Source organism: Triticum aestivum, chromosome 4A (assembly GCF_018294505.1).
Source record: "Triticum aestivum cultivar Chinese Spring chromosome 4A, IWGSC CS RefSeq v2.1, whole genome shotgun sequence".
NCBI lineage: Eukaryota > Viridiplantae > Streptophyta > Magnoliopsida > Poales > Poaceae > Triticum > Triticum aestivum.
In genome coordinates this window covers 154,503,943-154,792,300 of record NC_057803.1, presented here as the reverse complement: position 1 = coordinate 154,792,300, position 288,358 = coordinate 154,503,943, and the positions used below count along the sequence as shown (strand labels likewise).

Here is a 288,358-nt window from a genome sequence, read left to right as displayed (position 1 = left end):
AAAGCATGTCACTTACCTCTCGAACTAGAACATAAGGCTTATTGGGCTATTAAAGAGCTCAATTATGATTTCAAACTTGTCGGTGAGAAGAGGTTATTTGACGTTAGCTCACTTGATGAATGGAGAACCCAAGCCTATGAGAATGCCAAATTATTTAAAGAAAAAGTTAAAAGATGGCATGACAAAAGAATACAAAAGTGTGAGTTTAATGTAGGTGATTATGTATTGCTATACAACTCTCTTTAAGATTTTTTGCAGGGAAACTTCTCTCTAAATGGGAGGGTCCTTACGTTATCGAGGAGGACTATCGTTCTGGTGCCATAAAGATCAACAACTTTGAAGGCACAAATCCGAAGGTGGTGAACGACCAAAGAATTAAACATTATATCTCAGGTAATCCTATAAATGTTGAAACCAATGTTATTGAAACCGTAACCCCGGAGGAATACATAAGGGACACCTTCCGGAACGTTTCAGACTCCGAAAAGGAATAGGTATGTGGTACGATATGTAAACCGACTCCAAAACAATTCTAATGGCAATTTTCTTCCGTTTTGGAATATTTAGAAAAATAGAAAAATAAGAAGCAGTCTGGGAAGGACACGACGGATCCATGAGTGGAGGGCGCGCCCTACCCCCTGGGCGCGCCCCCTACCTCTTGGGCAACTCGTGTGCTCTCCGGACTCCGTTTTCTTACACGACACGTATTTTGGTCGGTAAAAATTCATTATATAACCTCCCGAAGGTTTTGACCTCCGTATCACGCAAATATCTCTTGTCTTTGTTTCGAGCTGTTTTCTGTCAGGGTTATCGAGGTTAATCATAAGTGGGATGCTTGTCCAAGTAAGGGCAACACCCAAGCACCGGTCCACCCACATACCAAATTATCAAAGTATTAAACGCGAATCATATGAACGTGATGAAAACTAGCTTGACGATATTCCCATGTCTCCTCGGGAGCGCTTTACATCGTATAAGAGTTTGTCCAGGCTTGTCCTTTGCTACAAAAAGGATTGGGCCACCTTGTTGCACTTTATTTACTTTTGTTACTTGTTACTCGTTACAAATTATCCTATCAGAAAACTATCTGTTACCTATTATTTCAGTGCTTGCAGAGAATACCTTGCTGAAAACCGCTTATCATTTCCTTCTGCTCCTCGCTGGGTTCGACACTCTTACTTATCGAAAGGACTACGATAGATCCCCTTTACTTGTGGGCCATCAGGAAGCTGCGCGATAGGACCATACAAAGAGCCGATAGGCTATCCTGAGGTTAGTGCGGCCACTAGGGCGCCCCCAGTTGTTTATTCACCAGCATGGAGCATGGTGCTTCCACTTTAGCGTGGGCATAGCCGCTCCTCGGCCGTGTCGTCCACCAGCATGGAGCATGGGGCTTCCATTGGTGTGTGGGTGGGAGTTCCCTATGGGAGAGACTCCGGGGCGTGTACATGCCCGTTGGTACTTGTGGCTAGCATGGTAGAACTGGAGCTGGTGTATCTGGGCACTTATGAGATAGCACGGGACTCACGAGGCCCTACCTCAAGGCGGGTTACGCCTGATTTTACGGTGCAGGGCACGCTTAAGGCACCTATGGGTGATGGGGGGTCCTGTGCCAGATGCACCTCCGGAGGTTATTGCATGAGAAGGCCGGACACCAATGACCCCAGGAGGTGACGTGAACGGGGCTGGCCCGCTAGACAAAGCTGAGCCATTGGTTTTATCAATGCTGCAGGGACGAACCTGAGCACAGACGCCGTGCCAAGTCTTCTCATGCAACGATCCCACGGAAAACAGCCAGCGCACGCCTCCCAATACAGCGAAGCGCCGAACTGCGGCTGTACAAACCGGGTCACACGCCCATACTCGCCCACATGCGATTAGCTCATGCGAGAATAGGGCACCAAGGAGCACGGGAGGTGAAGCGCACGGGAGCTAGCCCACGGGACAGAGATCGGTCGATTGGATTTGTCAATGCTGCAGGGACGGACCCGAGCACAGACGTTGTCCCAGTCATTAATCATGAGGCGGTTGCGGGTGGGTTCGCGAGGGTGCAACGACATCATACCGGCGAAGCACCGGACATGCAGTTGAAATACTTGGGAGATTCGTAAAGGCAAGGCCAGTTCCAATACATGTGCAAAAATGATACATCTGCGGGGGTGGGCCCTAGCAGCCTCAGGATGATGCAGCCCGAGGGGCACCCTCAGTTGAACAAACCAAAAAGTCACCTAGCACCATCATTGTAGAAGTGCTGGGGTAGCTGAAGATGTGCGCTACAGAGATTGCCCCTCACGAGCCGACTGGCTCCTGAGGCCTATGAGGCTCTGGAGGCCCGGAGAGCTCGCGAGGGTCCAGCGCCTCCTCCGTTAGGACCACCTAGCACCTGGCCTCGTGGGCTGCCAAGGCACCCTGTGTGAAGCACTGGTACGAGACGGTCGCGTTCAGTAGGCCAAACGGCATGCGGATGTAGTTGTAGGGGTAGCCCCCACTCTGGCCGACACGGGACGACCAGACGAGGTTCTGTGAAGCTGTCCTGTTGAAGTCTGGTATATTGACGTAGACGTGCAGCTCACCGCCCATGTCAGGGGCCGCGGCTTCTTGATAACCACATGTATAGGGGGTCGCAACAGTTTTCAAGGGTAGAGTGTTCAACCCAAATTAATAGATTCGACACAAGGGGAGCCAAAGAATATTTGAAAGTATTAGCAGCTGAGTTGTCAATTCAACCACACCTGGAGATTAACTATCTGCAGCAACGTGATTAGTAGTAAAGTAATATGGTAGTTTTGATAATAGTGACAGCAGTAACAATAACGGTAACAGTGACGATAGAAGTAGTAACTTAGCAAGAACAATATAAGATAAATTCGTAGGCATTGGATTGGTGATTTGTTGGATGATATTCATCATGAGACAGTTATAATCTAGGGCGATACGGCACTAGCTCCAGTTCATCAATATAATGTAGGCATATATTCCGTAAATAGTCATACGTGCTTATGGAAAGAACTTGCATGACATCTTTTGTCCTACCCTCCCGTGGCAGTGGGGTCCAATTGGAAACTAAGGGGTATTGTGGCCTCCTTTTACTAGAGTACCGGAACAAAGCATTAACACATGGTGAATACATGAACTCCTCAAACTATGGTCATCACCGGGAGTGGTCCCGACTATTGTCACTCCGGGGTTGCCGGATCATAACATGTAGTAGGTGACTATAACTTGCAAGATCGGATCTAGAACATGGATATAATGATGATAACATAAATGGTTCAAATCTGAAATCATGGCACCCGGGCCCAAAGTGACAAGCATTAAGCATGGCAAAGTCATAGGAACATCAATCTTAGAACTTAGTGGATACTAGGGATCAGGCCCTAACAAAACTAACTCGATTACATGATAAATCTCATCCAAATCCTCACCGCCCAGTGAGCCTATGAAGGAATTACTCACTCCCGGTGGGGAACATCATGGAATTGGCGATGGAGAAGGGTCGGTGATGACGAAGAACGAAGATCCCCCTCTCCGGAGCCCCAAACGAACTCTAGATCTGGCCTCCCGATGAAGAACAGGTGGTGACGGTGGCTCTGTCTCGTGGATCATGGTAATTCTATCTCCCTGATTTTTTTCTAGAAATATGGGATTTTATAGTATCAGGGTTGAGGTCTGTGGGGCCACCAGGTGAGGACAACCCACGTGGGCGCGCCAGGAGGGGGGCACCCCGGTGGGTTGTGCCCACCCAGGTGCCCCCCTCCAGTGGATCTTGGCTCCACAAATTCTCTTTATTGGTATAAAAAATCCTTACAAAGTTTCGTTCCATTCCAAGAACTTTTATTTCTGCACAAAAACAACACCATGGTAGTTCTGCTGAAAATAGCGTCAGTCCGAGGTTAGTTTCATTCAAATCATGCAAATTAGAGTCCAAAACAAGAGGAAAAGCATTAGGAAAATTAGAATGTTGGAGACGTATCACGACCGCACCCAGTGGTGCGGGGCGACACTCAGCACGCATGGCCCGTGCCTCCTGAAGCTCTTCGATTGCCTTGGTGATGAACTCCTGCACGTTTGGCGCCTCGCGCCTTGCGCCTTGCCCACGGAGGCGCCCGTCAAAGAACGCCTCCTCATGGTGCCCAAACGCCACCCTCGTCATGCTGGTCAGGTCACATGCCCTCCATATGAGAGCCCTCGAGCCCGTCCTGAGGGGGGTGCCGGGCGCGCCTTCCTATGCGAGAGGGAACGACACCCCAGCAGTGGGCGCGGGGCCTGAGACATGATCGGCAGGCACCCTAGCCTCCTAAAGGCCCTTGGGGAGGAGCTGCTTATTCTTCTTGTGGATGGCCTTGCGAGGGAGGATGGTGCCCTCGTCGTCAGAGTTCTCAACCGCCACAGCCTGGTAGGCACGCTAGAGGGAGCACACCGCATCCTTTTCATCGCAGGCGACCATGATGATGCTGCTGCATCCTGGCATCTTGAGGACATTGTAACCATGGTCAGTTGCTGCCATGAAGTTGGCGAGGGCCGGATACCCTAGGATGGCATTGTACGGGAGGCCGATGTGGGCGACGTCGAAGTCCATGAGCTCGGTGTGGTAGTTGTCGCGCTTACCGAAGGTGACTGGGAGGTGCACCTGCCCCAGGGGCATAGTGGAGCCATCGATCACCCCTGAGAAAGCTTTGTGGGAAGGAGCCGATCACAGGGCACCTGGAGCGTCTCACACGGATCGACAGAGAGAACATTGAGCCCCATGCCACCGTTGATGAGGGTTTTGGTGACGAGGATGTTGTTGATGGTTGGCAGGCAGTGCATCGGGAGCGCGCCAGCGGCGGCTGAGCACTTGAGCTCGTCCAAGGAGTCAAAGGTGATGGCGAGTTTGGACCACCTGAGGGGACGCGACGCCTCAAACTTGGGGAGGGTGATATGTCTCCAACGTATCTATAATTTTTGATTGTTCCATGCTATTATATTATCTGTTTTGGATGTTTTATATGCATTAATATGCTATTTTATATTATTTTTGGGACTAACCTATTAACCTAGAGCCCAGTGCCAGTGCCAGTTCCTGTTTTCCTTGTTTTTGAGTTTCGTAGAAAAGGAATACCAAGCGGATTCCAAACGGAATGAAGTATTTGCGAGGTTTTTTCTTGGACCAGAAGCAAACTAGCAGACTTGGAGATGAAGTCGGAGGAGCCACGAGGCGGCCACAAGGATGGAGGGCGCGGCCCCACCCATGTGGCCCCCCCCCCGTGCACCTCCTGACCTAATTCTTTCGTATATATATTCCCAAATATTCCCAAACCACCAGAGGGGTCCATGAAAACACTTTTCCACCGCCGCAACATTCTGTACCCGTGAGATCCCATCTAGGGACCTTTTCCGGCACCCTACCGGAAGGGGGATTCGATCGTGGAAGGCTTCTACATCAACTCCATTGCCCTTCCGATGAAGCATGAGGAGTTTACCACACACCTATGGGTCCATGGCTAGTAGCTAGATGGCTTCTTCTCTCTCTTTGATCCTCAATACCATGTTCTCCTCGATGTTCTAGGAGATCTATTCGATGTAATACTTTTTTTCAGTGTCTTTGCCAAGATCTGATGAATTGTGGATTTATGATCAACTTATCTATGAATATTATTTGTATCTTCTCTGAATTCTTTTATGCACGATTTGATATCTTTGTAATTCTCTTCGAACTATCGGTTTGGTTTGGCCAACTAGATTGGTTTTTCTTGCAATGGGAGAAGTGCTTAGCTTTGGGTTCAATCTTGCGATGTCATTTCCCAGTGACAGTAGGGGCAGCAAGGCACGTATTGTATTGTTGCCAATGAGGGTGATACGTCTCCAACGTATCTATAATTTTTTATTGTCCCATGCTATTATATTATCTGTTTTGGATGTTTTATATGCATTTATATGCTATTTTATATTATTTTGGGACTAACCTATTAACCTAGAGCCCAGTGCCTGTTTCTTATTTTTCCTTGCTTTTTAGCTTCACGGAAAAGGAATATCAAACAGAGTCAAAAGGAATAAAACTTTCGCGATGATTTTTCTTGGACCAAAAGACATCTAGAAAACTTAGAGTGCAAGTCATAAGAGCCATGAGGCGTCGGCAAGGGTGGAGGGCGCGCCCTAGGGGTGGCGCCCCCTACCTTGTGCGCCCCTCGGTGACCTCTTGACCTAGTTCTTGCTGAACCTCCAGAAGCATCCACGAAAACACTTTTCCACCACCACAACCTTCTGTTCCCGTGAGATCCCATCTCGGGGCCTTTTCCGGCATCCTGCCGAAGGGGGGTTCGATCACGGAGGGCATCTACATCAATTCCATTGCCCTTCTGATGAAGCGTGAGTAGTTTACCTCAGACCTATATATGGGTCCATAGCTAGTAGCTAGATGGCTTCTTCTCTCTCTTTGATTCTCCATGTTCTCCTCGATGTTCTTGGAGATCTATCCGATGTAATCTTCTTTTGCGGTGTGTTTGTTGAGATCCGATGAATTGTGGATTTATGATCAGATTATCTATGAATGTTATTTGAATCTTCTCTAAATTCTTATATGCATGATTTGATATCTTTGTATCTCAGTTTGGTTTGGCCAACTAGATTGGTTTTTCTTGCAATGGGAGAAGTGCTTAGCTTTGGGTTCAATCTTGTGGTGTCCTCACCCAGTGAAAAAGTAGGGGTAGTGAGGCACGTATTTTATTGGTGCCATCGGGGATAAAAAGATGGGGTTTACATCATATTGCTTGAGTTTATTCCTCTACATCATGTCATCTTACTTAAAGCATTACTCTGTTCTTTATGAACTTAATACTCTAGATGCAGGCAGGAGTCGGTCGATGTGTGGAGTAATAGTAGTAGATGTAGGCAGGAGTCGGTCTACTTGACACGGACGTGGTGCCTATATTACATAATCATTGCCTTGGATATCGTCTTAACTTTGTGCCTTTCTATCAATTGCTCGACAGTAATTTGTTCACCCACCATATTATTTGCCTTCAAGAGAGAAGCGTCTAGTAAAACCTATGGCCCCTGGGTCTATTTTACATCATATTAGTTTCCAATCTACTATTTTGCAATCTTTTATTTTCAGATCTATAAACAAAAAATCCAAAAATACTTAGTTATCTTTTGTTTAGTTTTATTTATCTCTATCAGATCTCACCTTTGCAAGTGGCCAGGAAGGGATTGACAACCCCTTTATCATGTTGGGCGCAAGTGTTTGATTGTTTGTGCGGGTATTGGTGATTTGCGCGCTCTTATTCTACTGGATTGATACCTTGGTTCTTAAATGAGGGAAATACTTATCTCTACTGTGCTGCATCACCCTTTCCTCCTCAAGGAAAAAACCAACGCAAGCTCAAGAAGTAGCAGGAGGCTGCCTGGGGAGGCCGCTCCTTTGGGAGGTCTTGGTGTCGTCCGCCTCGTGAGGCTTGGCCCCTCGCGAGGGTCTTGTCTTGGCGGTCTTACTAGTGTGCCATACCGGGCCATCGAGGGAGCCACGCTGTGGGCCACAGGCAGGCAAATCTAGGTACCCTGGTTCCGAGAACGCTGACAATAGGATTTTCACAAGTAAAAGATCGAATGGAAACAAGATTTTTTTTCTTAGTGCAGGTGAATTAAGTATATTAGAAAGAGGTAATGGCATGGAAGTAGAAGGAAAAGAACTATGCCTGACATGAGTGATGGGTAGAGAGGAACCGCCACCGACGGTGGTGAGGGTGGAAGTATTAATGGGATATTAAGAGAAGAGGTTACCGGGGTGCAATGACATATGAGCGGGGCGCCCGCGTCCATGTACCAGTCGCCGCCACCACTATAGTTGTTTGGAGATGGCATGGAGTGGAGCGCTGCTAGGAGGGCGGGATCCCACGGAGTGGTGGCCATCTGTTGAAGAAAGCTGAGGCCACTAGCGGGTTGTGGAGGCGGCAACATGGGGTAGCCTCTGGTAGGGATGGGAGGTGGGAACAACCCCACATGCGGCGGCGGCTGCTGGCCCACCGAGTAAGCCCGATGGATGGCCGATAGGGGCCAAGGAGACCGGGAGTAGGTGGTCGCGACACCAGCATGGAGTACGCATGGATTTCACCAGTCCACAGATTGGTACCATCGGTCCAGTGCGGGGAGGGCTGGTGTTGGCGAGGCGCCCTTCCCCTGTACCCCCGATGTGGCTGCTTCTTGGGGCAGTCGCCCTCGCCACGCATGTTGCGTTGGCCATTGTCGGCTGGCTCCTGTGGCATCGGTGGTGGCAGGATGATGCCCAACTGCGTGGGAGGCCATGGCACAGCCTGAGGCGGCGGCGGTGTTGGAGGCGTGCTACGAGTGGTGCTGGTGACGAGGGCAGTGTTCTGCACCTGCTTCTTCACCTTCTACATCCGACGTTCGTCCAAACACATTTATGGAACAACTTGCGGAAAAGTAGGTTGTGGCAACTAGGTGAGATTAGATGCGGCGTTACAAAAGTCCTCGTTGAGGCCGGCGGTGAGGGTGCTAAGCATGAGCTCATTGGAGACTTTGGAGCCGATGCCACAGAGTTCATCTGCGAGCATCTGGAGGCCCATGCAATAATTATCGATGGAGGAGTCATCTTGATGGCACCAAATAATTTCTTGTTGCAAGAATACTAGGCGTTGAAGCTTGTTGTCGTAAAGAGGGTGTTGATCTTGTTCTACACGGCGCAAGCACCATTGTCCTCGGATATGACCGTGTGGAAGATGACCTCCGAGATGGTAAGATGCAACCATCGGATGAGCGTGGCCTCAATGGCATATCACTCCGTGTAGGCCTTCATGACCGCACCATCAGTGGAGCCATCAATTTGCTCGGTGAGGTGGTACGAGGAACTAGACTCATTAAGATGGATGGGGACACGCTCATAGATGCTGAGGTCGCGGATGTCGGTGGTGGTTGGAGCATCGGGTGCGGCGAATGGGTTATATTTGCCGGAGATCGAGGATGCTGGGGACCCCATGGTGGTTGCATGGAGAAGGAGGTAGGGTTTTGTCGGCGGCTGGAGGGGAGGAGGGGCGGCGTGTTGGAAATATGCCCTAGAGTCAACAATAAATTGTTTATTGTCATATTTCCTTGTTCATGATAAATGTTTATTATTCATGCTAGAATTGTGTTGACCAGAAACTTAAATACATGTGTGAATACATAAACAACATCTTTCCTAGTAGGCCTCTACTAGACTAGCTTGTTGATCAAAGATGGTTAAGGTTTCCTAACCATAGACATGAGTTGTCATTTGATAACGGGATCACATCACTAGGAGATTGGTGCGATGGACAGACCCAACCATAAGCTTAGCATCATATCATTTCACTTATTATTTGCTACAACTTTCTTCATGTCAGGTATCTGTTCCTTAGACCATGAGATCATGTCACTCTCGGATACCAAAGGAATACCTTGTGTTCCATCAAATGTTACTTTGTAACTGGGTGATCATAAAGGTTCTCTACGGGTATCTCTGAAGGTGTCTGTTGGGTTGAATGGATCGAGACTGGGTTTTGTCAGTCCTCGTGATGGAGAGATATCTATGGGCCCTCTCGGTAATACAACATCACAAGAAGCTTCATGTGTCTAATGAGTTTAGTGACAGGACCTTGTATTACAAAACGGGTAAAGATACTTTCTGGTAACGAGATTGTACTAGGTATGGAGATACCGGCGATTGAATCTCGGGCGAGTAACATATCGCCAGAGAAAGGGAATTGCATACAAGATTAACTGAATCCTTGACATCGTGATTTAACCAATAAAGATCTTCGCTGAACATGTGGGAATCAATATGGGCTTCCGAGTCCCGCTATTGATATTGACCGGAGAGGTGTCTTGGTCATGTCTGCATGTTCTCGAACCCGTAGGGTCGCACGCATAATGTCCGGTTGCCCCAGGCACTACTGAAGGATGCTGCTAACGCGACACTACGATCAGAGACCCTTCGAAGAAACTATGTGTGATGCAATAATCGCAAACGATGGTGTAAAAAACCGTCAAAAAAGGTGCAAAACATTTGCAATGACAGATGCATCAAACACGGTTCAGATTTTAGTTGCGTGTGCGATGCAGGGCATACAGTTTAGTTCAATTAACTGTTTGCAATGAGGAGGAACAAAAGAAATGGGCAGCCAGATGGAGTTGTGTGCGATATACTGCATACGGTTCACTCGGATGAACTGTTTGTGATTAGGCAACACAAAATAAATGGTAAGCCAGATCAAGGTGTGTGCGATATACGGCATGCGGTTCACTTGGATGAACTGTTTGCATTGAGACAAGAGAACAGAAACGGCCAGCCACATTATGGTGTGTGCGATGTACAACATACGGTTCACTCAAATGAACTATTTGTGATTAGGCAACACAAAAGAAACGGTCAGCCAGATCAAGGTCTATGCGATATTCGACATGCTGTTCACTTGGCCTTGTCTTCAGTGTGTGACCTCTGTGGCAACCATTCGCTCCACACTAGCCTCTTCTTGTACCGTGGCAATCGCCCACTGCCTCTTCACCTTTTCCTCTCGATTTGGAACTGCTGTCGCATGCTTTTCCTCCCTCCATTTGCCTTCACCTTTCCTTCTGCCATTGTTCGATCATCTTATCCATGGAGGGAATAGGACGGAAACGACCCCGTTATTCTTGCCCCGATCTGAAAGATGACAAGGTGGAGGAACTCATTGATCGGTGCGACGTCATCACCTCGGCTAGCATGGCAGGTTCGTTCAAGACCATTCTCGACTCAACTAATAACATCATTACAAGGAACCCAAGGGTCCAGGAGAGGTTTGATCTCCCCTATCTTCTTCGCCGTGACCCTGCTAACTGGCGCGGGGACGAGGGAAGCCTTGCCTTTCGCAAGTTGATGCCTCTTGATGATGATACATATGATGTTAAGATGCCATCGCTTGAGGGCAAGGCTTGGGCAGGCGCAAATGGTGATTGGGTTGTTTATATTGGGTACAACTGCGAGTGGGAACTTGTGAATGTGTACGCTCGTCACCGGGTTCCACTTCCAAAAATATCATACTGCCCAGAGGTTGAGTACACCAGTATTCTACGTGAGTTCAAATAAGATCACGGTGACTGTCATCGACAGAAGATAGCAATATGTCGAGTTCCCAACCGCTCTTCGGATTACACGAACTATGAAGTTGTTGCTATCTTCGACAAGCTTGTTGCCTTCCTTACTTCCACGCCTCTATGGATATTGCTCACAAATCAATTTCTGTACACGGATGAGTACTGTGACGCAATTCAATACAAGGGTCGTGTTTGCTACCACCACTCATGGCACTGTTTTTGCATGGAATCCTGATGCTTTCGGTACATTTGTCTTCCACCGTAATTATAATTGTTTCATCCACAAGCATGCGGGTTAGATAGTTTCCCTTTACTAATTAACATTCTTGTGTTTCCAAGGTCCTGTGAACATTCCACCACCTATACTTGAAAATTTATATAACCAAGGGGGAGATGAGAATGTTTATGATCACGAGCATGAGGACCCATATACTCAGTGGCGCCTGGCAACTTATTCCGATGGATCACCTCTTCTTGTCTGTATATAGGGCACTGCTGATGTCACTAAGGAAGTATGTGTTGTCTCACATGGTTGCACTCCCCGGACCTATTCCAACATCCGTTGCAGGGTGTTCGGGATGGATACTAGTGTACTAGCGCCAACACCTTCTCCCTGGTTCAGTATTGGAAGTCTTGGAGGAAACTCGCTCTTCCTTGGACAAAACTATCCAATGATGGTGGAAGGCGCTCCAGCTGCTGTTGACACAACGTTACTACCATTTATGAGAAGTAACTGTATCTATACCTCGGACATTGCTATGCTTCCCTACCGTTCCAATATGGGTCCTAACATAGGCCGCTTCAGCCTGGATGATCAGTCCCGCGTTGGTCTCGAGATTGACAGTAGCTGGCCCTTCCCAGAGAATCACTTATGGTTCAAAGCAAGCGTTTCCAACACCGACGAGTGGTTGAGATAAAGTTCATTTCACCGTTTTGTTATTTGTTGTGTGAGAAAAACTTTACTTTACTAGAATGTTTTGTTGGAAATGATCTATAATCCAACGTGTATCCTCGTTATCGTTGTGGGTTGATGGCTTGTTGTATATAATCAATGGTACATTTGCATATGCGTCCATCAACTCACGCCTGCTAGTGGTGTCCATATGAACAGTGCTAGTGATTTTAGTTGCAAAAATTAGATAGTGCTAGAGATTTTTAGCTACATATTTTGACAAATCGCAGTGTTATAAGGTTGACAAATGTCAATGTTACTAGGTAAATAAATGTCAATCTTTCCAGTTTGACAAATGGCAACAAACCCAAAATGAAAGATGGAAATCTTACCCAATTTTTTCTATGTGGTTGCACACGGGTCATGCAAAACAACCATTTGCGTTGAAGGTATGCAGAAATCCTGCTCGACACATTTTCCCTTGGCTTCCTAGGGAAGCTGTCGGTTTGCGTACGGGTGTTCTAACTATAACATTTGCGATGAGTGTTTCATATTTAAAAACCATTGACGTTTTTTTCAAAAGAAAATCATTTGATAAGTCTCTACATTAAGAGAGAAAAACGTAAGTTCATTCAAACCATATCTTTCATTCAGTCACACTGCGAATTTATATTCATATGATCGAGAATTCGAGATACAGTATTAAACCCCCAAAAGAACTATTTACGGCGGCAGCGGAGGTGGCATGCCGCGCCGTCATTATCATTGTCGTCCTCCGGGCTGCCATTGTTGAAGTATTCAAGGCAGCACAAAATGTTCTTCACTCGTAAATCAAACATCATGTCATCGCACGGTCGATGGACGGGGCGTGGGAGGACGGCAACTAGCGCCGCTGAGAGGTAGCGGTTGACGGCAGCGTCCCATGCCGCTGAGGGAGGCGCATGCACGGGCACGGGCGTGGTGGTTGCAGCCAAACGCACGGAGACCGGCGCCGCGGTGGGTGGAGGAGTGCGCACGGGCAGGGGCACGAGCCCTGTGGGTGCAGCCAAACGCACGGGGGCCGGCGCCATGGTGGGTGGACCGGCGCGCACGGGCACGGGCGCTGGCGCTGGCATGTACACGAGCTCGCGCGGGTCCACGGAGACCTCGCTGATGCCCGCGGCTTCCAGCTCTGCGATAGTGCTCAGCGACCGGCCCGTCAATGCTACGGGATGGTCGTTAGCATGGGCGCGGGGATGGGTGCTGGGACGGGAGCGAGGGCAACAACCGTCGGGGCCATCTCGTTCTAGGCCATTGAGGGAGTCATGGACTAAGGGGTCCTCGGGCGTCCGGCCTGTTATTCATGGGCCGGACTGATGGGCTGTGAAGATATGTTGGCGGAAGACTGTACATGTGTCCGGATGCGACTCTCCTTAGCATGGAAGGCAAGCTTGGCAACCAATTATAAAGATTCCTTCTTATGTAACCGACCCTATGTAAACCCTAGATCCCCCCGGTGTCGATATAAACCGGAGGGGTTAGTCCGGAAAGGATATATTCATTACCATAGTCATATAGGCCAGGCTTCTAGGGTTTAGCCATCTCGATCTCGTGGTAGATCAACTCTTGTAACAGTCATATTCATCAATATCAATCAAGCAGGACGTAGGGTATTACCTCCATAGAGAGGGCTCGAACCTGGGTAAACATTGTGTCCCCTATCTCCTGTTACCATCGATCCTTGACACACAGTTCGAGACCCCCTACCCGAGATCCGCCGATTTTGATACCGACATTGATGCTTTCGTTGAGAGTTCCACTGTGCTATCGACGAAAGGTTCGATGGCCCCTTCAATTGTCTATAGCAACGCTGTCCAAGGAGAAACCTTCCTCCGTAGACAGATTTTCATGTTCGGCCGCTTCGTACTGCGGGCCAACTCGCTTGGCCATCTGGAGCAGGTCGATAGCTACGCTCCTGGCCACCAGGTCAGATTTGGAAGCTTGAATTACATCGGGGATATCCGTGGAGACTTGATCTTCAATGGATTTGAGACCGCAGCGATCGCTCCCCCTCACTCCGATGAACATGACTTAAATCTGTCATCGGATCACATCCAGGGGATGGTCCCTATTGCTGCAACGGCCTTAGAACCGGAGCAGATCATGCTATCCGAAGCCACAGAGTCCACGGCGTTGGAGCCGCACACGGACTCGGCACCTCGCAAAATCTGCGTCAATGGAACTCCATATTCGTCTCCGGCTATAAGTTCCGGACCATGTACGCCTACGGACACCGAGCTGGACCGGTTATCAATTTTCGAATTTAGCACCGCAGACATCTTCCAGCACTCACCTTTGGGTGATGTACTAAAATCTTTAAAGAACTTGTCCTTGGAAAAGGACTCACAGCCGAACTATGTTTGGTTCGAGCCAGAGGCTGACGATGGGAAATTTTATTTCCAGCCCGCCACCCACTTCATAGCCAACATCGATGACTTAACCGACGTGCTCGATTACGGCTCCGAAGACATCGACAGTATGGATGACGATGCCGACTAGGAGCAAGGCCAAAACCCGCCATTTACTGGATGTTGGATGGCCACCTCTTCGTATGATGTGTACATGGTCGACACACCTAAAAAATCTAGCGACGATGACAAAGGAGATCCAGTTGCGAATAAACCATCTGAGACATAGCCCAAGCACTAGCACCCTAAACGTCGCTCTAAGCCTCATCGCTCAAATGACGGAAATACTGGCACCGGGCAGAATATTTGGGCGCCGCTGAAAACAATGAAGACCCTGTCGGGGCTGCATCCGAGCAGGAGGAACAAGACAACGGGCAAGATAACCCTGATAATCAAACCATGCCCAATGACCCAGACGATGATAGTTATCGTCCAGTCTCCCAGGATGATGAGAGCCTCGGCAATGAGGACTTCATCGTGCCTGAGGCACCCCTCGAGCAGGAGTGCTTCAAGCGCCAGCTAATAGCCACTGCAAGAAGCCTGAAGAAAAAGCAACAACAACTTCAAGCTGATCAAGACCTGCTCATTAACAGATGGACTGATGTCCTGGCAGCCGAACAATACAGCCTCAAGCGCCCAGCCAAGAGTTACCCAAAGCGTAGACTGCTTCCTCAGTTCGATGAGGAGGCACCAAATCACATACCTCCCTTACGCAATGCGGACCGACCACCACGCGGTCGGGATAGTGCGGCGGACCGACCACCTCGCGGTCGGGATAAAGCGGCAACTCAGGCCGAACAACAGCCTGCCCCACCACCTCGCAAAAACAGGGACAGAACAGCTCTGGACCATACATACGACCTTCGGCAGGAGTTGGACAGTAGAGCAGAACAGACCAGATCAATCTACGGATCGTGAGGACGCTTCCCGACTCGGGATGACGGCTACCTATTTGGGCGTGACAAACCTAGTCACACCCGGACCGATAACCGCAAACGCACTCCATCAGAGGTGCGCCGTGAGGTGGCCCGATATAGAGGCGCCGCACACCCTCTCTGCTTCACAGATGAGGTGCTGGATCACGAATTTCGTGAGGGGTTCAAACCCGTCAATATTGAATCATACGACAGAACAACCAACCCCGCAGTATGGATTGAGGACTTTATCCTCCACATCCACATGACCCGTGGAGACGACCTCCACACCATCAAATACCTCCCAGTGAAACTCAAAGGGCCAGCCAGACACTGGATGAATAGCCTTCCCAAGAATTCCATCGGCAGCTGGGAGGACTTGGAAGAGGCCTTTCTTGACAACTTCCAAGGTACATATGTCCGGCCACCCGATGTCGACGACTTAAGCCACATAGTTCAACAACCTGGGGAATCAGACAGAAAATACTGGACTAGGTTCCTAACTAAAAAGAAATAGATTGTTGACTGTCCGGATGCCGAAGCCCTAGTGGCCTTTAAAAACATCATCCGGGACGAATGGCTAGCACTCCACCTCGGCCAAGAAAAGCCGAAGTCCATGGAAGCACCCACGACACTCATGACCCGCTTTTGCGCGGGAGAGGACAGCTGGCTGGCTCGTAGCAAAAACACAGCCAGCGAGATAGGCCCCTCCGAGGCCAAGAACAGCTCCGGAAAGATCCGGCGCAACAGGCACAAACGCCGAAGCAATGGCGACAACACCGATGACACCACCGTTAACGCTGGATTTAGCGGCTCCATGTCCGGACAGCGAAAGAAGCCCTACAAAAGGAGTAGCGAGGGACCATCAAGCCTGGATCGCATACTCGATCGTCCGTGCCAGATACATGGTACCCCAGACAAACAAGCCAATCACACCAACAGAGACTATTGGGTTTCAAACAGGCTGGCAAGCTAAATGCCAAAAACAAAGAAAAGTGATCACAAAGTGAGGACGAGGACGAAGAGCCCCAGCAGCCGAACACCGGAGGGCAGAAGAAATTTCCCCCTGAAGTCAAAATGGTGAACATGATATACGCTACACACATCCCCAAAAGGGAGCGCAAGTGAGCACTTAGGGACGTATATGCGGTAGAGCCGGTCGCCCCAAAATTCAATCCGTGGTCGTCGTTCCCGATCACCTTCGATCGTCGAGATCACCCAACTAGTATCTGGCATTGCGGTTCAGCCGCACCGGTCCTCGACCCAATCATCGACGGATTTCACCTAACACGAGCCCTAATGGACGGAAGTAGCAGCCTCAACCTGCTCTATCAAGATACAGTGCGGAAGATGGGCATTAATTCCTCGCGAATCAAACCCACAAAGACTACCTTTAAAGGAGTCATATGAGGCGTTGAGGCCCGCTGCATGGGCTCAATCACGCTGGAGGTTGTCTTCGGTTCCCCAGACAACTTCCGAAGCGAGGAGTTAATCTTCGATATCGTCCCCTTCCACAGCGGCTACCACGCACTACTCGGACGAACCGCGTTTGCTAGATTCAACACGGTGCCACACTATGCTTATCTCAAGCTGAAGATGCCCGGTCCGCGCGGTGTCATAATGGTCAACGGAAACATAGAATGCTCCCTCCGGACAGAGGAGCACACCGCCGCCCTAGGAGCAGAGGCACAAAGCGGCCTTCTCAAGCAGCATCTTAGTCTGGCCGCCGAGCCCCTCGACATCATTATGAGGGTCCGGACTACACTGCAACAGGACAACGTGGCTCGTCAAGAGCTCGATTAGCAATTTGGCCTCCGTCCAAATCCCGATGAGGTAATGGCATTCATACCACGCATCCATAACAACGCACTCAAAATTCCATGGGCATCGACGGAGGCACAAGTTATCCCGGATCCACGGTTAGGCCAGGCCGATCCCGGACACACATATAACTTTACTATCTTCTTTTCCATTGTTTCAGGTTTCTCCTATGGGGGCCTCCTTCGGCGGCCTAATTAATGGTCTCGTCAATGGACAAACACACTGGATTGACATAGAGAACATGCGTACATGGGAAGCCCTAGAGGCTAACCATTTTTCAGGACCCACGCGCAGTCCGACTTCGGGTATGGCATGTCAAATAGTCGGTTCCTTATTGCATTATTTTATACCAATGCGCTTGGACGCATCAACCCAACTAAAGGGGAAATAGTTCATGATCCAAGTTCAAGGGCTCCGAACCCTATCTCTGTTCTCCCTCTGTTTTCCTTTATATATTACTTAGCGGCCATACACTCTGGTACATTTCATATTTGCCAGGGGCTCCCCATCGCCCCACGATATGGCAACAAAGTCCAAACAATCCCTAAAGATAAGTTCGGCACCCCGAATTTAGCATTATATGCATTGGCTCCGAATCATGTCTTTGGTCAATAGTTGGGTTGCCCGGCTCCTGTGCTTGCTACCCTACGTTCTGCTAAATCGGCTAGGGTAGTAAAGGGAGAACTACTGCAATTGTGCCCTGGCCTTGACCAAATGAGCACCTTAGTAAAGAAAGCCGAAAACTGACTGTCATGGTACGGCGAGAGCCGGTCAGCTGTTCGAGGGTCACAAATTGCTGGAGATTTTTTCCGCATTATGTGAAAGATCGGCACTTCCAGATCAGATGCTGACAGAATCCTGGTTCGAACCAGGGGTTGCACCTACGCTTTATTATAAAACTCCTATGGCTAAGTGAGGGTGTTTAAGCCGTATAGTCTGATTTCCTTGTTCGTTGCGCTAAACAACTCCTTCAAGGGCCATATAATTGGATCAAGATTGAGGGAGTCCTGGATTAGGGGGTGTCCGGATGGCCGGACTATACCTTCAGCTGGACTCCTGGACTATGAAGATACAAGATTGAAGACTTCATCCCGTGTCCGGAAGGGACTTTCCATGGCGTGGAAGGCAAGCTTGGCGATACGGATATGTAGATCTCCTACCATTGTAACTGACTTTTTGTAACCCTAACCCTCTCCGGTGTCTATATAAACCGGAGGGTTTTAGTCCGTAGGACAAGATATAGAACAACAATCATACCATAGGCTAGCTTCTAGGGTTTAGCCTCTCCGATCTCGTGGTAGATCTACTCTTGTACTACCCATATCATCAATATTAATCAAGCAAGACGTAGGGTTTTACCTCCATTAAGAGGGCCCGAACCTGGTAAAACTTCGTGTCCCTTGCCTCCTGTTACCATTCGGCCTAGACGCACAGTTCGGGACCCCCTACCCGAGATCCGCCGGTTTTGACACCTACATTGGTGCTTTCATTGAGAGTTCTTCTGTGTCATCGCCGTTAGGCTTGATGGCTCCTACGATCATCAATAGCGATGCTGTCCAGGGAGAGACCTTCCTCCCCAGACAGATCTTCATCTTCGGCGGTTTCGCACTGCGGGCCATTTCACTTGGCCATCTAGAGCAGATCGAAAGCTATGCCCCTGGCCGTCAGGTCAGATTTGGAAGTTTAAACTACACGGCCAACATCCGCGGGGACTTGATCCTCGACGGATTCGAGCCACTGCCGAGCGCACCGCACTGTCACGACGAGCATGATCTAGCTCTGCTGCCGAACAGTGCCCTGAAGGCCGCACTCGCATCGGCTTCGACCCTTAATTCGGAGCTAACTGCGCCGATCGAGGATGGGTGGTTGGACGCCGCCTCGGGGGCTGCGATCCCAATGGCGATTGAGCCGAACACCAGCCCCACACTCTGTGAGACTCGTGACTCCAAGGAGCCGGACTCCTCTCCGGACTCCGAACCCTCCGCGCCCCTACCGATCGAATCCGATTGGGCGCCGATCATGGAGTTTACTGCTACGGACATCTTTCAGCACTCGCCTTTCGGCGATATTCTAAAGACACTAAAGTCTCTCTCTTTATTAGGAGAGCCCTAGCCGGACTACGGTCAGCAAGGTTGGGATACGGACGAGGAAGAAATTCAAAGCCCACCCACCACCCACTTTGTAGCCACTGTCGATGATTTAACCGACATGCTCGACTTCGACTCCGAAGACATCGACGGTATGGACGCCGATGAAGGAGACGATGAAGAACCAGTGCCTATTGGGCCCTGGAAAGCCACCTCGTCATATGACGTATACATGGTGGACGCGCCAAAAGATGACGACGAGGAGCGGAAGGACGCACCGAAGGCTTGTTCCCTTGAGAAGCAGTCAAAGCGACGACGCAAGCGCCGCCCCAAATCCCACCTCGACAGAAATAACGATCACACAGACCCAACGCTGGAGCAGGGTGAACCGCTGCCGGACAACGGCAATCCGGATAATCAAACCGAACAAACAAATTCTATCAAGGATAATGGTCTGGACGACATAACGCCGGACAGGCACCCGGAGCAGCAGAATGCCCGTAAAAGGCTTGTTGCCACCGCGAGGAGTCTTAAAAAGCAGAAGCAAAGGCTCAAGGCTGCGCAAGACACACTCCAAATCAGATGGAGTAAAATACTCAACACAGCAGCGAGGTATGGCGACAATCGCCCCTCCAAGAGCTACCCAAAGCGGAAGCTACTACTTGAATTCGATGAGGAGGCCTCAGAACCCCCACAACCAAATATCGAAGCAGCCCCCTGGCCGGATAGACGACCCCTCTACCAACACAGAGCGGCACACAATGCCACTCACAATACAACACGCGACCCACGCGAGGGCTCGCACCCAAAGGACGGCGCAACAAGATCCATCTATGGACCACGCAAGCGCGCCCCAGCATACAATGCAACACAACAAACATCCGAACAACGCGGTACACCCAGCTACAAGGGTGCCGCACACCCCCTATGTTTCACCGATGAGGTGCTGGACCATGAATTTCCAGAGGGATTCAAACCCGTAAACATAGAGACATACGACGGAACAACAGACCCTGGGGTCTGGATTGAGGACTACATCCTTCATATCCATATGGCTCGAGGAGATGATCTCCACGCCATCAAGTACTTACCCCTCAAGCTCAAAGGGCCAGCTCGTCACTGGCTTAAAGGCCTCCCTCAAAGCTGCACTGGAAGTTGGGAAGAGCTCGAAGACACCTTTTGGGCAAATTTTCAAGGGACTTATGTCCGACCTCCGGATGCGGACGATTTGAGTCATATAACTCAATAGCCCGGAGAGTCAGCCCGAAAGCTTTGGAACAGGTTTCTTACTAAAAAGAACCAGATTGTTGACTGTCCAGACGCCGAAGCCTTGTCAGCTTTTAAGCATAGCGTCTGTGATGAATGGCTTGCCAGACACCTCGGCCAAAATAAGCCAAGAATGATGGCCGCATTAACAAGCCTCATGACCCACTTTTGCGCGGGTGAGGACAGCTGGCTAGCCAGATGCTGCACCAGCGACCCCAGTACATCTGAAGTTAGAGATGGAAACGGGAAATCACGGCGCAACAGCTATAACAAACGCCGGAATAAAGAAGATAGCACGAAGGGCACGGCAGTAAACGCCGGATTCAAAAGCTCTCGGCCAGGTCAAAAGCCGCCCTCTAAAGGCACCAGGGATGAACTGTCCAGCCTCAACAAAATTCTGGACCAAGTATGTCAGATCCATAGTACCCCTGGTAAACCTGCTAATCATACCCACAGGGAATGTTGGGTCTTCAAGCAGTCCGGCAAGCTCAACGCCGTACACAAGCGGGGGGATACACCAAGTGAAGACGAGGACGAGCCTCCCAAGCAAGACACTGGGGAACAAAAGAAATTTCCACCAGAAGTCAAAACAGTAAACGTGTTACACGTGATCAAGGGAAAAAACAATGCGGCACTCCCAGGAAAATATACCCAAGTGCCTGTCACCGCGAAGTCCTGCCACTGGTCGTCTCAACCGATCACTTTCGACCATCGCGATTACTCACCAAGTATGCGACGCGCAGGATGGGCTGCCCTGGTATTAGACCCAGTAATTGGCGGATATCACTTCACACGAGTCTTGATGGACGGTGGCAGCAATCTAAACCTAATATATCAGGATACAATCCGCGGGATGGGGTTAGACCCAACAAAAATTCGCCATAGCAATACTACCTTTAAAGGAGTAACGCCAGGCCCAGGGGCTCGCTGTAGGGGCTCCCTCCAACTACAAGTTATATTCGGCTCCCCCGATAACTTCCGTCGCGAGCATTTAACCTTCCACATCGCTCTGTTCCAAAATGGCTATCAAGCACTGCTCGGACGCGAAGCTTTCGCTCGCTTTAATGCAATACCACACTACACCTCTCTCACACTCAAAATTCCCGGTCCACGTGGCATCATTTCAGTGAACAGAAATATCAAGCGATCTCTGCGCGCTGAAGACAGTGCGGCTGCCTTGGCAGCCGCACACTAAAGGTGCCCGGACCAGCGAAAGCATCCAATAGGTCTTCAAGACCTCAGACACAACTAATCAAGTCCGGCGCCGCTATTTATACTGCATAAATGGTCACACCCCTATTTGTCAATACAAGGGGCTCAATGCGGCAGACAAGTGGCAATTTCTTCTCATCTTGAATTATATATGGTTTCTTTAAAAACTATTTTTTTGCACGACAACTTTTTCACCTAAATTCCTCTCTTTTACAGACAATCATCGTGCTACACCCGTCCAGGATATGGCACAACGGAGACACAGGCGCAGACGTGCAGCAGGGACCCGCTCCAAGGATTCTTTTTAGATTAAGACCCTGCGTAAACCCTTTTTACTGTCTCTTGTTGATACATATCCATCGTTGAGAAGGATGCTGACGTCTTGGCATGTGGCCACGCCAGAACAATGCACGTACCTGGACACAAGGGGCTTCTTACAAAGGCCATTATTTAGGCCTGGTTTATACCACAAAGACCGAATACCTTAGGGAGTGCTCGGGGTCGCGAGTTTGGCCCTATATGCATCAGCTCCGAATCATTGTCTTTGGTCAAATGTTGGGTTTGCCCGGCTCCTGTGTTTTGGTGCCTTACGTTTCGCTTTACCGGCTAAGGTAGCACCAGGAGAACTACTACGATTGTGCCCTGGTTCATCCAGACGAGCACCTCAGTAGAGAAAGCCGAAAACTGACTGTCATGATATAGCGTGACACTGGTCAACCACTCGATGACCTGTTGGAATGTTAGAATTCCTCCGCCTTAACGAAGGATCGTTTTCCGGCCAGGCATGTACGCACCCCGGGATCGGGACAGTGCGGAGCCACCAGGGGCTATCTAGTAGCCCCACTGTTAAACTCCTATGACTAAGTGAAAGTGCTAAAGCATTATAGTCCGGTTGCCTTGCTCGCTCCGCTATCACCTCCTTAATAGGACCAAGACGTTGGGTTAAGTGTGAACGCGTGTTTTTTGCGAGCACCTCCGCGTTATATGCGTGGGGGGTTGAAGCCGACGACTGCAATCTTTCAGGTTATACACATGTATACATAAACGGCCGCCCAGGAGGCATCCTATTACTTTCAGGCAAAAGTATAAAAATAGCCTTATAAAAATTTATAAAAGCATTTCGCTTACAATGAGATTACATATCACTCAAACATAATATTTTTTGAGCATTGGGTCTCTATCAAACGAGCACCCTCAAGAACTTCTTCAAAGTAGTGCTCAGTAGCCATTCGACCTATGGCCGAATCCCGCGCTGCAACACTGGTAGCATCCATCTCCACCCATTATGCTTTAACACGGGCAAAGGCCATCCGTGAGCCCTCTATGCACGCCGACCTCTTCATCGCATTAATGCGCAGCACCACGTCAAGGAACTGCTGCACCAAGCTGATATAGCTGTTCAGTTTTGGCCTTTTCGGCCATAGCTGATCCACAACAGACCTCATGGCGAGTCTGGATAACCTATTCAGTTCGGCCCATTCGGCTAATTTGTCAGTCAATGAAAGCGAATGCTCGGGAGAATGGAATTGTGTCCAAAACAGCTGGTCCACTTCACGGTCCGTCTGACCCTGGAAGTACTTGGCCGCATCGGCAGCGCTCGCCGCCAAATCCATATACACATCCTCCGAACTCCATAGCCGATCCAGAGAGGCATACCGTGGATCTCCGAACTTCCTCCGCAACATAAAGTATTTTCCAGCTAAAATATCCCCGGCTTCCCGCAGCTCCTCCTTCTTCGCCCTCATAGCAGAGCGGATGTCTTTTCTCGTCGCCGCAGCCTTCTCAAGGTCCGATGCCTTCGCTAGGTTTTCCTTTTAAGAACCCGGCAACGGTCAGCAGCGGCTTTTAATTCTATGGCCATCTTGGCCATCTTATCTCGGCTCTCACCATGCGCGGCCTTCTCGGCTTTCAACTCTTCGGCCGCCTTCAAAGCAGCCGCATTACCAAACCTCGCTTGTTCCTTGGCTCGGGCAAGTTCTGCCCGCAAGGCTTCAACAGTGGCAGCTCGATCTGCAGTCACAACATATTAAAGATACCGGCATCATGCTGCTCTTACTATGTGGCGTTTACCAGATAATGACACTTACCCTGTGCCTCGTCAAGCCTTTTGTTAACAAGCTCGATGTCGGCGTCTGCCGCATCCAAGTGCCGTTTTAAATGGGCAAACTCGCTAGTCCGGCTAGCCACCGGAGCTTCCATCACCTACACATCGAGGCAGTATGGTTATTACCTGGGAATATGATCCTCTGTTCATCGTCGTTTCCGACAAGAACCAGTGTCTCAGGGGCTACTATCTACACAGGGCACACCTAGCAGGTGCAGGACTATCATACATTATTTTACGTACCTCAAAGCCTGTCAGTAGACTCATAAAAGCTTCATGCAATCCACTTTCGGCGGACGAGATTCTCTCCATCACCGTATTCATCAGCATACGGTGTTCATCTGAGATGGCCGCTCGCCCCACCAACTCCCTCAGAACATCCGATTGCACACCAGATGGTGCCGGACTCTTTTGTCTGCTCTCTTCGGGAGCCGGACACTAGGAGCTTCGGGGGTCAATGGGATTATCTTCTAGCCTCACCGGACTTGGAGAGGCCCTCCGCGACGACACTTCGGCGTCGCCCGCTTCCGGAGCGGAGGAGTCCAGAGGAGGCGTTTCGCTCTCCATCATCTCTGGAAGAAGATCCCCCGAAGACGAGCTTATTTGAGAGGGGCTAAGGCCCGAACTGCAAAGATATATGCGGTGGTTATTTTCTCAGAAGAAAAAGATGGCATACCTGTACTATTAAAGTATTTCGGGTCACTTACGACTCGCCGGAGAATTGATCCCCCCGCAGACTTTGTGCGGAAAAAGCACCCCCTAAGGTAGGACCCTCTGTGGGAGACTTCTTCTCCCGTTTGGAAGCTTCGGCTTCCGAATCCCCGGGCGCAGTCCTTTTCCTCCTCCGGTCATGTTCCTTCATGGAGACGCTCGCTCCCTTGGTTAGAATGGGCAGCGTTGGGGGCCCGCGTCCGCCCGTATTATCATCCCCGGTATCTTCCTTCAAGAGCTCCGGGCAAGGTGCGACCTGGAGCATCTTTTCCAATACCGGATTGTTCAAACCCTCAGGGAGGGGGGCCGAACACCGAATCAACTTCGCCTTTGTTAGCCAGTCCTGGTAAAAAAGCAAACTCTCATAAATAACTTCGTAACAAATGAGAGATAGTATGTTCGTCCGGAAGATTCCTTACCTGTTCGGCGGCGCGGTTACTGCTCAGGCCCACGTCCTCGGTGATTTCCGGACACTCTACCTGAGGTTCGAAGAATGACTTGTACATCTCCTCGTGCGTCAGGTCGAGGAAATTTTGAATGACACGCGGTCCCTCGGGATTTAACTCCCACAAGCGAATGGGCCGGCATTTGCAAGGCTGGACTTGATGAACCAGCATAACTTGTATTACCACAACCAAACTAAAATCTCCATTGAAGAGATCTCGAATGCGGCTTTGCAGTATAGGCACGTCCTTGGATGGACCCTAGCTCAGACCTCTGCTGATCCATGACATCAGCTGTGGTGGAGGGCCCGAGCGGAAAACAGGGGCGGCCGCCCACTTGGCACTTCTAGGAGCCGTGATGTAGAACCACTCATGTTGCCACAATTCAGACACCTCTGGAATGGAACCTTTGGTCCATGGAGCTCCCATCATCTTGCATATTGAGGCACCTCCACACGCTGTATGTTGCCCCTCGATCATCTTCGGCTTTACTTCAAAGGTCTTGAGCCATAGGCCAAAGTGAGGGGTAACCCGGAGGAAGGCCTCACACACGACAATAAATGTCGTGATATGAAGAAAGGAGTCCGTAGCTAGATCATGGAAATCTAGCCCGTAATAAAACATCAAACCCCTGACGAAAGGATCTAGAACAAGGCCTAGACCTCGGAGGAAGTGGGAGACGAACACGGCGTTCTCCTTGGGTTCGGGGGAGGGGATGGCCTGCCCTTGGGCAGGCAGCCGATGCAAATCCTCGGCGGTCAGATATCTGGCCTCCCTCAACTTTTTGATGTCTTCTTCGGTGAAGGAGGAAGGCACCCATCGGCCTTGAAGGCTAGATTCGGACATGATTGAAGGTTCGGAGCACCTGACCTGAACTTTGGGTGTTTGAGCTTGAGGTGGGGGAAGGATTCGATTGAGCACGGGAGGGAAAAAAGTAAAAGCCTTGTCCCTTTATAAAGAGGGTGAATATCAAGCGTTCTCTCCGTGGCCGTTTGGACTTGCCTATAGTCTAGGAGTCCTAGAAGCGGTTGGGTTATCCATGCCCATATTGATGAGAATCCTGGAATAAGGGGACACGATCTCTGCTTTAACAAGACGTGCCAAGGAAACCGCCTCGCATGACACGCTGAGGTGGGACAATAAAACGATTCGAATAAAGGCTTGGCCGTGGTGTGTCACACTACGAAATACGTTAGCAGATTAGATTTGTGTAAATATTATTCTCTCTATGGCAATATGTGGAAACTTATTTTGCAGAGCCGGACACTATCTTTGTGTTCAAAATCTTCTATGAAGTACTTGGAGGAGGAACCTGCCTTGCAATGCCGAAGACAATCTACGCGCCGGACTCGTCGTCATTGAAGCCTGGTTCAGGGGCTACTGAGGGAGTCTTGGATTAGGGGGTGTCCGGATGGCCGAACTATACCTTCAGCCGGACTCCTGGACTATGAAAATACAAGATTGAAGACTTCGTCCTGTGTCCGGAAGGGACTTTCCTTGGCGTGGAAGGCAAGCTTGGCGATAAGGATATGTAGATCTCCTACCATTGTAACCGACTTTGTGTAACGCTAACCCTCTCCGGTGTCTATATAAACCAGAGGGTTTTAGTCCGTAGGACAAGATATAGAACAACAATCATACCATAGGCTAGCTTCTAGGGTTTAGCCTCTCCGATCTCGTGGTAGATCTACTCTTGTACTACCCATATCATCAATATTAATCAAGCAGGACGTAGGGTTTTACCTCCATTAAGAGGGCCCGAACTTGGGTAAAACTTCGTGTCCCTTGCCTCCTGTTACCATCCGGCCTAGACGCACAGTTCGGGACCCCCTACCCGAGATCCGCCGGTTTTGACACCGACAAAGATTGTTTAGAATCCATCCCGAACACCTCCGTACTACCTACCGAGGGCAGAAGCCGACGACTGGCCAACCCTCAGATTACATATAACACGGACGCACAGGAGGAAAAAAAATCAAAGCATAACAATATTACATTATAAAACAGGCTTTGTTCTTCTAATACAAGGCAAAGGTAACATGAATACATTCATTCAAATACAATGTCCTGCGAGCATTGTGCGGCCGCAAGGCAAGAACCCTCCAGGACATCCGCAAAATACCATTCGGGTGTGCGGTGTTCCTTGCCCTCCGGTGGCCCTTTGGTCACCTCGACGGCGTCCATCTTCGCCCACCACATCTTGCAACGGGCGAAGGCCATACGCGCACCTTCAATGCAGGCCGAGCGCTTGACGACGTCCAACTGAGGACATGCATTCACCATCCGCCTCACGAGTCCGAAGTAGCTACTTGGCATAGCTTTGGCTGGCCATAGCAGGATTATGAAATCCTTCATGGCTAGTTCAACCACCCTATGCAACTCCACTAGCTGTTTCAGCTGATCGGTGAAGGACACGGGATGCTCTGGCACCGCATACTGTGACCAGAATAGCTTCTCCGTAGAACCCCTTCCTTTGGCTCGGTAGAACTCCATGGCGTCTGATACACAGCGGGGTAAATCCGCAAAATCTCCTGGGGAACTCTAAACCTGGGTTAGTAAAAGGTACTGCTTCTCCGCATACTTGCTTTGCATCTTAAATGCCTTACCCGCTGTGATGTTCTTGGCCTCCCAGGTCTCCAGGAGGGCAGCCTGGGCCTCATTCCGTGCGGTCTCCGCGCTCTAACGAGCCTTGGCGAGTTTGGTCCCTTGAACCGATGCATCATGCTCCAAGGCCTCACACTTCTTGACCGCATCCTGGAGCTCCTGCTGGATCTCTTTGACCCAGGCCTTGGACTTCTTACGAGTAGCTTGCCGCTGGACAGCCTTCTCCTCGGCCTCGCCCAAGGCCTTCTTCAGGGCCTCGACCTCGGTCGTGGCTCTACACATATTACGACACAGTGGTCAATATACAGCGCCTATCCTTTCTAAAACACACAGCAAGTCGTCACTCACCTTGCTTCTCCAGGAGCCGAACCTTAACCTCGCCGAGCTTGTTCTCGGTCCGCTCCAGCCTCTGCCTTAGCTCAGAGACTTCAGCAGCATGGGAGGTCGCGGCCAACAGCGACATCTGCTTATTCAGTCATATTATGTTAGTCTCCTACAACAGAAGATTGATCCTCTGTCCGGTTCTTCTTGCCGAACACCGGACAGTGTCTCAGGGGCTACTGGCTACACGGGGTTTTTCTCTTTCTTACCTCGAAACTTGTCAACAGGCTGCTGCAGGCTTCATTCAGTCCACTCTTGGCGAACTGAATCTTCTCGATCACCGCACCCATAAGGACACGATGCTCGTCCATGACAGAGGCGCCTCGAAGCGCCTCCATCAGGTTATCCAGCACCCCTGGATGGACAAGGGCCACCGGTGGAAGCGGTGCATGCCCCTCCTTCAAAGGGGGCTGCTCGCCTGACTCCGGAGCCATATGGACCTCCGGAATCGTATTTGGCAGAGGGCCGAACTGGATACGGCCCTCTACGCCAATCTCCATGGGGATCGGCTCCCCATGTGTCCGACAGTGGAGGTATCGCCTTGTGGCGCCTCCCAGACAGCGTCTTGGGCTCCTCCCCGGTTCGGAGCGGTCCTCTGGGATAACACTTCGGTGTCGTCTCTGGCCTCGGGGGAATAAGCGTGCGGTGGCGACATGCTCGCCATCTCCGACGGAGCCAACGAACCTCCAGATGAGGATCGCTGGATAAGGTCGCGGGCTAGACTGCAATAACACAATTAACTATGTCATGATAATGAGGAGAAAGGGCCGGATGTGCGCATGAGCGATCCGTGTCACTTACGATGCGGCATGGAGCTTAGTGTGGGGGTGTCTCTCCGGACTACTATCAACATCCCACGTGGTGTTGACCGCTGGGACGCTCTTCCCCTTCTTGGGTGTTTCCGCCTCCGGATGCGCCGAAGCCGCCCTCTTCTTCTTCCTCTCCTCAGGGGGAGGGTTGTTTTCCTCCTCCTCCTACTCTTCCTCGCCGTCGTCCTCAAGGACGGAGGAATGGGCCTCGTCGTCTTCGGACGTCACATCTGAAGTGCCCGTGTGATGGGGGCCACCCTTGGCCCCCTTGGCCTTCTTCTTGGCCTTCTTCTCCGGCGCCATATAAGGCATCGGCACCAGCATCTTTGTTAGACACGGGATGACCGGTTCTTCAGGTAGCGGAGCCGGACACTGGATCCACCTCGCCCTCTCCATCCAGTCCTAGTGATGCAATGATAAGCTCAGACATCATCCTTGAAATGATTAAGTTAGGTATACATAAAAAAATAACATGCCTCGCTGGCGAGGCGTTTACAATTGTGACGACAGTCTGAATCCGTGGCCGGTGGTTTCTCGTTGCCCTTAAAAAGCAACTTCCATGCGCCTTCGTGAGTAGTCTCAAAGAGCCTCACTAGGGTCTGATCCTTCTTCGGTTTGAACTCCCACAGTGGACGGCTTCGGTGCTGGCACGGAAGGATCCGGCGAGCCAGCATCACCTGGATCACATCAACGAGCTTGACTTTCTTGGTTGACATGCTCTGAACGCGCGTCTGCAATGCTATCACCTCGTCAGGGGAATCCCAGTCCGGAGTCTTCTCAACCCAGGAGGTGAGTCGCATGGGGGCGCCAGAGCGGAATTCGGCAGCTGCGGCCCAGGTGGTGCCGCGAGGTTCTGTGATGTAGAACCACTGCTTCTGCCACTCCTTCACTGTGTCCACAAAAGTGCCTTTGGGCCAGAATACGTTGGACAGATTGCTCACCATGGCTCCTCCGCACTCCGCGTGCTGGCCGTCCACCACCTTCGGCTTCACGTTGAAGACTTTGAGACACGGACCGAAGTGGGGTTGGATGCGGAGGAAGGCCTCACACACGACGATAAACACCGAGATGTTGAGGAAGGAATTCGGGGACAGATCATGGAAATCTATCCCGTAATAATACATTAGCCCGCGGACGAAATGGTGGAGTGGAAACCCTAGCCCATGGAAGAAATGGGGGAGGAACACTACCCTCTCAGTGGGCTTCGGCGTGGGGACGACTTGTCCCTCGGTCGGCAGGCGGTGAGTGATCTCCTTTGCCAAGTATCCGGCCACCCGAAGCTCCGTAATGTTCTCCTCCTTGACAGAGGAGACCATCCACTTGCCCAGACCTCCGGATCCGGACATGGTTGCTCTGGTGGAAAGGAGATGAGAACTTGGGCGCTGGAGCTCGAGATTGGGAAGGCGCAGACAGAGAGAGGGCGTGAGAGAGAGAAAGGAAATCCTTATTCTCTTATAAAGGCAACGAATATTGAACGCCTCCTTACTCGCCTTAAGATTCGTCTATTCCCAAGGGCTGTATAAACGGCACGGTGGGATTACCCACGCCCGTATTGATGAGAATCCCATAATAAGGGGGCATGATCTCTGCTTCGACAAGATGTGCCAATGGAAACCGCGTCTCGAAACATGGAGTGGCAGACGAAAAATGGTTCAAAATTTTGACCGGACAGAGAGTGATGTCATGTTGTAAAAGCTTTCAGCGGATTAGACTCGTGTAAAAATATATATATTCTCTCTACGGTTATGTATGGTGTGTATGACAGGACCAGATACTATCATCGCATCCGAAAACTAACTTGAAGTTCGGATAGAAGGGAACCTGCCTTGCAACACCGAAGACAATCTGCCCGCCGGACTCCTCGTCATTGAAGCCAGGTTCAGGGGCTACTAAGGGAGTCCTGGACTAAGGGGTCCTCGGGCGTCCGGCCTGTTATTCATGGGCTGGACTGATGCGGTGTGAAGATATGAAGGCCGAAGACTGTACCTGTGTCCGGATTGGACTCTCCTTAGCATGGAAGGCAAGCTTGGCAACAAATTATAAACATTCCTTCTTATGTAAACAACCCTATGTAAACCCTAGATCCCCCAGTGTCTATATAAATCGGAGGGGTTAGTCCGGAAAGGATATATTCATTACCATAGTCATATAGGCCAGGCTTCTAGGGTTTAGCCATTTCGATCTCGTGCTAGATCAACTCTTGTAACACTCATATTCATCAATATCAATAAAGTAGGACGTAGGGTATTACCTCCATAGAGAGAGCCCGAACCTAGGTAAACATTGTGTCCCCTATCTCCTATTACCATCGATCCTTGACACACAGCTCGGGACCCCCTACCCGAGATCCGCCGGTTTTGATACCGACATCCATGTCCATGAGGCCCCATTCCTCCTTATTTTCTATCTCCTCCGACTCGGAGTCGACATCACCATACTTGAAGACTAGTGGTAGATGATCATTCTGCGCCATGGCATTGGTGGAGGTCTGCGGGATGGAGGGGAATGGGAGGCGAACAGTAAGGCCACCCGTGTTAAACAGCGGCTCGGGCGCCATTAATGGAGAGGAAGGCGGGCGGCCATGGAAGTCAAAGGGTTCGCTTCCCAGTGAGCCTGCACGGCGTATAGCTCGCACGCTTCCCGGTGAGCCTGTGCATTAGAGGACAGCTTGCAGGCCTCTCGGTCGGCCTACGCACCGGACTCCGCTCGCACGCCTCCCGTTCAGTCAAGGTCAAGCAGCTATCCGCATAGTCAACTCGCCCTGCTCATTGAGGTTAGCGAGCATGTCGTCGAGGCTCTCCTTCAGCAGCTCCACCAAGCCGTGGATGAGCTCCTTCTGCTTATTGAGGTGCTTATTGAGCTAGTCGGGCATGCCGGCATGTTCGCCTCCGCGGCTAGGGCGCTCCTGCGAGCCATCACCTGCCCATGAGAGATCTTTCAAGGTCTCTACGAGGCGGTGAGCCCTCTTTTTTCGTAGCCTTGGTTGCCGCTCCCTTGTTACGAGTAGTTCTTGACCTAGAGCTCTGCACACCGGCCTTGGCAAGGACAGACGAAGAAGACTTATGAGGAGGAAGGTAGAGTAATTTTCTGTTAGGTAGTTCCCGTTTTTATAACCTAAGTACTAGCAATAGTACCAAAACCTGCATAGTGGGAACACGTTCAGGTTTGGCACGTACTAGTAGGCGTGAGCATGCTTGCACTTAATTGTAGCACTAGTACTTTGGAATGTGACAGGAACAAGGTAAAGATTAATTGATGGTTTTGGTTTCGAGGCCCGAAACGGCTCCCAATGAGTTTAGTGGAACATAAATTTCAAGTACTCCCTCCATCTCAGTTTACAAGGCTTGCACGTGTATCTAGGTCGTCAATGTAACTTATATAAAATAAATTGTTTAACATAAAAAAATATCAATAAAAAAATTGAATATTTGAAGTTTGTAATGATATATTTTTTGTAATGTATGCCTCTTATTAAGTTGGTCAAATTAATGACCTAGGTACACATGCAAGACTTGTAAACTAAGACAGAGGGAGTACTACACTGCTCAAATGCGGTCACACAAGTCAGTGATGTAACTGGTCGTACATGTCAGACCAAGCCGATGCGTGTCCCTTCGGTGAGACGTGGGTCCGACCGACCGTTTGTTGGTGCGACCGATCCTAAAGTATTACGCGATGGAGACTTCTGGTTGTGGCTTCGATTGATTGGCACGACCATGCATTCTAAAACTAGTGATAAATCAATTACCATCTTTTTCCAAACGACCAAGTATTTTCACAGGAATACAATAAGTACATATAGATGGAGTGGTTGTCAAGGTTGCAAACCGACATGGCGTTGCAAGTGCATTGCAGTAGCAACCGACTAGGTCACGGCATCGTTGGCGGGGAAGGAGGGCAGCTCACCTCGCCTACGATGCATGCCCACCTGTCGACTCCATGAATATGATCTATGCCATTAGCCCTAGCTCGAAATCAACGCGACGTTGCCAGATGTTGACATCCCTCAGCATCTCTCCCCTGAGATCGACTTGCACCTCCGCCTTGTGCTGCGCCAGGCGTGGCTCCTTGGAACGTCTCTCCAATCGATGCGACGCTTCCTCGATCCAATTTGCCCTTGCTGACCACCACCTGAAATGCAGCCCTGGCATGTCCTGCGGCGCCACTGATATGTGATTCCAGAGTAATGGATCCCCTCTAAAACACATGTGGGTTTCACTCAAAGGCGGCAGTGTTGCGGGCCACATTGAGAGGGCAGCCCGCGGGATCCTAGGATCTAAGGGATTATCCATGGCGGGATCCACCATGGCGGGATCCAGTGGGCAAGGCGGGGAGGCGAGCCTAGGCGCTGGGAGAGCCCTACGAGGGTAAGATAAAGGCCACCAATAGTAGCCCTGGAAAAAATTGATCATGTTGTCAGCGTCCTGGTTTATTCGCCCCCTTTTTTGTTCCACTTTTTATGACATGCATAAATATTATGTTACTTAAAAATATGGTCAAAAATTGGCACAAAATACGAAGGAGACCAATGGAAGTAGCAACCCATGATTTAACTACTCGCATGCACGCAGTGGAGTAGTAATCTCTTTCTTCCTCCCTCACGTCCACTCAATTTGCATGCTTTGTATTGACCATCCATGAAGTGAAGGACTTCACACGCGTCAAATTATCACTTGGGGTGGATTTTCATACAAAAATGTGTCCCCTCGTGTACCCGTGTGTGCGTGCGAGGGAATGAGTGCGTGTGTGGCCTGTGTGCACATCTTCACGTCATGCATGTACCGCTAGTGTGCCTCAGAGAGGACGAGTACATTCTTCTGGAACCAGCAACACGTCTCTATGATCAATCCACACAAGGAGGTTGCGACAACGCCTCCACATGCCACGTGGCTTCATCAACTATAAGAGAGACACCGTGTAGTGTGCCATTGGAATTCTAATTTACGTGTTTTGCACATACTCGGAGTACTAGTAAAGTACACATGCATTGCGTGCATCAGATTTGGAAACCAAATTATGAATAAATACCACACTATAGCATGTAAGCTTTGAGTCATATATGCCTGATGTAGACGTTCGTTTAATTCTTATAGTTCATCTCATTCAAAATCAATTAGTTTTTATTAAAAAAATCTAGGGCCTCTTCGATTCGTAGGATTTCCAAAACGCGGGAATAGGAAGAACATGGGATTAGAGTGGAATGTCTTCTTGAATCCTACAGGATTGTACGAGTGTTTGATTGCGCATAGAAAAAACGCAGGATTCTTTCAAAGAGGTTTGAGTGGATGGGATGTTTTTCTATGAAATCTAGTGCAAATGAATCCTATGGAAAAATTCCCATGGTTTACATCCTACGAATCAAATAACCAAGGTAGGAAAAATTCCTAAGTATTAGAATCCTCCAAAATTCCTTTGAGAATCCTTTTAATCAAAGAACCCCTTAATCTATTTTATGATTCATGGAATTGTGTGTTGTACAACATAAAGTAAAAACAAATAATGGCAATTCAACTAGAAAAAAAATTGGGTAGTTATGATATGGAAGATTCTAGAACAAAGGAGAAGCACTTGTGTTTAGAGGTTTGTGCAATATTCTTAAGTTCGACCATGGAGTCTGCTAGATTGTACATGTGGAAAAACCCAGTAGGTGGCTAGAAGATGGAGCGAGGGTCCAAGTGGAGGGAGACTATGAACTAGTGCACAAGTATGAGATCGATATTTAAAGAGAGGGGGTGAGAACGTGCGTTGTCGCGCGCAGTGGCGGAGCCATGAAAAATAAATGTAGCTAGGGGGCCAAGCATTGCTAATCCTTTACGAGGAGGACCAATTCATCAACTTAAACCATTTTGCCATCAATTGTCTAATGATCACATTCATATTAGCCTTGATATATAGTGATGTTAGGGTGGCGGGGCCCTTGCTGCCCCTGTCTCCGCCACTATGCGCGCGTCTGAGAGATGAAGCGGAAGGCATGGATGATGAGAGGCGGACGTCGGATATATAATTAATGTGGGTGTATTAGCTATGTAATCCTATATAGAGAGGTATAGATTGATCGATGTGGACGTGAGAAATAGGGTGAGACCTCACTAGATATATAGATTGATTGGTTTCTGTGGAAAACTGGGAAAGACCTAGCTATATACACACACACACATAAAGGAACATCGATTGTTGTGCATGCACGTGAGAGATAAAGAATGCCCGATATGATGGAGAGGGGGAGGTGTGTGTGTGTGCATGCATGGGAGACCGACATGAAGAAAAAGATTGCATGTGTGCGATGGATAATGCTGACTGGTAATGTGTGTGCATGCATGCACGAAAGAAAGTTAGTGGTACAATTATAAAGAGAAGACGACTGTGTGGGCGTAAAAGACTAGGTGAGGTCATAATCAATGTAAAGTTGAATTCAAATATTTGAATAAGAGATCATGATGTTTGAAACCCATGCATGCATGAATATAACTGAGATATGCGCGGTGTGCTTTGGAAATGAGCATGTTGTACTGTATACACGTTGAACAAGGTCAGACTGATTTGAATTTGAAATACCGACGGCAGACATCATTTGGCCACATTGCATCCGTGCATGGACACACTATTCTAATTGGAGATGATGGGTGGCTTTCATATCACATATTATATCTATACCCCAATATCTTATATTTTATATTTTTATATAGTGTGCGGATAACTTTAACTTTCAAAGATGGTCGTTGGATGAAGCCAATCCGATGGTGTAGACATGGCAAATTTGAGCACTATTGGCCATTGGATATCATCTAGATTCCACCAGATTTTGCCACATGTACAATCTAGAAGACTTCATGATAGAACTTAAGCATAATGCACAAATCTCAAAACACAAGAACTTCTTCTTTGTTCTAGAATCTTCCGTATCATAATTGGCCAAATGTTTTTCTACATGATTTGCCATTATGTTTTTTTACTTTATGCTTTACAACGCACAATTCCATGAATCTTAAAATAGATTAGCTTTCTTATAAAAACTAGATGATTTTAAATGAAATGAACTATAAGAATTAAACGAACATCTACATCATGCATATATGAGTCAAAGCTTACATGTTATAATGTTGTATTTATCCATAATTTGGTTGCCAAATCTCATGCGTGCAATGCACGTGTACATTACTAGTCTAAATGGTGTTTTCTGTCTGTGTTGTGCATGTTAAAGACATTGTACATAGTATCATACATGGTTTAGATTCCGAACATCTAGCTAGATCATACATGTACTATCATTTGAATTCAACATAAAATGGATACATATATTTGAATTTGAGATCGTATGTACATGTACTTTGTATTTATATAGGAATTTACTTCTCCTATATTCATGTCATGTGTTTTGAAGATAATATTTAGATGGTTGTATAACTAACCCGAGTACAATCCAATTCAAACAGGGAAAATGTACTCCAATTTAGCCCACGTGCTAGACAACACACATTGTTTTTTATTGTTGAGGGAAGTGCAAATTGTTTTGGTACTGTACACACTATGTTTGTTGTCCTGATTCTTTTAAATTTTTTCTGTATTTGAATGCATTTCTAGTAATATAGTAAAACGGGACATGGCTCTCCAACGTATCTATAATTTTTTATTGTTCCATGCTGTTTTATTATCAATCTTGGATGTTTTATAATCATTTTATAGTCATTTTATATCATTATTTGGTACTAACCTATTGACATAGTGCCAAGTGCCAGTTGTTGTTTTTTCCATGTTTTTTACATCACATAAAATCAATATCAAACGGAGTCCAAATGCCACAAAACTTTACGGAGATTTATTATGGGCCAGAAGGAAGGCAATGGGCCTTGGTTGCACCTGTGAGGAGTCTCGAGGAGGGGACAACCCACCAGGGCGCGCTAGGAGGCCCCGGCGCACCCTAGCGGGTTGTGCCCACCTCAGGTGCCCCCCGGACCGCCTCTTTGCTCTATAAAAACCCCAAAAAATACCAGAACCCTAGAAGCTTCGACGAAATATTCATCCAGCTGCCGCAGAGTCCAGAACCACCAGATCCAATCTAGACACCATCTCGGATGGGGTTCACCACCTCCATTAGTGCCTCTTCGATGATGCGTGAGTAGTTCTTTGTAGACCTTCGGGTCCGTAGTTAGTAGCTAGATGGCTTTCTCTCTCTCGCTGAATTCTAAATACAATGGTCTCTTGGAGATCCATATGATGTAACTCTTTTGCGGTGTATTTGTTGGGATCACATGAACTTCGAGTTTATGATCAGTCATATCTTTTTATATCCATGAAAGTTATTTGAGTTTCTTTGATCTCTTATATGCATGATCTCTAATAGCCTCGTATTTCTTCTCTGATATTTGGGTTTTGTTTGGCCAACTTGATCTATTTATCTTGCAATGGGAAGAGGTGCCCGGTAGTGGGTTTGATCTTACGGTGCTCGATCCCAGTGGCAGAAAGGGAAACGACACGTACGTATCGTTGCTACTAAGGATAAAAAGACGAGATCCGTATCTACCGCCATATAGATGAACAGATCTTGTCTACATCATGTCATCGTTCTTATTGCATTACTCCATTTTTCCATGACTTAATACGCTAGATGCATGCTGGATAGCGGTCGATGTGTGGAGTAATAGTAGTAGATGCACGCAGGAGTCGGTCTACTAATCTTGGACGTGATGCCTATGTAATGATCATTGCCTGGATATCGTCATAATTATTTGAAGTTCTATCAATTTCCCAACAGTAATTTGTTTACCCACCTTTTGCTATTTTTCTCGAGAGAAGCCACTAGTGAAACCTATGGCCCCGGGTCTTCTTTCTCATATATTTGCCTTGCAATCTAGTTTTCCTTTGCATTTTTATTCAGATCTATTAAATCAAAAAAATACAAAAATACCTTGCTCCGTTTTATCTTTATTTATTTTATTTAGCGTTTGATCTATCAATCTACTACAATTTACCTCACATTCGCTTGCCTATCTTGAGGCGCCGTACCCTGGAGGGGATTGAAAACCCCTTTAACTCATCGGGTTGCGAGGTATTGTTGTTTGTGTGCAGGTGTTGTTTATGTTGTGTTGCTTGGTTCGATACCTTGGTTTCATAACTGAGGGAAATACCTACCGTCGCTATGCTACATCATCCCTCCCCCTCCGGGGAAATACCGACGTAGTTCCATCTAGCATCAAGGAGAATTTCTGGCGCCATTGCCGGGGAGGATCTTCAACATATACCAGGTTCCTAATCACAAATCTCATCTCCTCGCAATTTACATTATTTTCCATTTGCCTCTCGTTTTCCTCTCCCCCACTTCACAAAATTTTGCCTTTTTATTCGCCCTCTTTTTCGTTTGCCATCTTCTCGTCAGACCTCATGTTTGTTTGTGTTGCCATGTGATGAAGCCATGTACCTAGGGTAGGGGCACGGACCTGTCCCAGAAGCCCTACCCTAGGACATCCCTAGAAGAAGTCACCTTTCAATCGACTGAGGAGTTATCCCACTCGACGGGTTCAAGACACTCGACCAAGAAGCTATCACTCGACCATGAAGCTATCACTCGACCGCCAGGAGACCTAAAGTCACTCCGCAGGCGAACGGTCGGCTATCAAGTAGTCTTTATGACCATTACAGCACTTTATTAGGGGCGTTATCAGTAACGCCCAACCTTAAATGTACCTTAAATCCTGCATTACTGAGGGCAGGAGGGGGCCGGCAAACTCTATATAAGCCACCCCCTCCTCAGTATGAAGGGTTCGCACCCCTATTATTCACACGCCAGTAATCCAGTCGACCGCCTCCCGGCACCGAGACGTAGGGCTGTTACCTCCTCCGCGAAGGGCCTGAACTCGTACATCTTGGTGTGTTTACAACTTCCCAATAGCTGAGATCTAGCCTCTCCATACATACCCCCCTACATCACTGTCAGAGTTAGAACCACGACAGTTGGCGCCCACCTTGGGGCGGGAATCTTAGCACCTGATTGGAGAAGTTGCGATTTTTCCGATCCCTTTGATCATGGTTTCGTGCGGAGTTTTTGTGGAGGGCCGCGAGATCCGTCTCGGCGCGCTCACGTTCATCGCCGACGACTCCGCCTGGCTTCAGGAGGTGCCACTCAACATCAACGCGCTCCCCGTCCGCGGTGCGACGCATTTTCGCGCATGCGCTCGTGGCGTCCTCCTGCGGCAGCCGTCGACCCAATATCGGTCGGCCCCCGTATCGTCTCCTCGCTCTGTCTCCCACCGGCACAAGCGCTCCGGTCGGTCGAGACTTCAGATGTGGGTGAGGCATGCCGTGGCTCGCCAGACGGCCGCCCCGCAAGTCGCGGCAATCGAGCCTGACGAATCCCTCTGCGGCCTGTTCGACTTGTCGGCTGGCTCCGCGGGGACCGCGTCCGAGTGCGACAGCAGCGACCCTGCGGCTGAGATCCTGGCGGTCGATGGAACGCACAGTCCTCCCGGTTTCCCTCGCGCTGATGGAGGCGCGGGTGGGGGCGACCCGTCGCATCCCCACGATGAGTATCTCCCCGAACCTCTCACGTCATTACAGCGAGAGGAGCTTCGCCGCCGGAACACGGACGCACTCCGCACTCCTATCGTCGGAGAGTCCCCCGAGGCCCGGGCCTTGGAGGACGCGCGCTTGGCTAATTTGGCCGAGCGCACTCGACTGGAGAATCTCCAGCGAGCACTCGACGAGCAAGCGCGTCAGTGGGCTCCCGAGTCTAGTCGACGCTAGCTCTTCCCGCCGACGCAGGTATACCGAACCCCAGTTCAGAATTTGGCCGCCGCGGCCCGTATAGCAGAATCAATTCAGCCCTCCCAGTCGGAGGCTGGCAGGGGCTTGTTACAGATCAAAGCGTTGCTCCGGGCGGCGGGAAACCAGAATTCCGCCGTTTCTCAGTCGCGGGATAGGATCCACAGTCGATCCGTTGCAACGGATACAGTCCAGTCGGCTCATAGCCCGCGGTCGCCCCCGAGGAGTGAGGGACGTGGCGACCGGCATGATCAGTACCGATCTGATCGTGATGATCGACGTCGAGTGCCAACCCCTCCCCCGAGGAGTGGGTCATATGCGCCTCGACATCGAGATGACAGGCGCCCTCATAGCGTTGAGCAGAGGATTCCCGTCGACCCCAGGGACCCAGGCTTTGACGCGAGATCTGTCCTCGTTCAAGGCTTGGTTGACAGGAACAGGGCTCATCGGGAAGGCCAGAACAGAGATGCGCCCGCCAGCAGCAGAATACGTGTTTCAGGGCCAGAGTGTTTCAGTCGAGCCATTAGGGCCGCGGTGATTCCTCCCAACTTTCGGTTGGCGACTGGAGTCAGCAAGTTCACCGGCGAGTCTAAGCCTAACACTTGGCTCGAAGATTACCGAGTGGCTGTACAGATTGGCGGTGGCAATGATGAGGTGGCTATGAAGCATTTGCCTCTCCTGTTAGAGGGCTCGGCCAGAGCGTGGCTGAATGAGTTAGCACCCGGCAGCATCTACACTTGGGAGGATCTCTCTCGAGTGTTTGTCACAACCTTTGAGGGAACATGCAAACGACCCGCATGCCTTACAGAATTGCGGTCTTGCATGCAGAAGCCGAGTGAAACTCTGAGGGATTACATCCAGAGGTGGATCACTTTGCATCACACAGTTGAGAACGTACCAGATCACCAAGCAGTTTGCGCCTTTAAAGAAGGCGTCAAGAACAGAGAGTTGAACCTGAAGTTCGGTCGGACCGGAGAAATGTCCCTGAATCGAATGATGGAAATTGCCACCAAATACGCTAACGGAGAAGATGAAGATCAACTCTAGAGTGGCAAGTAGAAAGCAGTCGCCCAAGAAACCGGAGGAAATTCCAGTCGGAAGCAGAAGCGGAAGGCCGAGCCAGCCGCCCTCGGGGAGGCCCTGGCCGCAACCCAGGGAAATTTCAAGGGATAACCCAAAGGCCCCTGGAAGCCCAAGAAAGTCAAGGATAAAGATGGAAATGATGTTTTGGATCTGCCTTGTCACATCCACACCAAGAAAGATGAAGAGGGTAATTTCATTTACCCAAAGCATACCACTCGACAGTGCCGGCTCCTGATCCAGCAGTTTCAGGGCAAACAGCCCAAAGATAAGGAAAAAGAGTCGGACAGAGTCGAGGACAAGGAAGATAGCGACGACGGATACCCCCAAATCAATTCCACCCTCATGATTTTTGCTGATGTCGAAAGAAAAAGTCAAGTGAAAGTCATTAACTATGAGGTGAATATGCTCGCTTCGGCGACACCCAGTTATCTGAAGTGGTCTCAGACTGCCATCACATTCGACCGGTCCGATCACCCTACGCACATTGCCACCCTGGGAGGCAAGCTTTGGTGGTCGACCCAGTTGTCGAAGGCACTCGACTGACCAAAGTCCTGATGGATGGTGGCAGTGGCCTGAACATATTGTATGCTGAAACATTAGAAGGGATGGGCATTCCGATGTCCAGGCTCAGTGCCAGCAACATGAGCTTCCATGGAGTCATTCCTGGAAAGAAAGCCGAGTCACTCGGCCAGATTGCTCTCGACGTGGTTTTCGGTGATTCATAGAATTACCGCAGGGAAAAGTTGACATTTGAGGTTGTGGACTTCCAAAGTGCTTATCATGCTAATCTGGGCCGGACAGCTTATGCACGCTTCATGGCCCGACCATGCTACGTGTATCTCAAGTTGAAGATGCCCGGCCCCAGAGGTGTGATCACCGTTACCGGCAATCGGAAGAAAGCAGAAGAGTGTTTTCAGAAAGGATCAAAGATTGCTGACGCTCAGATGGCGGTTGTTGAGCTACAAGCGTACCAGAAGACTGCTGATCCGAGTGAATTGCTACGAGCCAAGAAGCCTGCTTCAGAATCCACTTTTCAGTCGTCCGGTGAAACCAAGTCAGCTCACATTCACCCGACCGACCCCGACGCTGCTCCGACTCACATCTCGACGACGCTCGACTCCAAATAGGAAGAAGCGCTCATCCAGTTCCTCCGTGACAACTGGACATCTTCGCATGGAAGCCTTCTGACATGCCTGGAGTTCCCAGGGGCTGGCTGAGCACCGCCTACGAGTCGACCCAAAGTTCAAGCCTGTGAAAGAACATCTTCGACGGTCCGCCGTCCAGAAGAGGAAAGCTATTGGTGAGGAGGTGGCTCAGCTCTTAGCAGCGGAGTTCATCCAAGAGATTTACCACTCCGAGTGGCTCGCCAATGTAGTCATGGTCCCCAAAAAGGACAAGTCACTTCACATGTGCATTGACTTTAAACACATCAATCGGGCCTGCCCGAAAGATCATTTGCCGCTCCCCCGCATCGACCAGATAGTGGACTCGACCGCGGGGTGTGAGCATTTGTCTTTTCTAGATGCTTATTCAGGGTACCATCAGATCCGTCTGTATGGACCCGACGAGATCAAAACGGCTTTCATCACCCCATTTGGGTGCTTTTGTTATGTCACCATGCCCTTCGGCCTCAAGAATGCTAGAGCCACGTTCATGAGGATGATTCAGAAGTGTTTACTCACTCAGATCAGTTGGAACGTAGAAGCATACATGGATGATATTGTGGTTAAGTCACGGAAAGGTTCCGACCTACTGACTGACCTTGCCAAAACCTTTGCTAACCTCAGGAGATACGATATCAAGCTCAATCCATCAAAGTGCACATTTGGAGTTCCAGGTGGAAAGTTACTCGGTTTTCTCGTTTCCGAACGAGGAATCGACGCCAATCCCGAGAAAGTTGGCACCATACTCCGGATGAAGCGCCCTATGCATGTACACGATGTCCAGAAACTTACAGGTTGCTTGGCCGCTCTAAGTCGATTCATTTCTCGTCTCGGTGAAAAGGCGTTGCCTCTTTACCGACTGATGAAGAAGTCTGACAAGTTCGAGTGGACTCCAGATGCTGACGCAGCGTTTGCAGAGCTCAAAGCTCTGCTCTCCACCCAGCCGGTGCTTGCTGCCCCAATCAGTAAAGAGCCTCTGCTACTGTACATTGCGGCCACGGGACAAGTTGTCAGTATAGTACTCACAGTCGAGCGGGAAGAAGAAGGAAAGGCCTTCAGAGTTCAGCGCCCAGTATATTATGTGTCTGAAGTTTTGACCCCTTCGAAGCAAAGATATCCCCATTACCAGAAGCTTGTATATGGGATCTACATGACCACGAAGAAGGTTGCACACTACTTCTCTGACCATTCCATTACAGTCGTCAGCGACGCTCCACTGTCAGAGATCTTGCACAACAGAGATGCAACTGGTCGAGTGGCTAAGTGGGCGATCGAACTCCTTCCCCTAGATATCAAGTTTGAAGCAAAGAAGGCTATCAAGTCCTAAGTAATTGCAGATTTCGTCGCCGAGTGGATTGAACAGCAACTCCCGACTCAAGTTCACTCGGAGCACTGGACCATGTTCCTCGATGGATCTAAGATGATGAACGGTTTCGGTGCTAGGGTAGTATTGGTCTCCCGCCGAGGAGATAAGCTCAGATACATTCTCCAAATTCACTTTGATTCCTCCAACAATGAAGTAGAATATGAAGCACTCTTGTACGGGTTGCGCATGGCCATTTCACTCGGCGTCCGGCGCCTCATGGTCTATGGCGACTCAGATTTGGTGGTTAATCAGGTGATGAAGGAGTGGGACGTCGGAAGCCCGGCTATGACTGGCTATTGCAACACAGTAAGAAAGCTAGAAAAGAAATTCGAGGGGTTAGAGCTTCATCACATCCCCCGAATGAAAAATCAAGCAGCAGATGATCTGGCAAAGATAGGCTCCAAGAGAGAAGCCATTCCCAGCAATGTGTTTTTGGAGCACATCCGCTCATCGTCAGTCCAGGAGGATCCCTTCGCAAAATAAGCCCCGCAACCGAAAAGTGCCACAGATCCGACTGAAGTCGAAATTCCTGCTGTGGTCGACCTAGTCGAAATTCTAGACTGGACGTATATCTTGAGGAAAGAACTCCCGGAGGACGAGGAAGAGGCTCGACAGATCGTCCGCCGATCCAAGGCCTTCACAGTCATAAAGGGACAGTTGTATAGGGAGAGCGCAACTGGAATCGGTCAGAAATGCATAACACCAGAAGAGGGTCAGATGATCCTTAATGATATCCACTCGGGGACCTGTGGTCACCATGCGTCCTCTCGGACCATTCTGGCTAAAGCATACCGAGCAGGATTTTACTGGCCAAGAGCAAATGAGATGGCAAAAGAGATAGTCAACAAGTGTGGAGGTTGCCAGTTCTACTCCAACATGTCACACAAGCCTGCATCAGCCCTGAAGACCATTCCACTCGTCTGGCCCTTTGCTATCTGGGGTCTAGACATGGTTGGCCCACTGAGAACCGGCAGAAGTGGTTTCACTCATGTGCTTGTGGCAGTCAACAAGTTTACCAAATGGATTGAAGCTAAGCCTATCAAGAACCTTGATGCTTGCACTGCTATCAGTTTCGTCAGAGGGATAACATTCAGATATGGAGTCCCGCATAGCATCATCACTGACAATGGGTCAAACTTCGATTCGGACAAGTTCAGAGCTTTTTGCGCCTCTCAAGGCACTCGAGTCGACTACGCATCGGTTGCCCATCCCCAGTCGAATGGACAAGCTGAAAGAGCACATGGTCTGATTCTCAAAGGACTAAAGCCTCGACTGATGCGTGATCTCAAGCACGCGGCAGGTGCTTGGGTCGACAAGCTTCCGTCAGTTCTATGGGGATTGAGGACCACCCTGAACCGGTCGACTGGAAGAACTCCATTCTTTCTGGTTTACGGAGCCGAAGCCGTCCTGCCGTGTGATTTACTTCACAACGCCCCCAGAGTCGAGCTTTATAACAAAGATGAAGCAGAGCAAGCCCGGCAAGACGCAGTCGACCTCCTAGAGGAGGAGAGGGAAATGGCTATGATCAAATCGACCATCTATCAGCCAGACTTGTGTCGATTCCATGCCAGAAATGTGAAGAGCCGAGCCTTCCAGGAAGGAGATTTGGTCCTCCGAGTGGATCAACAGAAACCACACAAACTTTCCTACTTGGGAAGGCCCCTTCATCATCACCAGAATCCTCCACAATGGAGCGTATCACCTCTACAATGTTGATTGCCAGATCGACGAGCCACGAGCTTGGAATGCGGAACTACTCCGCCCCTTTTACACATGAGTTCTCCCCTGGACGGGATGTAATAAGAAAAGAATTTTCCGCAGTTCATTTTTATCAAAGATAAGAGCGTCCCAATAATTGCTGTCGCTTTTGTTTGCATACGAAATCCCCCAGTGGGTGACTTAGCCGCGAATCTGTTTCGCCTAAGTTTAAAAAATCCTACCGAGTGGAGAGCAATCCTCCCACTCGGGGGCTTAGCTGCAGTCCAGTACTCGCCTAAGTTCTCCCACTAAGAGACTTAGCTGCAGTCAAACACTCGCCTAAGTTTGAAAAAATCCTACCGAGTGGAGAGCAAACCTCCCACTCGGGGGCTTAGCTGCAGTCCAGTACTCGCCTAAGTTCTCCCACTCAGAGACTTAGCTGCAGTCAGGCACTCGCCTAAGTTTTTAAAAATCCTACCGAGGGGAGAGCAAACCTCCCACTCGGGGGCTTAGCTACAGTCCAGTACTCGCCTAAGTTCTCCCACTTAGAGACTTAGCTGCAGTCAGGCACTTGCCTAAGTGTTTAAAAATCCTACCAAGTGGAGAGCAAACCTCCCACTCGGGGGCTTAGCTGCAGTCCAGTACTCGCCTAAGTTCTCCCACTTAGAGACTTAGCTGCAGTCAGGCACTCGCCTAAGTGTTTAAAAATCCTACCGAGTGGAGAGCAAACCTCCCACTCGGGGGCTTAGCTGCAGCCCAGCGCTCGCCTAAGTGTTTAAAAATCCTACCGAGGGGAGAGCAAACCTCCCACTCGGGGGCCTAGCTGCAGCCCAGCGCTCTCCTAAGTGTTTAAAAATCCTACCGAGTGGAGAGCAAACCTCTCACTCGGAGGCTTAGCTGCAGCCCAGTGCTCGCCTAAGTACAAGACACAACCCAATCCGCGAGTCGACTGCTACCTTCCCCTTCGGAGCTGCGCCGCAAATACAAGGTTATTCCGAGTGAAGATCAAGATCCACTCGACGAATCAAACCATGAAGATATTAAACGAGAAATCAAGATCAGATAAAGCCTAAAAGGTCCCAGACCTCAGGCCAAAGTAATCGAGCCCTCAGCTCAACGGAGTTTAACGGTTACAAAATCCACTCGGCATTCCGAGGCAAATTTAAAGTGGAGCTCAAAAGTTTTTCACTCCTTAGGTGGAGGACTGGAAGGGGCGACGAACTCGTCCAAGTCGATCCCGTCTGCAATACGGGTGGCAGCAGCGATGAAAGTCTCCATGAAATCTTGAAAGTTGTGCTTCCTAGTATTGGCAACTTGGATGGCAGCCAGCTTCTCTTCTCGCGCCTCCTTGCCATGGACGCGGACCAGAGACAGAGCCACATCAGCGCCACACCGGGCAGAAGACTTCTTCCACTCCTGCACTCGGTCAGGGATTCCGTTAAGTCGAGTCATCAGAGACTCGAGATCGTTTTGGAGCGTAGCCTCTGGCCAAAGTGCCGGGTCGATCCGTGACATGGCAACCTTCAGTCGAGCCAAGTAGTCCACGGCGCCGTCAATGCGAGATTCCAGTCGGAGCAGATTCATGGCAGCTTCATCTTTCACGGGAGAGTTGATTGGATCCAAACATGTTTCGATCCGCCCAGTCTCCTCTTCAAAGTTCTGGCAAAGCTCTGCATACACGATCCAAGGATAAGTCAATTTTCATAGACTGAGTCGACACAAAAAAAACCCAGTCGGAACTGAATGTGCACCTTCAAGCTTGATGTACAACTTCTTGGCGAGGCTCCTCAAGTAGCTCTCCAGGTCGTCCCTCCTGCGAACGATGCCTTCCACCTTCTCGCTCAGGGCGAGGTTCTCCTTCTTCCAACGTGTACACTCCCGGTTGGCTTCATCCAGAGCGGTCTTCAGCTTGGCGTTCTCTTCTTCCAATTGGCCGACCGAAGCCAGCTTCTGTTCGGCCAGAGCGGTCTTGTCGTCAGCCTCCTTACGGGCAGCAGCCAAGTCCTGATCCTTCTTCGCCAGAGCTTCGCTCAGTTTTTCTGCAATGAAATGATGATTGACTCGGAAATAGCAGAAGGGTACTCAAGCCTAAAAACTAACCAGTCGACAAAGTCGTCTTACCTACGGCGCCGTCTTTGACCTTCTACAGCTCTGTTCTGGCCAGCTCCAGATCAAGGTTCAGTTGAATCTTCTGCTTCTCCAACTCAGTATAGCGAGCTGCAAGTTCACAGGATTTCTGTAAAAGAAAAATCAGTCGACAGACGTCCAAGATAAGTTGCTTCCAAGTAACTAAGAGACAATGACGACGTTTCTAAGACCACAGCCAAATACAAAAACATTCGACAGTAGTCTCGGGGACTACACCCAGTGGGTGCACTCAGCGTGCCCCCACTGGTTCGACCAAAAAAAGAAGAAGAAGAAGTCGACTGCCCGCAGTCGACCGGATACAACCCCATTCGACATGGCCTGACCAGACCGAATGAAGAAATACAGCTACAGCAACACAATATAAAGACTACAATCGACTGCCCGCAGTCCACCGTAGTCTCGGGGACTACACCCAGTGGGTGCACTTAGCGTGCCCCCACTCGTCCAAGAATTGGCAGACACACCCAGTGGGTGTACAGACACAAAGATCTTCGGAAAAGAGATTCTTCAAACAGCATATCATAACAGACCAAACGTTGAGTCGACTGACCTGGACGTTGCTCTGAAGAGCCGAGCTCGCGTCATAAGCTGCTTGGCTGGCCTCCCGAGCCAACTTCACTTGCTCCATCATGATCCCCGCCTGATGTATAGCCTCTTTTGCAGCAGCCACTTGGTCCTCAGGGACGGGGTATGCGGCAAAAAGCAAAGACGGATCCGCAGTCGACGACGAGGGCCGCGCACTCGCCAGAGGAACAGCGAAGGTCATAGAAGCCCGAGTGGTGTCACCACCATCCCGAACCGCGGCCTTGGACGCCGGAGCGGATTGGGGGGTCTTGTCAGTCGACGCCCTCTTGTGCCTCCTCACTCTCAACGGACCGTTGTCGTCGTCATTCGGGAGGTCGATAACATGAGGAGGGGCTACAAAGGAAACATTCAATCGACCAGGGTTGCAACAAATGTTTAGTCGACTCAAAGCGGAACGTCAGTAATCGTACCAGGGTTGGAGGTAACAGCATCCTCCATCTCTTGGCCGTTGTCCTTGGCGGAGATCTTAGAAGTAGCAGCACTGCAAGCCTCGAAAGTCAGTCGGTTGGCTCAATGGATCGACCAAGAATCCATCCACGGTCGACAAAGGAAAACAAGTTTTATTATTACCCAGAAATGGTGGGGACGACCATCTTCATCTTGGGCAGAGCCTTGGGCGGCTTGGACGGCGCTGCGCGCGGGTGCTTGGGAGCATTTCCGGTCAGCGTAGGAGAAGAGGTCCGAGCGTGTTTCGACGACTGCCCAGCAGGGGCAGTCGCACTACCACGCTCCCACGCTGGATCGTGTGTGAGCTTGGATCACCCCTCCGGACGGGGGGGTTCAACCTTCTCCTCCTCTTCGCTGGAGTCGACATCGTCGCCTCCCTCTCCTTCACCGTCGGACTCCCACTCGCCTTGATCGTCCTCGCTCTCACCTCCGCTCGCCTCCCCTTCCTCAGTTGGCCCCTGTGCCCCATTGGGCGTCGAGTACATCTCAGTAGTCGCCTGAAAAACAACAGACAAGACAAAGGTCAATCGACCAACTCAAAGAAGACCAATGAAGAAAAACAAGATCTCAGTCAGGAGCATAGAGACATACCTGGTCCACGTCGTACGAGTTGTCGAGTGGAATTAACCTCCTGGCTCCTCGGGGGTTGTCCTTGTTTCCCGTGATGCTCGACAGCCACCCCTCCAGCATCTCATCGGTGACCTCCTCCGGGTGGACTCGAGTGGTGTCGTCAAGACCCGAGTACAGCCACATCGGGTGGTCACGAGCCTGGAGCGGTTGGATGCGCCTCCGGAGGAAGACCTCCAGCAAATCCATGCCCGTCACGCCCTCGCGGACAAGCTCAACCACTCGACCGGCTAGCACTTTGACTTGGGCCGTTTCCTCCGGCGCCACTTTCAGAGAAGCAGGTTTTTCAGCTTGGTCGAGTGAGAAAGAGGGGAGACCAGTCGACTGTCCTGGGGTCGCCTGGTCTTGACAGTAGAACCAGGTCGCCTGCCAACCACGGACCGACTCCGGGAAAGTGATAGATGGAAAACAACTCTTTCCCCTCGTCTGGATCGCTAGGCCCCCGCACAGCTGGATCACCTGCATCCTCCCGTCACTTGACTTGGCCTTCTTGACCGACTGAGAACGGCAGGTAAAGATGTGCTTGAAGAGTCCCCAATGGGGGCGACAACCCGAGAAATCCTCACACATGGAAATGAAAGCAGCAAGGTATACGATGGAGTTGGGAGTGAAGTGGTGGAGCTGTGCTCCGAAGAAGTTCAGGAAACTCCGGAAAAAAGGATGGGGCGGCAGAGAAAACCCGCGGTCGATGTGGGTGGCTAGGAGCACGCACTCACCGTCGCGGGGTTGAGGTTCGATCTCTCCCCCCGGGAGACGTGCAGCTTCGTGGGGAATGACCCCCCCTCGACCATGTCGTCAAGATCCTCTTGCTGGAGCACTGACGGCATCCAGTTTCCCTGGATCCAACCTTTGGGCAGAGCGGTCCTGGAGGAAGATCCGCCCCGAGCAGACCTCTTCCCTTTCCCCCCCGCCGCCGCCTTCTTCGTGCGCTCCAGAGCAGGCGTCTTGCCCTTCACCATCGTCACCGGCAAAGTCTCGAGCGAGCCTGCTACGCCGGGGCGATAAAGGAGGTGGCGGAAGGACTTGCGAAGGGAGAGAGGAAGAAGAAAGGAGGAGAAGAAAGCGCACTGCTTGGAAACCCCGAGCCGGCGATTCATAAGGGGGCGCTCCCGAGTGGCTAACTGGTAGGCCCAAACTATCCAGCCAAATCCCGTAGTGGACGCGCGCGCAGTACGTGGCGAAAAAGGCGACGCGGGGATCGAGGAGCTTCCGCTTTATCGCTTCCGATTACTGCGGCCGCTCCCATCCCGCACGCTTCCCAAAATCCGAAATCCCACGACATCCGCGGGCTGCAGAACAACTTGTCAAAACAGAAGACCCCGCCCGCGCCGACGCTCGGTATACCACAAATAAAGAAATTCACTCGGCGAAAGACCTGGAATAGATCAAGGCGACTGAAAAAGGTTGGCAACGTCATCCGTGACGATTGACCCAAAACGAGGCACTCACGTAGCCCAAAGAACCAGTCAGAAAGATCTCCAACTCTTTCCCCACTCTAACCTCGATCCATTCGGGGGCTAAGGATGAAGCCATGTACCTAGGGTAGGGGCACGGACCTGTCCCAGAAGCCCTACCCTAGGACATCCCTAGAAGAAGTCACCTTTCAATCGACTGAGGAGTTATCCCACTCGACGGGTTCAAGACACTCGACCAAGAAGCTATCACTCGACCATGAAGCTATCACTCGACCGCTAGGAGACCTAAAGTCACTCTGCAGGCGAACGGTCGGCTATCAAGTAGTCTTTATGACCATTACAGCACTTTATTAGGGGCGTTATTAGTAATGCCCAACCTTAAATGTACCTTAAACCCTGCATTACTGAGGGCAGGAGGGGGCCGGCGGACTCTATATAAGCCACCCCCCTCCTCAGTATGAAGGGTTCGCACCCCTGTTATTCACACGCCAGTAATCCAGTCAACCGCCTCCGGGCACCGAGACGTAGGGATGTTACTTCCTCCGCGAAGGGCCTGAACTCGTACATCTTGGTGTGTTTACAACTTCCCAATAGCTGAGATCTAGCCTCTCCATACATACCCCCCTACATCACTGTCAGAGTTAGAACCACGACACCATGTGCCTTCTATTTGCTTGCATCTTAGATTGCTAAAAATCTATTGATATGGATCCCCATCCACTTGCTAATCTTTTTAAAAGATCCAATCATGATGAACCAATTTCTAGTGAGTTGAGTGCACTAGATTATCTTTATGAAGTTCTGCTTGAGATTCGTGAATCTAAAAATTGTGATGAAGAAATTTATGAAGTGATTCATGATAGCTCCTTGAATGAAAAGCATGATTGCAATGATTTTACTATAAATTATATTAATATCAATTGTGCTAAAAATACGCAAAACCCCAATCTTGGGGATGCTAATATTGCTAAGTCCACTACTTATTGCAACGATCATGATTGGGGTGATAATAATTCTTATTATATTGATAGTTTATTTAAGCCTAGTGATGAATGTGTTTGCAATAATATTGAAAGTGGGTTCGGAAGAGTGTCAACTCTAGGTAAAAATAATCCCACATATTTGGATAGTGTTCAATCTTGTGAAATTTTTGATAAAAGTGGGTTTGGAGAGGTCATGACTTTATTTGATGATAATCCCACTATTTTGGAAGAGTGTCAACTTTGCATGCATGTGGATCATGAAAAGAATATTTTATGTGATAGTTACATTGTTGAATTTTATTATGATCCCCCATGTAATTATTATGAGAGAACAAAATATGGTGGTAGAAATTTTCATGTTACTAAATTACCTCTCATTATGTTGAGATCGTTAATGTTTTATTCCTCTTCTTTGCATATGTTATATGTTTCTTCTCTTGATAATTTGTTTTCTTATAAAATTCCTATGCATAGGAAGTATGTTAGACTTAAATGTGATTACCATATGTTTCATGATGCTCTCTTTGTGTTTCAATTATTATCTTTCGTGTGAGCATTGTTGAAATCTTATGCCTAGCTAAGGGCTGAAACTATAGGGCTTGTTGGGAGGCAACCCAATGAATAAAATTTATTTTTACTTTTTGCTTCTTGTTTTTGAGTGTTAGCATAATTATGCTGCTGTTATGATTGTGTGTTTTATGTTTTAGTTAGTGTTTGTGCCAAGTAAAGCCATTAGGATCTTCTTGGGTGATAGTTGTTTGATCTTGCTGAAAAAATAGAAAGTTTGCGCTCACGAAATTAATTTTAATTTTTACCAGAGAGCGATAAAATACCCATTCCAATTATAGTAGATCACCAAAAAAAATTCTCGGGTTGTCCTAATTTTTTAGAATTTTTTGAGTTGCATAATTATTCTAAATAGTCAGATTGCTACAGACTGTTCTGTTTTTACAGATTATATTTTCTTTGCGTTGTGTTCTTATTTTGATGGCTCTAAGGTTTTATTTGATGGGTTTTTGCCATAGAAAAGTTGGAATACAGTAGATATAATACAAAAAATATTTGAATTGGTTTGATACAACACTTATAGTAGTGATTTATTATTCTTATACTAACGGATCTCACGAAGGTTTTGTTGAGTTTTGTGTGATTGAAGTTTTCAAGTTTTGGGTTATCTTACGATGGATGAAGGAAGGATGTAAGAGCCGAATCTTGGGGATGCCCCGGAATTCCAAGGTATTATCCAAGTATGAGCAACCAACTAAGCTTGGGGATTCCCCCGAGTGGCATCCCCGCTTTCTTCCAACAACTATCGGTATTCTACTCGAGGCTATATTTTTATTCGTCACATGATATGTGTTTTGCATGGAGCGTCTTGTATGATATGTGTCTTTGCTTGTTTAATTTTGTGTTTTAAGTCATCAATCCTTGCTCGACACACCTATGTGAGAGAGCCAAAATTATGTCATGACTTGTTAGAATTGCTCTCTATGCTTCACTTAAATCTTTTATGAGCTAGGACTTGCTCTAGTGCTTCACTTATATCTTTTTGAACATGGTGTGCTTTTGTTATTTTGAAGAAAAGCTCTCTTGATTCACTTAGATTTATTTGAGAGTTAGTAAAATTTTGAATAAATTCTGTCTTGCTTCACTTAAATTATTTTGAGAGAAAGAAAAAAATTTATGCTCATGATCTTCACTTATATTTGTTTGAGCTTATGAAAAGCAACACATGAAAATTAGTCCCAAAGTGATAGATATCCAAGAAGGATAAAGAAAAAAATGTCATGAAGATCGTTGGACAAAATAAACTTGATTATTAGTAATAGTTTTGAGATATGATGATGTGATATGTGAGTTATGTTGATGAGTAATTGTGCTCTAGTCGGAATATTTGTGTTAAGGTTTGTGATTCCCTATGAATGCACGAAAGTCAATAATAATGCAATGAAAATTATATACTACTTATGGTGCATTATTTGGTGTTAATTATGCTTAATGCTTGCTTATGAGATTATTCGTTTCTTGGTTGGTCGCTTCCCAATCTTTTGCTAGCCTTCATTTTGCACCAAGTATGATCTCTACTTGTGCATCCAAAATCCTTTAAACCAGTTTTGCCACATGAGTCAACTATATCTACCTCTATGCGGTATTTCTTTGCCGTTCTAAGCAAATTTGCATGTGCCATCTCTAATTTTCAAAATAAACTTATCTTTTGTGTGTTTGTTTCGCTCGCGGAACGGTAACGGGTGGCTAATATTTTCCATGCTGGATGTGTTATTCTCAAGATGAGTGTTTATTCACTTGTCATTGCACGAGAGTAAGGCAAAGTTCTTAGGGATGCCCAGTCCCGAAATGCAAAAAAAATTGAATTTACTTTATGTTGTCAAATAATAAATTCCTTGGGAAGTGTTGGTATGGAGGGCACCCGTGGATACGGCTAGCCATGGAAAGTGAAAGAATGGTGGAAAAAGGAATAAACTTTATTTTTTGTTTGGGAACCGCCTATGGCATATCTAGTATGGAAAGTGTTGGGAACTCTAAGTCATTTTCGTTGGTGGGATGGATACACCTACCAAAATGTTTTTATCTCTAATCTTTTGCTTTGAGCTCTGGCACCTCTACAAATACCTACTTCCCTCTGTGAAAGGCCTTTATTTTACTTTATGCAATTTTTATTTTGAAATTTGAGCCTCCATCTTTTCTCATAAAAAGCACCAACTAGGAGGCAATATGATCATGCTCAAGTATTGGGTGTAGTAAATATTCGAGTATGTTTCATGAATGGATCAATGTTTGAGCATGATGGGCTAGGGATAACTTGTTTTAGCATTGATATTTTGAAAGACATGGTTGCTAGTTGATATGCTTGAGTATCTAAATTATTATGTCAAAACTAGACTATTGCTTTGAATCACATAAAAGTCCAAATGTCCATGTTGTAAAGAAAAGAATATGATATGACTTGATGAACAACACTCCACATCAAAAAAATTGTTTTTATCACTTACCTACTCGAGGACGATTAGGAGTTAAGGTTGGGGATGCTAATACGTCTCCAATGTATCTATAATTTTTGATTGTTCCATGTTGTTTTACTATCAATCCTGGATGTTTTATAATCATTTTATAGTCATTTTATATAATTTTTTGGTAATAACCTATTGACATAGTGCCAAGTGCCAGTTGCTGTTTTTTCCATGTTTTTCACATCGCAGAAAATCAATATCAAACGGAGTCCAAATGCCACTAAACTTTACGGAGTTTTTTTATGGGCTAGAACGAAGGCAATGGGCCCTCGTTGCACTTGGGGGGAGTCCCGAGGAGGGGACAACCCACCATGGCACGCTAGGAGGCCCTAGCGCGCCCTGGTGGGTTGTGCCCACCACGGGTGCCCCTGGACCGCCTCTTTGCTCTATAAATACCCCAAAAATACCAGAACCCTGGAAGCGTCGACGAAATATTCATCCAGCCGCCGCAGAGTCCAGAACCACCAGATCCAATCTAGACACCATCTCGGATCGGGTTCACCACCTCCATTGGTGTCTCTCCAATGATGCGTGAGTAGTTCTTTGTAGACCTTCGGGTCCGTAGTTAGTAGGTAGATGGCTTTCTCTCTCTCGCTGAATTCTAAATACAATGGTCTCTTGGAGATCCATATGATGTAACTCTTTTGCGGTGTGTTTGTTGGGATCTGATGAACTTCGAGTTTGTGATCAGTCATATCTTTTTATATCCATGAAAGCTATTTGAGTTTCTTTGATCTCTTATATGCATGACCTCTTATAGCCTCGTATTTCTTATCTGATATTTGGGTTTTGTCTGGCCAACTTGATCTATTTATCTTGCAATGGGAAGAGGTGCCCGGTAGTGGGTTCGATCTTACGGTGCTCGATCCAGTGACAGAAAGGGAAACAGCACATACGTATCGTTGCTACTAAGGATAAAAAGATGAGATCTATATCTACCACCATATAGATAAACGGATCTTGTCTACATCATGTCATCGTTCTTATTGCATTACTCCGTTTTCCATGAACTTAATACACTAGATGCATGCTGGATAGCGGTCGATGTGTGGAGTAATAGTAGTAGATGTAGGCAGGAGTCGGTCTACTAATCTTGGACGTGATGCCTATGTAATGATCATTGCCTGGATATCGTCATAATTATTTGAAGTTCTATCAATTGCCCAACAGTAATTTGTTTACCCACCATTTGCTATTTTTCTCGAGAGAAGCCACTAATGAAACCTACAGCCCCCGGGTCTTCTTTCTCATATATTTGCCTTGCGATCTACTTTTCCTTTGCATTTTTATTCAGATCTATTAAAACAAAAAATACAAAAATATCTTGCTGCATTTTATCTTTATTTATTTTATTTGGCGTTCGATCTATCAATCTACTACAATTTACCTCACGTCCGCTTGCCTATCTTGAGGCACCATACCACGGAAGGGATTAACAACCCCTTTAACTCGTCGGGTTGCGAGGTGTTGTTGTTTGTGTGCATGTGTTGTTTACGTTGTGTTGCTTGGTTCTCCTACTGGTTCGATACCTTGGTTTCCTAACTGAGGGAAATACCTACCGTCGCTGTGCTACATCATCCCTCCCTCTCTGGGGAAATACCGACGTAGTTCCAGCTACCATCAGCGCGTCCCCAAGCCATGGTTCCCCACTCCCATCCCATCCGCCCACCCATTCATACACCAAGGTCATGAAAACCCATGAAGCCCCACACCCTCCTCCATCCACCACCCAGCCGAAGCCTCTTCCCCAACAACGTCATCCACAGCAACACCTCAATGTCCCTCATCCACCGTACCGGATGAGGATCTGTCATCGATCTCGTCGTCCCGCCGGTCCAGCCACCCCATCCTCCACCTCCATGGAGCTGCCCCGACGTTCCCCTCGTCTTTTGCGCCACCTCCATTCCCACACCGCCGTCTTCACCTACACCACCGGAAGAGCAGCATCATCACCGTTTCCTCGGATGGAGCTGAGGCCTAATCGGCGCCACCAAAGAGGTTGTACACTAATCGCCGCATTTTCTTCTTGATTTGATCTCACGGTGCTGTCGACGCTCGGTCCCGAGCCGACATGGCGCGGCTCCATCCATGGCGGCGGCGCCGGCCACTTCCTCCATGGCGTCGCTCACTCAACGGCAACGTCCACATCAGTAGGAGCTGCTGCTGCTTTAGCTCTCGCTCGTGTTGCTGCTCTGCTCTTGCTCTCACTCCCCTGCCTGGTCTGCCCTTGCTATTGCTCTTGCTTGCGTTGATGCTCTCGCTCTTGCTCTGGCTTACGATGCTGCTCCGATTTGGCTACACTTCAGTCGACTGAATCGACTTTTGGGTCAGTCAATTTTCAGGGGGTGGGGGGCTCGCCGGAGTTAAGGAAGAACCAGCCGCAGCGGGGAGGGGGGCTCGCTGGAGAGGTACCCCACTATCTATCTTAGGGTTCAGGGTGGGGGCGGTGGTCGCCAGTGGTGGTGAGGCGGTGGCGTGGGGATCGCCGAGGAAATAGGTTGGCACCGGGGGGCTAGAGGGATGGCCAGGGCGACGGCGGACTGGCGGTGGGGAGTGGTTTCAGGGCGGACGGCGGGGGCGGAGGTTTGGCCGGTTGTGCTGGCGGCTCAGAGGGCTGGAGGTTGAAGATGAACTGCTACACGACCAGCTGCCCCGGCTCTCGCACAGCTGCTGCTACTGCTTTTCTGCTACTAGTGCGTTCAGTTTCGACAGTGACATTCAGTTTCGATAACAAAATTCAGTTTCGACAATTAAGTTCAGTTTCGACACTTAAATTTAGTTTCGACAGTTAAATTCAGTTTTGATAGTTAAGCTTAGAGATGAGCGGCTAATGTATTTTACATCTAGCACTTTGTGGTTATGTATTTTACGTCATCTATTGGAGATGATATTAGAATTCCACTTAGGTTAACATTGTCTCTCTTGTCCTGCTTCAGCCTCAGTGTCGTATAACTCATCGGAGATGATCCAACGATGAAACCCTCCATCACAGCGGAGCAGTACCCCGGGCTCCATCTCCAAACGCCTAAGATCTTCTTCCCCTCCTCCGATGGCCAAGTCAGCTAGAGCATCCTCACCGAGCCACCGACCAAACCAATCACGCTGAGATCGACATGGCTTCGTCAAAGAGGTTGTACACTTGTTGCATCTCTTTTTACTGTACATGTTACATATATTGTCCACTGAGCACATGTAGTAACGTGAAATACGATTATTTTATCTTACTATATGACAAGTAGTGAGGTACTAGGAACCTTAGCAAGCCGTGATGGACTCTCTTGAACGCCATCATTATTTATCTCTGCGCGTTTGAGCTGCGCATTTGTCGATGGGCCTGGGTCCAATGTAGTAGAAGTAGCACAAAAACATTTTTTGAGTGTAGGATTTTCCTTGCTCAAGCCTGCCTACTAGAATCGCCGGTGCTTGAAAGGAAAAGTGAAGGAAAAACATAGGAATTGGAAAGTTTCCTATGGTACTACCATTCATGCATTTGGTTCAATGGAATGGAGCAAAGGAAAACTATAGGATTTGTTCCTTTAGTGTCTCCTTGAAAGAAAAACCATAGGAATTTTAATTTCCACTTGTCCTCCTTTTCAAATTCCTATTCATGAAGCACAAGACTAAGAGAAAGTAGCATAATAGCATTATAACCGTACATTTTCTTGTGGTTTGACTTAACCTCGCCATGCTTCTTTGCATCCTATGATCTTCCAATTCTTGTGAACCAAACACCCAGATTGGCAGAAATCCTGTGTTTTTAAAATCTCTGTTTTGCACATGCATTCCTATCCTATTCCTGTCTATTTCCAATCCCTGCATTGTTAGAATCCTCAAATTCAGACAAGCCCTTACACAATTGCTTTTGTTGCAGATATGTGTCAAACAAAACCTTGTGTGGTTTCTCCTAATCCTGTTGCGATGTGTTCCACCCCAGCTCAGCTGCTTCAACGATGGAAGGGTTCACCACATCAGGGATCCGTTCTCCAGACTGTCTTTCGCCGCCTCAGATCTTCCTCCGCGCTGCCGGTAGCCACGATAACTGCATTACCATCATCAACTAAGCAGATGACCTTGAGGACTACACGGGTCCGCAAGATAGGTCGCACTCTTCCGTGTCTACTTACGTTATGCATTGCTTAATATGATGGCATGCTACTTTATCGTCGTGTTCACCTATTAGACTCTGAGTCATGTCCAAACTAATGCTGAAACTTGATTTTTTAAATGGTTGTGGGGTACATATTGGGGCAGCAATCAATACTATCTGTCTACTATCTGGTAAATCTCGGGTGTCTACTATGAGTTTCATGTTGGGTGCAAACGAACATTAAAGGAGCCATTATATGTATTTTTTAACTATAGCTATTATCTGCCTCCTATCATTGGTTTTGGGTCTATCCATAGTTTGCTACCATCACTCTGGATTTGTGCATGCACTCCTTACATAATCTCACTATGTTTTATTCCTATGCATGTTAGTTATTGTACACAATAGAACTGAACATGTGGAGCAAAATAGACGAGCCTTGCGTGGCAATAAAATTTCATGGAGACGTCGCTCCATGGTGGGCGCAAAGGCAGCTCCCCTCCACCCATTTTGGATTGTAATCAAGAGGAAGATAACTGTTCTAAGGGGGATTTAGAAGGAGAAGACCACTCCTATTTACCCCCTGAGGTCTTCGCTCTAACTTGGCATGCTGATGTTGGTAATATCATGCATATGGTGCCTTGCATTGCTTACTTTATACATCAAATATGTCATCTCCTTAGTTTAGACATGCTTTGTGTGAATGCCATCTGTTTAGTTTCTTTATCGTATATGTGAATCATGCAATGCCATCTTGTTTAGCCAGGCAACATATATGTGAATTTTGCAATGTCACCCTGGTTAGCCAGTCATCTTATATGTAAATTATATCATGCCATCATTTTTTTATTACATGTTAAATTTGTCAACAATTTTAGTACATTCAATTACTCTTGTTGTCCATCAGCCATTCGGCACAGTCATGGAAAAATCTGGAGTGGAAACAAGGTCTTTAGAGTAGACAATGCTATCTGACGAAGCGCATGTATTGCTGGTTACGAATAGCTCCTCAGAGAAGGATTCAGAGATAGATGACCAGTCCTATCCCCCCCCCCCCGAGGTGCATGCTTTAACTTGGCAGGGTTATGTTGCTCATATCGTGCGTATGGTATCTTGCATTGCTATGTCATTGCTTAGTTTAGACATGCTTTGTGTGAATGCCACATGTTTAGTGTGTAATTACCATATATGTGAATTATGCAATGCCATCTTGTTGCAAGACATTATATATGTGAATTATGCAATGCTATCTTGTTGGAAGGCATTATATATGTGAATTATGCAACGATATGCAGTTTAGCCAAGCGTCATATATGTGAATTATATCATGCCGTCCTTTTTTGTATTTCTCGTTACATTTGACGAGAATGTTTGAATATTCAACTGATCTTCCTATGCATCAGCCATTTGAAATGGTGATAGAGAAATCTGGATTGCAAACAAGGTCTTCAGAGCAGACAATGCTACCTGTTGAAGCAGATATCTTGCTGGTTACATATAGCTCTTCAGAGGAGGATTCAGAGGCAAATGACCAGTCCTATTACCCCCCCTGGGGTGTATGCTCAAACTTGGCAGGGTTATATTACTCATATCATGCATACGTTATATTGCAATGCTTAGTTTTTACATCATATACACAATATTGAATGCCATCTCCTTAGTTGACACATCATATATGTGATTGCCCTCTGCTCACTTGCTTAGTATATAAATCATATATTTGAATTATATCATGCCATGATGTTTACATGGACATCATGTATTTGAATTATGGCATGCCAACCCATTTTCTAAAGATATAATATAGTTATATCATCTCATCTTGTTTACATAGTCATCATATTTTTAATTTTGTCATTCTATCCGTGAATTATATCATGCCATCATGTTTCCATCGACGACATGTTTGTGATTTATGGCATGCCAACCATTTTAATAGACACATCGTATAGTTATATCATGTCATCCTGTTTACATAGTCATCATATTTTGAAGTATGTCATTCTATCTTGCTTAGTTAGCCATCATACATGTGAAATTGTGTCATGCTATCCTGTTTAATTAGTCATCATATATGTGAAATTATGTCCTACTATTCTGTTTGGTTAGACAACATAAATGTGAATTATTTCATGCCATGTTTTCTTCCCTACTATCTATTGCACATGTCTATCTTACAATGCCTGTACATTCAATTACTTTTCTTGTTTATCATCCATTTCAATTGGAGGGGGTGATGGCAGTATCTGTGGGAGTAAAAACACGGTCTTTAGAAAGGATCATGCTACCTGTCGATGCAGATAGAACCACGGTTGTACTTTCCCAAGAACCAGCCCCACCACACATAACCCAGACTCATGCAAATTGTAGCCCTACCCAGTTGGACAGAGAACCAGCTACACCCCTTCTAACCCGAACCCCAGGAGATAGTAACCCAGTTCCAGTTGACACAGCATTGTCTCCACCACAGAGCACCCAAACATGAGCAGTTAGTAAGGCAATTGCAGTGCCCAAAGCACGAGGACCACCATTCTGAAACCCAAGTCAACGCTTAAAGCGGAAGAAGAATTGTTCTCAGGTCAGGTTCCGTAGCTATGGTTCATACTACTTTGCTCTTGCATCACTGTATTTACTCATACCAACTAATTTCAAATTTGAAGGATGCAATTCAAACTCCAATGGTGCAACATGTATGTTTTAAACCTGCTTCTTTAACATGTTTGTTGTTGTAACTTGCTCTATGTTGATTTCAGTTCCAATTGAATAAACAGTTATGTTATCATGCCATGCACATTACAAGTGTTGGTATTGTTGTGTAGTTTCCCACACTTATATTCTGCCTATGCTGCTTTATCTTACATATATATGATTTGAACTATCTCTATCTTGATTTGGCAACATAAACTAGAATGATATAGATCATACAGTGACCATACTACATAGATATATGTTTGTTTCATGTTGTTATCCGATCCACCTTACTACTGAACTGGTTTTCCAAATTGTGTTTCATCTACAACATGGTAAACATGTGATGTGTTTGTTTGTTTCTCTTTTAGAACGCGGATAAAATATTGAAGAAGAGTATCCCATTATGCAATGGTAAAGGAAGTAATGCAGATAAGGTTCAAGATAGTGAGACATCCCTGTTGGTCTCCAAGAAAGTTGATCAAAACTATAATGAAGACACTAAGACAACCCCAAAGTTACCATGGGCTACATATTTACTGTAGTTACCATGGGCCTCCTATGGGCCGTAGAAACAATGGGCCTTCTGACGGCTGTAGAAACAATGGGCCTTCTATGTGCCGTAGCATCAATGGGCCTTCTACGGGTCGTATGATCGATCGGCCAAACATGGGCCAATAACAGACCGCATCATGGGCCGTAAACGGGCTAGATTTGGAATCGTCCGTTCATGGGCCGACAATAACGGGCCGTCGTTAATCAGCCGTATTTGATGACGCTATCAAAATGGCCCAACGGATTAACAGGACACAAATGGGCCGATTGTAACCACGGGCTAAATTTGGCCCACAAGCAGAAAAGGCCAGTAACGGGTCGTAAGTAACCGAATGCTGGAAATGAGCTAAAGGATAAATGGGCCCTAAGAAGGTCAAAAGATAACACGGGTTGGAAACATCCCAATGGAATAATGGGCCGTTAATGGGTGTAAAGCGGTACACTATTCATTGCGGGCCAGATTCACCATGGGCCTTTAATGGGCCAAGAGTTACAAATGGCCTCGTATGGGCCGAAAACATCATGGGCCATACATGGGCCGGAAGTTACAATGGGCTAGAATCATATTGGATGGCCCAGATGAAACTACTGGGCTTAATTCCGATAGGCCGTAACAGGCTGTGAGTTAGCACACCGTAAATGGGCTATATACGAACATGCCGTTAACATGCTTTCCGTGGGCCGGCCCGTTACCTTTTCACCAAGTCAAACGGGTTGGCCTTTTCATCGGAATGGGCCTCTGTTGGGCCGTGCCCCATGTCGACGTATCATAGGAGCCTCCTTTCCACTGAATGGATGACATCTGTCCCAACAGTGAGCCAACGCGTGTTTCATCCGGCCAATGAGAATTTTACACGTGGAAAATCCTCATTGGTCCGGGCCGTTAGTGGGTTATCGGATCCAAAACCAGACCCAACAGCTTAACGGCGACCCGTTACGATGGATGCCACGTGTCGGTCACCCTTGACGAAAGCACTTCCATGACGTTCCATTTATCGTCATGGAAGTGGACACTTCCGTGATGATAATTTTGGTAATGTCATGGAACACTTCCACGACAGCACAGGTATGACTATCTTGATTCTATCATAAAATTGTCATGGATGTACATGCATGACAGAAAACATGACCTACTGTGACAAACACGTATCATCAAGGAAGTGTATTTTTTGTAGTGATAGGGAATCACAACCGTTTTCTAGGGTAGAGTATTCAACCCAAATTTATTGATTCGACACAAGGGGAGCCAAAGAATATTTGCAAGTATTAGCAACTGAGTTGTCAATTCAACCACACCTGGAGATTAATTATCTGCGGCAAAGAGATTAGTAGCACATTAATAATAACGGTAATAGTGATAGCTATGATTATATATATTCCAAAACTGACTTTCGTGGAGATTCAGGACTTTTGGAGTTGTGCAGAATAGGTCTCTAATATTTGCTCCTTTTCCAGCCTAGAATTCCAGTTGCCGGCATTCTCGCTCTTCATGTAAACCTTGTAAAATAAGAGACAAAAGGCATAAGTATTGTGACATAATGTGTAATAACTGCCCATAATGCAATAAATATCGATATAAAAGCATGATGCAAAATGAAAGTATCAGTAGGCTGCTCCCACGGGAGGCCTTGGTGTCGTCCGCCTCGCGAGGCTTGGCCCCTCGCAAGGGGCTTGTCTAGGCGAAATTGTAGGTAGGCCGTAACAAGCCGTCGAAGGAGCCACGCCATGGGCCGCAGGCAGGCATGTCTGGGTACCCCGGTTCCCAAAATGCCGACAAATGCCTATGAATTTCCTACACATTGATCTTGCTAAGTTACTACTGTTACTGTTACACTTGCTACAAAATAAAATATTGGGCTAAGAAAGCACCAGAGGGGGGCCACCCACCGTCCACGAGGGTGGGGTGTACGCCCCCTGCCTCGTGGGCCCCCTGGCAGGCCTCCGGTGCCCATCTTTTGCTATATGAAGTCTTTCGCCATGGAAAAAATAAGGAGGAAGCTTTCGGGACGAAACGCCGCCGTCTCGAGGTGGAACCTTGGCGGAACCAATCTAGGGCTCCGGCAGAGCTGTTCTGCCGGGGAAACATCCCTCCGGGAGGGGGAAATCGTCACCATCGTCATCACCATCGATCCTCTCACCGGGAGGGTGTCAATCTCCATCAACATCTTCACCAGCACCATCTCCTCTCAAACCCTAGTTCATCACTTGTATCCGATCTTTGTCTCAAAACCTCAGATTGGTACCTATGAGTTGCTAGTAGTGTTGATTACTCCTTGTAGTTGATGCTAGTTGGTTTATTCGGTGGAAGATTATATGTTCAGATCATTTATGCATATTAATACCCCTCTGATTATGAACATGAATATGATGTGTGAGTAGTTACGTTTGTTCCTGAGGACAGGGGAGAAGTCTTGTTATAAGTAGTCATGTGAATTTGGTATTCGTTCGATATTTTGATGAGATGTATGTTGTCTCTCCTCTAGTGGTGTCATGTGAACATCGACTACATGACATTGGGAAGTAATAAGTAGATGATGGGTTTCTAGAGTGATAGAAGCTTAAACCCTAGTTTATGCGTTGTTTCATAAGGGGCTGATTTGGATCCACATGTTTCATGCTATGGTTATGTTTACCTTAATACTTCTTTTGTAGTTGTGGATGCTTGCAAGAGGGGTTAATCATAAGTAGGATGCTTTTCCAAGGAAGGGCAGTACCCAAGCACCGGTCCACCCACATATCAAATTATCAAAGTAACGAACGTGAATCATATGAGCATGATGAAAACTAGCTTGACGATAATTCTCATGTGTCCTCGGGAGCATTTTCCTTTATATAAGAGTTTGTATGGGCTTTTCCTTTGCTACAAAAAGGATTGGGCCATCTTGTTGCACCTTATTTACTTTTATTACTTGTTACCAGTTACGAATTACCTTATCACAAAACTATCTGTTACCCATAATTTGAGTGCTTGCAGAGAATACCTTACTGAAAACCGCTTGTAATTTCCTTCTGTTCCTCGTTGGGTTCGACACTCTTACTTATCGAAAGGACTAAGATAGATCCCCTATACTTGTGGGTCATCAAGACTCTTTTCTGGCGCCATTACCGAGGAGTGAAGCGCCTTTGGTAGGTGGAATCTGGTAAGGAAAAAATTATATAGTGTGCTGAAATTTACTGTCACTTGTTTCTATGGAAAGTAATCCTTTGAGGGGCTTGTTCGGGGTATCTTCACCCCGACCAGTAGAGCAAAGAGTTGCTCCTCAACCTAATGAACCTACTGAAAATGTTTACTTTGAAATTCCTTCGGGTATGATAGAGAAACTTCTAGCTAATCCTTTCACAGGAGATGGAACATTACATCCCGATTTGCACCTAATCTATGTGGATGAAGTTTGTGGATTATTTAAGCTTGCAGGTATGCCCGAGGATGTTATCAAGAAGAAGGTCTTCCCTTTATCTTTGAAGGGAAAGGCATTGACATGGTTTGGGATATGCGATGATATTGGATCATGGAACTACAACCTATTTAAATTGGAATTTCATCAGAAATTTTATCCTTTGCATCTGGTTCATCGTGATCGTAACTATATATATATTTTTTGGCCTTGCGAAGGAGAAAGTATCGCTCAAGCTTAGGGGAGGCTTAAGTCAATGTTATATTCATGCCCCAATCATGAGCTCTCATGAGGAATTATTATTCAAAAAAATTATGCTCGGCTTTCTCTCAATAATCGATCCATGCTCGATACTTCTTGTACTGGTTCTTTTATGATGAAGACTATTGAATTCAGATGGGATTTATTGGAAAGAATTAAATGCAACTCTGGAGATTGGGAACTCGACGAAGGTAAGGAGTCAGCTATAACACCTAAGTTTGATTGTGTTAAATCTTTTATGGATACCCATGCTTTTTGTGAATTTAGCACTAAATATGGACTTGACTCTGAGATAGTAGCTTCTTTCTGTGAATCATTTGCTACTCATGTTGATCTCCCTAAGGAGAAGTGTCTTAAATATCATCCTCCCATTGAAGTAAAAGTAGTTGAACCTATTAAATTTGAAGAAAAGACTATCACTTATAATGTTGATCCTATTGTTCCTACCGCTTATATTGAGAAACCACCCTTTCCTATTAGAATAAAGGATCATGCTAAAGCTTCAACTATGGTTCGTAAGAGTAATACTAGAACACCTACACCCACTGAGAAAATTAAATTTGAACCAAGTATTGCCATGGTTAAAGATCTCTTGGTCGATAATATTGATGGGCATGTTATTTACTTCTGTGATGAAGCTGCTAGAATTGCTAGACTCGATACTAAAAATAAACATAGACCTGTTGTAGGCATGCCTGTTATTTCTATTAAAATAGGAGATCACTGTTATCATGGCTTATGTGATATGGGTGCTAGTGCGAGTGCAATACCTCATTCTTTATATAAAGAAATAATGCATGATATTGCATCTACTGAGATAGAATATATTAATGTCACTATTAAGCTTGCCAATAAAGATACTATTTCACCAGTTGGGATTGTTAGATATGTTGAAGTCTTGTGTGGGAAAGTTAAATATCCTATTGATTTTCTTATTCTTGGTTCCCCACAAGATGACTTTTGTCCCATTATATTTGGTAGACCCTTATTGAATACTGTTAATGCTAAGATAGACTGCAAAAAGGATGTTGTTACTATTGGTTTAGGGGATATGTCTCATGATTTTAATTTTTCTAAATTTCATAGACAACCCCATGATAAAGAATTGCCTAGTAAAGATGAAATTATTGGTCTTGCTTCTATTGATGTGCCTCCTAGTGATCCTTTAGAACAATATTTGCTAGACCATGAAAACGATATGTTTATGAATGAAAGAAGGGAAATAGATGAAGTACTCTTTAAACAGGGACCTATTTTGAAACACAACTTGGCTGTTGAAATTCTAGGGGATCCTCCTCCACCCAAGGGTGATCCCGTGTTTGATCTTAAACCATTACCTGATACTCTTATATATGATTATCTTGATGAAAAGAAGATATATCCTGTTATTATTAGTGCTAACCTTTCAAAGCAGGAAGAAGAGAAATTATTGAAAACTCTGAAGAAGCACAGTGCTGCTATTGGATATACTCTTGATGATCTTAATGGTATTAGTCCCACTCTATGCCAGCACAAAATAAAATTGGAGAAAGATGCTAAACCGGTTGTTGATCACCAAGGACGGTTATACACTAAGATGAAAGAAGTGGTAAGAAATGAAATACTAAAGCTTCTGGAGGCAGGTATAATTTATCATGTTGTTGATAGTCAGTGGGTAAGTCATGTCCATTGTGTCCCTAAGAAGGGAGGTATTATTGTTGTTCCTAACGATAAAGATGAATTGATCCCACAAAGAATTATTACAAGTTATAGAATGGTAATTGATTTCCGTGAATTAAATAAAGCTACTAGAAAAGCTCATTACCCTTTACCTTTCATTGATCAAATGCTAGAAACATTATCCAAACATACACATTTTTGCTTTCTAGATGGTTATTCTGGTTTCTCTCAAATACTTGTATAAAAAGAGGATCATGAAAAGAGCACTTTTACTTTCCCTTTCAGTACCTTTGCTTATAGACGTATGCCTTTTGGTTTGTGTAATGCATCTGCTACATTTCAAACATGTATGACTGCTATATTCGCTGACTTTTGTGAAAAGATTGTTGAGGTTTTCATGGATGATTTTTCTGTATATGGAACTTCTTTTGATGATTGCTTAAGCAACCTTGATCGAGTTTTACCAAGATGTGAAGAAACTAATCTTGTCTTGAATTGGGAGAAGTGCCACTTTATGGTTAATGAAGGTATTGTCTTGGGGCATAAAGTTTCTGAAAGAGGTATTGAAGTTGATAAAGCAAAAGTTGATGCTATCGAAAAGAAGTCGTGTCCTAAGGACATTAAAGGTATAAGAAGTTTCCTTGGTCATGCCGGTTTTTATAGGAGGTTCATTAAAGACTTCTTAAAAATTTCTAGGCCTCTGACTAATCTTTTTACAAAAAGATGTTCCTTTTGTCTTTGATGATGATTGTGTAGAAGCATTTGAAATACTTAAGAAAGCCTTGATTTTTGCACCTATTGTTCAGCCTCCTGATTGGAATTTACCCTTTGAAATTATGTGTGATGTAGTGATTATGCTGTAGGTGTTGTTCTAGGACAAAGAGTTGATAAGAAATTAAATGTTATCCAATATGCTAGTAAAACTCTAGGCAGTGCCCACAGGAATTATGCTACTACTGAAAAAGATTTTTTAGCAGTTGTATTTGCTTGTGATAAGTTCAAACCTTATATTGTTGATTCTAAAGTAACTGTTCACACTGATCATGCTGCTATTAAATATCTTATGGAAAAGAAAGATGCTAAACCTAGACTTATTAGATGGGTTCTCCCACTATAAGAATTTGATTTGCATATTATTGATAGAAAGGGAGCTGAGAACCCCGTTGCAGACAACATGTCTAGGTTAGAAATTGTTCTTGACGACCCACTACCTATTGATGATAGCTTTCCCGATGAACAATTAGCTACCATAAATTATTCTCGTACTGCTCCATGGTATGCTGATTATGCTAATTACATTGTTGCTAAATTTATACCACCTAGTTTCACATACCAACAAAAGAAAAAGTTTTTCTACGATTTAAGACTTTACTTTTGGGATGACCTGCACCTTTATAAAGAAGGCGTAGATGGTGTTATTAGACGTTGTGTACCTGAGCATAAACAGGAATAGATCCTATGCAAGTGTCACTTCGAGGCTTATGGAGGACACCATGCTGGAGATATAACTGCACATAAGGTATTGCAATCCGGTTTTTATTGGCCTACTCTCTTCAAGGATGCCCGTAAGTTTGTCTTGTCTTGTGATGAATGTCAAAGAATTGGTAATATTAGTAGACGTCAAGAAATGCACATGAACTATTCACTTGTTATTGAACCATTTGATGTTTGGGGCTTTGATTATATGGGATTGTTTCCTTCCACTAATGGGTATACACATATTTTAGTTGGTGTTGATTACTTCACTAAGTGAGTAGAAGTTATTCCAACTAGTAGTGCTGATCATAACACCTCTATTAAGATGCTTAAAGAAGTTATTTTTCCTAGGTTTGGAGTCCCTAGATACTTAATGACTAATGGCGGTTCACATTTTATTCATGGTGCTTTTCGTAAGATGCTTGATAAGTATGATGTTAATCATAGAATTGCATCTCCATACCACCCACAGTCTAGTGGTCAAGTAGAACTGAGTAATAGAGAGCTTAAATAAATTTTGCAAAAGACTGTTAATAGATCTAGAAAGGATTGGTCCAAGAAACTTGATGATGCATTATGGGCCTATAGAACTGCATATAAAACCCTATGGGTATGTCTCCGTATAAGATGGTTTATGGAAAAGCATGTCACTTACCTCTCGAACTAGAACATAAGGCATATTGGGCCATTAAAGAGCTCAATTATGATTTCAAACTTGATGGCAAGAAGAGACTATTTGACATTAGCTCACTTGATGAGTGGACAACCCAGGCCTATGAGAATGCCAAACTGTTTAAAGAAAAGGTTAAAAGATGGCATGACAAAAGGATACAAAAGCATGAGTTTAATGTAGGTGATTATGATTTGCTATATGCTACCTCTTGAGCACTGTGTTGGTTTTCCCTTGAAGAGGAAAGGATGATGCAGCAAAGTACCACAAGTATTATCCTCAGTTTTTGAGAACCAAGGTATCAATCCAGTAGGAGACTACACGCAAGTCCCTCATACCTACACAAACAAATAAGAACCTCGCAAGCAACGTGATAAAGGGGTTGTCAATCCCATCACGGTCACTTACAAGAGTGAGATCTGATAGAGATAATAAGATAAATATTTTTGGTATTTTTATGATATATATTGAAATTAAAGATTGCAAAGTAAAATAGATTGGAAACTTATATGATAAAAGATAGACCCGGGGGCCATAGGTTTCACTAGTGGATTCTCTCAAGATATCATAAGTATTACGGTGGGTGAACAAATTAGTATCAAGCAATTGATAGAAAAGTGCATAATTATGAGAATATCTAGGCATGATCATGTATATAGGCATCATGTCCGCGACAAGTAGACCAAAACGATTCTGCATCTACTACTATTACTCCACACATCGACCTCTATCCAGCACACATCTAGAGTATTAAGTTCATAAGAACAGAGTAATGCATTAGGCAAGATGACAAGATGTAGAGGGATAAACTCAAGCAATATGATATAAACCCCATATTTTTATCCTCGATGGCAACAATACAATACGTGCCTTGCTGCCCCTACTGTCACTGGGAAAGGACACCGCAAGATTGAACCCAAAGCTAAGCACTTCTCCCATTGCAAGAAAGATCAATCTAGTAGGCCAAACCAAACTGATAATTTAAAGAGACTTGCAAAGATAACAAATCATACACAAAAGATTTCAGAGAAGAATCAAATATTGTTCATAGATAAACTTGATCATAAACCCATAATTCACTGGATCTCGACAAACACACCGCAAAAAGAGTTACATCAAATAGATCTCCAAGAAGATCGAGGAGAACTTTGTATTGAGATCCAAAGAGAGAGAAGAAGCCATCTAGCTAATAACTATGGACTCGAAGGTCTGTGCTAAACTACTCACACATCATCGAAGAGGCTATGGTGTTGATGTAGAAGCCCTCCGTGATCGATTCCCCCACGGGTGGAGCTCCGGAAAAGGCCCCAAGATGGGATCCCTTCGGTACAGAAGATTGCGGCGGTGGAAATAGGGTTTCATGGTGCTCCTGTATGTTTTCGGGGTCTATGGATATATATAGGAGGAAGAAGTAGGTCGATGGAGCTGCGAGGGGCCCGCGAAGGTGGGGGTGTGCACAAGGGGGGCAAGCGCGCCTCCCTGCCTCGTGGGCGCCTTGCTTCTTTCTTGACGTCTACTCCAAGTCCCCTGGATCACGTTTGTTCCAAAAATAACTCTCCCGAAGGTTTCATTCCGTTTGGATTCCGTTTGATATTCCTTTTCTGTGAAAACACTGAAATAGGCAAAAAAACAGTAATTTGCACTCGGCCTTGGGTTAGTAGGTTAGTCCCAAAAATAATATAAAAGTGTATAATAAATCCCATTAAACATCCAAAACATATAATATAATAGCATGGAACAATCAAAAATTATAGATATGTTGGAGACGTATCAAGCATCCCCAAGCTTAATTCCTGCTCGAGTAGGTAAATGATAAAAACAGAATTTTTGATGTGGAATGCTACCTAGCATAATTCTCAATGTAATTTTCTTTATTGTGGCATGAATATTCAGATCCGAAAGATTCAAGACAAAAGTTTAATATTGACATAAAAATAATAATACTTCAAGAGTACTAACTAAGCAATCATGTCTTCTCAAAATAACATGGCAAAAGAAAGTTCATCCCTAGAAAATCATATAGTTTGGTCATGCTCCATTTTCGTCACACAAGAATGCTCTCATCTTGCACAACCCCGATGAGAAGCCAAGCAATTATTTCATACTTTAGTAATCTCAAATTTTTTCAACTTTCACGCAATACATGAGCGTGAGCCATGGATATAGCACTATGGGTGGAATATAATATAATGATGGGGGTTATGTTGAGAAGACAAAAAAGGAGAAAGTCTCACATCGACGCAGCTAATCAACAAGCTAGGGAGATGCCCATCAATTGATGTCAATGCAAGGAGTAGGGATTGCCATGGAACGGATGCACTAGAGCTATAAAGGTATGAAAGCTCAACAAAAGAAACTAAGTGGGTGTGCATCCAACTTGCTTGCTCATGAAGACCTAGGGCATTTGAGGAAGCCCATTGTTGGAATATACAAGCCAAGTTCTATAACGAAAAATAACCACTAGTATATGAAAGTGACAAAACAAGTGACTCTCTATCATAAAGATCATGGTGCTACTTCGAAGCACAAGTGTGGAAAAAGAGGATAGTAGCATTGTCCCTTTTTATTTTTCTTTTTCTTTTTTTGGGCCTTTCTTTTTTTGGCCTTTCTATCCCTTTTTTTTATTTGGGACAATGCTCTATTAATGATGATCATCACACTTCTATTTATTTACAACTCAATGATTACAACTCGATACTAGAACAAAATATGACTCTATATGAATGCCTCCTGCGGTGTACCGGGAAGGGCAATGAATCAAGAGTGACATGTATGATAAATTATACATGGTGGCTTTGCCACAAATACGATGTCAACCACATGATCATGCAAAGCAATATGACAATGACGAAGCGTGTCATGAATGAAACGGTGGAAAGTTGCATGGCAGTATATCTCGGAATGGCTATGGAAATGCCATAATAGGTAGGTATGGTGGCTGTTTTGAGGAAGATATAAGGAGGTTTATGTGTGATAGAGTGTATCATATCACGGGGTTTGGATGCACCGGCGAAGTTTGCACCATCTCTCAAGGTGAGAAAGGGCAATTCAGGGTACCGAAGAGGCTAGCAGTGATGGAAAGGTGAGAGTGTGTATAATCCATGGCTCAACATTAGTCATAAAGAACTCATATACTTATTGAAAAAATCTACAAGTCATCAAAAACAAAGCATTACACGCATGCTCCTAGGGGGATAGATTGGTAGGAAAAGACCATCGCTCGTCCCCGACCGTCACTCATAAGGAAGACAATCAAAGAACACTTCATGTTTCAAATTTGTTACACAACGGTCACCATACGTGCATGCTACAAGACTTGCAATCTTAAACACAAGTATTTATAAAATTCACAACTACTCAACTAGCACAATTTTAATATCACCATCCTCATATCTCAAAACAGTTATCAAGTATCAAACTTCTCATAGTATTCAATGCACTTTTTATGATAGTTTTATTATACCAATCCTGGATGCCTATCATATTAGGACCAATTTTATAGAAAAAGTTAATTACCATGCTGTTCTAAAGGACTCTCAAAATAATATAGGTGAAGCATGAGAGATCAATAATTTCTATAAAATAAAACCACCACCGTGCTCTAAAAGACATAAGTGAAGCACTAGAGAAAAATTATCTAGCTCAAAAGATATAAGTGAAGCACATAGATTATTCTGATAAATTCCAATTCATACGTGTCTCTCCCAAAAGGTGTGTACAGCAAGGATGATTGTGGTAAGTTAAAAATCAAAGACTCGAATAATACAAGACGCTCCAAGCAAAACACATATCATGTGGTGAATAAAAATATAGCCTCAAGTAAAGCTACCGATGGAAGAAGACGAAAGAGGGGATGCCTTCCGGGGCATCCCCAAGCTTAGGCTTTTGGTTGTCTGTGAATTTTACCTTGGGGTGCCTTGGGTATCCCCAAGCTTAGGCTCTTGCCAATCCTTATTCCATAATCCATCAAATCTTTACCAAAAATTTGAAAACTTCACAACACAAAACTCAACAGAAAATCTCATGAGCTCCGTTAGTATAAGAAAACAAACCACCACTTAAGGTACTGTAATGAACTCATTATTTATTTATATTGGTGTTAAACCTACTGTATTACAACTTCTATATGGTTCATATACTCCAATACTAGCCATAGATTCATCAAAATAAGCAAACAACACACGAAAAACAGAATCTGTCAAAAACAGAATAGTCTATAGTAATCCGTAGGTTTTGAATACTTCTGTAACCCCAAAAATTCTGAAATAAATTGCTGGACGTGAGGAATTTGTCTATTAATCATCTGAAAAAATAATCAACCTAATCTCACTCTCCAGTAAAAAAATGGAAGCAAATCTCGTGAGCGCTAAAGTTTTATGTTTTTTACAGCAAGATCACAAAAACTTCCCCCAAGTCTTCCCAAAGGTTCTACTTGGCACAAACACTAATGAAAAGCATAAAACCACATCTAAACAGAGGCTAGATGAATTATTTATTACTAAACAGAATCAATAAGAAAGAACAAAAATAAAATTGGATTGCCTCCCAACAAGCACTATCGTTTAACGCCCCTAGCTAGGCATAAAAGCAAGAATAGATCTAGGTATTATCATCTTTGGTATGCAATTCATTGGTGGCTCTCACAATAGATTCATAAGGTAATTTAGTTTTCTTTCTAGGAAATTGCTCCATGCCTTTCCTTAACAGAAATTGGAATCTAATATTCCCTTCTTTCATATCAATAGTTGCACCAATCGTTCTAAGGAAAGGTCTACCAAGATTAATGGGACATGTAGGATTGCAATCAATGTCAAGAACAATGAAATCTACGGGCACATAATTCCTATTTGCAACAATAAGAACATCATTAATCCTTCCCATAGGTTTCTTAATGGTGGAATCCGCAAGATGCAAGCTTAAAGAACAATCATCAAATTCAAGGAAACCTAACACATCACACAAAGTTTTTGGAATCGTGGAAACGCTAGCACCCAAATCACATAAAGCATAGCATTCATGGTCTCTAATTTTAATTTTAATAGTAGGTTCCCACTCATCATGAATTTTTCTAGGGATAGAAACTTCTAATTCAAGCTTTTCTTCATAAGATTGCATTAAAGCATCAACGATATGTTTGGTAAAGGCTTTATTTTGACTATAAGCATGAGGAGAATTTAGCACAGATTGCAACAAGGAAATACAATCTATTAAAGAGCAATTATCATAATTAAATTACTTGAAATCCAAAATAGTGATCTCATTGCTATGTAAAGTTTTAACCTCTCCAATCCCACTTTTACCAATTATTGCATCAAGATTTAAAAACTCCGAATCATTGGGACGCCTTTTAACTAAAGTTGACTCATCTCCAGTCCTATCATTATCAAGATTCATATTGCAAAACAAAGATTTAATAGGAGACACATCAATCACTTTTAGATCTTCATCCTTATTATCATCAAAACTAGAAGAACATCCTAGCGGTTCTTCTTTGCACTCATCAATGGAAATTCTCATAGCTCTGAGAGACTCATTGATATCATGCTTAGGTGGAATAGATCTAAGTTTCAAAGAATCAACATCAAGATAAATTCTATCCATGTTTCTAGCCAACTCATCAATCTTAGACATTTTTTTCTTCAATCAAAGCATTGAAACTCTTTTGCGAACTAATAAATTCTTTAATACTAGATTCAAAATCAGAGGGCATGTTATTATTATTTCCATAAGAATGGTTGTAGGAATTACCATAATTATTAGAGGAATTACTAGGATACGGCCTAGGATTAAAGTTTCCTCTATATGCGTTGTTACCAAAATTGTTCCTACCAACAAAATTCACATCCATAGAGGTAGACAAAGGCATGTCATTATGATCAGAAGAAACACTCTTATTAGCAAACAATTTCATATGTTCATCCACCTTTCCACTCAAAACATTAATTTCTTGTATAGCATGAACTTTTTTACTAGTAGATCTTTCGGTGTGCCATTGAGAATATTTAACCATAATATTATCTAGGAGTTTGGTAGCTTCTCCTAAAGTGATTTCCATAAAAGTGCCTCCCGCGGCTAAATCTAAAAGATTTCTAGAAGCAAAACTCAATCCAGCATAAAAAAATTGTATGGTCATCCACAAATTCAAACCATGTGTAGGGCAATTACGAATCATTAATTTCATCCGCTCCCAAGATTGTGCAACATGCTCATGATCTAGTTGCTTAAAGTTCATAATATCGTTTCTAAGAGAGATGATCTTAGCGGGAGGAAAATACTTAGAGATAAAAGCATCTTTGCACTTGTTCCAAGAATCAATACTATTTTTAGGCAAAGAAGAAAACCACGTTTTAGCATGATCTCTAAGCGAAAATGGAAATAGCTTCAATTAAACAATATCATTATCCACATCTTTCTTCTTTTGCATATCACACAAATCAACAAAGCTGTTTAGATGGGTAGCAGCATCTTCACTAGGAAGGCCAGAGAACAGATCTTTCATGACAAGATTCAGCAAAGCAGTATTAATTTCACAAGATTCGGCATCGGTAAGAGGAGCAGTCAGAGTGCTAATAAAATCATTATTATTGGTATTGGAAAAATCACACAATGTGACGCCCCCGATTCAATCGTACACTAATCATACACGCAAACGTGTACGATCAAGATCAGGGACTCACGGGACGATATCACAACACAACTCTACAAATAAAATAAGTCATACAAGCATCATATTACAAGCCAGGGGCCTCAAGGGCTCGAATACAAGAGCTCGATCATAGACGAGTCAACGGAAGCAACAATATCTGAGTACAGACATAAGTTAAACCAGTTTGCCTTAAGAAGGCTAGCACAAACTGGGATGCGGATCGAAAGAGGCGCAGGCCTCCTGCCTGGGATCCACCTAAACTACTCCTAGTTGTCGTCAGCGGGCTGTACGTAGTAGTAGGCACCTCCCGAGTAGTAGTAGTCGTCATCAACGGTGGCGTCTGGCTCCTGGACTCCAACGTTTGGTTGCAGCAATCGGATATAGGAAAGGGGAAAAGGGGGAGAAAAGCAACCGTGAGTACTCATCCAAAGTACTCGCAAGCAAGGAGCTACACTACATATGTATGCATTGGTATCAAATGAAATAAGGGTATCATATGTGGACTGAACTGCAGAATGCCGGAATAAGAGGGGGATAGCTAGTCCTTTCGAAGTCTACGCTTCTGGTAACCTCCATCTTGCAGCAGGAGAAGAGAGTAGATGGTAAGTTCACCAAGTAGCATCGCATAGCATAATCCTAACCCGTGATCCTCTCCTCGTCGCCCTGTGAGAGAGCAACCACCGGTTGTATCTGGCACTTGGAAGGGTGTGTTTTATTAAGTATCCGGTTCTAGTTGTCATAAGGTCAAGGTACAACCCCAAGTCGTCCTGTTACCGAAGATCACGGCTATTCAAATAGATTAACTTCCCTGCAGGGGTGCACCACATAACCCAACACACTCGATCCCATTTGGCCGGACACACTTTCCTGGGTCATGCCCGGCCTCGGATGATCAACACGTCACAACCCTACCTAGGCACAACAGAGAGTTCAACACGCTAGTCTAAATCCTATGGTGCAGGGGTCTGGGTCCATCGCCCTTTGCACACCTGCACGTTGCGAACGCGGCCGGAAGCAGACATAGCCTAGCAAGCGTTCCAGTCCAATCCGGCGCGCGCCGCTCAATCGTTGACGTCACGAAGGCTTCGGCTGATACCACGACGTCGAGTGCCCATAACTGTCCCCGCGTAGATGGTTAGTGCGTATAGGCCAGTAGACAGACTCAGATCAAATACCAAGATCTCGTTAAATGTGTTATCTTGAAATAACCACGAATGCCGACCAGGGCCAGGCCCACCTCTCTCCTAGGTGGTCTCAACCTGCCATGTCGCTTCGCCACAAAGATCCACTCAGAGGGCCGTCGGGAAAAATGTCCTTTCGGACCCAATCCATGAATCACTCGCGGGTACTCCTACGAGCCGACCCGTCTTTAGTCACCACAAGTATCATATATTATGTATATGTATATACCCGTGATCAACTCCCGAGTGATTATGGCCCGATAGTATAGCATGGCAAACGGACAAGACGTATGGCTACTGATGATAAACTAGCATCCTATACTAAGCATTTAGGATTGCAGGTAAGGTATCAACAGTTGTAGCAACAATGACAGGCTATGCATCAGGATAGGATTAACGGAAAGCAGTAACAAACTACACTACTCTAATGCAAGCAGTATAGAGGAGAGTAGGCGATATCTGGTGATCAAGGGGGGGCTTGCCTGGTTGCTCTGGCAAGAGAGAGGGGTCGTCAACTCCGTAGTCGTACTGGTTAGTAGCGGCGTCGGTCTCGGTGTCTAGCGAGAGAAGAGGGGGAAGAAACAATAAATATTTAAGCAAACAGATGCATAGCGATGCATGACATGACAAGTATCGGTGATAGGGGTGCCCTAACGCAGTATGAGTTGATACCGGTGAAGGGGGGAAACATCCGGGAAAGTATCCCCGGTGTTTCGCGTTTTCGGGCAGAGGAGCTGGAGGGGGAAAGTTGCGAGTTTGCTATGCTAGGGATGCGTGGCGGACGAACGGGCTGCGGATCCGGGTTCATCTCATCGTTCTGAGTAACTTTTATGTTGAAAATATTTTAGTCCGAGTTACGGATTAAAAGATATGATTTTATAAAGATTTTATTAACTTCTGGAATTTAATTAATTATTTAAATTAAATTCGAAAATAGATTAATGACATCAGCATGATGTCATGCTGACGTCAGCAGTCAACAAAGTTGACTGGTCAACCTGACCAGTGGGTCCGGTCAGTGACACATTTTAAGTAAACAGTTTAATTACCCTAATTAATATAAATTAAGGGGGTGGGCCCCACTGTCATTCTCTGTTAGTTAATTAACAATAGTTAATTAGGTTAATCGGTCATTAGATTAATTAATCTTAATTAGCTAATTTAATCAAAATTAATTAAGTTAGTTAATTAGTTGATTGATTAATTAATTATATTTATTATTTTACTTTAGTTTATTATTTATTACTATTATTATTTTTTATCCTTTTTCTTTTTTTAACAGAAACGTTCTGGGGGTGTGCCCCACTTGTCATAGGGCCAAGGCCCTCAACGGGCATACGGGCAGGCGGGTCCGGGCGAAGCCGCACCCCTGCCCGATAGCGAGGCGAGGCCGGTTCGGGGCCGAAGCGGGCGCGACCAGCGCGGGCCACAGCCGGCGACGACGGCCGCGGTAGGTGGGGGCAGCTGCGCCGGCGGCCACCGCAGCGAGCAACAGCAGCGGAGAGGAGGCCTGGCGTGGAGCGCGGCGAGGGGAAGCGGAGCGTGCGAGAGCGGGCACCGGTGAGCGTGGTCGTGACCAACGGGGACAGAGGCGGGGCGCGGGTGCCGGTGCGCCAGCGAGTGCCTCCGACGGCGGTTCGGCGGACAAGCAGCAAAAGTGGAGCGGGGCGCGGGCATACGGTCGTGGGCGCGGGCAGTGGGCACCGCGCGGGTGCTGGCGGGGCGAGGCAGAGCTCGCGCGGCGTCGGGCGCGTGTTGCGGCGGGCGAAGGCGTGGCCGAACGGGCGTGCAGCGGGATGCGGGTGGCGTGCGCGCGATGTGGCCGTGGCCAGGAGCGCGTGCTCGAGGGAGACAGGAGGAGAGGGGGGGTTGCTCACGGTGGGGAGTAGGGTCTTGGCAACGGGGCGCGGGGAGCAACTCGAGGAGGAGGACGAGGAGGTCCGGTGAGGACGATGAGGCGACAGCGATTCGGGGAAGACGGTGAGGGGCTCCGGCGGCGCGTCCTCGTGCGGCGGGGGCGAGGTAGCTCCGGGCGGGATCCCGCATCAGCGTGGTCGTGGACGGGCGGCGGGGCGCCGGTGGGGCGACAGGAGGGGGCCGGCTCCGTGAGGGGGGTGGTCCTGGCGGTGATGGACGGCGACGGGCGATGGCGGTGCGGCGTCGCGGCGAGGTGGCACTGGGCGGCGGCAGTGAGCGGTTCCCCTCCTCGATCCCGATCCAATCGGGGGAGAGGGGGAGATATTTCGAGGGGGGGAGGAGTGTGGGTGTCGGTGGGCGAGTGGGAGGAGTGGGGAGGTTATGGGGGGTGTGGGGGTGGTTGGGCCGGCCTGGTGGGGTGGCCGACTGGGCCAGCCTGTTGGTTGGTTGGCCCGGGGGGTCTTTTTCCTTTTCTGCATTTTTTATTGTTTTTCTTTTATTTTATTTATTTTATTTCTTTTCTTTTTTAGCTTAGTTCCCTTTATTTTTGTTTTAGCAAAATACCAAAATGGCACCTAATTTGATGTTTACCAAATATGCCACTGCCACATTATCTAACTACCTAATCTAAAATAGTTTTGTAATTATTTATTATTTAAAAGTATTTAAATAATAGTTTTCGCTATTGTTCTACTCATCTTATAGCATTTAACATTTTATAAAAGTATGGTTTCTTCACCATAATCACCTATGCAATATCTGGCACAAACCGAACATTTTAGTTTTTATATTTGAAAAGTTTTATTGTTTGCTTGATTTTTAATTTGAATTCGAATCAGTTTCGAACTAACGCGAGATTAGCCACTGTAATCAAGGTGATGTGGCATCATTAGCAGAGGTTCACTGTAGCTTGGTTATCCGGGCGTCACAATTCTCCTCCACTACAAGAAATCTCGTCCCGAGATTTAAGAGGGAGTAAGGGGGAAGTTCTGGTTACGATATTCTAGCGGATCTTCTCGAAGAAGTTAATCCCTTCCATTGATGTCTTCAATTCTTTATTCCAATGCATCATGATGAAGTTTTCGTCCTTTCTTCGGGGAACTCCATCGTACTTACGAACAGGTAAGGGGCAGCTCTACAACGATAGGATGTTATAAGGGAAAATCATCTAGGGGTATCCCAAGAATGAACATATGAGTATCTCTCGAGTTGAACAAATGAAACACATCGAGAGCAAAGTAAGACGGTGCAATAAGAAGTTTCGAGCGGATAGGCAATCGTTCATTGCCTGAAACAGAGTGTAAAAAGGGTTCAGAGCAACGGGAATAAGTATTGTGTCCGATACCAGAAGTGAACACTAGGAATGTGGCTCGCAAATTACATACGAAACGAAGCGCAAGGGATAACTTCGAAACAGGGATGTACAGGAGAGTCAGGTTTTGATCCTATGGAACTGTGGGTTATGGGCCCACCATGTGGGTTAAAAGTAGAAGGAGCGGTGACATCTTGCTCGGTCATGACAGCAAGGCATGTCAAAAGGGTAGCTTGTCAATTATGTCGATAACAACGTCGGTACCAAGGGCGAGGGGGAAGAGAACTATCTTCCTGGGCATTGAACGAGGCAGACCAATAGGCAAAGTTCTCGTCCATCGGTGGTTACCAGAATGTCAACAACAATAGTAACAGGGTCTTACTGACAGAGTTGTACACTGAGGTGCTTATAAAAGCAGTGACGTATTACTGCTTAGATCATATAAACCTCAAGAAGGTTAAACAGACAATGGAAAGGAAAATGTGATTGTCAGGTTAAACAGATCAATGGGAAGGCAAATGTGTTTAAACACATATTTCAGGGGTATATCCTTCCCAAGAACAAGCAGAGTATGATATCCAAGACCGGATAGAAGGTAGAAAACCACTTAAGTAAGGGGAGGAAGCTCATGATATTACCCATACAACGGTGTTTGGATAATTGAGCAGGAAACATTTAGCATTAGCTTCAATGTTCTTGTTGAAAATCGGAATACCATAGACATGCTTCGAGATAGCATTGACATGGTCAACGGGTGAAGATCAGACTCTCGAGACACAAAGGATCCATCAGGAATAACTTGAAGAATAGGTCTTACAATTCCCTCATGGAAGAAGGGATAACCTTGCTGAAAAGGAATCTATAACAACAAGTCCTCCGGCCAGGTGTGATAGGCATGACCCCACCTTACCGATATATCAGGACCAATGTAATAACTCTTGGAAATATGTTCCAACCATCATATCTGACCGAGATTCAGATCAGATTGATTCCAGGATGCCTCAGACTCGGGATGCCTGAGAAGAAAAGGAGCAACACAATTGACGAGACGACAATCTAAGATTCTCGGGAAATGTACTATGGAAGCGAGTTCCAAAACAAGAGTTCATCATTAAAACCAAGGGGAGAATGAAGAGGTGGCTGATGAACTCAGCGACGATTCATTGAGATTTTCAAAAGATGGATTTCCAAACTTATGTGAACAAGGAGTCAACATTTGTCGAACCAAATGATATAAGGATGTATGCTCGAGGAAAACATACACACTTAAGCATTGGTTGAAAAGTACGCCCAAAATATGGTCTTAGGTAGCATGATCAATGTTAGAAAGGTGATTTAACAACCAATAGTCTAAGAATGAAATATCGACCATTAACTTGAAAGCAATAGGGTGCTAGAGACACGAACAAGTTTGTGTTGAACGGAAGGAAATAAAGTGGTCGATGATAACACAAATCATCGAGGGCAAGGAGGGTACTTCTCATCATGAATTCAATTAATATCTTGGAAGGGGACAAAATGTTGATGATGATCATAACAAATCTTGTCGAGAGGATCCATGAGGATGCAATCACTTGGCGATGACATCAAGCCAAGGGAATGGTGAAGCAAAAGGTTATTATAACCATAGATAAGATGCCATCTCAGAATTCAGAGTTGTCTCTCAAGACAAACAATATGATGGTGAAGGTTCGATGTAAGCTTAGAGCACTGTCGGGATTGTGTCCTGAGGATGAAGGACATTGGTAGAATGGTCAAACAGTCAGCCTGACGATGATGATGTAGTCAATCAGCTGGGAATGACACTATCGAGTACAAACTCGTAAGCATTGAAGATTACTAAGAGTTGTTGAATCGCAGTGCAGACTCGATTCAGTTATCGATGTCTTTGAGTGTTAAATAACTCAGAGCCCACGAAAAATTAGAATCAATGAGAATGTAGCACTAGATGAAGAACTCATAAGAAGTTATGCAGTTCCATGATAATCATGAGATACCAGGGGGGTAATACTCGACGACAATCAAAGTAGAGGTTGGACTGGGGTATTACTCCACAGAAGACAAGTGCTTAAACTTGCACGAGAAATGGTATTTAAAGGAGAACATGGTCGGAACCATGATTGCAAAAGGCCAGATCCCAGATATAAGATGAACTTATACCAAATGAATAATTAATTTAAGAGAAGCTCTAATGATAAGATCTACATCGTGTCCATGGGTGAGGGAGTCCTGGATTAGGGGGTGTTCGGATAGCCGGACAATACCTTTAGACGGACTCCTGGACTATGAAGATACAAGATTGAAGACTTCGTCCCGTGTCCGGGAGGGACTTTCCTTCGCGTGGAAGGCAAGCTTGGCGATACGGATATGAAGATCTCCTACCATTGTAACCGACTCTATGTAACCCTAACCCTATCCGGTGTCTATATAAACCGAAGGGTTTTAGTCCGTAGGACAACATAGACAACAATAATCATACCATAGGCTAGCTTCTAGGGTTTAGCCTCCGCGATCTCATGGTAGATCTACTCTTGTACTACCCATATCATCAATATTAATCAAGCATGACGTAGGGTCTTACCTCCATCGAGAGGGCCCAAACCTGGGTAAAACTTCGTGTCCCTTGCCTCCTATTACCATCCGGCCTAGACGCACAGTTCGAGACCCCCTACCCGAGATCCGCCGGTTTTGACACCGACATTGGTGCTTTCATTGAGAGTTCCTCTGTGTCATCGCCGTCAGGCTCGATGGCTCCTATGATCACCAATAAAGATGCAGTCCAGGGTGAGACCTTCCTCCCAGACAGATCTTCGTCTTCGGCGGCTTCGCGCAGCGGGCCAATTCACTTGGCCATCTGGAACAGATCGAAAACTATGCCCTTGGCCGTCAGGTCAGATTTGGAAGTTTAAACTACACGGCTGACATCCGCGGGGACTTGATCTTCGACGGAATCGAGCCGCTGCCGAGCGCGCCGCACTGTCCCGATGAGCATGATCTAGCTCTGCCGCCGAACAGTGCCCTGGAGGCCGCACCCGCATTGGCTTCGACCCTTAATTTGGAGCCAACCGCGCTGATCGAGGATGGGTGGCTGGACGCCGCCTTGGGGGCTGCGATCCCAACGGTGATTGAGCCAAACACCAGCCCCGCACTCCGCGAGACTCGTGACTCCAAGGAGCCGGACTCCTCTCCGGACCCCAAACACTCCGCGCCCCTGCCGATCGAATCCGATTGGGCACCAATCATGGAGTTTACTGCCGCGAACATCTTCCAGCACTCCCCTTTCGGTGATATTCTGAAGACACTAGAGTATCTCTCTTTATCGGAAGAGCCCTGGCCGAACTACGGTCAGCAAGGTTGGGGTACGGACGATGAAGAAATTCAAAGCCCACCCACCACCCACTTTGTAGCCACTGTCGACGATTTAACCGACATGCTCGACCTCGACTCCGAAGACATCGACGGTATGGACGCCGATGAAGGAGACAATGAAGAACCAGCGCCTATTGGGCCCTGGAATGCCACCTCGTCATATGACGTATACATGGTGGATGCACCAAAAGATGACGACGAGGAGCGGAAGGACGCACCGAAGGCTTGTTCCCTCAAAAAGCAGTCAAAGCAGCGACGCAAGCGCCGCCCCAAATCCCGCTTCGACAGAAATAGCGATCACACAGACCCAGCGCTGGAGCAGGGCGAACCGCTGCCGGACAATGGCAGTCCGGATAATCAAACCGAACAAACAAATCCTATCAAGGATAATGATTCGGACGACATAATGCCGGACAGGTACCCGGAGCAGCAGACTGCCCGTAAAAGGCTTGTTGCCACCGCGAGGAGTCTGAAAAAATAGAAGCAAAGGCTCAAGGCCGCGCAAGACACACTCCAAATCACATGGAGTAAAATACTCAACACAGCAGCAAGGTACAGGGACAATCGCCCCTACAAGAGCTACCCAAAGCGGAAGCTGCTACCCGAATTCGATGAGGAGGCCTCAGACCCCCCACAACCAAATAGCAAAGCAGCCACCTGGTCGGATAGACGACCCCTCTACCAACACAGAGCGGCATACAACGCCGCTCACCATACAACACGCAACCAATGCGAGGGCTCGCACCCAAAGGACGGTGCAACAGGATCCATCTATGGACCACGCAACCGCGCCCCAGCATACAATGCAACACAACAAACATCCGAACAACGCGGTACACCCAGCTACAGGGGTGCCACACCCCCCCTATGTTTCACCGATGAGGTGCAGGACCACGAATTTCTAGAGGGATTCAAGCTCGTAAACATAGAGGCATACGACGGAACAACAGACCCTGGGGTCTGGATTGAGGACTACATCCTTCATATCCATATGGCTCGAGGAGATGATCTCCACGCCATCAAGTACCTATCCCTCAAGCTCAAAGGGCCAGCTCATCACTGGCTCAAAGGCCTCCCCGAAAGCTCCATTGGAAGTTGGGAAGAGCTCGAAGACGCCTTTCGGGCAAATTTTCAAGGGACTTATGTCCGACCTCCGGATGCGGACGATTTGAGTCATATAACTCAATATCCCGGAGAGTCAGCCCGAAAGCTTTGGAACAGGTTTCTTACTAAAAAGAACCAGATTGTCGACTGTCGGGACGCCGAAGCCTTAGCAGCTTTCAAGCATAGCGTCCGTGATGAATGGCTCGCCAGACACCTCGGCCAAAATAAGCCAAGAATGATGGCCGCATTAACAAACCTCATGACCCGCTTTTGCACGGGGGAGGACAGCTGGCTAGCCAGATGCAACACCAGCGACCCCAGTACATCTGAAGTTAGAGATGGAAACGGGAAATCACGGCGCAACAGCAATAACAAACGCCGGAATAAAGAGAAGACAGCACGAAGGGCACGGTAGTAAATGCCAGATTCAAGAGCTCTCGGCCAGGCCAAAAGCCGCCCCCTAAAGGCACCAGGGACAAACTGTCCAGCCTCAATAAAATTCTGGACCAAGTATGTTAGATTTATAGTACCCCTGGTAAACCTGCTAATCATACCCACAGAGAATGTTGGGTCTTCAAGCAGTCCGGCAAGCTCAACGCCGTACACAAGGGGGAGGATACACCAAGTGAAGACAAGGACGAGCCCCCCAAGCAAGACACTGGGGAACAAAAGCAATTTCCACCAAAAGTCAAAACAGTAAACGTGTTACACGTAATCAAGGGAAAAAACAATGTGGCACTCCCAGGAAAGTATACCCAAGTGCCTATCACCACGAAGTCCTGCCACTGGTCATCTCAACCGATCACTTTCGACCATCGCGATTACTCAGCAAGTATCCGACACGCAGGATGGGCTGCCCTGGTATTAGACCCAGTAATTGGCGGATATCACTTCACAAGGGTCTTGATGGACGGAGGCATTAGCCTAAACCTAAAGGAATAACGCCAGGCCCAGGGGCTCATTGTACGGGCTCCCTCCTACTACAAGTTACATTCGGCTCCCCCGATAACTTCCGTCCCGAGCATTTAACTTCCCACATCGCTCCGTTTCAAAGTGGCTATCAAGCACTGCTCGGACGCGAAGCTTTGGCTCGCTTTAATGCAATACCACACTACGCCTCCCTCACACTCAAGATGCCTGGTCCACGTGGCATCATTACAGTACATGGAAATATCAAGCGATCTCTGCGCGCCGAAGAGAGTGAGGCTGCCTTGGCCGCCGCGCACTAAAGGCGCCCGGACAAACGAAAGCATTCAATAGGTCGTCAAGACCTCATATACAACTAATCAAGTCCGGCGCCGCTATTTATATGGAAATAAGTGGTCACACCCCTATTTGTCAATACAAGGGGCTCAACGCGCACAGACAAGTGGCAATTTCTTATCATCTTGAATTATACATGGTTTCTTTAAAAACTATCCTTTTGCACGACAACTTTTTCACTTAACTTCCTCTCTTTTACAGACGATCATCGTGCTACACCCATCCAGGACACGGCACAACGGAGGCACAAGTGCAGACGTGCAGCAAGGACCCGCTCCAAGGATTCTTTTTAGATTAAGACCCTGTGTAAACCTTTTTTACTGTCTCTTGTTGATACACATCCACCGTTGGGAAGGATGCTGACGTGTTGGCATGTGGCCACGCCAGAACAATGCACGTATCTGGACACACGGGGCTTCTTACAAAGGCCACTATTTAGGCCCGGTTTATACCACAAAGACCGAATACCTTAGGGAGTGTTCGGCGTCGCGAGTTTGGCCCTATATGCATCAGCTCCGAATCATTGTCTTTGGTCAAATGTTGGGTTTGCCCGGCTCCTGTGTTTTGGTGCCTTACGTTCCACCTTGCCGGCTAAGGTAGCACCAGGAGAACTACTGCGATTGTCCCCAGGTTCATCCGGACGAGCACCTCAGTAGAGAAAGCCGAAGACTGACTCTCATGATCTAGCGTGAGACAGGTCAACCACTCGATGACCTAAGGGAATGTTAGAATTCCTCCGCCTAAACGAAGGGCCGTTTCCCAGCCAGGCATGTACGCACCCCGAGATCGGGAGAATGCAGAGCCACCAGGGGCTATCTAGTAGCCCCACTATCAAACTCCTATGGCTAAGTGAAAGTGCTAAAGCATTATACTCCGGTTGCCTCGCTCACTCCGCTATCACCTCCTTAATAGGACCAAGACGTTAGGTTAAGTGTGAATGCGTGTTTTTGCGAGCACCTCCGCATTATATGTGTGAGGGTAGAAGCCAACGGCTGCAATCTTTCAGGTTATACACATGTATACATAAACGGCCGCTTAGGAGGCATCATATTACTTTCAGCCAAAAGTATAAAAATAGCCTTATAAAAATTTATAAAAGCATTTCGCTTACAATGAGATTACATATCACTCAAGCATAATATTTTTTGAGCACTGGGTCACTATCAAACGGGCACCCTCAAGAACCTCTTCAAAGTAGTGCTCGGCAACCTTTTGACCTATAGCCTAATCTCGCGTTGCAACATTGGTAGCATCCATCTCCGCCCAATATGCCTTAACACGGGCAAAGGCCATCCGTGCGCCCTCTATGCACGTCGACCTCCTCATCGCATTAATGCGCGACACCACATCAAGGACCTGCTGCACCAAGCTGAAATAGCTGTTCGGTTTTGACCTTCCCGGCCATAGCTGATCCACAACAGACCTCATAGAGAGTCTAGACAAGCTATTTAGTTCGGCCCATTCGGCTAATTGGTCAGTCAATGAAAGTGGACGCTTGGGAGAATGGAATTGTCTCCAAAATAGCTGGTCTACTCCACGGACCGTCTAACCCTGGAAGTACTTGGCCGCATCGGCGGCGCTCGCCGCCAAATCCATATACACATCCTCCGAACTCCACAGCCGATCTAGAGGGGCATACCGTGGATCTCCGAATTTCCTCCGCAACATAAAAGATTTCCCAGCTACAATATCCTCGGCTTCCCGCAGCTCCTCCTTCTTTGCCCTCATAGCAGAGCGGAGATCCTTTTTCGTCGCAGTAGCCTTCTCAAGGTCCGATGCCTTCGCTTGGTTTTCCTTTTCAAGAACCCGGCAACGGTCGGCGGCGGCTTTTAATTCTATAGCCATCTTGGCCATCTTGTCTCGGGTCTCGCCATGCGCGGCCTTCTCGGCTTGCAACTCTTCGGCCGCCTTCACAGCAGCCGCATTATCCAACCTCGCTTGTTCCTTGGCTTGGGCAAGTTCTGCCCGCAAGGCTTCAACAGTGGCAGCTCCATCTGCAGTCACAACATATTAAAGATACTGGCATCATGCTGCTCTTCCTATGTGGCATTTACCAGATATTCACACTTACCATGTGCCTCGTCAAGCCATTTGTTAACAAGCTCGATGTCGGCGTCTGCCGCATCCAACTGCCGCTCTAAATGGGCGAACTCGCTAGTCCGGCTAGCCATCGGAGCTTCCATCACCTGCACATAGAGGTAGTATGGTTATTTCCTGGGAATATGATCCTCTGTTCGTTGTCGTTTCGGACGACAACCAGAGTCTCAGGGGCTACTATCTACACAGGGCACACCGAGCATGTGCAGGATTGTCGTACATTCTTTTACGTACCTCAAAGCCTGTCAGTAGACTCATAAAAGCTTCATGCAATCCGCTTTCGGCGGACGATATTCTCTCCATCACCATATTCATCATCACACCGTGTTCATCTGAGATGGCCGCTCGCCCCACCAACTCCCTCAGAACATCCGATCGCACACTAGAGGGTGCCGAACTCTTTTTTCTGCTCTCTTCGGGAGCTGGACACTGGGAACTTCGGGGGTCAATGGGATTATCTTGTGGCCTCATCGGACTTGGAGAGGCCCTCCACGACGACACTTCAGGGTCTCCCGCTTCTGGAGCGGAGGAATCTGGAGGAGGCGTTTTGCTCTCCATCATCTCTGGAAGAAGATCCCCCGAAGATGAGCTCATTTGAGAGGGGCTAAGGCCCAAATTCCAAAAATATATGCGGTGGTTATTTCCTTAGAAGAAAAAGATGGCATATCTGTACTATTCAAAGTATTTCGGGTCACTCACGACTCAAGGGAGAATTGATCCCCCCGCGGACTTTGTGCGGCAACAGCGCCCCCCAAGGTAGGACCCTCTGTGGGAGACTTCTTCTCCCGTTTGGAAGCTTCGGCTTCCGAATCTCCGGGCGCAGTCCTTTTCCTCTTCTGGTCGCCTTCCCTCATGGAGACGCTCCCTCCCTCGGCTAGAATAGGCAGCGTTGGGGGCCCGCGTCCGCCCGCATTATCCTCCACAGTATCTTCCTTCAAGGGCTCCGGGCAAGGTGCGGTCTGGAGCATCTTTTCCAATACCAGATTTTCCAAACCCTCGGGGAGGGGGGCCGAACACCGAATCAACTTTGCCTTTGTTAGCCAGTCCTGGTCAAAAAGAAAACTCTCAGAAATAACTTCGTAACGAAGTAGAGAGAGTATGTTCGGCCGGAAGATGCCTTACCTGTTCGGCGGTGCGGTTACTACTCAGGCCCACGTCCTCGGTGACTTCCGGACACTCCACCTGAGGTCCGAAGAATGACTTGTACATCTCCTCGTGCGTCAGGCCGAGAAAATTCTGAACGGCACGCGGTCCCTCGGGATTGAACTCCCACAGGCGAAGAGGCCGGCGTTTGCAAGGCTGGACTTGACGAACCAGCATAACCTGTGTTACCGCAACGAAACTGAAATCTCCATTGAAGAGACCTCGAATGCGGCCTTGCAGTATAGGCACGTCCTTGACTGGACCCCAGCTCAGACCTCTGCTGATCCATGACATCAGCTGTGGTGGAGGGCCCGAGCGGAAAGCAGGGAGGGCCGCCCACTTGGCACTTCTAGGAGCCGTGATGTAGAACCACTCCTATTGCCACAATTCAGACACCTCTGGGATGGAACCTTTGGGCCACGGAGCTCCCGTCATCTTGCGTATTGAGGCACCTCCACACGCTGCATGTTGCCCCCCGACCATCTTCGGCGTCACTTCAAAGGTCTTGAGCCATAGGCCAAAGTGAGGGGTAACCCGGAGGAAGGCCTCGCACACGACAATAAATGTCATGATATGAAGAAAGGAGTCCGGAGCTAGATCATGAAAATCTAGCCCATAGTAAAACATCAAACCCCTGACGAAAGGATCCAGGGGAAGGCCTAGACCTCGAAGGAAGTGGGAAACGAACACGACGTTCTCGTTGGGTTCGGGGATGGGGACAGCCTGCCCTCGGGGAGGCAGCCGATGCAAAATCTCGGCGGTCAGATATCTGGCCTCCCTCAACTTCTTGATGTCTTCTTCCGTGACAGAGGAAGGCATCCATCGGCCTTGAAGGCTAGATCCGGACATGACTGGAGGTTCGGAGCACCTGAGCTGAACTTCGGGCGTTTGAGCTTGAGGTGGGGGAAGGATTCGATTGTGCACGGGAGGGAAAAATAAAAGCCTTGTCCCCTTTATAAAGAGGGTGCATATCAAGCGTCCTCTCCGTGTTCGTTTGGACTTGCCTATAATCTAGGAGTCCTAGAAGCGGTTGGTTTACCCACGCCCGTATTGATGAGAATCCCGGGATAAGGGGAAACGATCTCTGCTTTAACAAGACGTGCCAAGGAAATCGCCTCACACAACGCGCTGAGGTGGGATAATGAAACGACTCGGATAAAGGCTTGGCCGTGGTGTGTCACGCTACGGAATACGTCAGCAGATTAGATTGGTGTAAATATTGTTCTCTCTATGGCAATATGTGGAAACTTATTTTGCAGAGCCGGACACTATCTTTGTGTTCAAAATCTTCTACGAAGTACTTGGAGGAGGAACCCGCCTTGCAATGCCGAAGACAATCTGCGTGCCGGACTCGTCGTCATTGAAGACTGGTTCAGGGGCTACTGAGGGAGTCCTGGATTAGGGGGTGTTCGGATAGCCGGACTATACCTTTAGCCCGACTCCTGGACTATGAAGATACAAGATTGAAGACTTCGTCCCGTGTCCGGGAGGGACTTTCCTTCGCGTGGAAGGCAAGCTTGGCGATACGAATATGAAGATCTCCTACCATTGTAACCGACTCTATGTAACCCTAACCCTATCCGGTGTCTATATAAACCGGAGGGTTTTAGTCCGTAGGACAACATAGACAACAATAATCATACCATAGGCTAGCTTCTAGGGTTTAGCCTCCTCGATCTCATGGTAGATCTACTCTTGTACTACCCATATCATCAATATTAATCAAGCATGACGTAGGGTCTTACCTCCATCGAGAGGGCCCAAACCTGGGTAAAACTTCGTGTCCCTTGCCTCCTATTACCATCCGGCCTAGACGCACAGTTCGAGACCCCCTACCCGAGATCCGCCGGTTTTGACACCGACATTGGTGCTTTCATTGAGAGTTCCTCTGTGTCATCGCCATCAGGCTCGATGGCTCCTATGATCACCAATAAAGATGCAGTCCAGGGTGAGACCTTCCTCCCCAGACAGATCTTCGTCTTCGGCGGCTTCGCGCAGCGGGCCAATTCACTTGGCCATCTGGAGCAGATCGAAAACTATGCCCTTGGCCGTCAGGTCAGATTTGGAAGTTTAAACTACACGGCTGACATCCGCGGGGACTTGATCTTCGACGGAATCGAGCCGCTGCCGAGCGCGCCGCACTGTCCCGATGAGCATGATCTAGCTCTGCCGCCAAACAGTGCCCCGGAGGCCGCACCCGCACGGCTTCGACCCTTAATTCGGAGCCAACCGCGCTGATCGAGGATGGGTGGCTGGACGCCGCCTCGGGGGCTGCGATCCCAACGGTGATTGAGCCAAACACCAGCCCCGCACTCCGCGAGACTCGTGACTCCAAGGAGCCGGACTCCTCTCCGGACCCCGAACACTCCGCGCCCCTGTCGATCGAATCCGATTGGGCACCAATCATGGAGTTTACTACCGCGAACATCTTCCAGCACTCCCCTTTCGGTGATATTCTGAAGACACTAGAGTATCTCTCTTTATCGGAAGAGCCCTGGCCGAACTACGGTCAGCAAGGTTGGGGTACGGACGATGAAGAAATTCAAAGCCCACCCACCACCCACTTTGTAGCCACTGTCGACGATTTAACCAACATGCTCGACCACGACTCCGAAGACATCGACGGTATGGACGCCGATGAAGGAGACAATGAAGAACCAGCGCCTATTGGGCCCTGGAACGCCACCTCGTCATATGACGTATACATGGTGGACGCACCAAAAGATGACGACGAGGAGCGGAAGGACGCACCGAAGGCTTGTTCCCTCAAAAAGCAGTCAAAGCAGCGACGCAAGCGCCGCCCCAAATCCCGCTTCGACAGAAATAGCGATCACACAGACCCAGCGCTGGAGCAGGGCGAACCGCTGCCGGACAATGGCAGTCCGGATAATCAAACCGAACAAACAAATCCTATCAAGGATAATGATCCGGACGACATAACGCCGGACAGGTACCCGGAGCAGCAGACTGCCCGTAAAAGGCTTGTTGCCACCGCGAGGAGTCTGAAAAAATAGAAGCAAAGGCTCAAGGTCGTGCAAGACACACTCCAAATCACATGGAGTAAAATACTCAACACAGCAGCAAGGTACGGGGACAATCGCCCCTACAAGAGCTACCCAAAGCGGAAGCTGCTACCCGAATTCGAAGAGGAGGCCTCAGACCCCCCACAACCAAATATCAAAGCAGCCACCTGGTCGGATAGACGACCCCTCTACCAACACAGAGCGGCATACAACGCCGCTCACCATACAACACGCAACCAATGCGAGGGCTCGCACCCAAAGGACGGTGCAACATGATCCATCTATGGACCACGCAACCGCGCCCCAGCATACAATGCAACACAACAAACATCCGAACAACGCGGTACACCCAGCTACAGGGGTGCCACACCCCCCTATGTTTCACCGATGAGGTGCAGGACCACGAATTTCTAGAGGGATTCAAGCTCGTAAACATAGAGGCATATGACGGAACAACAGACCCTGGGGTCTGGATTGAGTACTACATCCTTCATATCCATATGGCTCGAGGAGATGATCTCCACGCCATCAAGTACCTATCCCTCAAGCTCAAAGGGCCAGCTCATCACTGGCTCAAAGGCCTCCCCGAAAGCTCCATTGGAAGTTGGGAAGAGCTCGAAGACGCCTTTCGGGCAAATTTTCAAGGGACTTATGTCCGACCTCCGGATGCGGACGATTTGAGTCATATAACTCAATAGCCCGGAGAGTCAGCCCGAAAGCTTTGGAACAGGTTTCTTACTAAAAAGAACCAGATTGTCGACTGTCCGGACGCCGAAGCCTTAGCAGCTTTCAAGCATAGCGTCCGTGATGAATGGCTCGCCAGACACCTCGGCCAAAATAAGCCAAGAATGATGGCCGCATTAACAAACCTCATGACCCGCTTTTGCACGAGGGAGGACAGCTGGCTAGCCAGATGCAACACCAGCGACCCCAGTACATCTGAAGTTAGAGATGGAAACGGGAAATCACGGCGCAACAGCAATAACAAACGCCGGAATAAAGAGAAGACAGCACGAAGGGCACGGCAGTAAATGCCAGATTCAAGAGCTCTCGGCCAGGCCAAAAGCCGCCCCCTAAAGGCACCAGGGACAAACTGTCCAGCCTCAATAAAATTCTGGACCAAGTATGTTAGATTTATAGTACCCCTGGTAAACCTGCTAATCATACCCACAGAGAATGTTGGGTCTTCAAGCAGTCCGGCAAGCTCAACGCCGTACACAAGGGGGAGGATACACCAAGTGAAGACAAGGACGAGCCCCCCAAGCAAGACACTGGGGAACAAAAGCAATTTCCACCAGAAGTCAAAACAGTAAACGTGTTACACGTAATCAAGGGAAAAAACAATGTGGCACTCCCAGGAAAGTATACCCAAGTGCCTATCACCACGAAGTCCTACCACTGGTCATCTCAACCGATCACTTTCGACCATCGCGATTACTCAGCAAGTATCCGACACGCAGGATGGGCTGCCCTGGTATTAGACCTAGTAATTGGCGGATATCACTTCACAAGGGTCTTGATGGACGGCGGCATTAGCCTAAACCTAAAGGAATAACGCCAGGCCCAGGGGCTCGTTGTATGGGCTCCCTCCTACTACAAGTTACATTCGGCTCCCCCGATAACTTCCGTCCCGAGCATTTAACTTCCCACATCGCTCCGTTTCAAAGTGGCTATCAAGCACTGCTCGGACGCGAAGCTTTGGCTCGCTTTAATGCAATACCACACTACGCCTCCCTCAGACTCAAGATGCCTGGTCCACGTGGCATCATTACAGTACATGGAAATATCAAGCGATCTCTGCGCGCCGAAGAGAGTGAGGCTGCCTTGGCCGCCGCGCACTAAAGGCGCCCGGACAAATGAAAGCATCTAATAGGTCGTCAAGACCTCAGATACAACTAATCAAGTCCGGCGCCGCTATTTATACGGAAATAAGTGGTCACACCCCTATTTTTCAATACAAGGGGCTCAACGCGCACAGACAAGTGGCAATTTCTTATCATCTTGAATTATACATGGTTTCTTTAAAAACTATCCTTTTGCACGACAACTTTTTCACTTAACTTCCTCTCTTTTACAGACGATCATCGTGCTACACCCATCCAGGACACGGCACAACGGAGACACAAGCACAGACGTGCAGCAGGGACCCGCTCCAAGGATTCTTTTTAGATTAAGACCCTGTATAAACCTTTTTTACTGTCTCTTGTTGATACACATCCACCGTTGGGAAGGATGCTGACGTGTTGGCATGTGGCCACGCCAGAACAATGCACGTATCTGGACACACGGGGCTTCTTACAAAGGCCACTATTTAGGCCCGGTTTATACCACAAAGACTGAATACCTGAGGGAGTGTTCGGCGTCGCGAGTTTGGCCCTATATGCATCAGCTCCGAATCATTGTCTTTGGTCAAATGTTGGGTTTGCCCGGCTCCTGTGTTTTGGTGCCTTACGTTCCACCTTGCCGGCTAAGGTAGCACCAGGAGAACTACTGCGATTGTCCCCTGGTTCATCCGGACAAGCACCTCAGTAGAGAAAGCCGAAAACTGACTGTCATGATCTAGCGTGAGACAGGTCAACCACTCGATGACCTACGGGAATGTTAGAATTCCTCCGCCTAAACGAAGGGCCGTTTCCTAGCCAGGCATGTACGCACCCCGAGATCGGGAGAATGCAGAGCCACCAGGGGCTATCTAGTAGCCCCACTATCAAACTCCTATGGCTAAGTGAAAGTGCTAAAGCATTATAGTCCAGTTGCCTCGCTCACTCCGCTATCACCTCCTTAATAGGACAAAGACGTTGGGTTAAGTGTGAATGTGTGTTTTTGCGAGCACCTCCGCATTATATGTGTGAGGGTAGAAGCCAACGGCTGCAATCTTTCAGGTTATACACATGTATACATAAACGGCCGCTTAGGAGGCATCATATTACTTTCAGCCAAAAGTATAAAAATAGCCTTATAAAAATTTATAAAAGCATTTCGCTTACAATGAGATTACATATCACTCAAGCATAATATTTTTTGAGCACTGGGTCACTATCAAACGGGCACCCTCAAGAACCTCTTCAAAGTAGTGCTCGACAACCTTTTAACCTATAGCCTAATCTCGCGTTGCAACATTGGTAGCATCCATCTCCGCCCAATATGCCTTAACACGGGCAAAGGCCATCCGTGCGCCCTCTATGCACGTCGACCTCCTCATCGCATTAATGCGCGGCACCACATCAAGGACCTGCTGCACCAAGCTGAAATAGCTGTTCGGTTTTGACCTTCCCGGCCATAGCTGATCCACAACAGACCTCATAGAGAGTCCAGACAACCTATTTAGTTCGGCCCATTCGGCTAATTGGTCAGTCAATGAAAGTGGACGCTTGGGAGAATGGAATTGTCTCCAAAACAGCTGGTCTACTCCACGGTCCGTCTGACCCTGGAAGTACTTGGCCGCATCGGCAGCGCTCGCCGCCAAATCCATATACACATCCTCCGAACTCCACAGCCGATCCAGAGGGGCATACCGTGGATCTCCGAATTTCCTCCGCAACATAAAGGATTTCCCAGCTACAATATCCCCGGCTTCCCGCAGCTCCTCCTTCTTTGCCCTCATAGCAGAGCGGAGATCCTTTTTCGTCGCAGCAGCCTTCTCAAGGTCCGATGCCTTCGCTTGGTTTTCCTTTTCAAGAACCCGGCAACGGTCGGCGGCGGCTTTTAATTCTATAGCCATCTTGGCCATCTTGTCTCGGGTCTCGCCATGCGCGGCCTTCTCGGCTTGCAACTCTTCGGCCGCCTTCACAGCAGCCGCATTACCCAACCTCGCTTGTTCCTTGGCTCGGGCAAGTTCTGCCCGCAAGGCTTCAACAGTGGCAGCTCCATCTGCAGTCACAACATATTAAAGATATTGGCATCATGCTGCTCTTCCTATGTGGCATTTACCAGATATTCACACTTACCATGTGCCTCGTCAAGCCTTTTGTTAACAAGCTCGATGTCGGCGTCTGCCGCATCCAACTGCCGCTCTAAATGGGCGAACTCGCTAGTCCGGCTAGCCATCGGAGCTTCCATCACCTGCACATAGAGGTAGTATGGTTATTTCCTGGGAATATGATCCTCTGTTCGTTGTCGTTTCGACGACAACCAGAGTCTCAGGGGCTACTATCTACACAGGGCACACCGAGCATGTGCAGGATTGTCGTACATTCTTTTACGTACCTCAAAGCCTGTCAGTAGACTCATAAAAGCTTCATGCAATCCGCTTTCGGCGGACGATATTCTCTCCATCACCATATTCATCATCACACCGTGTTCATCTGAGATGGCCGCTCACCCCACCAACTCCCTCAGAACATCCGATCGCACACTAGAGGGTGCCGAACTCTTTTTTCTGCTCTCTTCGGGAGCTGGACACTGGGAACTTCGGGGGTCAATGGGATTATCTTGTGGCCTCATCGGACTTGGAGAGGCCCTCCACGACGACACTTCAGGGTCTCCCGCTTCTGGAGCGGAGGAATCCGGAGGAGGCGTTTTGCTCTCCATCATCTCTGGAAGAAGATCCCCCGAAGATGAGCTCATTTGAGAGGGGCTAAGGCCCGAATTCCAAAAATATATGCGGTGGTTATTTCCTCAGAAGAAAAAGATGGCATATCTGTACTATTCAAAGTATTTCGGGTCACTTACGACTCGAGGGAGAATTGATCCCCCCGCGGACTTTGTGCGGCAACAGCGCCCCCCAAGGTAGGACCCTCTGTGGGAGACTTCTTCTCCCGTTTGGAAGCTTCGGCTTCCGAATCTCCGGGCGCAGCCCTTTTCCTCTTCTGGTCGCCTTCCCTCATGGAGACACTCGCTCCCTCGGCTAGAATGGGCACCATTGGGGGCCCGCGTCCGCCCGCATTATCCTCCACAGTATCTTCCTTCAAGGGCTCCGGGCAAGGTGCGGTCAGGAGCATCTTTTCCAATACCGGATTTTCCAAACCCTCAGGGAGGGGGGCCGAACACCGAATCAACTTCGCCTTTGTTAGCCAGTCCTGGTCAAAAAGCAAACTCTCAGAAATAACTTCGTAACGAAGTAGAGAGAGTATGTTCGGCCGGAAGATGCCTTACCTGTTCGGCGGTGCGGTTACTACTCAGGCCCACGTCCTCGGTGATTTCCGGACACTCCACCTGAGGTCCGAAGAATGACTTGTACATCTCCTCGTGCGTCAGGCCGAGAAAATTCTGAACGGCACGCGGTCCCTCGGGATTGAACTCCCACAGGCGAAGAGGCCGGCGTTTGCAAGGCTGGACTTGACGAACCAGCATAACCTGTGTTACCGCAACCAAACTGAAATCTCCATTGAAGAGACCTCGAATGCGGCCTTGCAGTATAGGCACGTCCTTGACTGGACCCCAGCTCAGACCTCTGCTGATCCATGACATCAGCTGTGGTGGAGGGCCCGAGCGGAAAGCAGGGGGGCCGCCCACTTGGCACTTCTAGGAGCCGTGATGTAGAACCACTCCTGTTGCCACAATTCAGACACCTCTGGGATGGAACCTTTGGGCCACGGAGCTCCCGTCATCTTGCGTATTGAGGCACCTCCACACGCTGCATGTTGCCCCTCGACCATCTTCGGCTTCACTTCAAAGGTCTTGAGCCATAGGCCAAAGTGAGGGGTAACCCGGAGGAAGGCCTCGCACACGACAATAAATGTCGTGATATGAAGAAAGGAGTCCGGAGCTAGATCATGAAAATCTAGCCCGTAGTAAAACATCAAACCCCTGACGAAAGGATCCAGGGAAGGCCTAGACCTCGGAGGAAGTGGGAAACGAACACGACGTTCTCGTTGGGTTCGGGGTGGGGACGGCCTGCCCTCGGGGAGGCAGCCGATGCAAAATCTCGGCGGTCAGATATCTGGCCTCCCTCAACTTCTTGATGTCTTCTTTCGTGACGGAGGAAGGCATCCATCGGCCTTGAAGGCTAGATCCGGACATGACTGGAGGTTCGGAGCACCTGACCTGAACTTCGGGCGTTTGAGCTTGAGGTGGGGGAAGGATTCGATTGAGCACGGGAGGGAAAAATAAAAGCCTTGTCCCCTTTATAAAGAGGGTGAATATCAAGCGTCCTCTCCGTGTCCGTTTGGACTTGCCTATAATCTAGGAGTCCTAGAAGCGGTTGGTTTGCCCACGCCTGTACTGATGAGAATCCCGGGATAAGGGGACACGATCTCTGCTTTAACAAGACGTGCCAAGGAAACCGCCTCGCATAACGCGCTGAGGTGGGATAATGAAACGACTCGGATAAAGGCTTGGCCGTGGTGTGTCATGCTACGGAATACGTCAGCAGATTAGATTGGTGTAAATATTATTCTCTCTATGGCAATATGTGGAAACTTATTTTGCAGAGCCGGACACTATCTTTGTGTTCAAAATCTTCTACGAAGTACTTGGAGGAGGAACCCGCCTTGCAATGCCGAAGACAATCTGCGTGCCGGACTCGTCGTCATTGAAGCCTGGTTCAGGGGCTACTGAGGGAGTCCTGGATTAGGAGGTGTTCGGATAGCCGGACTATACCTTTAGCCCGACTCCTGGACTATGAAGATACAAGATTGAAAACTTCATCCCGTGTCCGGGAGGGACTTTCCTTGGCGTGGAAGGTAAGCTTGGCGATACGGATATGAAGATCTCCTACCATTGTAACCGACTCTATGTAACCCTAACCCTATTCGGTGTCGATATAAACCGGAGGGTTTTAGTCCGTAGGACAACATAGACAACAATAATCATACCATAGGCTAGCTTCTAGGGTTTAGCCTCCTCGATCTCGTGGTAGATCTACTCTTGTACTACCCATATCATCAATATTAATCAAGCATGACGTAGGGTCTTACCTCCATCGAGAGGGCCCGAACCTGGGTAAAACTTCGTGTCCCTTGCCTCCTGTTATCATCCGGCCTAGACGCACAGTTCGGGACCCCCTACCCGAGATCCGCCGGTTTTGACACGGACAATGGGCATGAACACAAAGTTCAAGGTCGACTCCCACTTCTTTAATGCATAACCTTTCATTCACTACTCTAGATAAAAATGATTTCAGTGTCAAAACCTACCTGGTGAATTACCAGAGGAGTATGACCTGTGAAAACTTTCGGGTTCACACAGATTAAGAAAGGCATAGGTTCAACCCGTCAGGGTATCGTGGAAACATATACCACATGCTTCAATCGTAAATACACCAGCTCGAAAACAGAGCATGGTTGAGAAAACAGAGGATACAATTTACCAAAAGCATTATGTATCTGAGGAAAAGCTCACAAGCTTATTGAATAAGGAGGACACTGTTGAATAATAATCCAATAAAGGATCTTACGGTCCATAGCGGAGCTAATGTGAGCATCGACATACAGTCAGTTGAAGAAAGGATGCAAGGGCATCAGATTATAGGACACCTGAATGATTCGATGCTTAGATATCAAAGGAATTATGATTTCCAAATAAAGGATCAGAAGCAGACACTCTGATCAAGGGTGGATAAGTTCAGTAGACCTAAGGGTACAATTGACGGCAAACAGATTGGTTGAGAACAAGCTTATGTTCAAAAATGACGTCTGAGCCAGAAAGATAATATAAAAGGATCAACTGATGACCGCGTGCATTCGCACTCATGTTGAATCAATAGGATCAAAATGGCAGTGTCTAAGGATACTAACGAATATTGCCAGACATATGGAAAGCATCCATAATGCAAGCAGACAAGTATTGCAAAGCAATAAGCTACTAAGGATTTTTGGAGGATCGAATAGTATTTCGAAGACCATTGTGAACAAGGTTGTCAGAATCGCGATTTTGAATCGGGTCGGAGCTCCGATGGTAAGATCGCAAATCGTAGAATCTTCACTATCAGGATCATAGAAACGTAGATTCTATGAACTAAAATCGTAGAATCATAGGGGTTAGTTTGGATCGTAAAGTCGTAGAATCGTATAACAGAATCGCGATTCTGACAACCTTGATTGTGAAACACATGAACAACTGGGGGATGAGCGGATACTCGATAAGTGCGAGAATTATCCATAGGGGTATTCAGATGACAAAGAACAGCAAGGCAGTAAGCTCAAAGGATTATCAAAACAATGACGAGTATTTCGGGGTATCTTGTAATAACAAGACCAACTAGGGATGTATGTAAGCATAACAACTGCAAGTAGTTATCCATAAGGATTGACGGTGGAAGGGGAGTTGCAAACGCGATGAACACAAGTTCTCGGGTTAACAGCGGAGAGTATCTTCAGGGTCTTCATGTGCAGCAGACGATCATCAGTAATAAGGGGCTCTCCAGGTGAAAGTGATAATGAGATCCTAAGGTTAGATTTAGCAAAATTCATTTAACCCGAATAGAAGAGAGATCAGAGTCCCAGAGTATAGACAAGGAGTAAAAGATCCTAATACCACCCAATGGCGATGTGGGCTCGTAAGCCACACGGCCATGTTAGTAAAAGTTTTTCAATGACTAGACTCGACTTCGGCCAAGGAGTTGGGAAGGGGATTCCTACAGGCAGTCGGCTCTGATACCAACTTGTGACGCCCCCGATTCAATCGTACACTAATCATACATGCAAACATGTACGATCAAGACCAGGGACTCATGGGAAGATATCACAACACAACTCTACAAATAAAATAAGTCATACAAGCATCATATTACAAGCCAGGCGCCTTGAGGGCTCGAATACAAGAGCTAGATCATAGACGAGTCAGCGGAAGCAACAATATCTGAGTACAGACATAAGTTAAACAATTGCCTTAAGAAGGCTTGCACAAACCAGGATACAGATCGAAAGAGGCGCAGGCCTCCTGCCTGGGATCCACCTAAACTACTCCTGGTCGTCGTCAGTGGGATGCACGTAGTAGTAGGCACCTCCCAAGTAGTAGTAGTCGTCATCAACGATGGCGTCTGGCTCCTGGACTCCAACGTCTGGTTGCAACAACCGGATATAGGAAAGGGGAAAAGGGGGGAAAGCAACCGTGAGTACTCATCCAAAGGACTCGCAAGCAAGGAGCTACACTACATATGTATGCATTGGTATCAAATGGAATAATGGTATCATATGTGGACTGAACTGCAGAATGCCGGAATAAGAGGGGGATAGCTAGTCCTTTCAAAGTCTACGCTTCTGGTAACCTCCATCTTGTAGCAGGAGAAGAGAGTAGATGGTAAGTTCACCAAGTAGCATCGCATAGCAGAACCCTAACCGGTGATCCTCTCCTCGTCGCCCTGTGAGAGAGCGACCACCGGTTGTATCTGGCACTTGGAAGGGTGTGTTTTATTAAGTATCCGGTTCTAGTTGTCATAAGGTCAAGGTACAACTCCAAGTCGTCCTGTTACCGAAGATCACGGCTATTCGAATAGATTAACTTCCCTGCAGGGGTGCACCACATAACCCAACACGCTCGATCCCATTTGGCCGGACACACTTTCCTGGGTCATGCCCGGCCTCGGAAGATCAACACGTCATAGCCCTACCTAGGCACAACAGAGAGGTCAGCACGTCGATCTAAATCCTATGGCGCAGGGTCTGGGCCCATCGCCCTTTGCACACCTGCACGTTGCGAACGCGGCCGGAAGCAGACCTGGCCTAGCAGGTGTTCCAGTCCAATCTGGCGCGCGCCGCTCAGTCGCTGACGTCACGAAGGCTTCGGCTGATACCACGACATCGAGTGCCCATAACTGTCCCCGCATAGATGGTTAGTGCGTATAGGCCAGTAGCCAGACTTAGATCAAATACCAAGATCTCGTTAAACGTGTTATCTTGAAATAACCGCGAATGCCGACCAGGGCCAGGCCCACCTCTCTCCTAGGTGGTCTCAACCTGCCATGTCGCTTCGCCACAAAGATCCACTTAGAGGGCCATCGGGACAAACGTCCTTTCGGACCCAATCCGTGAATCACTCGCGGGTACTCCTACGAGCCAACCCGTCTTTAGTCACCACAAGTATCATATATTATGTATATGTATATACCCATGATCAACTCCCGAGTGATTACGGCCCGATAGCATAGCATGGCAGACGGACAAGAATGCATGGCTACTGATGATAAACTAGCATCCTATACTAAGCATTTAGGATTGCAGGTAAGGTATCAACAGTTGTAGCAACAATGACAGGCTATGCATCAGGGTAGGATTAACGGAAAGCAGTAACAGACTACACTACTCTAATGCAAGCAGTTTAGAGGAGAGTAGGCGATATCTGGTGATCAAGGGGGGGGCTTGCCTGGTTGCTCTGGCAAGAGAGAGGGGTCGTCAACTCTGTAGTCGTACTGGGTAGCAGCGGTGTCGGTCTCGGTGTCTAGCGAGAGAAGAGGGGGAAGAAACAATAAATATTTAAGAAAACAGATGCATAGTGATGCATGACATGACAAGTATCGGTGCTAGGGGTTCCCTAACGCGGTATGAGTTGATACCGGTGAAGGGGGGAAACATCCGGGAAAGTATCCCCGGTGTTCCGCATTTTCGGGCAGAGGAGCCGGAGGGGGAAAGTTGGGAGTTTGCTATGCTAGGGATGCGTGGCGGACGAACGGGCTGCGTAACCGGGTTCATCTCGTCGTTCTGAGTAACTTTCATGTTGAAAATATTTTAATCCGAGTTACGGATTAAAAGATATGATTTTCTAAAGATTTTATTAATTTCTGGAATTTAATTAATTATTTAAATTAAATTCGAAAATAGATTAATGACATCAGCATGATGTCATGCTGACCTCAGCAGTTAACAGAGTTGACTGGTCAGCCTGACCAGTGGGTCCGGTCAGTGACACATTTTAAGTAAACAGTTTAATGACCCTAATTAATATAAATTAAGGGGGTGGGCCCCACTGTCATTCTCTATTAGTTAATTAAGAGTAGTTAATTAGGTTAATTAGTCATTAGATTAATTAATCTTAATTAGCTAATTTAATCAGAATTAATTAAGTTAATTAATTAGTTGATTGATTAATTAATTTATTATATTTATTATTTTACTTTAGTTTATTATTTATTACTATTATTATTTTTTATCCTTTTTCTTTTTTTAACAGAAACGTTCTTGGGGGTGTGCCCCACTTGTCATAGGGCCAAGGCCCTTAACGGGCATACGGGCAGGCGGGTGTGGGCGAAGCCGCACCCCTGCCCGGTAGCGAGGCGAGGCTGGTTCGGGGCCGGAGCTAGCGAGAGAAGCGCGGGCCACAGCCGGCGGCGACGGCCGCGATAGGTGGGGGCAGCAGCGCCGGCGGCCACCACAGCGAGCAGCAGCAGCGGAGAGGAGGCCTGGGGCGGAGCGCGGCGAGGGGAAGCGGAGCGCGCGAGAGCGGGCATCGGCGAGCTTGGCCGCGGCCAACGGGGACAGAGGCGGGGCGCGGGTGCCGGTGCGCTAGCGAGTGCCTCCGGTGGCGGTTCGGCGGACGAGCAGCAGAAGTGGAGCGGGGCGCGGGCGTGCGGTCGTGGGCGCGGGCAGTGGGCACCGCGCGGGAGCTGGCGGGGCGAGGTAGAGCTCGCGCGGCGTCGGGCGCGTGTTGCGGCGGGCGAAGGCGTGGCCGAACAGGCGCGCAGTGGGATGCGGGTGGCGTGCGCGTGATGTGGCCGTGGCCAGGAGCGCGTGCTCGAGGGAGACAGGAGGAGAGGGGGGTTGCTCACGGTGGGGAGTAGGGTCTTGGCAACGGGGCACGGGGAGCGACTCGGGGAGGAGGACGAGGAGGTTCGGCGAGGACGACGAGGCGACAGCGATTCGGGGAAGATGGTGAGGGGCTCCCGCGGCGCGGTCCTCGTGCGGCGGGGGCGAGGTAGCTCCGGGCGGGATCCCGCATTAGCATGGTCGTGGACGAGCGGCGGGGCGTCGGTGGGGCGACCGGCTCCGCGAGGGGGGTGGTCCTGGCGATGATGGACGGCGACGAGCGATGGCGGTGCGGCATCGCGGCGAGGTGGCACCGGGCGGCGGCGGTGAGCGGTTCCCCTCCTCGATCCCGATCCAATCGAGGGAGAGGGGGGAGATATTTTGAGGGGGGAGTGTGGGTGTCGGTGGGCGAGTGGGATAAGTTGGGGAGGTTATGGGGGGTGCGAGGGTGGTTGGGCCGACCTGGTGGGGTGGCCGACTGGGCCGGCCAGCTGGTCGGTTGGCCCGGGGGGTCTTTTTCCTTTTCTGCATTTTTTATTGTTTTTCTTTTATTTTATTTATTTTATTTCTTTTCTGTTTTAGCTTAGTTCCCTTTATTTTTGTTTTAGCAAAATACCAAAATGGCACCTAATTTGATGTTTACCAAATATGCCACTGCCACATTATCTAACTACCTAATCTAAAATAGTTTTGTAATTATTTATTATTTAAAAGTATTTAAATAATAGTTTTCGCTACTGTTCTACTCATCTTATAGCATTTAACATTTTATAAAAGTATGGTTTCTTCACCATAATCACCTGTGCAATATCTGGCACAAACCGAACATTTTAGTTTTTATATTTGAAAACTTTTATTGTTTGCTTGATTTTTAATTTGAATTTGAATCAGTTTCGAAGTAACGCGAGATTAGCCACTGTAATCGAGGTGACGTGGCATCATTAGTAGAGGTTCACTGTAGCTTGGTTATCTGGGCGTCACACACAATTTGGTATTATCTTGAGCCAACGTGACAAACAATCCAACACACAAGCACACAAGAAGCGAGTAGAAAAGAGGGCGAATAAAACGGCAAGGGTGAAGTGGGGGAGAGGAAAACGAGAGGCAAATGGCAAATAATGTAATGCGAGGGATAAGAGTTTGTGATGGGTACTTGGTGTGTCTTGACTTTAGCGTATATCTCCCCGGCAACGGCGCCAGAAATCCTTCTTTCTACCTCTTGAGCACTGTGTTGGTTTTCCCTTGAAGAGGAAAGGGTGATGCAGCAAAGTAGCGTAAGTATTTCCCTCAGTTTTTTAGAACCAAGTTATCAATCCAGTAGGAGACTACACGCAAGTCCCTCATACCTACACAAACAAATAAGAACCTCGCAACCAACGCGATAAAGGGGTTGTCAATCCCTTCACGGTCACTTACGAGAGTCAGATCTGATAGAGATAATATGATAAATATTTTTGGTATTTTTATGATATAGATTGAAAGTAAATATTCCAAAGTAAAATAGATTGGAAACTTATATGATAAAAGATAGACCCGGGGGCCATAGGTTTCACTAGTGGCTTCTCTCAAGATAGCATAAGTATTACGGTGGGTGAACAAATTACTATCAAGCAATTGATAGAAAAGTGCATAATTATGAGAATATCTAGGCATGAACATGTATATATGCATCACATCAGCGACAAGTAGACCGAAACGATTCTGCATCTACTACTATTACTCCACACATCGATCGCTATCCAACATGCATCTAGAGTATTAAGTTCATAAGAACAGAGTAATGCATTAGGCAAGATGATATGATGTAGAGGGTAAACTCAAGCAAGATGATATAAACCCCATCTTTTTATCCTTGATGGCAAAAATACAATACGTGCCTTACTGCCCCTGCTATCACTGGGAAAGGACACCGCAAGATTGAACCCAAAGCTAAGCACTTCTCCCATTGCAAGAAAGATCAATCTAGTAGGCCAAACCAAACTGATAATTCGAAGAGACTTGCAAAGATAACCAATCATACATAAAAGATTTCAGAGAAGAATCAAATATTGTTCATAGATAAACTTGATCATAAACCCACAATTCATCGGATCTCGACAAACACACCGCAAAAAGAGTTACATCAAATAGATCTCCAAGAAGATCGAGGAGAAAGTTGTATTGAGATCCAAAGAGAGAGAGAGAGAGAAGAAGCCATCTAGCTAATAACTATGGACCTGAAGGTCTGTGCTAAACTACTCACACATCATTGGAGAGGCTATGGTGTTGATGTAGAAGCCCTCCGTGATCGATTCCCCCTCCGGCGGAGCTCCGAAAAAGGACCCAAGATGGGATCTCTTGGGTATAGTAGGTTGCGGCGGTGGAAATAGGGTTTCGTGGTGCTCCTGTATGTTTTCGGGGTATATGGATATATATAGGAGGAAGAAGTAGGTCGGTGGAGCTGCGAGGGGCCCACGAGGGTGGGGGCGCGCCCAGGGGGCAGGCGCGCCTCCCTGCCTCGTGGCCGCCTCAGTTCTTTCTTGACGTCTACTCCAAGTCCCCTGGATCACGTTTGTTCCAAAAATAACTCTCGTGAAGGTTTCATTCCGTTTGGATTCCGTTTGATATTCCTTTTCCGCGAAACACTGAAATAGGCAAAAAAACAGCAATTTGCACTGGGCCTTGGGTTAGTAGGTTAGTCCCAAAAATAATATATAAATGTATAATAAAGCCCATTAAACATCCAAAATAGATAATATAATAGCATGGAACAATAAAAAATTAAAGATACATTGGAGACGTATCACTATACAACTCTCGTTTAAGATTTTTTGCAGGAAAACTCCTCTCTAAATGGGAAGGTCCTTACGTTATCGATGAGGTCTATTGTTCCGGTGCCATAAAAATCAACACTTTCGAAGGCACAAATCCGAAGGTGGTGAACAGTCAAAGAATCAAACATTATATCTCAGGTAATCCCATAAATGTTGAAACTAATGTTATTGACACCATAACCCCGGAGGAGTATATAAGGGACACTTTCCAGAACGTTTCAGACTCCGAAAAGGAATAGGTATGTGGTACGATAAGTAAACCAACTCCAAAACAGTTCTAATAGCAATTTTTCTCCGTTTTGGAATATTTAAGAATATAGGAAAATAAGAAGCAGTCCGGAAAGGACACGAGGCATCCACGAGGGTGGAGGGCGCACCCTACACCCCTAGGCACACCCCCTGCCTCGTGGGCACCTCGTGTGCCCTCCGGACTCCGATTTCTTGCACGATACTTCTTTTGGTCGGTAAAAAATCATTACATAATCTCCCGAAGGTTTTGACCACCGCACCACGCAAATATCTCCTGCTTTTGTTTCGAGTTGTTTTCTACCAGAGTTGTCAAGGCCAGGCATCATGTCGTCCCCCTCCTCCAACAATGAGGGTGACGATGCTTGGCTAATGAAGATAGAGCTGAAGAGAGAAGAACCCGGGGAGATCAACATGGATGATGGGACCAAGAAGGACACAGAGGATCAAGCGCCGACAACAGAAGAAGAAGACATCCTTCAACCTCATTACAATCTTCTTACCCCTACTGAAATTGAAGATTTCAAGATGATCGAAATAGTTCGGGTTCAGAACAAGCATCTAACTCGTGAAAATAACTGTTGCAAGAGCATATCACCGCATTCATGGGCATTATTTGTAAGTTGGAGCACCTCCTACGCTCGATGTTGGACGACAAGCCTACATCATCAACAACTCCATCATCACTACCACCAAAGGGGAATTGAGCATCGGGTATGGGCACTCCCCTTGGCAATTGCCAAGCTTGCGGGAGTGCCCCGGTATCGTATCACCATCACACTTCTATCTTTACCGTTTTTCTTAGTTTGATCCTTTTGGTAATATCTTGATCTAGTAGAATAAAGTTTTAGTAGGATCTAGTTTTGAGTTTTGCTTTATGATCCTTCTATGTAATCGAGTCCGTGAGCTATATATAATAAAGATTAGTTTTCAGTCGAGGGCTTTGCTATCCTCCTATGATCTTGAGGGAATAAAAGAAAGAACAAAAAGAAATAAAGAGATCATATTGACCTTATGGAGAGTAATGACTTCACATATAAAGAATATGATGAGTAAAAGTTGTTGAGAGTTGACAAACATAGTTTTGGTCATCGTTGCAATTAATAGGAAGTAATAAAGAAAGAGAGGTTTTCACATATAAATATACTATATTCGACATCTTTTATGATTGTGAGCACTCATTAAAATATGACATGCTAAAAAGTTGATGTTGGACAAGGAAGACACTGATAACCCACAAGTATAAGGGATCGCAACAGCTTTCGAGGGTAAAGTATTCAACCCAAATTTATTGATTCGACACAAGGGGAGCCAAAGAACATTCTCAAGTATTAGCAGTTGAGTTGTCAATTCAATCACACCTGGAAACTTAATATCTGCACCAAAGTGTTTAGTAGCAAATTAATATGATAGTAGTGATAACGGTAGCAAAAGGTAACAGTAGTAAAAGTAATGTTTTTGGTATTTTGTGGTGATGATAACAATAGCAACGGGAAAGTAAATAAGGGAAGAACAATATATGGGAAGCTCGTAGGCAATGGATCAGTGATGGAGAATTATGCCGGATGCGGTTTATCATGTAACAGTCATAACCTAGGGTGACACAGAACTAGCTCCAGTTCGTCAATATAATGTAGGCATGTATTCCGAACATAGTCATACGTGCTTATGGGAAAGAACTTGTATGACATCTTTTGTCCTACCCTCCCGTGGCAGCGGGGTCCTTACTGAAACTAAGGGATATTAAGGCCTCCTTTTAATAGAGAACCGGAACAAAGCATTAACACATAGTGAATACATGAACTCCTCAAACTATGGTCATCACCGGTAAGTATCCCGATTATTATCACTTCGGGGTTAACAGATCATAACACATAATAGGTGACTATATACTTGCAAGATAGGATCAAGAACACTCATATATTGATGAAAACATAATAGGTTCAGATCTGAAATCATGGCACTCGGGCCCTAGTGACAAGCATTAAGCATAGCAAAGTCATAGCAACATCAATCTCAAAACATAGTGGATACTAGGGATCAAACCCTAACAAAACTAACTCGATTACATGATAGATCCCATCCAACCCATCACCGTCCAGCAAGCCTACGATGGGATTACTCACGCACGGCGGTGAGCATCATGAAATTGGTGATGGAGGATGGTTGATGATGACAATGGCGACGGATTCCCCTCTCCGGAGCCCCGAACGGACTCCAGATAAGCCCTCCCGAGAGGTTTTAGGGCTTCGCGGCGGCTCCATATCGTAAAACGCGATGAATTCTTCTCTCTGATTTTTTTCTCCCCGAAACACAATATATGGAGTTGGAGTTGGAGAGGCAATAGGGGCCCAGGAGGTAGGGGCGCGCCCTAAGGGGGCAGGCGCGCCCCCCACCCTCGTGGAGAGGTGGTGGGCCCCCTGGCCTTCATCTTTTGCGGGTATTTTTCATATTTTCTGAAAAGTTGCTCCGTGAAGTTTCAGGTCATGCCGAGAATGTTTGTTTCTGCACATAAATAACACCATGGTAATTCTGCTGAAAACAGCGTTAATCCGGGTTAGTTCCAATCAAATCATGCAAGTTAGAGTCCAAAACAAGGGCAGAAGTGTTTGGAAAAGTAGATACGACGGAGACGTATCAACTCCCCCAAGCTTAAACCTTTGCTTGTCCTCAAGCAATTCAGTTGATAAACTGAAAGTGATAAAGAAAAACTTTTACAAACTCTGTTTGCTCTTGTTGTTGTATATGTAAAGCCAGCATTCAAGTTTTCAGCAAAGATTATAACTAACCACATTCACAATAACGCATAGGTCTCAAGTTTACTCATATCAATAGCATAATCAACTAGTGAGCCATAATAATAAATCTCGGATGACAACACTTTCTCAAAACAATCATAATATGATATAACAAGGTGGTATCTCGATAGCCCTTTCTGAGACCGCAAAACATAAATGCAGAGCACCTTTAAAGACCAAGGACTGACTGGACATTGTAATTCATGGTAAAAGAGATCCAGTCAAGTCATACTCAATGTAAACTAACAGTAATGAATGCAAATGATAGCGGTGCTCTCCAACTGGTGCTTTTTAATAAGAGGATGATGAGCATAAAAGTAAATAGATAGGCCCTTCGCTGAGGGGAGCAGGGATTTGTAGAGGTGCCAAAGCTTGGTTTTGAAATAGAGGTGAATAATATTTTGAGCGGTATACTTTCATTGTCAACATAACAACCAAGAGATGGCGATATCTTCCATGCTACACACATTATAGGTGGTTCCCAAACAGAATGGTAAAGTTTATACTCCCCCTTCCATCAACAAGCATCAATCCATGGCTTTCTCGAAACAACGAGTGCCTCCAACTAACAAGAGTCCCAGTGGGAGTTTTGTTTGCAATTATTTTGATTTAGTTTGCATAAAGCATGGGACTGGGCATCTCGGTGACTAGCCATTTATCATGTGAGTGAGGAGCGGAGTCCACTTCTCTTGAGAATAACCCGCCTAACATGGAAGATACAGATAGCCCTAGTTGATACATGAGTTATTCGAGCATACAAAATAGGATATTTATTTGAAGGTTTAGAGTTTGGCACATACAAATTTACTTGGAACGGCAGGTAGATACCGTATATAGGTAGGTATATGGACTCATGTGGAATAACGTTGGGGTTTAACGGATTGGATGCACAAGCAGTATTCCCGCTTAGTACAAGTGAAGGCTAGCAAAAGACTAGGAAGCGACCAGCTAGAGAGCGACAACAGTCATGAACATGCATTAAAATTAATCAACACCGAATGCAAGCATGAGTAGGATATAATCCACCATGAACATAAATATCGTGAAGGCTATGTTGATTTTGTTTCAACTACATGCGTGAACATGCGCCAAGTCAAGTCACTTAAATCATTCATAGGAGGATACCACCCTATCATACCACATCATAACTATCTCAATAGCATGTTGGCACGCAAGGTAAACCATTATAACTCATAGCTAATCAAGCATGGCACAAGAAACTATGATCTCTAATTGTCATTGTAAACATGTTTATTCATAATAGGCTGAATCAGGAACGATGAGCTAATCATATTTACAAAAACAAAAGAGGTCGAGTTCATACCAGCTTTTCTCATCTCAGCCAGTCCATCATATATCATCATAATTGCCTTTCACTTGCACGATCGAATGATGTGAATAATAATAATAGTGCATGTGCATTGGACTAAGCTGGAATCTGCAGGCATTCAATAAACAGGAGAAGACAAGGCAATATGGGCTCTTTTGTCAGATAAACAATAATGCATATAAGAGCCATTTCAACAATTTAATTATGGTGTTCTCCTATCGACCCCCAAAGAAAAGGAAAGAAATAAAACTATTTACACGGGAAAGTTCCCAACAAGCAGAAGAAGAACTGGAAATATTTTTAGGTTTTCTTTTTAATTACTACTACAAGCATGGAAATTAAACTAACTAAAAGCTACAAGTAATTTTTTGGTTTTTCTTAAGGTTTATTAAACACACAAGAAGAAAGCATAAAAAGGAAAATAACTAGCATGTATGATACAATGAAAAGTATGAGCACCGACATCTAGCAATGAGTGTGTGAACATAAATGTAATGTCGGTGGGAAATACGTACTCCCCCAAGCTTAGGCTTTTGGCCTAAGTTGGTCTATGGCCACGGCTGGCCTCGCGGATATCCATAATAATAGTTGGGGTCGTACTGAGAAGAAGAAGAGGAAGACTCCGATTGCCACTGGCTGACAATCATCTCCGGATCCCATTGGTAATTAGACTGTCATGGAGGATCAACTTGTGGTTCCGGCTCTGGCTCCATGGTTGGTGTAGGGTTCCGGTAGGCGTGAATAGCCTTCAACGGAACATGGTATGTGACTGAAGATAAATCAAGCAAAGAAGGAGCAGGCAGGGTAATAGTCTCAGGATGATGTTTGTTAAAGAACAATTGATATTTAAGCTCTCCTTCCCTATTCTTAACAATAAAATCATGTGCCACCATACTTTTATAATCTAAATAAACACGAGGCAACACTTTTTCTTCCTTCTCATAGTGCCTAATAGGTATGTTAAAATGTGCAGCTAGGTGTGAAGCATAGATGCCTCCAAAGATGGGCCCCTTTGTACAGTTCAGACTTAACCGTTTGGCAATAATGCCGCCCATACTAACAGAGTTATCACCATATAAACCTTGGAGCAAAATAATAATATCAGGGATACTAAGGTTTCCATAGTTTCCGCGACCAATTAAGCAACGACTAGCAAATAATGCAAAATAACGTAAAACAGGAAAATGTATGCTAGTGATTCGTGCATCGGAAACCTTCCTTGTTTCCCCTACAGTGATAGTATCAATAAACCCCTCCACATCATCGCGATGTGGTTCTTCTGTCTTGCCCTCAAAAGGGACTAAACAAATCCGACAAAAATCATAAAGTGACATCTCCTTATGCTCATCATATAAATAAAACTCCACCGTAGGTGGTGAGCTCCTAGAATGGAAATGAAAGTTTTGAACAAAGATATTTATGAGTAAGAGATACTGATCGCATTGGTCGTGGAGGAAAGCGGTGAGGCTTGCATTCCTAGCCAATTCATGAAAATCTTCATAAATCCCGGCTGCTCTCGAGAAATCCTCGGAAGGCCATTCACACGCCCGAACCTCCGTGGTGTGCGGCAAATTATACTTAGGCTTCCGTGCCTTTTCCTTTGAGCTTTCGCTCGTTGAGCCCCTCAATAGTCTCCTCATCATTTTCTGAAAAATTCTGAAATTTTTAGTGACTTCAAAATAAAAGTGAACCAAACTAAATAATATTGATAACAACTACTCCTACAAGTGCCTAGAGCCTATATCATGCATCAAAACTACTTTTGACCATATAAATTTGACATGCAAGCTCAAGAACAGGGTCACCTAAGCAGCAAAAATTTGCAATGAATAAAGCACTAGAACAAAAACTAATTGGACCAATGGAGGAGTCACATACCAAGGAAAAATCTCCCCAAGAAGTTTTGTGAGAGGTGCTTTGAGCAAGGATATCAAAAATGGCAGCAAAACGAGCTTGGACTCGGGATTGAGCTGTTTATTCGTGTTTGTGGGAGGAAGAAGAAGTGTATGGGTGAAAGGATAAGTGGAGGAGGGCCATCGTGGTCCCACGAGGCAGGGGGTGCGCCCAGGGGGGTAGGGAGCGCCCTCCACCCTCGTGGGCAGGTGGTTGACCCCCCTGCTATGTTCTCAGTGCCAGATATTCTCAAATATTCTAGAAAAAAACATATTTAAATTTCAGGGCATTTGGAGAACTTTTATTTTTAGGGTATTTTTATATTGCACGGATAATCAGATAACAGACAGAAAAATATTTATTTTTATTTTTTTTAATATAAATAACAGAAAGTAAAAGTGGGTGCATAAGGTTGTGCCTTCTAGTTTCATCCATCTCATGATCATCAAAAGGAATCCACTAACAAGGTTGATCAAGTCTTGTTAACGAACTCATTCCGAATAACATGGAACCGGAGAAATTTCGAATAACACTATGTTACCTCAACGGGGATATGCACATCCCCAATAATAAGAATATCATATTTCTTCTTGATAGTAGGAAGAGGAAATTCAAAACCTCCAAATATAATCGATGGAATTTTTCCAATAGAGTTGATACTATGAACTTGAGGTTGTTTCCTCGGAAAGTGTATCGTATGCTCATTACCATTAACATGAAAAGTGACATTGCCTTTAGTGAAATCAATAACAGCCCCTGCAGTATTCAAAAAGGATCTTCCAAGAATAATAGACATACTATCGTCCTCGGGAATATCAAAAATAACAAAGTTCATTAAAATAGTAACGTTTGCAACTACAACAGGCACATCCTGACAAATACCGACAGGTATAGCAGTTGATTTATCAGCCATTTGCAAAGATATTTCAGTAGGTGTCAACTTATTCAAATCAAGTCTACGATATAAAGAGAGAGGCATAACACTAACACCGGCTCCAAGATCACATAAAGCAGTTTTAACATAGTTTCTTTTAATAGAGCATGGTATAGTGGGTACACTGGGATCTCCAAGTTTCTTTAGTATTCCACCCTTAAAAGTATAATTAGCAAGCATGGTGGAAATTTCAGCTTCCGGTATCTTTCTTTTATTTGTAAAAATATCTTTCATGTACTTAGCATAAGGATTGGTTTTGAGCATATTAGTTAATCGCATACGCAAAAAGATAGGTCTAATCATTTCAGCAAAGCGCTCAAAATCCTCATCATCCTTTTTCTTGGATGGTTTGGGAGGAAAAGGCATGGGTTTCTAAACCCAAGGCTCTCTTTCTTTACCATGTTTCCTAGCAACAAAGTCTTTATTATCATAATGTTGATTCTTTGATTGTCGGTTATCAAGATCAACAGCAGGTTCAATTTCTACATCATTATCATTACTAGGTTGAGCATCATCATGAACATTATCATTAGCATTACCACTAGTTTCAGGTTCATTACCAGATTGTGTTTCAGCATCAGAAATAGAAATATCATTTGGATTCTCAGGTGTTTCAACAACAGGATCATTAGAAGTATGCAAAGTCCTATCATTTTTCTTTTTCTTCCTTTTAGAAGGACTAGGTGCATCTATATTATTTCTCTGAGAATCTTACTCAATTCTCTTAGGGTGGCCTTCAGGATACAAAGGTTCCTGAGTCATTCTACCGGTTCTAGTAGCCACTCTAAAAGCATTATCATTATCTTTACTATTCAATTCATTGAGCAAATCATTTTGAGCTTTAAGTACTTGTTCTACTTGAGTGGTAACCATAGAACCATGTTTACTAATAAGTTTAAGATCACCTTTGACATTGGCCATATAATCACCCAAGTGTTCAAGCATATTTGAATTGTATTTCAATTGTCTACCAAAATAAGCATTAAAGTCCTCTTGCTTAGCCATAAATTTATCAGACTCATCTAAGCATGGGCTAGCAAATTTAGTAAATGGGATTTCAGCTTTATCATATCTATAGAGAGAATTTACCTTTACTACGTGTGTTGGGTTATCAAGACCATGAGTTTCTTCAATAGGAGAAGGATTTGGATTATATGTTCCTTCAGCAGGCGGTAAATTAAGACCATGTATTTCTTCAATAGGAGGTAAATTCTTAACATCTTCAGCTTTAATACCCTTTTCTTTCATAGATTTCTTTGCCTCTTGCATATCTTCAGGACTGAGAAATAGAATACCCCTCTTCTTCGGAGTTGGTTTAGGAATAGGCTTAGGAATTGGCTCCGGAGGTGTCCAATTATTTTCATTTGTCAACATAGTATTCAATAGAATTTCAGCTTCATCCGGTGTTCTTTCCCTGAAAACAGAACCAACACAACTATCCAGGTAATCTCTGGAGGCATCGGTTAGTCCATTATAAAAGATATCAAGTATTTCATTTTTCTTAAGAGGATGATAAGGCAAAGTATTAAGTAATTGGAGAAGCCTCCCCCAAGCTTGTGGGAGACTCTCTTCTTCAATTTGCACAAAATTATATATATATATATCCCTTAAAGCAGCTTGTTTCTTATGAGCAGGGAAATATTTAGCAGAGAAGTAATAAATCATATCCAGGGACTACGCACACAACCAGGATCAAGAGAATTAAACCATATCTTAGCATCACCCTTTAATGAGAACGGAAATATTTTGAGGATGTAAAAGTAATGAGTTCTCTCATCTTTAGTGAACAAGGTGGCTATATCATTCAACTTAGTAAGATGTGCCACAATAGTTTCAGATTCATAACCATGAAAAGGATCAGATTCAACCAAAGTAATTATATCAGGATCAACAGAGAATTCATAATCCTTATCAATAACAAAGATAGGTGAAGTAGCAAAAGCAGGGTCAGGTTTCATTCTAGCATTTACAGATTGCTTACTCCATTTAGCTAATAGCCTTTTGAGTTCATTTCAATTTTTGCAAGCTAAAATAGCGAAAGAAGCTTCTTGATCAAAAACATAACCCTTAGGAATAACAAGTGATTCTTCATCATCACTTTCATCAGTATCATCAGATTCAATATTTTCAATTTCTCTAGCCCTAGCAAGTTGTTCATCAAGAAAATCACTAAGTGGCACAGTAGTATCAGGCATAGAGGTAGTTTCATCATAAGTATCATGCATAGCAGAAGTGGCATCATCAATAACATGCGACATATCATAACGAATAGCAGAAGCAGGTGTAGGTGTCGCAAGCTTACTCAAAACAGAAGGTGAATCAAGTGCAGAACTAGATGGCAGTTCCTTACCTCCCCTCGTAGTTGAGGGATAGACCTTGGTTTTTGGATCTCTCAAGTTCTTCATAATGATAAGTAGATATATATCCCAAGTGACTCAAAGAATAGAGCTATGCTCCCCGGCAACGGCGCCAGAAAATAGTCTTGATAACCCACAAGTATAGGGGATCGCAACAGTTTTCGAGGGTAAAGTATTCAACCCAAATTTATTGATTCGACACAAGGGGAGCCAAAGAATATTCTCAAGTATTAGCAGCTGAGTTGTCAATTCAACCACACCTGGAAACTTAATATCTGCACCAAAGTGTTTAGTAGCAAAGTAATATGGTAGTAGTGATAACGGTAGCAAAAGGTAACAGTAGTAAAAGTAATGTTTTTGGTATTTTGTGGTGATGATAACAATAGCAACGGGAAAGTAAATAAGCGAAGAACAATATATGGGAAGCTTGTAGGCAATGGATCAGTGATGGAGAATTATGCCGGATGTGGTTCATCATGTAATAGTCATAACCTAGGGTGACACAGAACTAGCTCCAGTTCGTCAATGTAATGTAGGCATGTATTCCGAACATAGTCATACGTGCTTATGGAAAAGAACTTGTATGACATCTTTTGTCCTACCCTCCCGTGGCAGCGGGGTCCTTACGGAAACTAAGGGATATTAAGGCCTCCTGTTAATAGAGAACCGGAACAAAGCATTAACACATAGTGAATACATGAACTCCTCAAACTACGGTCATCACTGGTAAGTATCCCGATTATTGTCACTTCGGGGTTAACGGATCATAACACATAATAGGTGACAATAGACTTGCAAGATAGGATCAAGAACACTCATATATTCATGAAAAAACAATAGGTTCAGATCTGAAATCATGGCACTCGGGCCCTAGTGACAAGCATTAAGCATAGCAAAGTCATAGCAACATAAATCTCAGAACATAGTGGATACTAGGGATCAAACCCTAACAAAACTAACTCGATTACATGATAGATCCCATCCAACCCATCGCCGTCCAGCAAGCCTACGATGGAATTACTCACGCACGGCGGTGAGCATCATGAAATTGGTGATGGAGGATGGTTGATGATGACGATGGCGATGGATTCCCCTCTCCGGAGCCCCGAACGGACTCCAGATAAGCCCTCCCGAGAGGTTTTAGGGCTTCACGGTGGCTCTGTATCGTAAAACGCAATGAATTCTTCTCTCTGGTTTTTTCTCCCTGAAAAACAATATATGGAGTTGGAGTTGGAATCGGAGAGGCAACAAAGGGCCCACGAGGTAGGGGGAGCGCCCTTGGGGGGCAGGCGCGCCCCCCACCCTCGTGGAGAGGTGGTGGGCCCCCTGGCCTTCATCTTTTGCATGTATTTTTCATATTTTCTGAAAAGTTGCTCCGTGAAGTTTCAGGTCATTCTGAGAACGTTTGTTTCTGCACATAAATAACACCATGGTAATTCTGCTGAAAACAGCGTCAGTCCGGGTTAGTTCCATTCAAATCATGCAAGTTAGAGTCCAAAACAAGGGCAAAAGTGTTTGCAAAAGTAGATACGATGGAGTCGTATCAGACACTGTAATGGGTTATGTTTTCTTACATCCAAAATAAATTATATTGTCATGGATCATCCAACATGCTGAGCTTGCCTTTCCCCCTCATGCTAGCCAAATTCTTTGCACCAAGTAGAGATACTACTTGTGCTTCTAAATATCCTTAAACCCAGTTTTGCCATGAGAGTCCACCATATCTACCTATGGATTGAGTAAGATCCTTCAAGTAAGTTGTCATTGTTGCAAGCAATAAAAATTGCTCTCTAAATATGTATGATCTATTAGTGTGGAGAAAATAAGCTTTATACGATCTTGTGATGTGGCATCAATAAAAGCGAGAGACTGCATAATAAAGGTCCATATCACAAGTGGCAATATAAAGTGATGTTCTTTTGCATTAAGATTTCGTGCATCCAACCATAAAAACACATGACAACCTCTGCTTCCCTCTATGAAGGGCCTATCTTTTACTTTTGTCTTATACTTTATACAAGAGTCATGGTGATCTTCACCTTTCCTTTTTACATTTTATCCTTTGGCAAGCACTGTGTGTTGGAAAGATCCTGATATATATAGCTAATTGGATGTGGGTTTTCATAAACTATTATTGTTGACATTACCCTTGAGTTAAAAGGTTGGGAGGCGAAACTATAAGCCCCTATCTTTCTCTATGTCCAATTAAAGCTTCATACCCATAAGTATTGCGTGAGTGTTAGCAATTGTGAAAGACTAAATGATAGTTGAGTATGTGGACTTGATGAAAAGCTCTTATATTGACTCTTTCCAATGTTATGATAAATTGCAATTGCTTCAGTGACTGAGATTATAGTTTGTTAGTTTTCAATGAAGTTTCTGATTCATACTTTACATTGTGAATAAGATTGTTACTTTAGCATAAGAAATCAGATGACAATATATATATATATATATATATATATATATATTGTTGTCATAAGAATGATAATGATGCCCTCATGTTCGTATTTTATTTTATCGACACCTCTGTCTCTAAACATGTGGACATATTTTTCGATATCGGCTTCCGCTAGAGGACAAGCGAGGTTTAAGCTTGGGGGAGTTAATACGTCCATTTTGCATCATGATTTTATATCGATATTATTGCATTATGGGCTGTTATTACACATTATGTCACAATACTTATGCCTTTTCTCTCTTATTTTACAAGGTTTACATGAAGAGGGAGAATGGCGCCAGCTGGAATTCTGGGCTGGAAAAGGAGCAAATATTAGAGACCTATTCTGCACACCTCCAAAAGTCCTGAAACTCCACAAAAGTCAGTTTTGGAATATATAAAAAATATTGGGCGAAGAAAGCACCAAAGGGGGGCCACCCACCGTCCATGAGGGTGAGGGCGCGCCCTACCCCCCTGGGCGCGCCCCCTGCCTCATGGGCCCCCTGACAGGCCTTCGGTGCCCATATTTTGCTATATGAAGTCTTACACCCTGGAAAAAATAAGGAGGAAGCTTTCGGGACAAAGCACCGCCGTCTCGAGGCAGAACCTTGCTGGAACAATCTAGGGCTCCGGCGGAGTTGTTCTCCGGGGAAACATCCCTCCGAGAGGGGGAAATCGTCACCATCGTCATCACCATCGATCCTCTCATCGGGAGGGGGTCAATCTCCATCAACATCTTCACCAGCACCATTTCCTCTCAAACCCTAGTTCATCTCTTGTAACTGATCTTTGTCCCAAAGCCTCAGTGACAGAAGCTTAAACCCTAGTTTATGCGTTGCTTCGTAAGGGGCTAATTTGGATCCACATGTTTCATGCTATGGTTAGGTTTACCTTAATACTTATTTTGTAGTTGCGAATGCTTGGAAGAGGGGTTAATCATAAGCGGGGTGCTTGTCCAAGGAAGGGCAGTACCCAAGCACCGGTCCACCCACAAATCAAATTATGAAAGTAATGAACGCAAATCATATGAGCATGATGAAAACTAGCTTGATGATAATTCCCATGTGTCCTCGGGAGCGCTTTCCTTTATACAAGAGTTTTTCTAGGCTTGTCCTTTGCTACAAAAAGGATTGGGCCATCTTGTTGCACCTTATTTACTTTTATTACTTGTTACCCGTTACGAATTACCTTATCACAAAACTATCTGTTACCGATAATTTCAGTGCTTGCAGAGAATACCTTACTGAAAACCGCTTGTCATTTCCTTCTGCTCCTTGTTGGATTCGACACTCTTACTTATCGAAAGGACTACGATAGATCCCCTATACTTGTGGGTCATCACCTACCCAGGCGGTCTCCCGAGGAACGGTGATTTCTATGCATGTACCCAGCCTCACGAGGCTGCCATAACGCAAGCGATGGCGACCAAGGCAGGCGGGCGCCAGCGGGCGCAGAGGAGCCAGTTTCCTCTTTTGTGCTAAGGAGGCAAGGACAGGCATGGGTTCCCAAGGAATCTGGCAAAGGTTTCCACTCTGGTGCAACAAGACCAAGAGCACCAGCACGGCAGGACGGATGTCATCGGCGAGCCCACCGCTGCGTCATGACCAGAAGCTTTGCAGGCGAAGACCACCTTTCATCAGGATAAGATGTACTACTTGTCCCCTTTCAAATTGGCCACTGTGGGATCCCTTCCCGCCTACGTTTTGGAGGAAGAGGACCGAGGCCATTATAAATATAGGTTAGCCACCATCATAGAAGGGGTGGACCATTTTCCTCACCCCTGAACCTCGCGAGGTAGTTCGCCCTCTGTACTAGTTCATCGCCAGCCCCTCGTGAGGCCAATCCACCACAAAGCAGGAGTAGGGTCTTACACCGCAAGGTGGCCCAAACCTGGGAAAACTATCGTGTCCATCTTCTTCCTTGCTCGCGTGAATTGAGCTAGGTTGTGGGGCAACGAGTTGGTAGGCTAGAGAGGTTGAGTTCTTCACACACGCCCCAGAGTTCAAACCTTCTTGGGTCTACAGAGCCCTGAATCCGACAGCATTGGATTGGTAGATTCATTGGATGATATTCATCATATAACAGTCATAACCTAGGGCGATACAAAACTAGCTCCAGTTCATAAATATAATGTAGGTCTGTATTCCGTAAATAGTCATACGTGCTTGTGGAAAGAACTTGCATGGCATCTTTTGTCCTATGCTCCCGTGGTAGCGAGGTCCATATGGAAACTAAGGGATATTAAGGCCTCCTTTTAATAGAGAACCGGGACAAAGCATTAGCACATAGTGAATACATGAATTCCTCAAACTACGGTCGTCACCGAAAAGTATCCCGAATACTGTCACTCCGGTGTTTACGGATCATAACACGTAATAGGTGAATATGACTTGCAAGATTGGATATAGAACATAGATATAATGGTGATAACATAAACGGTTCAGATCTAAAATCATGGCACCCGGGCCCAAAGTGAGAAGCATTAAGCATGGAAAAGTCATATCAACATCAATCTCAGAACATAATGGATACTAGGGATCAAGCCCTAACAAAACTAACTCGATTACATGATGAATCTCATCCAACTCCTCACCGACCAGCGAGCCTATGAAGAAATTACTCACTCCCGGTGGGGAGCATCAAGGAATTGGCGATGAAGGAGGGTTGGTGATGATGAAGATCGAAGATCCCCTTCTCCGAAGCCCCGAACGGACTCCAGATCTGGCCTCCCGATGAAGAACAGGAGTGGCGGCGGCTCCCTATCGTGAAAGGAGATAATTCTTCCTCCCTATTTTTTTCTAGAAAAATATGATTTTATAGGGTCGGAATCAGGGTCTGCAAGGCCATCGGGTGGGGGCGTGCCCTGGTGGATTGTGCTCACCCAGGGGGCCCCTCCGGTGGTTCTTGGCTCCAGTATTTTTCTGTTATTCTGAAATAATTCTCCAAAGAGTTTCATTCCAATCTGAGAACTTTTATTTCTGCACAAAAACAACACTGTGGTAGTTCTACTGAAAACAACGTCAATCCGGTTTAGTTTCATTCAAATCATGCAAATTAGAGTCCAAAACAAGAGGAAAAGCGTTAGGAAAAGTAGATACGATGGAGACGTATCAACTCCCCCAAGCTTAACCCTTTGCTTGTCCTCAAGCAATTCAGTTGATAAACTGAAAGTGAAAAAGAAAAACTTCTACGAAATCTTTTGCTCTTGTTTACATAAATAAGCTTAAGTAGCACCCAGGTTTTCAGCAAAGATCATGATTAACCATGTCAACAGTAACTATTAAAAATTATATTAACTCATATCGATGGTATAATCAACAAGTGAGCAATAATAAGATTTCTCAAACGCCAACACTTTGTCAAAACAATCATGATATAGTATGACAACGGTGGTATCTCGCTAGCCCTTTCTGAGACCGCAAAACATAAATGCAGAGCACCTCCAAAGTTTAAGCAGCGACTAAACATTATAATTCATGGTAGAAAAGATCCGGTCATGATGCATACAACATTAACTATACACAATGCATGAGGATGACAATAGTGCTCTCGAATCTGGCGCTTATTTCAGAAGGTGATGACTCAACATAAAAGTAAATAGATAGTCCCTTCAAGAGGGAAGTAGGGATTTGCGGCGGTGCTAGAGCTCAGCTTTTTAAAATAGAGATAAATGAAATTTTGAGAAATGCACCCTTCCTGTTTATGTCACGACCGAAAGTTATCAATATCTTCCATGCTAAACATGTTAGTGGTGGTTCCCAAGCAATAAAAGTAAAGGTCTACTCCCCCTCCACCAACAAACACACTCCACGGCTAACCGAATCCACGGGTACCGTCCATACCAACATCAGTCCTGGAGGAGTTTTATTTAATTATTTGCAATTTTTGAATTCGGGACTGGGAATCCCTACTACCGCCCCTCTCATGCAAGGACGGGTGAATAAACACTGACCATGAGAATAACCCGCTTAGCATGGAAGATACCGACTACCCCCTGTCACTCTATGAAAAATCCAGGCACATAAAAACTGATGTTTGTTTGAAGTTTTTAGAGGTGGCACATGCAAATTTACTTAGAACGGCGGGGTAATACCGCATATAGGTAGATATGGTGGACTCATCTAGAATAATTGGGGTTTTAGGATTTTGATGCACAAGCAACATTCCCGCTTAGTACAGGCGAAGGCTAGCAAATAGGTTGAGAAGTGGTGTAACACCCCGGATGTAACTTGCCATATTTGTAACTATGACTCTTGCCATTTTCGGCTTTAAGTTATGAGATTCCCTTCGTGGTTGGGTTTTTGCCTTCGTTTTGCATTTTGTTCATGTCATGCATTTCATCTCATGTCATCATGTGCATCGCATTTGCATACGTGTTCGTCTCATGCATCCGAGCATTTTCTCCGTTGTCTGTTTTGCAATCCGACACTCCCACATGCACCGGCGCACCCCACTTGTCTCTTTTCGTGAGCGGGTGTTAAACGTTCTCGGAATGGACCGAGATTTGCCAAGTGGCCTTCGTACACCACCGGTAGACCACCAGTCAAATTTCGTTCCATTTGGAGTTCGTTTGATGCTCCAACGGTTAGCCGGGTAACCGCAAAGGCCTCTTGTGTGTTGCAGCCCAACACCCCTCCAAAACAGACCAATAACCCATCTAAACCACTTCCATGTCCTCCGTCATCGAATCATGATCGTGTGGGCGAAAACTACACTTCATTTGGACACTCCAAACTCCCTCTACCTATAAAAAGGCCTCCTCCTCCGAAATTACGGCGAAACCCTAGTCTCCCCCTTCCTCCGCGCACCGGACACGTCCGCCCGGCGCCGGACACGTCCGCCGCCGTCCCCTCGTCCAATCCCGCGCCGCCACATCATCGCGCCGCCACCCACCGTTGCGCGGGCCCGCCAGCCCAAGGCCGGCCTTCCCGGCCCGCGGGCAACCACCGCCGCCCGAGCGCGCGCCCCGCCGCCTTGCCGCGTCTCCGCCACCCAGGCGCCGCGCCTCCCCCGTCAGCCGCCGCGTTCACTGTTTCCCTCCTCGACGCCGGCTGTCGCCGACCTCACCGGCGCCCGCCGCCGCCCACGACAAGCTCGCCACCGCCCTCGCCGTTCCGGCCCTGCTCCGCCTCCGCCGGCACCGGATCCGGTCGGATCCGACCGGACCCGACCACCCCGACCCCTCTCCGCTCTCCGGCGTAACTCCGGCGAAGATCCCGGCGAACCTCGGTTCGTGTGCCCGAACCCTAGATCCGGAGGGTAATTTTTCACCAAGTCCCGAACCCCCTTGTATTTTCATGCCCTGTTCATTACGTCATATCTCCATGACTGTAGCTCCGTTTCATGCATATGATATATCAAAATGTTCATTGTGAGATGATCTTCATTTTATTCCATTGTGGCATGCTGGTTTGAGTTCATCTTGATGGCCTAATCATTGATTCAAGAGTGCTATAAAATGTTAACTGCTGTTACTTATCATATCATGGTGATTGGTCATTTTTATCACATTTGATGTGTGCTTCATATGAGCATGAGCTCTACATGTGTTTTTATATACAACATGCCATCTTTACAGAGGTGCTTGTCTTGTATTTTTGTGATCTATGTGGTCACTAGCACAAGCATGCAAAGTAGCCTTCATGATGTTGCTGTTTTCAGGGACTTAGGATTTTGCTAAGTCATTTTCCTGCTGTTATTTTGATGCCATGTAAACATGATGCTAAAGTGATATCCATGCTTATTTTGAGATGCTTCATTAAGGATGTTTTGAACATATGGTTATGCTCTATCCATCCATATCCCTTTTTGCAATTATGGAGTGACCTAGCATGTATTATTCTTGCTCTCTTTTGCTATAAAATGTTCCTGGCAGAATGTTAACATATTAATCAATTTTGCCATGGTTGTTGTTGGTGATCCAAGCATCCTATGAGCTTTATCTTGCCATGGTTAGCTTCATGAACATGTCATCTCGCTATTGATATACTTATATTGTCATGCAATGCTTTGTGGTGAGTGGTTTGAGCTCACAAATTTGCTATCATAATTCTGTTTATGCCATGCTCTGATTTCTGCTAAGTTTGGAACTGTTAATAAAACTTTCTATGTTTACATGGGTGCCATCATATCTTCTATGCTATTTTGGCTCATGATTAGTAAGGGACTTTTGATCTATGCATTTAGTAGGTTCATTCTGTGCCTTGGTTTGCTATGATATGTTCCTTTAGCATGTTGTTTTCTAGCTCTAAACTTTGCTTCCTGATGTTGTTTATGGCATGTTAGTATTTTTTTCACTAAGTCTGTGAAGCTGATATCTTTTGCACTTTTGCCATGCTTGTTTGAACCTGTTCTGTTGTGTTTAAGCCGTAGCTCAGTGTTCATGTTTTGTCAAGCATCTCTTGTACATCACTTCCATATGCTTTGTTGTTATGTTGGAGTGAAGTAGCTTAGTTTCTTGTTGCATTCTAGATGGCATCGTGCTGTTAATTGCAGAATTGTGCCATTCTTGTTTTGCTTGCCATTTGCAAACCATGCATCCGTTTCTAGTGATCTTTATATCGATTTCAACCGAAATCATCTCATATTTCCAGAGGCATACTTGGTTCGCCAAGTTGATGCCTTGATCTTTCTTTTCCTTTCGGAGCACGCATATGCATTGCATATCATGTCTTGCATATCATGCCATGTATTGCATCATGTTGCTTGTGCATTGCACCGTGATTCATTGTTGTTCCATTGCTTGTGTTCTTGCTTTGGGTAGAGCCGGGAGACGAGTACGTGACCGAGGAACCTGTTGAGAATGCTTACGAGGATCAAGCTTTCGACAACTCTGAGAACTTTGCAGGCAAGATGATCATACCCTCGAAATCACTTCTATCTTTGCTTGCTAGTTGCTCGCTCTATTGCTATGTCGTGCTACCTACCACTTGCTATATCATGCCTCCCATATTGCCATGTCAAGCCTCTAACCCACCTTTCCTAGCAAACCATTGTTTGGCTATGTTACCGCTTTGCTCAACCCCTCTTATAGCGTTGTTAGTTGCAGGTGAAGATGAAGTTTGTTCCATGTTGGAACATGGATATTTTTGGGATATCATTATTATATATTATTTACTTTAATGCATCTATATACTTGGTAAAGGGTGGAAGGCTCGGCCTTATGCCTGGTGTTTTGTTCCACTCTTGCCGCCCTAGTTTCCGTCATACCAGTGTTATGTTCCTTGATTTTGCGTTCCTTACGCGGTTGGGTGTTATGGTAACCCCTTGACAGTTCGCCTTGAATAAAACTCCTCCAGTAAGGCCCAACCTTGGTTTTACCATTTGCCACCTAAGCCTTTTCCCTTGGGTTCCGCGGACTCAAGGGTCGTCTTTATTTTAAACCCTCGGGCCAGTGCTCCTCTGAGTGTTGGTCCAAAACAGAGCCACTTGCAGCGCCACCTCGGGGAAACTTGAGGGTTGGTTTTAGTTGTATGTAGTGTTCATTCGGTCTGCCCTGAGAACGAGGTATGTGCAGCTCCTATCGGGATTTGTCGGCACATCTGGACGGTCTTGCTGGTCTTGTTTTACCATTGTCGAAATGTCTTGTAACCGGGATTCCGAGACTGATCGGGTCTTCCGGGGAGAAGGAATATCCTTCGTTGATCGTGAGAGCTTGTGATGGGATAAGTTGCCCCCCTTCAGGGTATATAATTTCGAAATCCATGCCCACGGTTATGGGCAGATGGGAATTTGTTAATATCCGGTTGCAGAAAACTTGACACTTAACTTAATTAAAATGAATCAGCCGCGTGTGTAGCCGTGATGGTCTCTTTGCAGCGTAGCCCGGGAAGAGAACACGGTCTTGTGTTATGCTTGAACGTAAGTAGCTTCAGGATCACTTCTTGATCACTTATAGCTTCTTGACCATGCATTGCTTCTCTTCTCGCTCTCTTTTGCGTATGTTAGCCACCATATAAGCTAGTGCTTGCTGCAGCTACACCTCACTACCCTTTCGTACCCTTAAGCTTAAATAGTCTTGATCGCGCGGGTGTGAGATTGCTGAGTCCTTGTGACTCACGGATACTTCCAAATAGATGAAGGTGTCGATGATGCCAGTGCAGGGGACGCTACCGAACTGAAGTGGAAGTTCGACGAAGACTTGGGTCGCTATTATGTTTCCTTTTCTGATGATCAGTAGCGGAGCCCAGTTGGGATGATCGGGGATCTAGCATTTAGGGTTGTCTTTCTTTATTTTGGTTCCGTAGTCGAACCTTTGATTGTACTTTGGATGATGTATGGATTATTTATGTATTGTGTGAAGTGGCGATTGTAAGCTGACTCTTTATCCCTTTCTTATTCAGTACATGGGATGTGTAAAGATTACCCCTCTTGCGACATGCCTACCATGCGGCTATGCCTCTAAGTCGTGCCCCGACACGTGGGAGATATAGCCGCATTGTGGGTGTTACAAGTGGCCAGCTCAAGAGCGAAAACGGTCATGACCATGCATTATGAATAATGAACATTGGATACTAGCATGAGTAGGATATGCAAACCATGAACATAAATATCATAGAGGCTATGTTGGTTTTGATTCAACTACATGCATGAACATGTAGCAAGTCAAACCACTTGAAACATTCAGAGGGGGATACCATATCATCATACCACATCACAATCACTTTAACACAATGTTGACACCCCAGATAAATCATTATCCACTCCTAGCTACTTAAGCATGGCATGAGAAACTACAATCTCTAATTGTCATTGCAAATATGTTTGATCATAATAGGTTGAATCATGGATACTAGGTTAAACATATTTACGAAAACAGAACAAGTCGAGTTCATGCCCGTTTCTCTTTGCCACAGCCAGTTCATCAAACATCGTCATTATTGCCTTTCACTTGCACGGCCGAATGATATGAAAATGATAGTAGTGCAAGAGTGCCATGGACTAAGCTGGGATCTGCAAACATTTTATTCAAGAGAAGAAGACAAAGCAATCTGGGCTCTTCATTAGATCAACAATAATGCATATGAGAGCCACTCAACATTTTCATCGTGGTCTTCTCCTTGGTATGACTCAATAAAAAGAAAAGAATTTCAGAGAAACCCACTGAAGTATTTTTGGAGCTTTTTTTAGTTTTTCTTGAAGAAGGAAAATTAGAAGGAAGAAAAACAAAAACGAGAAAAACTATTTACACAGGAAAGCTCCCAACAAGAAAGAACAAGAATTGGGAAATCTTTTTGGGTTTTCTTTTAATACTACAGCTAATTAAACTAGAAAGAAAACCCGAAAAGAAGCAAGAAATATTTTTGGGTTTTCTCAAAGTTTTTCAAACACACAAGAAGTCAGCAAGAAAATAAATCTAGCATGCATAATGCAATGAAAAAGTGTAAACACCGACAAATGGAATGAAATGTGTGAACATGAATGTAATGTCGGTGGAAACACGTACTCCCCCAAGCTTAGGCTTTTGGCCTAGCTTGGTAATCACCATCCGTAGTAGCCATCCGGTCCCATCTTGAAGTGTTGTGGAGCAGGCACATGAGCGTCCCACTTCTGAGGCTCCTCCTCTTCCAACGCCTGGGCATTCCAGTAGGCAATGCTGTCATCTAGCATGATCTTGTATCCGCCCCTGGCAATAGAATCAAACAAGGCAGGTGCAGGCAGCGAAATAATATCATGGGTATCCTCACTAAAGACCAGGTTGTAAGGAATATTATTAATAGAATCATTAATATCAATAAAATGGTGATCTTTCATTGCATGGTGATCCAAATAGTCCTTGGGTAAATGATAATCATGTTGGTGAATCTGAATGTTAATGTGGCTCGCTAAACGAGTAGCATAAATACTGCCATGAATTCTGCACTTTGCCCCGTTAAGGTGCAGACGGCGTGCAATAATGGCCCCTAGGCTATAAGTGTTACCGTCGTATAGTGCACGATGTAATAAAGGGAAATCGGGGGCACTAAGTGCACCAACCTTCTCTCTAGCAAGTAAACACTTAGTAATAAATAGAGCAAAATAATGCACAGAAGGAAACAGCTGAAGGAAATATGCCCTAGAGGCAATAATAAAGTTATTATTTATTTCCTTATATCATGATAAATGTTTATTATTCATGCTAGAATTGTATTAACCGGAAACATAATACATGTGTGAATACATAGACAAACAGAGTGTCACTAGTATGCCTCTACTTGACTAGCTCGTTGTTCAAAGATGGTTATGTTTCCTAACCATAGACATGAGTTTTCATTTGATTAACAGGATCACATCATTAGGAGAATGATGTGATTGACTTGACCCATTCCGTTAGCATAGCACTTGATCGTTTAGTTTGTTGCTATTGCTTTCTTCATGACTTATACATGTTCCTATGACTATGAGATTATGCAACTCGCGTTTATTGGAGGAACACTTTGTGTGCTACCAAACATCACAACGTAACTGGGTAATTATAAAGGTGCTCTACAGGTGTCTCCGAAGGTACTTGTTGGGTTGGCGTATTTTGAGATTAGGATTTGTCACTCCGATTGTCGGAGAGGTATCTTTGGGCCCACTTGGTAATGCACATCACTATGAGCCTTGCAAGCATTGCAACTAATGAGTTAGTTGCGGTATGATGTATTACGAAACGAGTAAAGAGACTTGCCGGTAATGAGATTGAACTAGGTATTGATATACCGACGATCGAATCTCGGGCAATTAACATACCGATGACAAAGGGAACAACGTATGTTGTTATGTGGTCTGACCGATAAAGATCTTCGTAGAATATGTAGGAGCCAATATGAGCATCCAGGTTTCGCTATTAGTTATTGACCGGAGACGTGTCTCGGTCATGTCTACATAGTTCTCGAACCCGTAGGGTCCGCACGCTTAAAGTTCGGTGACGATCGTAATTAGGGTTTTTGTGTTTTGATGTACCGAAGGTTGTTCGGAGTCCCGGATGTGATCACGGACATGACGAGGAGTGTCGAAATGGTCGAGACATAAAGATTGATATATTGGAAGCCTATATTTGGATATCGGAAACGTTCCGGGTGAAATCAGGATTTTACCGGAGTATCGGGGGTTACCGGAACCCCCTCGGGGGTTAATGGGCCTACATGAGCCCTAAGGGAGAAGAGGAGGGCCGGCCAGGGCAGGCCGCGCGCCCCCTCCCCCTAGTCCGAATAGGACAAGGAAAGGGGGGGCGGCGCCCCCCTTTCCTCTTTCCCCCTTCCCCTTTCCTTCTCCAACAAGGCAAGAGGGGGGAGTCCTACTCCCGGTGGGAGTAGGACTCCTTCAGGCGCACCCCTAGGGCCAGCCGCACCTCCCCCTCTCCCTCCTTTATATACGGGGGCAAGGGGCACCCCATGACACACAAGTTGATCTTCGTGATCGTTCCTTAGCCGTGTGAGGTGCCCCCTTCCACCATATTCCACCTCGGTCATATCGTAGCGGTGCTTAGGCGAAGCCCTGCGTCGGTAGAACATCATCACCATCATCACGACATCGTGTTGACGAAACTTTTCCTCAACACTCGGCTGGATCGGAGCTCGAGGGACGTCACCGAGTTGAACGTGTGCAGAACTCGGAGGTGCCGTACGTTCGGTACTTGGATCGGTCGGATCGGGAAGACGTACGGCTACTTCCTCTATGTTGTGTCAACGCTTCCATTGCCGGTCTACGAGGGTACATAGACAACACTCTCCCCTCTCATTGCTATGCATCACCATGATCTTGCGTGTGCGTAGGAAATTTTTTTAAATTACTACGTTCCCCAACAACAGCAAGCTAGTGGTAGTGACACTCGATACCCCTCTCTCATCTCCCACTGACAGAGTATGATAAAAGTCCTCAAACTCTGCAGGTCTAGGCTCTTTTATTTCCCCGTCAGAAGGGATCAAGCATATGTCACAAAAGTCAGTGAGTGGTATCTGACGGGTCTCAGCATATAAATTAAACTGCACCTCGGGAGGGTTATTCCTACTCAGAAAATGGAAGCTTTGCACAAAGGAATTTGTAAGGAGATGGTATTGTTCACACTTAGCTGCGATGAAGTCGGTAAGCCCAGCATTAGCATCAAATTGTGTGAACTCTTGACGGATCCCGACTCCATCCATGAAGGGGTCGTGCGGCCATTCGCACGGCCGCACCTCCGCCCTCCTCCTAGAATGGAGATCACTGTCCGATGATTCTCCAATGACTACCTTAGAGCTCTACTTGGAAGCAAACTTCATAAAGATACTCATCTTATTCCTATAGATACAATTCTGGAAAAATTTAGTCCACAAAATTATTGTCAACAAAATTTCACAAGATTGATGGCGACTACTCATAGGGACATATAGAGGCCATATCAAACATTCAAACTACTTAAAACTCTAAGAATTCAACATGCAAGCTCATCTACAGTAGCACCAAGAGTAGAAAATTATTCAAAATATAAACCACTAAAGCAAAAACTAATTGGAGCAATGGAGGAGTCACATACCAAGTAGCAATCCCCCGAAACAGTTTTGAAAACGGAGCTTCGAGCAAAGAGATCGAAATCCGCGGGTTTGAGAGCAAGAACACGAGATAGAGAGAGACAGAGAGGGAGAGAGCAGTGGGGAGGGCATGGGCTAAAGAGATAAGTGAGGGGGCCCACAACCCACCAGGGCGCGCCTGGGGCTGCTGGCGTGCCCAGGTGGGTTGTGCCCACCTGGTGCACCCCATCTGATGTTATTTGCACTGAAAATTCAGAAATATTTAGAAAAAAAGCGTATTAAATTTTCAGGGCATTCTAAGCACTTTTATTTTTGGGACATTTTTTTATTGCACGAAAAATCCAGAAAACACGATAAACGTGGCATTTTATTTTATTTAACTAACAAAAACAAAAGGTAAGGACAGATGGTAGTGCCTACTAAATTCGTCAACTTCATACCTCTCAAAGATGATCCATTATTAAGGTTGATCAAGTCTTATTAACAACCTGTTGGGGAATGTAGCATAAATTCAAAATTTTCCTACGTGTCACCAAGATCTATCTATGGAGTCATCTAGCAACGAGGGTGGAGTGGATCTACATACCCTTGTAGATCGCGCGCGGAAGCGTTCAAGAGAACGGGGTTGATGGAGTCGTACTCGTCGTGATCCAAATCACCGATGATCCTAGCGCCGAACGGACGGCACCTCCATGTTCAACGCACGTACGGAGCAGCGACGTCTCCTCCTTATTGATCCAGCAAGGGGGAAGGAGAGGTTGATGGAGATCCAGCAGCACGACGGCGTGGTGGTGGAAGTAGCGGGATTCCAACATGGCTTCGCCAAGCGCTGCGGGAGGAGGGAGATGTGTCATGGGAGGGAGAGGGAGGCACCAGGGCTTAGGTGTTGCTGCCCTCCCTTCCCCACTATATATAGGGCCAAGGGAAGGGGGGCGCAGCCTTGGCCCTTCCTCCAAGGAAGGGTGCGGCCAGGGAGGAGTCCCTCCTCCCCAAGGCACCTCGGAGGTGCCTTCCCCCTTTACGACTCTTCCTTTCCCTCTCCTCTTGGCGCATGGGCCTCTTGGGGCTGGTGCCCTTGGCCCATATAGGCCAAGGCGCACTCCCTACAGCCCATGTGCCCCCCCGGGGCAGGTGGCCCCACCCGGTGAACCCCCGGGACCCTTCCGGTGGTCCCGGTACAATACCGGTGACCCCGAAACTTGTCCCGATGGCCGAAATAGCACGTCCTATATATAATTCTTTACCTCTGGACCATTCCGGAACTCCTCTGATGTCCGGGATCTCATCCGGGACTCTGAACAACTTTCGGGTTGCCGCATACTAATATCTCTATAACCCTAGCGTCACCGAACCTTAAGTGTGTAGACCCTACGGGTTCGGGAGACATGCAGACATGACCGAGATTACTCTCCGGTCAATAACCAACAGCGGGATCTGGATACCCATGTTGGCTCCCACATGTTCCACTATGATCTCATCGGATGAACCACGATGTCGAGGATTCGATTAATCCCGTATACAATTCCCTTTGTCTAGCGGTACGATACTTGCCCGAGATTCGATCGTCGGTATCCCGATACCTTGTTCAATCTTGTTACCGGCAAGTCTCTTTACTCGTTCCGTAACACATCATCCCGTGATCAACTCCTTGATCACATTATGCACATTTTGATGATGTCCTACCGAGTGGGCCCAGAGATACCTCTCCGTTTACATGGAGTGACAAATCCCAGTCTCGATTCGCGCCAACCCAACAGACACTTTCGGAGATACCTGTAGTGTACCTTTATAGCCACCCAGTTACGTTGTGACGTTTGGCACACCCAAAGCACTCCTACGGTATTCGGGAGTTGCACAATCTCATGGTCTAAGGAAATGATACTTGACATTAGAAAAGCTTTAGCATACGAACTACATGATCTTTGTGCTAGGCTTAGGATTGGGTCTTGTCCATCACATCATTCTCCTAATGATGTGATCCTGTTATCAATGACATCCAATGTCCATGGTCAGGAAACCGTAACCATCTATTGATCAACGAGCTAGTCAACTAGAGGCTTACTAGGGACATGGTGTTGTCTATGTATCCACACATGTATCTGAGTTTCCTATCAATACAATTCTAGCATGGATAATAAATGATTATCATGAACAAGGAAATATAATAATAACTATTTATTATTGCCTCTAGGGCATATTTCCAACAGTCTCCCACTTGCACTAGAGTCAATAATCTAGTTCACATCGTCATGTGATTAACACTCACAGGTCACATTGCCATGTGACCAACATCCAAAGAGTTTACTAGTGTCACTAAACTAGTTCACATCATCATGTGATTAAGACTCAATGAGTTCTGGGTTTGATCATGTTTTGCTTGTGAGAGAGGTTTTAGTCAACGGGTCTGAATCTTTCAGATCCGTATGGACTTCACAAATTTCTTATGTCATCTTGTAGATGCAACTACTATGCTACATTTGGAGCTATTCCAAATAACTGTTCTACTATACGAATCCAGTTTACTACTCAGAATAATCTGGATTAGTGTCTAAGTTTGCATCAGCGTAACCCTTTACGACGAACTCTTTTACCACCTTCATAATCGAGAAAATTCCTTAGTCCACTAGTTACTAAGGATAACTTTGACCGCTGTCTTGTGATCCATTCTTGGATCACTCTTGTACCCCTTGACTGACTCATGGCAAGGCACATTTCAGGTGCGGTACACAGGATAGCATACTGTAGGGCCTATGTCTTAAGCATAGGGGACGACCTTCGTCCTTTCTCTCTATTCTGCCGTGGTCGAGCTTTAAGTCTTAACTTCATACCTTACAACTCAGGCAAGAACTCCTTCTTTGACTGATCCATCTTGAACACCTTCAAGATCATGTCAAGGTATGTGCTCATTTGAAAGTACCATTAAGCGTTTTGATCTATCCTTATAGATCTTGATGCTCAATGTTCAAGTAGCTTAATCCAGGCTTTCCATTGAAAAACACTTTCAAATAACCCTATATGCTTTCCAGAAATTCTACGTCATTTCTGATCAACAGTATGTCAATAACATATATTCATCAGAAATTCTATAATGCTCCCACTCACTTCTTTGGAAATACAAGTTTCTCATAAACTTTGTATACACCCAAAATCTTTGATCATCTCATCAAAGCATACATTCCAACTCCGAGATGCTTACTCCAGTCCTTAGAAGGATTGCTGGAGCTTTGCATACTTATTAGCATCTTTTAGGATTGACAAAAACCTTCTGGTTGTATCACATACAACCTTTCCTCAAGAAAATCGTCGAGGAAACAATGTTTTGACATCCTATCTGCAAGATTTCATAAATAATGCAGTAATCGCTAATATAATTCCAACAGACTCTTAGCATCGCTACGAGTGAGAAAGTCTCATCATAGTCAACTCCTTGAACTTGTTGAAAAAAATCTTAACGACAAGTCGAGCTTTCTTAATGGTGATACTTACCATCATTGTCCGTCTTCCTTTTAAAATCCATCTGTACTCAATAGCCTTACGACCATCGAGCCGTTCTGCCAAAGTCTAAACTTTGTTTACATGGATCCTCTCTCGGATTTTATGGCCTCGAGCCATTTATCGGAATCCGGGCCCACCATCGCTTCTTCATAGCTCGTAGGTTCATTGTTGTCTAGCAACATGACTTCCAAGACAGGATTACGTACCACTCTGAAGTAGTACGCATCCTTGTCATCCTACGAGGTTTGGGAGTGACTTGATTCGAAGTCTCATGATCAATATCATAAGCTTCCACTTCAATTGGTGCAGGTGCCACAGGAACAACTCTTTGTGCCCTGCTATACACTAGTTGAAGTGACGGTTCAATAACCTCATCAAGTCTCCACCATCCTCCCACTCAATTCCTTCGAGAGAAACTTTTCCTCGAGAAAGGACCCGATTCTAGAAACAATCCCTTATTGCTTTCAGATCTGAGACAGGAGGTATACCCAACTGTTTTGGGTGTCCTATGAAGATGCATTTATCCTCTTTGGGTTCGAGCTTATCAGCCTGAAACTTTTTCGCATAAGCGTCGCAGCCCCAATCTTTTAAGAAATGACAGCTTAGGTTTCTCTAAACCATAGTTCATACGGTGTCATCTCATCGGAATTATGTGGTGCCCTATTTAAAGTGAATGTGGTTGTCTCTAATGCCTAACCCATAAACTATCGTGGTAATTTGATAAGAGACATCATGGTATGCATCATATCCAATAGGGTGCAGTTATGATGTTCGGACACACCATCACACTATGGTGTTCCAGGCTGTATTAGCTGTGAAACAATTTCCACAATGTCTTAATTCTATGCCAAACTCGTAATTCAGATATTCATCTCTATGATCATATCATAGATATTTTATCCTCTTGTCACGATGATCTTTCAACTTCACCTTGAAATTACTTGAACCTTTCAATAATTCAGACTCGTGATTCATCAAGTAAATATACTCAACATCTACTCAAATCATCTGTGAAGTAAGAACATAATGATATCCACTACATGCCTCAGCACTCATTGGACTACATACATCAAAATGTATTACTTCCAACAAGTTGCTTTCTAGTTCCATTTTACTAAAAACGAGGCTTTCAGTCATCTTGCCCATGTGGTATGATTTGTATGTCTCAAGTGATTCAAAATCAAGTGAGTCCAAATGGTCCATTTGCATGGAGTTTCTTCATGCATATACACCAATAGACATGGTTCGCATGTCTCAAACTTTTCAAAAATGAGTGAGCCCAAAGATCCATCAACATGGAGCTTCTTCATGCGTTTTATACCGATATGACTTACGTGGCAGTGCCACAAGTAGGTGGTACTATCATTACTATCTTATATCTTTTGGCATGAACATGTGTATCACTATGATCGAGATTCAATAAACCATTCATTTTAGGTGTAAGACCATTGAAGGTATTATTCAAATAAACAGAGTAACCATTATTCTCCTTAAATGAATAACCGTATTGCGATAGACATAATCCAATCATGTCTATGCTCAACGCAAACACCAATCTCGATGGTAGAGGGAGCGTACGATATTTGATCAACCATGGAAATACTTCCAACACATATCGTCATCTCACTTTTACTAGTCTCCGTTTATTCCGTAGCTTTTATTTCGAGTTACTAACACTTAGCAACCGAACCGGTATCTAATACCCTGGTGCTACTAGGAGTACTAGTAAAGTACACATTAACACAATGTATATCCAATATACTTCTATCGACTTTGCCAGCCTTCTCATCTACCAAGTATCTAGGGTAATTCTGCTCCAGTGGTTGTTCCCTTTATTACAGAAGCACTTAGTCTCGGGTTTGGGTTCAACTTTGGGTTTCTTCACTAGAACAGCAACTGATTTGTTGTTCCATGAAGTATCCCTTTCTTGCCCCTGCCCTTCTTGAAACTAGTGGTTTCACCAATCATCAACAATTGATGCTCCTTCTTGATTTCTACTTTTGTGGTGTCAAACATCGCAAATATCTCAAGGATCATCATATATGTCCCTGATATATTATAGTTCATCACGAAGCTCTAGCAGCTTGGTGGTAATGACTTCGGAGAAATATCACTATCTCATCTGGAAGATCAACTCCCACTCGATTCAAGTGATTTGTTGTACTCAGACAATCTGAGCACAAGTTCAACAATTGAGCTTTTCTCCCTTAGTTTGCAGGCTAAGAAAATCACCAGAGGTCTTATACCTCTTGATGTGGGCACGAGCCTGAAATCCCAATTTCAGCCCTCGAAACATCTCATATGTTTCGCGACGTTTCAGAAACGTCTTCGGTGCCTCAACTCTAAGCCGTTTAACTGAACTATCACGTAGTTATCAAAATGTGTATGTCAGATGTTCGCAACATCCACAGACAACGTTCGAGGTTCAGCACACTGAGCGGTGCATTAAGGACATAAGCCTTCTATGAAGCAATGAGGACAAACCTCAGTTTACGGATCTAGTCCGCATAATTACTACTATCAACTTTCAACTAAATTTTCTCTAGGAACATATCTAAACAGTAGAACTGAAACGCGAGCTACGACATAATTTGCGAAGACCTTTTGACTATGTTCAGGATAATTAAGTTCATCTTATGAACTCCCACTCAGATAGACATCCCTCTAGTCATCTAAGTGATTACATGATCCGAGTCAACTAGGCCGTGTCCGATCATCACGTGAGACGGACTAGTCATCATCGGTGAACATCTTCATGTTGATCGTATCTACTATACGACTCATGCTCGACCTTTCGGTCTCTTGTGTTCCGAGGCCATGTCTGTACATGCTAGGCTCGTCAAGTCAACCTAAGTGTTTGGCGTGTGTAAATCTGTCTTACACCCGTTGTATGTGAACATTAGAATCTATCACACCCGATCATCACGTGGTGCTTCGAAACAACAAACTGTCGCAACGGTGCACAGTTAGGGGGAACACTTTCTTGAAATTATTATGAGGGATCATCTTATTTACTACCGTCGTTCTAAGTAAACAAGATGCAAAAACATGATAAACATCACATGCAATCAAATAACAGTGACATGATATGGCCAATATCATATAGCTCCTTTGATCTCCATCTTGGGGCTCCATGATCATCTTGTCACCAGCATGACACCATGATCTCCATCATCATGATCTCCATCATCGTGTCTCCATGAAGTTGCTCGCCAACTATTACTTCTACTACTATGGCTACCGGTTAGCAATAAAGTAAAGTAATTACATGGCGTTGTTCAATGACACGCAGGTCATACAATAAATAAAGACAACTCCTATGGCTAATGCCGGTTGTCATACTCATCGACATGCAAGTCGTGATTCCTATTACAAGAACATGATCAATACCATACATCACATATCATTCATCACATTCCTTTTGGCCATATCACATCACATAGCATACCCTGCAAAAACAAGTTAGACGTCCTCTAATTGTTGTTTGCATGTTTTACGTGGCTGCTATGGGTTTCTAGCAAGAACGTTTCTTACCTACGCAAAAACCACAACGTGATATGCCAATTGCTATTTACCCTTCATAAGGACCCTTTTCATCAAATCCGATCCGACCAAAGTGGGAGAGACAGACACCCGCTAGATACCTTATGCAACTAGTGCATGTCAGTCGGTGGAACCAGTCTCACGTAAGAGTACGTGTAAGGTCAGTCCGGGCCGCTTCATCCCACAATGCCACCGAATCAAGATTGGACTAGTAACGGTAAGCATATTGAACAAAATCAACGCCCACAACTACTTTGTGTTCTACTCGTGCATAGAAACTACGCATAGACCTAGCTCATGATGCCATTGTTGGTGAACGTAGCATAAATTCAAAATTTTCCTACGTGTCACCAAGATCTATCTATGGATTCATCTAGCAACGAGGGAGGAGTGGATCTACATACCCTTGTAGATCGCGCGCGGAAGCGTTCAAGAGAACGGGGTTGATGGAGTCGTACTTGTCGTGATCCTAATCACCGATGATCCTAGCGCCGAACGGCCGGCACCTCCGCGTTCAACACACGTACGGAGCAGCAACGTCTCCTCCTTCTTGATCCAGCAAGGGGGAAGGAGAGGTTGATGGAGATCCAGGAGCACGATGGCGTGGTGGTGGAAGTAGCGGGATTCCAACAGGGCTTCGCCAAGCGCTGCGGGAGGAGGGAGATGTGTCATGAGAGGGAGAGGGAGGCGCCAGGGCTTAGGTGTTGCTGCCCTCCCTTCCCCACTATATATAGGGCCAAGGGAAGGGGGGCGCAGCCTTGGCCCTTCCTCCAAGGAAGGGTGCGGCCAGGGAGGAGTCCCTCCTCCCCAAGGCACCTCGGAGGTGCCTTCCCCCTTTAGGACTCTTCCTTTCCCTCTCCTCTTGGCGCATGGGCCTCCTGGGGCTGGTGCCCTTGGCACATATAGGCCAAGGCACACCCCCTACAGCCCATGTGGCCCCCCGGGGCAGGTGGCCCCACCCGGTGAACCCCCTGGACCCTTCCTGTGGTCCCAGTACAATACCGGTGACCCCGAAACTTGTCCCGATGGCCGAAATAGCACTTCCTATATATAATTCTTTACCTCCGGACCATTCCGGAACTCCTCGTGACGTCCGGGATCTCATCCGGGACTCCGAACAACTTTTGGGTTACCGCATACTAATATCTCTATAACCCTAGCGTCACCGAACCTTAAGTGTGTAGACCCTACGGGTTCGGGAGACATGCAGACATGACCGAGATTACTCTCCGGTCAATAACCAACAGCGGGATCTGGATACCCATGTTGGCTCCCACATGTTCCATGATGATCTCATCGGATGAACCACGATGTCGAGGATTCGATTAATCCCGTATACAATTCCCTTTGTCTAGCGGTACGATACTTGCCCGAGATTCGATCGTCGGTATCCCGATACCTTGTTCAATCTCGTTACCGGCAAGTCTCTTTACTCGTTCCGTAACACATCATCTCGTGATCAACTCCTTGATCACATTGTGCACATTTTGATGATGTCCTACCGAGTGGGCCCAGAGATACCTCTCCGTTTACACGGAGTGACAAATCCCAGTCTCGATTCGCGCCAACCCAACAGACACTTTCGGAGATACCTGTAGTATACCTTTATAGCCACCCAGTTACGTTGTGACGTTTGGCACACCCAAAGCACTCCTATGGTATCCGGGAGTTGCACAATCTCATGGTCTAAGGAAATGATACTTGACATTAGAAAAGCTTTAGCATACGAACTACATGATCTTTGTGCTAGGCCTAGGATTGGGTCTTGTCCATCACATCATTCTCCTAATGATGTGATCCTGTTATCAACGACATCCAATGTCCATGGTCAGGAAACCGTAACCATCTATTGATCAACGAGCTAGTCAACTAGAGGCTTACTAGGGACATGGTGTTGTCTATGTATCCACACATGTATCTGAGTTTCCTATCAATACAATTCTAGCATGGATAATAAACGATTATCATGAACAAGGAAATATAATAATAACTATATATTATTGCCTCTAGGGCATATTTCCAACACAACCATCTTCAATTAGCATGAAACCGAAGAACTTCCGTAAAACACTAAGTTACCTCAACAGGGATATGTATGTCCCCAAAAATAAGTATATCTATTTCTTTTTGACAGTAGGTAGAGGTAGTTGAAAACTTCCAATAGTGATTGTAGGAGATTTTTCAATAACATTAATACCATTCACTTGGAATTGTTTCTTCGGAAAGTGCACCGTGCGCTCATTGCCATTGATACGAAAAGTGACCTTGCTTTTATTGCAATCAATAACAACCCGTACAATATTCAAAAGGGTCTACCAAGGATAATCGACATGTTGTCGTCCTCGGGCATCTCAAGTATAACAACATCGGTTAAGATGGTAACATTAGCAACAACAACAGGCACATCCTCACAAATACCAATAGGTATGGCAGTTGATTTATCAACCATTTGCAAAGATATTTCAGTAGGTGTGAGTTTATTCAAGTCAGGTCTTTTGTATAAAGAGAAAGGCATAACACTAACACCAGCTCCTAAATCACACAAAGCAGTTTTAACATAGTTTCTTTTGATGGAGCAAGGTATAGTTGGTATTCCCGGATCTCCAAGTTTTTTAGGTACTCCATCCTTAAAAGAGTAATTAGCAAGCATGGTGGAGATTTCAGCTTCTGGTATTTTTCTCTTATTGGTGATGATGTCTTTCATGTATTTTGCATAAGGGGCCATCTTTAAAATATCAGTCAAGCGAGTGCGCAAAAAGACTGGCCTAAGCATTTTCGTAAAGCGTTCAAATTCTTCATCATATTTCTTCTTAGTTGATTTTGGTGGAAAGGGCATGGGTTTTTGATCAAATTATCTATGAATATTATTTGAGTCTTCTCTAAACAGTTTTGTCACATTTGGACTTCGTTTGGTACTGATATTCTGCAAAGTCAAAAACAAGCAAAAAACAGCAACTGGCACTCGACACGAAGTTAATAGGTTAGTCCCAAAAAATGATATAAAATTGCTTGTAAATGTATATAAAACATCCTAGATTTATAATATAATAGCATGGAACAATAAAAAATTATAGATACGTTAGAGACATATCAACATGTTGTAGACAAAGTAAACCCAATCAATATGAATAAACTCCACCTTTTTATCCTTAATGTCAATGATACAAGTACGTGTCATGTCCCTTTCTGTCGCTGGGACTGGGCAACACAAGATCGAACCCATCACAAAGCACCTCTCCCATTGCAAGATAAATCAATCTCGTTGGCCAAACCAAACGGATAGATCGGAGAGAAATATGAAGCTATAACAATCATGCATGAAAGAGTTCAGAGAAGATTCAAATAATGTTCATAGATAATGTGATCATAAACCCACAATTCATCAGATCTCAACAAACACATCACAAAAAAGGATTACATCGAATAGATGTCCAAGAACATCGAGGAGAACATTGCATTGAAGATCAGAGAGAGAGAGAAGTAGAGCCCTAGCTTCTAGCTATGGACCCGTAGGTCTATGGTAAACTACTCACACATCATCGGAATGGCAGCAAGGTTGATGTAGAGACCTTCCTTGATCGATTCACCCTCTGACAGTGTATAGGAAAAGCCAATTTTGGGTATTTGGGGTGGCTCCGAACAACAGACACTTGCGGTGGCGGAAAGAGTATTTGGGGTGGCTCTCTGATGTATTGAGAATATTTGCGAATTTATAGAGCTGGAATTAGGTCAAGAGGTGCCACGAGGGGCCCACAAGCCTGGGGTGCCCCCCTGGGCACGCGTGCTAGGCTTGTCGCTGCCTCATGACACTTCAGGTCCTCTTGAATCTTCTAAGTTCCCTTCTGGTCCAGAAAAAATCGCCAAAAAGTTTCATAGCGTTTGGACTCTGTTTGATACTGATTTTCTGAAAAGCCAAAAACAACTAAAAAATAGCAACTGGCATTGGGCACTAGGTTAATAGGTTAGTCCCAAAAAATGATATATAATTGCATAACAAAAATACAAGATTGATACTATAATAGCATGGAACAATAAAAAAAATTGTAGATACATTGGAGACATATTGGGCCGCCCCCGATTTGACCGTACACTAATCATACACGCAAACGTGTACGATCAAGATCAGGGACTCATGGGAAGACATCACAACACAACTCTACAAATAAAAATAAGTCATACAAGCATCATATTACAAGCCAGGGGCCTCGAGGGCTCGAATACAAGAGCTCGATCATAGACGAGTCAGCGGAACCAACAATATCTGAGTACAGACATAAGTTAAACAAGTTTGCCTTAAGAAGGCTAGCACAAACTGGGATACAGATCAAAAGAGGCGCATGCCTCCTACCTGGGATCCTCCTAAGCTACTCCTGGTCGTCGTCAGCGGGCTGCACATAGTAGTAGGCACCTCCCGAGTAGTAGTAGTCATCATCGACAGTGGCGTCTGGCTCCTGGACTCCATCGTCTGGTCGCAGCAATCGAGTATAGGAAAGGGGAAAAGGGGGGAGCAAAGCAACCGTGAGTACTCATCCAAAGTACTCGCAAGCAAGGATCTACACTACATATGTATGCATTGGTATCAAATGGAATAAGGGTATCATATGTGGACTGAACTGCAGAATGACAGAATAAGAGGGGGATAGCTAGTCCTTTCGAAGACTACGCTTCTGGTAACCTCCATCTTGCAGCAGAAGAAGAGAGTAGATGGTAAGTTCACCAAGTAACATCGCATAGCATAATCCTAACCGATGATCCTCTCCTTGTCGCCCTGTGAGAGAGCGATCACCAGTTGTATCTGGCACTTGGAAGGGTGTGTTTTATTAAGTATCCGGTTCTAGTTGTCATAAGGTCAAGGTACAACTCCAAGTTGTCTTGTTACCGAAGATCATGGCTATTCGAATAGATTAACTTCCCTGCAGGGGTGCACCACATTTCCCAACACGCTCGATCCCCTTTGTCCGGACACACTTTTCTGGGTCATGCCCGGCCTCGGAAGATCAACACGTCGCAGCCCTACCTAGGCACAACAGAGAAGTCAGCACGCCGGTCTAAATCCTATGGCGCAGGGGTCTGGGCCCATCGCCCATTGCACACCTGCATGTTGCGTATGCGGCCGGTGAGCAGATCTAGCCTCCCTTATACAAGAGCAGGCGTTCCAGTCCAACCTGGCGCGCGCCGCTCAGTCGCTGACGTCACGAAGACTTCGGCTGATACCACGATGTCGAGTGCCCATAATTGTCCCCGCGTAGTTGGTTAGTGCGTATAGGCCAGTAGCCAGACTCAGATCAAATACCCAGATCTCGTTAAGCATGTTATTTTGAAGTAACCACAAACGTCGACCAGGGCCAGGCCCACCCCTCACCTAGGTGTTCTCCGCCTGCCATGTCACTCCGCCACAAGTAACAGTCGGGGGCCGTCGGGAACCCAGGCCCACCTCTACCGGGATGGAGCCACCTGTCCTTTCAGCCCCCTCATCGGAATCACTTGCGGGTACTCTACGAGCCAACCCGACTTTAGTCATAACAAGTATAGTATGTATATATGTATGTATATACCCGTGATCACCTCCCGAGTGATCACGGCCCGATAGTATAGCATGGCAGACGGACTAGAATGTAGGGCCACTGATGAAGTACTAGCAACCTATACTAAGCATGTAGGGTTGTACGTAAGGTATCAACAGTTGTAGCAACAATGATAGGCTATGCATCAGAATAGGATTAACGGAAAGCAGTAACATGCTACACTACTCTAATGCAAGTATTATAGAGGAATAGGCGATATCTGGTGATCAGGGGGGCTTGCCTGGTTACTCTGGCAAGAGAGAGGGGTCGTCAACACCATAGTCGTACTGGGTAGCAGCGGCGTCAGTCTCGGTGTCTAGCGAGAGAAGAGGGGGAAGAAACAATAAATATAATGCAAACAAATGCATGACGATGCATGACATGACAAAGCGTGATGCTATGTGTGCCCTAACACGGTATGAGGTGATACCGGTGAAGGGGGGAAACATCCGGGAAAATATCCCCGGTGTTTCACGTTTTCGGACAGATGAACCGGAGGGGGAAAGTTGTGTGTTCGCTATGCTAGGGCTATGTGGCGGATGAACGGGCTGCATATCCGGATTCGTCTCGTCGTTCTGAGCAACTTTCATGTACAAAGTTTTCCATCCGAGCTACAGTTTTTTTATATTGATTTTAAAAGATTTAAATCATTTTTAAGATTTATTTAAATATTTAAATCAACATTATCTAGAATAGTGCTTGCCGATGTCATCATGATGTCAGCAGTTGACCTGGTCAACTTGACAGGTGGGTCCCACCCGTCAATGACCCATTTAAATTAAACACATTAATTAACCTAATCAGGATTAATTAGGGGGTGGGCCCCACTATCATTGACTAATTAATTAATTAACTAATCAGGTTAATTATGTAACTAATGTGTAATTAGTTTAATTAGGTGTTTAACTTAATTAATTAAAATTAATTAAGTTAATTATTTATTTAATTTATTTATTTATTTATTTATTATCAATATTTTTTATTTTTTAATACGTTCAGGGCGTGGGGCCCATGTGGTAGTGGGCCAGAGGCCTATCGGGCGAGCGGGCACTAGCGGGCGCCCGGGCGCTAATGGGCGCTGGAGGCGGGCGCAACCCAGCTGGCCCCGGGCGCCAGCCGGGGCGGAGGTGAGCGCCGTGGGGGGGCAGGAGGGGCCGTGCGGTGTGAGGGCTCCGGCGCATGTGGCCGGTGGGAGCGAGGCGGCGCAACGGAGCTGATAAGTAGAGGGGAGCAGGGGCGGTGAGAGGTCGCGGTGCCGCGCACACGCTGGGTGACGGCAGGCGGGCGCCGGGCACGCAGGCGCGTGCGGGCGCGCACTACACGCGGTGGGGCGGCGCAGATGCAGCGAGGGCCACGGCGTACGGTGATGGGGTTCGGCACGGGGGCCATGGCGGCGGCTGGACGGCGCGTGGGCGCAGTCGTGGGCGCATGCGCGACGGAGGGGCGAGCGGCAGGGCGAGGGAGAGCACGGGCAGGCGCAAATCGGCGCAGATGAGCGCGTGTGGGCGCATGCAAGAGGTGCTCAGTGCGGCCCGGAGCTGTGTGCGAGCAGAAGGGTACGAGGGCGGTGAGGGAGGACGGCCAGGGTTCTCACCCGCATTGGCGAGCAGGGGGCAGCGAGGCTTGGTGGATCCTTTGGGAAGGAGGACGGGGACGACGAGCAGCGACGGAGTCGAGGAAGTGGTCCAGAGAGGGAGCGTTCCGGCGAGGCGGGGTCGATGGCCGACACGGCCGACGCGGCGAGAGGCGCCGTCGAGCGCCCGATCCAATCTGGATCGGGGGAGCAGAGGGAGGAGTAGGATGAGTGGGGTGTGGGGCGACAGGGGGGAGTGGGTTAGGGTTGCGGGGGCGGACCGGGGGTACAGGGGTTAGGTGGGCCGGCTGGGTGTGCGGCCAGTTGGGTCGCGAGTTATTTTTTTGTCTTTTCCTTTTATTTTCCAATTTCTTTTCTATTTATTTGGTCTTTCAAATTGTTTTAGTTAGTTTTTTAATCATACAGTTATTAGCACCTAAATTAGTAATAGTAGTTATACCACTCCCTCAATTAATTTTGTAGTTATAAAAAGTGGTTTACGATAATTTATTCATTAAGAGATGTTTAAATAATGGGAAAACTTTGTTTTTGCCACTCTAGCTTTTGCACACTTTGCTTATGCCACTCTAGAATTTAACATTTCACTTTTGCCACTCTTAGATTTTGACAATATATCAATTTTGCCATTCAGTGGCAAAAGCAAAATTTTCAGAGTGGCAATTATGATACATTGCAAAACCTAAGAGTAGCAAAAGTGAAATGAAAAATTATCGTTTTTGCCACTGAATGGCATTTGTGATGTATTGTCAAAAGCTAAGAGTGGCAAAAGTGAGATGTCAAATTCTAGAGTGGCATAAGCAAAGTGGGCAAAAACTAGAGTGGCAAAAACAAAGGTTTCCCTTAAATAATTGTTTTAGCTATTGTTTAAATCATTTTAGAGTAGTCTAACATTTTATAAAAGTGTGATTTCTCCACCATAAATACATATGCATTATTTGGAACAACCCAATCATTTTATATTTAATGTTTGAAAACTTTTACCGTTTGACTTGATTTTGAATTTGAAATTTGAATCGGTTTCGAACTAACTCAAGATTAGGAGGGGTAATCGTGGTGACGTGGCATCATTAACAGAGGTTTACTGTAGCTTAATTATTCGGGCGTCACACATATCAGCATCCCCAAGCTTAATTCCTGCTCGTCCTCGAGTAGGTAAATGATAAAAATAGATTTTTTGATGTGGAATGCTACATATCATATTCATCATGTAATCTCTTTTGTGGCATGAATATTAAGATCCGAATGATTCAAAGCAATAGTCTATAATTTGACATAAAAATAACAATACTCGGGCATACCAAAAAACAACCATGCCTTCCAAAATATCAATGCTAAAGAACGTTGTCCCTACAAAATCATATAGTCGTGTCATGCTCCATCTTCTTAACATAAAGTATTTATCATGCACAACCCCGACGACAAGTCGAGGATTTCATATTTTTTAACGCGCTTCAACTTTTTCAACCCCCACGCAATACATAAGAGCAAACCATGGATATAGCACTATGGGTGGAATAGAGTACGGTGGTAGAGATAATATGGAGAATACAAAAAAGGAGAAAGTTTCACATCGACGAGGCTAATGGTAACCCACAAGTATAAGGGATCATAACAGTTTTTGAGGGTAGAGTATTCAACCCAAATTTATTAATTCGACACAAGGGGAGCCAAACAATATTTGCAAGTATTTGCAGTTGAGTTATCAATTCAACCATACCTGGAGAACTAAATATCTGCAGCATAGTGATCAGTAGCACAGTAAGATGATAATTTTATAGCAGTAGTAACAATAGCAATAGCAGCGGTAGTAGTAACATAGCAACAGTGAAAGTAACTTAGCAAAGGTCAATATGCGAAAATCTCGTAGGCATTGGATCAGTGATGGATAATTATGTTGGATGACATTCATCATGTAACAGTCATAACCTAGGGCGACAAAGAACTAGCTCTAATTCATCAATGTAATGTAGGCATGTATTCCGTATATAGTCATACATGATTGCGATAAGAAGTTGCATGACATCTCTTGTCCTACCCTCCCGTGGCAGCGGGGTCCATAAGGAAACTGAGGGATATTAAGGCCTCCTTTTAATAGAGAACCAGAACAAAGCATTAGCACATAGTGAATACATGAACTCCTCAAACTACGGTAATCACCGGAAAGTGTCCCAATTTCTATCACTTTGGGGTATGCAGACCATAACACGTAATAGGTGAATAGAACTTGCAAGATAGGATCAAGAACACAAACATATTCGTGAAACATAAAGGGTTCAGATCTGAAATCATGGCACTCGGGCCCTAGTGACAAACATTAAGCATAGCAAAGTCATGGCAACATCAATCTCAGAACATAGTGGATACTAGGGAACAAGCCCTAACAAAACTAACTCGATTACATGATAAATCTCATCCAACCCATCACCGTCCAGCAAGCCTATGAAGGAATTACTCACTCCCAGAGGTGAGCATCATGAAATTGGTGATGGAGGAAGGTTGATGATGACGACAATGTCAAATCCCTCTCTCCGGAGCCCCGAACAGACTCCAGATTAACCCTCCCGATGAAGAACAGGAGGTGGAGGCGGCTCCATATCATAAAACGCGATGATTCCTTCTCTCTGATTTTTTTCTTGACGAATAGTTACATATAGAGTTGGAGTTAGGGTTGCGGGAGCTGCCAGGAACCCAAAGCCTGCCAGGCGCGCCCCTGGGCTTGTGGTGCCCTGGTGGCCCCCCTCTGGTGATTTCCTTCGCCAATATTTTTTATATACTCTAAAATAATTCTCCGTAAATTTTTAGCTCAATTCGAGGACTTTTATTTCTGCACAAAAAACAACACCATGGCAATTCTGCTGAAAACAGGGTTAGTTGCATTCAAATCATGCAAATTAGAGTCCAAAACAAGAGCAAAAGTGTTTGGAAAAGTGGATATGTTTGGGATGTATCAACTCCCCCAAGCTTAACTCATTGCTTTACCTCAAGCAATTCAGTTGAAAAACTGAAAGTGATAAACAAAAACTTTTACAAACTCTTTTTGTTCTTGTTGATGTACATATTCTTAACTAATGTTCAAGTTTTCAGCAAAGATTATAAACTAACCATGTTCATGCTAACATTTAGGTCTCACATTTACTCATACCAATGACATAACCAACTAGCGAGCAATAATAAGATATCTCGGATGCCAAGTCAAAACAATCATGATATAATATGATAACATGGTATCTCGCTAGCCCTTTCTAAGACTGCAAAACATAAATGTAGAGTACCTCTGAAGTTCAAGCTACGACTAAACATTGTAATTCATGGTAAAAGAGATCCAATCATGTCACACTCAACATTAACTACACTCAATGCATAAGAATGAAAATAGTGCTCTCCAACTGGTGCTTGAATGAGAAGGTGATGACACAACAATAAAAGTAAAATAACATAAAAATAAATGGATATGCTTTTCGCAAAGGGAAGTAGGGATTTGCAGAGGTGCCATAGCACAAAAAGCTTAAAATAGAGATGAATATAATTTTGGAAGGCATGCCTTTCGTGTCAACGTCACGACCAAGAGTTTTCAATATCTTCCAAGCTAAATACATTAGCGGAGATTCCCAAGAAGAAAGGTAAAGTTTAATCCCCCTCAGCCAACAAATACATGCCATGGCTAGGCGAATCCTCGGGTTCCCTCCATACCAACAACTTTTTTGGGGAGCTTGTTTCATTATTTTGCGATTTGATCATGGGACTGGGCATCCCGAATACCAGCCCCTCTCATGTAAGGACAAGTGAATAAACACTTACTATGAAAATAATCTGCTTAGCATGGAAGATACTAACGCCCCCTTGTCGCTTCATGAGCAGTACGAGCACACAAAACAGATGCTTATTTGAATGTTTAGAGGTGGCACATGCAAATTTACTTGGAACGACAGAGTAATACCGCATATCGAGCACTATTCTGGAACGATATAGTGGACTCTTCTGGAGCAACTTTGGCTTTAAGGATTTGGATGCACAAGCAGTATTCCTGCTTAGTATAGGCAAATGCTAGCAAATAGATTGAGAAGCGACCAGCTAGAGAGCGAAAACGGTCATAAACATGCATTGAGAATAATTAACATTGAATACGAGCATGAGTAGGATATCAAACACCATGAACATGAATATCGTAGAGGCTATGTTGGTTTTGAATCACCCTCCGATGAATTGTGGATTTATGATCAAATTATCTATGAATATTATTTGAGTCTTCTCTGAACTCTTTTATGCATGATTAAGATATCTTTGTATTTCTCTTCAAACTATTTGTTTAGTTTGGCCAACTACATTGGTTTTTCTTGCAATGGGAGAGGTGCTTAGATTTGGGTTCAATCTTGCGGTGTCCTCTCATAGTGACAGAAGGGGCGGCGAGGCATGTATTGTATTGTTGCCATCAAGGATAAAAAGATGGGGTTTATATCATATTGCTTGAGTTTATCCCTCTACATCATGTCATCTTGCTTAAGGCGTTACTCCGTTCTTATGAACTTAATACTCTAGATGCATGCTGGATAGCGGTCGATGTGTGGAGTAATAGTAGTAGATGCAGGCAGGAGTCGGTCTACTTGTCACGGACATGATGCCTATATTCATTATCATTGCCTTAGATATCGTCATAATTATATGCTTTTCTATCAATAGCTCAACACTAATTTGTTTACCCATCATATGCTTTATCCAAGAGAGAAGCCTCTAGTAAAACCTATGCCCCCCGGGTCTATTTCTCATCATATATTTTCAGATCTATAAACCAAAAAACCCAAAACTACCTTGTTGTAATTTATTTATATTTACTTTAGTTTGCTCTTTTATTTATCTTTTATACCTATCTCTATTAGATCCCACTCTTGTTCGTGGCCGTGAAGGGATTGACAACCACTTTTCGCGTTGTGTGCAAGTGTTTGTTAGTTTGCGTAGGTGCATATATTGGAGACTTTCTTGTGCCTCCTACTGGATTGATACCTTGGTTTCTTAACTAAGGGAAATACTTATCTCTACTTTTCTGCATCAGCCTTTCATCTTCAAGGGAAGAATCAACGCAAGCTCAAGAAGTAGCAACGTTCTATCACACATAAGCCTCCTTATATCTTCCTCAAAACAGCCACCATACCTACCTATCATGGCACATAGTCATTCCGAGATATATTTCCATGAAACTTCCATCATCATCATATACACGACTTAAGCATTGCTACTTCTTGAGCTTGCATTGGTTTTTCCTTTGAAGAGGGAAGGGTGATGCAGCAAAGTAGAGATAAGTATTTCCCTTAGTTAGAGAACCAAGGTATCAATCCAGTAGGAGACAATGCACAAATCACCAATACATGCACAAACAATCAAACAACTTGCACCCAACGCGATAAAGGGGTTGTCAATCCCTTCACGGTCACTTGCAAAAGTGAGATCTGATAGAGATAGATAAAACTAAACAAAAATAAAGTAAATATTTTGGGGGTTTTTTGTTTATAGATCGGAAAGTAAAAGATTGCAAAATAGTAGATCGGAAACTAATATGAAGGAAAATAGACCCGGGGGCCATAGATTTCACTAGTGGCTTCTCTCAAGATAGCAAATAATACGGTGGGTGAAAAAATTACCGTCGAGCAATTGATAGAAAAGCGCAAAGTTATGACGATATCTAAGGCAATGATTATGAAATATAAGCATCACGTCTGTGTCAAGTAGACCAAAACAATTCTACATCTACTACTATTACTCCACACATTGACTGACTCCTGCCTGCATCTAGAGTATTAAGTTCATGAAGAACAGAGTAACGCATTAAGTAAGACTAGTTAGATGCCCGTGCGTTACCACGGGAATAACAAAAAGACATATGGTAACATTCGACCTAAATTTGTCACCACGTCATTGTACATGTTTATTGTCTTCCTCTGCCATGCTCTTCCGGTTTATTTTAGACATATGAGTGAGAAAGAAAAGAGAATGACAGAGAAAGAACAAAGGGAGAATGGGTTAAAATAAAGTGAATGTCATTGTATTTCTTTTTCCCTCTCACCATGTCATTGTACATGTTTATTGTCTTCCTCTCATTTTCTCTATTGTTTCCGTCTGCCATGCTTGGAATTTTTTGTGTGATCTCTGTGTTGGATTGTACGTGAAGCTTGAGTGCACGAAGTTTCAAACAGAAGGAACACATTGCAGGTTTTGGGGCCAGCCTTTTTCTTGGTACCCATCTGACGAGCCTTGCATTCTGTTTCCTGCTGGTTCTCATTCCTGTAGCTAGTTAGAAAGTACTCCTTACATGATAGCTCAAAAATGCAATTGTGAATCATTTCCTTGAAAGCATGAGCTTTATTATGCTTACTAAATTCAAGATAAACAAACCTACACAAAATATTAAGAATAAAAGTACTTGCCATGACCAGGCAGCCATTTATAGAAGCCCTGTTGAAAGAGAAACTCCACAGATAGTTACATTACACAAAAGAAGCTACCTCCTAAATTATTTGAACTCGGGTGGTCTGGCCCCAGCAGTAGTGAAGGTGCCGCTGCCACACACACATGATTCCAATGAAATCTTTGATTATCAAGATAAAATACGACAGGATCATCATCTGGAATGGTTTGTCAAAGGAAAGAGTAGAGGGTACCTTTCATTGTGTTCGTAAGGGTGAAACTTCTATCTCCTGCAAAGTCTTTCCCACTATTTTGACTACATGCCACCACACAAATCAAGTGCATTCCTGTCAAATCTTCACCAAAAAAATCTAGGAAATCTGTCTACACAGATTTAACTGCATGTTAAATTATACATATAGTAGCAACCGTATCTTATATATAGTTTAAAACATTGCTAGCATGGTTAGGATTGACTGCGTAAACATTTTATCCAGAAAGGAAAATTACTTACATTTGTCCTATTAATAGCATATGGGAGGTACATTAACTCTATTAGATAGAAAAAATCTTCAGCCTGCAACGTCTGACACTTCATGACTACAGCAAAAGTAAGTGTCTTCGATCATCATAAACATGCAGAGGGTTAGTATAATAGTTGACCCGCTGAAGTCTGGTGACTTGACCCACTTGGATACGACTTAAAATCATCCGGATTTACGCCTCAACTCATCCTCGGCTCCTCGCTAACCCATAACTGATAGAAAATAGTCAAATCTTCACTTTCTCATAGTAATATAACTCGATATACAACCATAATCTTCTGTATGTTTTCTCCGTTCCATTCAAAGGGTGTGCATGTCTATGTTGTTTACCCAAATTTGAGCAGTACTCAACACTAAAGCATTTTTGTTCTTTCAACCATCCTGCACATCATCAGCAACCAGAGATTTAGAAATTTGAAATGCACGGATGGTCAAATTATTTTGTTAATTTTGGAGTGTATGTACGACATCGATGCAATGTTGCACGAAGGTACATTGTCATTCTTGCCATTAATGGCATCATGTGCCCGGCCGGATTCATCGGCGAGCTCAGGGTGGTTGATGTAGCCATTGCATCATACATCCTATCTAATCCATGGATGGTTGTGTGCATAAATGAAGTTCTCGGCGGCCAACCTTTTCAAGTTGCTAAATTTCCTATCTGCATCAATAGAGACAGAGTAAAAAATAAGGAGAAAAGGTTTATTTCTAAAAAAAAGTTTTGCTTGTTTACTTGTAAATTAAAATTAATATTTACTTGTGAACAAGTTTAAATTTTTAGTCAAAAAAATCATTTGCAATTGCAATTTCCATTCTTGGAAATACAACAATAAATTATCATTCACTTTGAAGATTGCTAAAAGCCGATGTGTCGCTACATAGAAGAATCATATTACCTGAGATTCTTAAAATGCCAAGCTCAGCAATGCTTGGTCTGCCACCCCAGAATTGAACAGAGAGCATTAAGTGCTAGCACTAATTGACCTTAACGATGGCAATTAAGGACTGCAAAATATTAAACACAAAGTGATGAGAAATACAAAGCCCACCAAACTTGGCCCCTTTTCCATGTGAAAATTTCATGTGAAGCAGAAAACTACAGCATATGAAACAACACACGAATCTGAGATTACCACCTTAGACCATCTAGTATTCCTCAGAATACTGTACTAAAAATTGTTGTCTAAATATTGATCACTGCATGTTCCAAACCTTTGCCTACAATGCTATTATGAAACACAGTCTATATGTGACTTTTTATACAGAGATAACTGTACTTAACAGGGCCATGACAAGAGGATAACAGCCGGCATTTGTTCTTACCAGCACAAGAAAAAAAGACAAAAGACAAAAGGCAAGGCAAGCTTTTAACCTCGTTGGGTTAGCGATTGAGTAGGGTAGTCAGAATACAATATATAGAAAAGTGCACTGATGTTAAGTTTTCATCGTCGCTTCTAAGGTAGTTTATAAGTTCAAAAATATAGAGCCATTGACTGTACTACACAGAGTGATGGTCCACAGATTGCAAATGGAAAGGAAGTATATACTGAGAAGTTCCTGCACAAATAAAAAGAAAAGTTTGCAGGAAATAGCAAACATGTGAGAGGAGTTTATCCACTTATGTTGGCAAAACAGTTGAACATGAGTTAACATTACATATATATCCAGTTCTCCTCACGGTCTTGTCTTTATAAGCAGCTAGCAACCTTCTTGTTTACCAGGCCTGAAAAATCAGACCAACCACCAAACCAATCTATCAGTGGCAGAAGAGACATCCATAATTCATCTCGATCAAGAGAGGGCAAACAACTACCAAGCAGATTAGCAGAGTACTTGTGAGAGTAGACACTGTAAAATGGCGTTCGGCTTCCTAGCTGAACTTAATCTTGGCATTGTTGTTCCCAAACTGCTTGATTAGGATTATTTTTTCGTCTCCACAAGCTCTTAGACCAGATTATCCGAAATCATCGCCATTTATCCTAACCTAAAAAAATCATATCAACCAATGAATTTGAAGTCTGGAAGAAAAAGGAAACACGGATATATATCTCACCATAACCGAGAGCTTCTGCATAACGGCGGCATATCAGGCTCTTTCTGGTGGCCGCCTTGAACTGTACGCCGGACGATGACGGCGGTGTTCGGAGTAATGATGACCCTGATGGACTGCAGACCGTCTTGGGTGACATGAGGAGAAGGTGTGCCCGCGGCCAGAAGCAAACAAGGAAGTCGACGGTCGTGCCTCAGCAGCGCCGACCCACGACGCGTCGGAACCACGACCTCATCTTCCACTGTTGGCGATTAGGCCAGCGCCGCCGCTGTCTGCTCCTTCCTCTCTCTCCCACCTCTCTCTTTCTCTATCCCTCTCTTCCACGGCGGGTGCAAGGGATGGGAGACACGCCTCACTTAGATCCGCACGCGGCAGCGGATGGAGAGGAGGCGGGGCAACGAGCACAGCCGGCGGCGGCGGCAACTTTTCATGGAGAGAGATGGGATCGGGAGGGAGTTTGGGAGAGAGGAGAAACGGAGGCGTGTGTGTGCGTGCGTAGCGACAGTTTTCTCTCGGTCGTGGATGGGGCCACGTTGTACTGATCCATGCGGGGTGGGCTGCTTTTCTTACGCGCGCGTGGAAGGGAGAGTGCCCATCGTGTGTGGGAAACAGCAGGTCGAACCATCACGACGTTCGATTCTGCTTTAATAGTAGAGATAACATGATGTAGAGGAATAAACTCAAGCAATATGATGTGAGCCCCATCTTTTTATCCTCGATGGCAACAATACAATGCGTGCCTTGCTTCCCCTACTGTCACTGGGAAAGGACACGGCAAGATTGAACCCAAAGCTAAGCACTTATATTGCAAGAAAAACCAATCTAGTTGGCCAAACCAAACCGATAGTTCAAAGAGAATTACAAAGATATCAAATCATGCATAAAAGAATTCAAAGAAGATTCAAATAATATTCATAGATAGGCTGATCATAAATCCACAATTCATCGGATCTCGACAAACACACCGCAAAAGAAGATTACATAGGATAGATCTCCAAGAACATCGAGGAGAACATGGTATTGAGAATCAAAGAGAGAGAAGAAGCCATCTAGCTACTAGCTATGGACCCGTAGGTCTGAGGTAAACTATTCACGCTTCATCGGAAGGGCAATAAAGTTGATGTAGAATCCCTCCATGATCGAATCCCCCTCCGGCAGGGTGCCAGAAAAGGTCCCTAGATGGGATCTCACGAGAACAGAAGGTTGCGGCGGTGGAAAAGTGTTTTCGTGGATGCCTCTGGTGGTTTGGGAATATATGTGAATATATAGGAGGAAGATCTAGGTCAAGGGGTCACCGAGGGGCCCACAAGGCAGGGGCGCACCCTACCCCCCTAGGCGCACCCTACCCCCCTAGGTGCACCCTCCACCCTTGTGGCCGCCTCGTGGCTCTTCTAACTTGCACTCCATGTCTCCTGGGTGTCTTCGGGTCCAAGAAAAATCATCGCGAAGGTTTTAGTCCGTTTGTACTCCGTTTGGTATTACTTTTCTGTGAAGCTCAAAAACAAGGAAAAAACAAAAACTGGCACTGGGCTCAAGGTTAATAGGTTAGTCCCAAAAATAATATAAAACAGCATATTAATGCATATATAACATCCAAAACAGATAATATAATAGCATGGAATAGTCAAAAACTATAGATACGTTGGAGACATATCAAGCATTCATTGTTATATTGCTTTGCATGATCATATAGCTGACATAGTATTTGTGGATCAGCCACCATTCATCATTTTTGTACATGTTATGCTAGATCATTGCACATCCCGGTACACTGCCAGAGACACTCATATAAAGTCATATTGTTCTAGATACCAAGTTGTAAGTAAATAAAAGTGTGATGATCATCATTATTAGAGCATTGTCCCAGTGAGGAAAGGATGAGGGAGACTATGATTCCCCCACAAGTCGGCATGTGACTCCAGACAAAAAAAAGAGGCAAAAAAGAGCCCAACAAAAAAGAAAAAAGAGAGAAGAAAACAAAAAACATCGTAGAAAAAGAGAGAAGGGGCATTGTTACTATCCTTTTCCACACTTGTGCTTCAAAGTAGCACCATGTTTTTCATATAGTCTCCTATGTTGTCACTTTCATATACTAGACTTAAATTTTCATTATAGAACTTGCCTTGTATATTTCGATGATGGGCTTGCTCAAGTTCCCAATGTCTTCTAGAGCAAGCAAGTTGGATGCACACCCACTTAGTTTTCAGTTTGAGCTTTCATACACTTATAGCTCTTAGTGCATCCGTTGCATGGCAATCCCTACTCCTCGCACTGATATCGATTGATGGGCATCTCCATAGCTCGTAGATCTGGCTAGTTGATGCAAGACTTTCTTTCTTTTTGACTTCCCCATATTATACCCTACCACCGCATTCTATTTCATCTATAGTGCTATGTCTATGGCTCACGCTCATGTATTGTGTGGGGGTTGAAAAAGCTTAAGCACGTTAAAAAGTCTGAACCAATTGCTTAGCTAACATCGGGGTTGTACAAGATTTATATTTTGTGTTAAGAAGATGGAGCATGACAAGGGTATATGATTTTGTAGGGTTAGCGTTCTTTAGCATTTTTATTCTGAAAGGCATGACTTTTTGTTGGTATGCCTGAGTATTAATGTATTTGTATAATTACAAACTATTGCTTTGAATCACTCGTATCTTAATATTCATGACATGACTAGATTATTTGATCAAGATTTTGCTAGGTAGCATTCCACATCAAAAATTATCTTTTTATCATTTACCTAGTCGAGTACGGGCATGAATTAATCTTGGGGATGCTGATACGTCTCCATCGTATCTACAATTTTTTTATTGTTTCATGCCAATATTCTACAACTTTCACAAACTTTTGGCGACATTTTATATTATTTTTGGGACTAACATATTGATCCAGTGCCCGGTGCCAGTTCCTGTTTGTTGCATATTTTTTGTTTCGAGGAATATCGATATCAAACAAATTCCAAACACGATAAAGATTTACGAAGACTTATTTTGAAATATATGTGATTTTTGGGAAAAAGAATCAACACGGGACGATGCCCGAGGGGCCCACAAGCCTAGAGGGTGCGGCCCCCTACCCGGCTCGCGCCCAGCAGGCTTGTGGCTCCTCCGTAAGGCAGTTGGTATCCTTCTTTCGTAGCAAGAAATATAATATCTGGAAGAAAATTCCCTAAAAATTTCAGCCCAATCGGAGTTACGAATCTCCCGTAATTTAATAAATGGTGAAGGGTCAGAAAACGAGAACGCAAAAGCAGAAGAGAACAGAGAGAGAGAGATACAATCTCGGAGGGGCTCCTGCCCTCCAGGAGCCATGGAGGCCAAGGACCATAGGGGAAACCCTCCTCCATCTATGGGGGGCCAAGGAAGAAGAAATTTGGAGGGGAGGCTCTCTCCCCCTCTCTTCCGGTGGAGCCGGAACGCCGTCGGGGCAATTATCGTGTGACGGCGATCTGCTCCAACGACTCTATCATCTTCACCAACACCTCCATCACCTTCCCACATCTATATTCAGCGGTCCACTCTCCCACAACCCGCTGTACCCGATGTACCCTCTACTTGAACATGGTGCTTTATGTTTCATATTATTATCCAATGATGTGTTGCCATCCTATGATGTTTGAGTAGATTTTTGTAGTCCTCTGGGGTAATTGATGAATTTCTATGATTGGTCTAATTTGCTTGTGATTATGTTGGTGTCCTTCGGTACCATCATATGAGCGCGCGCGTGTCTCATATCATAGGGTTAGTGGTATGTTTATATGACTATGCATTGGAGGGCAAGAGTGACGAAAACTTCTTCCTACCACAGAAATTGATTCATACGGGATTGAAGGAGGACGAATATATCTTAATTCTATGGTTCAGTTTCACCTTAATGAATGTTAGTATTGCGGATACTTGCTAATAGTTGCAATCATAAATGCATAGAATTCCAAGTAAGGGATGACATGCTAGTAGTGGCCTCTCCCACATAAAAATTTGCTATTGGTCTAGTAATTTAGCCAATTTCTTAAGGACAATTCCGCAAATCCTACCATCACTTTTCCACACTCGCTATCCTAACCTAATTGTACTTCTAGTAAAACAGCACCTAACTTTTATTTTCACGTTCTTTATTATCTCGCAAACCTATTCCTTTACACCTACAAAGTACTTCTAGTTTTATTCTTGTTTTAATAAAGAGAACGTTAAGTGTGCGTAGAGTTATATCGGTGGTTGATAGAACTTGAAGGGAATATTAATTCTACCTTTAGCTCCTCATTGGGTTCAACACTCTTAGTTATCGAGAAATGCTACAATTGATCTCCTATACTTGTGGGTTATCAATTGACAACCCCTTATTTGCTTTGGGTGCAAGTATTTGTTATTTTGTGTGTAGGTTTTGTTCACAAGGTATTGCGTGGTTCTCCTACTGGATTTATAACTTGGTTCTTAACTAAGGGAAATACGTATCTCTACTGTACTGCATCATCCTCTCTTCTTTGAGAAAATCCCAACGCAGCTCACAAGTAGCAAGGTTGGGTTCTCCGCCATCCTCGTGAATCGAGCGTCGCCACCATGCTCTATGGTCACATGCTCGCGGAGGGCGTCGGGGTGGTCTAGTGAGAGATATAGAGGGGGGAGAGAAATTGGGAGTTTGTTTTTTAGTTCGGTCCCATGTGTAACTAAGAACAAAGAGAGGAAGAGAAAGAGTCTTCTTCTTCTTTGGGTGGGTCCCACACATAAGTTACATATGATGATAGGGGTACAAATGTCTAGTAAACGCCCCACAGACGGTCAACACCCTTTGACTAGACAAAAATGGCACCAAATGGTATCCATGTAAGGGAGCGAGACGGAAGAGGAGCAAATGTAAGTAGGCTTGGGAATTAGGGCAAATCTGAGTAGTGGAATCGAGTTTAGGGCTGAACTAGAATGTAATTGGCCCAAAAATAAATGGCATGATGGCAACTTTAAGAGATAATGCTAGCAAAATTATAAAATTTATGTAGTGTTCACGTGGCAAATTTGTGCCTTAAAAAAAGATTGTGCTTGTGAGATGATAGGAATTTGTCGTGTCAATAAATATGATATTTTATTTAAAAAATTACCATGATATGTTAAATAGATTTGCCTTAGCAAGTTTCAACAAATTTTCCATGGTCTTGACAACAAAAAAAACAAAATTATAAAATTTATGCAGTGTTCATGTGGCAAATTCTGCGTTAAAAAAAGATTGTGCTTGTGAGATGACAAGAATTTGCCATGTCAAAAATATAATATTATATAAAAATAATTTATCATGGTATGTTAGATTTTCCTTAGCAAGCTCAACAAATTTTCCATGGTCCTGAAAACAAAAACAAATTAGCTGTTAAAGGACATGCTACGTGCAATCAAACTACCATGTTCTAATTAATAAAGTTGGCATGCGACAATAAAATTGTCATGCTCTAAATAATAAAATTGACATGGTCTAATTTAGAAAGTTGCCATGGTATTTATAATAAAATTGTCATGGACTTGATAATAAAGTTACCATGCTATCATTAATAAATTAGTCATGGTGTAATTAGTGAAATTTACATGCTCTTAAAGATAAAATTGCCATGGTACCTACAATAACATTACCATGGTTTATTTAATAATAATAATAAAATGCCATGGTATGCAACATAAAATTACCATTATTTGTTCAATAAAAAATGCCATCGCATAAGCACTAAATTTGCCATGCTCCAATTAACATTTACTAAAAAACCCATGGTATGAGAAATGAAAATTTTCTTATATTTGCCACATGCCCACCACAAAATGATTATTTTAGAACATTGTGAAAATTGCCACGTATAAAGGAAAATAGGGAGATATTTTTGCCACATGAACTCCGCGTATGATTGTTTTTAAAAATTGTGAGAATTGCGACGTAAAAAAGAGAAAAGGGGAAGGAGCTGGGATGCCGAATGGAAGCTCGCGTCCCTAAAAAAATAAAAAAATGGAAGCTCGCGGTGCCCGGTACGTTGTGCAGGTATGGTTATTGTGGCATGGAGGCCGGCTGTAAAAGAAGAGCGTCCGTGCCCATGTTCTGTTCCAGAGAACGATTTTTAGAGCTGATGAGGTGTATTCCCTCCCTTGCTTCAAGATATGTGGCCTCATCCAACGGCAATAAACATGTTCACTGGAAAGTCTGAAAAATCTGGCATTCGTCCGATAGCTTTTTTTCGTACCGTAGGCTTTGAGTTTCGGATTGAGATGACGCATGGCATAGATACTTGGACGGTTGGACGAGAAAGATGAGTTGAATACCTCAATACAGGAAGCAGATGGAGGACAAATGTACAGGGCGGCACATGAGAGACACGATACATACGGATTGTCACGTAGCCCCTGGCACGCACACAAGCACAGCCAGCCCCGTGCAGCAACCAGCAGGCCACGCCCCCCACCCCACCTGAACGCCGATGGCGACGGACCAATCATGGCCGCGCCACATCACACCGCCCATCCCTGCCACCCGTACGGCCCACGTGGACGCCTCAGCCCCCGATGACACGCGAGGCCCGGCCCGGCCCAGCCCGGGCCCGAGCGACACGACGCCGTTCTTGCAGGGCAGGCCCGCGGCTCCATTAAGACCCAGCTCAGCTCCGCAGGCAGGCTCGGGCGCGACGGTGCACCGGCGGGAGCCGCTCCTCCTGTCGCCTAGCGCAGGGGCAGGGCCGTACTTTGGCTCCCTCCCTCCCTCCTCCATCCGGCACCGTGGCAGGGCCAGCGGCCTGTAACGGCGTGGGGCCAGTGAGGGCGACGCGAGTGAAAAACGGGCACGGACTCTTCTGTCCCGACTGCGCGGCCGAGAGATGTTTTTTTACCGCGCGCATTGGTCCCCACTGAGTTTAATCCGGCGTGCCGCTCAGATCGGCCACGTGCCATTTATTCCCCCCACGTTCCCCCACACTCCCCGTTCCCTGTTTCGAAATAAACAATGGACTGCTCCATCCATCCCTCCCTCTAGCGAGCTCTTATCTTTTCCCAGGAACGCCAAGCCCAGGCCCCTCGCCATGGACGGAGAAATTCTGCTGCCGCTATCGAGCACCAGCACAACTGTAGTATCGATGAGTGCCAAGTCGGTCGCGGTTTGAGAGATTTTGATAGTGCATTGCAGCTCGGGCGTCACGATTGGGATCCAGGACACATGATTTACCGACCGAGATGGAACAGAGAACCCATGGCATCATTTCATTCAGGCTTGTGTTGCAGAGGATCAGGCGGTAAGAATGATTAGGAGATGATGAAGGTTACATACTGTACTACACTCGGAGGTTAAGCGCGCTTTCCCATGGACCGAAAGAAAGCAAGAGAGGCATGCATGCACCGCGCACAGGAAACAACACACGGTACTCGACCAAGGGAGCGCTCTGAACATTTCTCCATGCATGCCTGTTACATTTATCAGAGAAGGGATCGAAAGAGAACAAAAGAAACAAACACACGAAAGAATCCCGAGGAGAGGAGAAAGCCAAGCGAGAAGAGAATGGAACAAAACGAATGTGCCTCCACAACTAGACAGCGAGAGAGAGAGGCATTACAGCACGGTTTAAATCACCAGAGTGCCATCATTATCACCAACACACCACTAACCGCTCAACCAACCTGAGAAACAAGAGGACAACTAGAGAGGAGAGGCTAACTAATCCAACCCACGAGGAAGATGGGGTGAAATTTACAACGAATACACGAATCATGCACGAAGCGTGGGTCATGCCGGCGAGGAGGAGCTGCCGGAGGCTGCCGACGAGGAGACGCTCGCCAGGACCTCGGCTAGAGCGGTCATGGCGCGCACCTGCATCTCCAGCGCCCTGATGTAGTCGGAGGCCTCGCTGAGCAGCGCCGGGAACGGCAGCTTGTGGCAGCCGGGAACCAGCCGCCCGAGCACCTTGGCCTTCTTCGCCAGCGCCGGTGCCTTCCCCGGCTGCGGCTGTGCGGCGGCAGCGACGGAGGGGTGGCGCGCGGGCGGTGTGGCTGGGGCACGGAGGCGCGCGCGGTGGGCGGCCTGGAGGCGGCGGCGGCGAGAGGCGAGTATGGCGCGGCTCCAGCGCGAGCGCCCCCGGGCCGCCACCGCGAGCGCGCGGTCGGCCGCCTCCCGCACGGCCCGGCCACGCGCCGGCGCCGTCGACGCGGACGATGACCCGCCTCGGACAAGGCGGAGCGCCTCGAAGAGCTTGGACGAGTAGATCTCGTGCTCGCGCCGCGTCCGCCACTTGGAAGGCTGCGCCTCCGTCCCCGGGCCGGCGGACGCTGTGGACTCTCCCCCGGCCGCCCTCTTCCGCTTCCGCTCCCTCTCGTCCACCGCCGTCGAGCTCGACGTGGACGCCATTGCAATATTCTCGCAAGAGCTCGGCGGGCTGCACAGAAACCGCCAACGAAGAGCAGGATTAGGCAGCCTGTGATCTGATTGTTGTTGCCTGAGCTGAGCTGGGTCTACGCTTGCCTTTGAGTTGGGAGAGGAGAAGAGGTGGGATGGATGGGGGAGGTGGGACTTGGGAGGAGTTGGGGGATTGAATATAAAGGGGGCGGTATTGGCAAATGACAGCAGTGATGCCGCCCCCATTAGTCATGTGACTCTTTTGGATTTTTGGCTTCTTTTTTTTTTCTCCTCTGTGCTGCCGTGCTGGTTGAGTGTATAGTAATGAATTTTCTTTGCTTTTGGTCTATCCATTTTACATGTGTGACACTCGGTGTAAGCAAGCAGCTAATTATGAGGTCCACCGGGTTTGGACTTTGTGGCTCACTGTCCACCAACTGGATCGGGGAGCCGGAGGCTTCTTGCTCTGCTTCCTTCCATGCTCGTGGCAGCGAAAAGGCAAGGTGCACTTGCTCTCAGGCCATGCTAAAATTTCATGGAAATGTATAATCATGTTTCAGCTTATTTTTTTACTTTATGATAAGATGGACATAAGAGGCGCGTGAAGAGGACGTCTCGGTTGTCGTCGACAAGCTCAAACCGGCTTCGATAGGGGAGCAACGACTCGTTCTTACGGCTGTAGTGGTCGTTCAGTGGTCTCGAGTCTTGATGTATTTTTTATTATCTTTGTGATACTTTTTACTTCCGATGAACTTTTATAATAGACCTGATTCTTTCAAAAAACATGAACATAAGAATGAATGGGGATTTTTTATGCGAATTTAAGAAGTTCGGCATAGTATGACCCAAGGTCCTTGCGACATAATATTCTTATGACGTAGAATTCTTCAAGAGTTAAAAATACAATCCAAAGAGGAGTATGCAGTTTTTTTTTGGCACCTGACTGTCGACGGAAAATTAATGCCTTCTCACTTGGGTGAGACACACAGAAAATCTGGGACAGTCACTTCAACCTCTGCTGGTACTTGGTGCTAATTGCCTGCGTACGGTTGGTGTGGAATACATTTGTGCCACCTGAGTATACAAGAAAACATGTTACTCAAATGGAGAAAAAGAAATAGCAAGGCGAAATATACGCCAGTAGACGGCGGCGGAGATGGCATGGTGCTTTTTGATCGAGAGGGGGTGCACAGATCTGCTCTTCTTCTTTTGTTTCGTGGTCCTCCTCACATTGTAGATAACCTTTGAATGGCAAACGGTACCGCGTACGTAGTTACTTTTCGCGAATACGCAAAGCCTGCGTATCTTTCATTGATAGATAGAAGAGAATACAAGATAGGGCATTACACTATGGGGCGTACACGAGAGAACGGCGCTAAGCGCAATGCCAGAGCAGCAGGAGCTGGGGCTGCTCGACCCAAAGCAAAAAAGAATTAGCCTATGCCTACAATGTTGTGCAAACCGTTGGCTCCGGCGGAAGCCCAGAGCAATGCCTCATGGCGAATCGTCTCGAAAAGGCTGGTCGTGGAGGGACGGAGACCGTCGAAGACACAGCCGTTCCGATGCTTCCATAGCTCCCAAGCCGTGAGCATCACAAGGGAGTTGAAGCCTTTTCGCGCGCTCGCGGGAAGGGAATTGCGGGAGTGCTCCCACGAAGAGAGAAAATCTGCTCCAGGGTCCGGTGGTAGGATGGGAAGTCGGCACCAGGAGAGGGTGTCGAACCAAACTTGTCACGAGAAGGGGCAGCGAGCGATGATGTGCTGGATGCATTCGATGTCCTGATCACAGAGAAGGCATGAGTCGGCGTGCGGGAGGTTGTGGCGAGCCAGCCTAGCAGCCGTCCAGCAGCGATCAAGGGCGGCGAGCCAGAGGAAAATCTTCACGCGGGTGGGCGCCCAAGACCTCCAGATGAGGCGCCAGTGGGGGTCGCGGATCGAGCCGACAAATAGCTGCTCATAGCAGGACTTGGCCGAGTAGTGGCCAGACTCCGTCCAGCGCGAGCGGATCGCATCGAGAGCATCAGAGAGCTAGACGAGCTGCACTTGCCTCCACAGCTCCACGTACTGCAGCAGCGCCAAAGGGCCAAGAGCGTCCTGAATGTCCTGGACCCAGGTCCGCTGGTGAAGGCCATCACGCACCAAGCGGTTCTTGCGGCGACCGCGTGGGACAAGGTCAAAGACGAGGGGGTCGATCTCCGCCGCCGTGCGCCCATTGATCCAGTGGTCCAGCCAGAATCTGCAGGACGAGCCGTCCCCCACGGCCCAAGTGGTGGAAGCCCGGAACACGGCGGCCACCTCGGGATCGGAGGGGAGGTGAAGGTGTTGCCACGGCCTCGCCTCATCCGTGAGCTGGAGCCAGAGCCAGCGGACGCGGAGTGCGATGCCGGCGTACGTAGTTACGGTGCCATAGGACCCGGACAATCAGTGAATAATCAATACGTGGTATTTGAAACCGAAACATTTTCCCCATCTGCCCTGGCGTAACCCTATCCGTCGGCACGTGTCCCCCCTCCTTCCTTTCCCTTTCCTCGCCACCGCAAGCCCGATGGGTGTTGGTGGCGGCGGGGCCCTTTCACCTTCTTGCTTGTGGGCGCGGGCAAGTGATCCCGCGCAATGGTGCAACGCTGATCCGAAGCGCGGCAGTGCGCGGTCGAGCTTAGCGCAGAGCTGCAGCCTGCAGAGCGTCGGGCTGGGCGAGAAGGGCTGGACGAGGCGGGGATCTGGCGGCGTCATGTGTCGCCTGGCTCCGGTCAGTTTCTTCTGGATTTAACGTCTTGACGTCGTCAGCTAGCGCGAGGTTGCGGCATCGGCCAGGCTCGGTCACTGAGCGGGGGTGTGCTCTACAGCAGGGCAGTGGTGGCCCTCACAACGACATGGGTGCTTGGCGACGGTGTTGCGGAGTCACGATGCGGAGCGGGGTGGCGGTGACGATGGTTGGTTGCACTTCCAGCATTTGTTCGTCCACGGGCAGCCCATGGTGGTGCTCCTAGAGGCCATCTTCAACGGTTGGCTGCGTTCGGCCCGGTGCCCCTCATCGTTGGCGGGCGGCTAGGTTTGCCCTCGTGCGGATCTAGAGGAGAGCAGTTGGTAGGGCGGCACAAGGAGTGCGTGTGGGGAGAACGACAGGAGGGATGGGTGGTGCTGACTGGGTCGAGTTGCTCGTTGCTGGAGCATGGGTGTGCTGGTCTTGGACGTGGTCCTATCCTTCCTCTCCCCTTTCCTAGCATGGCTCCTCTTGGCGATTGGCCTCGGTCTAGGAAGGCGTTGTCGACTCCGTCGGCAGTCGGGGATTGCCAGGCGATGCAAGGTTCGTGATTTGTGTGGGGATCTGGGGCACCCGTTTGTACGGCGACGACCCTGATGGTGAGAGTCGTGGGCTCGTGGGCGGAGCTCATGACTCGGGTGTTGTTTGGTGGCCATGGCCGTGTTGGCGGCATCGGGACTCATGGTGGGCATACTATGTCGGTGGTGCGGCAGGTGAGTTGCTAGCTGCACCCAAGTCGAAGGAGTAGTGTGTGTTGGGGTGAAAACCTTGTTCACCTCTGGCCAGACTGACGATGGCAACGTCCTTGGGCGTCGCCCCTTCTTGAAGGCTTCGTCGTGATTGCTCTTTTTCCTTCATGTCCCAATAGATGAATATCTTGATCCTTTGGGTCGGGCGGTGGCGGCACTGACATCATGCCCCTCATGAAGGCACCGCCTTGGAGCTCATGGTATGTCGACGCTTAGCTTCGTCTCTTCGCGAATGCTTGTTCCTGGTTTAGAGCTCCATCGTCTCCATAGTCGTGCTTATTGTCCATATGTTGCTCCACTTGAAGTTGTATGGGGTGGTGTTGCTGAACCTTAACACATATGTATCTTGCCTTTGGTGTGTGTGGTGTCGTGTTGAATGGATAAATTAGTTTGGTGGTCATTGCTTTATATACATGGCCATGTTCGGTTAATCACCTTGCCACATGGATTAAAGGGGATTGGGGAGGTTTGACAAGGATTTTGACTTGCAAGGGATTTAATCCCTTTCAAACCTCTTCAAACCCTGCCTAACCGAACAAGGCCTAAAGGGGGTGAAAGTCTTTTTCCGTATGTGTTATTTATTTGGCAAAAGAAAAAAAATGTATCAGTTGTTAATTAAGTTTTCACAAATAGCCTCTCTCCATCTTTCTCCTCAACTAGATTTTTATTGAAGTTTCATAAATGTGGAAATTAAATTTCTTATAGTTTAACTCATTTTCCAAACAAGATCCGTTTATGACATACTGTTTAGAAACAATTAAGATTCCAAAAAGGTTAGTTCAAGCTTCACCAAAGTTTCTAAAAAGGTTTTAAACTCACACCATGATTTTGGTTCTATTATTCACTTAATTTGTGTGTTTTGGTGAGGAGTTGGAAATATCCCTAGATCTAACTAGCTTCCCACCAATTTTGGATTAAAGGAATTCCATTGGAATTTTAGAGGTTTCTTCTTATGGAAGTCCTTTGGATCATCGGATCAAGCCCATCAAATTACTATGGAATCCATTCCCATGATCCCCATTCATAGGAATCTGAACACAAGTTCAATCCTCATTTTATTTTTATTTTGAGATGCCCAATGTGTTTACACAAGTTCATCGCTGGCAGATGTGTACATGATAAATTCCTCTTTGTGCAACAGACGGCAAGATTACTCCACAACATCAAGGCCCCGCGCGTCCTCCTCAAGCTCGACATCGCGAAGGCTTTCGACACCGTCGCCTAGTCCTTCCTGCTGGAGACATTGACCCACCTTGGCTTTGGCCTACGATGGTGCGAGTGGATCTCCATCCTTACATCCACAGCCTCCACGCGCGTCCTCATCAACGTCAATCCTGGGCCGCCGGTGGACCATGCCTGCGGGCTTCGTCAAGGCGCCCCTATCTCTCCCGTGCTCTTCGCAATCATCATCGACTCGCTCAACTCACTGCTGCAGCATGCTATTTCCGTGGGCATTCTATAGCGGCTGACCGCCCGGCATGCCGCCTCGAGCATCTCTCTCCCTTTGCCGACGATGTCGTCATTTTCTGCCACCCTGACCCCCCCCCCCCCGAGCTAGCCTCCATCCGAGAGCTACTGCGTGTCTTCGGAGATGCATCCAGCTTGCGCACCAACTTCTCCAAGTGCGTTCTCGTCGCCATCCAATGCGGCAACGAGGTGGCCGCTGCGATCACCACTGAGCTCTCGCGCACCGTCGCCGCCTTTCCCATCCCATACCTTGGGATGCTGCTATCCATCCGCAAGTGCCACGCGTCGGCACTCATGCCCCTAGTCGAGCGGCTCGCCAAGAAGCTTGCAACCTGGAAAGCCACCCTCCTCTCTCGTGGTGAGCGGCTCGCCTTGGTGCGCCATGTTCTCACGGCCATGCCGGTGCATCTCCTCCTCGCCATGAGTCTGAACCCCTCCATCCTAAAGAAGATCACCGCGGCCATTCGTGGCTTCCTCTGATATGGCCGCAAGGACGCCAAGACAGGCTGTTGTTTTGTCAGCTGGCCTAAACTGTCGCGGCCGCTCGAGCTTGGGGGCCTCGCCGTGTGATACGTCCATTTTGCATCATGCTTTTATATCGATATTTATTGCATTATGGGCTGTTATTACACATTATGTCACAATACTTATGTATATTCTCTCTTATTTCACAAGGTTTACATAAAGAGGGAGAATGCCGGCAGCTGGGATTCTGGGCTGGAAAAGGAGCAAATATTAGAGACCTATTCTGCACAGCTCCAAAAGTCCTGAAACTTCACGGAAGATGTTTTCCAAATATATAAAAAATACTGAGAGCAAGAACTTCACCAGGGGGGCACACCCTGCCCACGAGGGTGGGGGGCGCGCCCTACCCCCCTGGGCGCGCGCCCTACCTCGTGGCCCCCCTGGTGGCCCTCCGGTGGCCATCTTCTGCTATATGGAGTCTTTCGATGGGAAAAATCATAAGCCATCTTCTCGGACGAAACTCCGCCGCCACGAGGCAGAACCTTGGCGGAACCAATCTAGGGCTCTGGAGGAGCTGTTCTGTCAGGGAAACTTCCCTCTCGGAGGGGGAAATCATCGCCATCGCCATCACCAATGCTCATCTCATCGGGAGAGGGCAATCTCCATCAACATCTTCATCAGCACCATCTCATCTCAAAACCCTAGTTCATCTCTTGTATCCAATTCTTGTCTCCAAGTCCGGTATTGGTGCTAGTAGGTTGCTAGTAGTGTTAATTACTCCTTGTAGTTGATGCTAGTTGGTTTATTTGGTGGAAGATCATATGGTCAGATCCTATATGCATATTAATACCCCTCTGATTATGAACATGTTTATGCTTTGTGAGTGGTTACTTTTGTTCCTGAGGACATGGGAGAAGTCTTGCTATTAGTAGTCATGTGAATTTGGTATTCGTTCGATATTTGGATGAGATGTATGTTGTCTCTCCTCTAGTGGTGTTATGTGAACATCGACTACATGACACTTCACTATTGTTTGGGCCTAGAGGAAGGCATTGGGGAGTAATAAGTAGATGATGGGTTGCTAGAGTGACAGAAGCTTAAACCCTAGTTTATGCGTTGCTTCATAAGGGGCTGATTTGGATCCATATGTTTCTTGCTATGGTTAGGTTTACCTTAATACTTTTATTGTAGTTGTGGATGCTTGCAATAGAGGTTAATCATAAGTGGGATGCTTGTCCAAGTAAGGACAACACCGAAGCACGGGTCCACCCACATACCAAATTATCAAAGTACCGAACGAGAATCATATGAGCGTGATGAAAACTAGCTTGACGATATTCCCATGTGTCCTCGGGAGCGCTTTACATCTTATAAGAGTTTGTCCAGGCTTGTCCTTTGCTACAAAAAGGATTGGGCCACCTTGCTGCACCTTATTTACTTTTGTTACTTGTTTCTCGTTACAAATTATCTTATCACAAAACTATCTGTTACCACTTATTTCAGTACTTGCAGAGAATACCTTGCTGGAAACCGCTTATCATTTCCTTCTGCTCCTCGTTGGGTTCGACACTCTTACTTATCGAAAGGACTACGATAGATCCCCTATACTTGTGGGTCATCAAGACTCTTTTCTGGTGCCGTTGTCGGGGAGTGAAGCGCCTTTGGTAGGTGGAATTTCGTAAGGAAAAATTTAAATAGTGTGCTGAAATTTACTGTCACTTGTTACCATGGAAAGTAATCCTTTGAGGGGCTTGTTCGGGGTATCTTCACCCCGACCAGTAGAGCAAAGAGTTGCTCCTCTACCTAATGAACCTACTGAAAATGAAAATGCTTGCTTTGAAGTTCCTTCGGGTATGATAGAAAAACTGCTAGCTAATCCTTTTTTAGGAGATGGAACAAAACATCCTGATGAACATCTGATATATGTGGATGAAGTTTGTGGATTATTTAAGCTTGCAGGTGTATCCGGAGATGTTGTTAAGAAGAAGGTCTTCCCTTTATCTTTGAGGGGAGATGCATCGACATGGTATAGGCTATGTGATGATATGAGCTCTTGGAATTACAAACGATTGAAATTGGAATTCATCAGAAGTTTTATCCTATGCATCTTGTTCATCGTGATCGCAATTATATATATATAATTTTTGGCCTCGCGAAGGAGAAAGCATCGCTCAAGCTTGGGGAGGCTTAAATCAATGTTATATTCATGCCCCAATCATGAGCTCTCAAGAGAAATGATTATTCAAAAAATTTATAGTCGGCTTTCTGCTAACAATCGCACCATGCTTGATACTTCTTGTGCTGGCTCTTTTATGATGAAGACTATTGAATTCAAATGGGATATATTGGAAAGAATTAAACGCAACTATGAAGATTGGGACCTCGACAATGGTAAGGAGTCAGGTATGACACCTAGTTTTGATTGTGTTAAATCTTTTATGGATACCGATATTTTTCGTAATTTAGCACTAAATATGGACTTGACTCTGAGATAGTAGCTTCTTTCTGTGAATCTTTTGCTGCCTATGTTGATCTCCCCAAGGAGAAGTGGCTTAAATATCATCCTCCCATAGAAGTAAAAGTAGTTGCACCTATTAAAGTTGAAGAAAAGACTATCACTTATAATGATCCTATTGTTCCTACTTCTTATGTTGAGAAACCACCTTTCCCTGTTAGGATAAAGGATCATACTAAAGCTTCAACTGTAGTTCGTAAAAGCAATATTAAAACATATACACCTCCTGAGCAAGTTAAAGTTGAACCTAATATTGCTATTGTTAAAGATCTCTTGTCTGATAATATAGATGGGCATGTTATTTATTTCTGTGATGAAACTGCTAGAATTGCTAAACCCTGTAATAAATATAAACCTAAACCTATGGTAGGCATGCCTGTTATTTCTATTAAAATAGGAGATCATTGTTATCATGGCTTATGTGATATGGGTGCCAGTGCTAGTGCCATACCTATTAGCCTTTATAGAGAAATTATGCATGATATTGCACCTGTTGAGTTAGAAGATATTGTTGTCACAATTAAACTTGCCAATAAAGATACTCTTTCACCAATGGGAATTGTTAGAGATGTTGAAGTCTTGTGCGGGAAAACTAAATATCCTGCTGATTTCTTGTTCTTGGTTCCCCACAAGATAGCTTTTGTCCCATTATATTTGGTAGACCCTTCTTAAATACTGTTAATGCTACCATATATTGCAAAAGAGATGTTGTTACTATCGGTTTAGATGATATGACTCATGAATTTAATTTTTCTCAATTTATTAGACAACACCGTGGAGAAGAATTACCTAGTAAGGATGAAATTATTGGTCTTGCTTCTATTGCCGTACCTCCTAGTGATCCTTTAGAACAATACTTGCTAGACCATGAAAATGATATGTTTATGAAAGAAAGAAGGGAATTAGATGAAGTATTCTTTAAACAGGAACCTATTCTGAAAAACAATTTACATGTTGAAATCCTAGGGGATCCTCCTCCACCCAAGGGTGATCCCGTGTTTGAGCTTAAATCGTTACCTGATACTCTTAAACATGCTTATCTTGATGAGAAAAAGATATATCCTATTTTTATTAGTGCTAACCTTTCAGAGCATGAGGAAGAGAGATTATTGAAAACTCTGAAGAAGCACCACGCTTCTATTAGGTATACTCTTGATTATCTTAAGGGCATTAGTCCCACTCTATGTCAACATAAAATTAATTTGGAAGAAGATGCTAAACCAGTTCGTGACCATCAACGCCGGCTGAATCCTAAAATGAAAGAAGTGGTAATAAAGGAGATACTAAAGCTCCTTGAGGCACGTATAATTTATCCCGTTCCTGATAGTCAATGGGTAAGCCCTATCCACTGTGTCCCTAAAAAGGGAGGTATTACTGTTGTTCCTAATGATAAAGATGAATTGATTCCTCAAAGAATTATTACAGGTTATAGGATGGTAATTAATTTTTGCAAATTAAATAAGGCTACTAAAAAGGATCATTACCCCTTACCTTTTATTGATCAAATGCTAGAAAGATTGTCCAAACATACACATTTTTGCTTTCTAGATGGTTATTCTGGTTTCTCTCAAATACCTGTGTCAGCCAAAGATCAATCAAAGACTACTTTTACATGCCCTTTTGGTACTTTTGCTTATAGACGTATGCCTTTTGGTTTATGTAATGCACCTGCTACCTTTCAAAGATGCATGATGGCTATATTCTCTGAATTTTGTGAAAAGATTTGTGAGGTTTTCATAGACGATTTTTCCGTCTATGGATCTTCTTTTGATGATTTCTTAAGCAATCTTGATCGAGTTTTGCAGAGATGTGAAGAAACTAATCTTGTCTTGAACTGGGAAAAGTGTCACTTTATGGTGAATGAAGGTATTGTCTTGGGGCATAAAGTTTCTGAAAGAGGTATTAAAGTTGATAAAGCCAAGGTTGATACTATTGAAAAGATGCCATGTCCTAAGGACATCAAAGGTATAAGAAGTTTCCTTGGTCATGCCGGTTTTTATAGGAGGTTCATTAAGGACTTCTCAAAAATCTCTTGGCCTCTGACTAATTTATTACAAAAAGATATACCATTTGTCTTTGATGATGATTATGTAGAAGCATTTGAAATACTTAAGAAATCATTGATTTCTGCACCTATTGTTCAGCCACCTGATTGGAATTTACCCTTTGAAATTATGTGTGATGCTAGTGATTATGCTGTAGGTGTTGTTCTAGGGCAAAGAGTTGATAAGAAACTAAATGTTATTCAATATGCTAGTAAAACTCTAAACAATGCTCAAAGAAATTATGCTACTACTCAAAAAGAATTCTTAGTAGTTGTATTTGCTTGTGATAAGTTTAGACCTTATATTGTTGATTCTAAAGTAACCATTCACACTGATCATGATGCTATTAAATATCTTATGGAAAAGAAAGATGCTAAACCTAGACTTATTAGATGGGTTCTCTTGCTACAAGAATTTGATTTGCATATTGTTGATAGAAAAGGAGCTGAGAACCCCGTTGCAGACAACTTGTCTAGGTTAGAAAATGTGCTTGATGACCCACTACCTATTGATGATAGCTTTCCTGATGAGCAATTAAATGTCATAAATGCTTCTCATACTGCTCCATGGTATGCTGATTATACTAATTACATTGTTGCTAAGTTTATACCACCTAGTTTCACATACCAGCAAAAGAAAAAGTTCTTCTATGATTTGAGGCATTACTTTTGGGATGACCCACATCTTTATAAAGAAGGAGTAGATGGTGTTATTATACATTGTGTACCTGAGCATGAACAGGAACAGATCCTACGCAAGTGTCACTCCGAAGCTTATGGAGGACACCATGCTGGAGATAAAACTGCATATAAGGTACTGCAATCTGGTTTTTATTGGCCTACTCTCTTCAAGGATGCCCGTAAGTTTGTCTTATCTTGTGATGAATGTCAAAGAATTGGTAATATTAGTAGACGTCAAGAAATTCCTATGAATTATTCACTTGTTATTGAACCATTTGATGTTTGGGGCTTTGACTATATGGGACATTTTCCTTCCTCTAATGGTTATACACATATTTTAGTTGTTGTTGGTTACGTTACTAAGTGGGTAGAAGTTATTCCAACTAGTAGTGCCGATCATAACACTTCTATTAAAATGCTTAAAGAAGTTATTTTTCCAAGATTTGGAGTCCCTAAATATTTAATGACTGATGGCGGTTCACATTTTATTCATGATGCTTTCCGTAAAATGCTTGCTAAATATGATGTTAATCATAGAATTGCATCCCCTTATCACCCTCAGTCTAGTGGTCACGCAGAATTGAGTAATAGAGAACTCAAATTAATTTTGCAAAAGACTGTTAATAGGTCTAGAAATAATTGGTCCAAGAAACTTGATGATGCATTATGGGCCTATAGAACTGCATATAAAAATCCTATGGGTATGTCTCCGTATAAAATGGTCTATGGAAAAGCATGTCACTTACCTCTCGAACTAGAACACAAGGCTTATTGGGCTATTAAAGAACTTAATTATGATTTTAAACTTGCTGGTGAGAAGAGGTTATTTGATATTAGCTCACCTGATGAATGGAGAACCCAAGCCTACGAGAATGCCAAGTTGTTTAAAGAAAAAGTTAAAAGATGGCATGACAAAAGCATACAAAAGCGTTAGTTTAATGTAGGTGATTATGTATTGCTATACAACTCTCGTTTAAGATTTTTTGCAGGAAAACTTCTCTCTAAATGGGAAGGTCCTTACATTATCGAGGAGGTCTACCGTTCCGGCGCCATAAAAATCAACAACTTCGAAGGCACAAATCCGAAGGTGGTGAACGGTCAAAGGATCAAACACTATATCTCAGGTAATCCCATAAATGTTGAAACCAATGTTATTGAAACCATAACCCCGGAGGAATACATAAGGGACAGTTTCCGGAACGTTTCTGACTCCGAAAAGGAATAGGTATGTGGTACGGTAAGTAAACCGACTCCAAAACAGTTTTTAAGGCAATATTTCTCCGTTTTGGAATATTTAGAAAAATAGAAAAATAAGAAGCAGTCCGGGAAGGACACGAGGCCTCCACGAGGGTGGAGGGCGCGCCCTACCCTACTGGGCGCGCCCCCTACCTCGTGGGCACCTCGTGTTCTCTCCGGACTCCGTTTTCCTACACGACACGTATTTTGGTTGGTAAAAATTCATTATATAACCTCCCGAGGGTTTTGACTCCCGTATCACGCAAAAATCTCCTGTCTTTGTTTCGAGCTGTTTTCTGTCAGGGTTGTCAAGGCCAGGCACTATGTCATCTCCCTCCTCCTCCAACCATGAGGGCAATGATGCTTGGCTAATGAAGATAGAGCTGAAGAGAGAAGAACCCATGGAGATCAACAAGGATGAAGGGATCAACAAGGCCATGGAGGACCAAGTTCCGGCAACAGAAGACACCCTTCAACTGGATCACAATCTTCTTACCCCAACAGAAATCGAAGCTTTCAAGATGATTGAGTTGTTGGAAATATGCCCTAGAGGCAATAATAAAATGGTTATTATTATATTTCTTTGTTCATGATAATTGTCTATTATTCATGCTATAATTATGTTATCCGGAAATCGTAATACATGTGTGAATACATAGACCACAACACGTCCCTAGTGAGCCTCTAGTTGACTAGCTCGTTGATCAAAAGATAGTCATGGTTTCCTGACTATGGACATTGGATGTCATTGATAATGGGATCACATCATTAGGAGAATGATGTGATGGACAAGACCCAATCCTAAGCATAGCTCAAAGATCGTGTAGTTCGTTAGCTATAGCTTTTCCGAATGTCAAGTATCATTTCCTTAGATCATGAGATTGTGCAACTCCCGGATACCGTAGGAGTGCTTTGGTTGTGCCAAACGTCACAACGTAACTGGGTGACTATAAAGGTACACTACAGGTATCTCCGAAAGTGTCTGTTGGGTTGGCACGAATCGAGACTGGGATTTGTCACTCCGTATGACAGAGAGGTATCTATGGGCCCACTCGGTAATGCATCATCATAACGAGCTCAATGTGACCAAGTGGTTGATCACGGGATCATGCATTACGGTACGTAAAGTGACTTGCCGGTAACGAGATTGAACGAGGTATTGGGATACCGATGATCGAGTCTCGGGCAAGTAATGTACCGATTGACAAAGGGAATTGTATACAGATTGATTGAATCCTCGACATCGTGGTTCATCCGATGAGATCATTGAGGAGCATGTGGGAGCCAACATGGGTATCCAGATCCCGCTGTTGGTTATTGACCGGAGAGTCGTCTCGGTCATGTCTGCGTGTCTCCCGAACCCGTAGGGTCTACACACTTAAGGTTCGGTGATGCTAGGGTTGTTGAGATATTAGTATATGGTAACCCGAAAGTTGTTCGGAGTCCCGGATGAGATCCCGGACGTCACGAGGAGTTTCATAATGGTCCGGAGGTGAATATTTATATATAGGAAGTCAAGTTTCGGCCATCGGGAAGGTTTTTGGGGTAATCGGTATTGTACCGGGACCACCGGAAGGGTCCCGGGGGTCCACCTGGTGGGGCCACCTATCCCGGAGGGCCCCATGGGCTGAAGTGGGAGGGGAACCAGATCCTAGTGGGCTGGTGTGCCCCCCCCATCAGCCTCCCCTGCGCCTAGGGTTGGAAACCCTAGGGGTGGGGGCGCCCCACTTGGCTTGGGGGGCACTCCACCCCCCTTGGCCGCCGCCCCCCTTGGAGATGGCATCTCCTAGGGCCGGCGCCCCCCTAGGGGTCCTATAAATAGTGGGGGGAGGGAGGGCAGCCGCACCCTAGCCCCTGGCCTCTCCCTCTTCCTCCCGTGATACTCCTCCCTCTCCCTGTGCTTGGCGAAGCCCTGCCGACATCACCGTTACTTCCACCACCACGCTGTCGTGCTGCTGGATCTTCATCAACCTCTCCTTCCCCCTTGCTGGATCAAGTTGGAGGAGACGTCTTCCCAACCGTACGTGTGTTGAACGCGGAGGTGCCATCCGTTCGGCGCTAGGTCATCGGTGATTTGGATCACGACGAGTACGACTCCATCAACCCCGTTCTCTTGAACGCTTCCGCGCGCGATCTACAAGGGTATGTAGATGCACTCCTTTCTCCCTCGTTGCTAGATGACTCCATAGATTAATCTTGGTGATGCGTAGAAAATTTTAAAATTCTGCTACGTTCCCCAACATGAGTTAGCTCGTATACAAAATAAGTATCTCACACGTGAAAATATTTTGTTGAAGGAGCATATCATCGCACTCAAGGGCATTATCAGCAAGTTAGAAGACCTCCTACGCTTGATGTGCTACTATCCACCATCAACATCCCCACCTTCTTCACCAACAAAGAAGAATTGAGTATCTGGTATGGGCACTCCACTTGGCAATTGCCAAGCTTGGGGGAGTGCCCCGGTATCGTATCACCATCACTTTATCTTTACCATTTTTCTTAGTTCGATCCTTTTGGTAATATCTTGATCTAGTAGAATAAAAGTTCTTAGTATGATCTAGTCGCGAGTTTTGCTTTATTATCCTTCTATGTAATCGAGTCCGTGAGCTATATAATAAAGATTAGTGTTGAGTCAAGGGCTTGATTATTTTGCCATGATCCTAAGTGAATAAAAAAGAGAAAGAAATAAAAAGAAACAAAGAGATCATGTGAGTCTTATGGAGAGTAATAAGCTCACATAGAAAGAGTATGATGAATAAAAGTTGTTGAGGGTTGACAAACACAATTTTGGTCATCGTTGCAATTAATAGGAAGTAATAAAGAAAGAGAGGTCTTCACATATAAATATACTATCTTGGAAATCTTTTATGATTGTGAGCACTCATTAAAATATGACATGCTAAAGAGTTGACATTGGACAAGGAAGACAACGTAATGGGTTATGTTTTCTTACATCTGAGATGAATTATGTTGTGTTGGATCTTCCAACATGATGAGCTTGCCTTTCCCCCTCATGCTAGCCAAATTCATTGCACCAAGTAGAGATACTACTTGTGCTTCCAAATACCCTCAAATCAGTCTTGCCATAAGAGTCCACCATATCTACCTATGGATTGAATAAGATCCATCAAGTAAGTTGTCATCGATGCAAGCAATAAAAATTGCTCTCTAAATATGTATGATTGATTGGTGTGGAGGAAATAAGCTTTATACGATCATGTGATATGGAAGTAATAAAAGCGACAGACTGCACAATAAAGGTCCATATCACAAGGGGCAATATAAAGTGGCGTTCTTCCGCATTAAGATTTTGTGCATCCAACCATAAAAGCGCATGACAACCTCTGCTTCCCTTTGCGAAGGGCCTATCTTTTACTTTTATCTCCTACATTGCATAAGAGTCATGGTGATTTTCACCCTTCCTTTTTACACTTTATTCCTTTGGCAAGCACAGTATGTTGTAAAGATCCTGGTATATATGGCTAATTGGATGTGAGTTTTCATGAACTATTACTGTTGACATTACCCTTGAGGTAAAATGTTGGGAGGCAAAACTATAAGCCCCTATCTTTCTCTGCGTCCGATTAAAACTCCATACCCATAAGTATTGCATGAGTGTCAGCAATTGTGAAATATTATATGATAGTTGAGTATGTCGACTTGCTCAAAAGCTCTTATACATTGACTCTTTCCTATGTTATGATAAATTGCAATTGCTTCAATGACTGAGATTGTAGTTTGTTAGTTTTCAATGAAGTTTACGATTCATACTTGATATTGTGATTGAATTATTACTCTAGCATTAGAGATTATATGGCAAAGAATTATATGAGTTGTTGTTCTAAGAATGATCATGATGCCCTCATGTCCGTATTTTATTTTTATCGACACCTCTATCTCTAAACATGTGGACATATTTTTCAATTTCAGCTTTTCGCTTGAGGATAAGCGAGGTCTAAGCTTGGGGGAGTTGATACGTCCATTTTGCATCATGCTTTTATATCAATATTTATTGCATTATGGGCTGTTATAACACATTATGTCACAATACTTATGCCTATTCTCTCTTATTTCACAAGGTTTACGTAAAGAGGGAGAATGCCGGCAGCTGGGATTCTGGGTTGGAAAAGGAGAAAATATTAGAGACCTATTCTGCACAGCTCCAAAAGTCCTGAAACTTCACGGAAGATGTTTTCCAAATATATAAAAAATACTGAGAGCAAGAACTTCACCAGGGGGGCCACACCCTGCCCATGAGGGTGGGGGCGCGCCCTACCCCCCTACCTCGTGGGCCCCCTGGTGGCCCTCCGGTGGCCATCCTCTGCTATATGTAGTCTTTCGATGGGAAAAAATCATAAGCCATCTTCTCGGACGAAACTCCGCCGCCACGAGGCAGAGCCTTGGCGGAACCAATCTAGGGCTCTGGCGGAGCTGTTCTGCCGGGGAAACTTCCCTCTCAGAGGGGGAAATCATCGCCATCGTCATCACCAACGCTCCTCTCATCGGGAGAGGGCAATATCCATCAACATCTTCATCAGCACCATCTCATCTCAAAACCCTAGTTCATCTCTTGTATCCAATTCTTGTCTCCAAGTCCGGGATTGGTGCTAGTAGGTTGCTAGTAGTGTTAATTACTCCTTGTAGTTGATGCTAGTTGGTTTATTTGGTGGAAGATCATATGTTCAGATCCTATATGCATATTAATACCCCTCTGATTATGAACATGTTTATGCTTTGTGAGTAATTACTTTTGTTCCTGGGGACATGGGAGAAGTCTTGCTATTAGTAGTCATGTGAATTTGGTATTCGTTCGATATTTTGATGAGATGTATGTTGTCTCTCCTCTAGTGGTGTTATGTGAACGTCGACTACATGAAACTTCACCATTGTTTGGGCCTAGAGGAAGGCATTGGGGAGTAATAAGTAGATGATGGGTTGCTAGAGTGACAGAAGCTTAAACCCTAGTTTATGCGTTGCTTCGTAAGGGGCTGATTTGGATCCATATGTTTCATGCTATGGTTAGGTTTACCTTAATACTTTTGTTGTAGTTGCGGATGCTTGCAATAGAGGTTAATCATAAGTGGGATGCTTGTCCAAGTAAGGACAGCACCCAAGCACCGGCCCACCCACATACCAAATTATCAAAGTATCGAACGAGAATCATATGAGCGTGATGAAAACTAGCTTGACGATATTCCCATGTGTCCTCGGGAGCGCTTTACATCTTATAAGAGTTTGTCCAGGCTTGTCCTTTGCTACAAAAAGGATTGGGACACCTTGCTGCACCTTATTTACTTTTGTTACTTGTTGTTCGTTACAAATTATCTTATCACAAAACTATCTGTTACCACTTATTTCAGTACTTGCAGAGAATACCTTGCTGGAAACTGCTTATCATTTCCTTCTGCTCCTCGTTGGGTTCGACACTCTTACTTATCGAAAGGACTGTGATAGATCCCCTATACTTGTGGGTCATCACCGTGTGCGACATACACCGCACTGGCATCACTCTCTGCACCCGATGGTTGTGGTTGCAGGCCACAGATCCATCGCGCCCATGGAGCCACCTTCCGCTCCCACATGACGAAGAGGTCCAGCAATTCTTTCGGGCCTCCACATCCTGGACCATTGGTGATGGCAAGTCTTGCCGCTTCTGGTGTGATCACTGGATCGAGGGTTCATCCATCAGCAAGATCACCCCGGTGCTACTCCCTCTCGTCCCGCGTAGTCGACGGCGTGCGCGGCTCGTCTCCGACGCCCTGCATGACAACCTCTGGATCCGCGACATCCATGGTTCCTTGAGCCCGGCTGCTATTGTAGAATATGTTGATCTATGCCGACGACTATAGCGCGTGCAACTGACCACCGACCCCGACAAGATCATCTGGAAGTGGACAACCAACGACACCTACAACGCTAGCTTGGCCTACAAAGCCCTGTTTATTGGATCGACATGATCCCCGTTTTGGCGCCTCATCTGGCGATGCTGGGCTCCGGCCAACGCCAAGTTCTTCCCCTGGCTCACCTCCACGGATCATTGCTGGACCGCCGAGCGGCGCGCTCGCCATGGACTCCCGCACAATCTACTATGCAAATTCTGCTGCCAGGAGCTTGAGACTGAGGGAGTCCTGGATTAGGGGGTGTTCGGGTAGCCGAACTATACCTTCGGCCGGACTCTAGGACTATGAAGATACAAGATTGAAGACTTCGTCCCGTGTCCGGATGGGACTTTCCTTGGCGTGGAAGGCAAGCTTGGCAATGCGGATATTCAAGATCTCCTACCATTGTAACCGACTTTGTGTAACCCTAACCCTCTCCAGTGTCTATATAAACCGGAGGGTTTTAGTCCGTAGGACAACTTCATCATACAACAATCATACCATAGGCTAGCTTCTAGGGTTTAGCCTCCTTGATCTCATGGTAGATCTACTCTTGTACTACCCATATCATCAATATTAATCAAGCAGGACGTAGGGTTTTACCTCCATCGAGAGGGCCCGAACCTGGGTAAAACATCGTGTTCCTTGCCTCCTGTTACCATCCGGCCTAGACGCACAGTTCGGGACCCCCTACCCAAGATCCACCGGTTTTGACACCGACATTGGTGCTTTCATTGAGAGTTCCTCTGTGTCGATCATCAACAACGATGCAGTCCAGGGTGAGACTTTTCTCCCCGGACAGATCTTCGTCTTCGGCGGCTTCGCACTGCGGGCCAAGTCGCTTGGCCACCTTGAGAAGATGGAAAGCTATGCCCCTGGCCATCAGGTCAGGTTTGGAAGCCTAAACTACACGGCTGACATCCGCGGGGACTTGATCTTCGACGGATTCGAGCCATAGCCAAGCGCGCCACACTGTCTCGATGGGCATTATATAGCTCTACCGCCGAACAGCGCCCTGGAGGCCGCACACGCATCGGCTCCGACAATTGATTCGGAGCCTACTGCGCCGATCGAGGATCAGCGGTTGGACGCTGCCTCAGGGGCTGCGATCTCAGAGGCGATCAAGCCGAACTCCAGCCCCGCACTCCGCATGGCTCGTGACTCCGAGGAACCGGATTCCTTTCCGAACTCCGAGCCCCACGTGCCCTGCCGATCGAATCCGATTGGGCGCCAATAATGGAGTTCACCGCCGCAGACATCTTTCAGCACTCGCCCTTCGGTGACATCCTGAATTTGCTAAAGTCTCTCTCTTTATCAGGAGAGCCCTGGCCGGACTACGGTCAGCAAGGATGGGATTCGGATGATGAAGAAATTCAAAACCCACCCACCACCCACTTCGTAGCCACTGTCGACGACTTAACCGACATGCTCGACTTCGACTCCGAAGACATCGACGGTATGGACGACGATGCAGGAGACAACCAAGAACCAACGCCTATAGGGCATTGGACAGCCACCTCATCTCACGATGTGTACATGGTGGATATCCCTAAAGGAAGCAACAACGAGGAAAATGGGGATGGAAAGAGGGATCGATCTCTCGAAAAACAATCAAAGCGTCGGCGTAAACGCCGACACAAGCCCCGCCTCGATAAAGACCCAACCATGGAGCAGGATGAGCCAGTAGACGACGAGCATGCCTTAGAGCAACCGTCCCAACAGGACAAGCCCACGAAGCAGAAGAACCTCCACAAACGGCTCGTTGCAACCGCACGCAGCCTGAAAAAGCAGAAGCGGAAGCTAAAAACTGCGGAAGATGCACTCAGGATCAGATGGAGTAAAGTAATCAATACCGCAGACAAATACAGCGACAGTTGCCGCACTAAAAGCTATCCGAAGAGAAAGCTACTGCCTGAATTCGACGAGGAGGCATTAGCGCCCTCGCATTCCAAAAGTGAGAAAGCCACACGGTCGGATAGACAACCCCATGGCCAGCATAAAGCGGCAAGCAGCGCCGCACTTAAGCCGGCATGCGACCCACTTAAGGATTCGCATCATGGCCCAGCCAGGTCTATTTACGGGCCAAGAAAGCAAGCCCTCGTAAGCAATGCAGTAAAGCCATTATCAGAATCCGGCACACCCAAATACAGGGGTGCCGCACACCCCCTATGTTTCGTCGATCAGGTCCTGGATTATGAATTTCCAGCGGGATTCAAACCCGTAAACATAGAGGCATATGATGGAACAACAGACCTTGGAGTCTGGATCGAGGATTATATCCCCCACATACATATGGCTAGAGGAGATGACCTCCACGCCATAAAATACTTACCCCTCAAGCTTAAAGGGTGAAAGGATCGATATGGTTGACTAGAGGGGGGGTGAATAGACAACTAACAATTTTTAGCTTTTCTTTAACAAGTTAAACTTTGCATCAAAGTAGGTCGTCTAGAAATGCAACTAGGTGAGCAACCTATATGATGCAACGAGGATAGGTACACAAGAAAGCAAGAGATATGAAACAAGTAAGCTTGCTTAAATAAAGGCACGAGATAACCAAGAGAGGAGACGGTGGAGACGAGGATGTGTTGCCGAAGTTCCTTCCCTTTGAGAGGAAGTACGTCTCCGTTGGAGTGGTGTGGAGGCACAATGCTCCCCAAGAAGCCACTAGGGCCACCGTATTCTCCTCACGCCCTCACACAGTGCGAGATGCCGTGATTCCACTATTGGTGCCCTTGAAGGCGGCTACTGAACCTTTACAAACAAGGTTGGGGCTCTCTCCACAACTTAATTGGAGGCTCCCAACAAAACCACGAAGCTTCACCACAATAGAATATGGCTCCGAGGTGACCTCAACTGTCTAGGGTGCTCAAACACCCAAGAGTAACAAAATCCACACAAGAAAGTATGGGGGAACCAAATATCCTTTGGTGGAAGTGTAGATCTAGGTCTCCTCCTTCAATCCCTAGCAAATCAACAAGTTTGAGTGGCTAGAGAGAGAGATCGGGCAAAAGAGCTTGAAGGGCATCAATGGTGGAGTGAGAGAGGTCAAAGGTAGGAGTGGTAGGTGGGAGAAGCCCCCTTAAGTAGTCTCCCCACAATTCCAACCGTTACTGCATTTTTGCACTGCAGCGGTACAAGCGGTCCTCGTCCCGGTACAACCGGGACTCACGGTGTAACAGTAGAACCCTACCAAGCGGTACAACCGGACAGGCGGGCGGTAGTACCGGCTAAGAAAGATAACCGGACTAACTGCCTGGCTACCGCACAACCACCGCATCAAAACAGGAGCTTGACCGGTACTTGGGCGGTGCCTGGCCGGAACAACCGCATGGCCTTGAGCTCTTGGGCGGCTCAGTTCTGAGCGGAAGAACCGCTCGGACCACCGGTGGTACCGGTCATCGTGGAACGACCGGATGAACCGGGCCACTACCGCCCAAGAACAACATCAAACTAGAGGCGAGAGCGGTACTTGAGCGGTACATGGATGGAACCACCACCCTAGCTGTTGCAGAGCATGGTGGCGGTACCACCGCCCGGAGGCAGCGGTACAACCGCTCGAGCAAAAGCTGGTGAGCGACAAGACCCAGTGGTACAACCGCTCCAGAGAGCGGTACAACCGCTAGGCAGAAACAATGAGCAGGAAAGAGGGGAAGAGGCAAGGAAAACTCTCTCTCTCTCTCTCACACCTAAGGAAGGCAAAGAGAGGGTGAGAAAAGTGTACGTGAACTGATTCCCCCAGAGCTTCCTAATGAGGATTCCCTCTTGATAGTACGGGTACTCTATGACCAAAGAAAATAAAAACGTAGAGGGCACGTCTTCGATATTTTCCTTCGAGAGGTAATAGCAATCCGATGTAAGCCTAAGCATCGAGAACCTGAAACATATAGCACACGTTTAGACCACAAAGGGTTGTCATCATCATCCAAAACATAAAGTAGGGAAATGCCCTTTCAATCTCCCCCTTTTTGGTGGATGATGACAACAACACGATTTGCAAGAGATAAGTCAATGAAATCTAGACGGAACTCCCCCTGAATGTGTGCCCCAACAAGTACTAGCTGTTAGAAAGCATGGGCACACTTTCAGGACTAGACTCCCCCTAGATTTTATAGACTCATCACTCTGAGCTCAAAAGGATAGACAATATAATACTTAGAGGCAATAATAATGATAAAGACCTACGAATAAACGGAGTAGCAAGTCTAGCAAGTCTCACACACAACATGGAACGAAACAAGTCCACAAACAAACACAAAAACACGAGAACAAGAGAAAACAACCCAAGCAAATCCCCGAGACCTATAGAACCCTCTCCCCCTTTGGCATCAAGACACCAAAAAGGAAAAGAGCGAAGCTAGCGACCCAAAGCTCAAGCGTCCTCCTCTGACTCCTCAGTCGCATCTGGATCTTCATCATCAGAGTCATCATCATCGTCATGATCAGATTCTTCCATGGCATTGTCAGCTGCTGCAAACAAGGATGATGGCTGGGGAGGGGCTTCATCATCAGTCCAGGTGCTATGGGTAGAGATCCAACGCTCCTCTAGGGTGATGCTCTTCTCAGAGCCACTCTGAACCTGCATGTTGAGGTGCTTCATCATTGCAATTTAGCGACGCCGTGCGAGCTTCTCATTGACATGTGCCTCATACATCTTCTTCTGGATGTCAGCCTGGAGACAAAAGGTCTAATTTACCTTGGCAGTAAGTTTGGCCACCCACGAAGGCTTGGCCCCTGGCTCCAGCTCAAAGTCCTCATCGTCAGAAGTAGCATAGACATCCTCAGGAGCATGTTCAGGGAAGCGAGGCTCGACATGCTTCTTCTTCTTAAGGAGCTTGACCTCATGAACAGCGAGGTTGTCTGGAGAAGTGAGGAGCTCTCCAGGACGACGAACAGCCCACACATAGTTCAGAAAGCACATGACAAACGGAGCGTAGATTGGGACTTTACGGTAGATGACCATGTTGTACATCTCATGCCACAGCCAATTTGACACATCAAACGTTGCCCCTGTCCCCACCATGGTCTTCATAGCAACCATCAATCAACCAGATAGCCATGAATTTCATCTTGATTGCCCACCTTGGGCAAGAGCACATTGCAGAACACTTAGTGCATGATGTCATAGACCTTCTCCAAATCCTTGGATTCTCCAATAATCCCATGGCCCTGAATGTACAGAGGGGCAAGCTTCTCCTTAGGCATGGACTCAGGAAAATCATGAGGGCGAATGCCACCCCTTCCTTGCAGACCGGTATCCTCGTACCCAATAGCATTGCAGAAAGCCCTCCAGGGAACGTGAAACAATTCATTGTGACACATGAAGGTGAGAGTGCGCGCATCATCTTCCCCAAAATGAACCATGGCATAGAACTGATGGATGAGTTGAACATCAAAGTCACAGTTGACTGACATGATCTTGACAAGATCAAACTCCTCGCAGAGAGCTAACGCCTCACCAAAATACTCCATGTTGTTCCTCCAATGATCAAAATCAATCGTCCACTGCTTGGCATATCTATTCTTGTTGTGCTCAAAGAGTTCATGAACAATCCGCACTTGCATCTCATTCCGGAACTAAACAGTGGTCCAACGGGGAGCAATGGGAACCTCATACGGATTCTTTGAGCGGTAGGCTTCCAAATCCTTGGCTTTCCAACGATGCAACGGCATAACCACACGTTGCTTAGCAGCTGCAGACTTTTCATGGCGAGTGGGCTTGGTGGGAATCACAACTTCTTCATCATCTGACACAACCGGGCGCAAGGTCCTTCGTGCCCTCTTCTTGGTCTTGCGAGGAGCAGAGCGAGAACTAGAGCCACCTAAACACACACACGAAAAGAACACACAAAAATCCAACAAGGATGAGAGGATTGCACCCACTAGCAGAAAAGGAACAAGTTGCAACAACAGAGAAGATAGAACTGTGCTTAGTGGTTGATATACTCCGGTTGTACCGGATCTTCCGCGGGTAGTACCGCTCCAGTGGTTGTACCGCCTGTAGGGGCGGTAGAACCGCTGATAGTGGCACTACCAGGGAAGATAGATCTAACCGAGGCATACGAATCACACAAGTAATATTCCGAATTCTAAGTGCTGCAAACAAGACAGGAGGCTAACAAAGAACTCTTCTAAGCCATAGATCGAACACTAAACGCGGAAAGATGGGTAAATCCCTAGGCAAGGAATAACCCTAAACAAAAATCTAGAGGCAAAGAACACGAGGCATTACCACCATCCATGGGAAGAGATCGGAAGGCCTCCACGGAGAGAATCCACGGAGAGCCAAGGATCCAAAGCGCGAGACACACTCCGGGGCAGGGGTAGAGATGGCCGGTGGCTAGGGCAAGAAAAAGAGGAACGAGGACGAAGGGAAAAAGACAACCCTTCAGCCCCGTCGAGTATATATAGGCCCGTACGCACGCCCCGGTAGAACCACTTAGGGGAGCGGTTGTACCGCTCGTCTGGTACAGACCGGTGGATGGAGGCGGTACTTCCGGTGCCTGGAAGGCGGCGGTAGTACCGCACGGCAACAACCGGTAGTACCGGACGTGGGTTACCGTGGGATTGTGCGGTGGAACCGCCCAGGCACCGAACGGAAACCCTTGGGACGGCACAACCCGGTACCAGCGGTAGAACCGCTCGTGGTACCGGTTGTACCGCCCGACCACCTAAGCCCAAGCCAAGATCAAATGAGTGCAATCCTAAGGGAGGAAGAAGGGGCACAAAAACAGGAGAGAAACAACACCCTAGGAGAACCTAACACAAAGAGCAAAGAGAGAAAGAGAGAAAACAACACGAGAACAACAAGGCTAACTCCAACTCCCCGAAGAGAGGACGGTGGCCGAGGCCACCTATGTTTGAGTCAATTGGTATGGCACCACGAAGAATTATCCTTGGGTCCATGACCAAAACTCATCTTTGAAGCACAAGTACCATCAAATATGGCTAATGTGAAAGACACAATCAATTTATGCATAATGGGGGGAGGGAAAGTTCATTGAGAGAACAACACTCCCCCTATGTCCATGCCTACACCTAAACTAGACAACAAGTTGAGCGTGGTAGGGTGTGCAAGGGTTCAAGCCACATTGCTCGAATCAATGATATTTAGCTCATGCCTTAACTCGCGAAATCTTGCTTCATCTAAGGGCTTCGTGAAAATATCTACAAGGTTGTCATGAGTGTTGACATAGTTGAGCTCGATCTCTCCTCGTCTAATGTGATCCCAGATGAAGTGATACCGGATCTCAATATGCTTTGTCTTGAAATGTTGTACCGGATTGAGAGAGATCTTGATGGCACTTTCATTGTCACATCAAAGAGGCACTTTGTCACAAGTGACACCGTAATCCTTTAAAGTTTGCCTCATCCATAGGAGTTGAGCACAACAACTACCGGCGGCAACATACTCCGCCTCAGTGGACGAGAGAGACACACAATTTTGCTTTTTGGAAGACCAACTTACCAAAGTGCAACCAAGGAATTGGCACCCTCCGGAAGTGGACTTCCAATCCACTTTGTCTCCCGCCCAATCGGAATCCGAGTACCCTACAAGCTTGAAGTTTGATCCTCTAGGGTACCATAGGCCAAAGTTTGGGGTATGAGCCAAATATCGAAAGATTCATTTGACCGCCACATAGTGACTTTCCTTAGGTGCGGCTTGAAACCATGCACAAATTCCCACACTCAACATGATGTCCGGTCTAGATGCACAAAGGTAAAGCAAGGATCCAATCATGGAACGATATACCTTTTGATCCACCACTTTACCATTGGGATCTAAGTCAAGTTGGCACTTGGTGGGCATTGGAGTGGAAGCCGGCTTGACGTCACTTAGCTTGAATCTCTTGAGCATGTCTTGAGTGTATTTGGATTGATTGATGAAGGTTCCTTCTCTTCTTTGCTTCACTTCGAACCCTAGAAAGAACTTCAACTCTCCCATGGAGGACATCTCGAACTTTGAGGTCATGAGAGTGGCAAATTCCTCATTGAAAGCTTTGTTAGGAGAACCAAAGATAATATCATCAACATATAATTGGCACACAAACAACTCCCCTTTGACCTTCTTAGTAAAAAGAGTGGGGTCGATTAGCCCAACTTCAAAACCACGGTCTTGTAACAACTCGGTAAGGTGGTCATACCACGCACGTGGGGCTTGTTTAAGGCCATAGAGCTCCTTATCGAGTTGATACACATGATCGGGAAAGTAGGGATCCTCGAACCCGGGGGGTTGCTTGACGTAAACCAATTCATTAATGGGACCATTAAGAAAAGCACTCTTCACATCCATTTGTTGTAACTTCAAATTATGATGAGAAGCATATGCAATTAACATGCGAATGGATTCAAGACGAGCAACAGGAGCAAAGGTTTCACCGTAGTCGATACCCTCGACTTGGGAGTAGCCTTGTGCTACCAAACAAGCCTTGTTGCGAATGATAATCCCATGGGCATCTTGCTTGTTCTTGAATATCCACTTGGTTCCAATGACATTGTGGTTCCCCGTTGGCCTTGGCACCAATCTCCACACTTTGTTGCGCTCAAAGTTGTTGAGTTCTTCGTGCATGGCATTGAGCCAATCCGGATCTTCTAGCGCCTCATAGACCTTGTGGGGTTCCACACAAGAGACAAACGCGTGATGCTCACAATAATTTGCTAATTGTCTACGAGTGCTTACCCCCTTTCTTAAGCTTCCAAGCACATTCGTCATGAGATGATCCTTGGTGGAGAGCTTGGATGCAATCTTGGCGGCACGACGCTCTAATTCCTCCTAGGTGGTGAGTTGAGGAGCGGTTACTTGATCATCTTGAGCGCCGTCATGAACTTGTTCTTGATCTTGAACTTGCTCGGGGGAGAGAACTTGACCTTGGGCATCACTTGGTGTGTCAACACCGTCTTGAGTATGATCTTGCCCTTGGTCTTGTTCATGAGGTTGAGGGCCTTCACTTTGTTCTTCGGAAGCGTGTGGGCCTTGGGTTGGTGATGACTCCACTTGAGTGGAGCATTGTCCTTCTCCTTCGGCCACAAGGGGTTCCTCAATGGGTAGGATAAAACCAACACCCATTCTTCTTATGGCTTGAGGAGTAATTTCATCACCTACATCACAAGTGCCACTTTGCTCCACTTGGGAGCCGTTATTCTCATCAAACTCCACGTTACACGTCTCCTCAATAAGTCCCGTGGATTTATTGAGGACACGGTAAGCATGAGAGTTTGTAGCATAACCAACAAATATGCCCTCATGAGCTCTAGCCTCAAATTTAGACAACCGAACACCTTTCTTGAGAATGAAACACTTACACCCGAACACCCGGAAGTACTTGAGGTTGGGCTTGTTACCGGTGAGTATCTCATATGGAGTCTTGTTCAAGCCCTTGTGGAGGTAGAGCCGATTGGATGCATGACACGCGGTGTTGATGGCTTCGGCCCAAAAGTTGTACGGAGACTTGAACTCCACCATCATGGTCCTTGCCGCATCCATCAACGTCCGGTTCTTCCTTTTCGCAACACCGTTTTGTTGAGGGGTGTATGGTGCGGAATATTGATGCTTGATTCCCTCATCACTAAGAAATTCATCCAAGGTGTAGTTCTTGAACTCGGTGCCGTTGTCACTTCTTATTGTCAAGATCTTTGCATTGTGTTGACGTTGTGCTTCATTTGCAAAGTCAATGACGGTTTGTTGGGTCTCGCTCTTCCTCTTGAAGAAATACACCCACGTGTACCTTGAGTAGTCATCCATAATCACCAAGCAATACTTCCTACCTCCAAGACTATCGAAGGATGGAGGCCCAAAGAGATCCATGTGAAGGAGCTCCAAAGGCCTCTTTGAATAAATGATAGTCGTGGGAGGGTGAGCCTTCTCATGTAGCTTTCCTTCGACACAGGCACTGCAAGCACGATCTTTAGCAAAACTAACATTCGTTAGTCCACGGACATGGTCCCCCTTGAGGAGACTTTGCAAAGATCTCATATTGACATGGGCTAAACGGCGATGCCAAAGACATCCCACATCAACTTTAGCCATTAGGCATGCCGCGGTCTTAGTGGGTCGCTCCGAAAAGTTAATCACATATAGAACGTTCTCTACATGCCCAACAAAGGCTACTTTAAGAGTCTTGCTCCACAAGAGGTCCACGGTATTGATATCAAAGAAAGTGGCAAAGCCCATGATTGCAAGTTGATGAACGGAAAGTAAACTGTATGCAAGGGACTCAACAAGCATGACCTTCTCGATCGTGAGATCATGAGAGATGACCACCTTGCCAAGTCCCAATACCTTAGAAGATGAGGCGTCACCCCACTCGACATTGGTGGGCATAGATGGAACCTTGTGCATGTCCACCACCAAGTCCTTGCTTCCGGTCATATGATTTGTAGCTTCGCTATCAAGCAACCATGATCCACCACCGGAAGCAAACACCTACAAGAGATCAATGCTTGGTTTTAGGTACCCATTTTGTAATGGGTCCTTTGATGTTAGTAACAAGGGTCTTAGGAACCCAAATAGACCATTCAATGTATTCATGAAGAGAACCAACAAATTTGTCATAAACATGCCCATCACTAGCACGGCATAACACATAAGAAGGATTAAAATCGCTGGCTTTGTTGGGAGGGGTGACATTGCCCTTCTTGACATTATTCTTCTTCTTCTCCTCGGGGGCACTCTCTCCCTCCCTCACAAAGGTTTGCATGAGAGGAGGAGGCCGTTTGGTCTTGTCATTCTTCTTCTTGTTCTTGGAGTCGGGGACGTACCCAACCCCTTCCTTGGCCGCACCTCCCTTTTGGTTGGTCAAGAGATCGTTGAGGTTCTTCTTGCCTTGTATGCAAGTCGCAATACCTCTCTCAAGTTGCTCCTTCAACTTAGCATTTTCCTCAACAAGATGTATATGCTCACAACACGGGTTAGTAGCATTTGCATTATCAGTTAAAACCATATGAGGAAAAGTTGCTTTCTCCTTAGTTATCTTCACTTGGAGTTGATCATGAGACTCCTTGAGACTAGCGTGAATACCCTTCAAGGCCTTGTGGGCCTTGTCAAGTATATAAAACTCCTCTTTGAGTCTAGCAAGATCAACCCCAAGTTTGGCCTTCTCGGAATTTAGCACACGAGAAACAACGAGGGCATGATCATAATCTTTCTCTAACTTAGCATGATCTATGTTGTGTGACTCCTCAAGAGCCAAACGAAGACCACGCTCTTCCTCAAGAGCATTGGAAAGATCCGAAATCTCATCGGCGTAGTCACGACTATGTCCTTCCATCTTAGAGATGGTGTCTTCGTGAGCCTCGATCATGTCATTGGCCTCACCAAGTTGTTCCAAGAGAGCAATAAAGTGCTTCTTGGATTTTCCCTTGAGTTTGCCCATAAAGGCCTCAAACTCGTTAGCCTCCACATTAGCTCCCTCAAATTCATTAATGCTATCCATTGGGGAAGGATGATTAATGATGGTAGTTTTGATGTTGGAGGTTACCTTGTTGGTGGCTTTAGCCATGAGGCACTTGGCGGTGATGCTCTCGTTGGGTGAGTCGAAGAGAGACACCCGTGACGTTGTTGCAATGGCAACGGAGGCCATGGAAACCGACTCATCATCTTCATCATCGTCATCGTCCTCATTGTACTCTTCTTGCACAACCAAGGCCTTGGGATGAGTCTTCTTGGTGAAATTGTTCTTGTTGGGGAACGACTTGGCCTTGTCCTTTCGGATGAGTTTGCCACCATTGTCTTCCCTCTTCTCATACGGGCATTCCGCAACGAAATGACTTATGTTACCGCAATTGTAGCAAGTCCTTATACGTTGCTTGCCCCTTGTACCACTCGAGTTGTTTTTGCTAAAGTTTGGCCTTGAGTTTTTCTTGCTCCAAAATTGCCTTGAAGCAAGTGCCATGTGTTCATGATATGCATACTTCGTATCTTCGGGGTTGCTCTCCTCTTCTTCCTCTTCTTCGTCTTCCACTATGAGCTTGGCCTTCAATGCAAGGTTAGGCTTATTTGCCCATTGAGAACGGAGCACCGCATTGTCGGCGGTCTTTTCCAAAATGTTCATGGCCACAAACTCATCCAACACTTCGCTTGAGGTGAAAGTGTGGAAGTCCGGTCTTTGACGAATGACGAAGGACATGGCCTTGTGATAGGGCATCATTGCCTTGAGGAATTTGCGCTTGATCCAATTGTCATCCGTGTCCTTGCTCCCGTGATCTCGTAGTGAGACCGCGAGTTTGGTTACTCTCCGATAGAGCTCACGAGGTTCTTCATCTTCCTTCATTGCAAACTCATCGGCCTCATCTTGTACCACTTCATAGTTGGAGCGTTGAATGCTTGCACTTCCCCGGTACAGAGACACGACACAATGCCATGCATCTTTGGCCAAGGCGAAAGGACGAAGATGAGGTAGGTCTTCGGGTGGAATAGCATCCTTAATGATGAAGAGAGCATTCTCATTCAATTGATTGTCCGCGGCTTCTCGAGGAGTGAAGTTGCTTGGATCATGTGGATAGAAACCTTCTTCAATGATTCTCCAAAGGTTAGTGTTCACATGATTTAAATGACGTTTAAAGCGGTAAACCCAAGAATCAAAATCCTCATTTTTCACAATCTTAGGGGGAGGACCGGCATGATTCAAATGAGTGGAAGGAACCGGTCCACCATAAACAAGTGGTGGTTCCACATGGGCAAAGATGCCGGTGCCATTCTTGCCACTAGAAGAAGGAGCCTTTTCACTACTAGCTTCCCCCTTGTCGGGGATAGCATCCGTCACCTTGTTGGCGGGATCACCCACTTTCAACGGTGCGGTGGATAGTTTAAGCCCCTCAAGAAATTTAGTAAACATGCTTTCGACTTCGGTCGTCATGGAGGTTTTCAATGTCTCCAAGGCCACATTGAACTCCTCACGAGAGACCGAAGTTCCCCCATCTCCCGTAGATGAGATCGGATTCACACCGGAGTGTTCCTCCACACCGTCTACGGTATCAACCACACTCTTTGGACGGTAAAGTCCTTAATAAAGAGACGAGGCTCTGATACCAATTGAAAGGATCGATATGGTTGACTAGAGGGCGGTGAATAGGCAACTAACAATTTTTAGCTTTTCTTTAACAAGTTAAACTTTGCATCAAAGTAGGTTGTCTAGAAATGCAACTAGGTGAGCAACCTATATGATGCAACGAGGATAGGTACACAAGCAAGCAAGAGATATGAAACAAGTAAGCTTACTTAAATAAAGGCACGAGATAACCAAGAGAGGAGACGGTGGAGACGAGGATGTGTTGCCGAAGTTCCTTCCCTTTGAGAGGAAGTATGTCTCCGTTGGAGCGGTGTGGAGGCACAATGCTCCCCAAGAAGCCACTAGGGCCACCGTATTCTCCTCACGCCCTCACACAATGCGAGATGCCGTGATTCCACTATTGGTGCCCTTGAAGGCGGCTACCGAACCTTTACAAACAAGGTTGGGGCTCTCTCCACAATTTAATTGGAGGCTCCCAACAAAACCACGAAGCTTCACCACAATGGAATATGGCTCCGAGGTGACCTCAACCGTCTAGGGTGCTCAAACATCCAAGAGTAACAAAATCCACACAAGAAAGTATGGGGGAACCAAATATCCTTTGGTGGAAGTGTAGATCTAGGTCTCCTCCTTCAATCCCTAGCAAATCAACAAGTTTGAGTGGCTAGAGAGAGAGATTGGGCAAGAGAGCTTGAAGGGCATCAATGGTGGAGTGAGAGAGGTCAAAGGTAGGAGTGGTAGGTGGGAGAAGCCCCCTTAAGTAGTCTCCCCACAATTCCAACCGTTACTGCGTTTTTGCACTGCAGCGGTACAACCGGTCCTCGTCCCGGTACAACCGGGACTCACGGTGTAACAGCAGAACCCTACCAAGCGGTACAACCGGACAGGCGGGCGGTAGTACCGGCTAAGAAAGATAACCGGACTAACTGCCTGCCTACCGCACAACCACCGCATCAAAATAGAAGCTTGACCGGTACTTGGGCGGTGCCTGGCCGGAACAACCGCATGGCCTTGAGCTCTTGGGCGGCTCAGTTCTGAGCGGAAGAACCGCTCGGACCACCGGTGGTACCAGTCATCGTGGAACGACCGGACCAACCGGGCCACTACCGCCCAAGAACAGCATCAAACCAGAGGCGAGAGCGGTACTTGAGCGGTACATGGATGGAACCACCGCCCTAGCTGTTGCAGAGCATGGTGGCGGTACCACCGCCCGGAGGCAGCGGTACAACTGCTCGAGCAAAAGCTGGTGAGCGACAAGACCCAGTGGTACAACCGCTCCAGAGAGCGGTACAACCGCTGGGCAGAAACAGTGAGCAGGAAAGAGGGGAAGAGGCAAGGAAAACTCTCTCTCTCACACACACCTGAGGAAGGCAAAGAGAGGGTGAGAAAAGTGTACGTGAACTGATTCCCCCAGAGCTTCCTAATGAGGATTCCCTCTTGATAGTACGGGTACTCTACGACCAAAGAAAATAAAAACATAGAGGACACGTCTTCGATCTTTTCCTTCGAGAGGTAATAGCAATTCGATGTAAGCCTAAGCATCGAGAACCTAAAACATATAGCACACGTTTAGACCACAAAGGGTTGTCATCATCATCCAAAACATAAAGTAGGGAAATGCCCTTTCAAAGGGCCAGCCCGGCATTGGCTCAAAAGCCTTCCTGAAAACACAATCAGAAGTTGGGAAGAGCTCGAGGACGCTTTCCGAGAAAATTTTCAAGGGACCTATGTCTGGCCTCCGGATGCAGACGATCTTAGTCACATAACTCAACAGCCTGGAGAGTCAGCTCGACAATTCTGGAATAGATTTCTTACTAAAAAGAATCAGATAGTCGACTGTCCGGACGCTGAAGCCTTAGCGCCTTTCAGGCATAATGTCTGAGACGAATGGCTCGCCAAACACCTCGGCCAAGAAAAGCCAAGAACAATGGCCGCACTAACAAGCCTCATGACCCGCTTTTGCGCAGGAGAGGACAACTGGTTGGCAAGATGCAGCACCAGTGACCCAAGTACATCCAAAACTAGGGATGGAAACAGAAAACCGCGACGCAATAAGGACCGTCGCCGGACTAAGGAAAAAAGTCCGAAGAGCACTGCAGTCAACGCCGGATTCAAAAGCGCACGACAGAATCAGAAAAAGCCGCCCCTCCAAGATAACAGGGACGACCTATCCAACCTAAACAAAATCTTGGATACGATATGTCAAATACACAGCACTCCCGGAAAGCCTGCTAACCATACCCACAAAGATTGTTGGGTTTTCAAACAATCCGGCAGACTCAACGCCGAGCACAAGGGGCTCGACACACCAATCGAAGACGAGGACGAACCCCAAAAGCAGAGTACCAGGAAACAAAAGAATTTCCCACAAGAAGTAAAAACAGTAAACTTACTCCACATAACAAAACGTGCGGCGCCCATAAAGGTACGTGCCCCACGGCCTATCCCAAAGGAATCCCGCCACTGGTTGTCAAAACCAATCATCTTCGATCATCTGGATTATTCTAGAAGTGTCAGGAACCCAGGCTCGACTGCCCTGGTACTCGATCCAATAATTGGCGGACTCCAGTTTTCAAATGTCCTTATGGACAGTGGCAACGGACTCAACCTGATATATCAGAACTCAATCCGCCACATGGGGATCGACCCAAAAAGAATTCGCCACAGCAAAACCTCCTTTCAAGGAGTAACGCCAGGTCCGGACACCCATTGCATGGGTTTTCTCTGGCTCGAGGTTATTTTCAGCTCTGCCGATAACTTCCATCGCGAAAAGCTGACTTTCCACATCGTCCCATTCTCAAGTCGCTATCAAGCACTACTGGGACGCGAAGCTTTCGCCCGCTTTAATGCAATACCGCATTATGCATCTCTTACGCTTAAGATGCCTGGTCCACGCGGCATCATCTCCTTAAAGGGAAAGCAGTGAGAACACCTCCCCCAAACGGAGGATTGTGCGGCCGCTTTAACAGCCCCACAATACAATGGCTTCACCAGCCAGAACATCGGAACATGTCATTAAGACCACGGACACGGATAGACGAGTCCGGCACAAAAGTATCGTTGATAAAGGCTTAGTGGCCATATTTTACTTTACACTTTGTTTATTTCATATAACTTTTGTTCGACACGCCCCTTTTTCAACTTAGTTGCTCTCTTTTTACAGATGAACGTCGTACTGCGCCCGTCCAGGATACGGCACAACGGAGACACAGGCACAGACGTGCAATAGGGACCCGTTCCAAGGATTCTTTTCAGATTAAGACCCTGCGTAAACCTTTTTTACTGTCTCTTGTTGATACACATCCCCTGGTTCTATGACCAAGGAGGAGGCTGGCGTCTTGGCATGTGGCCACGTCAGAATTCTTGCGCGTACCTGGACATTAGGGGCTTATACCTCAGAGCGTTACCTCGCCCGCTCTCATAAAGACCAAATACCTTAGGGAGTGTTCGGCGTCGCGAGTTTGGCCTTATATGCATCAGCTCCGAGTCATGATTTTGGTCAAATGTTGGGTTGCCCGGCTCCTGTGTTCAGCCGCCTTATGTTCTGCTTTATCGGCTAAGGCGGCACCAGGAGAACTACTGCGATTGTGCCCTGGTTCGGCCAGGCGAGCACCTCAGTAGAGAAAGCCGAAAACCGACTGTCATGATATGGCGTGAGACTGGTCAACCACTCAATGACTCTCCGGAATCTGTAGGATTCCTCCGCATTAACGAAGGGCCGTTTCCCGTCCAGGCACATACGCGCCCCGAATTCGGGCGAGCGCAGTCGCCACCAGGGGCTACCTAAATAGTCCCATTGTCAAGCTCCTATGGCTAAGTGAAAGTGTTAAAGCATTATAGTCCGGTTGCCAAGCTCGCTGCGCTATCACCTCCTTTGTAGGACCAAGACGTTGGATTAAGTGTGAAAATGCGCCTTCTGCGAGCACCCCCGCACTATGTGCGTGGGGGCTGAAGCCAACGACTGCAATCTTTCAGATTTTGTACATATATCTTAAAACGGCCGCACGGGAGGTGTTCCAAATACTTGAAGGCACAAGTATAAAAGGCTACTACAATTCATCAAAATATTGATTTATAATTACATATGCTATCAGAACATAGCATCCTTCGAGCACTGCGTCTCTATTACACGAGCGCCTTCAAGGACTTCCTGAAAATAGTGCTTGGAGGGTACTCGGCTTTTGTCCGAATCTCGGGATGCAACAACGGTGGTCTCCATCTCTACCCAGTATGTCTTGACACGGGAAAGAGCCATCCGTGCGCCCTCTATGCATGCTGACCTCTTCATCGCATTGATACGTGGCACCGCGTCAAGGAATTGCTGCACCAAGCTGAAATAACTCTTCGGCTCCGATCTCCCCGGCCACAGATGACCCATGATGTACTTCATGGCGAGTCCAGACAATCTATTCACTTCGGCCCATTGAGCCAGCCGATCGTCCACTGCCAGTGGACGCTCTGGATTTTGGAACTGCGACCAGAAAAGCCTTTCCACTTCGCGATCTTCTTGATCTCGAAAGTATTCGGTCGCATCGGCAACACTCACTGCCAAATCCAGATAGGTGTCCTCCACACTCCACATCCGGTCCAACGGAGCAAACTTCGGATCGCAAAACTTCCTCCGCAGCATAAAGGGCTTTCCAGCCGCAATCTGTCCGGCCTGACGCAGCTCCTCCTTCGCAGCTCTCATCGCAGGGCGAGCATCCTTGGCATCAGCAACGGCCTTCTCTAAGTCCGTCTGTCTCGCCCGGTCTTCTTTCTCAAGAAACTTGCAATGGTCAGCAGCACTTTTTAACTGCAGCACTTTTTAACTTCGCGGCCATCACGGCCATCTCCTTCTTGCTTCGGCAGTGAGTAGCCTGTTCGGCTCTTAGCTCTTCAAGGGCCTTCTCGGCAGCCGCATCACTTTTCCTGGCTTGTTCCTTAGCTCGGGCAAGTTCCGCCCGAAGACTCTCCACGGCGGCCGCACCATCTGCGTCAAGCACACACATTGTGAGATACTGGCATAAAGCTCCTCTTACCAGATGCCGCCCAAGGAATTGCTTACCTTGAGCCTCATCAAGACGCTCATTGACGAGCGCGATGTCGGCATCTGCCACGTCAAGTTGCCGCTTTAGTTTGGCAAAATCATCAGTTCGGCTCGATTCCGGACACTTCGCCACCTGTATACAAAGGCGACATTTTAGACCTGGGATTATGATCCTCTGCGCGCCGTCAATTTTGACAATGCACAGAGTCTCAGGGGCTGCTATCTACACAGGGCGCATCTTGTTTATGCGCAACTGACAAAGAAGTACATTATCAAACGTACCTCAAAACCCGTCAGCAAACTTCTGACGGCCTCATGCAATTCGCTTTCCACGGACGAAATCCTTCCAATCACCGTACCCATCAATGCACGATGCTCCTCTGAGATAGAAGCTCGCCCCAGGAGAATCATCAGCTCTTCCGACCGCTCATCGGACAGTGCCGGACTCGTCCTATGACCTCCATTGAGGGCCGGACACGGAGAACCTTGGGGGGGACATATGGCTACCTTCCATCCCTGCCGGATTCGGAGAAACCCTCCGCGACGACACCTCAGGGTCGCCCGCCTCACCAGGTGGTACGGCAGGGGGAGGCATTCCACTCTCCATCATCTCCGGAAGAAGATCCCCCGAAGACGAGCTCTGCTGAGAAGGGCTGAGGTCCGAGCTACAAAGTAAAATTTCGGTTAATCTTCTCAGATAAAAAGCAAGGATTTCTCTCATCCCTCTAAAAGAAAATCTTTCTCTACTTACGGCTCGCTGGAGGGCTGATCCCTTTGAGGGCGTAGTTCGGACGAGGATCTCCCCGGCGTCGGACCCTCTGACGAGGACTTTTCCCCCGCTTTGACGCCATGGTCTCCGGGTCGTCAGAGGCGGCCCTCTTCTTCCCCTTAGGAGAGGAATTGCCGGTTCTTCCCTTCGGAGCAGCCTCCTTCAAGGAGGCCATAGTTTCCTTGTCCTCCCCCTCACTTCCCTCCAAAGGCACGATCTTCAACATCCTGACTAGCACGGGATCCGGCCCGGTCTCAAGAAGGGGAGCTGGACACCTGATCAGCTTTGCCTTCGCTATCCACTCATGTTTAAAAGGACAGCTCTTTTAGGGGCGAATTCATGACAATTTTACGGATAACGAGTCCGGGCACAAGGTTACTTACTTGAGTATCCGGGCGATTGCAGCTTAAACCTGCGTCCTCGGTCAAATCCGGACACATTGCTTGTGATCCGAAGAACATTTTATACATCTCCACGGGCGTTGCGCCCATAAAATGCTGGAGAGCTCGTGGACCCTCCGGATTAAACTCCCACAGACGAAGGGAGCAACGTTTGCCGGGCAGTGTTCGGCGAATCAGCATGACCTGCGTCACCTTGACCAGGTTGAGGTCTCTTTCTAAGAGATCCCTGATGCGGCCCTGCAACAAGGGCACGTCTTTGGATCACCCCCAATCTAATCCTTTGTTGACCCATGACGCTAGCCGTGGGGGGGACCCGAGCGAAAGGCAGGAGGCGCCACCCACTTGGCACTCCTGGGAGCGGTGATATAGAGCCACTCTCGTTGCCACAAGCCAAGCTCCACTTGAAAGGAGCCCTCGGGCCATGGAGCATCATCATTCTTACTTATGACAGCGCCTCCGCACTCTGTGTGCCGTCCCTCGATCATCTTCGGCTCCACTCCAAAAGTCTTGAGCCATAATCTGAAGTGAGGAGTAACACGGAGGAACGCTTCGCACACAACGATGAATGAGGAAATGTGGAGGATGGACTCTGGAGCTAAGTCATGAAATTCCAGCCCATAATAGAACACCAGCCCCCTCACGAAGGGATTCATCGGGAAGCCTAACCACCGAAGGAAGTGAGACATGAACACTACGCTCTCACCGGGCTGGGGACTAGGAATAGCCTGCCTTTGAGCAGGCAACCTATGCAAAATTTTGGCGGTCAAGAACTTAGCCTCCCTCAACTTTAGCACGTCCTCCTCCGTGACGGAGGAGGGCATCCATCGGCCTTGAAAGTCGGGACCGGACATTGTCGAAGGTCCGAAGCGCCTGGAATCTGGAGCCTAGGGTGTTGGAACTCGAGGCGACGGGCGAACTTATTTTGAGATTGGAGAAAAGGAGTAAGGCCTTGGTCTCCTTATAAGAGGTTGAATACCAGGAGCCCTCCCCGTAACCATTTGGGACTCGCCTTTAATCGAGAAGACATGCTAACGGGCACGATTGGGTTACCCACGTCCGTATTGATGAGAATCCCGTAAATAAAGGGGACACAATCTCTACTTTGACAAGACGTGCCAAGGAAACCGCCTCGCAAAACATGCTGAGGTGGAAAAGTGAAAACGATTCGAATAAAGGCTTGGCCGTAGTGTGATGTCACGCTGCGGAATACGTCAGCGGGTTAGATTTGTGTTAATATTATTCTCTCTGTGGCAATACGTGGAAACTTACTTTGCAGAGCCGGACACTACTTTTGGTGTTTACAAACTTTTATGAAGGATTTGGAGGAGGAAGCCGCCTTGCAATGCTGAAGACAATCTGCGCGCCGGACTCGTCGTCATTGAAGCCTGGTTCAGGGGCTACTGAGGGGGTCCTGGATTAGGGGGTCTTCGGGTAGCCGAACTATACCTTCAGCCGGACTTCAGGACTATGAAGATACAAGATTGAAGACTTCGTCCCGTGTTCGGATGGGACTTTCCTTGGCGTGGAAGGCAAGCTTGGCGATGCGGATATTCAAGATCTCCTACCATTGTAACCGACTTTGTGTAACCCTAACCCTCTCCGGTGTCTATATAAACCGGAGGGTTTTAGTCCGTAGGACAACTTCATCATACAACAATCATACCATAGGCTAGCTTCTAGGGTTTAGCCTCCTTGATCTCGTGGTAGATCTACTCTTGTACTACCCTTATCATCAATATTAATCAAGCAGGACGTAGGGTTTTACCTCCATCGAGAGGGCCCGAACCTGGGTAAAACATCGTGTTCCTTGCCTCATGTTACCATCCGGCCTAGACGCACAGTTCGGGACCCCCTACCCGAGATCCGCCGGTTTTGACACCAACAGAGACCATCGACCACATCCTGGTCCAGTGCGCCTTCTCTCGAATCACATGGCATGAGATCCTCTCTTGGTGCAGACTACCGGCCTCCCCTCCTGCGGCCTCGGCGAGCTTCTACACCTGGTGAGCTACCACCACCTCCGCCACCCCAGCCAGCCTTCGCAAGGGTGTTAATCCCTCATTGCCCTAGTGGCCTAGTCCATATGGAAGCATCGCAACGCCGCGGTATTCGACAACGCCCAACCTTCAAGTGATGTTTTGCAGCGCACCATCCGCGACGAGGCTCGGCTTTGGGCTTGCGCCGGTGCCAAAGGCTTACAGTTAATTGTCCCCGTAATGTAACCGCTTGTAACGAGGCTGAGCAACCTCCCCCATGCTCACTTGCACCCCATGGGACGCCTGCTAGCGCACGTCCTCTGAGGCTGCCTTTGTAACTCTCTCTTCTACCTATCAATGCAAAGATACGCAACAATGCGTATTCACGAAAAAAAATATCTCTCCTCTAATTCATGCATTTGTCCCTTGTGCACCATCCTAAGGGACCTATTTGATTGACCTCTATGTTTTTAGAAAATTGCACAAATACACAACTTTTCGGGTTGAGGTAACACAAAACCACAAATCTAGAGTGTTTTTACAAAAAACAACAACTCTAGGACTAATTGGTAACAAAACACCCAAATCTGACTGTTAAATATAAATGTGATGATCAGGCCTCAATAGTCATAGACAAAAAGTAGTGGAGAACTTATATTTAGCCTGGGCTCACACTAAAGCTCGGATCGAGCTAAGCCGACTATAGCCTAGCCGAGCTCACCTCAAAATGGCCTTACATACATATTTTATTTTACAAAACATGTCCAAAATTTAAAATGGCTTGGCTAAATTGGCTAAAAAAATAATCCCATTTTGATCATTTAAGAAGTTTTGAATTACCATGAAAAGTAGAATTTTTTTTATAACTTTAAATATTGGAACAAAATTTGGCTGAATCTTATAAAAACTATCCAAATTTTAAAATGGTTGGGCTAAGTTGGCTGAAAATGTTCCAAATTGATCACTTAAGATGTTTCAAATTACTAGAAAACTTTTTGAATATTGTTTTTTAATGGCTACATCTATAAAAAAATTGTCTAAATTCTGAAAAATTTAGTCCATTTTAAGTTATGAGATTTTTTTATGTTTTCATTTTATAAGTTGTGTAGAACATGTGTATATGTACGTAGGTCCGGATTTTGTATGCCGCACCTGTAGTGTCGCTTTCCCTTTGTATGTACTTGTATCTTGGGAGACAAGACACCAGTCGCACCCCTTGTACCTATATATGTGTGCCTAGTGCATGATCAATGTGATATCGATGCACCAAATCATTCTCTACATGGTATCACATAGCATCACGATCCTCTCCCAAAACCGCTTCTGCCTACCCTAGCCGTCGCCGCCTCGGGCCGCCGCCGCCCCACGCCGTCGCCTCTTCCCTCTCCCCGCGCGCGCCTCCCCTACCCGCCACGCCCTTCCTCCCCTGTCGCGCAGCCTTCCCCGCCGCGCCGCCCCTGCCGTGCCGCTCCTCCCGCCACGCCGCATCTTCATCCACCGCCTCCACCTACTCCAACCCCTTCGCCGGGCCGGACCCCGCTGACATCCGCGACGCCAGCATCTACGAACGCGTCCCCGTCGTCCTCGATGCCACCGACTCCACATACTTCGCGTGAGAAACGTACTTTTTGCTGCTCTTCCGCGAGAACAATCTCGTGGATTATGTTGACGGCACCGTCGACTCCCGCGTCATGGTGGGCGAATCCGAGTGGACCGCGATTGATGCCACGCTCATCCGGTGGTTCTTCACCACCATCTTGAAGGACCTGTTTCATACGGCCGTGAGCGATAGTGATGACGCCCGCGCCGTGTGGGTCAAGCTCAACGACCTCTTCACCGACAACAAGCTTCAGCGCCGCGTTTTTCTACAGCATGTATTCTTTGCCTATCATCAGGATGACCAGTCTATCGATGACTACTGCCGCCGCCTGAAGATGTTGGCGGATGAACTCCATGACATCGGCGTCAAGATTGATGACGACCTCCTCCTCAGCACGCTCACCGCCGGCCTCAACGAGGACTTCGGCAACGCCGCCTCCAACCTCACCATGATGCCGGAGCCCTCCTTCCTCAAGTTTGTGGCGTACTTGCGGTTGGAGGAGCGCCAGATGAAGGGGGTCAAGAAGCGCGTGCAGCACCATGCCCTCTCTGCCGGCACCTCATGCGGTGCCCCGCCGCCGGCCGCCCCGCCCGCGCCGCAACAACCGCCGCCCCCCGCGCCCCCGAGATTTTTCCCCTCCCGCCCGCGCCACCGCCCCTTCCGCTGCCCTCCAGCAGCAGCCACAGGGTGGCGGGCGACGCGGCAACCGCCACGGGGGTGGCCACAAGCAGCAACAACAGGCACCCGGGGGGCGCCCTCGTCAGCAGCAACAGGCCACCCCACCGTGGACTTACGGCACCAATCCATGGACGGGTGTCGTTCACGCGTACTCGATGCCGGTCCCTCGGGCTCCTACCCCGGGCATTCTTGGGCCCCGTCCGGCGAGCCACCAGGCGTTCTTCGCCGCGCCTACCGCCGCCCCCTACCCGCCATCCCCGGTCACGGGCGGCTATGGCGCTGCCCCCGCAACTGCTTACGGCGTCGCCCCCGCGCCTGCCTACGGCGGGTTCTACCCGCCCCATGTGCCGCCGCTGCGAGGTTGACTCGGCTTAAGCTAACCTCTAAAGCCAATGCATCACTATAGTCAATTAACATGGGTCCCGCATGTTACAATTCTCGTTAACTAACTAATCGGAGCAATTTTGGTTTTTTTGTTACCAATTAGTCCTACAGTTGTGATATTTTGTTAAAATCTCATGGAGTTATGGTTTTGTGTTACCTCAGCCACTAAATTGTGTTTTTTGTGTGAAATTTCATCTTTTTGTTTTGCAATCATGCATGAATCTTCGTACTTGCCATCCAAATCTTGTTTTCCCCCTATTCATACGATTTTAAAGTTTCCGATTAGAAGTGGGCCCTGGATCCATTTGATCCAATGTGTGTGTGGGTGGGTGGGTGGGGGGGGGGGGGTTGGGGGAGCCTCGAATTTATAAGATGTTGAGGAGAGGAGGCAAAGCAAGATAGTTGAGCACTTTTTTAAGTCAAGTTTAACCAAAATGGTTTGAGTTTTAAGCTTGTGGCCAAAATTAAGTAGATCAACCACGTAGATGAAGTTTTCGTTTATGCCTCTAATGTAGTGGAAACTGGTTTGATCTCCACCAACTAACATGGGGAACCGATGTTTTAATTTCTTGGCAAGAACTTTAGCGACGTGTTTGATGTGGCAGTTTTGTAACGAGATTAGTCTGAAAGTGTCTGGTGTTCTAGCACCGTTTTCATTGGCGGGAGGATCATATATAAGCTAGTAAAAGTTTGTATGGGCAATATTGGATTGAGGCCGGACATTTTGGATCTAACAATCAATATATGAAACCCGTAGATCCACCTAGAGGTAGAATATACGAAGTTGATGCCAAAACATGCATCAACCAGATTTAGCTTTGTTACTGAAGCTGAATGTGAAATCTAAAACAAACAAATATTTTGTTTGAGATTCATCATTGCGAGTGAAGCTGAAATAAACACTTATTTCGAATCAGCTTTGCGAGTGAAGCTAGATCTGAAATTGCATCATTTTCTGGGCGATCGCCTGAAGCACCTTAAAGTGTACTTCAATGCCCACTGAAGCGAATTCATAGGTGATTCGAATGAATCAAAGCTGAAACAACAGGGCGCGCAGAATCAGCTTTGAATACACTGATGATTCGAATCCAATTAAAGCTTTAACAAACAAGGCCGAAGAACGAGTTTGACGTCGGAAGAAATGACAAAATCGGAGGGAGCAGTAGCAAATTTAACAGCTAGTAGATGCGCCGCGCAAGCAGTTTGCGCGGCTGTGCATGCATGTGGATCCACCACGTAAAGCGGCAGCGTGGCGCGGGCGCAGTGCTACGAACAACCTAGGCACCGCATCATTTCGGGGGGTAGGCGATGTATACTAATTAGGCGAGTGATCCGATGCTAGTGCTTGCTACGGTAGCCATCATCAGGGCCGGCTTTGGCTAGTCAGTAGCGGTAGCGTGCCATGCATGTTCTCTTCATCCTCATGGCTCATGGGCACTGCACCACTAGTTTCACATGGAGCCAGGGAGGAAGGTCACATGCGATGCGAGGGGAGGCGAGGACGGACGTCGCGCACCGCAAGCAACCCCGGCGCGCGGCTCACAACTGGGCTAAATCATTCCTGTCTTTGTTCCTCAGACCGACGTGGTGCTCCCACCCCACCCACCCTCTTTCCAAGCCCGTCATTATCCTCCCGCTTCATCTCATAATATAGAAACGATTTTGACACTGCCCATATATAATATAAGACCGTTTTTAACACTAGTATGGGACGGAGGAAGTCATACCTAAAACATACTGGTACTATATGAAGATTCTGCTTTAGTATGGATTAATGATGAACTATAGTAGTTTCAAGAACAAAATGAACTACTATATGAACACTGATTGGATTTGCAGTGTATATATAATGCGCACCACTCGTCGTTGATAATCCCGTCGGCAGCTCGACACGCGAATTGAGCTAATTTCTTGGACTGGAGGTACGCGAAAGTGGGCGATGGCATCAGATCATGTGCGTCCCACCGTACACAGGCATTGCTTGGCCGTGTAAAAGATGTCTGCGATCGCTAAACAAATGGATGAATCTGCCCGGGCCCCCGTTCTGCGAGGCGGCTGCCGAGCCTTTAATGGCCGCGCAAAGTCAAATCGCTGTCTTGGTGAGCGTAAACTAGCTGAAAGCGAGCCGCTCGTAGGAGTACGTAGTCTACGTACAGCTCGTCGTGGCTCCAGTATTATATTCTTTTGTTGTTTATTAGTATAAGCCGTCTGCATGTTCTGCCAGGGCGTATTTAAAATCCCAAAGCCTATCTGCTTAGACTGCATGCTTGCTTGTTTGCTTCACTAACACGCTGTTAAACTCTCCCCTCAATGAAAACACGCTGTTAAATTCTACTACTACTCTGCTGTGCGCTTGCAGCAGCTACAGGGGACAGTTTGCAAAGCAGAGCGACGATCCAAAGAGGATGAATGAAGCATACAAGATTCCCTCCCTTTTTCGTATACTACTCCCACAGTCCCACGTTCTCGACGGCGCTCATCGAATTACGTTGACGCCAATGTAAATAGGAGTAGCCCTACGTCTACGTGGAGATCTGACGAATTAACTTGCAATAGTATTTCCTCCGTTTTTTTAGTTTGTATATAAGATTTGATAAAAGTCAAACTTTGTTAACTTTGATTAAGTTTATATAGAAAAAAATATCAAGATTCATAATATGAAATTAATATTGTTAGATGCATCTTAATTTTTATACCATATAACTTTCGTATTGTACATGTTGATTTTTTTTCTACAAAGTTGGTTAAACTTTATAAAGTTTAATTTTAACCAAATTTTATATACAAACTAAGAAGAAACAGATGGAGTACGAATTAACTTGAAGGTCGTATATATACACTCGTCCACCTGCTACGTACTCCTCCGCCGGATGCCTCGCGGGGCTGGACTGGCCACAAGTTCAAAACCCGTTGACGTAGCGTCAACAGTAGTAGACCAATCGCCTGCATATATATATATATTGTTTAACTTTCGCACTAGAAACATCGATATCCTTGCTTGTTTCTTGACGGGGAGCCACGTGGGTGCCGCTGTGGTACTGTTGACCTTTTATTTATCACTTTTTACCAGTCTTGTTAAGAGCAAATACAACAGCGAGCTATACGCCTTACATGAAATTTTTGCCTATGTGAAAAAAAGACATGTAAAAAGTGAAGGAGTGGACTCTATGCAAGATCCCGTCTCCACAGGTGCTCCTAGATAAAAACATTTGATAAGAAGAGAGAGACGGAGAGAAATTAAGAAAAAGTAGCAACCTTATATCAACTTTATAGTCAGCCCTATTGTACGTGTAATTAATAATGCTAACTTTTAATGACATGACACAGTCATATGACCATCATCTGGCTATACTATTAACCATGCTCTAAGTGTCGGTCGACATATCCGTATGATTTTACATTGAGATTCATGCAAAATTTCCTTTTTAGTTTTTTTTCTCTCTTTCGTATGTTATGTCTTCACCGAGACTTAGTTAAATATCAGTCGATTGAAATCTAGCCATATCCTTTTCTTACCAGGATTGTTAAATTCTCAATTGAATAAGGTTTAACAAAGTCTCAGTCGATGCTATATTTATAGGATCTTATACGAAGATCGGTGCAATATTTTTTTATATGTTTTATCACTTGACTAAGACTTGATTAAATATGTGTCAACCGATGTGTGGTGGAGGCGTATGCTTTGGTCGTCTGATCGTGCAATCCACGGTCCAGATCAAACTCAAGCCATCAATGTGCAGATGAGAGGTACGTATACGAGAAAGCACTACTACTACCGTGCAGTGCTGAGTTCGTAGTAGGAGTACGTATTTCCATTTTCCCGTTGAGATGATCATTTACCGGTTGCCTGCCTGCATGGTGTGCATGCATGCAGTGGTTGGTTTGGTTGAGTGCAGCGGATTCACGCGCGCCCTCCTGCTGCTACTGCTGCTGCTTAGCGCCAAGAAAACACAGCACAGTAGGTAAGGTAAGTGAGCAGGGATGACGCATGCAGCACCGGCAGGTGGACGGACAGCCGGCATGCATGCACGCTCGCATGCTTGCGTCGCCCGCGCCGCGCGTACGTACATTGCATGGAAAAGGAACCGAGCAAGCCAAGCTAGTACTCCGTTCGACAGGGCACTTGATTATTTGGATCAGGGCGCAGCGGAGATGGCCGGACGGAGTGGAGGCCCTCCACATCGGCATCGCTCGCCATGATAAGGCTGACGCAGTGAGCTTCATTATTCGTCGTCCGTCCGTCGCCGTTGCATGCAGCATGCAGAAAACAACATCAAGTAAAGGCGAGGCACGCACAGCACCACGCGCGGCTCCCACAACGCCACTGTGCTCTGTTGGTGTTTGCCCCCCTCCCAAGCACGCAGTCCCGTTCAGAGATAGAGATAGAGAGAGAGCGCGCAGTTCTGTTTCAGATGCTTGCCAATGTGACTGACAGAGATAAAGTGACCCAACTCGTGCATCCATTCCCGCGGGGCGGGGAAGCGATGCATCTACATGTACGTACGGACATTTAAGCGGGGGAGGTGGAGCTGCTCATCCGTTCATTATCGGCGTCTGCGTCGTAATGGGATCATGTGATGCGAGGCTGGCGGTCGAGGACGGAGGAACGTACTGCGTCGGTACGCGAGCGATCCATCCATGGATCCGATCCAACGAGCGTCGCACATGCACGCATGTGGCCCGTGACCGCTGTGCTAAACTAATAAAGCTGGCCCTGGCCCCCACAGTTTGGAGTCAATCCACGCCGGACGCCACCAGTGGCTGTGGCTATGGCTGTGCCTGTGCGTCGGGGACGCCCCCAGCCAGCCACAGGATAACCTGCCTCTGCCTGCTACAGCGCACTTTTAAATCTGGCTGGGGCTAGCTTGTATGGGCGGATGGTCACTGTACATCTGGTTGCTCAAGGTGACAAGTTGTCACGTACTCGTGTGGTGTGTGCTTATGTGTAAAGGGCTCAAATCATTGTAGGGCTAAGTGCTGTGCATGTAACGTCGCCAACCGTCGCACGTACTACGTAGCTCCTGACGGTTGGGACTTTGTAGTGGTAGCTAGCGTACAGGAAGCACGACACGAGTAGTGTGGCGGTAGACCACTGAACCCTTGTCATCTCCACCCTGGTTTTCCATCAACATTCAACACGCACGCGCAGCGCAGCGTACACAACCTACAGGAGCAGCATGGCCTACCCCATAAAACCCAAGTACAGAATCGTGCATATGCTACCCTGTGCAACTGGCAAAAGTAGTTTTCTTGCCCCTGCCCTGTGAATGAAAGTGAGAAAGAAAAGAAGAAAAGAGGATCGACATGCACACATGCATGGCTCTGCTGCACCAGTTTAGTTCGGTTTTACCACGCCGACGTTTAATGCCTTCCCCGCCCCCCTGGGACGCGCGTACGCGACCAATCCATGTATGGCACTGGCAGGCGAGTAGTAAACTATGCCCAGGGAACAGTCCATGGAGGTCCGCCAACGACTCGGGGTCAAGCACCATCGCGATGGAAGCGGCTGGTTTGAAGGAAGATGAGCCGGGCACCGGAACAGTGGACAAAACGAGCGTTCTGGGCGCGGCCGAAGCTCCGATGGCGATGGCGATGCCGAGAGAGACGCTGGGAGGGACGGTGAGTCAGGGTCAGTGTGGGTGTCGCGTCCGCGGGAAAAGGCAGGTGTCCCCCGGGGAGGGGCAGCAGGGGCAGGCGCAGGCGCGGTGAATCCCGCGCGCGCGTGGGAAAAGGCGCGCCGAGTTGCCCAGCGCAGCACGCGCTGCCGGGCGGGGCGGGCGCGCGAGGCACGGCGTCCGCGGCGGGCCGACAGCCCATGTTAACCGCTCCAGGCTCCGCAGGGAGGATCCCAGCTTAATCTACTGCCCTGGCCGTCCGGTGCGATTATGTGGTAGTGCCACTTGCACTCGCACTGATGATGGAGCTCGTGCGGTGGTGTCTGTTAAGCCAACTCCAACAGGCGACCTCATCCTGTCCGTCCGTGTCCGTTTGGAGGTAAACGGACAAAGCAGGCCTCCCAACGCGCGGCCCAGCCTCCACTCTCCCGCACCCCCGGCCTTCACCCTCTCTCTGTCCACCATGGTTGACGACATGAATCTCGGCGACCCACCACCTGCCGCGAAGAAGCCCATGGTGAAGAAGCCGCGGTCGGAGCTCTCACCGGCGTCCGCCGCCAAGCTCGACGGGGAATCGGCCAAGAAGAGGGACCGGCGAGCCGTGGAAAAGGAGAAGAAGGCCACCGCCCAGTACACATCCGAGTGTGTCTTGCGGCATGCGATGCAGCGCCAGGCTGAGATCACGACAAGGAGTCCATCGTCTCCAAGGCGCACGCCCTCCTCATGATGGGTGGTATGGCCCGCCCACGCCGGCCATTCTTTCGACCGCTACCATGGCCACGGCCAGCACAGGCTCGTCGGCCCATCGACCACCGCAGCAGCGTTCCCCTATCTCGTCCGTCTCACATGGCACGCCGGATTTTCGTGCTCCGCCGCCGCACGACCATTGGCAGGCACGATTCTATCCGTCGCTGGACTGCGTGGTGGTCGACCCGACTACGCCCGCGAGCATCATCGACCTCAACATCATGCCGGGGTACAGTGAAGACGACGCGCAAAGGAAGCAACCCCGGTCGTTCGACTCGGCTAACATTGCCAGCGCCCGCAAGCTGTTCGACGATATGCCACCGCCGACGCAGACATCGATGGTCGACGACTGATGACCCACAAGTATAGGGGATCTATCGTAGTCCTTTCGATAAGTAAGAATGTCGAACCCAACGAGGAGCAGAAGGAAATGATAATCAGTTTTCAGCAAGGTATTCTCCGCAAGTACTGAAATAAGTGGTAACAGATAGTTTTGTGATAGAATAAATTGTAACGAGCAACAAGTGACGAAAGTAAATAAAGTGCAGCAAGGTGGCCCAATCCTTTTGTAGCAAAGGACAAGCCGGAACAAACTCTTATAATAGGAAAAGCGCTCCCGAGGACACATGGGAATATCGTCAAGCTAGTTTTCATCACGTTCATATGATTCACGTTCGACACTTTGATATTTTGATATGTGGGTGGACCGGTGCTTGGGTGCTGTTCTTACTTGAACAAACATCCCACTTATGATTAACCTCTATTGCAAGCATCCACAACTACAACAAAAGTATTAAGGTAAACCTACCCATAGCATGAAACATATGGATCCAAATCAGCCCCTTACGAAGCAACGCATAAACTAGGGTTTAAGCTTCTGTCACTCTAGCAACCCATCATCTACTTATTACTTTCCAATGCCTTCTTCTAGGCCCAAATAATGGTGAAGTGTTATGTAGTCGACGTTCACATAACACCACTAGAGGCTAGACAACATACATCTTATCAAAATATCAAACGAATACCAAATTCACATGACTACTAATAGCAAGACTTCTCCCTTGTCCTCGGGAACGAACGTAATTACTCACAAAGCATATTCATGTTCATAATCAGAGAGGTAATAATATGCATATAGGATCTGAACAAATGATCTTCCACCAATTAAACCAACTAGAATCAACTACAAGGAGTAATCAACACTACTAGCAACCTACTAGCATCAATCCCGGACTTTGAGACAAGAATTGGATACAAGAGATGAACTAGGGTTTGGAGATGAGATGGTGCTGGTGAAGATGTTGATGGAGATTGCCCTCTCCCGATGAGAGGAGCGTTGGTGATGACGATGGTGATGATTTCCCCCTCCCGGAGAGAAGTATCCCCGGAAGAACAGCTCTGCCGGAGCTCTAGATTGGATCCGCCAAGGTTACGCCTCGTGGCGGCGGAGTCTCGTCCCGAAAAGTTCCTTCCTATTTTTTTCTCATCGAAAGACTTCATATGGGAGAAGATGGGCATCGGAGAGCCACCAGGGGGCCCACGAGGTAGGGGGCGCGCCCTGGGGGGGGCACGCCCCCACCGTTGTGAGAAGGGTGTGGGCCCCCTGGCCTTCATCTTTGGCGAGAATTTTTCTTTATTTATTTTAAGATGTTCCGTGGAGTTTCAGGACTTTTGGAGTTGCGCAGAATAGGTCTCTAATATTTGGTCCTTTTCCAGTTCAGAATTCCAGCTGCCGGCATTCTCCCTCCTTATGTAAACCTTGTAAAATAAGAGAGAATAGCCATAAGTATTGTGATATAAAGTGAAATAACAGTCCATAATGCGATAAATATCGATATAAAAGCATGATGCAAAATGGACGTATCAACTCCCCCAAGCTTAGACCTCGCTTGTCCTCAAGCGAAAAGCCGATAACAATAAATATTTCCTCATGTTTAGAGGTAGAGGCGTCAATAAAAATAAAATACGGACATGAAGGCATCATGATTATTCTCATAGCAGCAACATATATAGCTTTTGTCATATGATTACTTATTTTCAAGTGATGATCTATTCATAATGCAAAAGTATAAATCATAAACCTTATTGGGCTCCGACAAACTATAATCTCAGTCATTGAAGCAATTGCAATTTATCATAACATCGGAAAGAGTCTATGTCAGAGCTAAAAAACAAGTCCACATACTCAACTATCATTTAGTTCTCCATAATTGCTAACAGTCACGCGATACTTGTGGTTACGGAGTTTTAATCGGACACAGAGAAAGATAGGGGCTTATAGTTTTGCCCCACAACCTTTTACCTCAAGGGTAATGTTAACAATAATGGTTCATGTTCCCCTACATCCAATTATATATATATATATATATATATATATATATATATATATATATATATATATATATATATATATATATATCATGTTCTTTCCAACATGCTGGGCTTGCCAAAGGATAAAATAAAAAAGAAAAGGTGAAGATCACCATGACTCTTGCATAAGGTAGAATATAATAATAAAGGATAGGCCCTTCGCAGAGGGAAGCAGAGGTTGCCTTGGGCTTTTATGGTTGGATGCATAAAATCTCAATGCGAAAGAACGTCACTTTATATTGCCCCATGTGATATGAACCTTTATTATGCAGTCCGTCGCTTTTATTACTTCCACATCATAAGATCGTATAAAGCTTATTTCTCCCACACCAATCAATCATACATATTTAGAGCAATTTTTATTGCTTTGCACCGATGACAACTTACTTGAAGGATCTTACTCAATCCATAGGTAGATATGGTGGACTCTCATGGCAAAACTGGTTTAAGGGTGTTTGGAAGCACAAGTAGTATTTCTACTTGGTGCTGAGAATTTGGTTAGCATGAGGGGGAAAGACAAGCTCAACAAGTTAGAGGATCCATGACAACATACTTTATCTCAGATATAAGAAATACATAACTCATTACGTTGTCTTCCTTGTCCAACATCAACTCTTTAGCATGTCATATTTTAATGAGTGCTCCCAATCATAAAAGATGTCAATGATAATATATCTATATGTGAAACCTCTCTTTCCTTATTATTTCCTATTAATTGCAACAATGACCAAAGCTATGTCTCCCAACTCCCAACAACTTTTAATCATCATACTCTTTCTATGTGAAGTCATTACTCTCAATAAGATCAATATGAACTTTTTGTTTCTTTTTATTCTTTTTCTCTTTCTTTATTCACCCAAGATCATGGCAAAATAATCAAGCCTTTGAATCAACACTAATCTTTATTATATATAGCTCACAGACTCAATTACAAAGAGATATCATAAAGCAAAACTCAAAACTAGATCATGCCATAAATTTTAGTCTACTAGATCAAGATATTACTAATAGGATCGAACTAAGAAAAACGGTAAAGATAGGAGTTGTGATTGTGATACGATACCGGGGCACCTCCCCCAAGCTTGGCAGTTGCCAAGGGGAGTGCCCATACCCATGTGATTATATCTCCTTGGTTGGTGAAGAAGGTGGATGTGTTGTTGATGATGCGGGCTTTCCATCCATCTTCCAAGGCATAGGTTCACCATCATAGAAGGATGATCTAGTCTCCGGAATCCTCGAATCTGTAGCCAAACTCATTCTTTTGAATCTATATTCATACTCACAGTTTTGGTTTTGCAGGTCATAGATTTGGGCTTGGAGGTGCTCAATCTTCTCATATAGCTTGAAGATGGCCTCCTCGGTGTTCTTGGCATCCAACTTGTAGTTGTTAGTGAACTCCGCGAGCATCATGTGGCTAGCGTTGATTCCACGCTCCACCATCCCCTGGCACTTGAAAATTTGTTGCTCCATAGCTTCGAGCCTCGTCTCGACGCTTCCGGTTCCCTTTGGTCCCTCAACATCGCGGATGTGCAACAACCCATCACGCATCTCAATGGTTTGAGGGTGTCGCAGCACCTCCGCGAGGTAAGGTTTGATGACCTTCTCGAAGAACTTATCCTTGGAAGCACTTGGGGACGTCATGATAATCTAGATCTGTCAGAAAACAGCTCGAAACAAAGACAGGAGATTTTTGCGTGATACGGGAGTCAAAACACCCGAGAGATTATATAATGAATTTTTACCGACCAAAATACGTAACGTGCAAGAAAACGGAGTCCGGAAGGCACACGAGGTGCTCACGAGGTAGGGGGCGCGCCCAGGGGGGTAGGGCGCGCCCACCACCCTCGTGTGGCCCTCGTGTCCTTCCTGGACTGCTACTTATTTTTCTATTTTTCTAAATATTCCAAAACGGAGAAATATTGCCCTAAAAATTGTTTTGGAGTCGGTTTACTTACCGTACCACACACCTATTCCTTTTTAGAGTCTGGAACGTTCCGGAAGGTGTCCCTTATGTATTCCTACGGGGTTACGGTTTCAATAATGTTGGTTTCAACATTTATGGGATTACCTGAGATATAATGTTTAATTCTTTGACCGTTTACTACCTTCGGATTTGTGCCCTCGAAGTTGTTGATTTTTATGGCACCGGAACGATAGACCTCTTCGATAACATATGGGCCTTCCCATTTAGAGAGAAGTTTTCCTGCAAAAAATCTTAAATGAGAGTTGTATAGCAATACATAATCACCTACATTAAACTCACGCTTTTGTATCCTTTTGTCGTGCCATCTTTTAACTTTTTCTTTAAACAACTTGGCATTTTCATAAGCTTGGGTTCTCCATTCATCAAGTGAGCTAATATCAAATAACCTCTTCTCACCGGCAAGTTTAAAATCATAGTTAAACTCTTTAATAGCCCAATATGCCTTATGTTCTAGTTCGAGAGGTAAGTGACATGCTTTTCCATAAACCATTTTATACGGAGACATACCCATAGGATTTTTATATGCAGTTCTATAAGCCCATAATGCATCATCAAGTTTCTTGGACCAATTCTTTCTAGACCTATTAACAGTCTTTTGCAAAATTAATTTGAGCTCTCTATTGCTCAACTCTACTTGACCACTAGACTGTGGGTGATAAGGAGATGCATTTCTATGATTAACATCATATTTAGCAAGCATTTTACGGAAAGCACCATGAATAAAGTGTGAACCACCATCAGTCATTAAATATCTAGGGACTCTAAACCTCAGGAAAATAACTTCTTTAAGCATTTTAATAGAAGTGTTATGATCAACACTACTAGCTGGAATAGCTTCTACCCACTTAGTAACGTAATCAACAACAACTAAAATATGTGTGTATCCATTAGAGGCAGGAAAAGGTCCCATATAATCAAAGCCCCAAACATCAAACGGTTCAATAACAAGTGAATAATTCATAGGCATTTCTTGACGTCTACTAATATTACCAATTCTTTGACATTCATCACAAGACAAGACAAACTTACGTGCATCCTTGAAGAGAGTAGGCCAATAAAAACCAGATTGCAATACCTTATGTGCAGTTCTATCTCCAGCGTGGTGTCCTCCATAAGACTCGGAATGACACTTGCGTAGGATCTGTTCCTGTTCATGCTCAGGTACACAACGTCTAATAACACCATCTACTCCTTTATAAAGATGTGGGTCATCCCAAAAGTAATGTCTCAAATCATAGAAGAACTTTTTCTTTTGTTGGTATGTGAAGCTAGGTGGTATAAATTTAGCAACAATATAATTAGCATAATCAGCATACCATGGAGTACTACGAGAAGTACTTATAACATTTAATTGTTCATTAGGAAAGCTATCATTAATAGGTAGTGGGTCATCAAGAATATTTTCTAACCTAGACAAGTTGTCTGCAACGGGGTTCTCAGCTCCCTTTCTATCAACAATATGCAAATCAAATTCTTGTAGCAAGAGAACCCATCTAATAAGTCTAGGTTTAGCATCTTTCTTTTCCATAAGATATTTAATAGCATCATGATCAGTTTGAATAGTTACTTTAGAATCAACAATATAAGATCTGAACTTATCACAAGCAAATACAATTGCTAAAAGCTCTTTTTCAGTAGTAGCATAATTTCTTTGAGCATTGTCTAGAGTCTTACTAGCATAATGAATAACATTTAATTTCTTATCAACTCTTTGCCCTAGAACAACACCTACAGCATAATCACTAGCATCACACATAATTTCAAAGGGTAAATTCCAATCAGGTGGCTGAACAACACGTGCAGAGACTAATGCTTTCTTAAGTATCTCAAATGCTTCTACACAATCATCATCAAAGACAAATGGTATATCCTTTTGCAATAAATTAGTCAGAGGCCGAGAAATTTTTGAGAAGTCCTTAATGAACCTCCTATAAAATCCAGCGTGACCAAGGAAACTTCTTATACCTTTGATGTCCTTGGGACATGGCATCTTTTCAATAGCATCAACCTTGGCTTTATCAACTTCAATACCTCTTTCAGAAACTTTGTGCCCCAAGACAATACCTTCATTAACAATAAAGTGGCACTTTTCCCAATTCAAGACAAGATTAGTTTCTTCACATCTCTGCAAAACTCGATCAAGATTGTTCAAGCAATCATCAAAAGAGGAACCATAGACGGAAAAGTCGTCCATGAAAACCTCCCAAATCTTTTCACAAAAGTCAGAGAATATAGCCATCATGCATCTTTGAAAGGTAGCAGGTGCATTACATAAACCAAAAGGCATACGTCTATAAGCAAAAGTACCAAAAGGGCATGTAAAAGTTGTCTTTGATTGATCTCTAGCCGACACAGGTATTTGAGAGAAACCAGAATAACCATCTAGAAAGCAATAGTGTGTATGTTTGCATAGTCTTTCTAGCATTTGATCAATAAAAGGTAAGGGGCAATGATCTTTCTTAGTAGCTTTATTTAATTTGCGGAAATCAATTACCATCCTATAACCTATGATGATTCTTTGTGGAATCAATTCATCTTTATCATTAGGAACAACAGTAATACCTCCCTTCTTAGGGACACAATAGACTTGACTTACCCACTCACTATCAGCAACATGATAGATTATACCTGCCTCCAGAAGCTTTAGTATTTCTTTTCTTACCACTTCTTTCATTTTAGGATTCAGACGTCGTTGAGGATCACGAACTGGTTTGGCATGTGCTTCCAAATTTATTTTATGTTGACATAGAGTGGGACTAATGCCCTTAAGATCATCAAGAGTATATCCAATAGCAGCACGATGCTTCTTCAGAGTTTTCAATAATCTTTCTTCTTCATGCTCTGAAAGGTTAGCACTAATAATAATAGGATATATCTTCTTTTCATCAAGATAAGCATATTTAAGATTATTAGGCAAAGGTTTAAGCTCAAACACGGGATCTCCCTGTTGGAAATATGCCCTAGAGGCAATAATAAATTGATTATTATTATATTTCCTTATTCATGATAATCGTTTATTATCCATGCTAGAATTGTATTGATAGGAAACTCAGATACATGTGTGGATACATAGACAACACCATGTCCCTAGTAAGCCTCTAGTTGACTAGCTCGTCGATCAATAGATGGTTACAGTTTCCTGACCATGGACATTGGATGTCGTTGATAACGGGATCACATCATTAGGAGAATGATGTGATGGACAAGACCCAATCCTAAGCATAGCACTAGATCATGTAGTTCGTATGCTAAAGCTTTTCTAATGTCAAGTATCATTTCCTTAGACCATGAGATTGTGCAACTCCCGGATACCGTAGGAGTGCTTTGGGTGTACCAAACGTCACAATGTAACTGGGTGGCTATAAAGGTACACTACGGGTATCTCCGAAAGTGTCTGTTGGGTTGGCACGAAACGAGACTGGGATTTGTCACTCCGTGTGACGGAGAGGTATCTCTAGGCCCACTCGGTAGGACATCATCATAATGTGCACAATGTGACCAAGAAGTTGATCACGGGATGATGTGTTACGGAACGAGTAAAGAGACTTGATGATAACGAGATTGAACAAGGTATCGGGATACCGACGATCGAATCTCGGGCAAGTATCGTACCGATAGACAAAGGGAATTGTATACGGGATTGATTAAGTCCTTGACATCGTGGTTCATCCGATGAGATCATCGTGGAACATGTGGGAGCCAACATGGTTATCCAGATCCCGCTGTTGGTTATTGACCGAAGAGTCATCTCGGTCATGTCTGCATGTCTCCTGAACCCGTAGGGTCTACACACTTAAGGTTCGGTGACGCTAGGGTTATAGAGATATTAGTATGCGGTAACCTGAAAGTTGTTCGGAGTCCCGGATGAGATCCCGGACGTCACGAGGAGTTCCGGAATGGTCCGGAGGTAAAGAATTATATATAGGAAGTCCTATTTCGGGCATCGGGACAAGTTTCGGGGTCATCGGTATTGTACCGGGACCACCGGAAGGGTCCCGGGGGTCCACCGGGTGGGGCCACCTGCCCCGGGGGCCACATGGGCTGTAGGGGGTGCGCCTTGGCCTACATGGGCCAAGGGCACCAGCCCCTAGAGGCCCATGCGCCAAAGGGACAAGAGGAGGGGAGAGTCCTAAAGGGGGAAGGCACCTCCGAGGTTCCTTGGGGAGGATGGACTCCTCCCCCCCTTGGCCGCACCCTTCCTTGGAGGAAGGGGCAAGGCTGCGCCCTCCCCCTCTCCCTTGGCCCTATATATAGTGGGGGGAAGGGAGGGAAACCATACCTAAGCCCTGGCGCCTCCCTCTCCCTCCCATGACACATCTCCCTCCTCCCACAGCGCTTGGCGAAGCCCTGTTGGAATCCCGCTACTTCCACCACCATGCCGTCATGCTGTTGGATCTCCATCAACCTCTCCTCCCCCCTTGCTGGATCAAGAAGGAGGAGACGTCGCTGCTCCGTACGTGTGTTGAACGCGGAGGTGCCGTCCGTTCGGCGCTAGGATTATCGGTGATTTGGATCACGACGAGTACGACTCCATCAACCCCGTTCTCTTGAACGCTTCCGCGCACGATCTACAAGGGTATGTATATCCACTCCTCCCTCGTTGCTAGATGACTCCATAGATAGATCTTGGTGACACGTAGGAAAATTTTGAATTTGTGCTACGTTCCCCAACAGTGGCATCATGAGCTAGGTCTATGCGTAGATTCTATGCACGAGTAGAACACAAAGAAGTTGTGGGCGTTGATTTTGTTCAATATGCTTGCCGTTACTAGTCTTATCTTGATTCTACGGTATTGTGGGATGAAGCGGCCCGGACCAACCTTACACGTATGCTTACGTGAGACCGGTTGCACCGACAAACATGCACTAGTTGCATAAGGTGGCTGGCGGGTGTCTGTCTCTCCCGCTTTAGTCGGGTCGGATTTGATGAAAATGGTCCTTATGAAGGGTAAATAGCAATTGGCATATCACGTTGTGGTTTTGCGTAGATAAGAAACGTTCTTGCTAGAAACCCATAGCAGCCACGTAAAACATGCAAACAACAATTAGAGGACGTCTAACTTGTTTTTGCAGGGTATGCTATGTGATGTGATATGGCCAAAGGATGTGATGGATGATATATGTGATGTATGAGATGATCATGTTCTTGTAATAGGAATCACGACTTGCATGTCGATGAGTATGACAACCGGCAGGAGCCATAGGAGTTGTCTTAATTTATTTATGACCTGCGTGTCAACATAAACATCATGTAATTACTTTACTTTATTGCTAACCGTTAGCTGTAGTAGTAGAATTAATAGTTGACGAGACAACTTCAAGAAGACACAATGATGGAGATCATGATGATGGAGATCATGGTGTCATGCCGGTGACGATGATGATCATGGAGCCCCGAAGATGGAGATCAAAAGGAGCAATATGATATTGGCCATATCATGTCACTATTTGATTGCATGTGATGTTTATCATGTTTATGCATCTTGTTTGCTTAGAACAACGGTAGTAAATAAGATGATCCCTCATTAAAATTTCAAGAAGGTGTTCCCCTAACTGTGCACCGTTGCGACAGTTCGTTGTTTCAAAGCACCACGTGATGATCGGGTGTTTGATTCCAACGTTCACATACAACGGGTGTAAGACAGATTTACACATGCAAACACTTAGGTTGACTTGACGAGCCTAGCATGTGTACAGACATGGCCTCGGAACACAGAAGACCGAAAGGTCGAGCATGAGTCATATAGAAGATACGATCAACATGAAGATGTTCACCAACGTTGACTAGTCCGTCTCACGTGATGATCGGACACGGCCTAGTTGACTCGGATCATGTAATCACTTAGATGACTAGAGGGATGTCTATCTGAGTGGGAGTTCATAAAATGAACTTAATTATCCTGAACATAGTCAAAAAGGATTTTGCAAATTATGTCGTAGCTCGCGCTTTAGTTCTACTATTTAGATATGTTCCTAGAGAAAAATTAGTTGAAAGTTGATAGTAGCAATTATGCGGACTAGGTCCGTAAACTAGGATTGTCCTCATTGCTTCTTAGAAGGCTTATGTCCTTAATGCACCGCTCAGTGTGCTGAACCTCGAACGTCGTCTGTGGATGTTGCGAACATCTGACATACACATTTTGATAACTACGTGATAGTTCAGTTAAACGGTTTAGAGTTGAGGCATCAAAGACGTTTTGAAACATCGCGAAACATATGAGATGTTTCGAGGGCTGAAATTGGGATTTCAGGCCCGTGCCCACGTCAAGAGGTATAAGACCTCCGACGATTTTCTTAGCCTACAAACTAAGGAGAAAATCTCAATTGTTGAGCTTGTGCTCAGATTGTCTGAGGACAACAATCATTTGAATCGAGTGGGAGTTAATCTTCCAGATGAGATAATGATGTTTCTCCGAAGTCATTACCACCAAGCTGCTAGAGCTTCGTGATGAACTATGATGTATCAGGGACATATATGATGATCCTTGAGTTATTCGCGATGTTTGACACCACAAAAGTAGAAATCAAGAAGGAGCATCAATTGTTGATGGTTGGTGAAACCACTAGTTTCAAGAAGGGCAAGGGCAAGAAGGGATACTTTATGAAATGGCAATTCAGCTGCTACTCTAGTGAAGAAACCCAAGGTTGAACCCAAACCCGAGACTAAGTGCTTCTGTAATAAGGGGAACAACCACTGGAGCAGAATTACCCTAGATACTTGGTAGATTAGAAGGTTGGCAAGGTCGATAGAAGTATATTGGATATACATTGTGTTGATGTGTACTTTACTAGTACTCCTAGTAGCACCAGGGTATTGGATACCGGTTCGGTTGCTAAGTGTTAGTAACTCGAAATAAAAGCTACAGAATGAACGGAGACTAGCTAAAGGTGAGCTGACGATATGTGTTGGAAGTGTTTCCAATGTTGATATGATCAAGCATCGCACGCTCCCTCTACCATCGAGATTGGTGTTAAACCTAAATAATTGTTATTTGGTGTTCGCGTTGAGCATAGACATGATTGGATTATGACTATCGCAATATAGTTATTCATTTAAAGAGAATAATAGTTACTCTGTTTATTTGAATAATACCTTCAACGGTCTTGCACCTAAAAGAATGGTTCATTGAATCTCGATCATAGTGATACACATGTTCATGCCAAAAGATAGTAATGATAGTACCACCTACTTGTGGCACTGCCACGTAAGTCATATCGGTATAAAACGCATGAAGAAGCTCCATGTTGATGGATCTTTGGGCTCACTCGTTTCTGAAAAGTTTGAGACATGCGAACCATGTCTATTGGTGTATATGCATGAAGAAACTCCATGCAAATGGACCGTTTGGACTCACTTGATTTTGAATCACTTGAGACATGCAAATCATACCACATGGGCAAGATGACTGAAAGCCTCGTTTTCAGTAAAATGGAACTAGAAAGCAACTTGTTGGAAGTAATACATTTTGATGTGTGCAGTCCAATGAGTGCTGGGGCGTGTAGTGGATATCGTTATGTTCTTACTTCACAGATGATTTGAATAGATGTTGAGTATATTTACTTGATGAATCATGAGTCTGAATTATTGAAAGGTTCAAGTAATTTCAGGGTGAAGTTGAAAGATCATCGTGACAAGAGGATAAAATATCTATGATATGATCATAGAGATGAATATCTGAATTACGAGTTTGGCACAGAATTAAGACATTGTGGAAATTGTTTCACAACTAATACAGCCTGGAACACCATAGTGTGATGGTGTGTCCGAACATCATAACTGCACCCTATTGGATATGATGCATACCATGATGTCTCTTATCGAATTACCATGATAGTTTATGGGTTAGGCATTAGAGACAACCACATTCACTTTAAATAGGGCACCACGTAATTCCGATGAGATGACACCGTATGAACTATGGTTTAGAGAAACCTAAGCTGTCATTTCTTAAAAGTTTGGGGCTGCGACGCTTATGTGAAAAAGTTTCAGGCTGATAAGCTCGAACCCAAAGCGGATAAATGCATCTTCATAGGACACCCAAAACAGTTGGGTATACCTCCTGTCTCAGATCCGAAAGCAATAAGGGATTGTTTCTAGAATCGGGTCCTTTCTCGAGGAAAAGTTTCTCTCGAAAGAATTGAGTGGGAGGATGGTGGAGACTTGATGAGGTTATTGAACCGTCTCTTCAACTAGTGTGTGGCAGGGCACAGGAAGTTGTTCCTGTGGCACCTACACCAATTGAAGTGGAAGCTTATGATAGTGATCATGAAACTTCAGATCAAGTCACTACCAAACCTCGTGGGATGACAAGGATGCGTACTACTTCAGAGTGGTACGTAATCCTGTCTTGGAAGTCATGTTGCTAGACAACAATGAACCTACGAGCTATGGAGAAGCGATGGTGGGCCTGGATTCCAAAATGGCTCGAGGCCATATAATCCGAGAGAGGATCCATATATGAAAACAAAGTGTAGACTTTGGAAGAACTACTTGATGGTCGTAAGGCTGTTAGGTACATATGGATTTTAAAAGGAAGACGGACAATGATGGTAAGTATCACCATTAAGAAAGCTCGACTTGTCGTTAAGATGTTTTCCGACAAGTTCAAGGAGTTGACTACGGTGAGACTTTGTCACTCGTAGCGATGCTAAGAGTCTGTTGGAATTATATTAGTGATTACTGCATTATTTATGAAATCTTGCAGATAGGATGTCAAAACATTGTTTCCTCGACGATTTTCTTGAGGAAAGGTTGTATGTGATACAACCGGAAGGTTTTGTCAATCCTGAAAGATGCTAATAAGTATGCAAAGCTCCAGCAATCCTTCTAAGGACTGGAGTAAGCATCTCGGAGTTGGAATGTATGCTTTGATGATGATCAAAGATTTTGGTGTATACAAAGTTTATGAGAAACTTGTATTTCCAAAGAAGTGAGTGGGAGCACTATAGAATTTCTGATGAGTATATGTTGTTGACATTCAGAAATGACGTACAATTTCTGGAAAGCATATAGGGTTATTTGGAAAGTTTTTTCAATGGAAAGCCTGGATTAAGCTGCTTGAGCATTGAGCATCAAGATCTATAAGGATAGATCTAAACGCTTAATGGAACTTTCAAATGAGCACATACCTTGACATGATCTTGAAGGTGTTCAAGATGGATCAGTCAAAGAAGGAGTTCTTGCCTGAGTTGTAAGGTATGAAGTTAAGACTTAAAGCTCGACCATGGCAGAATAGAGAGAAAGGACGAAGGTCGTCCCCTATGCTTAAGACGTAGGCTCTACAGTATGCTATGCTGTGTACCGCACCTGAAGTGTGCCTTGCCATGAGTCAGTCAAGGGGTACAAGAGTGATCCAAGAATGGATCACAAGACAGCGGTCAAAGTTATCCTTAGTAACTAGTGGACTAAGGAATTTTCTCGATTATGGAGGTGGTAAAAGAGTTCATCGTAAAGGGTTATGCCGATGCAAACTTTGACACTAATCCAGATTATTCTGAGTAGTAAACTGGATTCGTATAGTAGAACAGTTATTTGGAATAGCTCCAAATAGAACATGGTAGCTGCATCTAGGAGATGACATAGAGATTTGTAAAGCACACACGGATCTGAAAGGTTCAGACCCGTTGACTATAACCTCTCTCACAAGCATAACATGATCAAACCCAGAACTCATCGAGTGTTAATCACATGGTAAATGTGAACTAGATTATTGACTCTAGTAAACTCTTTGGGTGTTAGTCACATGGGGATGTGACCTTGAGTGTTAATCACATATCGATGTGAACTGGATTATTGACTCTAGTGCAAGTGGGAGACTGTTGGAAATATGCCCTAGAGGCAATAATAAATTGATTATTATTATATTTCCTTGTTCATGATAATCGTTTATTATCCATGCTAGAATTGTATTGATAGGAAACTCAGATACATGTGTGGATACATAGACAACACCATGTCCCTAGTAAGCCTCTAGTTGACTAGCTCGTTGATCAATAGATGGTTACGGTTTCCTGACCATGGACATTGGATGTCGTTGATAACGGGATCACATCATTAGGAGAATGATGTGATGGACAAGACCCAATCCTAAGCATAGCACTAGATCGTGTAGTTCGTATGCTAAAGCTTTTCTAATGTCAAGTATCATTTCCTTAGACCATGAGATTGTGCAACTCCCGGATACCGTAGGAGTGCTTTGGGTGTGCCAAACGTCACAACGTAACTGGGTGGCTATAAAGGTACACTACGGGTATCTCCGAAAGTGTCTGTTGGGTTGGCACGAATCGAGACTGGGATTTGTCACTCCGTGTGACGGAGAGGTATCTCTGGGCCCACTCGGTAGGACATCATCATAATGTGCACAATGTGACCAAGGAGTTGATCACGGGATGATGTGTTACGGAACGAGTAAAGAGACTTGCCGGTAACGAGATTGAACAAGGTATCGGGATACCGACGATCGAATCTCGGGCAAGTATCATACCGATAGACAAAGGGAATTGTATACGGGATTGATTAAGTCCTTGACATCGTGGTTCATCCGATGAGATCATCGTGGAACATGTGGGAGCCAACATGGGTATCCAGATCCCGCTGTTGGTTATTGACCGGAGAGTCATCTCGGTCATGTCTGCATGTCTCCCGAACTCGTAGGGTCTACACACTTAAGGTTCAGTGACGCTAGGGTTATAGAGATATTAGTATGCGGTAACCCAAAAGTTGTTAGGAGTCCCGGATGAGATCCCGGACGTCACGAGGAGTTCCAGAATGGTCCAGAGGTAAAGAATTATATATAGGAAGTCCTATTTTGGGCATCGGGACAAGTTTCGGGGTCATCGGTATTGTACCGGGACCACTGGAAGGGTCCCGGGGGTCCACTGGGTGGGGCCACCTGCCCCGGGGGCCACATGGGCTGTAGGGGGTGCGCCTTGGCCTACATGGGCCAAGGGCACCAGCCCCTAGATGCCCATGCTCCAAAGGGACAAGAGGTGGGGAGAGTCCTAAAGGGGGAAGGCACCTCCGAGGTGCCTTGGGGAGGATGGACTCCTCCCCCCCTTGGCCGCACCCTTCCTTGGAGGAAGGGGCAAGGCTGCGCCCTCCCCCTCTCCCTTGGCCCTATATATAGTGGGGGGAAGGGAGGGCAACCATACCTAAGCCCTGGCGCCTCCCTCTCCCTCCCATGACACATCTCCCTCCTCCCACAGCGCTTGGCAAAGCCCTATTGGAATCCCGCTACTTCCACCACCATGACGTCGTGCTGTTGGATCTCCATCAACCTCTCCTCCCCCCTTGCTTGATCAAGAAGGAGGAGACGTCGCTGCTCCGTACATGTGTTGAACGCGGAGGTGCCGTCCGTTCGGCGCTAGGATCATCGGTGATTTGGATCACGACGAGTACGACTCCATCAACCCCGTTCTCTTGAACGCTTCCGCGCGCGATCTACAAGGGTATGTAGATCCACTCCTCCCTCGTTGCTAGATGACTCCATAGATAGATCTTGGTGAGACGTAGGAAAATTTTGAATTTGTGCTACGTTCCCCAACACTCCCTTGGGTGGAGGAGGATCCCCTAAGATTTCAATAGGCAAATTATGTTGCAGAATAGGTTCCTGTTTAAAGAATACTTCATCTATTTCCCTTATTTCATTCATGAACATATCATTTTTATGGTCTAGCAAATAGTGTTCTAAAGGATCACTAGGAGGTACGGCAATAGAAGCAAGACCAATAATTTCATCCTTACTAGGTAATTCTTCCTCACGATGTTGTTTACTAAATTTAGAGAAATTAAACTCATGAACCATATCATCCAAGCCAACAGTAACAATATTCTTTGTGCAGTCTATGGTAGCATTGATAATATTTAGGAAGGGTCTACCAAATATAATGGGACAAAAGCTATCTTGTGGGGAACCAAGAACAAGAAAATTAGCAGGATATTTAGTTTTTCCACACAAGACTTCAACATCTCTAACAATTCCAATTGGTGAAATAGTATCTCTATTGGCAAGTTTAATTGTGACATCAATACCTTCTAACTCAGCAGGTGCAATTTCATTCTTAATTTCTTCGTATAAAGTATGCGGTATAACACTAGAACTTGCACCCATATCACATAAGCCATGATAACAATGATCTCCTATTTTAACAGAAATAACAGGCACGCCCACCAGAGGTCTATGTTTATCTTTATCACAAGGTTTAGCAATTCTAACAGTTTCACCTTCGAACTGAATAACATGCCCATCAATATTATCAGACAAGAGATCTTTAAAAATAGCAATATTAGGTTCTATTTTAACTTGCTCAGGAGGTGCATAAGTTCTAATATTGCTTTTACGAACAACAGTTGAAGCTTTAGCATGATCCTTTATTCTAACAGGGAAAGGTGGTTTCTCAATATAAGAGGGAGGAACAATAGGATCATTATAAGTGACAGTCTTTTCTTCAACTTTAATAGGTGCAGCTACTTTTACTTCTATGGGAGGATGATATTTAAACCACTTCTCCTTAGGGAGATCAACATAAGTAGCAAAATATTCACAAAAAGAAGCTACTATCTGAGAGTCAAGTCCATATTTAGTGCTAAACTTACAGAAAATATCGGTATCCATAAAAGATTTAACACAATCAAACTTAGGTGTCATACCTGACTCCTTACCTTCGTCGAGGTCCCAATCTTCAGAGTTGCGTTTAATTCTATCCAATAAATTCCATCTGAATTCAATAGTCTTCATCATAAAAGAGCCAACACAAGAAGTATCGAGCATGGTGTGATTGTTATCAGAAAACCGAGCATAAAATTTTGCATAATTATTTCTCTCGGGAGCTCATGATTGGGGCATGAATATAACATTGATTTAAGCCTCCCCCAAGCTTGATCGATGCTTTCTCCTTCGCGAGGCCAGAAATTATATATATAATTGCGATCACGATGAATAAGATGCATAGGGTAATACTTTTGATGAAATACCAACTTCAATCTTTTATAGTCCCATGATCTCATATCATCACATAGCCTATACCATATCAATGCGTCTTCCTTCAAAGATAAAGGGAAGACCTTCTTCTTAGCAACATCATCAGGTATACCTGCAAGCTTAAATAATCCACAAACTTCATCCACATATATTAAGTGCTCATCAGGATGCTTTGTTCCATCTCCTGTAAAAGGGTTATCTAGCAGTTTTTCCATCATACCCGAAGGAAATTCAAAAGGAGTTTCATTTTCAATAGGTTCAGTAGGTTGAGGAGCAACTCTTTGCTCTACTGGACGGGGTGAAGATACCCCGAACAAGCCCCTCAGAGAATTACTTTCTATAGTAATAAGTGACAGTAAATTTCAGCACACTATATAAATTTTTCCTTACCAAATTCTACCTACCAAAGGCGCTACACTCCCCGGCAACGGTGCTAGAAAAGAGTCTTGATGACCCACAAGTATAGGGGATCTATCGTAGTCCTTTCGATAAGTAAGAGTGTCGAACCCAACGAGGAGCAGAAGGAAATGATAAGCGGTTTTCAGCAAGGTATTCTCTGCAAGTACTGAAATAAGTGGTAACAGATAGTTTTGTGATAGGATAAATTGTAACGAGCAACAAGTGACGAAAGTAAATAAAGTGCAGCAAGGTGGCCCAATCCTTTTGTAGCAAAGGACAAACCGGAACAAACTCTTATAATAGGAAAAGCGCTCTCGAGGACACATGGGAATATCGTCAAGCTAGTTTTCATCACGTTCATATGATTCGCGTTCGATACTTTGATAATTTGGTATGTGGGTGGACCGGTGCTTGGGTGCTATTCTTACTTGAACAAACATCCCACTTATGATTAACCTCTATTGCAAGCATCCGCAACTACAACAAAAGTATTAAGGTAAACCTAACCATAGCATGAAACATATGGATCCAAATCAGCCCCTTACGAAGCAACGCATAAACTAGGGTTTAAGCTTCTGTCACTCTAGCAACCCATCATCTACTTATTACTTCCCAATGCCTTCCTCTAGGCCCAAATAAGGGTGAAGTGTTATGTAGTCGACGTTCACATAACACCACTAGAGGCTAGACAACATACATCTTATCAAAATATCAAACGAATACCAAATTCACATGACTACTAATAGCAAGACTTCTCCCTTGTCCTCAGGAACGAACGTAATTACTCACAAAGCATATTCATGTTCATAATCAGAGGGGTAATAATATGCATATAGGATCTGAACATATGATCTCCCACCAATTAAACCAACTAGAATCAACTACAAGGAGTAATCAACACTACTAGCAACCTACTAGCACCAATTCCGGACATTGAGACAAGAATTGGATACAAGAGATGAACTAGGGTTTGGATATGAGATGGTGCTGGGGAAGATGTTGATGGAGATTGCCCTCTCCCGATGAGAGGAGCGTTGGTGATGACGATGGTGATGATTTCCCCCTCCCGGAGAGAAGTATCCCTGGCAGAATAGCCCTGCCGAAGATCTAGATTGGATCCTCCAAGGTTCCGCCTCGTGGCGGCGGAGCCTCGTCTTGAAAAGTTCCTTCCTATTTTTTTCTCATCGAAAGACTTCATATGGGAGAAGATGGGCGTCGGAGAGCCACCAGGGGGCCCACGAGGTAGGGGGCGCGTCCTAGGAGGGGGCGCCCCCACCCTCGTGAGAAGGGTATGGGCCCCCTGGCCTTCATCTTTGGCGAGGATTTTTCTTTATTTATTTTAAGATGTTCCGTGGAGTTTCAGGACTTTTGGAGTTGCGCAGAATAGGTCTCTAATATGTGCTCCTTTTCCAGCTCAGAATTCCAGCTGCCGACATTCTCCCTCCTTATGTAAACCTTGTGAAATAAGAGAGAATAGCCATAAGTATTGTGATATAAAGTGAAATAACAGTCCATAATGCGATAACTATCGATATAAAAGCATGATGCAAAATGGACGTATCAACAACCCATACTACTCCTCATTCATGCAGAGCATCATCTTCGAGGGCCGTGGTGAGGCGTTCCACGTCGACGGCCAAGAGCAACCTTTTGATGCCGACGCGACCCAAAGCCAGGATGGCCGTGGTACCTATGATGACTCTCAGTTCGGCGACCATGATGATGCCGATGAGGACGACCAGACAACTCGTGGCATGAATATGTTTGTATTGTGAAGATGAAGAAGATGATGTTGACATTTCCACGGAGCCATTGCGTTTCATCAACGAGCTCACCCAAAAGGCCGAAGCATAAAAGAGGAGGAAGAGCATTCGCACGGGATCATATAGCCAAGCCGAGGACACTTTGATTTGCGAGAGTTGGAAGGAAATCGGCCAAGATCCAATCAAAGGTGCCGAGCAAAAAGGAGTGGTCTTTTGGACAAGAGTTCACAAGAACTTTCATGAGCGAAGAAAGTTTTCCCCCTACCAATTCACAAGCACTCGCGACATCAATTCAATCCGAAAGAGGTGGGGATTCATCCAACAAGTATGCAACAAATATTGTGCCGCGTGATAACCCACAAGTATAGGGGATCGCAACAGTTTTCGAGGATAGAGTATTCAACCCAAATTTATTGATTCGACACAAGGGGAGCTAAAGAATATTCTCAAGTATTAGCACTTGAGTTGTTAATTCAACCACACCCAAAAGACTTAATATCTACAGCTAAGTAGTATGGAAGTAACGGTAACAATGGCAAAAGTAGCAGTAGCAGTTTTGTAACAATCAAAACAGTGGCAATGGAAAAGTAACTTAGCAAAGATAAATGTGAACCAAACTCGTAGGCAATGGATCAGTAATGGATAATTATGTCGGATGGCATTCATCATGCAACAGTTATAACCTAGGGTGACACAGAACTAGCTCCAATTCATCAATATAATGTAGGCATGTATTCCGAATATAGTCATACATGCTTATGGAAAAGAATTTGCATGACATCTTTTTTCCTACCCTCCTATGGCAGCGGGGTCCTAATGGAAACTAAGGGATATTAAGGCCTCCTTTTAATAGAGAACTAGAACAAAGCACTAGCACTTAGTGAATACATGAACTCCTCAAACTACGGTCATCACCGGGAAATGTCCCGACCATTGTCACCCCGGGGTTGCCAGATCATAACACGTAGTAGGTGACTATAACTTGCAAGATCGGATCAAGAACACAAATATATTCATGAAAACATAGTAGTTTCAGATCTGAAATCATGGCACTCGGGCCCTAGTGACAAGCATTAAGCATAGCAAAGTCATAGCAACATCAATCTCAGAACATAGTGGATACTAGGGATCAAACCCTAACAAAACTAACTTGATTACATAATAAATCTCATCCAACCCATCACCTTCCAGCAAGCCTACGATGGAATTACTCACGGACGACGGCGAGCATCATGAAATTGGTGATGGAGGAAGGTTAGTGATGATGATGGCGACGATTTCCCCTCTCTGGAGCCCCGAACGGACTACAGATCTGGCCTCCCGATGAAGAACAGGGGGTGACGGTGGCTCCGTATCGTAAAATGCGATGAATCCTTCTCTCTGATTTTTTCTCCCCGAACATGAATATATGGAGTTGGAGTTGAGGTCATTGGAGCTTCGTGGGACCCACAAGCCAGGGACCACCCTTGTGGAGAGCTAGTGGGTCCCCTTCGGTTGATTCTTTCGCCAGTATTTTTTATTAATTCCAAAAATATTCTCTTTGAAGTTTCAGGTCATTCCGAGAACTTTTATTTCTGCACAAAAATAACACCATGGCAATTCTGCTGAAAACATCGTCAGTCTGGGTTAGTTCCATTTATATCATGCAAATTAGAGTCTAAAACAAGGGCAACAGAGTTTGGAAAATTAGATACGATGGAGACGTATCACGATGCTTGAGAGCGTCAAAGCCGGCCGTGTGAGCGGCTTAGGTCTTGGTGACTTGGTATGAACCCCTCTCTTTTCCATCATGCGTCCATTCATGTTGGCATGCCATTTCAGTTTCATGCATTCTATGTCCTTTCATGTTGGCCGCATGTTTGATTGTGTAGGCATTCCTATCTTTGGAAGCCTTCAAGGCCCGTCACAAAGACAAGCCATTCACTGTCACGCATTGTTGGGTGCTCATCAAATATTGCCCCAAGTTCAAGGACCAATACAATGCTCGTAGGAAGAAGAGAGGAGAGAAGGAGGCGGTAGCCGAGGCTGATGCGGGAGATGTGCTCAAGAGGCTGAGGGGAAAGACAAGCTCGAAGTCTGACGAGAAGCATGATGCATCTTCTATAGCCTTGCAAGGAACTTTGGAGGATATGATGATCCAAAAGGAAATGCGGGAGGAGAGGAAGAGGAAAGGGAAGGAGGAGCAAATGAAGATATACCTAGATCTTCAAACGAAGAAGCTTGACATGGAGGAGGCCGTGAAGAAGAGGAAGCTTGACATCGAGGAGGACGCTGCTACCTCTTGAGCACTGCGTTGGATTTCCCCGAAGAGGAAGGGATGATGCAGCAAAGTAGCGTAAGTATTTCCCTCAGTTTTTGAGAACCAAGGTACCAATCCAGTAGGAGGCTACGCTCGAGTCCCTCGTACCTACACAAAAACAATAGCTCAACGCAACCAACGCGCTTAGGGGTTGTCAATCCCTTCACGGTCACTTACGAAAGTGAGATTTGATAGAGATGATAAATAATATTTTTGGTATTTTTGGTATAGAGATGCAAAGTAAAAAGTAAAAGCAAAGCAATAATAAAGTGATGGAGATTGATATGATGAGAAAGAGACCCGGGGGCCATAGGTTTCACTAGTGGCTTCTCTCAAGAGCATAAGTATTCTACGGTGGGTGAACAAACTACTGTTGAGCAATTGACAAAATTGATCATAGTTATGAGAATATCTATGTATGATCATGTATATAGGCATCATGTCCGAGACAAGTAGACCGAAACGATTCTACTACTATTACTCCACTCATCGACCGCTATCCAACATGCATCTAGAGTATTAAGTTAAAAACAGAGTAATGCCTTAAGCAAGATGACATGATGTAGAGGGATAGTTTCATGCAATATGATAAAAACCCCATCTTGTTATCCTCGATGGCAACAATACAATACGTGCCTTGTTGCCCCTTCTATCACTGGGAAAGGACACCGCAAGATTGAACCCAAAGCTAAGCACTTCTCCCATGGCAAGAAAAACCAATCTAGTAGGCCAAACCAAACTGATAATTCGAAGAAACTTGCAAAGATAACCAATCATACATAAAAGAATTCAGAGAAGATTCAAATATTATTCATAGATAGACTAGATCATAAACCCACAATTCATCGGTCTCAACAAACACATCACAAAAAGAATATTACATCGAATAGATCTCCACGAGAGAGGGGGAGAACATTGTATTGAGATCCAAAAGGAGAGAAGAAGCCATCTAGCTACTAGCTATGGACCCGTAGGTCTGAAGTAAACTACTCACACTTCATCAGAGGGGCTTGGATGATGATGTAGAAGCCCTCCGTGATCGATGCCCCCTCCGGCGGAGCTCCGGAACAAGCCCCAAGATGGGATCTCATGGATACAGAAAGTTGCGGCGGTGGAATTAGGTTTTTGACTCCGTCCCCGATCGTTTGGGGGTACGTGGATATATATAGGAGGAAGAAATATGTCGGTGGAGCTTCGAGGGGCCCACGAGGCAGGGGGCGCGCCCTAGGGGGGGGGGGCGCCCTCCAACCTCGTGACCACCTCGTGGCTTTCTTGACGGAAGGTCCAAGTCTCGTGGATCTTATCTGATGAGAAAATCACGTTTCCGAAGGTTTCATTCCGTTTGGACTCCGTTTGATATTCCTTTTCTTCGAAACCCTAAAACAGGCAAAAACAACAATTCTGGGCCGGGCCTCCGGTTAATAGGTTAGTCCCAAAAACAATATAAAAGTGGAAAATAAAGGCCAATAATGTCTAAAACAGTAGATAATATAGAATGGAGCAATCAAAAATTATAGATACGTTGGAGACGTATCAAGCATCCCCAAGCTTAATTCCTGCTCGTCCTCGAGTAGATAAATGATAAAAAACAGAATTTTTGATGCGGAGTGCTACTTGGCATAATTTTAATGTAATTCTTATTAATTGTGGTATGAATATTCATATCCGAAAGATTCAAGACAAAAGTTCATATTGACATAAAAAGGATAATACTTCAAGCATACTAACTAAGCAATTATGTCTTCTCAAAATAACATGGCCAAAGAAAGTTCATCCCTACAAAATCATATAGTTTAGTCATGTTTAATTTTCGTCACACAAGAATGCTCTCATCATGCACAACCCCGATGACAAGCCAAGCAATTATTTCATACTTTAGTAATCTCAAACCTATAAACTTTCATGCAATATATGAGCGCGAGCCATGGACATAGCACTATGGGTGGAATAGAATATAATGAGGGGGGTTATGTGGAGAAGACAAAAAAGGAGAAAGTCTCACATCAACGAGGCTAATCAATGGGCTATGGAGATGCCCACCGATTGATATTAATGCAAGGAGTAGGGATTGCCATGCAACGGATGCACTAGAGCTATAAATGTATGAAAGCTCAACAAAAGAAACTAGTGGGTGTGCATCCAACTTGCTTGCTCACGAAGACCTAAGGCACTTGAGGAGGCCCATTGTTGGAATATACAAGCCAAGTTCTATAATGAAAAATTTCCACTAGTATATGAAAGTGATAACATGAGAGACTCTCTACTATGAAGATCATGGTGCTACTTTGAAGCACAAGTTGAAGGAAATATGCCCTAGAGGCAATAATAAAGTTATTATTTATTTCCTTTTATCATGATAAATGTTTATTATTCATGCTAGAATTGTATTAACTGGAAACATAATACATGTGTGAATACATAGACAAACATAGTGTCACTAGTATGCCTCTACTTGACTAGCTCGTTGATCAAAGATGGTTATGTTTCCTAACCAAAGACATGAGTTGTCATTTGATTAATGGGATCACATCATTAGGAGAATGATGTGATTGACTTGACCCATTCCGTTAGCTTAGCACTTGATCATTTAGTTTGTTGCTATTGCTTTCTTCATGACTTATACATGTTCCTATGACTATGAGATTATGCAACTCCCGTTTACCGGAGGAACACTTTATGTGCTACCAAACGTCACAACGTAATCGGGTGATTATAAAGGTGCTCTACAGGTGTCTCCGAAGGTACTTGTTGGGTTGGCGTATCTCGAGATTAGGATTTGTCACTCCGATTATCGGAGAGGTATCTTTGGGCCCTCTCGGTAATGCACATCACTTAAGCCTTGCAAGCATTGCAACTAATGAGTTAGTTGCGGGATGATGTGTTACGAAACGAGTAAAAAGACTTGTCGCTAACGAGATTGAACTAGGTATTGAGATACCGACGATCGAATCTCGGGCAAGTAACATACCGATGACAAAGGGAACAACGTATGTTGTTATGCGGTTTGACCGATAAAGATCTTCATAGAATATGTAGGAGCCAATATGAGCATCTAGGTTCCGCTATTGGTTATTGACCGGAGACGTGTCTCGGTCATGTCTACATAGTTCTCGAACCCGTAGGGTCCGCACGCTTAACGCTACGATGACAGTTATATTATGAGTTTATATGTTTTGATGTACCGAAGGAGTTCGGAGTCCCGGATGAGATCGGAGACATGACGAGGAGTCTCGAAATGGTCGAGATGTAAAGATCGATATATTGAACGACTATATTCGGACTTCGAAAAGGTTCCGAGTGATTCGGGTATTTTCGGGAGTATCGGGGAGTTACGGGAATTTGTATTGGGCCTTAATGGGCCATACGGGAAAGGAGAGAAAGGCCTCAAAGGGTGGCCGCACCCCTCCCCATGGGCTGGTCTGAATTGGACTAGGGAGGGAGGCGCCCCCTTCCTTCCTTCTCCTTTTCCCTTCCCTTCCCTTCCCTCCTACTCCTACTACTTGGAAGGGCTCCTAGTTCTACTAGGAAAGGGGGAATCATACTCCCGGTGGGAGTATGACTCCCCTAGGGCGCGCCATAGAGAGGGCCGGCACTCCCCCTCCTCCACTCCTTTATATACGGGGGCAGGGGCACCCCATAGACACAACAATTGATCTCTTGATCTCTTAGCCGTGTGCGGTGCCCCCCTCCACCATAATCCACCTCGATCATATCGTAGCGGTGCTTAGGCGAAGCCCTGCGTCGGTAGAACATCATCATTGTCACCACACCGTCGTGCTGACGAAACTCTCCCTCAACACTCGGCTGGATCGGAGTTCGAGGGACGTCATCGAGTTAAACGTGTGCAGAACTCGGAGGTGCCATGCGTTCGGTACTTGATCGGTCGGATCGTGAAGACGTACGACTACATCAACCACGTTGTGCTAACGCTTCCGCTTCCGGTCTACGAGGGTACGTAGACAACACTCTCCCCTCTCGTCGCTATGCATCACCATGATCTTGCGTGTGCGTAGGAATTTTTTTGAAATTACTATGTTCCCCAACAGTGGCATCCGAGCCTAGGTTTTATGCGTTGATGTAATATGCACGAGTAGAACACAAGTGAGTTGTGGGCGATATAAGTCATACTACTTACCAGCATGTCACACTTTGGTTCGGCGGTATTGTTGGATGAAGCGGCCCGGACCGACATTACGCGTACGCTTACGCGAGACTGGTTCTACCGACGTGCTTTGCACACAGGTGGCTGGCGGGTGTCAGTTTCTTCAACTTTAGTTGAACCGAGTGTGGCTACGCCCGGTCCTTGCGAAGGTTAAAACAACACCAACTTGACAAACTATCGTTGTGGTTTTGATGCGTAGGTAAGAATGGTTTTTGCTCAGCCCGTAGCAGCCACGTAAAACTTGCAACAACAAAGTAGAGGACGTCTAACTTGTTTTTGCAAGGCATGTTGTGATGTGATATGGTCAAGATGTGATGAGATATAAGTTGTTGTATGAGATGATCATGTTTTTTTTGAAGTTATCGGCAACTGGCAAAAGCCTTATGGTTATCTCTCTATTGCATAAGATGCAAGCGCCAAATGATTGCTTTACTTTATCGCTATGCGATAGCAATAGTTGCAAGAGCAATTGTTGGCGAGACAACCATGTGATGACACATTGATATAGATCAAGATGATGGAGATCATGGTGTCATGCTGGTGACGATGGAGATCATGACGATGCTTTGGAGATGGAGATCAAAGGCACAAGATGATGATGGCCATATCATGTCACACATTATGATTGCATGTGATGTTTATCTTTTATACATCTTATTTTGCTTAGTTCGGCGGTAGCTTTATAAGATAATCTCTCACTTAATTATCAAGGTACAAGTGTTCTCCCTGAGTATGCACCATTGCGAAAGTTCTTCGTGCTGAGACACCACGTGATGATCGGGTGTGATAGGCTCTATGTTCAAATACAACGGGTACAAAACAGTTGCACACGCGGAATACTCAGGTTAAACTTGACGAGCCTAGCATATAACAGATATGGCCTCGGAACACGGAGACCGAAAGGTCGAGCGTGAACCATATAGTAGATATGATCAACATAGTGGTGTTCACCATTGAAACTACTCCATCTCACGTGATGATCGGACATGGTTTAGTTGATTTGGATCACGTGATCACTTAGAGGATTAGAGGGATGTCTATCTAAGTGGGAGTTCTTAAGTAATATGATTAATTGAACTTAAATTTATCATGAACTTAGTCCTGGTAGTATTAGCATATATATGTTGTTGATCAATAGCTCATGTTTAGCTCCCCTGTTTTTATTTTTGATATGTTCCTAGAGAAAACTAAGTTGAAAGATGTTAGTAGCAATGATGCGGATTGGATCCGTGATCTGAGGTTTATCGTCATTGCTGCACAGAAGAATTATGTCCTTGATGCACCGTTAGGTGACAGACCTATTGCAGGAGCAGATACAGACGTTATGAACGTTTGGCTAGCTCAATATGATGACTACTTGATAGTTTAGTGCACCATGCTTAACAACTTAGAATCGGGACTTCAAAGACGTTTTGAACATCATGGACCATATGAGATGTTCTAGGAGTTGAAGTTAATATTTCAAGTAAAATACCCGAGTTGAGAGATATGAAGTCTCCAACAAGTTCTATAGCTAAAAGATGGAGGAGAATAGCTCAAGCAGTGAGCATGTGCTCAGATTGTCTGGGTACTACAATCGCTTGAATCAAGTGGGAGTTAATCTTCGAGATAAAATAGTGATTGATAGAATTCTCTAGTCACCATCACCAAGTTAGTAGAACTTCGTGATGAACTATAGTATGCAAGGGATGACGAAAACGATTCCCGAGCTTTTCATGATGATGAAATCGACGAAGGTAGAAATCAAGAAAAGCATCAAGTGTTGATGGTTAACAAGACCACTAGTTTCAAGAAAAGGGCAAAGGGAAAGAAAGGGAACTTCAAGAAGAACGACAAGAAAGTTGCTGCTCAAGTGAAGAAGCCCAAGTCTGGACCTAAGCCTGAGACTAAGTGCTTCCACTTCAAAAGGACTGGTCACTAGAAGCGGAACTACCCCAAGTAATTGGCGGATAAGAAGGATGGCAAAGTGAATATAGGTATATTTGATATACATGTTATTGATGTGTACTTTACTAGTGTTTATAGCAACCCCTCAGTATTTGATACTAGTTCAGTTGCTAAGAATAGTAACTCGAAACAGGAGTTGCAGAATGAACAGAGACTAGTTAAGGGTGAAGTGACGATGTGTATAGAAAATGGTTCCAAGATTGATATGATCATCATCGCACACTCCCTATACTTTCGGGATTAGTGTTGAACCTAAATAAGTGTTATTTGGTGTTTGCATTGAGCATGAATATGATTTGATCATGTTTATTGCAATACGGTTATTCATTTAAGTAAGATAATAAATTGTTGTTCTGTTTACATATATGGTTACACACCCAATGAAAATGGTTCGTTGGATCTCGATCGTAGTGATACACATATTCATAATATTGAAGCCAAAAGATGCAAAGTTAATAATGATAGTGCAACTTATTTGTGGCACTGCCGTTTAGGTCATATTGGTGTAAAGTGCATGAAGAAACTCCATGCTGATGGACTTTTGGAATCACTTGATTATGAATCAGTTGATGCTTGCGAACCATGCCTCACGGGCAAGATGACTAAGACTCCATTCTCCGGAACAATGCAGCAAGCAACAGATTTGTTGGAAATCATGCATACTGATGTATGTGGTCCGATGAATATTGAAGCTCCCGGCAGGTATCATTATTTTCTGATCTTCACAGATGATTTGAGCAGATATGAGTATATCTACTTGATGAAACACAAGTCTAAAACATTTGAAAAGTTCAAAGAATTTCAGAGTGAAGTGGAGAATCATCGTAACAAAATTAGAAGTTTCTACGATATGATCGCAGAAGTAAAATATTTGAGTTACGAGTTTGGCCTTCAGTTAAAACAATGTGAAATAGTTTCACTACTCACGCCACCTGGAACACCATAGTGTAATGGTGTGTCCGAACATCGTAACCGTGCTTTATTAGATATGGTGCGATCTATGACGTCTCTTACTGATTTACCGCTATCGTTTGGGGTCATGCATTAGAGACAACTACATTCATGTTAAATAGGGCACCATCTAAATCCGTTGAGACGACACCGTATGAACTATGGTTTGGCAAGAAACCTAAGCTGTCGTTTCTTAAAGTTTGAGGTTGCAATGCTTATGTGAAAAAGTTTCAACCTGATAAGCTCAAACCCAAATCAAAGAAGTGCGTCTTCATAGGATACCCAAAAGAAAATGTTGGGTACACCTTCTATCACAGATCCGAAGGCAAGATATTCGTTGCTGAGAATGGATCCTTTCTAGAGAAGGAGTTTCTCTCGAAAGAAGTGAGTGGGAGGAAAGTAGAACTTGATGAGGTAACTGTACCTGCTCCCTTATTGGAAAGTAGTTCATCACAGAAATCTGTTTCTGTGACTACTACACCAATTAGTGAGGAAGCTAATGATGATGATCATGTAACTTCAGATGAAGTCACTACCGAACCTCGTAGGTAAACCAGAGTGATATCCGCACCAGAGTGGTATGGTAATCCTATTCTAGAGGTCATGTTACATGACCATGACGAGCCTACAAACTATGAGGAAGCGATGATGAGCCCAGATTCCGTGAAATGGCTTGAGGCCATGAAATCTGAGATGAGATCCATGTATGAGAACAAAGTATGGACTTTGATTGACTTGCCCATTGATCGTGAGCCATTGAGATTAAATGGATCTTCAAGAGGAAGACGGACGCTGATAGTAGTGTTACTATCTACAAAGCTAGAATTGTTGCGAAAAGGTTTTCGACAAGTTCAAGGTGTTGACTACGATGAGAGTTTCTCACTCTTATCTATGCTTAAGTCTGTCCGAATCATGTTAGCAATTGTCGCATTTTATGAAATCTGGCAAATGGATAAACAAAACTGCATTCCTTAATAGGATTTATTAAAGAAGAGTTGTATATGATGCAACCAGAAGGTTTTGTCAATCCTAAAGGTACAACAAAATATGCAAGCTCCAACAATCCATCTATGGACTGGTGCAAGCATCTCAGAGTTGGAATATACGCTTTGATAAGTTGATCAAAGCATATAGTTTTATACAGACTTGTGGTGAAGCCTGTATTTACAAGAAAGTGAGTGGGAGCATTACATCATTTCTGATAAGTATATGTGAATGACATATTGTTGATCGGAGATAATGTAGAATTATTCTGCAAAGCATAAAGGAATGTTTGAAAGGAGTTTTTCAAAGAAAGACCTCGGTGAAGCTGTTTACATATTGAGCATCAAGATCTATAGAGATAGATCAAGACGCTTGATAAGTTTTTTCAATGAGTACATACCTTGACAAGATTTTGAAGTAGTTCAAAATGGAACAGTCAAAAAGGAGTTCTTGCCTGTGTTACAAGGTGTGAAGTTGAGTAAGACTCAAAACCCGACCACGGCAGAAGATAGAGAGAGAATGAAAGTCATTCCCTATGCCTCAGCCATAGGTTCTATAAAGTATGCCATGCTGTGTACCAGACCTATTGTATACCCTGCCCTGAGTTTGGCAAGGGAGTACAATAGTGATCTAGGAGTAGATCACTGGACATTGGTCGAAATTATCCTTAGTGGAATAAGGATATGTTTCTCGGTTATGGAGGTGACAAAAGGTTCATCGTAAAGGGTTACGTCGATGCAAGTTTTGACACTGATCCAGATGACTCTAAGTCTCAATCTGGATACATATTGAAAGTGGGAGCAATTAGCTAGAGTAGCTCCGTGCAGAGCATTGTTGACATAGAAATTTGGCAAAATACGTACGGATCTGAATGTGGCAGACCCGTTGACTAAACTTCTCTCACAAGCAAAACATGATCACACCTTAGTACACTTTGGGTGTAAATCACATAGCGATGTGAACCAGATTATTGACTCTAGTAAACCCTTTGGGTGTTGGTCACATGTTGATGTGAACTATGGGTGTTAATCACATGGTGATGTGAACTATTGGTATTAAATCACATGGCGATGTGAACTAGATTATTGACTCTAGTGCAAGTGGGAGACTGAAGGAAATATGCCCTAGAGGCAATAATAAAGTTATTATTTATTTCCTTATATCATGATAAATGTTTATTATTCATGCTAGAATTGTATTAACCAGAAACATAATACATGTGTGAATACATAGACAAACAGAGTGTCACTAGTATGCCTCTACTTGACTAGCTCGTTGATCAAAGATGGTTATGTTTCCTAACCATAGACATGAGTTGTCATTTGATTAACGGGATCACATCATTAGGAGAATGATGTGATTGACTTGACCCATTCCGTTAGCTTAGCACTTGATCGTTTAGTTTGTTGCTATTGCTTTCTTCATGACTTATACATGTTCCTATGACTATGAGATTATGCAACTCCCGTTTACCGGAGGAACACTTTGTGTGCTACCAAACGTCACAACGTAACTGGGTGATTATAAAAGTGCTCTACAGGTGTCTCCGAAGTTACTTGTTGGGTTGGCGTATTTCGAGATTAGGATTTGTCACTCCGATTGTCGGAGAGGTATCTCTAGGCCCTCTCGGTAATGCACATCACTTAAGCCTTGCAAGCATTGCAACTAATGAGTTAGTTGTGGGATGATGTGTTACAGAACGAGTAAAGAGACTTGTCGTAACGAGATTGAACTAGGTATTGAGATACCGACGATCGAATCTCGGGCAAGTAACATACCGATGACAAAGGGAACAACGTATGTTGTTATGCGGTTTGACTGATAAAGATCTTCGTAGAATATGTAGGAGCCAATATGAGCATCCAGATTCCGCTATTGGTTATTGACTGGAGACGTGTCTCGATCATGTCTACATAGTTCTCGAACCCGTAGGGTCCGCACGCTTAACGCTACGATGACAGTTATATTATGAGTTTATATGTTTTTATGTACCGAAGGAGTTCGGAGTCCCGGATGAGATCGGGGACATGACGAGGAGTCTCGAAATGGTCAAGACGTAAAGATTGATATATTGGACGACTATATTCGGACTTCGGAAAGGTTCCGAGTGATTCGGGTATTTTCGGGAGTACCAGGGAGTTACGAGAATTTGTATTGGGCCTTAATGGGCCATACGGGAAAGGAGAGAAATGCCTCAAAGGGTGGCCGCACCCCTCCCCATGAGCTGGTCCGAATTGGACTAGGGAGGGGGGCGCCCCCTTCCTTCCTTCTCGTTTTACCTTCCCTTTCCTTCCCTCCTACTCCTACTACTTCTAAGGGCTCCTAGTTCTACTAGGAAAGGGGGAATCCTACTCCCGGTGGGAGTAGAACTCCCCTAGGGCGCGCCATAGAGAGGGTCGGCCCTCCCCTCCTCCACTCCTTTATATACGGGGCAGGGGCACCCCATAGACACACCAATTGATCTCTTGATCTCTTAGCCGTGTGCGGTGCCCCCTCCACCATAATCCACCTCGATCATATTGTAGCGGTGCTTAGGCGAAGCCCTGCGTCGGTAGAATATCATCATCGTCACCACACCGTCGTGCTGACGAAACTCTCCTCAACTCTCGGCTGGATCGGAGTTTGAGGGACGTCATCGAGTTGAATGTGTGTAGAACTCAGAGGTGCCGTGCGTTCGGTACTTGATCGGTCGGATCGTGAAGACGTACGACTACATCAACCGCATTGTGCTAACGCTTCCGCTTCCGGTCTACGAGGGTACATAGACAACACTCTCCCCTCTTGTTGCTATGCATCACCATGATCTTGCGTGTGCGTAGGAAATTTTTTGAAATTACTACGTTCCCCAACACAAGTGTGGTAAAAGGATAGTAACATTGTCCCTTCTCTCATTTTCTCTTATTTTTTTGGGCCTTCTCTTTTTTATGGCCTTTTTTTGGGCCTTCTATTTTTTATGGCCTTTCTTTTTTTATACCTCACTTGGGACAATGCTCTAATAATGATGATCATCACACTTCTATTTATTTACAACTCAGTGATTACAACTTGATACTAGAACAAAGATGACTCTATATGAATGCCTCCGGCGGTGTACCGGGATATGCAATGTACCAAGAGTGACATGTATGAAAGAATTATGAACGGTGGCTTTGCCACAAATACTATGTCAACTACATGATCATGCTAAACAATATGACAATGATGAATGTGTCATGATGAACGGAATGATGGAAAGTTGCATGGTAATATACCTCGGAATGGCTATGGAAATGCCATAATAGGTAGGTATGGTGGCTGTTTTGAGGAAGATATAAGGAGGTTTATGTGTGAAAGAGCGTATCATATCACGGGGTTTGGGTGCACCGGCGAAGTTTGCGCCAACTCTCAATGTGAGAAAGGGCAATGCACGGTACCGAAGAGGCTAGCAAGGATGGAAGGGCGAGAGTGCGTATAATCCATGGACTTAACATTAGTCATAAAGAACTCACATACTTATTGCAAAAATCTACAAGTCATCAAAAACCTCGGCACTATGCGCATGCTCCTAGGGGGATAGATTGGTAGGAAAAGGCCATCGCTCGTCCCCGACCGCCACTCATAAGGAAGACAAACAAATAACACCTCATGCTTCAAATTTGTTGCATAATGTTTACCATACGTGCATGCTACGGGACTTGCAAACTTCAACACAAGTACTTATCAATTTCACAACTACTCAACTAGCATGACTTTGATATTATTACCGCCATATCTCAAAACAATCACCAAGCATCAAACTTTTTTTAGTATTGAACACACTCATACGAAAGTTTTATTATTAATCTTGCATACCAAGCATATTAGGATTTTAAGCAAATTACCATGCTATTAAGACTCTTAAAAAAATCTAAGTGAAGCATGAGAGATCAATAGTTTCTATAAAACAAATCCACCACCGTGCTCTAAAAGATATAAGTGAAGCACATAGAGTATTCTATCAAATTCCAAATCATGTATGGCTCTCTCAAAAGGTGTGTACAGAAAGGATGATTTTGGTAAACTAATAAGCAAAGACTCAAATCATAAAAGACGCTCCAAGCAAAACACATATCATGTGGTGAATAAAAATATAGCTCCAAGTAAAGTTACCGATAGAAGTAGACGAAAGAGGGGATGCCTTCCGGGGCATCCCCAAGATTTGGCTTTTAGGTGTCCTTAGATTATCTTGGGGGTGCCATGGGCATCCCAAAGCTTAGGCTCTTGCCACTTCTTGTTCCATAATCCATCAAATCTTTACCCAAAACTTCAAAACTTCACAACACAAAACTTAAAGTAGAAAATCTCGTGAGCTCCGTTAGCGAAAGAAAACAAAAAGACCACTTCAAGGTACTGTAATGAACTCATTATTTATTTATATTGGTGTTATACCTACTGTATTCCAACTTCTCTCTGGATTATAAACTATTTTACTAGCCATAGATTCATCAAAATAAGCAAACAATACACGAAAAACAGAATCTGTCAAAAACAGAACAGTCTGTAGTAATCTGTAGCTAGCGCAAGATCTGGAACCCCAAAAATTCTAAAATAAATTGCTGGACGTGAAGAATTTATATATTAATCATCTGCAAAAATAATTAACTAAATATCACTTTACAAATAAAAAACACAACAAGACTTTCTGTTTTTTACAGCAAGTCCAACAAGACTTTCCAGAAAAAACACAACCAAAACAGAGGCTGGACGTGAGCGCTAAAGTTTCTGTTTTTTACAGCAAGTTCAACAAGACTTTCCCCAAGTCTTCCCAACGGTTCTACTTGGAACAAACACTAATTAAACACAAAAAACACAACCAAAACAGAGGCTAAATAATTTATTTATTACTAAACAGTAGCAAAAATCAAGGAATAAAAATAAAATTGGGTTGCCTCCCAACAAGCGCTATCGTTTAACGCCCCTAGCTAGGCATAACAAGCAAGAATAGATCTAGGTACTGCCATCTTTGGTAGGCAATCCATAAGTGGCTCTCATGATAGATTCGTATGGTAATTTTATTTTCTTTCTAGGGAAGTGTTCCATGCCCTTATTAATGTAAATTGAAATCTAATATTCCCTTCCTTCATATCAATAATTGCACCAACCGTTCTAAGGAGAGGTCTACCAAGAATAATAGGGCAAGAAGGATTGCAACCTATATCAAGAACGATAAAATCTACGAGCACATAATTCCTATTAGCAACAATAAGAACATCATTAATTCTTCCCATAGGTTTCTTAATAGTGGAATCCGCAAGATGCAAGTTTAGAGAGCAATCATCAAAATCACGGAAATCTAGCAAATCACACAAAGTTTTGGGAATAGTAGAGACACTAGCACCCAAATCACACAAAGCATAAAACTCATAATTATTAATTTTAATTTTAATAGTAGGTTCCCACTCATCATAAAGTTTCCTAGGGATAGAAACTTCCAATTCAAGTTTTTCTTCCTAAGATTGCATGAGGAGACTTTAGCACGGATTGCAACAAGGAAATACAATCAATCAAGGAGCAATTTCATAGTTAAATTTCTTGAAATCCATAATAGTGGGTTTAGCAACATCTAGGGTTTTAATTTCTTCAATCCCACTTTTATCAAATTTAGCATCAAGATCAAGAAATTCCGAATTCTTAGAACGCCTTCTAGGTAAAGGTGGATCATATTCAGTCCCATCATTATCAAGATTCATATTGAAAAACAAAGATTTAATAGGGGACACATCAATAACTTTTAGATCTTCATCATTATTTTCATAGGAATCCGGTTTAGCGGCCATCTTATTGACTAAGGTAGCTTGCATATTCGAAATTTCAGCAGTTAATTTTTCAAGATGGGCAATTTGGGATCTTATACCATCAAATTCTTTAGACATATCATCGAGCTCTTTATTCATATAATTCATGAAACTTTTTTCTTCCATAAGCTCATTTCTAAAGAAATTATTATGCTCAAATTGCAAAACCATAAACTTCCTGACGTTGTTTTCGATCTCCTCCAACCTTTTAAGGTGAAGATCACCAAATCTAGGTAGAGCCATTGCGACAAACAAGCAATCCAACATACGAGCAAACAAAAAGCAAACGGGCAAAAGAGGCAAATAGAGAGAGAGGGAGGATAGAGAGAGAGAGAGGGCGAATAAAACGGCAAGGGTGAAGTGGGGGAGAGGAAAACAAGAGGCAAATGGCAAATAATGAAATGCGGGAGATAGGGATTGTGATGGGTACTTGGTATGTTGAATTTTGCGCAGACTCCCTGGCAACGGCGCCAGAAATTCTTCTTGCTACCTCTTGAGCACTACGTTGGATTTCCCCGAAGAGGAAGGGATGATGCAGCAAAGTAGCGTAAGTATTTCCCTCAGTTTTTGAGAACCAAGGTATCAATCCAGTAGGAGGCTACGCTCGAGTCCCTCGTACCTACACAAAAACAATAGCTCAACGCAACCAACGCGCTTAGGGGTTGTCAATCCCTTCACAGTCAGTTACGAAAGTGAGATCTGATAGAGATGATAAATAATATTTTTGGTATTTTTGGTACAGAGATGCAAAGTAAAAAGTAAAAGCAAAGCAATAATAAAGTGATGGAGATTGATATGATGAGAAAGAGACCCGAGGGCCATAGGTTTCACTAGTGGCTTCTCTCAAGAGCATAAGTATTCTACGGTGGGTGAACACATTACTGTTGAGCAATTGACAAAATTGAGCATAGTTATGAGAATATCTACGTATGATCATGTATATAGGCATCACGTCCGAGACAAGTAGACCGAAACGATTCTGCATCTACTACTATTACTCCACTCATCGACCGCTATCCAACATGCATCTAGAGTATTAAGTTAAAAACAGAGTAACGCCTTAAGCAAGATGACATGATGTAGAGGGATAGTTTCATGCAATATGATAAAAACCCCATCTTGTTATCCTCGATGGCAACAATACAATACGTGCCTTGCTGCCCCTCCTGTCACTGGGAAAGGACACCGCAAGATTGAACCCAAAGCTAAGCACTTCTCCCATGGACAGAAAACCAATATAGTAGGCCAAACCAAACTGATAATTCGAAGAGACTTGCAAAGATAACCAATCATACATAAAAGAATTCAGAGAAGATTCAAATATTATTCATAGATAGACTGGATCATAAACCCACAATTCATCAGTCTCAACAAACACACCGCAAAAAGAAGATTACATCAAATAGATCTCCACGAGAGAGGGGGAGAACATTGTATTGATATCCAAAAAGAGAGAAGAAGCCATCTAGCTACTAGCTATGGACTCGTAGGTCTGAAGGAAACTACTCACACTTCATCGGAGGGGCTTGGATGATGATGTAGAAGCCCTCTGTGATCGATGACCCCTCAGGCGAAGCTCCGGAATAGGCCCCAAGATGGGATCTCATGGATACAGAAAGTTGCGGCGGTGGAATTAGGTTTTTGGCTCCGTCCCCGATCGTTTGGGGGTACGTGGATATATATAGGAGGAAGAAGTACGTCGGTGGAGCTTCAAGGGGCCCACGAGGCAGGGGGCGTGCCCTAGGGGGAGGGGGGGCGCCCTCCACCCCCGTGACCATCTCGTGGCTTTCTTGATGGAGGGTCCAAGTCTCCTGGATCTTATCTGATGAGAAAATCACGTTTCCGAAGGTTTCATTCCGTTTGGACTCAGTTTGATATTGCTTTTCTTCAAAACCCTAAAACAGGCAAAAACAGCAATTCTAGGCTGGGCCTCCAGTTAATAGGTTAGTCCCAAAAATAATATAAAAGTGGAAAATAAAGCCCAATAATGTCTAAAACAGTAGATAATATAGCATGGAGCAATCAAAAATTATAGATACATTGGAGACGTATCAGACGCTCAACTCAAGAAGTTAGAGATCGAGGCCACCAATGCCAACACAAAAGCGAAGGAGGTGGCAGTAGCGATCATGATCGTCGACAAGAACCACATGTCATCGGAGAGGAAGGCTTGGTTCATGAACCGACAGAAGGAGATGTTCGCCCGCGACGACATGATATAGGTGATACGACGGCCGCGATGGCCGCGATGGTGGTCCTTTTTGAAGGATGGCTCCTATACCGGCCGCTGGCTTTGTTGCCAGCGAGAAAACTTGTCTCTTTTGAAGGCTGGCTAGTGTGCCGGCCGCTGGCTTTGTTGCCGGTGAAAAAACTTGTCCATTCTAAAGGCTGTCTCCTGTGCCGGCCGTTGGCTTTGTTGCCAGTGTGAAACATGGCTTTTTGAAGGCTGGCTCCTATGCTAACTGCTGACTTTGTTGCCGGTGTTAGACTGTAGGCCGCCGGTTGTGTTGCCGGCCGGCGTGAACTAGTGCGAATCGCGGTCGCGGCTTAATTCTTTGTTGCTCACTTTCGCATGCACGCGGACAAGATGCAGCTGAAATGCGGCCGCGCATTGGGCGCATGACCGACGCATCCATGAATCTAGGTGGACACGACCCCATTGCCACACCCAAACAGACAAAATCCGGACAAAGCAGACGTCCATTTGGGGTCACGCGTTGGAGTTGGTCTTAGGGCATCGCTTAGAGCAACTCCAACGCTCCGATCCAAACAGATGTGTGTTGTGTTCGCCTTTTGTTTATTTGGATCGGCTCGTCCGCCCCCTTCTGCGTTTAGGTTGGAGTGCACCTAACGCGCAGATGCATTTTCGTCCTCGCGGCTAGCCTGCGCATATCTCTTTAGCTCTTTTTTGCAAACATATGAAAAAAGTTAACCCTAGTTCACATAATTCAAACAAAATAAAAATATCTCATAGTTTCATAACCAAATAAATATCTCATAGTTTAGAAGCCAAATAAAAATAATAAATTGTCGCAATACATTTTAAAAATAGATAGCGGATACATCTATTGGTTTCTAATGTGAGCCCACATATGCTCAACCAAATCATCTTGCAGTTGAATGTGAGTTTCCAATCACACATCTGGTGCTGGAATTCGATGAACTATGCAAATGTTGCTGCTTCTCCATGCTCAGGCACAACATTTTCACCCTGAAACTGAAACCCTTGGTCATAGATATGTTCCGGGCGCTCATCCTCTATGATCATATTGTGCATGATCACAAAAGTAGTCATCACCTCCCGCAACTTATTGGTGCTAGAAGTTCTAGTAGGATACCGAACAATGCCCCATCAAGATTAAAGAACACCAAAGGCACGCCGCACATCCTTCGTAGCACCCTCTTGCTCTTGGACAAGTCTCTTCCTCTTCTCTCCTATAGGACTGGGGATTATCTTCACAGGAGTAGTCCACTGAGGATAGATACCATTTGGTAGGTAGTATCCTTTGTTGTGGTGGTGGCCATTGATCTCAACATTGACCTCCGGGCAGTTGCCTTTTGCAAGCCTTGCAAACACCGAAGAGCATTGAAGCACGTTGATATCGTCATGAGATTCGGCCATGATGAAGAAAGGATGCCAAATCTAGAGATCTGTGAAGCCATGGCCTCGAGTATGACATTGCAAGCTTTGACATGGCCCCTATATTGCTCTTGCGAAGCAGAAGGGTAGTTCTTCGACTCCCAGTGCATATAATCTATGCTACCAAGGATCCGTGGAAAGCCCCTGCTAGCATTGATCGCTTACAATAGGACTGTATCTGCAGCCTCTTCCGTACTTCAGGTCAAATTCTGCTATCACAGCCTTACAGAACCTATACATGGAGTCTAGGCACGTGGACTCTCTCATTCAGACATACTCATCATTGAGATCACTGGGAACTCCATACGCAAGCATATGAATAGCTGCAATGCATTTCTGATAAGAGGAGAAGCCAATCTTTCCCATGGCATCCTCTTTGCACTCGAAATACTTATTGTATGCCACCACCCTCTCCCGGATACCATTGAACACATGTCTAACCATACAAAAAATGGTGCCGGGATAGGTGGTGTTTGAAGAGAGGGTTGGGGGGTTCGAAGTAGTCCTGCTAGAGTAGGCAATGGCCGCTCTCTCGGTTGTGATTCAACGCCAGAGTGTGCCCCGGATCGAGCCCCTGAACATCGGCGGCTGCCTACTAAGGTGGTCATGGACTACCAACACACCAGCCATAGGCTCCCCATCATCGGATGAAGAATCATCTAAGTCACAAATTAAATTGTGGAAAAAGAACTCGTCGCTGGAGTCCATCTTTACCTTGCGGGCAAACCGATGAACAACTTGCAGGCGTCGTGGAAGAAGCTAGCCGGTGAAAAGCCTCGCGCCTCCCCTAGACCAGGTAGCAGGCCCGTCGGCATCTGGTGGGAGAGGTTACCGTGCTTGGGTGCTGCAGGCAGGGGGTGGGCGAGGGGGCGGTGGTGCCATCGTTGGGATGCTGCTGCGACAGTGAGGCGAGGCAGTGTTGGCGGCGAAGTTGGGAGGTGGCATGCTGTGGGGGGAGGTATGTGGGTGTGGACGACTGGCCTGGGCACTAGAACTAGGCGGCGTCGGCAACGAGTGGGGCGACCAAGTGTGCTGGCTGTCGATGCGAGGAAGATGGAATGGCGAATGTGCCACCGACTGGCGGGCCAGGGGGAGGACAAGGGTGGGCGTCGCATGCGTCCATTCCGTGTCTGTGCCAACACAAACGCGACCCAAATTTGGGCGTGAAATGGGTCACATGCAGATAAAACAAGTGCTTATCCGTTTGGGTCGCCGCCTTGGGCTGACTTTTGTGTCCGTTTCAACCCAAACGGACATGCGTGCACAATTTGGATCGGCGCATTGCAGTTGCTCTTGGGGCAACTACGACGCAAACGGGCGCGGATTTTTTCCCTTTTTTGTCTGTTTGGGTCGGCGTTTTGGTCTTTGTCTGCCCCATCCACGTTTGGGTTGACAGTGCGTCCAACGCTTCAACACATTTTTGTCCATGTGACCATACTTTTGCTCTTTTTGTGTACATATCAAAAACATTGCCCAAAGTTCACATAATTCAACCAAATACATATATCATACTTCCATAAACCAAATGAAATCTCATAGTTTACAAACCAAATAAATTTAAATTGTCACAAATACATTTGGAAAAAATAGCCCATACATCTATTGGTTGCCAACATGGGCCCACAAATGCTCAACCAAATCACCTTGTAGTTGAATGTGAGTTTCCCAATCACGCATATCATGATGAAATTCGGTGAACTGTGCAAAAATTGTCGCTCCTCCATGCACAGGGACAATACCGCCCCTGAAATTGAAACCCCTGACCGGAGATTTCATCCTAACACTCACCCTCTACAATCATGCTATGCATGATCACACAAGCAGTCATCACCTTCCACAACATTTTTTGAGTTGGCCTCCCATAACTTCTTGCTGCTCAAAGTTCCAGTAGGATACCAAACTTCTTGGTGCCCAGGTGACCCGCGAGTGAGGGCATCGAGCTTGGAGTGTTGCTGGCGGCAGCAGATGTGGCGTGCTCGTGGGGTTGCTACTACGGCAGCGAAAATAGTCCACCAACACCGACAAGAGCAGTCGTTGGGTGCGGCTAACTACTCGGGAGGTTGGTAGGTGCGGGTGATACGTCTCCAACGTATCTATAATTTTTTATTGTCTCATGCTATTATATTATCAATCATATATACTTTATATGCAATTTTATATCATTTTTGGGAACTAACCTATTAACCTAGTGCCAGTTGTTGTTTTTTTGCTTGTTTTTGATTTTATAGAAAATCTTTACCAAACGGAGTTCGAACACGACAAGAAAAATTAAAGATTTTTTCTGGACATAAGGGACCTCAGAAGCTTCGGGGGAGGACCAAAATACCTATGAGGAGACGGCAAGGCAACATGGCGTGCCCTGGGGGGTAGGGCACGGCATGATGTCTTGTGGGCCGCTTGTGGCTTCGTCTGACCTAATTCCAGTACTGGAAATTCCCAAATATTGGAAAACCCCTAGAGCATTCACCGAAAGAATTTTTTCATTGCTGCAAGTCTCTGTTCTTCCGCGATCCCATCTACAGGCTTTTCCAGTACTCTACCGGAGGGGGAATCGATCACGGAGGGTTTGTACATCAACCTTGTTGCTACTCCGATGATGTGTGAGCAATTCCCACAAGACCTGTTGTTCCATAGTTATTATCTCTCCCCGCTTTGATCTCAATACAATGTTCTCCTCAGAGTTCTAGTCGGTGTAATCTTCTTTTGCGGTGCATTTGTTGGGATCCGATGAATTGTGGCTTTATCATTAGATTATTCATTTAAAGTAATTGAGTGTTTTCTGAACTTTCTTATGTGTGATTGTTATAGCTTTGTATTTCTCTCTGATCTTTCCACTTGGTTTGGCGAACTAGATTGATTTATCTTCAACGGGAGAGGTGCTTAGTGGTAGGTTCAATCTTGTGGTGTCCTCACCTAGTGATAACAGGGGTAGTGAGGCACGTATTTGTACTGTTGCTACTAAGGAGAGAGCGATGGGGTTTAATCATATTGCTTGGTTTTATTCAATCTACATTATGTCATCCTACATCATGCATTACTCTGTTTGTTATGAACTTAATACGTAGAGATGCAATCATAGAAGCGCTCTCTAAGTAGAGTAATAGTAGTAGATACAGGCATGAGTCGGTCTACTTGTCATGGAAGTAATGCCTATGTACATGATCATGCCATGAATAACGTCATAACTCTGCGCTTTTCTATCAATTGCCCAATAGTAATTTGTCTACCCACCGCACGCTATTTTTATGAGAGAGATCCCTCTAGTGAAAACTATGCCCCCCGGGTCTATTTTAATCATATTACAAAAACGAAATATCTTGCTGCAATTTTATTACTTCTATTTTACTTTGCAATTTATCTATCAGCTATTACCAGATTTGATCCTTGCAATTAACTAGTACAAGGGGATTGACAACCCTCTTGCACGTGTTGGGTGCAAGTATTTGCTCTTCTGTATGTAGGTACCGTTGATGGTTGTTTGTGTGGTTCTCCTATTGGTTCGATAACCTCGGTTCTCTACTAAGGGAAATATTGTCCGCTACTATATTGCTTCACCCTTCCTCTTTGGGGAAAATCTCAATGCAGCTCACAAGTAGTAGAAAGAACAACTCCAGGTTCCTCCATACACAATATCATTTACTTGTTCTACTTTTTATTTCCTTCTATTTGCCTTCTATTTTTCATCTCCCTTCACTTCTCTAAAAAAATCAAAAACACAAAACATTATATTTTGCTTGCTTGTTTTGCTAATATGGATAGTTCTTCACTTGTTACTTGTACCCCTGAACATGAAGTGCTTAATTTCGAACAAATAGGAGGAGACATTTTAAAAGATACTTGGTATAGGATTTGCGATGCTCAAAATAGATCAACTCATAGGCAATCCACCACTGTTCTTCTTCCCAATTTTTATGTGGGTGTTACTAGTTGGTATAGATTTGTGCTTGATACTATTACCGGAGAAACTTTTTTGAGTAGTCACCCTATAGATGATTCTAATGCTATGGGAAATTTAGGGATCACCACCTATCACTATAAATGAAATGACATTGACTTTGAAACATGTTACGCGTAGGTTAGAAGTTATTGAGAATAAAATGTCTACTGTCGAACATATTGAAAATATAAACAAGAAGGTTCATATTCAAAGTTACTAAATATGGCTCAACAGTAGGAACTACATCAAAGAAGTTGAAGGAAAAAATAATCAATAATCAACGAGAGAGTAGAATAAAGTCTTTCTAGAATTGATAAAATGGAAGAAATCATTAATAATTTGGGTTCAACCTTTTCTTCCATTAAAACTATTGAAAGGACTCCTACAAATAATTTGTTCATGTTTATGGATGTTCCTAAAATAAGGGTGCCTCATCTAGTAAGGAGAAGGAAGATTTAAAAATAATTAGCGTGCACCCCAACTTCATCAAATTGATAAAGGAACCCATCACTGAAAGCAAATTCCTCAATTTTGTTCCTAGGAGTGTCATTGTTAAAAATATGTTTTCTAAATCTACAAGAAAGCTTGGATATATAATTGAGGAGTTGGAATCCAAAGATGATAAAACTTGAAACAAAGCATTATGCCTAACTAGGGGCATAAAACAATATCGCTTGTTGGGAGGCAACACAATAGTTATCTTAAATTTTTTCTTTTTATTTATGTATTGGTGTGATGAAATGATTATTTCTACTTTAGTGATTTTTTTATCTTTTAATTAGTGTTTGTGCCAAGTAAAGCCTTTGGGGTGATTTAGATGATAGTTGACTTCATTTTGTTCAAAAATAGAAACTTTTGCGCCTAGTGCAATAATCTACATTTTTTTAGTGGAGCGTGGTCTTATTTGAATTTTTTTACACATAATTGCTATACAAATTTTCTACCTTGTCCTAATTTTTCAGAAGTTTTGGAGTGATAGAAGTATGGTTTTTGTTCAGATCATTACCCAATGTTCTGTTTTAGACATATTCTGTTTTTATTGCATAGTGTGATTGTTTTAATGATGCCATTGATTATATTGGGGCTGTAAGTCATTAATAAGTTAGAATATAGTATGCATTATGCAAGAATAATTATAGATGAGTTTACACCAATACCTAAGTTTATGATTTGCCAATTATACTAATGGATCTCACGAGGTTTTGTTGAGTTTTGTGTGCTGAAGTTTTCAAGTTTTGGGTGAGTTTACGATGTACGATGGAATAAGGAGTGCCAAGACCCTGAGCTTGGGGGTGCCCAAGGCACCCCAAGATAATATTGAAGGAAGACCCAAGTGTCTAAGCTTGGGGATGCCCCGGATGGCATCCCCTCTTTCGTTCGCAATTCATCGGTATGTTTACTCGAAGCTATATTATTATTCTTCAATTAATGAGTTTTACTTGGAGCATCTTGTACCATAGTTCTATTTTTTCTTATTAGTGTGCCACAATCATTGTTTGCTGGACACACCTTTTGAGAGAGACACATAGTCATCATGATTTCTTATAGAATACTCTATATGCTTCACTTATATCTTCTGAGCTATGCAGTTGCTTTTGTGCTTCACTTATATCCTTAGAGCACGAAAGTGGTTATATATTTTATAGAAATTCTTGCACTTTCATGATTCACTTAAATCTTTTTGAGAGTCTTAAATAGGAAGTGGTAATATGCACGGGTTATAAGATTAGTTCAAGAATGATAGGTATATAAAAGTGATATAATAAAAACTTTCATGTAGATCATTGAATATGAAATATGTGATTTAATTATATTGATGTAGTAATATGAAAGGGTATTGGTTCATGATCATTGCTTAGTCAAAATATCGATATTAACGCATGTTATGTACTACTCATTTAAGTGTTCGTGAAGGCATGGTGGGGATGTTCGAGCATTTTTTATTTCGGATTGAAATCCTTTGTGATGTTTGAATCGGGGGCACGCTATGGTTAACTCTGACCCACCTCCTCCCTAGAGACATGCAAGTAGTACTTTTCTTCAAGGGCTCATAAAAGTTTTACAATAATATATGAGTCCTTTATGACTAATGTGAGTTCATGGACTAATACACCACTCCCACCTATCCACATATTGCTAGCCTCTCCGGTACCGTGCATTGCCCTTTCTCACCTCGAGAGTCAGTGCAAACTTCACTAGTGCATCTAAACCCACACACTCTATCACATATAAGCCTAATTATATCCTTCCTCAAAATAGCCCTAATACCTACCTATCATGGCATTTCCCTAGCTATTCTGAGCTATATTGCCACGCAACTTCCACCATTCCATCACATGACATGTGTGTTCATCATCATATTGCTTTGCATGATCATATAGAGCTTACATGATATTTGTGGCAAAGCCACCGTTCATCATTGTAATACATGTTATGCTAGATCATTGCACATCCTGGTACACTTCCAGAGGCATTCATATAGAGTCATATTGTTTCAGTTTATCGAGTTGTAAGTAAAAACAAGTGTGATGATTATCATTATTAGAGCATTGTCTCAGTGGGGTAAAGAATGATGGGTCTCTTGAGTCCTACAAAAAGTGGGGATGATGTTCATGATATTGTTCTAAAAATGAGATAAAAAACAAGAAAAATGAGATAAAAAGAGAGAATGGACAATGCTAGCTACTATCCCTTTACCACACTTGTGCTTCAAAGTAGCACCATGTTCTTCATATGAAGAGTCTCCTGATTTGTCACTTCATATACTAGTCAGAATTTTATGTTATAGAACATGGCCTGTATATTCCGATGACGGGCTTCCTCAAAATTCCCGAGGTCTTCATGAGGAAGCAAGTTGGATGCACACACACTTAGTTTCAATATTGAGCTTTCATACACTTATAGCTCTAGTGCATCCGTTGCATGGCAATCCCTACTCCTCTGATTGATATCGATTAAAAGGCGTCTCCATTGCCTATCGATCCGCCAAGTTGATGCGAGAATTTACCCACTTTTGTCTTCCCTTATATTCCTACCAACATATTCTATTCCATTTGCAGTGCTAAGTCCATGACTCATGCTCATGTATTAATTAAAGCTAAAGATGTTGAAGCGCGTGAAAAAGTATGATACAATTTCCTGATTTGACATCGAGGTGCTCATGCTTTATATGTATGTGGTGAAGGTGGAGGCATGCCATGTAGTAGATAATTCAATCAGTAGTAATAACATTCGTTAAGCATTGTATATTTTGAAGAGTAATGATTACATTCTTATATTCATGGGTATTATTATGTTGATATCAGTTGCTATACTATTTCTCAATATTCATACCGTAACAGATTACATGATAGACATGCTAGGTATCATTCAACATCATTTTTTTGTTTTTACCATTTACCTACTCGAGGACGAGCGGGAATTAAGCTTGGGGATGCACATATGTCTCTAACGTATCTATAATTTTTGATTGTTTCATGCTATTATATTATCAATCTTACATACTTTATATGCAATTTTATATAATTTTTGGGAAATAACCTACTAAACTACTTGATACGTCTCCGTCGTATCTACTTTTCCTAATGCTTTTCCTCTTGTTTTGGACTCTATTTTGCATGATTTGAATGAAACTAACCTGGACTGACGCTGTTTTTAGCAGAACGACCATGGTGTTCTTTTGGGTAGAAATAAAAGTTCTCCGATTGGAACGAAACTTTTTGGAGAATTATTTCAGAATAAAAGAAAAATACTGGAGCCAAGAACCACCAGAGGGGGGCCTCTGGGTGAGCACAACCCACCAAGGTGTCCCCCTCCAGGTGCGTCTATGTGGGTTGTGCCCACATGGTGGCCCCGCATACCCTGACCCCGACTCAATAAATACCTATATTTGAAGAGAAAAATTAGGGAGGAAGAATTATCTCGTTTCACAATACAGAGCCGCCACCACCTCATGTTCTTCATCAGGAGGCCAGATCTGGAGTCCGTTAGGGGCTCCAGAGAGGGGGGTATTCGATCTTCGTCATCACCAACCGTCCTTCATCGCCAATTCTGTGATCCTCCCCACCAGGAGTGAGTAATTCCTTCTTAGGCTCACTGGTCGGTGAGGAGTTGGATGAGATTCATCATGTAATCAAGTTAGTTTTGTTAGGGCTTGATCCCTAATATCCACTATGTTCTGAGATTGATGTTGTTATGACTTTGCCATGCTTAATGCTTGTCACTTTGGGACCCGGTGCCATGATTTAAGATCTGAACGGTTATGTTATCATTATTATAACTATGTTCTAGATCCGATCTTGCAAGTCATATTCACCTACTACGTGTTATGATCCGTAAACCCCGGAGTGACAGTAGTTGGGATACTTTCCGGTGATGACCTTAGTTTGAAGAGTTCATGTATTCAGTATGTGTTAATGCTTTGTTCCGGTTCTCTATTAAAAGGATGCCTTAATATCCCTTAGCTTCCTTATGGACCCCGCTACCACAGGAGGGTAGGACAAAAGATGTCATGCAAGTTCATTCCATAAGCACGTATGACTATTTACGGAATTTATGCCTACATTATATTTATGAACTGGAGCTAGTTTTGTATCGCCCTAGGCTGTGACTGTTATATGATGAATATCGTCGAATGAATCCACCGATCCAATGCCTAAGAATTTCCTATATATTGATCATGCTAAGTTACTGTTGTTGTCACACTTGCTACAAAATCATTGCTATCACTGTTACCGTTACTATTGCTGTTTCTACTACTATCAAAACTATCATATTACTGTGCTACTGATCTCTTGCTTCAGATAATTAATCTCCAGGTGTGGTTGAATTGACAACTCAGCTGCTAATACTTGCAAATATTCTTTGGCTCCCCTTGTGTCAAATCTATAAATTGGGGTTGAATACTCTACCCTCGAAAACTGTTGCGATCCCCTATACTTCTGGGTTATCAAGACCTTTTTCTGGCGCCGTTGCCAGGGAGCATAGCTATATTTTTTGAGTCACTTGGGATTATTATTTATCTATCATTACAAAGAATCTGAAGGATACCAAGACTAAGATTTTTCCCTCTAAGATGAGGGGAGGTAAGGAACTACCATCTAGTTGTGAACTTGATTCACCTTCTATTTTGAGTAGAGTTGCAACACCACCACATGATATTAATCCAGATATTTTGAGTAGAGTTATTGATGATGCTACTTATATGAATGCTACTCATGACGGTTCTAGTACATTGCTTGATGATAATATGCCACTAGGTGAATTTGTTGATGAACAAATTGCTAGAGCTAAAAATATTGAGAGTGCTGAAACTGCTGAGATTATTGAAATTGATGAAGTACTCAAATATGAAAATCTTGAAACACCGGTTAGACCTAGATCTCCTAGATATTAAATGCCTAAGATAGCTGAAGGTTATGTTATGGATGAGGAGACAACTAGAGATTTTCTTGCTTGCAATGATAGAGATGATCTTAAGAAATTATTATGCAAACTGAAATAAAAATCTTTGAATGCTAGAATGAAATGTGATCCTAAGTTTGCTACTTCACCTATCTTTGTTGATGATAAAGATTATGAATTCTCTGTCGAACCAAAGTTAATTACTTTGGTTGAATCTGATCCTTTCCATGGTTATGAAAATGAAACTTTTGTGGCACACCTTACCAAATTAAATGATATAGCCATCCTTTTTGCTCATGAGGATAAAATTCGCTACTATTATATCCTCAATTTATTTCCTTCTCATTAAAGGGCAATGATAAGATATGGTACAATACTCTTTCTCCTGGTTGTGTGCGTAGTCCCCAGGATATGATTTATTATTTCTCTGAAAAATATTTTCCTGCTCATAAGAAACAAGTTGCCTTACAGGAAATATTTAACTTTGTGCAAATTGAAGAAGAGAGTCTCCCACAAGCTTGGGAGAGGCTTCTCCAACTGCTTAATGCTTTGCCTGATCATCCACTTAAGAAAAATGAAATACTTGATATCTTCTATAGTGGACTAACCAATGCTTCTAGGGATTTCCTAGATAGTTGTGCCGGTTGTGTTTTCAGATAATGAACCATTGAACAAGCTGAGGAATTATTAAATAGCATATTGAAATATTATGATGATTGGAATCTTCCTAAACCACCTCCTAAACCCACTCTGAAGAAGAGGGATATCTTATATCTCAGTCCTGAAGATATGCAAGAAGCAAAGAAATGTATGAAGGAAAAAGGTATTAAAGCTGAAGATGCCAAAAATTTACCTCCTATCGAAGAAATATATGGACTTGATACACCACCACCAAAGGTGGTAGAGGTAAACTCTTTAATGAAATTTTATGAAAAGGACAATCCTTATAATATGCATCCTAGTCAATGCCTTTATGAGTTTGATAACTACATTAGAAAACAAGATCACTTCAGTGAAAATGTTATGAAACAATTGAAATACAAATCTGATATGATTGCTCGCTTGAGTGACTTGTTATTTGGAATCTCTAATGATGTCAGAGGTGTAGGAAAACATGCTTCTATGGTTCATACCCATTTAGAACAAGTTGCTAAATTAAAAAGAGAATTACTTGATGAAATGCATAATAATATGGACCATGCTATTAGAGTAGTAACTAGAGGAGGTAGAATGACTCAGGAACCACTTTACCCTGAGAGACATCCTAAAAGAATTGAACAAGACTCTCAAAGAAGTAACACTGATGCATCTAGTCCTTCTAAAAAGGAAAAGAAGAAGAAAAATGATACGACTTTGCATACCTCTAGTGAACCTAAAATAGAACAACCTCCTAAAGATAATAATGATGTTTCTATCTCTGATGCTGAAACTCAATCTGGTAATGAACATTCATCCAGTGATAATGAAAAATATAATGATGATGTTCGTGAAGACACTCAACCAAACAATGATAAAGAACCAGATAATGATGTTGAGATAGAACCATCCGTTGATCTTGATAACCCACAACCTAAAAACAAAATATATGATAAAAGAGACTTTGTTGCTAGAAAACATGGTAAAAAGTGAACCATGGGTTCAAAAACCCATGCCCATTCCACCTAAATCAACTAAGAAAAAAGATGATGAAGAATTTGAACGCTTTGTTGAAATGCTTAGGCCCATCTTTTTGCGCACTCACTTGACCGATATTTTAAAGATGGCCCCTTATGCAAAATACATGAAAGACATCATCACTAATAAAATAAAGATACTAGTAGATGAAATCTCCACCATGCTTGCTAATTATTCTGTTAAGGATGGAGTACCTAAAAAACTTAGAGATTCGGGAATACCAACTATACATTGCTCCATCAAAAGAAACTATGTCAAAACTTCTTTGTGTGATTTAGGAGCTGGTGTTAGTGTTATGCCTTTCTCTTTATATAAAAGACTTGATTTGAATAAACTCACACATACTGAAATATCTTTGCAAATGGCTGCTAAATCAACTGTCATACCTATCGGTATTTGTGAGGATGTGCCCGTTGTTATTGCAAATGTTACTATCTTAACTCACTTTGTTATACTTGAGATGCCCGAGGATGACAACATGTCGATTATCCTTGGTAGACCCTTTTTGAATACTGTGGGGGCTATTATTGATTGTAATAAAAGCAAGGTCACTTCTCATACAATGGTAATGAGCATACGGTGCACTTTCCGAAGAAACAAGTCCAAGTGAATGGTATTAATGTTATTGAAAAATCTCCGACAATCACTATTGGAAGTTTTTAACTACCTCTGCTTACTACCAAAAAGAAATATTAATGGATCATTTTTTAGAGGATTGCGAAAGTTCTTCGGTTTAATGCTAATTGAAGGTGGTTGTTAATAAGAATTGATCAACCTTATTAATGGGTCATTTTTAGAGGTATGAAGTTGATGAATTTAGTGGGCACTACCTTCTGTCCTTACCTTTTGTTTTTTGTTTTTCTTAGTTAAATAAAATAAAATGCCATGTTTATCCCGTTTTCTGGATTTTCCATTCAATAAAAAATGACCCAAAAATAAAAGTGCTCAGAATGCACTGAAAATGTTATACGATTTTTTCTGAGTTATTAGTGCAAATAACATCAGAGGGGGCGGGGGGGGGGGGGAGGGGGGTGCATCAGGTGGGCACAACCCACCTGGGCGCGCCCTGGTGGGTTGTGGGCCCCATGTGGTCCCCCTCATTTATCTCTTTAGCCCATGTCATCTCTTACCTCCAGAAAAAAAATCATCATTGCTCTCTCTCTCTCTCGTGTTCTTTCTCTCAAACCCACAGATTTCAATCTCTTTGCTCGAAGATCCATTTCCAAAACTGTTTTGGGGGATTGATACTTGGTATGTGACTCCTCCATTGCTCCAATTAGTTTTTGTTTTAGTGGATTATATTTTGAATAATTAGTTACTATTGGTGCTGCTGTAGATGAGCTTGCTTGTTGAATTCTTAGAGTTCTAAGTAGTTTGAATGCTTGATATGGCCTCTATGCATCTCTATGAGTAGTTGCTATCAATCTTGTGAAGTTTTGTTGACAAAAAATTTGTGGACTAAAATTTTCAGAATTTTATTCATTGGAATAAGATGAGTTTCTTTAGGAGTTCTTCGAGGAGGAGGTCTTCGGAGGCATCATCTAGTAGTGGTTCGATGCGTCGGTCGTATGTTGAACCAAGCGCAAGTTCGACACGGGAAGCAACTATCAAATCCTACTTATGGCCATGTAATGATTTTATGGTGAGTGCAACTATTAAAAAAGAATTTGAGCAATATGTTCACAACGCCGAGCTTGGTCCTTACATTGAAGATAAGTGCAACCAACATCTCAGCCTCACAGAATCGTTTACTAAAGAATTTTAATTTCATTCTCGTGAGTCTAAATTCTCATTTAAACCGTATGACCGCCCATTTACCTTGCCTCTAGAGACGTTTTCTAATATCGGCAAAATTCCATTTTGGGGTTCGCTAGACGAACCACCAAGGTCTGAGTATGGGACATTCCCGACTAGCCTTTGTTATGGAGAGGATAGAGGAGTGACACAACATAGAATAAAAAGTATTCACTTCCCATCAATTCAACATTTTGCATTGTTTAATGGCAGATGTATCATAGGCAAACAAGACTGTAGTACACTGTGTGCTCCTGACTTTAGCCTCATACACACTGCCCTCACCGGTATCCAATGTTATAACCTTGGAGCGATTTTTGCACGCAGGTTGCAACACAATGCTGGTAGTGGTTATTTTTATGGTGGGATTTATGCTTCACGTTTAGCGATGGAGCTGGGTGTTTCACCTTGGCCTAATGACCCTATCTTACCTACTAAGTACTTAGACTTTGAGGCCATGAAGCGCCATAAGTTCCTTAAGGGAAAAATCGATAATTACATTTATAACTTGTGATTCAATAAAGAATACATTGTGCATACCTTTTTGCCTGCAACTGCTCTCCTTGATTTTCACAACAAAGGAGGATATTATGTTTCTGGGAGTGAGGCCTGTGTGCACAATGCGGAGGTCATGGCTGCTTGGCGAGCCGAGGTGGTTGCACCAAGAGCCTCCGTGAGCTACCAATTTGACTACTATGCAGGCCGCGGATGGTGATTACCAAGCTAGGCCAAAAGCCTAAGCTTGGGGGAGTACGTGTTTCCACCGACATTATATTCATGCTCACACATTTCATTCCAGTTGTCGGTGTTCACACTTTTTTATTGCGTTATCCATGTTATATTTATTTTTCTCACGTTCTTCTTGTGTGTTTGAAAAACTTTGAGAAAACCCAAAAATATTTCTTGCTTCTTTTCGCTTTTCCTTTCTACTTTAATTAGTTGTAGTATTAAAAGAAAGCCCAAAAATATTTCTCGATTCTTCTTCTTGCTTGTTGGGAGCTCTCCCGTGCAAATATTTTTCTCGTTTTTGTTTTCCTTCTTTTAATTTGCTTACGTCTAGAAAAACTAAAAACTCCAAAAATATTTCAGTGTGTTTGTCTGAACTTCTTTTCTTTTTATCGAGTCATACCAAGGAGAAGACCACGATGAAAATGTTGAGTGGCTCTCATATGCATTATTATTATTGATCAAATAAAGATACCAGATTACCTTGTCTTCTCCTTTTTAATAAAATGTTTGCAGATTCCAGCTTAGTCCACGACACTCTTGCACTATTATTATTTTCATATCATTCGATCGTGCAAGTGAAAGGCAATAGTGACGAGTTATCTGATGAACTCTTGCTAGTATCCAATGTTCATTATTCATAATGCATGGTCATGATCGTTTTCGCTCTCTAGCTGCCTGCTTCTCAACCTATTTGCTAGCCTTCGCCTGTACTAAGCAGAAATACAACTTGTTCATCAAAATCCTAAAACAAAAGTTATTCCAAATGAGTCCACCATATCTACCTATATGCGGTATTACCCTGCCGTTCTAAGTAAATTTCATGTGCCACCTCTAAAAACTTCAGATAAACATCTGTTTTTGTGTGCCTGGATTGTTCATAGAGCGACAAGGGGTAGTCGGTATCTTCCATGCCAAGCGGGTTATTCCCGTTATGAGTGTTTATTCACTCGTCCTTGCACGAGAGGGGCGGTAATAGGGATGCCCAGTCCCGAATTCAAAAGTTGCAAACAATTAAACAAAACTCCCCCAAGATTGATATTGGTATGCACGATACCCATGGATTCGGCTAGCCGTGGAGTGTGCTTGTTGGTGGAGGGGGAGTAAACCTTTACTTTTATCACTTGGGAACCGCCACTAATGTGTTTAGCATGGAAGATATCGATAGCTTTCGGTCGTGAAGTAAACAGGAAGGGTGCATTTCTCAAAATTACATTTATCTCTGTTTTAAAAATCTGAGCTCTGGCACTGCTGCAAATCCATGCTTCCCTCTGCGAAGGGACTATCTATTTAATTTTATGTTGAGTCATCACCTTCTCAAATAAGCGCCAGATCTGAGAGCACTATTGTCATCCTCATTCATTGTGAATAGTTAATGTTGGATGCATCATGACTGGATCTTTTCTACCATGAATTACAATGTTGAGTCGCTGCTTAAACTTTGGAGGTGCTCTGCATTTATGTTTTGCGGTCTCATAAAGGGCTAGCGAGATACCACTGTTGCCATATTGTATCATGATTGTCTTCACAAAGTCTTGGCATTTGAGATATCTTATTATTGCTTGCTAGTTGATTATGCCATTGATATGAGTTAATATAATTTCTAAGAGTTATTGTTGCCATGGTTAATCATGATCTTTGCTGAAAACCTAGCTGCTACTTAAGCTTATTTATGTAAACAAGAGCAAAAGAGTTCGTAAAAGTTTTTCATTTTCACTTTCAGTTATCAACTGAATTATTTGAGGACAAGCAAAGGTTTAAGCTTGGGGGAGTTGATACGTCTCCATCATATCTACTTTTTAGAATGCTTTTCCTCTTGTTTTGGACTCTAATTTGCATGATTTGAATGAAACTAACCCGGACTGACGCTGTTTTCAGCAGAACTACCATGGTGTTGTTTTTGTGCAAAAATAAAAGTTCTCGGATTGGAACAAAATGTTTTGGAGAATTATTTTAGAATAAAAGAAAAGTACTGGAGCCAAGAAGCACTGGAGGGGGCCCCTGGGTGAGCACAACCCACCAGGGCACCCCCCTTCCAGTAGCGCCCAGGTGGGTTGTGCCCACCTGGTAGCCCCGCAGAACCTGACCCCAACTCCATAAATACCTATATTTGGAGAGAAAGATCAGGGAGGAAGAATTATCTCGTTTCACAATACAGAGCCGCCGCCACTTCCTGTTCTTCATCGGGAGGCCAGATCTGGTGTCCATCTTGGGCTCTAGAGAGGGGGATCTTTGATCTTTGTCATCACCAACCCTCCTCCATCGCCAATTCATGATGCTCCCCATCGAGAGTGAGTAATTCCTTCGTAGGCTCGCTGGTCGGTGAGGAGTTGTATGAGATTCATCATTTAATCGAGTTAGTTTTGTTAGGGATTGATCCCTAGTATCCACTATGTTCTGAGATTGATGTTGTTATGACTTTGTTATGCTTAATGCTTATCAGTTTGGGCCCGAGTGCCATGATTTCAGATCTGAACCATTTATGTTATCATCATTATATCTATGTTCTAGATACGATTTTGCAAGTCATATTCACCTACTACGTGTTATGATCGGTAATACCTGGAGTGACGGTAGTTGGGATACTTTCCGGTGATGATCATAGTTTGGGGACTTCATGTATTCACTATGTGTTAATGCTTTGTTCCGGTTCTCTATTAAAAGGAGGCATTAATATCCCTTAGTTTCCTTATGGACCCCGCTGCCACGGGAGGGTTGGACAAAAGCTGTCATGCAAGTTCTTTCCATAAGCACGCATGACTATTTATAGAATACATGCCTACATTTTATTTATGAAGTGGAGCTAGTTCTGTATCGCCCTAGGTTATGACTATTATATGATGAATATCATCCAACAAATCCACCGATCCAATGCCTACGAATTTCCTCTATATTAATCTTGCTAAGTTAGTACTACTACTGTTACTGTTACACTTGCTACAAAATTGTTGCTATCACTATTACCGTTACTATTGCCGTTGCTACTACTATCAAAACTATCATATTATTGTGCTACTGATCGCTTGCTGCAGATAATTAATCTCCATGTGTGGTTGAATTGACAACTCAATTACTAATACTTGCCTTGTGTTGAACCTATAAATTTGGGTTGAATACTCTACCCTCGAAAACTGTTGTGATCCCCTATACTTGTGGGTTATCACTAATGCCTAGTGTGAGTTTCTATTTCTTTGCTTGTTTTTGGTTTTACAGGAAATCTATACCAAACAGAGTCCAAACACAAGGAAACTTTTTGAAAATCTTTTTCTCGACATAGGACATAGAAGCTTCGGGGGAGGTCCATAAGACCTACGAGAAGATGGCAAGGTAACACAACATGCCCTAACGTTTTGTTGGCCCCTCATGTTTCTCTTTGACCTAATTCCAATGCTATAATTTCCCAAATATTGGAAAAAACCAAAGCATCCACCGAAACAATTTTTTAGCCACTGCAAGTCTCTGTTCTTCCACAATCCTATTTGGAGACCTTTTCCGGTACTCTGCCGGAGGGGGAATCTATCACGGAGGGATTCTACATCATCCTTGGTGCCTTCCGATGATCATGGAGGGCTGCTACATCAATCTTGTTGTACCACCGGTGATGTGTGAGTAGTTGCCACATGACCTATGGGTCTGTAGTGATTAGCTAGATGGCTCTCTCTCTCTCTCTCTCGTTGATCTTCAATACAATGTTCTCCTTGGGATTCTACTTGATGTAATCTTCTTTTGTGGTGCGTTTGTTGGGATATGATGAACTGTGGGTTTATAATCGGATAATTCATTGAAACTAATTGAATTTTTTCTGAACTTTATTATGTGTGATTGTTACAGCTTTGTGTTTCTTCGATCTATCCATTCGGTTTGGCCAACTAGATCGATTTATCTTCAGCGAGAGAGGTGCTTTGTGGTAGGTTCCATCTTGCGGTATCCTCACCCAATGATAGTAGGCGTAGTGAGACACATATTTATATTGTTGCTACTAAGGAGAAAATGATGGGGTTTAACCATATTGCTTGGTTTTATTTTGTCTACATTACATCATCATATTTGATGAATTACTCAGTTTGTTATGAACTTAATACATAGAGAGACAAGCATAGAAGAGCTCTCGAAGTGCATTAATAGTAGTAGATGCAGACATGAGCCGGTCTACTTGTCATGGATGTAATGCCTATGTACATGATCATGCCATGAATAACGTCATAACTATGCAATTTTCTATCAATTGCCCAGTAGTAATTTGTCTACCCACCGTATGCTATTTTTATAAGAGAGATAGCGCTAGGGAAAACTATGGCCCACGGGTCTATTTTAATCATATTACAAAAAATACCTTCCTGCAAATTTATTACTTTTATTTTAATTTGCCATTTATCTATCACCTATTACCAGATTTGATCCTTGCAATTAACGAGTACTAGGGGATTGACAACCCTCTTGCCCGTCTTGGGTGCAAGTTTTTGCTCTTGTGTGTGTAGGTACCATCGACGGTTGTTTGCATGGTTCTCCTATTGGTTTGGTAACCTTGGTTCTGTACTAAGGGAAATACTATCTGCTACTATATTGCTTCTCCCTTCCTCTTCGAGAAAAATCCCAACGCAGTACACAAGTAGCACAAAGAATTTCTAGTGCCGTTGTCGGGGAGAAATCATCAAACAAATCTAGGTTCCTTCATACACATTATCATTTACTTGTTCTACTTTTTATTTTCCTTCTCGTTTTGACCTCCCTCCACTTCTCTAACAAAAATCAAAAACGAAAAATATTTTATTTTGCTTGCTTGCTTTTTTTGCTATGATGAATGGTTCTTCACTTGTTACTTGTACCCCTAAAAATGAAGTGCTTAATTTCAAACAAAGAGGGGAGAAAGTTTAAAAGATGCTTGGTATAGGATTTGCGATGCTCAAAATAGATCAACTTGTAAGCAATCCACCACTGTTCTTCTACGCAATTTTTATGTGGGTGTTACTACTTCGTATATATATGTGCTTGCTACTATTAGTGGAGGAACTTTTCTAATTAGTCACCCTATAGATTCTTTCAATGCTCCAGTAAATTTAGTGGGATCGCTAGCTATCACTTTAAATGAAATGACATTAACTTTGGAACATGTTATGCGAAAGTTAGAAGTTATTGAAAATAAAATGTCTACTGTTGAACATATTGAAAAATCTTGGCAAGAAGGTTCATAATCAAGTGAATAAATTTGGCTCAACAGTAGGAACCACATTGAATACATTGAAGGAAAAAGAAGCGATAATCACCGAGAGAGTAGAACAAAGTCCTGCTAGAATTGATAAATTGGAAGAAATCATTAATAATTTGGGTTCAACTTTTTATTCCATTAAAACTATTGGAAGGACTCCTACAAATAAAAATTATAATTTTATGTATGTTCCTAAAAATAAGGGTATCTCATGCAGTAAGGAGAAGGACGATTTGAAAATAATTAGCGTGCACCCCAACTTCATCAAATTGATAACGGAACTTATCACTGAAAGAAAATTCCTCAATTATTGTTCCCATGAGTATCATTGTTAAAAATATATTTGCTAAATCTTCTAGAAAGCCACGATATTGATGAGTTTGAATCCAAAGAAGATACAACTTGAAACAATGGGTTATGCCTAGCTAGGGGTGTAAACCAATAACGCTTGTTGGGAGGCAACCATATAGTTATCTTAAATTTTTGCTTTTTATTTCTGTTTTGGTGTGATGACATGATTATTACCATTGTAATGATTGTGTTTTTATCTTTTAATTAGTGATTGTGCTAAGTAAAGCCTTTGTGATGAGTTACATGATAGTTGAGTTGATTCTGTGCAAAAATAGATACTTTTGCACCCGGTGTAGGAATTTACATTTTTTTACTGGAACGTGATCTTGGTTTGGATTTTTTTTCCTCATAATTGATATACAAATGTTCTACGATGTCCTGAGTTTTCAGAATTTTTGGAGTTGCAGAAGTATCATTTTTGTTCAGATCATTACAGATTGTTCTGTTTTAGACAGATTCTATTTTTTATTATATAGTGTGCTTCTTTTAATGATTCTATGGATTACATCGGGGGTATAAATCATTGATACATCTCAAACGTATCTACTTTTCCAAACAGTTTTGCTCTTGTTTTGGAATCTAATTTGCATGATTTTAATAGAAGTACCCGAATTGACAATGTTTTTAGCAGAACTACTTGGTGTTATTTTTGTGCAAAAATAAAAGTTCTTGGATTAATCTAAAAATTTACGGAGAATTTTCTGGAATATACAAAAATAGTGGCGAAAAGATCTACTAGAGGGGGGCTATCACAGAGCCACATGCTCGGGTGTCGCCCCCCTAGGCTGTGCCACCTGAGCTTATGGGCCCCTCGGTACTCTGTTTTCCCTACCTCCAAGTCCATAAGTACCGTATCACGGAGAAAAAAAATCAGAGAGGAAGTTTCATCACGTTTGATGATAGGGAGCCGCTGCCACCTCCTGGTCTTCACCGGGAGGACTGCTCCGGAGTCTGTGTGGGGCTCCAGAGAAGGGGATTCATCGCCGTCGTCATCATCAACCCTTCTTCATCAACAATTCCATGATGCTCACCACTGGGAGTGAGTAATTCCTTCGTAGTCTTGTTGGATGGTGATGGAGTTGGATGAGATTTATCACATAATCAAATTAATTTGTTAGGGTTTGATACCAAGTATCCACTATGTTCTAAGATTGTTGTTGCTATGACTTTGCTATGCATAATGCTTGTCATTAGGGCCCGAGTGCCATGATTTCAGACCTGAACCCTTTATATTATCATCAATATATTTGAGTTCTTGATCCTATATGCTAGTTATATGCACTTGTTATTGTTTTGATACGTAAGCCCCAAAGTGACAATAATTGGGATACTCTCTGGGGATGAATGTAATTCGAGGAGTTCATGTATTCACAATATGTTAATGCTCTGTTCCGGTTCTCTACTAAAAGGAGGCCTTAATATCCCTTAGATTTCCTTATGCACGCCGCTGCCATGGGAGGGTAGGACAAAAGATGTCATGCAAGTTCTTATTATAAGCACGTACTATATATAGAATACATGCCTACCTTGAATAGATGAATTGGAGCTATTGTGTATCACTCTAGGTTGTGACAGTTACATGATGATTGTCATCCACAGAAATACCCATCGCTGATCCAATGCCTATGCTTTGCTCATATTGTCTTTGCAAAGTTACTACTGTTGATGTTGCTATTACAATCACTACAAAACTGCTAATGTTACTGTTCTTGTTACTATTGTCACTGTTACCGTTGATACGTCTCCAACGTATCTATAATTTTTGACTGCTCCATGCTATATTATCTACTGTTTTGGACTATATTGGGCTTTATTTTCCACTTTTATATTATTTTTGGGACTAACCTATTAACTGGAGGCCCAGCCCAGAATTGCTGTTTTTTGCCTATTTCAGTGTTTCGGAGGAACAGAATATCAAACAGAGTCCAAATGGAATAAAATCTTCGGGAATGTGATTTTCTCACCGAACGTGATCCAGGAGACTTGGACCCTACTCCAGGGGGTCAAAGAGGAGGTCACGAGGGTGGGGGGCGCACCCACACTAGGGCGCCCCCCTGCCTCGTGGGCCCCTCGGTGCTCCACCAACGTACTCCTTCCTCCTATATATACCTACGTACCCCCAAACGATCAGAATGGGAGCCAAAAACCTAATTCCACCGCCGCAACTTTCTGTATCCATGAGATCCCATCTTGGGGACTGTTCTGGAGCTGCGCCGGAAGAGGGCCGTCATCACGGAGGGCTTCTACATCATCCTAGCCCCTCCGATGAAGTGTGAGTAGTTTACTTCAGACCTTCGGGTCCATAGTTAGTATCTAGATGGCTTCTTCTCTCTCTTTGAATCTCAATACAAAGTTCTCCCCTCTCTTGTGGACATCTATTCGATGTAATCTTCTTTTTGCGGTGTGTTTGTTGAGACCCATGAATTGTGGGTTTATGATCAAGTCTATCTATGAATAATATTTGAATTTTCTCTGAATTCTTTTATGTATGATTGGTTATCTTTGCAAGTCTCTTCGAATTATCCGTTTGGTTTGGCCAACTAGATTGGTAGTTCTTGCCATGGGAGAACTGCTTAGCTTTGGGTTCGATCTTGCGGTGTCCTTTCCCAGTGACAGATGGGGCAGCAAGGCACGTATGGCATCGTTGCCATCGAGGATAACAAGATGGGGTTTATTTCATATTGCATGAATTTATCTCTCTACATCATGTCATCTTGCTTAAGGCGTTACTCTGTTTTTAACTTAATACTCTAGATGCATGTTGGATAGCGGTCGATGAGTGGAGTAATAGTAGTAGATGCAGAATCATTTCGGTCTACTTGTCACGGACGTGATGCCTATATACATGATCATGCCTAGATATTCTCATAACTATGCTCAATTCTGTCAATTGCTCAACAGTACTTTGTTCACCCACTGTAGAATACTTATGCTCTTGAGAGAAGCCACTAGTGAAACCTATGGCCCCCGGGTCTATTCTCATCATATCAATCTCCATCACTTTAATCTTGCTTTGCTTTTACTTTTTACTTTGCATCTTTATACAAAAAATATCAAAAATATTATATCTATCAGATCTCACTCTCATAAGTGACCGTGAAGGGATTGACAACCCCTAATCATGTTGGTTGCGAGTAGCTATCGTTTTTGTGCAGGTACGAGGGACTTGAGCGTGGCCTCCTACTGGATTGATACCTTGGTTCTCAAAAACCGAGGGAAATACTTACGCTACTCTGTTGTATCATCCCTTCCTCTTCGGGGAAAACCAACGCAAGCTCAAGACGTAGCAACCGTTACTATCAAAACTATCAAAGTATTGTGCTACTAAACACTTTGCTACAGAGAAACAACTTTCCATGTGTGGTTGAATTGACAACTCAACTGTTAAGGCTTATAAATATTCTTTGGCTCCCCTTGTGTCAAATCAATAAATTAGGTGAAATATGATACATCCATTTTGCATCATGCTTTTATATCAATATTTATTGCATTATGGGCTGTTATTACACATTATGTCACAATACTTATGCCTATTCTCTCTTATTTTACATGGTTTACATGACGAGGGAGAATACCGGCAGCTGGGATTCTGGGCTGGAAAAGGAGCAAATATTAGAGACCTATTCTGCACAGCTCCAAAAGTCTTGAAACTTCATGGAAGACGTTTTCAGAATATATAAAAAATACTCAGCGGAAGAGATTCACCAGGGGGGCCACACCCTGCCCACGAGGGTGAGGGCGCGCCCTACTCCCCTGGGCGCGGCCCCTACCTCGTGGGCCCCCTGGTGGCCCTCCGCTGGCCATCTTCTGCTATATGAAGTCTTTCGATGAAAAAAAATTAACAAGCCATCTTCTCAGACGAAACTCCGCCGCCACGAGGTGGAACCTTGGCGGAACCAATCTAGGGCTCTGGCGGAGCTGTTCTGCCGGGGAAACTTCCCTCCTGGAGGGGGAAATCATCGCCATCGCCATCACCAACGCTCCTCTCATCGGGAGAGGGCAATCTCCATCAACATCTTCATCAGCACCATCTCCTCTCAAAACCCTAGTTCATCTCTTGTATCCAATTCTTGTCTGCTAGTCCGGGATTGGTGCTAGTAGGTTGCTAGTAGTGTTAATTACTCCTTGTAGTTGATGCTAGTTGGTTTAATTGGTGTAAGATCATATGTTCAGATCCTATATGCATATTAATACCCCTCTGATTATGAACATGTTTATGCTTTGTGAGTAGTTACTTTTGTTCCTGAGGACATGGGAGAAGTCTTGCTATTAGTAGTCATGTGAATTTGGTATTCATTCGATATTTTGATGAGATGTATGTTGTCTCTCCTCTAGTGGTGTTATGTGAATGTCGACTACATGACACTTCACCATTGTTTGGGCCTAGAGGAAGGCACTGGGGAGTAATAAGTAGATGATGGGTTGCTAGAGTGACAGAAGCTTAAACCCTAGTTTATGTGTTGCTTCGTAAGGGGCTGATTTGGATCCATATGTTTCATGCTATGGTTAGGTTTACCTTAATACTTTTGTTGTAGTTGCGGATGCTTGCAATAGAGGTTAATCATAAGTGGTATGCTTGTCCAAGTAAGGGCAGTACCCAAGCACTGGTCCACTCACATACCAAACTATCAAAGTACCGAACGCGAATCATATGAGCGTGATGAAAACTAGTTTGTCGATATTCCCATGTGTCCTCGGGAGCGCTTTTCTCCATATAAGAGTTTGTCCAGGCTTGTCCTTTGCTACAAAAAGGATTGGACCACCTTGCTCCACTTTATTTACTTTTGTTACTTGTTGCTTGTTACAAATTATCCTATCACAAAACTATCTGTTACCACTTATTTCGGTACTTGCAGAGAATACCTTGTTGGAAACCGCTTATCATTTCCTTCTGCTCCTCATTGGGTTTGACACTCTTACTTATCGAAAGGACTATGATAGATCCCCTATACTTGTGGGTCATCAAGACTTTTTTCTGGCGCCGTTGCCGGGGAGTGAAGCGCCTTTGGTAGGTGGAATTTGGTAAGGAAAAATTTATATAGTGTGCTGAAATTTACTGTCACTTGTTACTATGGAAAGTAATCCTCTGAGGGGCTTGTTCGGGGTATCTTCACCCCGACCAGTAGAGCAAAGAGTTGCTTCTGAATCTACTGAACCTACTAAAAATGAAAATGAAAATGAAAATGTCTGCTTTGAAATTCCTTCGGGTATGATAGAAAAACTGCTAGCTAATCCCTTTTTAGGAGATGGAACAAAACATCCTGATGAGCATCTAATATATGTGGATGAAGTTTGTGGACTATTTAAGCTTGCAGGTGTACCCGGAGATGTTGTTAAGCAGAAGGTCTTCCCTTTATCTTTGAAGGGAGATGCATCGACATGGTATAGGCTATGTGATGATATGGGGTCTTGGAATTACAAACGATTGAAATTGGAATTTCATAAGAAGTTTTATCCTATGCATCTTGTTCATCGTGATCGCAATTATATATATAATTTTTGGCCTCGCGAAGGAGAATGCAGCGCTCAAGCTTGGGGGAGGCTTAAACCAATGTTATATTCATGCCCCAATCATGAGCTCTCAAGAGAAATGATTATTCAAAATTTATATGCTCGGCTTTCTGATAACAATCGCACCATGCTCGATACTTCTTGTGCTGGCTCTTTTATGATGAAGACTATTGAATTCAAATGGGATTTATTGGAAAGAATTAAACGCAATTCTGACAATTGGGACCTCGACGAAGGTAAGGAGTCAGGTATGACACCTAAGTTTGATTGTGTTAAATCTTTTATGGATACCGATGTTTTTCGTAAATTTAGCACTAAATATGGTCTTGACTCTGAGATAGTAGCTTCTTTCTGTGAATCTTTTACTACTTATGTTGATCTCCCCAAGGAGAAGTGGTTTAAATATCATCCTCCCATAAAAGTAAAAGTATCTGCACCTATTAAAGTTGAAGAAAAAATTGTCACTTATAATGATCCTATTGTTCCTACTGCATATGTTGAGAAACCACCTTTTCCTATTAGGATAAAGGATCATGCTAAAGCTTCAACTATGGTTCGTAAAACCAATATTAAAACATATACACCTCCTGAGCAAGTTAAAGTTGAACCTAATATTGCTATTGTTAAAGATCTCTTGTCTGATAATATTGATGGGCATGTTATTTATTTCTATGATGAAACTGCTAGAATTGCTAAACCTTGTGCTAAAGATAAACCTAGACCTGTGGTAGGCATGCCTGTTATTTTTGTTAAAATAGGAGATCATTGTTATCATGGCTTATGTGATATGGGTGCTAGTGCTAGTGCAATACCCATTAGCATTTATAGAGAAATTATGCATGATATTGCACCTGTCGAGTTAGAAGATATTGATGTCACAATTAAACTTGCCAATAGAGATACTATTTCACCAATGGGAATTGTTAGAGATGTTGAAGTCTTGTGTGGGAAAACTAAATATCCTGCTGATTTTCTTGTTCTTGGTTCCCCACAAGATAGCTTTTGTCCCATTATATTTGGTAGACCCTTCTTGAATACTATTAATGCTACCATAGATTGCAAAAGGGATGTTGTTACTATCGGTTTAGATGATATGGCTCATGAATTTAATTTTTCTAAATTTAGTAGACAACACTATGAAGAAGAATTACCTAGTAAGGATGAAATTATTGGTCTTGCCTCTATTGCCGTACCTCCTAGTGATCCTTTAGAACAATATTTGCTAGACCATGAAAATGATATGTTTATGAATGAAAGAAGGGAAATAGATGAAGTGTTCTTTAAAAAGGAACCTATTCCGAAACACAATTTGCCTGTTGAAATCCTAGGGGATTGATACGTCTCCAACGTATCTATAATTTTTGATTGCTCCATGCTACTTTATCTACTGTTTTAGGTAATATTGGGCTTTATTATCCACTTTTATATTATTTTTGGGACTAACCTATTAACCGGAGGCCCAGCCCAGATTTGCTGTTTTATGCCTATTTCAGTATTTCGAGGAAAAGGAATATCATACGGAGTCAAAACGGAACAAAATCAACTGGAGAAGTTATTTTTGGAAGGAAACCCACCTGATGGACTTGGACCCCACGTCAGAAGAGCCATGAGGCAGTCACGAGGGTGGAGGGCGCGCCCTCCCCCTGTCCCCGCCCCCTGCCTCGTGGGGCCCCCGTAGCTCCACCGACGTACTCCTTTCACCCATATATACCATCGTACCCTAAAACTTCCAGAAGAACCTAGATCGAGAGTTCCGCCGCCGCAAGCCTCCAGAACCACGAAAAACCAATCGGAACCCCTTTCCGGTACCCTGCCGGAGGTGGGATCCATCACCGGTGGCCATCTTCATCATCCCGGCGCTCTCCATGACGAGGAGAGAGTAGTCCACCCTCGGGGCTGAGGGTATGTACCAGTAGCTATGTGTTTGATCTCTCTCTCTCTCTCTCTCGTGTTCTCTCTCGTGTTCCTCTATGGCACGATCTTGATGTATCCCGAGCTTTGCTATTGTAGTTGGATCTTATGTTTCTTCTCCCCCTCTACTCTCTTGTGATGAATTGAGTTTCCCCTTTGAAGTTATCTTATCGGATTGAGTCTTTTATGAACATTGATGTATGTCTTTGATGTGCTTATCTGTGGTGACAATGGGATATCTTGTGCCACTTGATGTATGTTTTGGTGACCAACTTGCGGGTTCCGCCCATGAACCTATGCATAGGGGTTGGCACATGTTCTTGATTCTCCGGTAGAAACTTTGGGGCACTATTTGAAGTACTTTTATGTTGGTTGGATAAATCTTAGATTGTGTGATGCATATCGTATAATCATGCCCACGGATACTTGAGGTGACAATGGAGTATCTAGGTGACATTAGGGTTTTGGTTGATTTGTATCTTAAGGTGTTATTCTAGTAAAAACTCCAGGGTTGTTTGTGACACTTATAGGAATAGCCCAACGGATTGATTTGAAAGAATAACTTTGAGGTGGTTTCGTACCCTACCATAATCTCTACGTTTGTTCTCTGCTATTAGTGGCTTCGGAGTGACTCTTTGTTGCATGTTGAGGGCTCGTTATATGATCTATCTATGTTATTATTGTTGAGAGAACTTGCACTAGTGAAAGTATGAACCCTAGGCCTTGTTTCCTATCATTGCAATACCGTTTACGCTCACTTTTACCACTCGCTACCTTGCTGTTTTTATATTTTCAGTTTACAAAAACCTATATCTACTATCTATTTTGCACTTGTATCACCATCTCTTCGCCGAACTAGTGCACCTATACAATTTACCATTGTATTGGGTGTGTTGGGGACACAAGAGACTCTTTGTTATTTGGTTGCAGGGTTGCTTGAGAGAGACCATCTTCATCCTACGCCTCCTACGGATTGATAAACCTTAGGTCATCCACTTGAGGGAAATTTGCTACTGTCCTACAAACCTGTGCACTTGCAGGCCCAACAACGTCTACAAGAAGAAGGTTGTGTAGTAGACATCAAGCTCTTTTCTGGCGCCGTTGCCGGGGAGGCTAGGTAAGTGAAGGTATATCTTTAGATCTTGGAATTGAATCTTTTTGTTTCTTGTTTTAGCACTAGTCTAGTTTATAAAAGAAAACTACAAAAAAATGGAATTGAGTTTGTCTCATACGCTTCACCTTTTTAATATCTTTCGTGAGTATGATGGAAAGGAAAATTGTGCCAAGTGCTAGAAGAAGAATTACATAGAATTCTTGGCATAAAATATGTGAATGATGAGCATGATTGCAATGTTGTTAGTACGAATTCTTTGAATATCCATGATGCTAATGATATGCAAAGCCACAAGCTTGGGGAAGCTATGTTTGATGAAGATGATATTTTTTGTCCCCCAAGCTTTGATGAGCAAATTTACTATGATGAAAGCATGCCTCCTATCTATGATGATTATTGTGATGACACGTATGCTTTAAAGAATAATGATAACCATGAAACTTGTCATCTTGATCTTAATTCTCAATCATATGATAGTTATTTTGTTGAGTTTGCTCCCACTACTATTCCGAATGAGAAGAATTTTGCTTATGTGGAGAGTAATAAAATTTCTACGCAAGTAGATCATGAAAAGAATGCTTTAGATGCTGGTTATATTGATGAATTCATTCATGATGCTACTGAAAATTTTTATGAGGGAGGAACATATGCTTGTAGGAATTGCAATAATATCAAGTTTCCTCTCTATGTGCTTAAAGTTTTGAAGTTATGCTTGTTTTACCTTCCTATGCAAGATGATTCTTGTTCCCATAAGTTGTTTGTTCACAAAATCCCTATGCATAGGAAGTGGGTTAGACTTAAATGTGCTAGTCATATTCTTCATGATGCTCTCTTTATGTTTCAGTTCTTATCTTTTATGTGAGCATCATTGAAATCATCATGCCTAGCTAGGGGCGTTAAACAATAGCGCTTGTTGGGAGGCAACCCAATTTTATTTTAGTTTCTTACTTTTTGGTTCTGTTTAGTAATAAATAATCCATCTAGCTTCTGTTTAGATGTGGTTTTATCTTTTAATTAGTGTTTGTGCCAAGTTAAACCTATTAGATCTTCTTGGAAGATAGTTATTTGATCTTGCTGTAATTTCCAGAATCTTTGCGCTCAGTGCCCGAATTGTCAAAAATCACCAGAACGTGATAAAATAGTGATTCCAATTGCTGCTGATCAATAAACAAATTTCCCAGGTCGTCTAATTTTGGTAGAATTTTTTGGGTTCCAGAAGTTTGCGTTAGTAACAGATTACTACAGACTGTTCTGTTTTTGACAGATTCTGTTTTGCGTGTGTTGTTTGCTTATTTTGATGAATCTATGGCTAGTAAAATAGTTTATAAACCATAGAGAAGTTGGAATACAGTAGGTTTAACACCAATACAAATAAAGAACAAGTTCACTACAGTACCTTAAAGTAGTCTTTTGTTTTCTTTCTCTAACGGAGCTCACGAGATTTCTATTGAGTTTTGTGTTGTGAAGTTTTCAAGTTTTGGGTGAATTCTTTTGATGGATTATGGAACAAGGAGTGGCAAGAGCCTAAGCTTGGGGATGCCCATGGCACCCCCAAGATAATCCAAGGACACCAAAAAGTTAAAGCTTGGGGATGCCCCGGAAGGCATCCCCTCTTTCGTCCACTTCCATCGGTAATTTACTTGGAGCTATATTTTTATTCACCACATGATATGTGTTTTTCTTGGAGCGTCTTGTATTATTTGTGTATTTGCTTGTTAGTCTACCACAATCATCCTTGATGTACACACCTTTTGAGAGAGCCATGCATGAATTGAAATTTGTTAGAATACTCTATGTGCTTCACTTATATCTTTTTGAGCGTGATAATTTTTGCTCTAGTGCTTCACTTAGATCTTTTAGAGCACGGTGGTGGTTTGTTTTAAAGAAACTTGATCTCTCATGCTTCTCTCAGATTATTTTGAGAGTCGTTAATAACATGGTAATTTTCTTAATGTTAATATACTTGGTATTCAAGATATGTGAAACTTTCTTTTTAATGGGATGAATACTAAGATAAGTTTGATGCTTGATAATTGTTTTGAGATATGGAGGTGATAATATCATAGTCGTGCTAGTTGAGTAGTTGTGAATTTGAGAAATACTTGTGTTGAAGTTAGCAAGTCCCGTAGCATGCAGGTATGGTTAAAGTTGTGTAACAAATTTGAAGCATGAAGTGTACCTGGCTTGTGCATCCTTATGAGTGGCGGGCAGGGACGAGCGATGGTCTTTTCCTACCAATCTATCCCCCTAGGAGCATGCGCGTAGTACTTAATTTTTGATGACTTCTAAATTTTTGCAATAAGTATATGAGTTCTTTTGACTAATGTTGAGTCCATGGATTATACGCACTTTTACCTTTCCGCCATTTGCTAGCCTCTTCGGTACCGTGCATTGCCCTTTCTCACATTGAGAGTTGGTGCAAACTTCGCCGGTGCATCCAAACCCCGTGATATGATACGCTCTTTCACACATAAACCTCCCTATATCTTCCTCAAAACAGCCACCATACCTACCTATCATGGCATTTCCATAGCCATTCCGAGATATATTGCCATGCAACTTCCATCATCATCATCATCATGACATGCTTTACTTTTGTCATATTGCCATTGCATGATCTTGTAGTTGACATCGTATTTGTGGCAAAGCCACCATGCATTATTTTTCATACATGTCACTCTTGATTCATTGCACCATCCCGGTACACCGCCGGAGGCATTCATATAGAGTCATATCTTGTTCTAGTATCGAGTTGTAATCATTATGTTGTAATCAATAGAAGTGTGATGATCATCATTATTAGAGCATTGCCCAATCAAAAAAAGAGAGAAAGGCCAAAAATAAAAAAAAGAAAGGCCCAAAAAAAGAAGGAGAAAATAAAAAGGGCAATGCTACTATCTCTTTTTCCACACTTGTGCTTCAAAGTAGCACCTTGTTCTTCATGTAGTGAGTCTCATATATTGTGCTTCAAAGTAGCACCATGATTTTCATATAGTGAGTCTCATAAGTTGTCTTGTTCATACTAGTGGGAATTTTTCATTATAGAACTTGGCTTGTATATTCCAACGATGGGCTTCCTCAAAATGCCCTAGGTCTTCATGAGCAAGCAAGTTGGATGCACACCCATTAGTTTTCTTTTGTTGAGCATTCTTAGCTCTAGTGCATCCGTTGCATGGCAATCCCTACTCCTTGCATTAACATCAATTGATGGGCATCTCCATAGCTCATTGATTAGCCTCGTTGATGTGAGACTTTCTCCTTTTTTGTCTTCTCCACACAATCCCCATCATCATATTCTATACCACCCATAGTGCTATGTCCATGGCTCGCGCTCATGTATTGCGTGAAGGTTGAAAAAGTTTGAGATTATTTGAGTATGAAACAATTGCTTGGCTTGTCATCGGGGGTATAGAAGTTGGGAACATCTTTGTGTGACGAAAATGAAGCATAGCCTAACTATATGATTTTGTAGGGATGAACTTTCTTTTGCCATGCTATTTTGAGAAGACATGATTACTTTGATTAGTATGCTTGAAGTATTATTATTTTTATGTCAATATGAACTTTTGTCTTGAATCTTTCGGATCTTCATATCACAAGTAAGAAGAATTACATTGAAATTAGGCCAAGTATCACTCCGCGTCAAAAATTATCTTTTTTATCATTTACCTACTCGAGGACGAGCAGGAATTAAGCTTGGGGATGCTTGATACGTCTCCAACGTATCTATAATTTTTGATTGCTCCATGCTACTTTATCTACTGTTTTAGGCAATATTGGGCTTTATTATCCACTTTTATATTATTTTTGGGACTAACCTATTAACCGGAGGCCCAGCCCAGATTTGCTGTTTTATGCCTATTTCAGTATTTCGAGGAAAAGGAATATCAGACGGAGTCAAAACGGAACGAAATCAACTGGAGAAGTTATTTTTGGAAGGAAACCCACCTGATGGACTTGGACCCCACGTCAGAAGATCCACGAGGCGGTCACGAGGGTGGAGGGCGCGCCCTCCCCCCTGGCCCCGCCCCCTGCCTCGTGGGGCCCCCGTAGCTCCACCGACGTACTCCTTTCACCCATATATACCGTCGTACCCTAAAACTTCCAGAACAGAAGATAGATCGGGAGTTCCGCCGCCGCAAGCCTCCAGAACCACGAAAAACCAATCGGGACCCGTTTCCGGTACCCTGCCGGAGGGGGATCCATCACCGGTGGCCATCTTCATCATCCCGGCGCTCTCCATGACGAGGAGGGAGTAGTCCACCCTCGGGGCTGAGGGTATGTACCAGTAGCTATGTGTTTGATCTCTCTCTCTCGTGTTCTCTCTCGTGTTCCATCTATGGCACGATCTTGATGTATCCCGAGCTTTGCTATTGTAGTTGGATCTTATGTTTCTTCTCCCCCTCTACTCTCTTGTGATGAATTGAGTTTCCCCTTTGAAGTTATCTTATCGGATTGAGTCTTTTATGAACACTTGATGTATGTCTTGCCGTGCTTATCTGTGGTGACAATGGGATATCATGTGCCACTTGATGTATGTTTTGGTGACCAACTTGCGGGTTCCGCCCATGAACCTATGCATAGGGGTTGGCACACGTTCTTGATTCTCCGGTAGAAACTTTGGGGCACTATTTGAAGTACTTTTATGTTGGTTGGATAAATCTGAGATTGTGTGATGCATATCGTATAATCATGCCCACGGATACTTGAGGTGACAATGGAGTATCTAGGTGACATTAGGGTTTTGGTTGATTTGTATCTTAAGGTGTTATTCTAGTAAAAACTCCAGGGTTGTTTGTGACACTTATAGGAATAGCCCAACGGATTGATTTGAAAGAATAACTTTGAGGTGGTTTCGTACCCTACCATAATCTCTACGTTTGTTCTCCGCTATTAGTGGCTTCGGAGTGACTCTTTGTTGCATGTTGAGGGCTCGTTATATGATCTATCTATGTTATTATTGTTGAGAGAACTTGCACTAATGAAAGTATGAACCCTAGGCCTTGTTTCCTATCATTGCAATACCGTTTACGTTCACTTTTACCACTCGCTACCTTGCTGTTTTTATATTTTCAGTTTACAAAAATCTATATCTACTATCTATTTTGCACGTGTATCACCATCTCTTCGCCGAACTAGTGCACCTATACAATTTACCATTGTATTGGGTGTGTTGGGGACACAAGAGACTCTTTGTTATTTGGTTGCAGGGTTGCTTGAGAGAGACCATCTTCATCCTACGCCTCCTACGGATTAATAAACCTTAGGTCATCCACTTGAGGGAAATTTGCTACTGTCCTACAAACCTCTGCACTTGCAGGCCCAACAACGTCTACAAGAAGAAGGTTGTGTAGTAGACATCAGGGATCCCCCTCCACCCAAGGGTGATCCCATGTGTTGAGCTTAAACCGTTACATGATACTCTTAAATACGCTTATCTTGATGAGAAAAAGATATATCATGTTATTATTAGTGCTAAACTTTCAGAGCATGAGGAAGAGAGATTACTGAAAACTCTGAAGAAGCACCATGCTGCTATTGGGTATACTCTTGATGATCTTAAGGGCATTAGTCCCACTCTTTGTCAACATAAAATTAATTTGGAAGAAGATGCTAAACCAGTTCGTGATCATCAACGACGGCTGAATCCTAAAATGAAAGAAGTGGTAAGAAAGGAAATACTAAAGCTCCTTGAGGCAGGTATAATCTATCCCGTTGCTGATAGTCAATGGGTAAGTCATGTCCATTGTGTCCCTAAGAAGGGAGGTATTACTGTTGTTCCTAATGATAAAGATGAATTGGTTCCTCAAAGAATTATTATAGGTTATAGGATGGTAATTGATTTCCGCAAATTAAATAAGGCTACTAAAAAGGATCATTACCCCTTACCTTTTATCGATCAAATGCTAGGAAGATTATCCAAACATACACATTTTTGCTTTCTAGATGGTTATTCTGGTTTCTCTCAAATACCTGTGTCAGCCAAAGATCAATAAAAGACTACTTTTACATGCCCTTTTGGTACTTTTGCTTATAGACGTATGCCTTTTGGTTTATTTAATGCACCTGCTACCTTTCAAAGATGCATGATGGCTATATTCTCTGACTTCTATGAAAAGATTTGTGAGGTTTTCATGGACGATCTCTCCGTCTATGGTTCTTCTTTTGATGATTGCTTGAGCAATCTTGATCGAGTTTTGCAGAGATGTGAAGAAACTAATCTTGTCTTGAATTGGGAAAAGTGCCACTTTATGGTTCATGAAGGTATTGTCCTAGGGCATAAATTTTCTGAAAGAGGTATTGAGGTTGATAAAGCCAAGGTTGATGGTATTGAAAAGATGCCATGTCCCAAGGACATCAAAGGTTTCAGAAGTTTCCTTGGTCACGCCGGATTTTATAGGAGGTTCACTAAGGACTTCTCAAAAAATTCTCGGCCTCTGACTAATTTATTACAAAAAGATATACCATTTGTTTTTGATGATGATTGTGTAGAAGCATTTGAAATACTTAAGAAAGCATTAATCTCTGCACCTATTGTTCAGCCACCTGATTGGAATTTACCCTTTGAAATTATGTGTGATGCTAGTGATTATGCTGTAGCTGCTGTTCTAGGGCAACGAGTTGATAAAAAATTAAATGTTATTCATTATGCTAGTAAAACCCTAGACAATGCTCAAAGTAATTATGCTACCACTGAAAAAGAATTCTTAGCAGTTGTATTTGCTTGTGATAAGTTCAGACCTTATATTGTTGATTCTAAAGTAACTATTCACATTGATCATGCTGCTATTAAATATCTTATGGAAAAGAAAGATGCTAAACCTAGACTTATTAGATGGGTTCTCTTGCTACAAGAATTTGATTTGCATATTGTTGATAGAAAGGGAGCTGAGAACCCTGTTGCAGACAACTTGTCTAGGTTAGAAAATGTGCTTGATGACCCACTTCCTATTGATGATAGCTTTCCTGATGAGAAATTAAATGTCATAAATGCTTCTCATACTGCTCCATGGTATGTTGATTATGCTAATTACATTGTTGCTAAGTTTATACCACCTAGTTTCACATACCAGCAAAAGAAAAAAGTTATTCTATGATTTGAGGCATTACTTTTGGGATGACCCACATCTTTATAAAGAAGGAGTAGATAGTGTTATTAGACGTTGTGTACCTGAGCATGAACAGGAACAGATCCTACGCAAGTGTCACTCCGAAGCTTATGGAGGACACCATGCTGGAGATAGAACTGCACATAAGGTATTGCAATCTGGTTTTTATTGGCCTACTCTCTTCAAGGATGCCCGTAAGTTTGTCTTATCTTGTGATGAATGTCAAAGAATTGGTAATATTAGTAGACTTCAAGAAATTCCTATGAACTATTCACTCGTTATTGAACCATTTGATGTTTGGGGCTTTGACTATATCGGACCCTTTCCTTTCTCTAATGGATATACACATATTTTAGTTGATGTTGATTGCGTTACTAAGTGGGTAGAAGCTATTCCAACTAGTAGTGCTGATCATAACACTTCTATTAAAATGCTTAAAGAAGTTATTTTTCCAAGATTTGGAGTCCCTTGATATTTAATGACTGATGGTGGTTCACATTTTATTCATGGTGCTTTCCGTAAAATGCTTGCTAAATATGATGTTAATAATAGAATTGCATCTCCTTATCATCCTCAGTCTAGTGGTCAAGTAGAATTGAGTAATAGAGAGCTCAAATTAATTTTGCAAAAGACTGTTAATAGATCTAGACAAAATTGGTCCAAGAAACTTGATGATGCATTATGGGCCTATAGAACTGCATATAAAAATCCTATGTGTATGTCTCCGTATAAAATAGTTTATGGAAAAGCATGTCACTTACCTCTCGAACAAGAACACAAGGCATATTGGGCTATTAAAGAGCTCAATTATGATTTTAAACTTGCCGGGGAGAAGTGGTTATTTGATATTAGCTCACTCGATGAATGGAGAACCCAAGCCTATGAAAATGCCAAGTTGTTTAAAGAAAAAGTTAAAAGATGGCATGACAAAAGGATACAAAAGCGTGAGTTTAATGTAGGTGATTATGTATTGCTATACAACTCTCGTTTAAGACTTTTTGCAAGAAAACTTCTCTCTAAATGGGAAGGTCCTTACGTTATCGAGGAGGTCTATCGTTCCGGTGCCATAAAAATCAACAACTTCGAAGGCACAAATCCGAAGGTGGTGAACGGTCAAAGAATCAAACATTATATCTCAGGTAATCCCATAAATGTTGAAACCAATGTTATTGAAACCGTAACCCCGGAGGAATACATAAGGGACACTTTCCGGAACGTTTCAGACTCCGAAAAGGAATAGGTATGTGGCACAGTAAGTAAACCGACTCCAAAACAGTTTTTAACAATATTTCTCCGTTTTGGAATATTTAGAAAAATAGAAATATAAGAAGTAGTCCGGGAAGGACACGAGGGCTCCACGAGGGTGGAGGGCGCGCCCCCTACCTCATGGGCACCTCGTGTGCTCTCCGGAGTCCGTTTTCGTACACGACATGTATTTTGGTCGGTAAACATTAATTATATAATCTCCCGGGGTTTTTGACTCCCGTATCACGCAAAAATCTCCTGTTTTTGTTTCAACTTGTTTTTCTGACAGATCCAGGTCGTCATGTCGTCTTCAAGCGCCCCCAAGGACCAGTTCTTCGAGAAGGTCATCAACCCCTAGCTCACAGAAGTGCCGCAACACCCTCAAACCATTGAGATGCGTGAGGGGTTGTTGCACATCCGCGATGTTGAAGGACCAAGGAAGACTGGAAGCACGGAGGCAAGGCTCGATGCATTGGAGCAAGAAGTTTTCAAGTGTCAGGAGATGGTGGGGCGTGGACTCGATTCCAATCACATCATGATCACGGAGTTCACCAACAACCACAAGCTGGACGTCAAGGACATTGGGGAGGCGATCTTCAAGCTTCATGAGAAAAACGAGCACCTCCAATCCCAGATCTATGACCTACAAAATCAAAACTATGAGTACAAATATAGATTCAAGAGGATGAGTTTGGCTGCAGATTTGAGGTTCCAGGAGACTCGATCATCCTTCTATGATGGGGAGCCTATGCCTTGGAAGAAGGACGACAAGCCTACGCCATCAACAAAATCACCACCGTCTCCACCAACAAAGAAGAATTGAGTATCTGGTATGGGCACTTCCCTTGGCAACTGTCAAGCTTGGGGGAGTGCCCCGATATCGTATCACCATCACTTTTACCTTTACCGTTTTTCTTAGTTCGATCCTTTTGGTAATATCTTGATCTAGTAGAATAAAAGTTCTTAGTATGATCTAGTCGTGAGTTTTGCTTTATAATTCTTCTATGTAATCGAGTCTGTGAGCTATATAATAAAGATTAGTGTTGAGTCAAGGGCTTGATTATTTTGCCATGATCTTAAGTGAATAAAAGAAAAGAGAAAGAAATAAAAAGAAACAAAGAGATCATGTGAGTCTTATGGAGAGTAATGAGCTCACATAGAAAAAGTATGATGAATAAAAGTTGTTGAGGGTTGACAAACATAGTTTTGGTCATCGTTGCAATTAATAGAAAGTAATAAAGAAAGAGAGGTCTTCACATACAGATATACTATCTTGTACATCTTTTATGATTGTGAACACTCATTAAAATATGACATGCTAAAAGAGTTGACATTGGACAATGAAGACAACATAATGGGTTATGTTTTCTTACATCTGAGATAAATTATATTGTCATGGATCATCCAACATGGTTGAGCTTGCCTTTCCACCTCGTGCTAGCCAAATTCATCGCACCAAGTAGAGATACTACTTGTGCTTCCAAATACTCTTAAACCAGTTTTGCCATCAGAGTCCACCATACCTACCTTTGGATTGAGTAAGATCCTCTAAGTAAGTTGTCATCGGTGCAAGCAATAAAAATTGTTCTCTAAATATGTATGACTTATTAGCATGGGAGAAAATAAACTTTATACGATCGTGTGATATGGAAGAAACTAAAGCGACAAACTGCATAATAAAGGTCCATATCACAAGTGGCAATATAAAGTGACGTTCTTTCGCATTAAGATTTTGTGCATCCAACCATAAAAGCGCATGACAACCTCTGCTTCCCTCTGCGAAGGGATTATCTTTTACTTTTATCTCCTACATTGCATAAGAGTCATGGTGATCTTCACCCTTGCTTTTTACATTTTATCCTTTGGCAAGCACAACATGTTGGAAAGATCCTGGTATATATGGCTAATTGGATGTGAGTTTTCATGAACTATTATTGTTGACATTACCCTTGAGGTAAAACGTTGGGAGGCAAAACTATAAGCCCCTATCTTTCGCTATGTCCGATTAAAACTCCATACCCATAAGTATTGCGTGAGCGTCAGCAATTGTGAAAGACTATATGATAGTTGAGTATGTGGACTTGCTGAAAAGCTCTTATATATTGACTCTTTCCTATGTTATGATAAATTGCAATTGCTCCAATGACTGAGATTATAGTTTGTTAGTTTTCAATAAAGTTTACTACTCATGCTTGAAATTGTGATTGAATTATTACTCTAGCTTAAGAAATTATATGACAAGAATTATGTAAGTTGCTGTTTTAAGAATGATCATGATGCCCTCATGTCCGTATTTTTTTCTCGACACCTCTATCTCTAAACATGTGGACATATTTTTCGATTTCGGCTTTCGCTTGAGGACAAGCGAGGTCTAAGCTTGGGGGAGTTGATACCTCCATTTTGTATCATGCTTTTATATCGATATTTATTGCATTATGGGCTGTTATTACACATTATGTCACAATACTTATGCCTATTCTCTCTTATTTTACAAGGTTTACATGAAGAGGGAGAATACTGGCAGCTGGGATTCTGGGCTGGAAAAGGAGCAAATATTAGAGACCTATTCTGCACAGCTCCAAAAGTCTTGAAACTTCACGGAAGACGTTTTCAGAATATATAAAAAATACTTAGCAGAAGAGATTCACCAGGGGGGCCACACCCTGTCCACGAGGGTGGGGGGCGCACCCTACCGCCTGGGCGCCCCTACCTCGTGGCCCTCCTGGT

General features: G+C 44.8%; 1 protein-coding gene across 1 annotated transcript; it reads right to left on the bottom strand.

Annotated features, from left to right (window-relative positions):
• Positions 1 to 161,386: 161,386 nt before the first annotated feature.
• LOC123081895 (transcription factor bHLH148) lies at positions 161,387 to 162,540 on the bottom strand. Its single transcript, XM_044504407.1, has one exon. It carries the CDS (start codon positions 162,360 to 162,362, stop codon positions 161,745 to 161,747), a length of 618 nt encoding a protein of 205 aa, XP_044360342.1. The 5' UTR covers positions 162,363 to 162,540; the 3' UTR covers positions 161,387 to 161,744.
• Between the last annotated feature and the right edge of the window lie 125,818 nt (positions 162,541 to 288,358).

Excerpts from the sequence above, each read along its gene's own strand:
- LOC123081895 (XM_044504407.1), bottom strand. The coding sequence starts at position 162,362 with ATGGCGTCCACGTCGAGCTCGACGGCGGTGGACGAGAGGGAGCGGAAG.